This window comes from Microcebus murinus, chromosome 7 (assembly GCF_040939455.1).
Source record: "Microcebus murinus isolate Inina chromosome 7, M.murinus_Inina_mat1.0, whole genome shotgun sequence".
NCBI classification, from domain to species: domain Eukaryota; kingdom Metazoa; phylum Chordata; class Mammalia; order Primates; family Cheirogaleidae; genus Microcebus; species Microcebus murinus.
The window spans coordinates 5,649,983-5,936,927 of record NC_134110.1 but is presented as its reverse complement, the minus strand read 5'-3'; the positions used below and the strand labels follow the sequence as shown (position 1 = coordinate 5,936,927).

Below are 286,945 nucleotides of genomic sequence, written 5' to 3'. Positions count from 1 at the left end.
GCCCTTACCTAATCCCCTCACTGCCTGGGGGACCTGTCCTCCGTGTCTGAGGGGACAAGAAGGCACACAGATGTGTCCTAGGGGCTGGACAGCCCAGGCCAGAGGCCCAGTATGGAATGGAATGTCTTGCCTTAGAGTTAAGGCCGAGGCTTAACCACAGAGGCGGAACTTCCCTGGCCTTTCCTGGAAACGGCCCCTGAAATGCCCAAAGCACAGACTGCATGACACGGTTCTGTTCCCACTCAATCACCGTTGGCCACATGCCACGGTCTCTACCTGTAAAAGACACCTCTGGCCTTTGACGCTCAGAGAGGAAAACGCGTGGCCTCCGCCCAGCTCTGCGTTTCCCGCTCCGCGGCGCCCTCTCGTGGCTGGCCGGACGCGCGGCCTTCCCGCCCGCTAACGGGTTCTCAGCTGGGCTGCGTGGGCGTCACCGGGGGCTGCAACTCACGCGGGGGCCTGGGTGCACCCGGGAGATGCCGACTTAATTGGTCTGGGTGCAATCTGGGCGTCGGGATTTTTAAAACTTCCCAGGTGATTGCAATGTGCGGTCAAGGCTGGGAACCCCTGAGGCACTTCTTCCAAGGGTCTTGGGTTGGCTGAGGACATTTCTCCAGAGCCCACCAGGCTCCCGGATTCACTTTCCAGATGTTAAGGACCCTTTGGAAAGCCAAAACACCTCACTGAGGGCATTGCGCCTTCACACATACACCCCTGCTCCCGAAGTACTCATGACAGTCAATGCACTTTCGATTTCCATTGCTTCAGAAAATCTTTTTGAAAAATTGCAGTTTCATAAATAGATAAAGCATATTATTTCTGTGGTCTGCTGACAACATCCTTGGTCTCTGTGTGTGTTGCGTGTGCGCCCAGCTTCCTCGCTATCATTTCAGGAGCTTCCCAGGGTCTTAGGTTAGAGATCTGCTAGCCCTGGCACTCTGGCCCTAATGTTAAAAGCAGACCGTGGCTTTAGCCACATCTGTCAGTATTCAGGCTCTCGCTGTCCAGTGCTCCGTTCACTGGGGGAAATTCCAGAACTGCTGCCCAGCCGGTCAGCCAGGGCCAGCTGAAATTCCCAGGGGGCGGATGGGGAGTCACAGCATGCATTCTGACATTCCATCTCAGCTGGACCCCAGGACTCCTGGCAGAAGGAGCCTCACAGCCACCCCATGACCTTGTCATTCACTTGATTCATAGTCTCCCAGTGGCGCCGCTGTCAGAGTGTGTTTAAGGGTGTGACAGTGCGCAAGGCACCTCTCGTGATATAGTCACCACTGTCATCACAGTCAGCAGCATTTTTTATTTTTATTTTTTCTTTACGCATCTTTAATTGTAATAGCAGAAAACACAGCATTTTTTAGTTCTTCTATGTGCAGAGCACTTTTCAGGAACTGTTAAACATTAGAAAACAGTGTCCTTGTCCTCAAAAAATGTATAGTCCTACGTGAGAGGGATGAGAACATGAAGACATGTGAGAAAATGAAATTGTGTTTAATTCCATCAAAACTAATAGAGCACTTGTGTAAGAAGTTATGTGAGGCATCTTATATATTTTTCAGAGACAGGGTCTCGCTCTGTCACCCAGGCTGAGTGCAGTGGCATAATCATAGCTCACTGCCAGCCTCAAAATCCTGGGCTCAAATGATCCTTCTGCCTCAGCCTCCCCAGTAGCTGGAACTATAGGCATGCAGCACCATGCCCTGCTAATTTAAATTTTTTTTTTTTTGGTAGAGACAGGGCCTTGCTATGTTGCTCAGACTGGTCTGGAGCTCCTGGCCTCAAGTGATCCTCCTACCGCAGCCTTCCAAAGTCCTGGGATTACAGGCATGAGCTACCATATGTAGCTTAGACACTTTAAAGATGCCTTAAAAGAGGTTGGAGGCCTGGTAAGGTGGCTCACACCTGGAATCCTAGCACTTTGGGAGGCCAAGGAAGGAGGACGGCTTGAGGCCAGGAGTTTGGAACCAGTCTGAGCAAGAGTGAGACCCCATCTCTACAAAAAAATAGAAAAATTAGCCAGGCATGGTGGTATACACCTATAGTCCCAGCTACTTGGGAGGCTGAAGCAGGAGGATTGCTTGAGCCCAGGAGTCTGAAGTTGCTGTGAGCTGTGATGACGCCACGGCACTCTAGCCCTGGCAACAGAGCAAGACCCTGTCAAAAAAAAAAAGGCTTAGAATCTGCCAAGATGAGGACAAGGACTGAGACAATACTAAAATATAAAAGTCAATGATACAAAGTATGGTAAGATAGTGCCTGTACCTTTTTGTGCCAGTCATGAGTCTGAAAAGAAAACAAACAAAAAAGAGATAGTGCCTGTACTGATCAGGACTGATTCTGCTGCAAAAGTCAGTTGGTCAACTAAAACTCACTTAGATAACCAACCAACCAACCAACCAGAAAAAAAGGAATTTATCGATTCATTGAACCAGAGGAGGGAAAGAATAGAGATGAGCTGAGCTTCCTTGGGGCCAGCGGACTCCAGGACTGAAATGCCAAGAGGAATTTCCCCCCCACCCTCACCCTGACCCCAGCCTCTGGGCCTCTCTCCCTGGCCTTCCTTCTCTTTCACACAGAGGGCTTTCTCAGAGAGCAGGAAATATGGCCCCAGGCAGTTTGGGCTCATACCCTTGGCACTCTACCGAAGAGGAAGAGAAATGTTCCCTTCTGGGTTCCACTGAAAAGAAGAAAAACAAAACAGAAAAAACAGAAAAGGAATTGAGGTACCCAGCCTTGGTAACCCATGTGCAGCCAGGCAGGAATAGGGGAGCAATGTCCCCTGAAAGAAGGGGGCCGATGATGACAGCAGGTAAAACCAGGTGAGCCAGTGCAAGCTGTGCGATTGCTTTTCTGGAAGGAGGGTCCACAGTTTTTTAACAATTGTCAAAGGGATCCCTGACCCAAAAACAGCCCTTGAAGGCACCTTGGTGACCAAGCAGTTCAACTCTCCCATTTTACAGAAAAGAACCCTGGTACAGAGGGTTTAGGTGATTTGCCTGAGATGACACAACTGTGATGGGATCCTGCGTTTGATTGAATATAAGCAGGGGAGGGGGCACATGAGAAAGAAAAGTCAAAACTTGGTCTGAAATTTAGAGTCAAGACAAACATTTTAAAGATAATGGTGTACTGAACAGAGTGGCGAGGTGCGGGGAAGAAAGCACAGAATGAGGTGAGACTGATTTTTTTTTAAGCTAAAGTCAACAAGGGCTGCTTCAGCTACATTCCAAGGCCCCACCACTGTTTATAATCTTGGAGTAATTTTATTTATTTTATTTTTTTAGAGACAGAGTCTCGCTTTGTTGCCCAGGCTAGAGTGGGTGCTGTGGCGTCAGCCTAGCTCACAGCAACCTCAAACTCCTGGGCTCAAGCAATCCTCCTGCCTCAGCCTCCCAAGTAGCTGGGACTACAGGCATGCGCCACCATGCCCGGCTAATTTTTTGTATGTATATTTTTAGTTGGCCAATTAATTTCTTTCTATTTAGAGTAGAGACGGGGTCTCGCTCTTGCTCAGGCTGGTTTTGAACTCCTGACCTCGAGCAATCCGCCCTCCTCGGCCTCCCAGAGTGCTAGGATTACAGGCGTGAGCCACCACGCCGGGTCTTGGAGGAATTTTAAAGAACTGGGTGAGGGCCCCCGCCCCAGACTAGAAATGGGCAAATGTTGCCCTGATTTTCTAAAAGAGGAACAAGCAGATTCCAAGAACTGCAGGCCGGTGAACTGAACAAGGCTCCAGTGTGGGCTGGTTAAGGACAGGTCACGCCAGATGGGGCTGTTGCTATTTTTGAGAAAGTTCTTAGCCTGGCTGTTTACTTGAGGGAAGGCGAGGCTACACTCTTGGCTTGTTGAATCTGAAAAGAACCTTAAAAGCCAGGGAGGGCGAACGGGTGGCCCGCAGCTAAGTGCAACCCTCGGGCATTTAAAATAAATAACATTTCCCGTGAAGTCGGCTTTCCTGGCTTCACGCTGACGCCGGCCTCGGTTCCGGCCCGGCAGCGACATGGCCGCCCTCAGTAGGTGACCACGCACGCGCGCACGCTGCAGGCCCCTCTCATTGGACGGAGACTCCGAGAAAGGGAAGGGAGTGGGCGCGCTTCCGGTCCCTGAGAAGATGGCGAGCCAGGCTGAAGTCGACCCTGGGGAGACTACGGAAGCAGAGAGAAGTTTGCATCCGAGGAACAGACCTGAAAAAACCCTGAGCCTCCCGGGAAGAGCCACGGCTGGGTTGTCTGCAGGTGGGGAAGGGGCTGCAAGAGAAGAGATCTTTCAGGGCCTTTCTCTTGCTTCTCCCACAGAATTGACTGGGACGGTCACTGCTGCCCCATTTTCCTCCCTGTGACAGAAGTCGGGGGCGATAGCTCAGGTTATTGGTGGGGTGATTTCAGGGGCGAGAAGCTGGTGAAAACAGGCACTGGCCGCGCGGAGACATTTCACTTCTCCGCCCTTGCTGTGGCTTACGCCTGGCTTCCCCCGCGCCACTCCCCTTGAGCTCATGGGGGGTCACACAGGGCATGAGGGTCCCCAAGAGACAGAGTGTCTGACACCCGCAAGGGAACGCGCCAGACGCCCGAGGAGTACATCAGGAATAAGCAGCCGTAAGAAGAGTCAAGTGAAAATATTAGGCATGAAGGATAGAACAGTTAAAATAAAAATCAAAATCGATGGGATACATAGCAGACTAGATACAGGTGAGGAAATAATGAGTGAACTGGAAACCATTCAAGAAGAAAAAGTATAAAATAAAAGCTAAGATATATAGAGGATACAAGAAGTGCTAATTTCCAAAAAATAAGACACCTATTCAGAGTAAAAGATAAGAAAATGGAGGAAGTATTGGAAGAAATAACAACAATATGTTTCCCATGACTTAAAAAATGGTGAAAGACTTCAGATTTAAAGGGCTCACAGAATACCAGACAGTATAGATAAAAAAAAAAAAAGACAGGATAGTTTTTTAAAAAATCACATCTAGGGCAGGACGCAGTGTCTCACGCCTGTAATCCTAGCTCTCTGGGAGGCCGAGGCGGGCGGGCGGATCGTTTGAGCTCAGGAGTTCGAAACCAACCTGAGTAAGAGTGAGACCCCGTCTCTACTATAAATAGAAAGAAATTAATTGGCCAACTAATATATATAGAAAAAATTGGCTGGGCATGGTGGCCCATGCCTGTAGTCCCAGCTACCTGGGAGGCTGAGGCAGCAGGATTGCTTGAGCCCAGGAGACTGAGGTTGCTGTGAGCTAGGCTGATGCCATGGCACTCACTCTAGCCTGGGCAACAAAGTGAGACTCTGTCTCAAAAAAAAAAAAAAAAAAAAAATCACATCTAGATGCATTATAGTGAAAGTCAATAACAAAAGAAATTTTCATCTTAGTGTTTTATATCAAGTGTGTTTCTCTTTTAAATGTGAGTGTATAACAAAGATATTCTCAGGCATACAGAGCCTCAGAAGTTTTGTCACTCAAAGATCTGCCTTGAAAATGCTCTCGGAGAGTGTACTAAAATGAAAAAATTACAAAATACATGAGGATGGGACAGGATTATGGGAGGTAAGTGTGATCCAATAACCTAGTAAAAGTCATTGATGGCTAAAAAAACAAGGACCAAAGAAAGGAAAAAGTACATCTATAACAAAACAGATCTAAAATGTAAAAAATATAAACATAATGGGGTATGGAGAGAGGGAGAAACAAAAAGACTAAATTACACTGAAACTAAAGCATTTAAATTCTTTGTCCTTTAAGGGGAAGATGAGAGAGTGATAGGTTTAAGATTTTAGTAGAGGTGAATAAACATGGCTCTTAATAATCACAAGGTCAAAAATACAATGTGTAGCTTTCAAAACAACAGAAGAAAATTTGATCTTTCCAGAGAAAAGTAGGTGATGAAAAAGAAGTTTCAGTAAATGTAAAATACAAAAGAAGATTCTCAGAAATTGATATTACTATAACAGCAATTATGAATACAACTGTTATAAATGCAATAAACTCATCAATTAAAAATGAAAGACTCTCAGAGAGGGTTTCTAAAACAAATCCAGCAATATGTTCTCTGCAGTAGGCACACTCAAAATAAAAAGAGACAGAAAGATTGAAAATGAAGGAGAATAAAGGGGATAAACTGATTTTTAAAACTGTAGCTAACCTAGATTATCAGGGAATGTGGAGGGTACATTTGCCTTCGAAACAACTGAATTCTGCATAAAACATGGCTTTCTTGAGTTCTTGAACTTATGGGGGTTAGGGACAACACCAAGGGGCCCCAAAACAAAAAATTTTGAAAAGAAATAATATGTTTTAAGATAAAACCAAAGTATGAGTGTCTGTCAAGGGTGGCATTTACCTGAACGCTGGGGCTGACCCTGCAGCAAAGTGGGAAAAATGTTATCTGGGTTTCCCAGATTAAGCATAAGAGCCTGCAACGGAGGTTGGAATAAACCCATATCGATAGTTCCTACTGGCCCGAGTGCAAATCTTCTCTGCTCTGAGAAACAATTTCTTGATTTAGGACTCCACATTTTCCACAGATGAATCAACTAAAATGAGCTCACAAAGGTTGTCAAAACACAAGGAAACCAACCACTGTGAGAGTTTGAAGAGACAATTAACAATAATATTAAGACCTCAGGGGATTTCAGATATTTGAAGCATCAGATATATGCAATAAGATAACTATGTATGAAATGCTGAGGAATCACAAAGCTAAGTAAAGAACAAGATACTGTTAAAAATGACCAGCAGATTTTAGAAAGAATCAAATATATATATATATATTATTTTGAGATGAGGTCTTGCTATGTTTCCCAGGCTGGCCTCAAACTCTGAGGCTCAAGTGGTCCTCCAACCTCAGCCTCCCAAGTGGCTGGGACTACAAGTATGCACACTACCACGACTGACCCAAATATAACTTTTAGAAATGAAAAATATCATTTTGCGGCTGGGCGCAGTGGCTCACACCTGTAATCCTAGCACTCTGGGAGGCCGAGGCGGGCAGATTGCTCGAGGTCAGGAGTTCAAAACCAGCCTGAGCAAGAGCGAGACCCCGTCTCTACTCTAATAGAAATTAATTGGCCAACTAATATATATAGAAAAAATTAGCCAGGCATGGTGGCGCATGCCTGTAGTCCCAGCTACTCGGGAGGCTGAGGCAGGAGGATCGCTGGAGCCCAGGAGTTTGAGGTTGCTGTGAGCTAGGCTGATGCCATGGCACTCACTCTAGCCTGGGCAATAAAGTGAGACTCTGTCTCAAAAAAAAAAAAAAAGAAAGAAAAGAAATGAAAAATATCATTTTGGAAATAAAAACTCAGTACATGTATTAAACAATAAACATAGCTAAAAAGAATTAGTCAACTGAAAATTAGATATGAAGGAATTACCCAGAGAGACAGAGAGATGGAAGACATGAAGGAGAATTTAAGAGATATGGAAGACAGAGTGAGGTCTAAGACATCTAATCAAAGTCCCAGAAGAAGAGAATAGAAAAAGAATGGAAGGTGGATGTACAGCCATCCCCTCAACATCCAAGGGGGAATGGTTCCAGGACTCCCCAGGTATGGATGCATAAGTCCCTTATATAAAATGGGGTTGTATTTGCACATAACTTATGTACATCCTCCTGTATACTTAAAATCATCACCTGATTACTTATAATATCTAATACAATGTAAATACTATATAAATAGTGGTTATACTGTATTGGCTTTTTAATTTGGTGGGTTTTTTTTCAAGCTGTGATTGGTGGAATCTGAGGATACAGAACTCACAAAGATGGAAGGCCAACTGTATTCGTTTTCTATCATTACATAAAAAATTATCACAAACTTAGTGGCTTGAAAATAACACACATTTATTATTATCGCACAGTTGCTGTGGGACAGGAGCCTGCACATGGCTTCTCTGGCCCTCTGCTTAAGGTTTTGCAGACTGCAGTCAAAGTGGTGGCTGGGCTGCATTCTCATCTGGAGGCTCAACAGGGGCTGGGGAGGAGAGTCTGCTTCCAAGCTCACTCAGACTGTGGTCAAAATTTATTTCCTTAGAGCTGTAGGAGAGAGGGCCCCAGCTTCTTGCTGGCAGCCCTTGGATGGTTTCTAGAAGCCACCCACAGTTCCTTGCCACATGGGCATTCCCAGCTTGGCTGTTTACTTCATCAAGCCAGCACTGAGAGTCCCTAGAGTGAGTCAGCTAGCAAAAAGGACTCGTATAGATTGTAAAATAATCACGAAAGTGACATCCCATCACCGTTGCCATATCGTATTGCTTAGAAGCAGGTCACAGGTCCCCCGACACCCAAGGGGAAGGGATTACACAAAGGCGTGAACACCGGGAGGCAGGGAGCAGTGTCTGGGAGGGGGCGCCTTGAGGTCTGTCTGCCACACAGGAAATATTTGAAGCAATAACAGCCAAGTATTTTCCAAAACTATTCAAAATAGAGGAAGCATAATTAAAAGAAATCCACATCGAGACACATTTTAGTGAGACTGAAGAATACACAAGGGCCTGTCCACATAGGGACCAGCTGGGGGCAGTGGGGTGGGAATAACAAGAAATACGACACAGAAGAAACCTGGGATAGCAAACTAAGTCACTGGCAAAACAGAACTGAGGACCAAAATGTATACATCACAAGAAGCAAGAGGACATTATAGACTGGCATGTAAGGAATATGTATTTACCCAGAAATATCACCTAAATCTGTAAAGGAATGTACACTTACCAAACAACACCCCTAAATATATGAAGCAATACTGACCAACTAGGGAGAAATAGATAAATCAACAATTCCAGTGAGGATTTGAATTCACCCTTCTCAAAAACTGGTAGATCAAGTAACAGCAACAATAATATCAATAACAAAAAGGCAGAGCTCCAGAAGATCTAAAAAATAGAATTAGTACGTTTGAGCAATTAGATTATATAGAACTCTACAACCCAAGTCAGAGGCTATAGATTTTTCTATAAGCAAGCACACATGGAATGTTTATAAAAAATTTTTCCATGTACAAGGCCACAAAGGAAGCTTCAATAAATACCAATGAATCATCATTTCACAGGCTATGCCACCTGACCAATAAAAATTATAAATCAATGACAAAATTATAACTAAAAATCTCATATCTGGAAATAAAATAATATGCTATTTTATAACCCTTGGGTTAAAAAAAACTCAAAGGGGAAATTATATGACACTTAGAGTTGAGTGACAATTAAAATATCTACATGTCAAACCGTGAATGGCATGCTGAAGCACTACTTAGTTAAATATATAGCTTTACTTACTTTACCAGGGAACAATAAAGATTTATACAAATGAGTAAATATTTAACTAAAGAAGTTGGAGAGAGAGCAATAAAGCAGGCCTAAAGAAATAATAAGGAATAATAACTTTTCTTTTTTCTCACCTCCTCTTCTTCACATTATTCAAAAAAAAAAATTCTTTAATGCTATAGAGAATAAAAGGAATAAAGAAAATTGATAAAACCAGAAGCTGGTTCTTTGAAAATATGTATTAGTAAGGTAGATATATGGTAGACATCACAACAGAAAGAGAAAATATACAAATAAATAAACAGAACAGCTACAGATGTCATAGATGTAGAAAAAGTAATCACCACGTTATCAATGCAGAAAGGACAGAATATTTAATACGTTGCATTGGGAAAAATGATTACCTATATAGAGAAAAATAAAATTGCATTCCACCCTAATACTATATACAAAACTGGAAGTCCAATGGATTCTATACCTAAATTTTAAATGGAAAATAACGAAGCATATAAGTGATCATATAAGACTGCAGTCCCCAACCCCCGGGCCATGGACCAGTCAGTACCAGTCTGTGGCCTGTTAGGGACCGCGCGGCAGAGCTCTGCTGGCACCCACGCCCCGGCCCCGCCCACTCACCTCCCCACCCATCCGTGGAAAAATTGTCTTTCATGAAACTTAGGAACAGTGGGCAGCACAACAAGAGGTGAGCAGCACAGGAGGGAGCAAAGGTTCATCTGCATTTACAGCCTTCCCGTTGCTGGCATCACCACCTTAACCACCCCCGAACTCCCCACCCCCACCCGTTGAAAAATTGTCTCCCATGAAACCAGTCCCTGATGCCAAAAAGGTTGGGAACTGCTGAAGGAGAATGAAGGGATAAGGAAGTATTTCTTAAACAAAACTCTGGAAGTATATACAAAGGCAAAAAATTTGATTTATTTGATAATATAAAATTAAGGATTTTGATTCAATGAAAGACACCATGAAGAAAGTTAACATACATATCACAGACTGGTAACATACATGTACAATGTAAAAGACCAAAAGGTTAGTTTCAAATAAAAATGCCTTCTAATCAGGCAAAAACAAAACAAAACAAAACAAAACAAACCCTACAGGAATTTAAAAGGAAAAATGTGCCAAAGTTGTAAATAAGTAACTCTCAGAAATTAAAACCCCAAAGTCTAGCAAACATGCAAAGCAATGCTCAGACATATTAGTAATTGAAGGAATACGGATGAAAATGGTAATATATGTCACTTGCACACCCATCAGAAGGGCAGAAGTTAGAAAGCCAGGTGACGTGCAGGGTTGGCAGGGTAGCAGGTGTCCTCAAACTACAGCCCGTGGGCCACATGCCGGTGTTTTTGCCCATTTGTTTTTTTACTTCAAAATAAGATATGTGCAGTGTGCATAGGAATTTGTTCATAGCTTTTTTTAAACTATAGTCCGGCCCTCCAACGGTCTGAGGGACAGTGAACTGGCCCCCTGTTTTAAAAGTTTGAGGACCCCAGGTATAGAGGGAGACGCTGTGGGTAGGCGTGCAAACCAACACAGGGCACCAGGCTGGTACTGCTTAGCTGAATAATACACATACTCCTTAACCCAGCAGTTCTGCTTCTAAGTGAAGTTGCCAAAGAAATTCTTTCATAGTTCCACCTGGATGCATACAGAAGGATGTTCATGAGATTAACACTATTGTGATGGCAGAGAGAGGTGATCCACCGTTACTGGGGAAGTGGGTAAGTAAAGGGTGGTGCATGCAGAAGTTACAAGTAACAGATTAGATACACATTTAGCAAAATGGATGGGTATTAAAAACACAGTGTTGAGTTAAAAAAAAAAAAATAGAATAAGGCCTGCAGCACAATAGCATCTATGTGAATCAAAAGCACATGTCCATAAAACAACACTACACATCCAGCAAGAACACGTGCAAATAAAAGGCTACCATCAAACACAGCAGAAGAGCTATGTATGGAAAGGAAGAAGAGAGGTGGGAGCGATAAAGAGATCAAAGGAGATGCCGCTCAGAAGGAATCTTCTGAGGCTCACCCCCAGGCTAGTCTCCTCTCCTCCCAAGTTCGTGGGTAGGTGGTACTTCTCTGCCCTCCTCCACCCTGCAGGTGGGCAAGGTCCTGGAATTAGCTCTGTCCGAAGAGCTGTGGGCCGCAGTCGTGAGTGTTAACTGTAGCCTGAGCATTTCATTTGTGGTAGAAGACCACCCGGTGCTCTGGTCTACTGCCGCAGGTGATCACGAAGGCAAAAGTTGAGAAGCAGCTTCCATCGCCCTAGATCCCTGGGCGAGTATGAGGAGCTGAACCCCCCAGCACCCTACCCTCCTGCTAACCTGCACTGGACAGGTGGTTCAGTGAGAAATCAACTCCTGTTTAGGCCCCTGGGGGTATTTGTTACTGCAGCCTAATCCTAGCCTATTCTGATGAACACAGGGGAAAATCAATCCAACAAAACAAGAGAAGGGTCTTTCAGACACCAGTGATGCCAGGACTCATTCAAACTTATGCATTTCAGCTGCCTCCTGCCCCGTCCCAAATGAGATGGAGAAAGAAATCAAGGCAATTGCCTAAGGTCACACTGCTTTCTACTGTGGCATGACAGCAACCCTGAAAGGACGGACTAGAATAAACACTGTGCCTGCCTAGGTTTCAGCCAGGTTGTCACAAAGTCCCCTGTGCTGTCTCCACGAACAGGACGGAGACTGGTAGGCTGAGGAGCGTGGTTCTGGGCCGCCTCGCTGAGGGAAAGGCACCGTGGCCTGCAAGGGCTGACGAGTGGATATACAAGTCAGTCTGAAGCTTCTTGCTGCCAAGCCAAGTCCTCTGTTCCTCCTGTTCGACATTTTGTCACTGATTTAGATCAAGATACAGAAAACAGGCTGGGAGGGACAGCTATGAATAATACCTGGAGGATGGCATCGTCATTCGAAAGGACTTCCACAGGCTAGCTAGACCAATGGCCTCAAAGTGTGGTCCTCAGACTAGCCCCACCAGCGTCACCTGGGCACTTGTTAGACATGCAAAGCCTTAGACCCCACCTCAGACTTACTGAGTCAGAAACTCCAGGGTGGGACTCAGAAATCTGTGTTTTAATAAACCCCACGGGTGGCTCTGATGCACACCAGGGTTTGAAAATCAGTTTTAGACTAACGGGCTAACACCAACAGCATCCTATTTAGCAAGGTAAATGTAAGCCTTCCCCATCACCTCCACCCATCCCTCCACACCCCAACAAGAAAATAAAACTTTATAGATCAAGAACACAATAGCATTTGTGGAAAAGACTTAGAGGTTTTAGAGATTTTTGAGTCCTTTTGTTGGTTTTTTACTATAGCCTCAGAATGAACTATTGGTGGGTGATGGAATCTTCCAAAAAGCCAAGTCACTCTTAAGTTACATTAAAAAACAATGTCTACTACCACGAAGGGGTCCTAAGATGATTCAGAGATTTGGGGTTTGGGTCATGGGATCACAAAGCAGAATTTTCTTAAGATTAGAGCTAAGCTTGTTAGTTAAGAAAAATATTATATCACATGTAATACATTTGTAAGCCTCGAAGGTCAAGTGATACAAATGAGTATACGATGAAATGCCTCCCTCCCACTCCTTCTTCAATCATCCAGCTCCTCTCCTACAAGCAACCAATTGTTACCATATTTCATTGATTTCTAAAATACACATTTTCCCCCACATTTTCACATCTCTGCAATCAGGATGTGTTTTACAATAACTGTCAGCCAGGTGGCTCTCATCATAGCGATGCCACTGCCTGCACATGTGCAAACTTGGCAACAGCGTTTGTACTGTCATCACTTCGAATGATTTATGTGCACCATTGATGCAGCATGTGCTGAATTGAATTGCTATTAAAATGTCTTCAAAAACATTGTACAGTGGACTCTTCAACACGGGTTCGAACTGCACACGTCCACTTATATGTGGATTCTTTTCAACCCAATAAAGATCGAAAATGCAGCATTCTCAGGATGCAAACCTGAGTACACTGAAGGCTGACTTTTTAGATATGCAGGTTCTGCAAGGCTGACTTCAGGATTTGAATATGAGCAGAGTTGGGTATATAAGGAGGTCCTGGAACCAATCCCCGTCCCCCCCCCCCACACTGAGGGATGACATGAAAGTTCACTGTGAATGCAGAAAGTCACAGAGACAACAGTGAGATGAAAAATTGATACTAGTGAGGCAAATATATGTATTGGAGAAATTATCTCAATTCATGTTTTCTTGCAGAGCAACCATTGAGAATTTTTCCGCAGCAGCACTTCTCTGACTATAACGTGCACACAAATCCCCTAGGATCTGGATAAAATGCAGATTCTGAAGCACTAAGTCTGGCATGGGTCAAAGATTCTGCAAGTCTAACAAGCCCCTGGTAATATTGATGCTGCTGGTCCATGCTTGGTCCACTTTGAAGACCCAAGAGTAGAAAATAACCAAGTAGATGAAGAGATGTTATATACCAAAATTCAAGTAAGAGTCTTGCCTATATCATGCCAGACAATGTAACTTAAGGCTGGGGAAACTGCCAGATCTCACAGGGTAGATGCAAGAAATCTCAAAGCAGCGAAGGGCTGGCATGATCAATCATGTGTATACAAGGCTATCATTGTAGCATCATGTTAATTGGTAATCATTTAAAAAAAACAGACTCTATCTTTTAGAGAGTTTTAGTTCCCAGCAAAATTGAGAAGCATAGAGAGTTCCCATATACCCACTTCCCTCACACACAAACACAGCCTCTTCCACTATCAACATCCTGAACAGAGAGGTGCATTTGTTACAACTGATGAACCTACAGTGACCCATCATAATCACCCAAAGTCCATTTCCTTTTATTGCTGAATAATATTCCATTGTCTGGATGAATCTACAGTTTATTTATCCATTCACCTACTGAAGGAAATCTTGGAAGCTTCCAAGTTTTGGCAGTTATGAATAAAGCTACAATGAACATCCATGTGCAAGCGTTTGTGTGGATGTAAGTTTTCATTTCATTTAGGTAAATATCAAGGAGCACAATTGCTGGATTATATGGTAAGAGTATGTTTAGTTTTATAAGAAACTGCCAAACTGTCTTCCAAACTGGCGGTAACATTTTGCATTCACATCAGCAAGGAATGAGAGTTCATGTTGCTCTGCATCCTTGCCAGCATTTAGTGTTGTCATTGTTTTGGATTTTGGCCATTCGAATCGGTTTATAGTGGTATCTCATTGTTGATTTCATTCGAAGTTCCCTAATGACATATGATGCAGAGCATCTTTTCATATACTTACTTGCCATCTGTATAGCTTCTTTGGCAAGGTGTCGGTTCAGGTCACTTGCCCACTTTATAATTGGCTTGGTCATTTTCTTATTGTTGAGTTTTAAGAGTTCTTTGTATATTCTGGATAACTGTCCTTTATCATATATGTCTTTTGCAAATATTTCCTTCTAATCTGTGGCTTGTCTTCTCATTCTCTTGACAATATCTTTCACAAAGCAGAAGCCTATAAATTTAATAAAGTCCAGTTTACCAGTGCTTCCTTTCATGATTCATGCCTTTGGCATTGTATCTAAAAAGTCTTGTCCATACTCAAAGTCATCTAGATTTCCTCCTATGTTATCTTCTAGGTCTTTCGTAGCTTTGTGCTTTACATGTGGGATGATCCATTTTGAGTTAATTTTTGTGAAAGGTATAAGGTCTGTGTCTAAATTTTTTTTTTTTTGCATGTGGATATCCAATTATTCCAGGCCCATTTGTTGAAAAGACTGTCTTTTCTGCATTGTATTGCCTTTGCTCCTTTAACAAAGATCAGTCGGCTGTATCTACGTGGGTCTATTTCTGGGCTCTCTATTCTGTCCTATTGATCTATCTGTCTATTCTTTCGCCAAAGTCACAGTGTCTTGGTCACTGCAGCATTATATATTTAAGTCTTGAAGTTAGGTAGTGTCAGTCCTCCTCCTTTGTTCTCCTTCAGTACTGTGCTGGCCATACTCGGTGTTTGCCTCTGCCTTTCTTTGTTGTACACACAACAGTGGAGCATCTCACAATTGATGGCACCTTATAATTGATGAAATATGATAGTTCCTTGTGGATATTTCCAGAGATATCTTGTGCATATAAAAGCACACAAAAGTGCTATTTTTCCCTCGATTTTATTTATTTAAGAAAACAATGATTTATTGCTTTTCCTTCCAAATCTTTATGAATCAACAACAACAACAACAAAAGCATTTACAGACTGCTTAGTTCAAACTAAGAATGCAGGAGGTGAGCACTGTGTCACCGTGAGCACTGTGTCACCGTGGCCACTGGCGGCGCTGCGTTCCAGCAGATCTGGACCGATGGTTAAAACGAGTCCCCCCAGATTTTATCACTGCCTTCAGAGAGGCTGCGTTCCTCACATTCCTTCTCACCAAACACCCTCGGGTCATTTGTCGAGCCTGAAAATTAAATTGGTCAGTGAATTCATCTTGTCCTGCGCTTCTACTTTGCACAAAGCTTCCCATTCAACCCGACGTCTTTCTAGCCACGAGTTCCCTTTTGCTATTTTAGCGCCTGAAGCTGCTGTCCTCCAGCTTCTCTGCCTGCTGTAGATTTGAGCACCTTCAGAGCATGGATGGCCTCGTCTTCTCGTCTTCTGCTGCTTTTGCAAGTCGGTCCACAAGCTCAAAGCACCAACTGTTTTCTGAAACGGGCCCGTTTGTCCAAAGTCCTTGCGGTCTTCCTTGCGTCCTGTGGTCGGCTGGGTGACCCCTGGGTCGCACACACAGCTTGCTCAGCTCATCAGATTGCAGCCTCGCTCCACCCCGGCTGTCCTGTCCGGGGCCTGCGGGGTTCCCACCCGCTTCCCCAGGGAAGGACGGTTCTGCTCTGCGCGGGCCACAGTGGCAGCCAGGGGCAAGTGTGTCACGGGAAAGAATAAAGTCCGCTTGCTTGTCACAGGGACCGTTCACTGCACACAGGTTTCTCGAGTGCCCACTACATGCTAACGCTGCCAGGTGCTGGGGTGCAAAGATGGTGCAACAGGGTGCCCACCCAGCAGGTGCCACGCTGCCCACCGTGGCGGGGCTGAGGTCCACAGGCGGCCCCTCCTTGGTCAGTGACAGTTGGGGACCTCCCTCAAGTTTATCGTACTGTCTATATTGTGAAACAAATCGTAAGAGGCCTGGAAAAGAGAAGAGAGTATGAATGGGGTTATCTGCCCCCTAACGGGAGCCCGAGGGAACTTTTCCACGTCAGGTACCAACGCCTTGGGGTTTTTCTTACCTTTATTGCACCACTACAGGCAAGGCTCTGAAGGCGGAATTCCTGACCCTATTAAGCTTACGATCTAACAGAAGAGACGCAAACACATAGTATGTTACGGTTTGATATGTTCTCTACCAGAAGTTTACACCAAGTGCTGCAAGAATGTGAGTGAGGGAGCAGTTAATCCTTCCTGGGGATGGGAGCCGGAGCAGAAGGGAGCGAGTGAGTGTGGTCTGACTGGGGTCTTAAAATCTGCCCGGTGCGGTGCCAAGCAGAGAAAGTGGGAAAGGGCATTTGCAAGCCAGGGGGAGCATTATAATCAAAATACCACGGTGGTAAATGCCAAAGGCATGCCATGGGCTGAAAATGGTGTGGCAGCACTGGCTATCGCTATATGGTGGCAATTTCAGTATTTCTTTGAAATAATCATTTAATTATTTAATTCATAACTGTCTGCCCTACTAGACTGTAAATTCTATGAGAGCCAGGGCTGAGTTATTAGTTATTAGCTGAGTTCAACCACAGTGTCCCCAGTGTTGGGCATGTAGTGATGTTCGATAAATATTTGTTGGATGGATGGATGGATCAATCAAATTTTTCAATTAGATGTGTGCCAATTTGCAAAATTTTTCAAAAATAATTTTGAAAAAAGTTTCTCTCAATGAATATATTCCACTTGTGGATATATTCTCTGTGAAGCATCAATTTGCTGAAAATTAAGAGTCATGGGGTAGTTTAGGCTTCTTATAAATATATTCTTTTATAGGTCATTAAATATGAAAGGTCCAATTTTGAATCAAAAGTGTAATTTATTATATCTCAAACAAGAAGCAGTGCAATTAATCAGAGAATGTGCCCAAACTATCGACACGGTTTTGCCATCTTTTTTTTTTTGTATTTTAAATATACAGTAGGAACATTTATTTTAATACTTCTAAAAGATATTTCTCCATGCCTGATGATTTGATATAAAAATCAAACCCATCATACATTCCCCCAGTTTTGCCATCTTAAAGGTAGCTTATTTATGCTAGCAGCGAAGAAGCCTGGAGAGAGAGCGGCAATGAAATTGCGAAAGGCCCTTTCCACAGCTTGTTGAGAAGTGAGTATTTTTCCTTGCAAGAAGTGGTCCAAAGCCTGGAAGAAGTGGTAGTCAGTTAGTTGAAGGTCTGGTAAATACGGTGGATGACAGAGAGTTTCCAAGTCCAGCTGCTGTAGTTTGAGCAGCATTGTTTGTGCGACATGTGGTTGAACATTGTCTTGTAGGATGATTGGCCTGTCTCAATTGACCAGTCTTGGCTGCTTAACCACAAGCATCCCCATCCTTTTGTACAACTGGTTGCAGTAGACATCCGCTGTCATCTACTGACCAGGTTTCTCGAAGCTGTAGTGGATAATACCAGTGCTGGACCACCAAGCAGACACCACTAGCTTTTCTGGATAAGTATTCAGTTTTGGACTGAGTTTCAGCGCTCTGTCTTTATCCAACCATTGTGTTAAACAGTTGCAATTTCCAAAAAGAATCCGTTTTTATCACACGTAACAATATGGTGTAGAAATGGTTCTCCTTTATGTCGTGACAGCAAAGAAAGGCAAGCTTTGAGATGATTTCTCTTCTGACACTCCTTTAATTCATGAGGAACCCATCTGTCCAACTTCTTTACCTTGCCAATTTGTTTCAAATGGCCCAATGTTTTGTTGGAATAGTAACATCAAACCTTGCTGCCAATTCATGCGTAGGTTGGGATGGATTCGCTTCCACTACAGCTTCATTACCCACCTTGGTCTCAGGTCGCCCACGTGGCTTGTTTTCAAGATTGAAATCACCAGAACGGACCTTCTCAAACCATTGATAAACCATTGATGTTTGATTCATGAGCCACATTCTTTCCAAGCATTTCGTTGATATTTCAAGCTGTCTGTGCTGCTTTGCTTCAAGATGGAACTCATGTTCAAAACTAACATAAATTTTTTACTCATCCATGGCTTCACAAAAATCGCTCTAAAAAACTTTTTGAAAGATAATCATGAGCCAAAATTTCCATTTGAAAGACTGAGGATGCACCTTCACAATAAAAATAAAACAAGAAGTGTCAGAGTGAAATGTCAGAGAAATCAACTGTCAAACTTAGTACTTAAGAAAATCGGACATTTCATACTTAAAAATATTTATGGTCATGAAGAGTGTATTATGGAACCTATTTGCCAATACGGTCATTAAAAGTATGTGTTCATCTTCATTGAAAACATTAAAGAAACATTTCTTTAGAATGGGCAAATCAGAATATTCAGTAAACTTAGCAAATTGGCTTTAGGAGGCTTTTTCCGCTTCTGACATCAACAGAACAGCTCTTTGAAGATTTTTGGAAGCAAAGGACCGCAGAGAGACGGGGCAGAGCCTTGAGGGAGAAGCAGGGCTGAGAGGAGCGGGCTCGGGTGGCTGTGACTTGCGTGTGTCTGTTGGCTGGAAGGAGGGATCCAGTGAAGTGGGGCGTTGGCTGGGGTGAGAAAGAGGGTCCTGAATGAAGCAAGGTTCAGGGCAAGCTGGAAGGGAGGGAATAGGGAACAAAGGGTGAACCTTGGGGAAGAAAGTTTAGGCAGACTGTCACCTTGGTGGCTCCCGATAACCCACAGCTCCCAGCACCCTTCGTGTAGTCCCCGCCCACACTGACGCTAGGCCTGGCCAGGTGACAAGCTCAAGCTAATGGGGCCTTAGCAAGAAAATGCCTGCAGAGTCTCGAAAAGTATCTACGCTGGGCCTGCCCTCTTGGGATGCCTCCTCTAGGGCTGCCCGCACTTCGAGCGCAGCTGTCCTGCTGCAGAAGCCCCACTCAGCTGTATGGGTGGGCTCTGAGCGACAGCCAGCATGGACCTCCCGCCCTGTGAGGGTGCCACCCTGGAAACGGACCCTGCAGCCTCGGTGGAGCAGCTCCGGCTGATGCTCTGTGGGAAAGAGATGGGCTGTCCCTCCCAAGCCCTGCCCCTGCGGCAGAACCATGAGCAAATGTGAGTTCTGTGGTTTCAAGCCACTAAGTTTTGGAGTGGTTTGCAATGGAACGGAAAGGGATTGCTTTTCTTCTGAGTTTTGGCTTGAATTCTGCTTTATTTATTATATATTTATGACGATTCTATCTCAGCCCACCAGCATTCACCTGCCTTAGGGCACTGAGGCATCAGGAGCTCTGGAACCTTTGTTGATGTCTGGCTCTGCTGCAGTGGGTTTTAGTGCGGTGGTTAAAAGCCAGGCTGCCTGAGTTCGGATGTGGCCTTGGCTATTCACTGGCTATAAGACCTGGGTCAAGCCTGTGCTTCTGGCAGGGCTTCTGGGTAGATGTCCTAGGAGGCTGCTAAGGAGAAGCAAAAGCAAGTGGGGGCGGGGCTGGGGCGAGGCTCAGTGCCCTGCTGCGGAAAGCAGCTCTGCCCTGCTGACCAGGCAGGACACACCAGCTCACCAGCAGGGCCACTGCACCCAGGCCCTGCCCTCGAGGGGCTGAGACAGCATGGATAGGGGCTGGCAGCACTCAGGTGGTCACAGAATAAGCAACCTGAGACCCTGATCGGGCACGAGCATCCTCCCCTACCTGGAATCCGAGGCATAGCTGGGGCCCAACACCAACGGAGCAGGGCCCATAGGGGTTGGGGCCAGAGGTCACCTGGGGTGTCTGATAGGGGAGTATATCATCATCTTCATCATCACCGTTATCACCATCAGCAACTTAGGCAACATCCACTGAACCATTACTCTGTGCGGGGAACTAGTCTAAGCCCTCTCACACGTGTTAACTCGTTCTCACGGCCACCTTAGGAGATCAGTGCAGTATTAGCTCCAGGTTGCAGCTGAGGAACCATGAGAGAGAGGTTTTATAACCTGCTGAAGCACATGCAGCTGCTACTAAATAGCACAGCCAGGATTTGAACCTGCCCAGAACCACTCAGTGATACCACCAAAGATTTTGACCACCTTCTCCATAACCCCGTGGTTTTGCATTCACCCTGCTTCCTCAAACATCTTTTCACCAGGTCAACACTTTAGCTAAACGATTGAAAAGCTCTGATGTTGGAGCACATGCTCTGGGTGTACCCTCTCTGCCCCCCAACCAGGCCATCCCTGCCTCCCCTGCCTCTCATCCTGACTAAATCCTCACCCAGGATGCCACCTCCTCCGTGAAAACTGCCTGGTTAGTCCTCTCCTGGAAAATTCATCCCCTCTTTCTTAATTTGCCCAGAGCCATTAGTTCCCCGCACTGGCATTCCACAAATGCACAATCTGCGTTTATGCCCATACTGACCCTGGGATGAGACCCGGGGCCCCTGCTGCACGCTTGGACGAATGCTCTTCCCAACACCACCGGGGTGACCAAGAAAGGGTGAGTGACTGGGCTGTGGAGAGGACAGACAGCAGTAGGACACGGAGTCCCTCCGAAGGTGGCAGCCCGCCCTGCCTGAGCTCTTCCTGGCACCCTAAACAAGGCAAGGATCGGGGTTCGGGACGATCTACAAGGTCTGACTGCTTGGGTACATATTTTGATATATTCGTCCATGAGTCTTTTCTCCTGTTTGTATTTTTCTCTTTTCCATCCCTCCAAATGTACAGGTAGCGCCCTGTGCTCATTGTCTCTGGGCAGGGCTGTGACAGGGCAGAAGATAAAAGTTGCCCACCAAATACGAGCTCCTTGCCTGTGCTATGTTTTCCTAGTAGAGAGGATTTCCTAGAGAGGACAAAATGTCTTGGGGAAAGCTGAAGGACACAGGGCACCCCCACCCTGGGCTGGGAGGAGGAAGAGGTCAGGGGTCCCAGAAGCAGAGCAGACATGGCCTGGCTCCCCGGTGGACCCCAGAGACCACACACAAAACCCCAAGGAAGCATGGCAGCAGAGTGTGTCTGGTGGGGAGAGCTCAGTAAGATGGAATTTCCAGAGACTCTAGGCCTGGGGGCTATGGGACAGGAATTATAGATGTCTCAGCAGTCACCATGTGGACATCTGTCCAGTGATGAAATGCCTTGCACACGGCCTAAGATTCAAGGACTGGAACACGGCCATGGGGCTGGGGATGGGGGCAGGCACAGGGAAAGCATCTTTAAGAACTGGGGTTAAGTTCCCCCAGTTTAGCAGACTACTTGATTTATGAGAAACCAAGTTAAAGCTCACGTGTACCTGAGTTTGTGGACTGAGATTTCTACCCACTGCACGTGTTCTCACACTGCGAGCCCCGGGGACCAATCTGTTCCTGTTCTAGCTGGAACAAAGGAGCCAGCAAACTCACTGGTCCCATCTGTTGGGGTGGGAGGTGGAGAGGAGAGGGCTGGCTTTCGCTCAGACACCAGACAACTGTTCCTAGGTTGCTAATCCTGCCACCTGCCTGGCTCCCTCAGCCCCAAGGGAGGCAAGAGCAGCCTAAGTAACACCCACGAGTCAGAGTGCTCAGGAGAACAGGCACGAGTGGCCAGGAGGCCGAGGAGAGGAGGCTGCATGAAGGTTGTCACAGCAGGGCATTTGAAATCAATTTAAGAATCACCTTCTGAGGCCAGGGGCAGTGGCTTACGCCTGTAATCCCAGCACTTCAGGAGGCTGAGGCAGGAGGATCCCTTGAGCCCAGGAGTTCGAGGTTGCAGTGAGCAATGATGACGCCACGGCACTCTAGCCTGGGCGACAGAGTGAGACCCTGTCTCAAAAAAGAAAAAGAATCATCTTTTGAGAATCTACTATGTGCCAGGTCGTAGCCTAGGTATTGAGAAATAAGTTTAAAAATATGCTAGAAAGCACATGATAGGTGCTTCATAATGCTACTCGCCCCCTGCTCTTCCTGGAAGGATACAAAGATGAGGAAAATAGAGTTTCACCCTCAAGGATCCTGAGAGCGGTGAGAGGGTCAGGGCCCTCGTGCACAGCTCTCTATAACCCAGGCAGAGAAAGGGGGACGCCGTAGCTCAGGTCTAATGATCCAGGGGGCCCTAAGAATGGAGAAAGAATAGCCAGTTGAGGCTTCACCATGGAGGTGCCATGTGAGGACCAAGAGTGTACCCAGGGGAGGTGGGAGGTGAGGAGGGGGACAGGGGATGGGACCCGTGGGAAGCTATCGGAAGTCTGAGCAATGAGAGAATGCATTCTGGCAGTCACTAAACTCCAGAGTTAAAGTTCATGTGCAAATCAGTTGTTTGGAATTTGGAATGCATTTCCCCTGGGAACAATGCCGTAAATGGAGGCTGGGTTCTTAGGCTATGGGACAGAAACAGATTTACCCCACAATATTATTCAACAAGATTACTCACAGCCATTCCCTAGCTCAAGAGTTCAGAAGTAGGAGCTGCATGGCATGACTCCTTATGGGGCTAGGCCTGCATAGGTCAACGCCTTTTTGTCTGGGGTGTGGTATGGGTGAGGAGGAGATTAAATTTGCAAAATTATAAGGCTGGTTTTAATTGTATTTAATAACAAAGCTATCATGCTGGACACGGTAGCTCATGCCTATTATCCTAGCACCCTGGGAGGCCCAGGTGGGAAGATCGCTTGAGGTCAGGAGTTCAAGGCCAGCCTGAGCAAGAGTGAGATCCCATATGTACTAAAAATAGAAAAAAAATTAGCCAAGAAACTAAAATAGAAAAAATTAGCCAGGCCTAGTGGCATTTGCCTATAGTCCCAACTACTTGGGAAGCTGAGGCAGGAGGATCTCTTGAGGCCAGGAGTTTGAGCTTGCTGTGAGCTAGGCTGACGCCACAGGACTCTAGCCAAGGCAACACAGTGAGATTCTGTCTAAAAAAACCAAAAAATAAAAACCAAACCAGAAAACACGAAGCTATCAGCTGACATGCATTTATAATTACATATTAAAGTACTCAGTTTGCAGGAGGTAGTGATGAAATAAATTCTAAATTACTATCAAATCAGCAGGCAGGCCAGTCTGGCCAAATCAGTACTATTTGATGTAAATACCTCCTGATCCCTAATTCAACACTACCGGTGTGTTTATAAAAGGGGGAATTTGGACAGAGACAACACACGCACAGGAGAAGGCCATGTGGAGGTGAGGGCAGAGATCAGGGTGATGTTTCTACAAGCTAAGGAACTCCAAAGATTGCCAGCAAACCAGCCAAAAAAGGAGAGGCACGGAACAGAATCTCCCTTACAAACCTCAGAAGGAATCAATGCTGCCGACACCTTCGTCGCAGACTTCTCTAGAACTTTAAGACAATAAACTGCGCTTTAAGCCACCCAGGCTGCGGTACTTTGTTACAGCAGCCCTGGCGAGCTAATACAGGTGTATAGTACAGGTGTGGCCGCAGACCACTGACATACCCGTAATCCCACCGTCCTGGCTCCAGCTGGCTGGGACAGAAGCAAGGGCAGCCACCTGCAGGCTGACCAGCGCCCCCTGCTGGGGCTGGTGCTACAGCTATGCCCAACAGCTGCTGCCAGTACTGGCCACCCAATCAGATTGTCTTTCTCGTAGAGAATGCGAGACCCTTGGAAAAGGGGGACACAAGTAGCAGAGAGGAGCTGAAACCAAGCGATTCGGAGGAGGGAGGCAATGAGCAGAGGCCGTGGAGGACTTGCGTGGGCAGATCGTTCAAGCAAAGGGAGAGTGGAGACAGGCTTTGGGAGCAGCAAGAGAAACAGACTCCAGGGTGCAGCAGAAGCCAAGGCAAAAATGGGCCTCGACACACTTGTGGTGGTGGCCCTCGGAGCCAGAGCAGCCCACTGCCCTTGCACAGCGAGGAGATGATCGCCCTGCTGCCCCCAGGAAACTAGCGAGCTGCCAGAGCCATCCTTACCCCAAATAAGGAGCCAGCTCCTGAACGCCTGGTGTCCTCACCTCACCCCAGAGACTTAAAATGAATTCATCCTTGCCAGGTAAGACACCGAGCTGGCCTCTGCCCCCTGCCACCCAAGAAAGCCTGACACAGTACTATGCAAGCAGTAGAAAATTTGGAAAACATAGAAAATGTAAAGTGAGAAAATAAAAGTCACCTGTAGCCCCACCACTCAGAAATAACCACTATTAATATTTTAGTGTCTAATCTTTTATTGCATGCATATATTTTTACAAAATAGGGTAATGCTGTATATGCTGTTTTGTCACATGGCTTTTCTCTAAACAGCTTCTAATAAACATTTTTCTAAATCAGTTAAAAATTGTCACCATATATAGTGGGTGTTCCATTGTACAGGATGTGCTTAGTCAATCCCCTATGGTTGGAAATTTAGCGCGTGGCCAGTTTCAGCACACATGTCCTTTAACAATCCTAATTTTAGGACTGTTTCCCACCAAAGTAAAGCACTGGTCTCTAAGAATATATTTACAGAGATATTTATTGCAATAGTATTGGTAATTGCAAAAATCACTAGAAACACCCTGGATGTCCACCCATAGGGGAGTGATTGGATAATCCGCGGCATGTTTGTGCTGTAAAGTGTGGGACTGTTCCTGGGATTGAGATGGATCAATGTTACTTGTCAAAATGATCATGATATATCATTAAATGAAAAAGTAGGTCACAAACTAATTACATCATATGCTTTTTGCTTTTCATTAAAATTTTGTAGATGGAGGAGGGGAATCCTATGTATTTTCACAAATGTGTACCTATTTATGTCTCCATAGGGAAACTAATAGGGGGAAAATCTCACAAAATTATTAATATTGCCTAAGATTTTACAAATTAACAGAAAAAAGAGCGCCATGCCCCAGTGCGGGACTGTGGCTGGGATGTGAATCCTTAAACCCTTCAGAGGCATGTGCAGAAGACAGAGCAGTGCAATGAAAAAGTCAGGTAGGATCAGCAACGCTCCTCATTACTGTTTGAACTTGAGCAAGTCATTCACTCCCTGGGCCTCATTTTCCTTGTCTGTAAAATGGGGACAAGAGCAATCTCTACCTGTGAGGGTTCGTGTGCAGGCCATGTCAGGAAATATAGTAAATAGGCATTAAATTTTCTTTCACACTGTTAATCCAATTTACTGTTTTAAATAATGTCTAGTATGAGGGAAAAAAAACCCTATTTGACCCCCTCGACAAGCATGCGAGTTCTGCTTGAGAGGCTGCCCGGGTTGCTCTAAGCTGCTCACAGCTAATTCCCTTCCTTCATCTACAATTACACTGGCGCTGGGCGCTTGGTGGCGGGGAGCAGCAGGGGTCAGGGGTTACACAGTGACCTTTGGGAAGTTGGGGGCCGGGCCTCTCAGAAGCTCCAAGGATTGTTTTTCACCGTCGGCAAACACACTTGGGAGTTCCTTGGGGAGCTTCTACAAGGAAAGTGCTATTTTGGGTAAGAAGGTAAAATGTAGAACCCCCTATGCAGCCTTGGCCGTGGAACCTGGGAGGGCCTGGCCCTTGGGCTGGTTCTCCGATTCCTGCTGCCATTCCCACCCTGGCCTCGGGGTGGCGCTGCTCCCTCTTCAACGACGGCCATTTATCGCTGCCACGCCGCTAGGCAGTCATCCGACCCCCTGCCCTAAGAGCTGAAGGATGACAGAAAGCAGACTCGGAAGGCCGATGAGTTAAAACTCTAGTTCGGGAGATCTGACTTGAGGCAGCTCACAGCCCTCTTCCCTGTCCTCCAAGGGACCCCAGGGCCAGGACTCCCTAGTTCCCCACCTCCCAATTTTAGGCCCAGTGACATTTGTGGGGCCCCAGGCAAGAGAATAAATGGCGCCTCACATACTCTTATGTCTAAATATTTTAAAGTTGTTAAATCAATCTAATAAACTAGGCAGGGCGCGGTGGCTCACGCCTGTAATCCTGGCACTCTGGGAGGCCGAGGCGGGTGGATTGCTCGAGGTCAGGAGTTTGAAACCAGCCAGAGCAAGAGCAAGACCTCGTCTCTACTATAAATACAGAAAGAAATTAATTGGCCAACTGATATATATAGAAAAAATTAGCCGGGCATGGTGGCGCATGCCTGTAGTCCCAGCTGCTCGGGAGGCTGAGGCAGGAGGATCGCTTGAGCCCAGGAGTTTGAGGTTGCTGTGAGCTAGGCTGACGCCATGGCACTCACTCTAGCCTGGGCAACAAAGCAAGACTTTGTCTCAAAAAAAAAAATCTAATAAACTATTAAATGAAGTATGTTCCATCTTTCCTCCTTGACATGTACACCTTCATAACCTCTAAGAGACCAGGAAGACATTTAGGGTTTTCAGACTCCTTGGAGGTCCATGTCCCTGGCTCTCCGCTTCCAGCCCTTGGCCCACCCAGCTCCTCTCAGCCACGCACACCAGCCCTCTCCCACCGTGAGGGGCCACACATGTGGGCGAGGATACTCCCACTCACACAGCCGAGCTCCAGCCACGGCCCCACAACCCTGAAAACAGCCACCCGTTGGCCACTCCTAGGACACAGGGTATGAGCACTGGTAGTGAGGGCCATGCTTGGGAGGAGACACCGGAGAAGATGCCCCTGCAGGCCTGCAAGAGGGCTTGCTGCCATCTGGACAGGAGTGCTGGGGTCCTGGTGCGTGGAGCCGGGTCCAGGTGGGCGTGCGGACTCCTCCCACGGGGGAAGGATGTGGCGTGAGGACGTACAGCACGGGGGAGCTGCTCTTGCTTTGGGCCCAGGGAATGGGGGTGGGGAGAGATGGCATCCTTCACCCTCCCCCTGCCGTCCCTCGGGAGTGCCCCCAGACACCAGGACAGGAAGCCTGGATGGTGAGAGGCCAAGTCCCCTGTCAGTTCCTCTTTCCTGCTGTGGGGTCCCCTCAGGTCCAACATTGGCACTAGGAAGGGGCTCACCCCTCAGGCAAAACCAGAGTATCTAGCCCTGAAGCCCCCCGAGATATCTCAATAAACACAGCAACCCAGCGCCGGGCAGCCCTTCAGCGACGAGCGGCTGGGGAGGAGTGCCCTTTCAAGAGCACAGAGTGCCACCTCTCTCTGCAGGGACGGATAATTCCCGCCCTGATGCAGCCCTTCATCCGCCCAGTCCCCGCATGCCGGGAAAGCAGCCTCCCGAAGCAGCCCCAGCGAGAGATAAGGGCTCTTTGCCTGAAATGAAAAATTCATGAAGAAAGCCCAGGGACGCGGGCCCTCAGCTGCCAAGAAGCTTGAAAAGCCAAATGGAAATTTTCTCTCCTCTCCGGCAGCTCCCAGCTGTGCCCCCGCCCCCCGTGTGTGGGGCTCTCTGCTGCACCTAGTCACACTCTTCAGTCTCCCCAACGCCAGGTGCCAGGGCATCCAGCTACTGAAGAGCAGTCCCTCTGCCCACCCAGACCAGCTCTGTGACGCCCACCGGCATTCTCGACAAAATCTGCATTGCCGCTAGACAAGCCGGCACGGCGCTGACCACCTGCCACCCCAGACCTGGAAGAAACCCCACATGGCCATGCATTTGTCCCTGGGAGAACACCTACAGATTACTTCCTGTCCCCATCCCCTGACCCACAAATCTGATCAAAATTCACCATGGCTGGTCAGATGGTCATAACTCACGACTTGGGAAGGAGGCTCTGAATTTCTTGTCACCCTACTGGGCAGACAGTGGTTTGGATGGAATGAAGGGGGAGAAACTCTGAAACCATAAGAGTTGGAGAATTTAACTCTGTTGTAAGGGCGAGCTTGAGAAGTGTGACAGGCTAGCTGACAATGTACAAAATGGCACGGTAGTCGCAGATGCCGTTGCAGAGACGGCGCGTGCCGGGACATTGTCCGAACCACAGAAGCTAGGTAGGAAGGCGGGTTGTCATTGCAGAGGAGTCTGCCACTGAGGAAGTCTACCCGACTCCACTGTCCATGGGAAATGGGAAACTTGAGTGCCCTGCTGCAGAGCTGCCGTTCCTCCTCCCTGCCAAATGGCCCGTGGGTCACTGCACGGTCCCCTGCCCAGCCAGCTGAGGCCCTCAAAGGAATACAGTGTCCCTTGTGAGCTTGGGGGCCGCCTGAGGCTCCATGCCTTGGCTCCTGGTTCCCAGATCTTTCAGGCATTTATGCAGCCTTTTCCATCCAAAGAGGGACCTGGGTTCAGACGGCAGCTTCTCATCAAAAAGCCTGTCCCCCCATCCTGTCACTGAGAAACACCCACCTTTTTTTTAACACTAGCTCCCCAATACAAAGGATTTATTTGCGGCTTCCTCTATATTAGAGCTCCACCGTGAAGGGCAGAGATATCAAAAGCCTAAAGTCTTACCTGCCCCCCCCCAACATGAACAGGAATCTTGCACGCCACGACAAAAAGACAAAACACTAGTCAAGTTCTCAACGGGCTGCACTGAGATACCTGGATATGCCCAGCAGCTAAGACTAAGCACCAAGTCCACGTATAATTTAACTGTGTCTGTGTTTCTGAGTGGGGAGTCTTTTGAAGTTTGTTCCTCCAGATTTTAAAAGTGATTTGTACTCGCCGTGGAACATCTGAAGAGTTCGAGTACAAAGACAGGAGGAGAGTACCCCTAACCTCACTACCTAGATGCAAGCTATTCATATTTTGGCACATTTCTTTTCTATTTTTGTTCTATGTCTTTTGGATTCCATTTGAAATCAGACTCTATACCCAGCTTGGATCAAGAGTATTTTCCCAGGGCGTTAGTAACACTTCACAAGCACGCCGATGGCTGCCTAACTGCCCACAAGACACATATGCCACAGTTTGCCTGATCAACCCTCTGCTCTGGGACACCTAGGTCGTTTCCGTTGCGTTGCTAATTTAAATTATTATGTGATGAGTGCTTCTGCGTAAATCCTCGCCCATTCGTTTAGAGTATTTCTTGAGTCCTGGAAGTGGAATACTAAGGGCAGACTTTTCAAAGGGTGTGGACATTTTCAGATCCTTGCTTCACACAGCCAAGGGGCTTTTCTGAAAGGTTGTAGGAAAGCACCATCCCTGCGACGTTGAAGTCTGAGCCCTGCCGGGTCACGAGGCCAAAGCTGTACCAGTCGGGAGTGACGAGTTTGTGGTGGGGGAACAAGTAGCTCCAGCCCCGAGGAGCTGGAACAGGCAGAGAAGCAAGGTCTAAGCTCACAGCCACCGCCAAAGCCAGAGGACGTTTCTAAGACTTGAGTTCTGGAAGATACAGCACGAAGATGGAAAGAGAGACCCCCAAGGCTGAAAGGAAAGATGGCTGGAGTCCTGAGGCCATGCCGAGGTCCAAGAAAAAGCACAGTGTGTGAAGGGTGTTTAAGGCCCCAGGAACACGAAGGTGGTTTGGGCATTCAGGCAGAATGGAATTGATTTTTAAAAAGACATTTAGGAAGAGACTAGGGGCGTCGGCTGGCAAGAAGAGAGTAGGGGCAGTTTTAGAAGATGTTCTATTGTAACATGAGCATGAAGATGTCAAAGGAGAGGCGGAAGCTGGCCCGTCTCACCTTATTGATTTCCGGTGCTTGCTGAGTAGGTTACCTTTATTGGAGAATAATTTCATTTTCATTTCCTTTTATCTTGCTCATTTGACTATGTCAAGTCTCTTTAATCAGTCATAATTGGTGCTTCTTGATAGAATATGGAATTCTCTTTTTTTAAAATCTGGTTTATTTTTTTCCATTACACATGTAAAATTTATGCATGGCCCAAACCCCTAAAATATAGAAAAGCATGAAGTATCAGGAAAAAAATAAAAATCACCTGTAACCTGGCTACCAAAAGATAACCACTGCTGACGTATTGGTATAAACCCTGCCAGGCCGACTCCTTCCTATATATGCACTCTCAGTCATCCTCCCCCTCTCCCTGCCTCCTTCCCCACACAAGGTAATCATACTACACAGGTGTATGGTTTTGTTATTGTGGTAAAATGTAAATAAATAACAAAATTTACCATTTTAACTATTTTTAAGCGTATGGCTCTGTGGCATTAAGTACATTCCCATTGATGTGCAACCATCACCACGATCCATTTCCAGAGCTTTCTCAGTTTTCCCAACGGAAATGCTGTACCCATTAAACACTAACTACCCCCTTACCCTTCCCCCAGCCCCTGGCAGTCACCATTCTACTTTTTGTCTCTGGGAATCTGACTGTTTTAAGTGCCTAAGGTGAGTGGAATCATGCGGTATCTGTCCTCTCGTGTCTGGCTTGCTTCACTTAGCATGATGTCTTCAAGGTTCATCCATGTTTCCAGATGTGTCAGAATTTCTTTTTTTTTTTTTTTTTTATTTTTATTTTTCATGGAACATCACAGAACTGAATGAATTTCTTTTCTTTAAACTGGGTATCCACATGCAGGAGAATGAAACTAGACCCTGATCTCTCGCCTCAATCAAAATAGATTAAAGATTTAAATCTAAGACCTGAAACTATGAAACTACTAAAAGAAAACATTTGGGAAACACGTCAAGGGCTTCTTGAGTAGTAACCCCAAAGGACAGGCAACCGAAACAAACTTGGGCAAATGGGGTCACATCAAGCTAAAAAGCTTCTGCACAACAAAGGAAACGATCAACAGAATGAAGAGACAACCCATAGATTGGGAGAAAATATTTGCAAACTACCGGTCTGACAAGGGATTAATAACTAGAATATATAACAAGCTCCAACAACTCCATAGGAAAAAATCAAATAATCCAATTAAAAATCGGACAAAGGATCTGAACAGACATTTGTCAAAAGAAGACATACAAATGGCCAACAGGTATATGCAAAGATGTTCAACAACATTAGTCACCAGAGAAATGCAAATCAAAACTATAATGAGATATGGCATCTCACCACAGTTAGAATGCCCTTTATCAAAAGGACAGGTGACAACGAATGCTGGCGAGGATGTGGAGAAAGGGGAACCCTCCTACACCGTTGGTGAGAATGTAAATGAGTGCAACCACTATGGAAAACAGTATGGAGGTTCCTGAAAAAACTAAAAATAGACCCACCATATGACCCAGCAGTCTCACTGCTGGGTATATAGCCAAAGGAGGGGAATTTATTATATTGAAAAGATATCTACACGCCTATGTTTATATGAAATCAACCTAAGTGTCCATCAATGATGAATGGATAAAGAAATTGTGGTATATGTATACAATGGTATATTATATAGCCACAAAAAGAATGAAATCCTGCCATTTGAAACACCAGGATGGAACTGGAGAACATTATGTTAAGTGAAATAAGCCAAGCACAGGAAGACAAACCTCACATGTTCATACTCTTATATGGGAGCTAAATATTCAAAATGATTGATCTCATGGAGACAGAGAGTAGAATGACAGTTATCAGAGGCTGGGATGGGTACTGGGGGAGGGGGGATAAAGTGGGGATGGTTAATGGGTGCAAAAATATAGTTACATAGTTAGAACGAACAACATTTGGTAGCACAACGAAGTGATTATAATCAATAATAAGTTAGGGTATAATTTAAAGTAACTAAAGGAGGGGAATTGGAATGTTAAATGCCTGAAGTGGTGGATTCCCCAATTACCCTGATTAGATTGATTCATATTGTATGCCTGTATCAAACATCACGTGTATCCTATAAAGATATACAATATTATATAGCCATAATAATTAAAAATAAGATATTTAAAAATTTTTTTTAATAAAAAATTTCAATTCTTTTTAGGGCTAATATTCCATTGTATGTACATATACTACATTTAGTTTACACATTCATGTGCTGATAGACACTTGGTACAAATAGTTTTTTAAGCTGCTTTTTCCCCTTAGCATATTATGCCCATCATTTCATGTCAATAAAGTAAAATTACATGATTTTTAATGACTATTTAGTATTTTGTTAAACAGGTATTCTTTATTTAACCAGATTGCTAACAATGAACACTTGATTATTTACAGATTTTTTTTTTTTTTGAGACAGAGTCTCGCTTTGTTGCCCAGGCTAGAGTGAGTGCCGTGGCGTCAGCCTAGCTCACAGCAACCTCAAACTCCTGGGCTCGAGTGATCCTTCTGCCTCAGCCTCCCGGGTAGCTGGGACTACAGGCATGCGCCACCATGCCCGGCTAATTTTTTATATATATATCAGTTGGCCAATTAATTTCTTTCTATTTATAGTAGAGACGGGGTCTCGCTCTTGCTCAGGCTGGTTTTGAACTCCTGACCTTGAGCAATCCTCCCGCCTCGGCCTCCCAAGAGCTAGGATTACAGGCGTGAGCCACAGCGCCCGGCCTATTTACAGATTTTTATTTAATAAACTTGTAAGTGATGAACAGTCTTTCCAACATTTTAAGAAATATATCACACACTATAATGTATATGCAAAAATTTAAAGGATAATAATAAAATAAATACCGCTGTCCCCCCACCCCTGCTGAAGAAATAGAACATTATCAAAACCTTAGAAGCCCATGGAGGCCCTGCTTCTTCAAGGAAACCCTCCTCCCTATGAGATTGGTATTACTTTAGAATCCCTCCTCCCTCTGCCTCCACCCCCCTCCACCATTAGGGCAAACCCATTTGGAACAATAATTGTCCACAGCACATTTTCCCGAAATCTGAATGAGGGGTTTAGAACAACACCGTGTCTGCTGGGGGCTTCAGCAGAATCATCCAAGGTGGCCTTTGGCATCCCCAACTTACCACTTTGGAGGTCCCTCCCAGGGTATGATGTGCCTCCTCTCTCCTCCTGGGGTCCTCTTGTTTCTTTTCTTGACAGCCTGTAGGTGTCTTTTGGATAAAATGAATACACAAACACTCCCCTCTCAAGAACAAACAGTGATCTCAGCCACTATATTGTTTAAATGCACATTAAGGAGGCATTTAATTAAATGCATCATAATTGATTAAGATTCCTTCTACCCTAAATGAATAGAGGCTTTTTCACAATTAACCAGAGATGTGTTAACTCCCTGCTTTGCCTCACCCTGCTTCTATGCAGACTGTAGCTCTGGGTATCTTCGAGCATCTGCTACACCCTTCCTGCCGGAAGCCCCCAATAATATAGAAACAACGGCACCCTGCTTGCTTCTGCCTGAATGCAGCGTGGTGTGCAGGAGGAAGGCTTCCTTGGTAATTGCAGAGAATAGAGTCTGAGGCTAGCATACTACCATCCGCTACCATTTACTTAATGCTTGCTATGTTTCTGGCACTTTATATACATTATCTGAAAAGTACATTTTATTACTTTTGCACATAAGGAAACTCCAATCACACACTCAAAGACACTAGCTGGTAAATGATCAATTCGGAGTTTGGATGGGGTGTGTGCACCATTAAAGTGCGTGTGCCTGACCACTATAAGAGTTAAAGCTATGCAACATTTAGGATTTTTTCCCTGAGTGTATTAGTTTCCTAGGGCTGACATAGCAAAGTACCACAAACTTGGTGGCTTAAAACAACAGAAATGTGTTCTGTCACAGTTCTGGAGACTAGAAGCCCCAAATCAAGGCAGGATCAGTTCCTTCTTAGGGCTGTGAGGGAGAATCCCTTCCTTCCTCTCACTGCTCTTTGGACAGTTGCTGGCAATCCTTAGTGTCACTGGGTTTGCAGACGCATCACTCACTCTCTGCCTCTGTCATCATGTGGCCTTCTTCTCTGTGTCTGGCTTCAAATGTCCCTCTCCTTTCTTTTGTAAAGACACTAGTTCTGGGATTTAGAGCTGACCTTAACCCAGTATGACTTCATCTTAACTTGATTATACTGCAAAGACCCTAATTCTAAATAAGGTCACATTCCCAGATACCAGGGCCTAGGACTTGAGCATGTCTTCTGGGGGGAACACAGTTCAACCCACTGCCCCGGACATCCTTGTCACCAGGCCATTCCCCTGCCCTGTATCTTTCCTGGAGCACGGAAGAACATTGTTCCCTGTTTAAACAAGCACACAGGAGGCGCTAGAGGTCTTTCCCGGCCAAAGCGACAGCAGGCGAGCTGGGCACAAGCCTGTGCTGAGCAAGATACCTTTTCAGTGAAAGGAACCCCATGGCAGCAAGGCCAAGAGAGCCACGGGCCAGCAGAGAGGCTGAGCCGAGCCATGGGGACGCGGTCCCCTTTGGTGTCTGCAGCTGAGCTCCCGAGCACACAGTGACACGGCCCAGCTATGCCACTCATCCCTCCTCTGGCTGGATCTTTTATGAGGTCACTGTGCTTGGGGAGTTTGGGCTCCAAATAAACGAAGATGCAAAAAGTCTTGAGTTTCACGGCTCTCCCCAGGTTAGATTCTACAGGTATGAAGGATGGTGTGGCCCCAGGTGTTTCCCCAGAGACCTGGCTGGGGTTCTGCAGCATCTCGCTCCTACTTCTATCCTAAAACTTGCCTCTCGGGAGTGAACTCTCTTCGCTTGTTGTTCATTTTCCCCCTCTGGGCTGTGAGGGTCCATTCCCTGAGTTAGGGACTGTGCCACGGTGGACTCCAAGCTCAGCCTCATGCTTTGTAGGCGATCAGCCGTTGCTTAGTGAATGAATGAATTCTTCAATAAACCAGCGAATGACTACATGGAAGAAACAGTCTAGTGGACTCTTTAGCCTCAAGTATTGGATAACCTTCCTCTTCCTTGACCATAGAAGAAGGGAGAATTTCTTTCTCAAAGACCCCAGCCCTAGACTTCACAGTCTTTTTCTGTGTTCCCCTGATGCATGACTTCTCCCCTCAGAGGCTCCTGCAGGGCATTCTGGGAGCAACCTACCAGCTAATGTGTACAGATCCATTTTTAAAGGGCCCAAGGGAGAGATCTGTATAGATACATGCACACGCATAATAAAGTTTAAGTGCGTGTGTACGTGTATAAATGCTTTCGGTTATCGGCTGCTGCATAACAAACTGTCCCCAAACTTAATGGCACAAAACAACCGTTTTATTATGCATACAGACTCTTTGGGTCAGGAAATCAGACAGGAATTAGCAGAGGTGGCTAGTCTCTGCTCCCCCAGTGTCTGGGAACTCAGCTGGAAAGACTTGAAAGCTGAGGGTGACTCAACAGTTGGGGGCTGGAGTCATCTGGAGGCATCGTCACCCACATGTCTGGTGGCTTGGCTGGAACCTCAGTGAGGCTCTCAGCCCAAACACCTACATGTGGTCTCTCCATGTGGTCTCTCCACATGGGCTAGTTTGGGCTTCTTCAAACCAGCTGGTAGCTGGAATCCAAAACAAGATGTCACAATAAAGCAAAGCCCTTGTGCATGGCATTTTTGTGATCTAGCCTCAGAAGTCACAGAGCAGCATATGTTGTATTAGTCACGATAGACACACGGTTTGCCTGGGTTCAAGGCATGGGGGAGTGGGCAAATTTCTAGAAGAGCCTGTGGATAGACGACATTGGTATGTCCACCTTTGGAAAACACAATCTGCCATGCAAACTTTCTATTGAAATCTTACCTATACACAGAAAAGTACACGATCGTAAGTGAGCAGCTTAATAAATCTTCGTAAGTGAACACCCCTGTGTCACCACCACCCAGCTTGGGAACAGAACATTGTCAGCACCCCAGGAAACCCCCTTAAACCCCCTCCTAGGCTCTACCACCCCACAGAGGTCATGAGACTTCTTCACACCATAGGTGCATCTTTCCTTTTTCTGAACTTTGTACAAATGGAATCACACATGTTCTGTTTTGTGACTGGCTTCTTTTGCTCAGCGTTATGTTGACATTGTGCTTATAGCAATGGTTTGTTCGTTCTTAATGCTTTATAGTGTTCCATGGAATACAAATACACCACAATTTGTGTATCCATTCTAGGGTTGATGGACATTTGGGCTGTTTATGATCTTAGGCTAGTACAAAGAGCCCTACCGTGAGCATTGTTGTACTCGTGTTTCTGTGGGTACGCACTTGGGAATGAGAATTACGCGTGCTCATGATTGCCTAGGTTTCAAATGTCCTATCACTTGTGCGACCTTGAGCCCAGTTATTTCTCCTCTCTGGCCTCAGTTTATTGGTCTGTAAAATAGAGATAATAATACCACCTGTGGAGTTATTGTGAGGGTGAAATATAAGAAAACATGTAAAGCTCTTAGAACTATGCTTGGCTCTTAGTAAGAGCTTGACAGACGTTAGCTCTCATTCTTCCCACCCCTCTTGTGGTAACTTCTCAGTCTCCTCCACTGTTTTCCTCCTCCTGCCTCCTAAAAGCTCCATCCTCCCAAATTCAAGGTAATCTGGTCTGCTTTGCTCTCTCCCTGAAACTTAACGACTGCCATGACTTCCACTATCTTGCAGGTGGACAACGTTGCAAAGTGCTACATAAAAGAGCGTGACTCCAAATCCCCTGGTCTGTAAAACCTGGCCTCTCTGCTACTCGCCAATCACAGCTGCCCAGTCAGATGTATTTGCCCGTTCCCATTAACGGATGTGTTCCCACAATCTCAACAGTCGTGCGTCACACTCGCCTCTCTCTTCCCTACTAGAATCCCCTTGGCATCCTCTCCGACCCTCCCCTCTCCCTTGCACTCCGTATCTAATCTCCAGGGAAGTCCTGATGAACCTTCCCACACTCACACTCACATCACTCTTTCCTTTCTTTTCCGTATCCCTCCCGCTGTCTAGTGCAGGCCCTGGTCCCTGGGGCTGTCGCCGCTGCCCGGAGGCGCAGGCTCTCCTCCTCCCAGCTCACCCTGCTCACTGCCTCCAGGTCAGTGTGACTAAAACGCTGCTCCCTCATAAACGCCCGTGCTGGGGCGCGTGACTACTGGAATGGCAACATGCAGAGCTCTGTGAACCTTCTTCCCGGTAGAGCAACCATAACCGGTGAACATTGCTTAAAATCAAAACCACAACCATTTAAAGCCTCTGGAAATTGCCCTAAGGGCACACGGCAAATCAATACACTTTTATTCAAGAAAATCTATTAAATCGCAGTAAGAACAGTGAGAATCAGTCACAAACCACTTCCTCCCTCCCCCTGTCAGCTCGGCACCATGGAAGCTTTACTCCCTGGCAGGTGAGGCCAAGCACGCGGGCCACCTCTCCCCCGGCTCTCAGTTGACGGTCACTGTGCCTCCACGGGAAGGGCAGGCTGTAGCATGTCCCCTGCCCTCCAGCTCCGTGTGGCAAAAACGCTACTTCAGGCAAGACGGGTTGATAAGCCTCGGCCCCCTGCGACACCAGCCCCTACGCTTAGGGCAGAAGCTCGACCTCAGGCGAGGCGGGCTGAGAGTGCCGGAGCCTCGTCACCCTGGCCTCAGCTTGCTCGCAGGGAACAGAGTTTATGCTGGGGGAGGCCAGCCAAGAAGGCCAGGGCGTGCTGCCCCGTCCAGCACTTCGCTCGTAAAGCAGGATTATCACGCTGAGAGGAGAGGCACCGTTTCTGCCCGAGTTCCCAAGCTCCAGAGCAGTGGTGCGGAGGTTTTGCCCAGGGGAGGAGGCAGGCCGTAAAAACAGCTCCGAAGCTCTCCCCAGGGAAACACTCCACGTAGAACACAGTGTGGGAAAGTACAAGTGTCAGGGTGCTCTCAAAAGCAAGGAAGATTTTGCTGGGAAGCAATTAAGAGGAGCCTGAAGTTTCATTAGAGCAACAAACTAAACTGTAGACCAGGGAGAAGCAGGGAGAGTCAGCCAAGAAGAGCCCTCTTGGAGTTGGAATAAGCTTCAAAGACTACCCCCACCAAGGGCCCAAATTTAACCAGACGAGACAAGAGGCCATTTATGCCCCAGGGCATCGCCTAACACAGCAGAGCCAAGGGCCGGCAATGGTGGAGGCTAACAGCTGGATGTGATGCCACAGCTGGCTGACAGCTTAATAGAGAGAAAGAAGATGGTCAGAAGGACCACACGGTGTATGATTCCGTTTATGTGAAATGTCCAGAATAGGCAAATCTACAGAGACAGAAAGAAGACTAGTGGTTGCCTAGAACTAGAGTGGGAGTTGGGGGTGCTTGGGGGAAATGGGGAGCAACTGTTAATGGGGAAGGGGTTTCTCTTTGGGGCAATGGAGATAATCTGAAATTAATTGTGGGAAGGGTTGCACACTCTGTGCTAAATACCATTGCATTGTACACTTTAAATGGGTGAATTGTATGGCATATGAATTATATCTCAATAGAACAGATAAAAATTATCATGATCATAACAACTGCTATCGCTTATAGAGCATCTACTCTCCAGGGCATATTGTATTAAGTGTTTCAAATACGTTATTTTATTTTTCAGCATTATGATATGGGTATCATTTTCTCTATATTATAGATGAAGTCACTGAGACTCACAAAACCTTAGGTCACTTGCCCAAGAAAACACAACTAATAAATACCACTGCCTACATTTGCATTCTTTTGCTTCTAAAGAACATGTTCTTCAATTATTTTTTATGGCTTTGAAGAAGATGAATCTAATTTCTTTCAATGTTACATAATAAACAATTACTGACCATCTACTACGAGGTAGGCCTTATGTTTCCCAAAGTAGGTGAGGATCTCCCACAGGCTATCTTGAGAAATTCCTCTTGAAAAAGACTTAAATTTTTTTTTATTGTGGTTAAAATATATATAACACAATGTGCTTGTTTCAGCAGCACATATACTAACTATATATATATATATATATATATATATATATATATACACACACACACACACACACACACGTAACTTAAATTTACCCTCTTAACCATTTGTAAACGTACAATTCAGTGGTCTTAAGTATATTCACAATGTTGTGCAACCATCACCACCATTACTCAGAACTTTTTCATTCACAACTGAAACTCTATACCTATTTAATACTACCTTCCCATTACCCCCTTCTCCCAGCCCTTGGTAGCCACTCGTCTACTTTCTATCTCTAGATTTGATTTTTCTAAGTACCTCTTATAAGTAGAATCATGTAGTATTTATCGTCTTGTGACTGGTTTATTTCACTTTACATAATGTCTTAAAGTATCATCCACATTGTGGCATGTGTTGGCATTTCATCCTTTTTTAAGGCTGAAAAATATTCCATTATATGTACATACCGATTTTATTTATTTACTTACTTTTTATTCCTTTTTACACTAATGTCCTCTGTATCATTCTGATTTTAGTGTGTTACTGAAGTGAGTGACAATTTTATTTATCCATTCATCCAACAATGGACATTTGGGTTTTGTCCACCTTTTGGCTATTGTGAATAATGCTGCCATGGACATTGGTGTACCAATATCTGCTTCAATAAAATTTAACTTTTTAAGTGCCATGTCTGCATTGTGGATGGTACAGGAGATGATTTTAGGGTAGCACATGGAAGAACATTTTAAAATTAAATAGTTATGATAATGTGGTTCGAATAATTATAATCAGCACACCAAACCTGCAATATCACAGGTATACTATTGCTTTGGTCCATGGGGTTTTTCAACCTTAGCACTATTGACACTGGGGTCCAGATAATCCTTTGTCGTGGGGCTGTCCTGTGCACTGTAGGATGGTTAGCAGAATCCACAGTCTCTACCTACTAGAGGCCAGCAGCACCCCTCCAGTTGTGACAACCAAAAATGTCTTCAGACATTGTCAAATGTCCCCTACGCCCAGGGGACAAAATTGTCCCCAGCTGAGAACTACTGATTTAGGACGAGGCTGAAGAAGGTATTTAACTTTAAAAAATGAGTCAATTTAATGAGATTATTAAGACAATAAAAAAGCAGAAAGTGCAGAGATAGGATCAAAATTATTGATGTGGCTTGCAGATGCCTGGAGTTTGGGATGTGTGCTGTGTACTAGGCTAGGATATCCAAATAGTCAAGTGGCTGAGATGAAACCATTAATTATATAATAAGATGAAGGTATTATCTGGCCTCTACCACTGGCCCCACCCACCTTTTCATCTCCTCTCCCACTCATTCTCCACTTGGCCTTTGCTCTGGACAAACTGTCTCGTGTTCTTCCACTGAGAGGCCTAATGCTCTTATCACCTGGAATGCCAGGCTTCCATCTCCCCACTCTGCCCCTCCAAATTCAGCCCCATGGACTATCAAGGACCAGTTCGAATCCCCAAGAAGCTGAATCAGAAGAAATTGCTTCCTCCTCTGAATAATTACTTATGACACTGATTGTACTCTATTGCTTACTGGCCAGTTCTTTGAGTTCTCTCTTCAAGTATTTCCCCTTTGCCCTATATCCACACCTAAGTAGGTACAGGTCTCTGCTTTATAGTTCTGCCTATCTTTACAGTATTATATGTCTTGCTCAGTAAAAATATTTACTGTCTTGTTAATAAATTTAAATGTATGATAAAACAATATAAGGGTCTCTGGAAGGATATAAATGGCCTTAAAATAGCTCAATAACATAAAATTATGTAGGAAAGGGTGTATGATGGACTTATTTAATGCACAAGTTTTATTGATTACTTTGGAATTATTTAATAATAGCATGAAGAACTCAATTCTTATTGCTGTAATTAAGGATGATGTAAAGAAGAGGAATGCATGGTGACTAAGAAGTCATCTTTAGCCAATCACCTGACACTCTGCATGTATCTGATTATAAGGTGGGAACACCTTTTCACCAGTGTGTTTGTGTTTATGTGTGTTTCATAAGCATTTTCAAAACTGAGTCCTATGCATGTAAGTATAAGTATTACCATAAAATTCACCAAATTTGGACCATTTGCGAGTCACCCCTTGGGGGCACTATTAAAATTTCTCCAGGACTGTTCAGCTTATGGTTTTACTATACACAACCTCACATACAGGTTAAAGCAGCAGCCCAAATCATAGACAAGGTTATTCTTTTGACCGGTCAGTGGAAACTTTTATCCTTAACAAAAGGAGCCACATTTTTGAATTTCATTATAGTTTGTCCTCAGGGAACTATTGCATGGTGGGACTTAAAGCCTCTAAACAAACTTCGTCCCCATTATCCATAAGAAGCTAGCCAGGAGGCCTGGGCACAGGGCGTTCTGAACCCATTGCCTAGGCTGCACACAGGCGGCACTGGGTGTGACAATAAAGTGACACTATGGGATCTCCTACAGTCTGTACCATGTCCGGCCTTCAGAGAAATGTCATAAACACCCAGGCTGCATCTTTTCATGTAATTTTCTCAGCCTTATCCTTTCCCATTTCCCTTCCAATGATTATGTTGATGAAGTCCAGTCTCAGAAACTTTAATTCAGTCCTCAAACCCTCTTTTGGCAAGGATATTCCAAAGGAAAAGTTTCTTTCACCACGTGGTAGATTTTGCTAGCAAAAAAAAAAAAATCCTGCATGCGTTGGGGCAGGGTGTATATAGGAATTCTCTGTACTTTCCACTCAATTTTGTTATGAACCTAAAAGTGCTCTAAAAAATAAAGTCTGTCTAAATATATATATATATATATATATATATATATTTTTTTTTTTTTAAATTCTGAATCCGGTAATCACTCCTTCTGAGGGACAGAACTTAGAAAACAAGTTAGGACCTTGGAGGAAGGTTCTGCAATGGGCCCCCATCATAACGATGGCAAATGTTAAACTTAGGCATGTGCACAGCTCTGTTTGATGCACTTTACATGTATGAACGCATTTGCTACTTACAGGACCCCATGAGGGAAGCACATTACTGTCAGGTGCGCTTTACAGACGGAAGTGGGGCAGACAGAAGTACAGTACTCTCCCAAAGTCACAAGGCTAGGAAGGGTGGAACCAGGATTCAAGCCCCAGCAGGCAGAGGTTCCAAAGCCAGTTGCTTTCAACTGTCCCCTGAGGACACAGAATAGTGAAAATGACAAACTGAGTGAATTGCTGCTTTGGCCCGAAAATAAACAGAGCATTGTTATCTGCTCTGACCACTGCTCCCTGCCGTCTCCCAGAGTACCCTGAAGGCTTTCTCAGATTAGGAAATCCTGCTGAGAGGCCCCGTTGAGTTAGAGGAAGTTCTACTTTTAGTAAAGTCCTGCAGCCTCAGCCACCCCAGAAGGTGAGTGGGTGCACGCCCTCGCCCTTGTTCTCTTTATAACAAGGCACTTGTTCTGGAAGTGCTTTTGGAAATTCATGTTACAGCCATGTCCCAACACCTGGTTATCCTAGGCCAAGGCTTACCAAATCCTCAATCCCAACAGGCTGCTAAACTTGAAGCCAAAAATAAGTCCATTCTCTCTCCAAAATGGCCTCCCACAGAAATGCTTTCTAGAATAAAGTAAAATGACTAAACAGAAAATGGCAAGAGACCAAGCAGAGGGGAGGGAACAGAAACCAGAGACAAATAAGAAAACAGTTCCATGTGTTAGAAAATGATAATAGTTTTTTTTAAAAAAAAAACAGCCAGAGCTGCAAAGAAGATGCACGTGTCCTTTCACACTTCCTTCTCTGCCCGAGCTCAATCTGCACCTCTTTTTGAGCCTCTGTGACACAACTGTGTTTTAGAATTCCTGAACTGGACAGATGGCCCTTTTTTGGGAACTCTTAGCTGAACCTATGTTCCTGAGCTGGGAGGAAAAAAATCCATTCGTACAATGGTGAGCCCATCTGCAATCTACTCCCAACAGCTGCTTTTTGTGGCTCTGAATCAAGCTGGAGAATTCAGCCCGGGTCTCTGGAGCCATTTCATGCTAGCATTTCAAGCCCTAACAAGACATCTCAGTCTTCCTTAGCGAACACAGGCAGAAGCAGACCTACACTGGGCTGGGCCTGTTTCCCTAGCACACGTGTAGCCATGTGTATGCCCAGCAAGCTGCACTATTTAAAAACAAGAACCAGAAAACCATGAATCAGAATCAAGTGTGTTCATAGGTTCATGTGTACACACACACCCCAACTAACAAATCTATTTTAAAATTATTTTAATTGACAAAAATTATATGTATTTATGGTTTACAACATGTTTTGATGTATGTAAACATGTGGACTGGCTAAATCAAGCCAGTTAACATATGTATTACCTCATATATTTACTTGGAAACAAATCTAAAGCTCTTTTCTGGAAGTCCAAACAAGGGGAGTCCCTCACTAATGCTTTGCTACTTCAAGCCTGGGTTTTTCTTTCCCAAGAGAGAAGAGAATATAGAGGAATAAATAAATACTGAAATATCCCTGTCTACTGCCACAAAAAAAAAATAAAATAAATAAAAAAAATAAATACTGAAATGAAACGTCTTTTTTTTTTTTTTTTTTTTAGGTAACGTGACAACTGAATTAAAAATACAGCAATGACAAAGGATTCTTTCTTCTCCTTCACTCTGATGTAACATGGGTGTGGGTTCTTTCAAAGGTAGACACAAAGGATCTGGGACTCCATTCAGGCCTGAGAGGCTATTTCTGTCCACACTCTGGGATTCTTACACCTTCAGAACGGGGAATGGGCTTCAGGAGTCTCTGACAGATACATCTCATGCAGTGATTTCTGGTTCAGTGCTGATCAGCCTTCAAAAGATGTTATTTGGTCAGGCTCCCTGAAACTGGAGCCAGCCCATTCTTCCTTATGACAATCCTGAAATGTGCTGGAAAAATTCAACATTGCTATAAACACCTTCCCTTCTCTGGCTAAATTGTTCCTCTCATTTCATCCCCTGCTCCCTCTCTTCCAGCCCTACTGTGCCTTCGTAGGGTGGCCCTGACTGCCCTACAGGGCTTGCATTTCAAGTCACTCAAGTGTTCTATTCTTGGTAAACCACATGCCATTGCAAAAGCAGTTTCAGGCACACAGAATTTCAGAACTGGGCCTAGTTCCATGGCCGGATAGGGTGAGTGGGTGGAAGAATCGGTCTTGACTGACTGCCCATTGAGTGCCAGGCACACAGTTAGTGTTTACCAGAGTTACTTAATTTCATCAACTACTATTGCTACCCCTAGTTGCCAAATGAAGAGATCAGGGGTATGCAGAAAGGTTGAGTAGCTTGCCCAAGGCCACACAACCGTACAGGCTTCAATTCTAGGTCCTACTTCAAAGGTTACATTCTTCCAGATGGCCTTCAACTTGTGTTAAGGGAAAGAGAAGAAAGGACAGTGAACAATAACTGAGGTCTGTACTGCCCAGCACGACCCCATCTCCGGTCCCTAGATGAAGGGGCCGCTGCTTCCACATCCCTCCATCTCCTTCTGGCTGGGTGACTCACTACCTTCTCTCCTCTTTCCCGGGGCATGACCCCAAATTTCGCCCCCTGCGTCCAGGGCTACAGGTGAGTCAGTCGGTCGGCCTGGACCCACCAGAACCCCGCAGCTGAGCTACTGGCCAACCACCCTCTTCCCAGCCCCAGACGACATCTGACCTTAGCCAGCCCCCCAAAACAGCCTGCGGTCACAATCGCCTCTCTCTTCACGCCGTCCCCACCAACATAAAACACTAGCCATCTTCTAGCCCCCCTCCCTTTCCCCCCGCCCCCCCTGGGCTGGCTTCACCCAATAGCGCCTTGGTCCACAGACTAAAGACGCCAAATGTAACCAATTGTCGAGGAGCTCTCCGCTAAGAACCCCGCCTCCACTCTGAGGAGCAGCTCCGCTGACCAATAAACTGCCTACCAGGTGCAATGAACGCACGGGACGAGTGGAGTAGCGGCTGAGCTGCCCAATGAACAGGCGGGTTTCCGTGGCTAGGGGCGTGGCAGAAGCCGTCGTCAGGGGCGTGGCGGCAGTTGCTTGGGCGGGGCCGGTAGCGGCGGGAGCTGCACTGGCCAGGGGTTCCGGCTGCATTTCCATGAGCGCCGCCGGCAGCCGCGGAGCTGCGAGAACCGGACGTGGGGCGAGCTGGGCAGCTGTAATCAGGTAAAGCCACAGCCGAGCGAGCTCGGCGGAGCCGCGATCACGCCCCGAATCCGTCGGGCCACATCCCCGAGCCTCGCGGTCCCCAGCGTGATTCGGCCCATCCTCGGCAGCCTGCGGGTCCCGGATCCTCGGGGATCCTCGCGGGTCCCCGGAGGCTTGTCATCGGCAGCGCGGGGGTTCCCAGGGCCGGCTCGCCGGGTAGCAGGGACGGCCTAGACCGCGGCGGGGATACGTCTTCCTGAAGGCCCTTTGTCCCCTGCTGCCCGAGGAACCGAGGTTGGGGACAACCCCAACCGCGGCCTCTCTGGCTGCCACCCCCCACCGGTGCGCAGTCTTGGGCTTCCGGGGTCCGGGGAGGGGTCTGCCGGCCCTGGCTTGGTGAAGAAGTTCGGGAGCCTCACGTAGAGGGAGAGGGCCTCAGGGCCTTATTACAGCCCCGGAAACCCCGGGGGGCCTCTGCATTTCGAGGCTTCAGGGGCGCCCCCAGGACCGATGGGTTCAAGTTCTAGGGAGGCCGCTTTTGACCCACTTGGAAGCGCGCTTACCGAGCTCGGCCTCGCACAGGACACTGTTCTAGGGGCGCTGTGTGGGCTTTCCCCACGTCGAGAGCTGTCCAGTAGCACAGAAGGCTGCTAGCCCAGGCAGACAGCGCCTCGACCTTGGAAGGGTCCAGGCAGAGGCCGTCTGACAGCCACCTGTCAGGGATGCTTAGAAAGGACTCCCAAGAGAGAACCGCATAACCCATCTGTAAGGCCCTTCTCCACCCTCAGATGCACTCTGGGTGACCTTTGATGCCTAGCTGGCGAAGGATACTTCTGGGGGCCCATTAGGTTCAAAATGAGTGTTGAGTTCACCCGTATGAATTTTGAGGTTTCAGCTCTCAGAGTGGGTGTTAGCAAAGACATTGGGTTATACCAAAAGATAGAGGCTTATTTAGCCACTGTGAAACTCCTTAATTTGAACTATCAAGAACGCCTCTCTGTCTTCCCAGTTCCTCTATTTTGGTTACTCCACCTCCAGCTTGTCAGTTTCACCTGCATTCCAGTAAGGAAATCCGAAGGCAGGTTCCAAGAGCAGGCTCAGGAGAGGGACCTGGAGAGACTGCACGTTTGGCAGACTCAATGTGATCTGTGCCCAGAGCTTTTGGAGGGCCATTTCGTTACAACTACATTAAGCAGAGTCCAAAAGAGGAACCATCTATTCCCCTTCACCTCCCTCTGTCATTTGCCGGAATAGAGAGGACACAATCCTCTTCTACAGGTCAGGAAGCAGAGAAAGAATCTTAACACAACTTGCTGCCTGTTCTAGGATGAATTAACCTTTGCACAGCCAGTCAGAAAGCAAACCAGTCCATATACTGCTGATTGTTGGCATAGTCTTAGGACATTTTATAGCTGAAGAAACCTTAAATAAAGCTCACCTAATTCAGTCTCCTCAATGCGCAGGTGAGGAAACTGAGGCCTTGGATGGCCACAGGGCTTGCTGGTTATCACAGAGCCATGACTGAGGGTTGGTCTCTTGATCTTAGCTCTAGCCAGTACATGACATTTCACTTCCAGCTTAGTTCTCTCACGCTTGGTGTTTAAATTTTAGGGGAGCCCATAGAGGTTAGGAGTACAGATTTTGGTGTCTGAGTGCCTGGGTTTGAATCCTAAGCCCTGTCTCTTGCTAGCTGTATAACCTTGGGCAAGTTACCTAACCTCTCTGTGCCTCTGTTTCCTTACCTATGAAACAGGAATAATGGTACTTATGATAGAAGGTTGCTTTGAGGAGTACATGAGTGAGTTGCTGTATCTGAAGCATTTACGACAGTGCCTGGCACGTAGTAGCCACTATAGATTTGCTAAATACAATGTTCTGCTGCCTTCTTACACAGTTTTTCTTCTTATCCACCACCTAATATTTTCTATCAGGAGCTAATTTTTTCCCTTGCCTCTTCCCCCCACTTCATTAAATATATTCCAGATTTTCTTTTAACACAATCTGCAGGGGTTTCTAAGTCATGCTGCATCCAAGTCACACTGCACATTGTCTTATTTTTCTGTCTTTCATTGATTCAGGTAATTCAGTATCTCTGTTAGTTCCCCCCTTATACTTACACTCTTTTTAGACTCCAAATCTTTTTTATTTTCTTTAAAAAGGGAGGGGAAGTTGCCTTCTTAGCACAGTAGGCAGTGCTTCAGTCTCATGAAAAGGGAGGGGGAAAATCCCTCAAAGAGGTAAACAAAGTCCCTGATGATACCAGTCTGTACGGCATCCTTCCAAATATGTGTCCCCTCTGTTCACCCCTCCTCCTCAGTGGTCAGTGTGCTGCAGCTTGATTCTAAATGGAGGAACATTTTTAGATTAAGATTTCATGAGCCACTGTATTAAGTGCTTTTCGGAAGTTCAGGGATCATGTGTCAAATGCATTTAAGCGAGTTACTTAGTCATTGGAGTAGGGGAGCACCAGCCGTGCCTGAAGAAAGAAAAAAGCCGCTCCTCGCTGGTGATCTAGCTTGTTCACGGTTTATCTCCGTCCTTCGTGTTCTTTTCCAGAGCTTGAAATAAACCAGACGGCAAGTGCAAGTGCAATGGAAGGGTCCTGTTCTCTCGTTTTATTCAGGGTAGTTCCCTTTCTTCCCTTTTCACTTTCACCTTCAGTTCCTTCCATCACTTTCACGGTGACAGATAGCCACTCTCAGTTTCCCAGCCAATTCCCTTCGGGCGGAAAGATGCCTGTCACCTTTAGTTTTTGCAAGAATCCAGTCACCTCTGGTTTTCCCTTCTCTGTTTTTGTCTGTTTTCTGGATTGAACCAAAGATTATCACTATTCATTGAATGGCACCTTCTTTTGCTTCATTTTTCTTAAGAGTTGATCTTGAGTTTTGCTTTTTTGTGTAGGCTATTCTAGAGATTAGCCATTTTAGAATAGTAGTTTTTGCTTCTTTGCTTGTGTATTAATGTGGGCCCCTTTCTCTCTGCCTCACTCTCTTCTGGTAACATTTTGGTAGAAGGGTTTCATTCACTTTTACTTCTTGCTTCATCCACATATCCCTTTCTCCTGGTAATCTCTGGCAGGGCCCACAAACAGTCTAGTGGTCCCCACTGCCCTTGCCCAGAGCTTAAAACAACTTCTTTGGTCCTGTGGAAGACAGAGAGGGACAGAGTCTGTCTTATTTTTTGCCTGAAATCTGGCTCTTTGAAAAGCCCTGGCAGACAGACACTTCCAATATAATGGAATTCCATGTGGCAAAATTTCTGCCATGACCTACCGCTTACAGTATTGCTTTGTGAGTTTTGAATACTCCTTGATCAGTTTAGGAGTATAGGTGACATGAAGCACGAGGTGTCTAAGCCTTCCTGTTTCACTGGGCTAAGCTGTCCCCAGGAACAGAGCAATGAAAGTGTAGAGTACCTCTTGATGTGGTCTGGTGTTAGGATTTTACAGTAGCTTTTCATGACCCAGACTTTTTGGCAAGGGCATGATTAGGACATTTTAACTCCTGTGCTACTGTTTCTGTATTGACCCCATAGATGACATTATCTCCCTCAGGGGTCATTTTCAAATCTGCAGATTTATTTTTGCCTTTTTGGTTACAGGGCAATGTGATTTTGGATTAAATGCCTTCTGTTTATAAAATAGCTGATGTGGACAGATGATGAGCCCTACTGTTACCCCTGGAGCCTGTGCATGGGGCCAGGTGGGTGAAGGGCTTGCTACACGCTGACCCTTCCTCTGATGTTTTGCAATAGCTTAGCAGCAAACAGGTAAAGAGCTTATTAGAGAATTGGAAAATTGGTACCCTTGGGTTTGCCTGGTTTCTGGTTTTCTTTTGTTGTCAGTAAGTGGAAGTTCATTACAATGAGCATCTGGTGTATGCCAGGAACACAGTTGACCAGATTAACAAGTGTGTTTGGTTTGTTGCACGAAGACTATTTTTGTTTTTAAATTGTTTTAATTTAAACTTTTCTAAAATTTTGACGTTTTTAATTCAAATTTTATTTTTTAAAAAATAGGTAATACAGTCACATGTTGAAAGAAAATATTTGAAAGGCACAAAAGGTTAGCTAGTAAATACATCTGTCTACCTGACCCCTGCCACCTAGTTCTGTTCCTCAGAGACAGCCAGTGTTACTGATTTCTTCATCCTCTAGAGGTGGTCCATGCACTTCCAAAATATTTTATACATCTAGGAGCAAATTCATTGTGAGCATTCTGCACACCGCCCTTTTTACGCAAATGGTAGTGCACTGCATACGTGCTATTTGGAACCTTGCTTTTTTCACTTATTATTTCTTGGCAGTATGAAAAGAGCTTCCACGTCATGCATTATGAAGGCTGGCTATTTTAGATATCTATTGGCTGTTTCTAAAGATGCTAAAAACCAGTCTTATTTAGGCAGCAGCTTTGCATGGAGATCTGAAAGCATTTTGTGGATATTTAGGGACAAATATTTTTCTTCTCTCTGTCCTGCAACTCTAAGTCTGAGAAGAGGCCCAGTGAAGTAGAGAGCTTCCCTAAAGGTCATCCTCTTCAAGGGAGAACTGGGACACTGGAGAATGAGGAATGTGATTGGACCGTGGGCCCTTGGCCTCGCCCTCTTGACTGAAGGCGCTGGAATTGCCAGGAGAAGTTTGCTGTTTTCTCTCTGGCCTCCTGGCCTCTCTAATTCACATTGCCGGCATCTCTGTAGCATCTCAGCCTGTCTCCTGTGCCGTGCCACTGCTATTAGTCCTTGCCTTGGGCATCAGGGAGGTCACCTGCCCTTCACCACAGCACTTCCTGTTTGGGTAGCTTTATTAACTGTCCCACCCCTTCTTTTCTGTCACCTGAGTTAAAACCAGCTCTCGCACCTGCTCCTCCGTAAAGCCGCTTTCCCAAACCCATGCGTAGTTTTTGTTGCTCTCTTTGGAAGTATTTCCTAAGAGCTCCCATTCTCTTTACCACTTCCAGGGTGTGACCCAGCCTTATTAACAGACAAAGGCTCTCACTGAAGCTGACTTATGAGAGTTTTCAGGGCTCTTCATAATGTTTGAATTTTCTGTGGCTACACTTGTGTTTTAAATAACCAGATGATTTAAACATGGTCTTATAATCTTCTGTGGCTCCCAGATCTTGCCTCTTGGGTTTTTTTCTCTTCACTTTGCATGTGCCTTGGCCTCCATCTTGCTTTTATTTACCTCTGAGTCTGATTTACAGTCACCTTGGAATCGAATTGAATCTTCAAGATATCAGTCTGCTAGTCTAATCTAGAGTCATTACTCTCTGATCTTTGCTGATTGCTGGAGTCTGGGTTATTAGTCAGTTGTACCATAGATACTGTATTATGTAACGCGAGGAGAGGGAGGTGGTGTTATAAGTTACGCTTTTTTTAGTTTCTCTTGGATAAAAGAGAAGCTTTGAAAAATTGCCCCCATTTGTGCACAATCACTGTAGACATATATTTGTATACTATTAGTGTACTATTAGTCACGGCAGTGAGGGCAGTGAAAAACAAAAATCAGGAAGTCCAACATAGGATTGCTAAATTTTAGTTTTTTCAAATAAGGAAATACAAAAGCCCTATCATTTCTCTCATCATCATTTCATTTAAGAAAAGATAAGAGATATTGGCCAGGCACGGTGGCTCACGCCTATAATCCTAGCACTCTGGGAGGCTGAGGTGGGAGGATTGCATGAGGTCAGGAGTCTGAGAGCAGCCTGAGCAAGAGCAAGACCCCGTCTCTACTAAAAACAGAAAAAATAGCCGGGTGTGTTGGTGTGTGTCTGTAATCCCAGCTACTCAGAAGGCTGAGGCAGGAGGATCATTTGAGCCCAGGATTTGGAGGTTGCTGTGAGCTAGGCTGACACCATGGCACTCTAACCTGGACAACAAAGTGAGACTCCGTCTCCAAAAAAAAAAAAAAAAAAAAAAAAAAAGACCTATTTTGCCACCAAAAATGTTGGAAGATTAGTGTCTCAGAATAAAGAGCACCTTCTGAACAGGTTGTATATAGCTTGATAAAAAGGTTGAGTTGGCAGCCATTGAATTATGGCATTTGGGAAGGCCTAAACTAAAGGATTCTATTCAAGCAGTAGTTCCACTTTTTCAGTTTCCTTAAATAGCACTGGCTCTCTTGCTGGAAAGCCAGGCCATTCATTTGGTCCAGTTAACCTAGCAGTAGCAGTAGCATCATTTGGTAGGGTTTTGTGCCTAGGTTCTTAGGTGGTGCAAACCATACAGTGTCAATATGCAATTATAACATCTTTTTTTTTTTTTTGAGCCAGGGTCTTGCTGTGTTGCCCAGACTAGAGTGTAGGGCATCATTACAGCACACTGCAACCTCAAACTTCTGGGCTCAAGCTATATCCTTCTGGTAGCTGGGATTGCAGGCATGCACCACCATGCCCTGCTATTTTTTTAAATTTTTTGTTGAGACAGGGTCTCGCCGTTGCCCAGACTGTTCTTGAACTCCTGTGCTCAGATAATTCTCCCACCTCAGCTTCCCAAAGTGGTAGGATTATATGATGTGACCCACCACACCCAGCCGATAGCATGTTTTAGTGATATAAACTGATATTGGAAATTGTTCTTTGACTCTGGGGGGTCTGAATTTATTTAGAAGTGCCGTGTCATAGTTCTTTAAGGACTGAGGAGTGGGAGGAGGCTGAGGCAGGACCTCAGCGACTTGCTGGAATTAAGTGAGGCCCTTTGGGGTATTTATACATCAGTCCTTTTGAAGCATGTGCTTAAACTTACTAAATTCATGATTTAGTATGTCAGGTGATGGCACAGATTGTTCCTAAGATATAGTGTGACTTCTCATCCAAGTCCACACGGCACTTTTTGCCCTTTTCCGGTGTGCCATCACATTCACTTTGTGTAATGGCTTTCACAGTCCGGGACCAAGGTTATGTTCTTGAGGTTCCTTGAGTTCTCATTAGATTAAGAACACTCAGACTTTTTGGCTGCATGGTAATGACAATTGGAAATATTTTAAGACCAGGCATGGTGGCTCATGCCTGTAATCCTAGCACTTTAGGAGGCCAAGGTGGGAAGATTGCTTGAGGCCGAGAGTTCCAGATCAGCATGAGCAACACAACGAGACCCCATCTCTCTTTTTTTTTTTTTTTGAAACAGAGTCTCACTTTGTTGCCCAGGCTAGAGTGAGTGCCGTGGTGTCAACCTAGCTCACAGCAACCTCAAGCTCCTGGGCTCAAGCAATCCTCCTGCCTCAGCCTCCCAAGTAGCTGGGACTACAGGCATGCGCCACCACGCCCGGCTAATTTTTTCTATATATATATTAGTTGGCCAATTAATTTCTTTCTATTTATAGTAGAGATGGGGTCTCCCTCTTGCTCAGACTGGTTTCGAACTCCTGACCTTGAGCGATCCGCCCGCCTCGGCCTCCCAGAGTGCTAGGATTACAGGCGTGAGCCACTGTGCCCGGCTGCGAAACCCCATCTCTACAAAAAAACCAGGAGAATTAGCTGGGCATGGTGGCACCTGCTTGTAGTCCCAGCTACTCAGGAGGCTGAGGCAGGAGGATCCCTTGAGCCCAGGAGTTTGAGGCTGCTGTGAGCTATGATTGTGCCACTGTACTCTAGCCTGGATGATAGAGCAAGACTCTGTCTCAAAAAAAAAAAAAAAAAAAAAAAGCCTGTTCTGGAATGTTGGGATACCTAATTATGATATCAGGGTCTACCCACACACCCCCGACCCCCATCTTCTCCCCCTTCCCCTCCCCCTCCTCCTCCCCATTTGTGTGTGAATTTCTGATGAGTTGGAGCCAGGTAAACCCCGCTATAGATAGACATACAGAGATGGACGTAGCACAGAAAAGGCGTGATAGCATCAAGTGAAGTCAAATGACTTGACATTGTCAGACATTTCACGTCTGAAAAATGGTATCAGTCTCTTTACCTTAATGTAACTCATCTGAAATTTACTGCCTGAGTAATTTTATTTGTGTTTATTTGTAAATTTGTTTTGGTTTCCGTAAGTATTATATAAAAGTGGTGAAGGGAGTTTATGCCAAGTTTTATGTTTGTACATGTAAAAGAATAGTAAATAATAATGAGATAAAAGTAATTCAATTTAAATCTGAGAACCAAATAGAAAATAATTTAATTAAGGGGGATCTGGCAGGACTAGTTTTTCCCCTTAGAGGGGGCCATTTGGCACCTGAGTTGAAAGACCCCATTGCAAGAATCTAAGCTCTGTGAGGCGGACAGAGGTTTCCAGTCATATTGAGTCATGCCCAGCTCCTTTCCATGTGTTGAACATTTTAGAAACAGTAGTTGAGTTGAAGAGCTAGTCAACATCATTGGTTTTCTGCCTTGAGGTCCCATTTGTTCGACCCTGGTGACTTGGAGAACGTGGGGAACACTCCCAAGGAGAGCGACAAAATTATGTATAGGTTTGGGAAAGACACTTCACGGAGGAGCAGTGTGCATTGTCACACTCATTTGTATGTGCAACCGATGCTTATTGTCCACACTAATGAGAGGGAGCCCTCCGAAAGTAATTCCTTTGGTTCTTTTTGTTTATTTTTGGAGTGAGTGATAAAGTTTTCTTATTGATAGCTGCATGACCTAAACACTTGCCAGAACTGCAGCGGCTGCCAGCAGCGTGGAGCTTTTCTGCCACAGGTGTGACTCATCTGCGCAGGGACAGCAGGGGCTTGACTGCAGCTGAAGGGTGGTGGTGCGCTTGGACCGCAGTGACTACCAAGACTATTTGTCCTGTTGCTAAATAGCTTTTCGTTTGTTAGTTTTTCATTATAGGAATTTTAAGATCTGTGGTTTGGTTCGCATAGTGAAGCCCCCACGCCCCACACACCCATCACCGGCTTTGCAACAACCAACTTGTGACCCTCCCGTGTCCTCTGTTCTGCGAGCCACTTCCCCGGCCCACGTTCGTTTTCAAGTGGTGCCAAACCTTATATAGTTGCTTCTAGAAATACTTCTGTGCTATCTCTTAAAGATCCATGGAACATCCATCATTACTCTTTGAAAATTTAACAATTATTCTCTAATATCAGCAAATATGCAGTCATTCAAGTTTCCAGTTATTTAAAAATGTCATAAGTATTTGTCTTCTTAAGTTTAATTTTTATGAATTAGGATTCAAACAAGGATCACACATTGTGATTGGTTGTTCTACCATCTATGTCACTTTTAATCTACAAGTTCCCTTCCTTTCCTTTTCTTCTTCTCCCTGCAATTTGTTGGAGGAACTGGGCAATTTGTCCAGTAGAGATATTTATTTACTTTTGGACAGGTAATACATTCATGTGATATAACATTGAAAAGGTACAATGACAGTAAAGAGTGAAAAACCTTCCTCTCAAGAAGCAGTAAATATTACTAGTATTTTGTGTATCTTTAAGAGATATTTTATGCATATCCCAGAAAATGTTTTGTGCATCTATATCCTTTTTCCATTTTATATAAGTGGTAGTAGATTATGCATGTTGTTCTGCTCCTTGCTTTATTCACTTAATGTGGAATGATGCATTTTAGCACATTTCTGCCCGTATTGTTTGGCATCCTATTAACTTTTCTCATGTATCCAATTATATCATTACTGCTTCCTGAAAATTGAGGAAAACACAATATTCCTAGGATCATGTGATTGCACTGGAGTCTGCAGAGCTGGGAAATGATCATTTTTTAAATTTGTTCAGGAAGCATTTATTCAGCCCTTTCTCTGCTCGACAGCATGCCAGGCCTCTGCCCTAAGCATCTTCTCTGGTGCCTGGACACCCTGTGCCCTACCATCAGCCTAGAGGAGGCTTTCTGCAAATGCTTGCTGAGTCTCCAGCCCCTCACAGCTCCCTGTATGGCCTGAACTGTATTCACATTGTAGACTTTAACTTCTCAGGCTCCAAATATGCTGGCCGCAGTTCCCCCCTCCATTCTGATAATGTAAATAAAGTGCTCATTCGTTCTTGTCAATGACATTGACAAATGTACCCTTCTAAATAGTGGGATGGTGGAAAGTGCCAAGTAGATTATAGCCCAGGATATTTTTCCCAATTCAGAAAACATGGTCCCTTTCCCTCGGTCTGTCATTAATGTCACCCATCAGTCAATTTATTGATTCTACATAGAATGTTGGACGTTGCTCTGAAATGCAAGAGAAATCATGACTTTGCCACCAGCAAGCTTATAAGAGGAATGCAGATTTCTTTAAGGCTCTCTTTGGAGGGGAAGAGGCCTTATAGAGCATCTGCCCATGGGGCTGAAGTGGTCGGAGCCCCTCCAGCTCGGTGAGGGGCCTCTTGTCTCTGTATGCCTAGAGCCTTACCCAGGGCCTGGCACAGGGAGGGCCCCCGGGCCTCAGTTTCCTTGCTTGCATTAACAAGTCACATAGCTATTGTGAGTACCGAATGAGGTAATGTCTGAGGACATACTTCGCAAGTAGTAAATTATGTACTTGGTTTCCTTGGTCAGCACAAGGGCATTTTGTGACACATTTGAGGGGTAAATGAGGTAATGTATTAAAAATCACAAACACTGGATAAACTATGGGGAGCTACGCTAATAGGAATTTTTTTATCATCTAGTTTTGTTCCTTCATTTAAAGATAAAGTCATTTAAAGATAATGGTGTCAGAGCCAAAGAGCAATACTAGATCCTAGGATAAGAGGCTTTGATCCCTAATGTGTGGTTCACAGATTTAATATTTTGTCTGAGTAGCTGGTAGAGAAGCCAAAGGTCTGGAGTAGGGGCGTGGGGGTGGGGAATGTATGTGTGAAATCCAGCCATTACCTGCAGAAGATGCTTGAGTTGGGTCAATAGCGACTGTTCATGGGCAAGTCAGAGGCCAGACAGACCAGACTTGAGGACGTGGACGTTTGGCTTTGGACCAGGATTCTCTAGCCTTGGGGGATGGATGAAGTGAATCCCTCCTTGGCCCTCTCTGGTGATCTTACCACTGCCATGTTCACACTGTGTTTGTGTTATTAATTTTTGTTGTAATAGCAGGATGCTCTGGTGTGGGGTGCATGACCTACGTCATCTCATTTATGCCTCACAATGGCTCTTCAAGGAAGGCCTTAATACCCCCATTTAATGCACAAGAGACTGAGTTGCCAAGACATTAAGAAACTTGCCCAAAGTCACACAACAGTAAGTTGTATAGCTGCGATTCAGGCCAGATCTGCCTGTCCCCAAAGCCTGCAGGTAGCCCCTCTCCCTGGCCATCAGTGCATACCACATAAAGCATCTCAGTGAATCAAAACTCTTTGTAATACCAGTTGTTCTGACCTATTTCCACAAACTTGTTTTCAAAATACTACAGATATTTGAGGAAGGATTTTTCCATTTTACTTAGTGTTGAAAAGGTACCTTATTTTATTGTGTAATTCCACCAACGCCTTGATCGAGGTTAACCTAGGATTAATTGCATTCAAATTTGTATTTTCAGGAACAAATAAGCTCATGTCAGTTGCAAAACACCATACACAGTTTTGTTGCATTGGATGTGTTGGAGGAATAGCAGAAATCATGAATCTTCTAATGGTCTTCAGTTGATTCATCTGAATACCAGCAGTCAGTGGGTCGATTTCCTTCTACCCTCTCTTTGGGGGCCTTTCCTTCTGTGAAAACAGGCTACCTAGAACAGCCTGGTTTCACTTTGAATTATCTTTGTTTATTTGTGAGACAGCAGTTTCTGGAGTAGATTTGCAACTCTTCGAGCCTGGTAAAATGTTCTTTAGACAAATGGGGAAAAGGTAAAGGAAATATGGCATGGGACAGACCATCCTCTGAGCGATGCAAAGTGGAAACTTTCACTTCGGATGGATAGTTATTTGCCAGAACTTTGAGATGTTCTTCAAAATATCCAAAAGCTGCTGACAGCCCAGGTCCCATTGAGCTTTCTCTCTTTATGCCCGGAGGTGTGACAGTTACTTAGTAAGGCCTTACCTCTCCGCCTAACGTAATAATCTGATAAGAAACTTCTGTTCAGAGGATCAGGATGGTGATGCTTTAGGCTAATGCTTTGCCCACAGTCTCAGTCAACCAGTAAATATTTACAGAGTGCCCATTACATGCTCAGCACCTTAATTTCAAATTTGTGTAGAATTGAAACATGACAATTGAATTAAAAGTACATAGAACAGAATCCCCAACAGAAATTAAAGAGCCAGGCTAGTGCTCTGGGAGGCTGAGGTGGGAGGATCTCTTGAGATCATGAGTTTGAGAGCAGCCTGAGCAACAGCGAGACCCCTGTCTCTATCAAAAATGGAAAGATTGGCTGGGCGTGGTGGCACAGGCCTGTGGTCCCAGATGCTCGGGAGGCTGAGGCAGGAGGATCGCTTTAGCCCAGGAGTTTGAGGCTGCAGTGAGCTATGTATGATGACGACACTGCACTCTAGCCACAGCAACAGAGTGAGACTCTGTCTCTAAAGAAAGAAAGAAAAAAGAAATTAAAGAGATATGAATCATCACTTTTATGTAGAGACGAGACTAGAAAATGTTCTGGTTATGAAAGAGTACTTACGAAATGTGTGGGTAGGAAATGGTATGATTTTTAGGGCCTGGAGGGGATGGGCCCTCAAGGAAGATTTTGTTTAGTTCAGCAGGTTACACAAAACTGCTCGGGTCCCATCGAGGGCTTGCAGGGTGCTCCGCTGGCGAGTGACGGTGCTTTTCCAACACAGCCGTGAGTCAGGTTTCATGGAGCCAAGTAAGCGCTTCTCCCGCCCACATGCTCACATCAGCCCCTCACGAACAGCACACTGCGCACAGCCTAAGGCCCACGGCCAAGGCAGCACGTGTGTGGCACCGTCTTCCCGGCTGACACCTGGAATTCCCCTTGTGAGTGAGTGCTGAAGCCTTGTTCCTCAGTGACTCACTGCCCCTCCTCCCAAGCCATCCCCAGGTCCTGGCTGCCCATCTCCTGACTGCCCGGCATTCCTGGGCCTCAGCTCATCCATGAGCCCAGCTGGATGTCCGCGTCCACCCCTCCTCACCTTCCTTTCTGTTGCATCCTTCCTGTCCTTTCCCAGCTGTGAGTTTACCTCCTGCTAGTTTCTGCCTCCTTTGTTTGAATTCCTCTAGTATTTATAGTTGGTACTTCAGAGTTTAGTATGGATTTACGTATATCCTCTTCATTTGTAAATGAAGAGGACAGAACCCACTGGAAAAGTGTCTTGGTACCACTGGGGTAACGTTTTGCAAGCTACACCCTCCTGACATGCCACTCCAGTGGCTGCAGGTACCGCAGGCACCAGCTTCATTCTAGCCTCTGGGGGGCTATGTAAGAAGTATAATGCGTGGCATCCATGAAATAATTAGCCCAGTGGTGGGGCTGGCTTGTTCAGCACCAGATAGGTGACTATCTCACAAACGCTTTTATTTTTAGCCCAAGGGCCTGAGCGCAAATCAGTCCTCCATATCTATCTGCATTTAGCTGGTAGCATCGGTGTTCTAAGACTTGGTCACGATGGAATCCATGTGCCCTCCAAGCCTGCTGCTCTAAACTGAGATCCTGTTTCTACCCACAGCAGCCGAGGTATTTATAAAACAGAAATAAGTAAAGCATGCCTTAAAATCTTGCGCACACTGTATACTGTTGCCCCTGGAACCTTCTCTTGGTCTTGGAAGGGCAAAGAGTCCAGAGCTGTCCCTGCTGTCTAGCCCAGGGTTGCAGGGTCAGTTGGCTGAGCCCTGAGGGGAGCTGTTGCTCCCAGCTGGCAGGGTTTGTCAGGAGAGCCCCAGAGTGGGAGAGGCAGAGTAGTAAGTCTGTCCTCTGGGGAAGCTGAGGGGGCTGGCCCGTTGTTCAGGGTTCTCACAGATCTATTTCTTGTGGCCTGCCACGGTGAAGTATAAGGCTGTCAGAACGGGCTGCCGAGGTAATGCATGCATTGCAGGCCCGAGAGTGTATGAGCCAAGTGTTAATACTGTGCTCTGGTCTGGCACCGGGCGCCTTCGGAAACCAGAACGCTCAGGAATGGGGGACTCCCGGCGAGTTTTAGCCTCTCGTTAACTGAGAGTAGCTGGAAATCCTTTTCTGCTGCAGCTCCAGGTGAGACCGACTCTCTGCCTGCCTGAGTGAGTTCCGTGGGGTCAGTGGTCCTGTGGTCAAGGGCTGTGCCACCCCACCCAGCCCTGCTTCCTCGCTCTGGGAGCTCGTTCACAGACATGGAAAAGTAGGCGGGATCTGTACCATGCCCAGGACATGCCCTGGAAGTTTCTTTGATACAATAAATCTGGAGATGCTGCTCTCATCAGTGGTTCCCCTCCCTCTCTTACAAATTCCAGTAAACTAGGCACTTGAGTTTGTTGGGTTCTGGTAAACTGAGATTTTGCTTTTGGTATTTATAGAATTTAATTATAGTATAGGGTTTTTCGTTAATACAAAGCTTAGAGCAATCAAATCTCACTGTTTAAGGTGCCTGTTCTCTTAGGAAATGGAGACTCTCCACAGAGGAAACACTTGGGTTATGAGTGTTGTTTGTTTGTTCTCAGCCATGGCCTGAATGGTTTCTCAGTGGTAAGGAAAACAGTTTTGCTTGTGATTTTACTAAGCACTTTCCCGTTCGTTGTCTTGTAGAAAGCACTGCTCTTTCTACAAGGTTCTAGGGTTAGTTGCGAATGGGAAGGGCCAGCTTCCCTCCGGTGTCTTGCAGGGGCGTGTAAAAGTGCTCCATCAGCTGTGCGTGTTGCCCTGGGACTCAGTCTCCAGGCACTTTTAGTTTGGTGACTTTCTTTTGTGGACACTTGTGGGTTAGCAGCCATTCCTGGCATTTAAGTGTAAGGTCAAAATTCTATACTCCTACACTGCTTGTGGGACTGCAAACTAGTTCAACCTCTGTGGAAAGCAATATGGAGATACCTTAAAGCGATACAAGTGAATCTACCATTTGATCCAGCAATCCCATTGCTGGGCATCTACCCAAAAGATCCAGTGATCACTCTACTAAAAAGACACCTGCACTTGAATGTTTATAGCAGCACAATTCATAATTGCAAGGCTGTGGAAACAGCCCAAGTGCCCATCAATCCAAGAATGGATTAATAAAATGTGGTATATGTATACCATGGAGTACTATTCAGCTCTTAGAAACAATGGTGATATAGCACATCTTATATTTTCCTGGTTAGAGCTGGAACCCATACTATTAAGTGAAGTTTCCCAAGAATCGAAAAACAAGCACCACATATACTCACCAGCAAACTGGTATTAACTGAACAGCACCTAAGTGGTCACATAGGTACTGCAGTAATAGGGTATTGGGCAGGTGGGAGGGGGGAGGGGGGTGGGTATATACATACATAATGAGTGAGATGTGCACCATCTGGGGAATGGTCATGCTGGAGACTCAGACTTGTGGGGGGAGGGGGGAAATGGGCATTTATTGAAACCTTAAAATCTGTACCCCCATAATATGCTGAAATAAAAAAAAAAAAGAAAAAAAAAAGTGTAAGGTCTACATTTTCCCGCCTTGGGTAACTTTCCTCTTCCTGGGAACTTATAGGCCATTTTCTGAAATTCCAGCAGGTTTAAGTGTGTGACCTTATGACTTTGGGGCAGAATATGGTTAAATAAAACTGTCATCACGTGAGTTTGCACAGAAGGGCAATTTCAACGTCTTAATCTTGAACGTAACTGAGGACAACGTTACCATCAACTTATTTAATTATCTGTGAATTCCTCCACTTCTGCTTTACCAAATTGTGTGTGACTGCAGACAGTCCCTTCACCTTGTGGGCCTGATTTGTGAGAGATGGACTAGATCACCAAGAGGCTTTCTCCTTCCTTGTTGCTTCCATTCTCCCTGCCACCAGCCACTTCCCAGGTGTGGTGACCCGCTCCTGACCTTCCAGGGTGGCCCCTGGCTTAAGGTGCTGAACAGAAGCATCTGGGTACTCAGTGATTAATGTTCGAAACCAAATGTCTCTTGGCATCTCTTAGAAACATGACTGGCCCTATCGTTGCGGGGCTTTCCTGTCGTTTCCAGCACTAGGTAGTGGTGGAGGAGGTGTCTTTCAAGACCTGGAGTCCGTGAGCACCCCTAAGACTGCGTCCCACACGGCTCTCCATAGGAGGATGCGCAGGCCTAGACCAGCACGGCTGTGCTGAGCGGCGGGTCCAGGGTGGTTGGCCAGGGTGCTCACTCACCCAGGCGAGTTAAACCTCCCTGGGAGTGAGAACAGGGCCCGAGCCAGCAGGGCTGTGCCGTCCCAAAGCCCTCTGGCAGTGCCTCCGAGGCTGTCCCAGCCCCATGGCAGTGGCTGACGCAGAGGGCGCAAAGACGCATCTGGCCGGGGTGGCTGGGCCTTCTCCCAGTCATCTTCTTCCGGACTTGCTCTTGCCCCTGCAGAATGGCATGATTTTTCTGTGGCAGCTCTGACTTCTTTAGTTCAGTGCTAGGTAAAGGGGAAGAAACTGGCCCTTTCCCCTTACTTTCTCCCCAGAGGTGTCGTGTTCCTACATTTAGGGCTGACCACTTTTATCTAAGTTACACCAAAAAGGCGGAAAGTTGGGGTGACGTGCGATGGAAACAGACCGTGTTTTTGTGGCAGTGTGCTGTGGCCTTCTTCTGTCCTTCTCTTCACACCCTCACAGGGTAGTTTTGCGGGACGAAGCCTGCCAAAGGCTTACTGTGCTGGCCAAGGGTTTTACTTGAGGGTGTTGGGGTTTGCTAGGAGCCAGGCCAGGCAAGAGGGGACTTCCTGCAGGGCGGGGGTGCAGGTGAGGGGCAGGAGAGAAGGCGAGCGTGTGTGTCAGGAGGAGGGGGTTCCGGCTGTGCCCTGCCAACGACCCATTTTAGCGCAGAAACAAAAACAATACGTCCTGGAACTATATATGGGACATGGTCACCACTTGTTATCCAGTGATCTATTAAGTGTAACATGGTTCCATTTTAGAAGAATCTAGAAGATTACATCCTGGGATTTATTTGAAACTTGTTGGAGGCGGCTCCGGCAGTGGATCAGCTAGTGATGTCGTTGCTGACGAGCAATCTGTGTCGGTGAGGGAAGAGCAAGTTTTATGGCGATTTCTGTCTGATTAGGTGGCTCACCGAGGCTAAATGGGAGAGTTTAGCAGTGGTGGGGGGGATGGCTAATATTGTGTGGCACTCATTGCATGCCAGGCATGGTTTTTAAATACTCTCTATGTATTAATGTGTTCAGATAATACATAATATGTGACATGTTACAGGTGGTGGCTGGAGGGATTAAGGCACTTGCCCAAGAGCACACCCTGTAGCTGGATTGTACACTGGCCAGCTCACTGCAGGACTGGAACCTCAGTGGAAGCCACACCTGCAACCAGATTGGATTTGGAACAGAAAGATCCTTTAGGGGGTTGGGTTGGTTTGGTTTGGGTTTTTTTGAGAGGTATTTGCCTTGGGACCCACATAAGTATGGAAGTTGTTCTGATAGGTCCTTTTGGTTTTGAGGAAGAGAGACTCCCACACAGGCCTGCATCTCTGGGCTTCCTCACTTTGCTGGAACTATCAGCAAAGGAAAGGATGGTTCTGATGGCTGGATCATGGAGGCAAAAAAGCCAAACGAATGAATATTTGTTTGCAGAATACAGTTTGTGTTGTACTAACAAGTAGTCTGTGGATGTTTGTCAGGTAGCTGATGTTGACCGGAACTGATTGGAGCTTGGCTGGGTAACCAGGGGTCTTCCAAAAGGCCCTTCAGCCTCTAAAGGAAAGGAGTGTGGAACTACTGACTCGTGAGAGGTAATCTGTGCGTATTCTCTCACAGTTCTGGAAGCTAGATGTCTGAAATCAAGGGGTTGGCAAGATTAGTTCTGCATTTGGGCTCTGAGGGAAAGTCTGTTCCACGCCTGGCTCCCAGCTTCTGGTGTTGCTGGCAGTCCTTGGCGGTCCCTGGCTGTGGACACATCACTCCAGTCTCTACCTCCAGCTTCACATGGCCTTCTCCCCTGCGTGTCTGTGTTTCAGTGTCCACATTTCCCTCTTGTCACAGGGACACTTGGGCTTATGGTGTTAGGAACTCCTCTAACCAATATGACCCCATCTTAACTTGATTATATCTGCAAAGACCTGATTTCCAAAAGGGTCACATTCACAGGTTCCAAGTAGACATGAATCTGGGGGTAGGGGGGCACGACATTACTCAACTCACTACACCAGATAATGGCTTTTCTGTGTTTGAGGTCTCTGCTCAGTTTGTTCTTTCTTCACTGTAAGTTTTGTACTGTCAGTGAATATTTTGATATTCCAAGGCTGCCTAATGCAGGTGGAATAAATATGATGAAATTATTGGCATAAATGGCACAGCTGAAAATATATAACTATTTAATTTATTTAAAGAAAGAACAAAGGCCATGAGGGTCGTTAGTTCTCATGAATATTATCGTATAACAGTCTATGAAGCAGGCTGGAAACCTGGGGCCGTTTTCTTTTTTTTTTTTTTTCACAACATGGACTGGAGGTATAGGGCCGTTTTCTGTTACAACGTACAGCGATAGTTTTTCCTGTGCTCTTTGGCCAAGGGGTGCAATTCTATCCCTAGAATCTCGGACATTTTCAGCTGAAAGAGACCTTTGGTATCATCTACTTCTAATCTAACCCTCTCATTTTTCAGATGGGGTCTTGGGGGTCCAAATAGTTAAGTGATTTGTTCAAGGTCACCAGCCAGGAAGGGGCACAGCAGACACTGGGACCCAGGGCTCAAAGCCCAGGACTAGAGCTTCTCCCAGCTCGGTGGCCTGTTTCTCTCTGCGTCTGTGCCTCCATCTAAAGCCAGGGTCGTGGGGGCATTGCACAGGCCCTCACCACCACTGGAAATACCAGTCAGGCATGTCTTGGCGACTAGGGACAATGCTAGAGTTCCTTTGATGACGAGATATTGGGCATCTAGCAGCATCTTGGGTTCCTTTGTTAGTGTGGAGACCATAAATGGAATTCTGACTACATTAGATCCCAGTCATAAAATGGTGGGAAAGGTGTGGGGCGGGGGCTCAGGAAGGATAGGTACCTAGGAAGCCCCGCCCATTGTGGAGGTGGAGCTGAGGTGGGGGTGGGGATGGGGAGAGCTTCCTCTTCCTCTTCTATATACCCAGCCCTCCCGCCTTTCTGTGTCACTTCTTTTCCCTATCTAGGCTGCCTGATGTTCATTTTAACTGGATTTCACCTGCCTAGAAAAGGAGGAGGGACACACAAAATAATACAATGCAATCTGAATTTGCTGTGCCTAGAACAAGTTCAGAATAGTAATATTTAGTGGCAGGTCAGACTTGGAAAGAAAGAATACCATAAAATAAAATGTAGCGAGATTAGTTAAAATGAATGTGAAGAGTTTTTGTTTTAAAATTGCCTGTTAATTCCTGGTTTAATATTTAGCTGTATATACACTGTGCACACATACACACACTCACACTTATACTTACACATACTTCTAAATCCTATACAGTCATCCCTCTGTATCCATGGGGGACTGGTTCCAGGACCCCCTGAGGATACCAAAATCCAAGGGTGCTCAAGTCTCTGATATAAAATAGTGGAGTGTTTGCATATAATCTATGCACATCCTCCTGTATACTTTAAATCATCTCTAGATTACATATAATACATAATAAAATGTAAATGCTGTATGAATAGTTGTTATAGAATATTGCTTTTATTTTTAAAAATTTGTTATTTTTTATTGTTGTATTGTTATTTTTTTCAAATATTTTCCATCTGAGTTGGTTGATTCTGCACCTTAAGGAAGACCAACTGTACCTCATTCACTAAGCCAGGTTCTAGATCTAGCTGCTCTGTAAGTCCTTCCCTGGTTAATTCTTTCCTGGACTAATTATTCTTGTCTTCAAGTTTCTAAAGTACATGTAGTCTTTACATGAACTTGTTTTCTCCCCAGTTACAATGAGAATTCTACTTAACTGCTGTTGTATAAAATGCTGGGCACACAGAAGTAGTCAGGTCCTTAATCCTGCTGCAGCTCAAGAGTGGTGTCCCTGAGGACTGGCCTGCTCCTCAGGCCATCAGCTTGGAGCCTTGGACAAGGCTGCATATTTGGACCACAGTAATTATCAATCTCATAGGATTGCCTTCCCTGAGTTGAACTGAATTTTAAAACCTTGGCATTTTTCAAGGGTTGAGAAAATTAATTCTCTACTGCATTTGCTATTAAAAAAGAGTTGTGGGAGGACATTGTCTATCACATCACTCAAGGTCCCTTATATAAAGTCCTGCATTTTTTTTAATAATTCCATGGCAAAAAAAAAAAAAAAAAGCCCTGTTTCTGCTGAGAATCTGTCATGCTTCTGGAAATCAGAGTACAATATATATTAGCTTTCTTTCCATTTTAGAGAATCATACATCTGACAGGGTTTCCCTTTTTCCCCTGACAGAAAGCTCAGAGACATTCTAGGCTTAATCACATACATAGGTGTTATGTATGTTGACATATGTATTTTCCTTGTCCAGAGTTTGTAAATTTCTTTTTAGATTTTCATAGTTGCCATTTTAAAGCTTTTTTTCTAATGACAAAAATATTTATATAGTCATTATGAATTTTGGAAAATAGAAAAAAAGTGAAATTTCCAATGCTCTGTAACTCAGCCATTTTAGCATCCATAAAGATCTGGGTATATAATATTTCCTCCTGTTTCATTAGAAATTGCAGAGTAAAAGAGTCTAGAAGTCACAGTGGCTTCATCTGTTTATTCCCTTGTGTAAAAGAAATCCTGAGACAAGCAGTCTAGGTCTGATATAATGGCTCCATGAAGTCGTCAGGGACTCACACTTCTGTCTTTCTATTCTGCTGTCCTCTTATGGGGCTCCCAACGTGACCTCAAGGTCACTTCATGGCCCAAGATGGCTGTTGGCGGTGCAGCCATATCGTCTGCGCTCCAGGGATGCAGGAAGGGAAAAGGGCAGAAGAAGGGTTAACTTCCTCCCTTTTAAGGAGCCCTCCCAGAATCAGACCCACCCCTCCAGAATGGAGTCACATAGCTGCAAGGCAGGCTGGGGTAGAAGTGTTTTTCAGCTAGACAAATGTCCCAGGTTTCTGTTAGTGAAGATGAAGGGGAAGCTTACTACCGGAAGGCAAGCCGCAGTCTGCCCGTTTCCGAGCCTCCTCCGTGCGTGCGTGTTCAGTGACGGCGTTTCACTGAAGCCATCTCAAATAACTTGTGGGAAGAGTTGAAGTGTAAATAAATATCAACATATTAATAAATATCAATAAATCAAAGGTACTATATCTTGTTATCCTATGAGCTTGGCCACTCTGCCTTTCCATAATTTTTCCCGTGCATTTATCGTTTACACATATCCTGATAATATATTTTTTGAATATTCAGTCAGTACAGACTTATCAAGGGCTAGAAGGGACTTTGGATAGTTTTCTGCAAAGGTTGCATGTTCAGATGCTTACTGGGAACATTCAGGTACCATAAATGATTAAACCGGGCCAGCGTTGAGCGCGGCAATAGGGAGTGGCGGAGACTGTGGCAACCCCGAGAGCGCATGCCCTGTCTGAAGGAGGTGGCCGCTGCTCAGCGCCACTCATTCTTGCCATGTGAGAATGCTGACTCCGTTGCAAATCTTTTGATTTTGTTTTCAAGAGAAACCAGAAACGTAGCTTTTTATCTGAAATCTCCTGGTGTTCATAACTAATACATTCAATTTGTTTAAATGCCAGCTAAATGCAGCGCCAACCCAGGGCTGCCAGTGTAGGATCTGAGACGTGGTCCACGCCCCGTGTTTCATTCGGCAGCCACGCCTGGCGAGGTCAAGTGGCCTGCGTGGAGCCGGAGACTTTGCTCCCCCGGCCCCTCCTCACCACGGCCCGGTCCTCTGTGACTAACTTGTCTCAGAATATGAAAAGATAATAAGAATCTGAAGTGGGCAAGACTACTCTGATGGTTAATAGATTCTGTCCTTCAACTGGCTTTTCTTCTTAAGTCCTTTTGGCGTGGTAGAATCAGAAGAAACCTGGGCTGCCTCCCAGCTCTGCTGTTTGCAGCTGCGTGACTCGGGCAAGCCCTGGTGTCTTGCATGTGTTTCCCGCACCGTCCGTGTTTCTGCCTGCTCCTCTCTCTTTCTCTGCTCTTCTGCCTTCAAGCAGCACCGTGTGGTGGTTAAGAGGACGGTCTCTGCGGCCAGATACGAATCCTGGCTCTCCTACCTGCCAGCTGTGTGACCTTGGGCAAGTTATGCCTCAGTTTCCTCCTCTGTAAAATGGGGTAGTAATGGCATCTACCTCCCAGGGCGTGGGAAGGGTGACATGAGTTAGTGCATGTCAAGTTTGAAGAACAGAGCTCCTCACATACACAGTGCTGCATAAACATTGGCTATTTCCCCCCATTCTCTTTTTTCCTTCTTCTGCTGCTTTGGAAGCCGTAGATCTTTTAGCAGGTTCTCACAGTAGGCTCGGCTCTGGTCCCCGGTCTCATAGTGAGCACTTTTAGCTCCTGGTGCCCCTAAGCAGCCAGCCTCTGGCCCTCAGTCTGGACCGAGACCGGGCAGGTGATGCAATCCCCTACTCATTGCTTTGGGCCTTGTTCTGTTTCTGGTATCTTGGTTTTTTTTTTTTTTTTTTTTTTTTTTTTTTTGTGTGTGTGTGTGTGTGTGTGTGTGTGTGTGTGTGTGTGTGTTTCATTTTTGAGACAGGGTCTTGCTGTGTTGCCCAGGTTGATCTTGAACTCCTAGGCTCAAACAATCCTCCCCCTCAGCCTTCCAAGTAGCTGAGACTACAGACATGAGCCACCATGCCCGGTTTGGTACCTTGGTTTTGATACCATCTGTGCCCTTTTACTTGTCTCAGCTCATATTTTTTTCTGTAATTGCTGTGTGTTTGGAAGAGAACGAATGAGTCAACTGGCTGGACTGTCTTGTTGCAAAGCTTTGCTGGGTTGTTTCGTTGGTCACCTAGAGATGATGCCTGTCCTGTTAGGCGTTTCTGAACATTGGTTGTGGGATACAGGGTAAAAGCAGTGTGCGTTTGCTCCAGCCAGAGTTATGACGCGGCAGAGCACTCGACCTGGAAGCCAGGGAGAGCCCGTCAGTCTTGGTGGAGCCACGCAGGCTCCGCTACAGACTTGGTCAAATGGCCAAATGGCCAAGAGTGCAGCATGCGTGGTAATTAAGGAAGTTGTCTTTTTCCCTAAAGATTTTAAATACAGAGAAACTTAGACTATGCAATGTTTCATTTAAACTGCTTCTTTCTCATTCTTTAAAACATCACTATTTAATTGTTTTCAGCTTTTAGGTTAATTTGAATAAGAGATCTGACCCGCCCAGCCCAACGTACAACTCTTCAAGGAAAGTTCCCATTTGCAGTGAGAAGAATAAGCAACATAGGTATGTATTCTTGTTTTTGCTTCTCCTCTCTGCCTCCCCTTATATAGGAAACAGTGAATAGAAGTGGGAAGGGAAGGACCTGTTTATTTTAATTTTTAGTTCATTAAATCTACTCTAGTCCAGCAAGGAAACTTGTAAAAACCACTTACTGCATTGCCCTGCTGTCTTTCCAACAAAGGTGACAAGAAGAACTTCTGTTTAAGTTCCATATTACCATCCTACAGTCAGAGAAGTTTTGGAATTTCTGATGGATTTTGGTTTTGGCCCTCCACTACTAAGTGGAGACTTAAAAATCTATATTTGCCTCATCTTGGGTATTTGTTTAACATCAGTTTGCCACACATGGCTCCAAAAAGGTGAGGGATGGTAGGTGCAAGTTAAACCCATCCAACATCTTAGTGCAGTGCTGTGTGCTTTTTTAGGCCACAGACCCCGTGGAGAATCTGATTAAAACTGCAAACGCTCTCCAAAGAAAACTGCACATATGCACACTTTCACTTACGATTCCGGGACCCTAGAATCCCATAGGGCTGCAATCCGCAAGCCCCTGCAGGGGGCTGCAGACCGGTACTGGTCCTGGTCTGTGGCCTGTTAGGAACCAGGCTGCATGACAGGAGGTAAACAGTGGGCGACTGATCAGAGCTTCACCTGTATCTACAGCCACTACCGATTGCTCGCATCACTGCCTGAGCTCCACCTCCTGTCACATCAGCGGGGGCATCAGATTCTCACGGGAGCATGGATCCTACTGCAGCCGTGCATGGGAGAGATCCAGGCTGCACACCCCTTATGGGAATCTCATGCCTGGTGATCTGAGGTGGAGCTGAGGCGGTGATGCTAGCGCTGAGGAGCAGCTGCAAATACAGATTGCCACTAAAAGAGGTAAATAATGTAATAATAATAGAAATAAAGTACACAATAAACATAATGTATTTGAATCATCTCAAAACCACCCCCGTGACCCTCGCCTTGGTCTATGGAAAAAATCATCACCCATGAAACCAGTCTCTGGTGCTAAAAAGATCGGGAACTGCTGCCATAGGGGACCCACAGACCCCAAGTTAAGGGTCCTTGCTTCAGGGGTTTATAGAGAGCTTTCAGGGGATGTCCCAGGAGTGAGGTGACACATCATCAGAAGTGAAGTTTTAAGAAAACTGCTTGTAAAAGTTCCATGTAGCTGAGAGTACATTCTAAGGTCTGGCCTTGATTTGAAATTGTGTCAGGTAAGTTTTTAAAAATTGGCTTCTTGCCGTGGCAGCGGAAGGCTAGCTAAGGACGCGTGATCTTCGATTTCCTTTCCTCACTGGGTTGGGAACCCTTGCCGGAGATTGTCTGCCGTGTACTCGGGCCCTCTCTTTGCCAGTGCTGCCTTGATTTTAGAAAAGGGTGTCCGAGGCCTCTCGGGACTTGCTGCCGGCCTCGGGAGATTCAGTCAGCTCTACCCCACACGCGTTCTCTGCAGGTTGTCTTGTCCTGCTCCTTCTGTCCCCACCGCTGGCTACCAGAGCTGTGCTACCACTGTTTTTAGCAGAGGCTACTTGAAGCCATTCCAGGGGAAGCTGTTGCCATAGCTACCTTGGCTGTGACAGTTACCATTTTCTCCTTCTTGTTAGCTTGTGGTTTCCCTGATGTTTAAGGTAATAGCTGATGTTCTGTTTTCTGCCGAGCAGCTAGGAAAATATTGGATTTTTGTTGATGTCTCTTTTGTTGTTATGGATGTTTGGTTTTATATGTTTGGAGTAGGGTGTGTGTGTATATGTGTGCGTATGTGTGTGTGTTGTAAGATAAGGTAAAGCTGCTTCAAAAGATGTATATTAGAGCAAAATAATAATAATTTTATATAATAATATTTTTGTATGTAATAATAATAATTTTGCTCTCCTATAATATTAGGAGAGCAAAAGCCAAAAATACACATACAGTTGCTGAACTCCAATTTTAAATTTGGGTCTAGTGTTTGAATTTAGTCCACTTTTAGCCTAATTTTGCAATAATGGCTACAGCTGGGTAGCTTCTGCAGGAGAAAAAAAATGGCTGAGCTCATTTCACACTGCCTGCAACCCCCGGAGCCAGGACCGGGGCAACCTGGGCTGAGTTTGAACTGGACTCAGCCCCAGGGCGCCTTTGCAGAACAGATGGCTGGGTCAGGCTGAGGTTGCTTTATCTCAGCCTGCTCTGAAAATAACAGGGCAGGGCCAGCAGGCAGCAGCCACACCTGGTGGCACCAGCAATCCCATCCCATGTTTCTGTCCAAGGCTGTAAACACAACACTTAACATACACCTGGTGCACCAGGTGCAGATTAAGTCTACAGAGAGATGGGAGGTGGCCTGTTAACAGAAATCAAAGTGAGTCCCCGGCCTGCTCCTTCCTCTCTTTTCCTCATCTCAAGAGGACACGATTCTCAGCACTTGCTTGGCTTGGAAATGCTCATGAGATTATAAAAAGCAAACAACACGATACTCAGTTTATCAGCGCACAGGACTGTGTGATTTGGGTGGCTGCCAGCCTGTTAGTGGCTGTACAGAGCTGATGGTGTCTGCCTGGGAGGACCCTGTGGGCACGTCTGAATCATGGCATGCCATTGCTGGCATCGTCTCTTAGCAGGACATGCCTCTGAAGGGGGTGCGTGGCTTCCCCCCTCCTCACTGGACATGTAGGCCCACCCCTGTGCCTGTGCTCCCCAGATCAAGATGAATGCCATGCTGGAGACCCCCGAGCTCCCGGCCGTGTTTGACGGGGTGAAGCTGGCCGCAGTGGCTGCCGTGCTATACGTGATCGTCCGGTGTTTGAACCTGAAGAGCCCCACAGCCCCGCCTGACCTCTACTTCCAGGACTCCGGGCTCTCACGCTTTCTGCTCAAGTCCTGCCCTCTTCTGACCAAAGAGTGAGTAGACCTCATACCCTCTGTTTGCCCACCTGCTGATCCGTTTGGCTTTGTGCGATGTTTAAAGAAGATCCTCTCACATTGTGTCCTTAAGGCATCAATGGAAAATGGCGTCATTGGTGTTAAAATAGCCGCGGTCTTGATGGCAGTCTGGCGTTTGAATGCTGGAGGGTAGGAGAGAATCAGATCTTTGTTGCCTGGAAACATCCCTTCCCCTACAGTATGGTGTCATTATCCATGACAAGGACTTTATAGAAAACAGTCATCATTTTTAGGTAGATACAGAAAACTAGGACAATATTCTGTCCTTTAGCAAATGCCCTGTTGCCAGTTCTAGGACAGAGAAACCATCCTTGCCCAGAGTAATTAATAAATAAAAGCACAGGCTTATGAGTTGGATGCTCCCCATCTGCCTTATTGGAAAATGCACTGAGGTCAGCTACAGAATGCACTCACAGAGAGACTGCTTCTGTCCAGGCTTTTCCCTCTGTCCTGGCATCCCCTCTCACCCCCTCTTTGGGGCTGGCTACACGGGCTGAATGATTCTCTCCTAGGAGCAGACAAATGGGCAACAGGGACACCTGAGAGTTGGGTTCTGTCCCTCTAGCTGTCTAGGTAACGTTCACGTGCTGCTGGCAGCAGTGAAGAGCGCCCACCTTGGGCTCTGGGTGTTTGGGGTGCTCGTGTGCAGTTTTCTCACACTTGAGACGGAGATGCCATAGCCCCAAGTTAAGAGAGACGTTGCCTAATAGTGGCAGAGTGCCATGTGCGACATAAATGTCATCATATTCAATTTGGAACTGCCCCTGCTGAGGGGACCTCACACTACAGTGGGTGCCACCACCAGGCACAAGACCAGGAGGGCTGTGTTCTCATACGGTGTTTGCAGTAAAAATGTGCTCTGCAGGGGAAGAGAAAGAACTGGAAAAAAATAAAAATATCTCTATAAAATAGGGTGTGCATAGAATCTGTATGTTTTGAAAATTGTCCAGCATTTTTTCATACTCGTATTTTTTTTTCTTTTTTAAAAACACATATACAGCTACAAATCATACTCGTATTTTGAATGTTTCTTCAATACTTAATTTAAATGATTCACTAATTTGGACTGGCTAGCGACATTTGTACCCACTTCAGGTTGGGTAAAACCACTAGGCCCAGATCCTTGATCATTGCATTTTTAGAGAGCTTTTGAAAACCAAAATAATTAAAACTCGGCAAGTTTATATGCAGATGAGCGCAAATTGCCACCCAGCTTCGGTTCCTGAGTAATTAGAAGGGAGGAAGCAGGCAAGAGCTGCCGCTGCCCGGGCTCCGGAAAAGCATCATGGAAGGTTTGATTCCATACTGACTGTTCCAAGTATAAAAGAAAGCTGATCATGGCAGATTTTGCCTCCTTTTCTTTTTTTCCTTTTAAAAATAATCCATTAAGTACAACAGTTTCTCCTTGCTTTTTTTCCCTCCCTGGGACACTTTCCTGATGAGCAGCCACGGTGCTGACCTGGTGCCATGTGACCGCCATTGCGATGGTCCCACCCACCTGCTGGTATAGAAGTGCATCCCTGGCCCCACGTCCTTGGACTGCACGGCTGTGTGTAGACTGTTAGCACCAACCTGAGCCAGTGCCATCAGCATGGAGCCCCAGGTCCTTGGCCGATTGCCGTGCTCTCTCCTGGTAAAGCCTGAACTAGGGAGGGTAGAGGTCGGCCCAGGACAAAGGCAGACCTGAGGCTTGTTTGGGAATTAGCTACGGTGTGAAGGTGGGTGTGAAGGGCCAAATTCCCCGAGACTATTTACTTTCAAAACCTCTGATTATAGGAGCAGCCCTTTTAGAGCATGTTGAAACATCACTTAAACAGCTAAATTCCAAATACCCAGGCACTCTGACTTGAACATGACAAGTGATTCAGGGGCAAAAGGATTTGTTTTCTTCCTCCTCCAACTTTTAACTAACCTCTGATTTCTGACTTAGATTCTGATTTTAGGAATCACTATATCCTGTGTTCACGTAGGATATCACAAAAATGTTTTCATGTTACGCTCTTTTTATCCATGTTACCGCATTTGAAATTTGTTGAGTACCTCTCATAGACATTGTACCATTTAATCTTCTTAACAACATTGAGGGTAGATTCATTTTTCCTCTCATTTTAAGGACAAGGAAACTGGGAGTAGTAGAGAGAGAAACTGAACCCAAACCTGGACTGTGACTTCAGAATTGGTTCCCTTCTTATCCATGGGAAGTGGACAGGGACTTTTCTTGGGGTGCAGTTGAGAGAACCGAGGCAGAGAGCAATAAAAGGCCAGCTGTGATGAGGGTCATTAGCAGGACTGGCCCCCGGGTGGCCTTCAATTCCCACATGACCCTCTTTCTATTTCTGTCACTCTGTTGGTAGCCACCGTCCCCTGATGTTCTTTGTCTGTGTCACATTTCTGTAACGGCCTCCCATGTGTTTGAAGTTGAGGGCGGAAACATGTCTGTTATGGGTAAAAGTGCTTCTCCTGGGACTTTGAAGATTTTTCCTGTGAGGAAGCCTGTCTGCAGCCTTCACAAGCGCCTGGAAAGTTCAGTTAACTGATCGACAACACACTGTTGATTTCACTCAGTAGTCCCGACTGCAAGCAGCCAGTTATGATGACTTGTGTGGAATCAGGACATGTACCTTGCTGATCTGGTATAGAAGAAAAGTTGATGAAAGGTGAACATTGATAGGAGGTTATGAGATTAGGGATTTTTCCCCCTCTCAGCATTAAAGTCAGTTTGAAAATCTGTTTTAAGATAATTTACCCAATGATACATTACAGATGAATCTTTTAATGTCTGGAGGAAAACTTTACTTCAATGGGATGATTTGTCTCTTGTTCACTTAGCAACAGATCAATATTTACCTAATGATTCATTTTTTGTTCCCAAGAAGTGTTTGCTTTTAGTGAAGCAAGCAGACTAAAGTTCACTTTAGAATGATGAGAAAATCTAGATGGTGATACTAATCTACATTTTTTCTGAATAAAAAATTTAATGCATATTCATTTTTTTAAAATGGAAAATAAATCACACACAAATCATCTTATAAGTATTACAGCTCTTTTAGAATTTGTCTAGCATGTTTTCTGATTTTTACTGGGAAACCCCCTACATGAAAAAAAAATCATCTGTAATTCTCCTACCTGGAGATAATGCACTGCTACTATTTTGGTGATCATCCCTGTGGTTTTTTTCTTCTCTGTATACTTGTCCCCACAAAATCAGGATGATATATATTGTTTGGTAACCTGCTTTAACACTTGGTATGCCATGGACATTACCCACACTGCTGCTACACATCTTCTAACATTTGATTTTTCACAGCTGCAGAATTATTCATTTAAATTTCCTAACGGCTGTTGGCAGCAGTGGTGTAGAGAGAGAGCCTTGAGTTGGAGTTTGGACTAGGAGGTAAACCTAGGTCTTCTACTTAGTTTAGAAACTAGCCACTGGACCCTGGCCAAAGTGATAGCCCCTCTGGTCGCTGGTTTCCTTCTGCATAAAATGAAGTAGGCATCTCTCTGATGTTGCCTTCAGCACTAACGTGTTCGGATTCTGGTACCCTTGCTTTGTTAGCCAGCATCAGAGGTCTTTTTAGAGGAAGGACCCTGGGAGAGGGGCCCTGACTACAGAGTAAGGACAGGAACCTAAAGAGAATGGTTTTCCTGTGTGTCTGTCCTCTTCTAACTATTCTGTCTCCTGTGCTCCAGGGCAGACTGGCACTGTCTCCCTTGGGCTTTCTTTTTTTTAAAAGTACTTTTTTGAGCCAACATTTACATACAGTAAAAATGTAGATCCTAAGTATACAGGTCAGGACCTTCTGCGTATGTGTTCAGCTGCGTAACTACCTGTCCTTTGGGCGTTTACAGGAGTGGCCCCAGTCACCTCCCTGTGTCTGACCCACCCATCTGTCGTCATACCACTCCAGTTGGCTTCCTCGAGTAGGCCAGCGTCCAACACGTCCAACAGGCCAGCACGAACAGGCCAGCACGCAACAGCGTGACCCAGGCCCACCTGTCTAGATTCATCACTCCTGGCATCTCTTACTGCTCACGAAGTGCCTGCCCCTGGGCTGTTGTCCCCTGGCTACAACAAATCCCCTCCCGTCTCTCCCCACCAAAATGCCTCTTATTCTGTAAGAAAAGCTCAAGTGGCATCAATTCTGAGATGCTGTTCTCTGACTTCCCCCGCTCCTCTCCAGCCAGGATGAGCCCTTCTTCCATCTTCCTAGCATGTTTGCCTAGCATGTAGCTTCTGTGTCCATTTAGAACATTCCATCTTGTCTTGTGTGAATTGGTATCTCTTTTATCACTGGAGGATGTGTACACCCCATATCAAAAGCCACACTCTTGGGGAGACAGAACAGGATTTCTGGCAGTTCCAAATCTCAAGTACAATGCCATTCTGTGTCTTATTTTCCATAAACAGGCGTAGGTGTGAGATATTCTCCTTTTGCCGAATGCCATGTGTGCTTGGCAAAAGAAACGAACTGCACTGTCTCTGGCTTGCTCGGTGGTGCTCTAGGGAATCAGGTGTACCTTCAGCTTTGACAGGGCTTTGTTTATCTGGGAAGGCTCCACTCTGGAGCCTTGCTGGAAGAATATGGATTTTTTTTTTTTGGTCTTAAATTGAGACAGGGCAACCCCAGGCCTAGGCATGATGGCAGTTTGCAGCCTCCACCTTTCCCTGGGGACCTGGCTGCAGTTTCTGTCAGCAGGTCCAGGTTGGAAAGTAGAGACAGGCAGCAGGTGCCCTATCTCTGGAAGCCTGCTATTAAAATTTATAAACTCCCCTGTGGGAAGCCAGGCTGCTGCTTTTTCACTCATGCACAGGCCTGTCGGTGTGGGCCATGGTGTAGCTAAAGATGAAGGCATTTAGGAGAAGCGTGATGGAGCACTTAGCTCACAGACAAGCCTTAAAATGGAGAGCTGAGGTGTCTTCATTGGGTGCAAGAGACATCTAGAAGCCCCTGCAGGGTCCAGAGAAGGGGAGCAGTGTGATCAAAACCACAGCCACATGCTGTGGGTCCTTCCTTCCCCAGAGACAAACATGTAATAGCTTTCTTCTGTAGCCAGCTGCCACCTGTGCTGATAAGAACTGGATGTTATTGTTTCCCATGGGTTTAGGCAACACCTAAGACTTAGGAGTGAGGTCACACCCATTCCAATATCAAGCCAAAAATAAAACTTGGCTCTCCTGTGCCAGGGTGCCTCCTCTGAACATTTCCTCATGGAAGCTGCTTCAGGCAGTCGTATGAGAATGGCAGGAGACCCCCGGCCTTTCCATAGATTGTCATGGACTCATCTTCTGTGGTTTTCCCCCTTACTCTCTGCACTCACCAGAATATAAGCTCCAAATAAGAATCCGGTTGAGTGGGGCCGGGCGTGGTGGCTCACGCCTGTAATCCTAGCACTCTGGGAGGCTGAGGCGGGCAGATTGCTCGAGGTCAGGAGTTTGAAACCAGCCTGAGCAAGAGGGAGACCCCATCTCTACTATAAATAGAAAGAAATTAATTGGCCAACTAATATATATAGGAAAAAAATTAGCTGGGCATGGTGGTGCATGCCTATAGTCCCAGCTACTTGGGAAACTGAGGCAGCAGGATTGCTTGAGCCCAGGAGTTTGATGTTGCTGTAAGCTAGGCTGACACCATGGCACTCACTCTAGCCTGGGCAACAAAGCAAGACTCTGTCTCAAAAAAAAAATTTAAAAAAAAAGAATCCAGTTGAAGTGCTGTTCTCATCATATTTGGTCTGTGTCTTTAGTTTGCTGCCAGTAGTTCATCCATTAGTCTTGGTTAATGAACATTTGAGGATCTATTTCCCTGAGACTTAATTGTTTGGAGGGTTTTAAAAAGATCCATTCTTCAAGCTTTTTCATTATGGAAATTTTCTAGAGGCACTTCTTTTAAAAAATTGGTTTCCTTACAACTCTGCTTCCTAATTGTTTCTGATAAGAGAGAAAAGCTACTAATACTTTTGATTTTTCTCTCAAACAATGCCAATTCCCTTTCTATTACTGTCATACATATTTACTTCTTAACTATAAATATCGATTTTTCTTTTATCTACCCCAAATAAAAAGTCTGGTTTATGTATCCAAATACTATATTTTGTCATTGATGTATAAGATATGCTATTGTTGTCCTAGTGTACCAAGGAAGTATTAAATATATCATTAGAAGTGCCCTACAGAAAAGCACTAATTCAAACTTTTCTGGTAGTGCAGTGTAGGGAGTTATTTCCCAGAGCTAAAGAGCACAGGACTCAATATATAAAATAGCCACTCTCCTGCCATTTTCGTCCTTTGTTGTAAGGCTGTTTATTTTCAGTGGCAGTGCCAAAGCAGAAGCTGGGATGAGGGGCTTTGAAATGGGCAACTGATGTTTTCTCAATCTTAAATAAAACATTAGGCAAATGCAGCTTCACACACTCCCTTGCAGTCAGATTGCCACCCCTGGGCCCCTCTAGGTAAAAATTCTGGAGCCAGCACAGCTTATCTATGGCGGATTAAAGCCAAAAAGAATTTCATTATCTCGGACTTAAATTCCTCTTAATTCCCTCTTGCTCGCAGACATACCAGATCAGATTTAGATCCTTTCCTCCTTGGCTGAACACTAAAGCTTTGTCCTTTTCACAGGATAAACTCCTAATTGCCAAGAGTCTTACTTCCACTGGTCTGATCTGTTTTAAGAGTTGTGCAAATATTGCTCATGGTAAACTATTAACAATTGACAAGTGGGTCTGCAGCTCCCTGACGGGTTTATTATGTAACCGCCAGACCTTGAGGACACATGCACCTGAACACACACTGTAAGCGAGTTCCTGAAAGACGGAAGACTCAAAGTGATCCTTACCAAGGCTGCGTGTTGAGGGTTAGCCTCCGTGAGGGAAGGCTTTCACGCAACTCCATCTTAAAATTGCTCGTGTTCTGATGAAACGGCCCAAACCAAAACTGTCAAGGTGAAGTGGTTGAATTGCTGACCCTGGGACACTGTCTGCTGTTACCAGGCTGCCCAGACATCCCAGTTTGCCATGGCCTGACTGCTTTCCTGAGACTTGTGCTGTTAATAGGCAGTCTGAGGCAAAGAGGGGTGAGTCGGTTGCCCTCTCTGACACTCTCTGCCTTCTGCCACGAGAGGGTGAGATTTCTGTGAATGGGTGTGCACTTGGAGGTGGGTGTTTAATTTGCCAGTGGCCAGGTTCACTTTCACTCTTGGACATTGCCCACCTGCGTGGCTCTGCCTGCGCAGGTCATTTATTTGAGGGGCCAGCTGCGCCAGGACAGGAAGTGCCGCCATCTTTGAGGCCTCTGCTTGTGCTGAACCAAGATCACCGAGCTGGGTCTGCTGCAGACTTCATCTACTTTCTCCAGCTGAGATACAGATGGTAGCTTCTTATCAGAGAGTTTGTGCCTTGTAGGAATTGCTGAAGCCTGAAAGACCTAAAAGATTCAGAATCCGAAGTATTCAAGTCTCTCTCGATTTAGTTCACCTCTCACATTCCATGTACTCTTTAAAGCAATCAATTCCAGTTTCCAAATATTTATGACCTTCAGACTGCCCTATCCACCGTGCCCGAGTTTACTCTTCAGGGCTCTACCATGTCTTCAAAAAAGCAAAAGACGCTTATCCTACAACTGGTGCTATCATGTGGTGTCAGACCCAGCACATATGGTTAGGTGAGTGGCTTTGTCCCACATGGAAGGTCCTGTTGCTGGGTCACCCCTCTGTTTCAGCCTCTCCCAGACCAGGCTCCAGGGTCGACCAGTCATCCTCAGCTTCTAACTCAAACTACCGGTACTTACGGAAACCTAATTTGCCAGACAGCACTTACGTGGAATCGGATCCACTTTTATGGTCCTTTTCAATATGTAATTGACTGAAAATTGCTCCAATATCCAGAAGCAGGAAATGGACCTCATTTTCTAGAAAGTCTAAAATTTCTAAGTATAGCCAACTTTTATCAGCCTCTCATGTTTTACTGATCCTGTGAATTCAGAGGTTACCAATTTTTATCTCAAACAGTTCTATTTCTCTGCCCACTTCTCAGCACGTCTCTCTTCACTATGACAGGACAGCACACTTCATACTACAAAATAGTCTGTGCTTTATTGGTAAAATATGATTAAGACAGTAAGCTGACTTGGAAAGATCGTTCTCGGGTTTAAGTAAGCGTGGTGTCTAAACTCCCAGCCCAGTGCTGTCATCCAGCGGGGGGAGCGTGAGGAGCTGACTGCAGTGTACACTCTGTCCGAGCAGCAGTGAGCGAAGCGACTGACTTCGGAAGCCCAGTCCTCCGCAGCAGCAGCAATACCTTCTGTGCAGCTGGAGTCTGTTGCAGCACCTGAGCTTTAGGGTCAGAATCTATCAGGAAAGCATTGTCCTGGGTTTGCAAGGAAAGCTACCCCTCCACGCAATTCTAGGAGGCTGTTACTCACACAGACGACTATAGTCCTGAACACTTGATTTTACCTGTGACTGAATGTGATGCCATTGCCACCCTAAAGCATGTCTGTGGCCAGGCTGAGAAGTGCCCTTACCGTGGGCTGGGCCCTCCTCAGAGGCTGCTTATCTGCCCGGGGTGCCGCCTGCCGTGCAGTGTCACGGTGAGCCATGGGATGACTCAGCTGCGTGGCAGCTTGTGAACCACCCTAACTCTCCACCCTGTGTCGGTTTCTAATCATAGAGTGCGGGCTCTGGGTCAGCGTGGGTGCCTGGAGTCACGCCAGACAGCTTAGCCTCTGAGGTAGCCATTACAAGAGTCTGTAATCCAAACCATTTGGGAAGCTTCCCCAAAGGTCAGTGGTTGATCCAGAACCATCTGTGGCCTCTCAGGAGGGAAGGAGTTCATGAGAAACAGCAGGTTATATGTTTCTCCATCCTTCCACTGAGTACTAAGGCCATTGCCACAGCCAACCTGACTTTCCTGTGACCAGATTCTCCTGCTGGCAAGACCCTGATCTAGTATTGTGAGCCAGAAAATGTAAGCCTACCAAGCCCTAACAGGATGAACTTTTCGTTCCTTGATGTTCAAATAAAGGAAGATTCTTCTGAGTGAATATATGTATATGTTGTTTAATTAGTCAGTAATATTTAGTAGTAACCTGCTCCTCCAGTCTGTTCGCCATCTGTGCACCACGCTCAGCCCCTCCTGTGTACACACATGCTACTGTATGTCACATTCTACCTACTCTGTCCTGCAGAACCCTCTCTGTCCCTCAGGCCTTCTCAAACCGTAGCTGTTCCAGCATCCTCTGACTTTTACCTGTCCCTGTCTCTTTGGCTCTTGCCTAATGACAGACGGAAACTTCCCACGTGTGTGTTTCTCTTCACCCCCAGCTGTATTCCGAGAGGCTTGAGGACAGAGACTGTGTTAAAACTCTCTGTGCTCCCCGTGCTGCTCCCTCGCAGAGCCAGCACACACAGAAGTTAGCAGATTGATTCGGTAGGATCATGTGATTGTCAGACTCAGTAACTCAGATAAGCGATAAAGGAGTTTAGAGAAAGAGGGAGACATTACTGTGGCGGCTTGGGTGACGAGGTCTGGCGTAATCCTGAGAGACGAGCTGGCTCGGCTAGATGGGACAGCGGGAGAGAAAGCACAGAGGTTGGCGTGAGCGTGAGCCAGTGAACCCCATCTCTAAGCAAGCGGCCCTGGCAGAAAACTCCTTTGCTGTCCAGGCCAGCACTTTCCACCCAGCCATGTTTGTCCTTTCATCCTGCGGGCTTTCTGACAGCTTCTCGGATAAGAAGGTGGCAGAGGTTTTGCCACTGGCACGTTGCCTTATTGTCCCTGCTTCACTCTAACCCCACAGCCACTCTACTTCTGTCCCTGAAGTTCCACGGATCTTTATTTGGCTGGACTTTGATCCTCTCTCTTGTAATTCCCAACGATGATCTTGCTGCTGTTTGAGTAGCTTTTGGACCACCCAGCCATCTCCCCTTTGCTCACTGTGCCCTTTGATTTTGTTTGCTTTGGGCCTTGGGCCCCATCACTGGTCTGGTGGCCTCCTGGCCAGGTCCCTGTGCCACAGTCTGGTGTGATAAAAGCTGTCTGTTGGGGAGGAAGAGCAAGTCAGGTCACATGGAGTCTCAAATTCCCAGAAAGGAGGAATTTGGACTGGATCCTGAGAGCACCAGTGGTGGTAGAAAGGGAAGGCGAGACAAGCTCCAGGGGCCTTCCAAGGTAGAGACATGGTGTCTGTGGATGATGGGATGGCCTTGGCCACTGGGGGAAAGGGCTGGGAAACGGAACCACAGATAATGCCAAGGTTACCGAGAAGAATAGAGTTGAGAGAAAAATGGAGTCATTGACAGAAATAGAGAAGTCAAACGGGGAAGCTGCTTTCTCAGAGAAAGCTGTTTAGTCCGGGGCTCATCTGTGGGATGTGCACATGGACAGGTGCAAATGCGGAACCGAGGTGGGAGCTCAAGGCCAGATATGCAGATTCCAGATCAGCTGCAGGTAGGGGAGATTGGAAGGGGGTAAGGGCAGGGGGAAGAGAGACACTGAGGACTGATTGCTGAGACAGTTCATGGTTAGGTGGGAGGAAGAGCCAGCCGATGGGCCAGAGATAGGCAGTAAGCAAGGCAGGCAGAGAACCAGGAGCCCCAAACCAGGAGTGTCATGGTAGCCACAGAAGGAGAGCACCGAAGAGGGTCTCAGAAACCTGACAGTTAGGAAGGTTGAGGGCTGCCCAAAGGCTATAGACATTGGCCAGAAAGAATCAGGGATTTACAAGAATGTGTTTTCAGGGATTTACAAGAATGTGTTTTCAGAAGTGAGGTACGAAAACAGATCAGCTCACATAAACCAAAGAAGCAAGTGAGGAAACAAAAGCTGGGAAAGGAAGAAGAGAAAAATAGGAAACTGGAGGAGAAAGCCACATTGAATGAAGTCTCACCCCCAGATTGAGGGGCAAGGTCAGAGGCGCCAGGGCAGAGGGAGAAGTCAGCTGGCTGTTGCCCAGGGGACCTGGAGCCCAGGCTCTTCAGTGACACCCTCCTGGGCTCAGATGCCAGCCCTGCCCCCTACTGGCCGGTGACTTCACCTTGCAGAGTCTCCATTTCTTCATTTGTAAAATGGGTGCGATAGTATTTATTTTGTGGGTTCAGTATGATGGAAAAGGGGCCAGCATGTGAGATGATTTATAGGATACCTGGCATATATAAGAATTCAGTAAGCATAGCTGCTGTTATTGTAGCTATTTTTATATTAACATTATTAGCTAGAACAGTTGTATAAATAACAAAAGACATAATGTACACAAAGGTCACACAAGTATTTTCGAATGTCAGCAAGACCTCAGTGGCTAAGTAGGTAAAGGGTAGGCCTAGATAATTTCCCAGAAAGGAAATATACATAATAAACACCAAATAATGTTCAGCCTTTCGTTGTTCATTGGTTACAATGAAACTTTAAAGTGCAAAGTATTATTTGATACTCAGAGGACAGTCTGGCAGTATTATCGATAGGATATTAAATTGGATGTCGTATTAGTCAAGGTGAGCTAGTTTATACAGTGGTAACTAATCACCCCTAAATCTCAGCATCTTAAAATCACAAACATTTATTTCTCACTCGTGTTACATGTTTACTTCAATCAGAAGGAGGGTTCTGCTGATTGTAATCCCCCCAGGACCCCAGCTGATGGAGGTGTTATCTCAGCATGTGCTTCTGTGGTCACCACTGAGACAGAAAAAGGGACATGGGGCCTCACACACTGGCTCTTAAAGGCTGCTACCTGGAAGTGGCACTTTGTCATTTCCTTTCTCATTTCATTGGTTAAAGCAAGACTCATGGCCATGCCTAACTTCAGAAGAAGCACATGCTTACCTGGGTCCAGAAGCAGAAGCAGGGAGAACAATGACAGCCACAGACACCAGCCTGTCAGTTGAACCTCCTTACGTCTGTCCTGCGGTCCCTCTCTCCTAACCACTCCATTGCCTCTGCCTCACCTGAGCGGCATCAGCTTTCAATGATGCAGGAGATCCACCTCCATTCTCTACCCCTTCTAATTTGTCTCGCAGGTTATCTTTCTAAAGCACAAATCTAATGGCCCCACGCCCCTGCTTGCAACCGCAGTGGCAGCTCCCTGCCCGTAAAGCGAGACCCTGCATCCCCCCATTCTCCCCCACATGCCTTGTGTTCTAGACACATCCGATCACTCCACATTTCCTGATACCACATGTTCTCTCTTGCTCGTGTCTCACACGTGCCATGCCTTCTACCTGGAACCCCTTCACATCTATACACAGCCTCCTTATGTGAGAGAACACAGTGCCCCCACTTTGATGAAGCCTTCCTGGATGTTTCTGGTTCTCTTCTCTGTTGTCTGATACATCTGGTGCTTCCATTATCAAATTTACATTCATTTGCATTAAAAGTATTGAGTAATCTGTATCCTGTGATCAATTAAGAAATAACTTACTATTAACAACAGCATAAATACTTTCAGTTCTTGGGTACCTGCTGTCCATCAGCTACTGAATTCAGTGATTTCTATATATTTTTTTAACCTTCAGAATAGCCCTGCAAAATAGATGTAATTATTCATTTTCCCACCTTCTCACTTCAATTCTTAACAAATGAGTAAATGCAACTCAACAAGAGGAATAGCCCAGATCACAGAGCTAGCAGAACTGAGATTTGACGGTGGTCTCTCTGGCCCCATAGTCCTTGTTTTTTCCCTGTACCCTGTAGTCTCTCTGCCCAGTATAGTGTCCAACACATAGTAGGTGCTCAGTAAATGTTTATGGATTGAATACATGAATTCACAGATCATAAATAAAGGAGTAAGAACATTGATTCCAGTACTGTGGATTTAACCCAAAGAAATAATTTAAACAAAGATCAGAGCTAAAAGGCTTGATTAAAAGTGGCAGATTGAACACATATTATCTTCACTCTTTACTGAATCCTCCCTAAAATGATAATAAAGGGTATAAATTCTCAAGAACATAGAGAATAGGAGCAGGGATGGGAGCAAATGAGTAGAGAGCAGATAGACAAGTGGAAATTGACTTAGAAGACCTGGGAAAGCTAAAACCCAAACCCACAGAGGGAAAATCCTACAAGAATGAGGCTGATTTGAAGGCTTAGGAATTGAAGGCACAAGGTACCTCTGAGGATAGGTGTGACATGTGCCTGAAACCACGAGAATTGGCGGGAAGTTCCCAGTGTCCTCCCCTCTCTCACAGTCAGGTGACTGACTGCCCTGCCTCCCCCATGGCAGGAGACTGGCAGCTTAAGGGTGGGGATGAGCACAGGCCATAGAGTCTGCATTTGGAAAGTCCCAAGCCACGACCAGGTTCCCCAAGGAGATAAGAGGATTCCCCTCTGGGGAAACTGACCAGCCTAAGAGAAAAGTCCCCGAGACACTGTAATTTGGAGGTCCTCTTAACAGAGTGGCCACAACATGCCCTGCGTTTGTAGACCGATGGCTCCACACCAGCATTTTAGCGCTTCACTCTGCAGTAAGAGCAGATGACCAAGAGTGGCTAGACATTTGAGGAAGCCTTGCACAATGAAAGACAAAGACATGCAGCACACAAAGGAAAGGAAGTGAAGGAAACACAATGAATGGGCTGAAGTAAACTTAAGTGAGCAAACCTGTAACTTACATTCAGAGATAAGAGAAGATATGCATCTATGTGGGGAGGAGAAGAGACTATAAATATAAAGCTGGAATATTCAGAGAACAAGAAAGCTTCTGGAGCTGAAATGAAGAAGATTAACAGCAGGATTAGAATATAAAATGGAAGGTCTCTTCCCAAAAGTAGAATAAAAACCAAAAAGATAGAGCATGGAAAGTGGAAGAGAAATTGAGAGGATCAGTCCAGGAAATCCAACATCCAGATAACATCAGTACCAGAAAGAGAGGCCAGAGAAAATGGGGGCAGGAAATTATCAAAGCAATTTCCTAAAGCGCTCCCAGAACTGTAGGACTCGACCCTCCAGATCGAAAGAGCTTCAGAAACCCTCACCCAGAGAATAAAAAAGATGCAATCAAAGCTCTCATTGACATTTTGGAGCACATCATAAAGCAAGATCCCCAGAATTTCCAGGGAGTAAGGAAGACAGATGGCACAGGAGGATCAGGCATCAGAACTGACCGCAGACAGATCTCAGTGGCAGATTGAAGCTGGAGGGCAGTGGAGCGAGGCCTTAAATGGCTTCTAGCTTAGAATTAACCTAATGTGATGGTGATATGAAGACACTTTCAGATATGGAGAGTGGACCTAAAAAAAAGGTTTTGTCCATTTCATTTTTTCCTTAAGAAGCTGGTGGAAGATGGCCACCACCCAAAGGGGAAGCGAGCGTGGGAGAGCAGCCATGGGGCCCAGGACCCGGGGCGGGGTGCAGGGGGTAGGATGGAGGGGAGGGGGCCCTTCCAGATGGGAGCAGGCATGGGGGGCCCTCAGCGGCATGCCCAGGAGAAAGCAAAACTGGTGACCGCCCAACATCTTTGACTGTCAGAGACTCACAACTCCCAGAGAGTCTGGAGACAAATCAGGGATCGGTACATAGAAAATTAAGCTAACGCGGAACTGATAAAAGTGATAACCCAAGGGAAATTTTTTAAATTTTCAAAAAGGAATACAATATGTGACTTAGTGGTGGCTAATATTTACATAATTATAATTTTATAAACACTGAAAATTAATTTAACCAAAACTGTTGCTGTAACAATGTTGAAAACAATGGGGGAGGAGAAACAGGCATGTTTTAGAGGAGAGTTAAGAGAACTAGCACTGGCTGTAAAGAACTCGTCTGACCTACCTTGTCTGATTGTAGGTCATAAGACCCTCATTCCAGAGAGGGTCTTGCCTAACCACCCGGAAGGAAGGAATGCTGCACAGAGAGACCAGGAAGAACCTAACCAGACAGGCCTTGCTGGGTTTCCCAACTTAACCTATTATTAGTAGCATTAGATCACACCCTTTTTGTCCAATCCTATTTCTACGTGGCTGTTCATGCTTTGTTGAACCTAAGCATAAAAATAGAGTTTCCCCTGTATCTTTGAGTCTTCATTCTAAAGGCTCCTGTGTCATGTAAAACTATAATCAAATAATTTTGCATGCTCTTTCTCCTATGGGGGAAAAAAAAGATCTAGCACTTCCGGAGTAGGTGGCTCGGTAGGTGATATTGAAAACTGAAATTGAAGAACCAGCAGGATAAACATGGCATCTAGAAGCATGGAGGCAAGAGCGGGGTGGTAGGGAGAGCTAACGGAGTTGAGAATAGTTGCCTCTCAGGGGCAGGAGTCAGGAGAAGTGTGGGGCATCTCGTTGGACTTTTTAAAACTATGTACACATAAGTTGGAAAAAATCGAGAAAGGTTAAGAACAAAACATGTAAAGATGTTTGTGCCAACATTATTTATTATGGTAAAAATTAGGAACAACATCCAGCAATGCAGGCAGCAGCAGTATAATGCAGGGAAAGAATGCGAGCTGTGAGTCAAACAGACGTGAAGTTCAGATGCAGGGTCTGCTGCCTACCAGGGTCTGTAAGGGGGCCCTAGTGGTAAGAGTGGCTGCAAGGGGTAAATTAAATTATGTAGCATGCCCATGGAAGGGGCTAGAATAGATAAATGCTTGCTCCCTTAACTGTAGCCAATAAATAAGATAGAATTTTATGCAGTACCCATAACTTAGCATAACGATTATCTGTAAAAACAGAGAATAAGTGAAAAAAGCAGGAGACAATTACGTATCTATATATCTATAGATGTACTATCATTATAACTATCTAAATACTCTGTTTTCAAATAGATACAGATTAAAAGGAAACAAAACATGAGAATACTTTTGTAAGGGTTGTGATGATATGTATGATTTTTACACTTTTAATTTCTTGTAGCTGTTTCAAACCGATATGAAATCAAGAGGACTCTGAATATGTATTTTATCCTTCAGTTTTGAAAGCTGTATGTAGTTTGTTCCTAGTAATAATTATAAGCAGTGACATCAGCCACTGTCCTCTGCATTAGTCCTTCATGTGTAAAGAGAGATGGACTTTGCTTTGGCAGAACTTTCTAGAACGTGCTTATCTGTGTGGTTTTGTGGCGCTCTCTCGCTGTGTGGCTAGAGTAAAGGTCTCATGGCTAAGCTGACCTTTCACAAGGCTGGAGTTGTTGACCATTTGAGGAAATGTTTTCCCGTGTGCAGGCGCGGGCTGCCCTGCCATTTCACCAGGGCTAGCCCACCGCCGTCCACAGTGGCTTCTTTCAGCTTTTTGGAACTTTTGGAACTGTGTTCCTCTTACGGAAAGCTCTGGGGCAGCTGCATCATTTCCTTCCTCTTACGAATACGTTTCTGCTCAAGGCTCCCCTGCTCAAGAAGCAGCGACTGCATTTGCCAGTGTTCTCTCCTCAGCCAGTACAGTCTGTGACCTGGCCCCTCAGTGTGGCCCTTGCTGTCAGCCGGCTCCTGTGTTCGTCCTTCCATCTTTTCTCTGTGAAATATCCCTTAGAGATCCTTCCCTGAGAGTGTAGGAAGGGCGTCCTGCATTTGCGTCCCGGCTGCTCAGTATTCCATAAACAAACACCGCTTGTTTAACCAGGCTCCTAGATGGAGGTTTCCTTTATTTGTAATCTTTTGCTTTCACAATGCTACATGGAATAATTCTGTGTTTACCTCATGATTGTAACACATGTCGCCATAGGATAAACTCCTAGAAGTGGAATTGCTGGGTCAAAGGGGGTGTGCGTGGACATTTCTGTGAGCTGTTGCCCTCAAGCCTTTCCCGCCAGCGCTGTGTGAGCCCGTGCTCCCCGCAGCTTGCCCGCACAAGGCGTCCTCCTGCTTTTTGCTATTGCCAGTCTGGTAGGTGAAAAATACTTTCTCACCGTGGTTTTAATTTGTCTCTCTTTCATGAAAGACACTGTGCATCCTTTTATATTTTAGAACTATTTTTGATTTCTTTTTCTATTTAACTGCTTCTTTGTGATTGTCATTTGTCTTTTTCCTAATAACTTGAGAGAGCTGTTTATGTACTAGGGGATTCATTAGCCCGTTGTGATATGAATTGTAAATATTTGTTCTCAGTTCGTGTTTTGACTTTACCATGGTGGTATTGGCCTGTAGAATTTTTTTAAATGCTTTCAAAGTCAGGTTTTTTTTCAGTTGTTTCTTTTGTGGCTTCTGGAATTTCTGTTTTCCTTAGAAAGGTCTTTTTATTTTTATTTTGAAATGTTTGATCCTTGTGGAATTTATCCTGGTGTGAGGTGTAGCTCCAACATAATTCTTTTCAAGATGGCTACCCCTTGCCCCATGCCATTTACTAAACAATCCGAACAAGTGCCACCTTTTCCATCAGTTACATTTCCTGGCTGTATTTAGGCATATTTCCAATCTTTTCTTTTCTGTTGATGATCCTGAACATACACCATTAGCAGATTGTAGCTTCTACTGTGTTTTACTGTGGGCCTTGGGGCAGTGCTGGGACCCCCCTCATGTCCCTTCTTTTTCATAATTTCCTTGGCTGTTATAGCTGGCTCATTTTTCCATATGAACTTCAGCATGCTGGTTTAATTCCAAATATAGAAATCTTGTTATTATTTTTATCGTGTATCTTTAAGTTTATAGGTAACTTGGGGAGAATTGACGTGTGTTGCTGAGTTTCCCAGGGCAAGTTCATGTGTTCAAGTCTCTTCAGCCCTGAAGAGCATTATAAGTTTTCTTTTATCTCCTCGTGATTGTAAACTCCCTGGGAATAAGAATGGAGTTAGGTTTTGAGTGTGGCTTATTAGTAATGATCTATATAATCACTGACAAAAGCAGCATAATTTTTTTTTTTTTTGAGACAGAGTCTCACTTTGTTGCCCAGGCTAGAGTGCCGTGGCGTCAGCTTAGCTCATAGCAACCTCAAACTCCTGGGCTCAAGCGATCCTCCTGCCTCAGCCTCCCAAATAGCTGGGACTACAGGCATGCGCCACCATGCCTGGCTAATTTTTTCTATATATATTTTAATTGGCCAATTAATTTCTTTATATTTTTAGTAGAGACAGGGTCTTGCTCTTGCTCAGGCTGGTCTCGAACTCCTGACCTTGAGTGATTTGCCCACCTGGGCCTCCCAGAGTGCTAGGATTACGGGCATGAGCCACCACGTACGGCCAAAGCAGCATAATTTTTACTAAATATTTTATGAACTCATCTTTTTTCTCACATCATTGCTTGCTATTTTGTGAGTTATTTTCTGCATCAAAGAAAGGCAAGACATAGTACAAGTACTGATGTCCAAGGTCAACATTGCACTTAGCTCTTTGGCAGCCTTGCTCCAGGAGCTGTGATGTATTCTCCTAAAGTTAGGTAACTCTTCTTTGACTGGCTGTTTTGCAGGACTAGTTCTCCAAAAGATGGCATTTGTCAGGTGGGACCCTGGAGCCTCTCAATAAACTATAACCCCCCTTAATACCTAGTGTCAATGCCAGGTCGAGACACACATAAGGAGAGAGCAGTGTGCTTCCGTGTGCGTACACAGGGGTGTGACCAGTCTGCGTGCTGTTTGTGGAACAGGAACATAATGGGATCAGATACATTTAATACATGAGTACAATTCTCAGAGTTTTCCATTGGTTTTCTTTGAACTTTAGAAAATGGAGTTTATTTTTCCTTAGAGCAAAAAAGTGTGTTCCTTTTAAAGTGGTTTTATTGTAGCTCTTGGGCTTGTTCTCTTTAACATTTGTGTTTTATAGCTGCACAACATGCACGAAGGGTAGTGGATGTGCCAGCTCCACCCAGCTGCAGGAACGCACGGTGATTTCTCTTTTGTTTCCTGAGGCCACTTTTGGTCATTTCAGGCGGAAACAGAACAGTCTCCGCATTGGAATTTTCCTGTGCGGAATCCTGAGATTCAGGAATAGAACATCTAGCAACCACAGTGAAAATATAGTGTGTGACAGCTGTGAAGAATTTACCTCCAGTGGGGGGAAAATGCTGTGTTCAAAGCGGATTTCTGATGAGCGTATTAATGGGTGTTTGGGAAGCTGAATATGCCACTGCCATTTCGAGAGAAATAGGCCTAAGGCGTTTCTCCCGGAGCTCACGGCGAGGCCTTTTCCCAGCCTCAGCCTTGCCTCCCCAGGAGAACTGGTGTGACTTGCACGTAGGGTCTGCTCCGCATCTTAGCCACCTTCAAAGTCGGGGCTTCGGGGGCTTTGGCCTGCTGGAGAAGGGCGAGGCCCTGCGGGTGGGCTCACTGAAGGCCTGCTGTTGACCTGCTGGCTTCAGGTGGGCCGGACTGCTGTGAGGAGGCAGAGGGGTCTGTGGCAGGGCAGCAGGCATTCTGGGTCGCAGGCCTGTGGAGGGCAGGCTCTGGCCGCTCCGGATCAGAGACAAAGCACCTACAAAATGTTCCCCTAAACCCTAACGGGCTCTGCCCCTTCCCAGCTTCCTCACCTCCCCTGTGTGCGACACACACAAGCACACACATATGCCCACATGTGCACATGCATGTGCCCATGCACACCCAGAGGAAGGTCTGCAGCTCAGTTTTCTGCCTTCTGGAGCTGCCCCAAAGCTTTGCTCCCCGTGTTTGGCCACCACTGATGCTCGTCCTGATGAATTTATTCTCACCCGCTAAAGCACAGTAAAATGCACCCCCACATCAGATCCTGTTGCCCTTCCAGAATCACCTCTGTCCTCTCTTGCTCTCGTTGTCATCGCCTTCCCGGATCTCATTATCATTGGGGAGATGTTCAGTATGATTTTATTAACATCCTGGCCTCATCTTAGAAACAATCAAATATGATTATTCAAGTTAATTACCTTCCAAATGTACCTTCTGCAGAAAAACCTCCACCAACATTAAGAGGTCAGTTACAGTTGTGAAAAACACGTGAAACCAAAGAAATGGCCTTTTGTTGCATGCATGTGAAGAACACCATACAGCAGTTCCACCACATTCAATTCACCACATTGATTTGGAGAAACGTGATTTAATAGAACATTCTGACGGTTGATCACACAGGAAAAAGCAGGCACAAAAATGTTTAATTGTTATTTTAACTTCTAGCTGAGAGAGTTGATGAGTCTTGAGGGTGACATAGTAAGAAAAGCTTTGGCCTGAACCAGAGACCTGTCCTCTAATCCTGGCTTTTTTCCCCCCTCATCTTTAAAATGGGGGTTGCCAGGCATGGTGGCTCACACCTGTAATCCCAGCACTTTGGAAGGCCAGGTCTGGAGGATTGCTTGAGGCCAGGAATTTGAGACTAGCCTGGGCAACATAGCAAGATCCTGTCTCTACAAAATTTTTTTAAAAAAATTAGCCAGGCATGTTAGTTCACACCTGTAGTCCCAGTTACTCAGGAGGCTGAAACAGGAGGATCACTTGAGCCCAAGAGGTCAAGGCTGCAGTGAGCTATGATTGTGCCACTGCACTCTGGCCTGGACAAGAGAGCGAGACCCTGTCTTTAAAAATAAATAAGTGGATAGATGCATAGGATGATACCCTTGCTCGAAGCTATTGTGAAGAGTAACACATTGCCACACTAGAAAAAAATGTTTTTCCTTGGGGCCATGGTGTTTTATTATGAAAATAGAATAAAAACTTTGAAAACAAAATGATTCTTTCTAATTTAATGAAAAATTTGGGTTTTTTTTTCATTGTTTTCTGTGCGTGAGTTATATGCAACTTGAAAAATAGTTCTCACAGCTCCCAAGGTGAAAAGATGTGTGAGTTACATACGTTTCATGAGGCCCTAGGCTCAAAACTAGCATGAGTTAAATACAATTCACATGGCAGTTAATGTGTTGAACAAGAGACATGACTAACTGAGCACCTGACACAGAGACTAGGTGCTCACAAATACCCCTACTCTCTGAGAACCTCGGCTCCCCCTCATGCACTGAGTAAAAGTGCTACTTCTCAGCCGGGTGATTGTCTCCCTCTAATATCATCCTGTTCTATTCTGCCCTTCTTGCCCCGTACGCTGCCCGACAGTAGCTGTCTATGTATTCATCATGTGCCCCACCCCCAGATTATGAACCCCACAAGGCCAGGCACTGTATCTTGCTCTAATCTCTATCTGCCCTACAGCACCCATATTTGTTGAACCTTATTGAATCAATGTGTAAGAGCCAAAAGAAAATAGAGGTAGAGGCTGGTTCAGGCCTGATAACATCTTTGCTTGGTCCCAGGTGCTGGCAGCACTTTCCTAGTTAGGCATTCTCGGTTCACGTCGTCACTCTGAAAACATCTCTTGGTCAGAGTAAAGGTCACCTTTTTTCTCTGCAGACAAATATGTTTTCCGAGATGAAATTTTTTTCTTTACTCAAGTGTGTGCTTTCAGCAGAGTGGAGAGCCTGTCAAGATGGGCATTCTTTCTGGAAACTGAGGAAACGTCCCGAGCCCATGTCTCCTGACAGTCTGGGCACCTGACTTGAACCCTAATGGGTGTCCCGGCACACAGCCAGAGAAGGACGCCACCAGCCACTTGAGAGCCGGGTTGTGCGGAGAGAAGCTGGAGCGGCCGGGCCGCAGGTCTCTGTGGAGCTGACGAAGAGAGCTTGCTTCTTGGAAGGGCTTCCCAGGACCGTGTCAGTCCTCTGCATTTTGCCTCAGTCGCTGAAGAGTCCCTTCGGACTCTTTGGGTTTTTCAGGAAAGGGGAGTCTGAGGGGTAAAGTGTAAAATGCCAGAGCTGGGTTTGTGGAGTTGAGCAACCTGAGCTAGGAACAAAGTCAGGGCCTGTGGACTCGTGAGGCTTCCCTCCAGTCACGTGCTGTGTTCACAAATGCTTTTCCTCAAGGCGTACAACAGTGCTGACTTTTTTCTTTCTCTGAGACAGAGTCTTGCTCTGTCACCCCAGGTAGAGTGCAGTGGCATCATTGCAGCTCAGTGCAGCTTCAAACTCCTGGGCTCAAGCGATCCTCCTGCCTTAGCCTCCTGAATAGCTGGGACTACAGGCGTGCGCCACAACACCCGGCTGAGTTTTCTATTTTTAGTAGAGATGGGGTCTCGCTCTTGCTCAGGCTGGTCTCAAGCTCCTGAGCTCAAGTAATCCTCTCACCTCAGCCTCCCAGAGTGCTAGGATTACAGGTGTGAGCCACCGCGCCCGGCTGTGCTAACATTTTAAAGTCACAAGCTCTGGAAAAGATGGCCACTCATTTTGCTGGATGACCTTTTAAGTAAACCCCAAGCAGGAGTTCCAGGCCAGTAACAGAAGTGGCTGCGGATGCCCGACAGAATCCTGCAGATAGAGCACTCTGCGTTGGGAGTTCCGTCTTCTACCCAATGCCTTGGAATTCAGGCAAGGAATAAATTAAAGATGAATTCCTTACTTCTTTTTCTAATATTACAATATATTTAACTATTACTCTGATATGTTTTCTAGTATATAGTGGAATTATGTCTTATGAACATACAACTCATATATATTGCATGAACATGCAACATAACTCATGCAAATTGAGCTCTACACATGGAGAAAGAGAGCCAGAAGCACACACACATTATGTCGTTTGTGTAGCGTGCTCTCCACTCAGAGCAGCACAAGCCCCGCGGCACGTGAGCTGGGAGCCTCACGTCCCCTCTGGTAGCGCCAGAGTCTGTGAGCCTGTTCCTGCAAGAGGGCACATCTTGCTGCATCCTCACATTTAAAGATGTGTTTTTGTGTTTTCCGTTTTCTTTGTTTCACAACGTGGCCCTCACCTCCAGCCACCAGTGCCGTCTGTGCTTAGCTGCAGCCCCGGCCATCCGCCTGGCACTGGGGGGAGAACTGCCCGGCTCTGCTACCGACAGTCAGTGTGTTCCTTCCTACGGGACGTTCCGGGCGTGATTTGATTATAGTTGATAGTTTCCGCTTTTAACTTGCGAATCGAGCTGCGAGTGAAATGTGACCCCACTATAGAAACAGAATGACCCTAAGGAGAAGAGAGCAGAAGTTACAGTGGGAGAAGGGAGTTGCTCCTGAATGATTCCCCTTGGCCGTGACGGCTGCTGTTCTGTGCCTGCCAAAGCCCCCGACCTTGTTCTGGGGGTTTGCCCTTTCTCCTGTTTACTGTCAGCGTCTGGCTTGGAAGCCCTTGTTCACTGGGTCCCCGTGAGCAGATCTGTCTCAGGAATAACTACCAGGCTCCCTGTGTCGCTGAAAAGCCCCTGGTTGGAGATAGCCTTACAAATGGCCAATACCAGAATATGTGTATGCTAATTTGATATATTTTTAATGCTAGCGGCTGGCTGTGGACTGCTTCAGATACGTTAAGCCCTATTTCCATTGGTTCTAGATAACTAAAATCTTTTTTTGAGACAGAGTCTCACTCTGTTGCCCCAGCTAGAATGCCGTGGCATCAGCCTCATAGCAACCTCGAACTCCTGGGCTCAAGCAATCCTGCTGCCTCAGCCTCCCGAGTAGCTGCGACTACAGGCATGCGCCACCATGCCCAGCTAATTTTATATATATATATATATATATATATATATATATATATATATATAAATTGGCCAATTAATTTCTTTCTATTTTTAGTAGAGACGGGGCCTCGCTCTTGCTCAGGCTGGTTTCGAACTCCTGACCTTGAGCAATCCACCCACCTCGGCCTCCCAGAGTGCTAGGATTACAGGCATGAGCCACCGGGCCCGGCTGATAACTAAAATCTTTAAAGAATGACTAACAGGGTCATAGGAGTCTCTAGAGTGAAAGCATCTATTTGTCCTCATCATGGCTAATTTATCATCCAAATAGGCACTGGACACAGTGGTCAAGGCCTCAGTGGATGTCTTAACTCTGCCATTGACTAGCAGTGTGCCCATGGCCAAGCCATTGACTCTGGCCTCAGGGTCCCCAGGGTTACGTGGGGTTAAAAGCATCTGCCCATTTCATAGAACTGTCATTAAAGGCAAATGAGATCATGTAAAGAAGAGCTTTGAAACAAACTCTGAAGTTCTCTATAGATAGATAAAATGGCAGTTGTATTTATTATGCACTGTGTTCAAAGGAAAAGGTAAATACATTCTTGGTAGTGGAGCCAGTGCCTCAAACTCCCCTGGCTTCCTTTGTCAAAGGGCTTAGGGGACATCCTCAGTGTGTTTTAAGTCACTAAGGGAGAGGCCCCAAGTTTCACTCCAGGTGATGTAATTTCCTTGCTATAGTAAGATTCTAGTGGCATTTACGCGTCTCTCATTCTCACAGATAATTAGAGCATGGCAACTGTTTCCTCCCATTCCTTTTTTCTCTGTGAAATAATGAGCCTTATTCTTTCCTCATTGTGGAGGAGAAGCAAAACCACTCCGTGGACCTCACGGAGCCCCTCGGCAAGTGGCCCACCCAGCCTCCCTGCTCCAGGCCCCTAAGTGGATGCTACGTTTGGGATCCATTAAAAAATCACTTTCCATTAAAAAATTATTGTAGCCATCCTAGTGGGTGTGAAGTGGCACCCCCCCCAGTTCCTTACTTTTCAGCTCCTATCATCACCTTTGTTGGTCCCAAGTCTCTGGCCTTGGGTTGGGCTGAGAAGGAGGAACACGCAGGAATGCAGTGCAAGTGGATTCTGACCCCCTGCACTCCCATCGAGAAAAGGCTCAGGAGAGGTGGAGCCCAAGGATGTTTTGAATATAAATATTTTCATCAGAGTTCTGCTAACATTAAAGACTTTTCTTTGGCCAGGCACGGTGGCTCACACCTGTAACCCTCGCACTGTGGGAGCCCCAGGCGGGCGGATTGCTCGAGGTCAGGAGTTCAAAACTAGCCTGAGCAAGAGCGGGACCCTGTCTCTACTATAAATAGAAAGAAATTAATTGGCCAACTAATATATATAGAAAAAATTAGCCGTGCATGGTGGTGCATGCCTGGAGTCCCAGCTACTTAGGAGGCTGAGGCAGCAGGATTGCTTGAGCCCAGGAGTTTGAGGTTGCTGTGAGCTAGGCTGACGCCACGGCACTCACTCTAGCCTGGGCAACAAAGTGAGACTCTGTCTCAAAAAAAAAAAAAAGAGTTTTCTTTGAGAAAATATTTTCTGGAACAAATTCTACTGAGCCAATTTGATTTCCATAATGAATATTTTTATACAATACAGTTAAATTTTACTTCATTGGTGTTGTTTTCTATTTAAATTCAACTACAAAGCTTGGAGTCAGTGATCACTTTTTTGTCCATGCCATATATTATGACAATAGCTTCTGCTACAGTAAGTTTTCCTGTGGTCATTAGTTCCACCAAGTCCAATTCTCTAGGTTAAATTTTGCAGGTCTAAATGTTTTTATGAAAACTAGATCCTTTTAGTTTTTAGACAATACTAAATTATACCGCATGCAGTTTCAGCTGTCGTAAATTTTATTGTTGAGTTGGTTCTTTCCACTAGTAATAGCCATTGTGAGATGAATAGAAGACTGATAATATTTATTTATCAACTAATTCATTTTTTAAAATTGTGATTAATATTAGAGATAGAGATGAAAATAGAGATAGAGTGGGAGAAAATGGCCTTGAGTCAAAATGGTAGGTATACTCAAATCATTGGTCCCAAAGGAAATGCTATTCAAAACCACAATGAGATGCTACTTCACACCCACTAGGATGGCTACAATAATTTTATAAGTGTTGATGAGGATATGGAGAAATTGGACCTTGTACATTGCTGTTGGGAATGTAAAATTGTGTAGCTACATGGAATACAGTTTGGTTCCTCAAAAAGTTAAACATAGAATTACCATATGACCCAGAAATTCCACTTCTAAGTACATACCCTAACGAACTGAAAATGGGTATTCAAATAAAGTTTGTACACAAATAGCAGTGATATTCACAATAGCCAAAAGGTTGAAACCACCCAATGTCTATCAGCTGATGCATGGATCAACAAAATATGGTATATCCATGCAATGAAACATTATTCAGCCATGAAAAGGAATGGATTTCCACTAGCATGTTACAGCAGGGATAAACCTCAAACACTATGCTAATTGAAAAACCACAAGACAAAAGGTCACATATTGTATAATTCTGTTGGTATGAAATATACAGAATATGCAATCCATAGGGACAGAAGGCAGATTAGTGGTTGCCGAGGGGGGTGGGGGATGAGGAGTGACTGCTTAGTGCATACGGGCTTTCCTTTTGGAGTGATGAAATATTCTGGAACTAGGTAGAGGTGATGGTTGCCCAGTATTGTGAATGTACTAAATGCCACTGAATTGCGTACTTTAAAATGGTCAATTCCATGTTTTGTGCATTTTACTTCAGAAAAGTGGTAGGGACAAAGTAGTGGGTTCAAAATGTGCTACTTTACTCTAAGACCAGTAAAGATCATAAACCAGGAGTCTTAACACTCTACTTTCTTAGGTGTCTCCCTTGAAAAAAACAACACACTGTTTTGTATGCTCAGATTTGTTTTTAGGAAAATGGGTGCATAAAACAAAAAACAAACAAACAAAAAAACCCCACTTGAGCAAGTAGGTTTCCAGTTTCTGGTCTATGTTGTTATGGGTAAAGCAGATGCTTCAGTGCTTATGGGGCAAGCGAATCCATTGCTAGGGTATGTTGTAGCATCCATGCTTCCTTTCTAAGGGCATATAGATTTTCTCTTGGGAAAGTTCCCAACCCCACACGCACGTAATAAATCAAGGCGTCTTGCTCACCTACTCTGAAATTAAAGGCATCCTTTCTTCCAGACACCTCACTCCCGGGACATTGACTCTGGGGAGCAGTGGGGGTGTGTTGTTAACTTTGTAAAGAGCACATATCTACAGCAGCCCCCTGGTTTCTTTCTTTCCTGGATCCTGCCCTCCTTTCAAGCCTGGGTCTCCAGTCTTTTATCCATTTGCTGAGCACCCCAAGCATCCCCCTATATATTCCCTTCTTTACTTAAGTTAGTCAGAGTTGGGTTTTGTTGCTTTAACCTACGCATCCTATCTGATAGAAACTTAAATGCCAAGGAGCAGCTGGCTGCTGATGGGCATTTTGTTCACTGGGCAGGACTTGCTGGGATTGGCTGAGATATGGGGACTCAATCTGAGACAACACATCCTAAACACGTACTGTGTGCCAAGTCTTCTGCTAATTTGGTAGAGAGGTACTGGAGAGAATCAAAGAGAATAGCAGCTAAGTATGAGTTTGATAGCTAGCTATAAAGTGGTTTGATTTACAACCTAGGGACGCAGGTACCATAAGGAAGAGTAAGCCACCCACTGATTTAGGGCAAAGATGAGCATTAGTCAACTTTACTTTTCCAACTCTCTTTTGGAAAGACCAGCAACTGGCTGCCCTTGCTGGCGTGAGCTCCATCTGCCCGGCGGCTGTGTTTGTGTGTGGCGGGGGAGATGTGGGTGGGAGGGAGGTCCAGATTTTTCCCATGGGCAGTTCTGTTAGTAAAGCTAGATGTTGATTATAAATAGGCTCAGAAAATAAGGACGGGCTGGCTTCTGTGTTTTGTTGTGGTCTAACTTGTTTCTTAGTAACAAGCATTTATTAGCCACTGGGCATTGCACAACATTGGGCAAAATACCATATGGATTAGTATAGAAGTAGAAGATATTGTTCCTGCTTCCAGGGAGTTAGGAAAGAAACATTCCCAGATGCTTCAACTCAAGAATAGCTTTTAAAAATACATATAGAAAGACATGGAAATTAGTGTAGTAAAAACTTGAGTATTCTGTAAAACATAAAGCAATAAAATTTTACTATAGGACACAATGGAGAGACACACCATGTTTTTGGATAGAACAAATCAATAATGTAAAGATATCAATTATCCCCAAGGTAATGTATATTTGTTGTGTTGCCAATCAAAAATCCCAAAATTTTCATGGAACTAAGTTTGTAATTCATCTGGAAAATAAAATGCCAAAAATCTGCAAGAAATTTTTGAAAAATAGTAAAGGCAGCCCGCATTATCAACTCTCAGCATATCCCAGAAAGGTATATTAATTAAAGCAGTGTCATATGAATAGACAAATTGATCAGTGAACCAAAACAGAGAATATAGAACAAATGTAAATATTTAATTGAGAACTTAGTGTATATATAAGATGACTCTTGAAATCATTAGGGAAAGGATTGACTATTTATGGTGTAAGGACAATGAGCTAATCTGTTAGGGGAAAAAATGAATTAAATCTTTCTTTCATATCATTTACAAAAGTAAGTGGGTTTAAGGTTAATACATTTTTTAAAATATAGGAGTAATAGAAGGAAACATTGGAAAATATATAATTGGATGTTAGAATAGTTGTTTTTGAAACAAAACATAAAATGCCAAGATTTTAATTAAAAAAAACATTTAACCACAAAATATAAAAATTCTATATGCCATTTTAGCACTGTCTTTTCAGTGTTTATATGTTTATATAAATTTCAAAATATTCCATTGTTCTGGTCCGTGTTGCCTCCCTAGTCTAGACCACATAACTGGATACCTATTCTGTTTTTGTTTTTGTTTTTTTCTTGTGGTCTGTGGATAAGTTATGCAAACAAACCCACAGTAAAACCCCACCAGAGTAAATGAAGTCCAAAACTTAAATTTGGTAAACTCTGGTGTTATATTATTGTGATGTTAATTAAAAACAGTAGATGGTATTGTCGTAAAATTAAAGCCTGTGAGACTTCCATTGTCTGCAAAGTTGACCTTACCTTGAACTGCGAAAGTCCCAGGTGATTCTGAGGCAGTTGCCTCCTAACATACACACACACCCACACCCACACACCGCCACCTTGAGAATCCTGTCCCAGCCTGCTCTGAGAGTGGCCTTAGGTGGGCTGGAAAGGGGACATTAGCCAAACACCAATCATTTTATAGCTTAAGTCACATTATTAGGGTACATGTTATTTTTAAATGCATTTTTGTATATTTTTAAAACATATATTTGTCTTTTTAGATTTACTATGTGGGTCTGTATGACGTTCATTTTCGCAAGTCTCCCCTACGTGTTTCATGTGTGGCAGGTGCCCTGGGCATAGACCCAAAGGTGAATGAGCAGCTGGGGGGGGGGTGTGCTTGAAAAGAGCTTCTAAATTAATCAAGCCACCCGGGTGCTAGACAGAGCTATGCCCCTGTGAAGGGCACCGTCCCCAGCAGCCTGACTGGAAGTCCTGAGAGATGAGCAGTAGCTGGCCAGAAGAAACTGGGCATGGAAAGAGGAACATTCCAGGCAGAGGCAACAGCTTGAGCAAGGCACCACAAAGAATAACAGTTCGGCACAATGTGTACCTGTTTTGGGGGGTGGGGTGGGGGCTGGAGGTTTAGGTTTGTTAGGGCTTAGGCATAAAGGTAAGCGAGCACCACAGTGGGGCCAGCCTCCTCGGCCGAGCTAGGACCTGTGCAGTGGAGAGCCATGACCAGGTCTGCGTGTTGAGGTTACCCCTCCATTGGCAGGTGGACGACGGAATAGGCTCACTGACTACAGGCTGGCGGGCCGCTTGCTGGGCTGTAGCCAGGATTCAGAGGGGGCGCATGTTGAACCAGGAGCATGGCATCAAGGTGATCACGTGTCATCATTATGTGAGAAATGTGTGAATAGCCAAAAGGAAATTTTATTTTATTCTTTTGTCCTATTTTCTAAGATTATATTGTATTGTAAACAAGATCAGAAGATGGGCATATAAAATTTAGCCATTCTTCTAACACTTTTAACCTCAGCATTTTTTTTTTTTTTTTTTTTTTGAGACAGTCTTACTTTGTTGCCCAGACTAGAGTGAGTGCCGTGGTGTCAGCCTGGCTCACAGCAACCTCAGACTCCTGGGCTCAAGCGATCCTGCTGCCTCAGCCTCCTGAGTGGCTGGGACTACAGGCATGCGCCACCATGCCCGGCTAATTATATATATATATATATATATTTGGCCAATTAATTTGTTTCTATTTTTAGTAGAGACGAGATCTTGCTCTTGCTCAGGCTGGTTTCAAACTCCTGACCTTGAGCGATCCACCCGCCTCAGCCTCCCAGAGTGCTAGGATTACAGGCGCGAGCCACCTCAGCTGGCCAACCTCAGCATATTTTTATTTTTAATTTATTTGTGTCTGTGTGTGTGTTTAGAGATAGGGTGTCACTCTATGCCCAGGCTAGAGTGAAGTGGCACGATCACAGCTCACTGCAGCCTCGAACTCCCGGGCTCAAGGGATCCTCCTGCCTCAGTAGCTGGGATTACAGGTGTGAGCCACCGCACCTGGCTCTAATTTATATTATAAACAAAAATTTTCTTCCAACTTCCCTTCCAGGAGTCCTCAGGAGTTCGGTTTCTTAGATCACTCCTCTCCTTCTACACAATATGCACTTTCTAACTTGGTAGTCTGAAGCCCTTTATAAATTCTAAATCTACCTCTTGTATAGTATTCAGTTGTCCAATTTATGTTATATTTATAAGCTTGCTTTTTGTTACTGTCATAATCCACTCAGCTCTCATAAATGCCATCGTCTGCTTTCCAAACGCCGTGGCTTCAACACCGGTATTTGCACCTATGGTGTGACACTGACAAGTGCCTTCCTGTCCTTAAGGAATTAAAATTATCTTCCCTCTTCTCCCCGCCCCGAAAGAGGAAGCTTGTCTGGGAACTGGCTTGCTTATGGCGATAGTTTCATGTCTCTTAATTTCATGTAGATTTAATTAATTATACACACAAAAAAAGAGTAAATGGAAGAAGGGCTCCTGGGATCATCTGGTTCCAAGAGAAATAATAGGTATCAATAGGCAAATAGGTTAAAGTATATTATTAATAAAACACCCAGCCAATGATGGATGCCTCCAAGGGGAAAAAAAGAAACAAAACAAAAACACTCACCACTGTAATAAAACACAGAGTTAAAGGATTGATGTCATTACTGTTTTATATTATATGACTCTAGTCCATGTAGGGCACAAATCCTGGCCAACCGTCAGGCTTGGGCTAAAAGCCATGGAAGAGAAACTAATGGCAGTTTCAGTAAATGGAATCATCTTGTACTGTGGTTGTAAACCATAATCATTTCTTAATTGTAACCTGGAACACCTTCTTTTCCCAGTAATTAACTAGTTTAGGATTTCTGCATTTCCTACCAAGGGCCAGAATCACTCTGTGTTTTTGTAAAAAACAGTTGTTAGGGAGCCATCATGCCTTGCTTGGGCTAACAAGACTTTATCCTTCACTAATCCAACAAATATTTACACTGCTCTGCCCTTCCAGCACATTCTCTGGGGCTGCAGTCCCCAACCTCTGGGCCGAGGACTAGTACCGGTCTGTGGCCTGTTAGGAACCAGGCTGCACAGCAGGAGGTGAGTGGCGGGCGAGCTAGCGAAGTTTCATCTGTATTTACAGCCGCTCCCTATAACTCACCATTCCCACCACCCACCCTGTCCTTGGAAAAGTTGTCTTCTATGAAACTGGTCCCTGGTGCCAAAAAGGCTGGGGAGTGCTGCTTCGGGGCATATGGTTGTGCCCCCATCCCCCAAGGCACTTACGGGCTCTTAGGAGAGTTTGCAGCCCTTCCTGGTGTAACTGAGAGCACATGCGGCTAATGGAGTGACCATTGCAGTCGTGCCCTGTCTCGTTGGGGGTAGAGAAGGAAGTGAGCATTTAGTGAGCGTGGGTGTCGTGCCAGCTATTGAATATACATCATCTCATTTGGTGATGAGGCTAACCCTGTCAAGTTGAGTGCGTTCAAAATGTCACTTGCTTTCTTTTTATTCTGTATTATGGAAATAACCCATGTTGAATTAACACCCTAAATTGAAATATTCTCTATTTAAGCATGTCCTGGTTGATTTCTAAAGCTCATCTGATGCAGGATATATTAATAAATTGGGAAAAGGGGTAAATCATGGCATGGATGTAAGGTAATAAAAAAACTTCATGTTTATGCTTCATGTATAGTATTTGTCAGGAAGAAACTTAAATAGGTTGAAAGACTGCTGAAAGGTTTTTCAGAGCATTTTGCAAGGAACATGTGGGAAATTGACCTCTCCTCTCCTTCTTTCTCAGATACCTTCCACCGTTGATCTGGGGGAAAAGTGGACACATCCAGACAGCCTTGTATGGGAAGATGGGAAGGGTGAGGTCGCCACACCCTTACGGGCACCGGAAGTTCATCACCATGTCTGACGGGGCCACATCAACATTTGACCTCTTCGAGCCCTTGGCTGAGCACTGTGTTGGAGGTGAGTGGTTTAGGTCGCGTGACTGGGCCATCACTCTGAGAAGGAGCACTGGTCAGTGGTGAGCACGGTGTAAACGCTCGTGCCACTAACTCTGTCCCCTCTCATCGGGGCTGTTGGGAAGTCTGCTAAGATTCCTCCTTTAGGAGCAACCTGCAGGTGTAAGCTCCAACACTTGCTTGCCATTCCTTGTAAAGCTCTTCAGAAAACCTGCAGAGCACAGTTTTGTAATCCTCTAGTAAAATACAGAAGCTTAGCGCAAGGGGATGAGGAAGCGCTTGGAGCCCAGGCCCCCAAGGACCAGGCCTCTGGGTTGACGACAGCAACAGAGGCTCAACTGTGCCCAAGTGCTTCTATATACTGCTACCGCATTTAGATCTCATACCCACCCACTGAGGTCAGTGCTTCCCTTATCTCCACCCTACTGATGGGGAAACTGAGGCTTGGAGATGCCATGTAGGCTGGCGGTGGTGGTTGGATAGCAGCAGGTATCAAAGGCTCTCAAGTTCCCTTTGCTTAGGCTTCCCTGTGCAAAAAGACACATTAAGGTCATATTAATCATGCAAGAGTCTAGGACACTTATTTCTGAGAAACAACGCCAATTTCTGTTGCTGCTGGAATGTGGCATCCTTCAGTCCAGCCTACAGTAAACGCTCATGAAACGCTTCATAAGGAGGACTTTTGAGGGAGTGCAGTTAGATGCCGACATCCTTTTGAATGGCATTCCTACCGCAAGAGAGCATGTTCCATGGTATTCAAAACCACCAGTTTTATAGGAGCTCAATAATTATTTATGGGTAAATTCCAGTAAATGTATTATAACCCTCAGTTATTTAAAGTGACTAGAACTGTCGAGTAGCTGGTGACAAAGATTTAATTTATATTCCCTCTGCCTGAAATGCGTGTCCCCAGGCCTTCACAGGCCCCTTCCTTGTCATCCAGGTCTCAGCTCAGATGTCACCTCCTGAGAGGGACCATCCCTGACTCCCCTAACTAGTGCTTCCTTCCTGCTTTAGTTCTTCACGGCGCCAACTACTCTCTAGCCTCACCTGTGTGGCCGTCTGTTATTTATCCCCTAGAATGTGAGAATGCCCGGAGCCCAGCCGCGGGCTCCCAGTAAGCAGTTGTAGAAGGGATGAATAAATGCGTAGGTTAGGAGTGTTTACATTGTGTTTATACATCTATAGCTGGTCTGTCAAATATTTACTTCTCTGCCATACCCAGCTAAATATTTTCTTTCTCTTACTTATAATGCTTCTACTTTTTTTTACCACTAAAGCACAAAATTTCATTTGGCCATCTGCTTTTCCTACCAGTACTGGGAGGGGATGTTGAAAGGGCAGAACTCTTGATTCTTGTTGTACTTGTTCATGTCTTCCCATCACCTCTGTCCCCGGAAGGGTTCATGAAGGTGGTTCTGGGGAAGGCAATTTGTACCTAAGAAGTACTCTACAAAAAGCGGCCCTTTTTTCCATTTTATGAAATTTTTTTCTGACTTAAAAGGAATAAGTCTTCCTTGTAGAAAATTTATATAATACAGAAACAATTAAAAAAGAAAATAAGGTTTTCAAAGCGTGGTGGCTCACACTTGTAATTCCAGCATTTTGTGAGGCCAAAGCAAGAAGATTGCTTGAGGCCAGGAGTTCAAGATCAGCTTGGGCAACATAGCAAGACCCTGTCTCTACAAAAAATTAGCTGGATGTGGTGGCGTGCGCCTATAGTCTCAGTTACTCAGGAGGCTGAGGAAGGAGGATTGCTTGAGGCTAGGAGTTGGAGGCTATAGTGAGCTATGATGATGCCACTGCACTCCAGCCTAGGGCAACAGAGCAGGACCCTGTCTCAAAAAAAATAAAGAAGAAAAGAGGAATCACTTATAATCTCACCACCCAGTATACCATTGTTTTGTGTTGCCCAGGCTGATCTCGGAACTCATGGCCTCAAGTGATCCTTCTGCCTGGGCCTCCTAAAGTACTAGGATTACAGCGTGAACCACCACGCCTTGGCCCCTTATTTTCTTTTTTAATTGTTTCTATATTATCTAAATTTTCTAAAATCTTTAAAAACACAATTTTAATGATTGTTTTGCATTCTACAATGTGGTCACACCATAGTTTAACCATTCTTCTGTTGAGCATTTAGCTTGTTTGTCATTTTGTCACTATGAATAATTCTATGATGAGCATCCTTAATCATAAAAGTTTAGATGAGAGTCCAAGAATTGGAATTACCAGATCAAAGTTCACAAAATTTTAAGGTTCTTTATATGTACTATAAAATTACTTACTAATTCAAATTTCCTTACCAGCATTAAGAATTTTTAAATGATTTTAATCTTAAAGGAAAATTATGATCAGATTTAATAACTTAATCACTTTTCTACACTTGATCTTAGCCAAAAGGCCAAGAAGTGATACTACCACTTTTCTTTCAAAGAAAAATATGTATTCAGATTTTCAAGTAGGTAATTGATGCTCATGGTAGAAAATTCAAAGGTACTAAAGATAGACAGTGGAAGTAGAAGTCTCACTCCTACCTCTACTCCCCACCCAGACCTTCCCCAGTGGCACCCACTGTGAGGTTTCTTGTGTATGGCTCCAAAGTTAGTATAATCATTTATAAATATAGATAGATATCTTTTTTTCCTCCACGCAAATGGTGGCATTATTATAACCCTTTCCTGCACCTAGCTTTTTTCACTTACTATGTAGGAAATCTTGCCGTGTCAGTATATATAAGGATGTCTCATTATTTTTAAAGGCTTAATAACATTTCATCACTTGGATGTGCAATAATTTATTCAATCAGATCCCTATTTATGGACATTTAGGTGTGTCCAGTCAAATGTAAAGCTGTGTGTGTATATGCAATATATATTGTTTTGCGTGTATACAATTATATCTGTAGGATAAATACCTGAAAGTAAAATTGCTGGGTCAAAGAGGTCTGTGCAAGCACTACCTTTAATTTTTTCATTCATTTGTTCATTCACACAGAATTAAGAGAAACATGCAGGAACTTCTATAGCAATTCGACAGAGTAATTTTATATCTGTTGAATCTAATAATAAAAAATTGAGATTTTGGCCGGGCGCTGTGGCTCACGCCTGTAATCCTAGCTCTTGGGAGGCCGAGGCGGGCGGATTGCTCAAGGTCAGGAGTTCAAAACCAGCCTGAGCAAGAGCGAGACCCCGTCTCTACTATAAACAGAAAGAAATTAATTGGCCAACTGATATATATATATAAAAAAAAATTAGCCGGGCATGGTGGCACATGCCTGTAGTCCCAGCTACTCGGGAGGCTGAGGCAGAAGGATCGCTTGAGCCCAGGAGTTTGAGGTTGCTGTGAGCTAGGCTGACGCCACGGCACTCACTCTAGCCTGGACAACAAAAGTGAGACTCTGTCTCAAAAAAAAAAAAAAAAAATTGAGATTTATATATTTTTGCATTTCATTTTTCTAGTATTTAATTTTTATTGTATTTTCCAAAAGGGTCTGTCCATCACTTATTGGAAAGTTTAAAAACTAACCCCTCACCATAGTTTGAGAAGCACTGATACAGACAACTACAGCTAGAAGGGAAAAGAGAATTGAGTGAAAAGATGTATGTTAAATTCCCTCCTCCTGTCTTCTAAGCCAGTGAAGTATAATTATGTCTATTTGTCATGTCACACTTTTTGGATACATGAGGATCTTTCTGTCCACCCTGTAGATGACATCACCATGGTTATCTGCCCTGGAATCGCCAATCACAGCGAGAAGCAGTACATCCGCACCTTTGTTGACTACGCCCAGAAAAATGGCTATCGGTGCGCCGTGCTGAACCACCTGGGCGCCCTGCCTAACATCGAGCTCACCTCACCACGCATGTTCACCTACGGTAAGCATGGGGCATGGCTAAGTGGAGGCCCCCCTTTTTCTGTCCTCACCACAAGTGTGCTGCTACTTCTGCTTCTCCCTAATGTTAAGTTTAAAATCTATGCCCATCCACAAGAGATGGTGGGGCACGCAGTCGTACCAGCAGCCAGCCTGTGCCGGGCGCTTGCGATGCCCTCCTCGCCCCAGCCACCTCACCTCACGCAGGCACAACTGAAGTTCACAGGGGAAGGTCTGGCCCACGGTCCCCTGGCTGGTGTCAGCAGGGCTGGGAGCGAAATAGATCGGGTGGCGGAGTATGTGCCCTTCACCACTGTGCCGTCTCATTCCTTGGGACTCTCGTGACTGGCAGGCTAGGGTGCAACGAGGCACGTGAATGTCAGCTGGAGGGAGCCGGGCACGCTAGCATCGCGCTGGATTTCAGGTTCCTGGAGGGCAGGAATTGGATCTCATATGAGACAAATAAATGCTTCTTGACTTTAATTAAAATCCTGTGTTAGCTAAGGCTCTGGCTTCTGGACTGCTCATGCTTGATTCCTGTTTAGCTCTCTTCAGATGATATATGCACACACAAATAATAAACACATAAAATATGCATCTGTATATGCACAAGTAAATCTGGGATGTTTATGACCAAATAAATTATAATACGTTTTAATGGGAAATAACCAAAAGAACCAAAAATTGTGTCTATAATCTCACCATAATTACAATTTTCTATTTCTTCATCCTCCCTTTCTTTATCTGTATGTACATAGTCTTTTAGTTGTAGTCACAGTGTGTATATCTATGGTGACTTATTTAAATAACTTTATATTCACTGACATAAAGATGCATAGTCATGGCCGGGCGCTGTGGCTCACGCCTGTAATCCTAGCTCTTGGGAGGCCGAGGCGGGCGGATTGCTCAAGGTCAGGAGTTCAAAACCAGCCTGAGCAAGAGCGAGACCCCGTCTCTACTATAAATAGAAAGAAATTAATTGGCCAACTGATATATATATATAAAAAAAAAAAAATTAGCCGGGCATGGTGGCGCATGCCTGTAGTCCCAGCTACCCGGGAGGCTGAGGCAGAAGGATCACTGGAGCCCAGGAGTTTGAGGTTGCTGTGAGCTAGGCTGACGCCACGGCACTCACTCTAGCCTGGGCAACAAAGTGAGACTCTGTCTCAAAAAAAAAAAAAAAAAAAAAAAAAAAAGATGCATAGTCATTATATATAATCTTTTTAAGAGCCACATTGCTATTACTATATTATAGTTTAACCATTTCTCTTTGTAGGGCACTTAGATTATTTAAAGTTTTTTCAGCATTTTAAATAATGCTATAAATACTGTGTCTTGTACACAGAATTTTTTCTCTTTAGTGACTTCTTTGGGGTAAATCCCCAGTAGAATCATGGAGTTGACATTTTTTATGCATATTTGTACATCTTGTCAGACTGTCCTCAGCAAAGTCATCACGGTTTATGCTGCTGCTGGTAACACGTAAGGGCACTGTCTCCTGTAAGGACAGCTGAGGGAAGGTCACAGGCAGGGGAGGGTGAACAGGTGTGCCTGCTTTGTGGCAGGCAGAACGCTGGGTGCTCCGTGTCCTCCTCTGTGCTCCCTCCCACACGAGAAGACGCCCATTTGACAGACTCTGTTCTACAGTTCGAGCAGTGGCTTGAGATATAGGTGAATATCCACATTTACAGAGAACACAGGTACATGGGGAATAGTATGTGGAAGATGGAATTGGATCCAAAAGGCAGAAACAGGCCAACTCCAACACGCATGAAAAGAATGGGGAATGATTATAAGGTCCTACACTTGGGCATAAACGTCATCTATACGTGTAGAGGACGGGGAGTCATGGGTTGGCTGCAGGGCCAGGACGGAGACTTGGGAGCACTAACAGCACCGTGTGCCAACAATAAGATGAGAAATGCCAGTGAGGGCACTTAAAGTGTGCCATAGTGCTGATGTCTCACAGCCATAATCCCATTAATCTCCACAGCAACCCATGAGACAGTAAAATTCTGATGGGCAAACTGAGGCACAGAGAGGTTAAGTGGTTCGGCCAAGGGTGCAGAGCCAGCAAGTAGAAGAGCTAAGACATGAGCCAGGCTCTGGCTGCCTCCGCCTCTAGAATCGTCTCAGAGCTCGCAGCGTAGCTGGGTCTGCGTGGTCCAGGCCCCTGCCCTCCGAGTGCTGCCCTGAGGGCTGTGGACCGAGGAGACCAGGCTGGAAGTCACGGCCACCCCCAGTCACGGGAGGCTGGCAGTTGACGGAGCAGAGGGGGCCGAGCTCACAGAGGACCCAGGGCAGGAGGCAGCTCTGGGTCACATACCCCCTCGCTGCCACTGACTGGCTGTGTGGCCTTGAGCAGTTTGCTTAAACTCAGTTCCAGATTCTTCACCTGCAACAGTGGGGGCGACAGTTAAGGGTACTAAGGACTTGGCAGGCAGTTGATTACCATATAGCCAACATTTATTACACGTTAGGTTTATTTTTTTTTTCAAATACTGGAAGGTCTGTTAATGCTGGCGAGGGATCAGCCGTGCTCTGTGTGGCCCAGATAGATAAGACGCGTCCTGCGGGGAGACGGGACTGTCCATAAGGAACTGCAGCACAGGGGATGAGCGTGCCGGCGGGCGGCCTGGCGGGCGTGGGGCAGCAGCGTGGAGACCAGCCTGACCGTAGATGGGGAGTGGAGTATGGAAGGCAGAATCCCCCCGGGAGAAGCATTTGCGCTGGGCCCCCAAGGAGGAGCTCGAGCACAGCCGGAGCTCACGGCAGCGCGGACCCGGCTCTGGGAGGGCGCCGCAAGCAGACAGACAGCGTCCCGCCGCCTGTGAGAGCACCCACGGGGTGAGGCCAGTTTATCTGGGGAGTTTATCAGAATTTTGTTATATATTAGGAATGTTCTAGAAAGACAAGTGACCTAGAAGAAATGGGTGATTTTCCTAACTTTGTGTACTTCAGTGCGAATGTATTTGTCAGCTTTTGTTTCTATACACTGTACCGTTATTAATGTTTAATTATTATTGGTGATGTGCCCTAATATCTGATAGTGCTAACCCCGACGCAGTGCTGCTTCAGAGTGTGCTCTTGTCTCCCTGCCTATTTCTGTTTTTTTTTTCTTCTGTTGAACTTCAGAATTATTTTGTCAAGTTCTACGTTACATTTCTATGTTAGTCAAGATGGACTAGATTCTATGGAAACAGCTCCCGAATCTCAGTGGTTTTGAAACAAAGATTTGTTCCTGCCTCCCGCTCCCCGTGCACAGCGGCTCGCTGGAGTGTGCTGTGTGCGCGTCGTCACTGTCCTTGCTCAGGGACCCAGGCTCCCGGAGCCGCCACCGGCTAGGGCATCACGGGCCTCCCGGAGAGTGGGAAGAGCGCGGCTCTTGAAGCTTCTGCCCGGAAACGAGAGAGGTCACTCCTGGTGGCATTTATTGACCAAAGTACACTACACACTACACAGCCGAGCCTAACTTCAGCGGGACAGCGGAGACACATCCTCCCCAGGGGGGAGAGAAGTTATTGGTGAACTCTCGCACAGTTGATCACAGTTTTTGAATAGGAATTTTAATTTATAAATTAACTTGGAAAAGTTTACAGAGCTTACTTTCCTCCTCCAGGAACATAGCCTTTTCCTTCACGTATTCTTACATCTCTCCATTAGAGAACTTCTCGTTCTCTTTCTGTAGGTCAGCAGTTACCAACATCTGAATTCCCACTGCAGGCCAGGCGTGGGAGGATCACTTGAGGCCAGGAGTTCAATACCAGCCTGAGCAAGAGCAAGACCCCATCTCTAGAAAAGAAAAAAAAAAAAAAAATAGAAAAATGAGCCAGGCGTGGCGGCACACACCAGTAGTCCCAGCTACTCAGGAGGCTGAGGCAGGAGGATCGCTTGAGGCCAGGAGTTGGGGGTTGCAGTGAGCTACAATGATGCCACTGCATTCTAAACTGGGCGACAGAGCGAGATTCTGTCTCAAAAAAAAAAAAAAAAAATGCCAATACCAGGGGCTCAGCTTCTGGGGAGTCTCTAAGGTACAGCCAACATTTTTTTAGAGCCACAGATGTAGGTCTTATCCCTCTGTCTCCTCTTTAGTTTTGTTTTTTGTTATTATCTTTTTACTTTTTATTATCAAAATTTTCAAAATACATAGAAACAGGAAGAATAGTAGAATGAACTCAGAATAAACCAACATACCTGTCACCCAACCTCAGCAATTATTCCACTTGTAGCCAATCTTGTTTCACCTATGAGCCACCCTCTTCTTGAAGCCCTTCTCAAAGATTATTCTGAAGCAAGTCCCAGACAGCCTGTCATTCCATCTGTGGCTATTTCAGTGGGTATTGCTAAGACACAGAGACTCTTTGTAAACTGTTTTTATTTGTTAGGCTGCCAGAACGGAATAACCACGGTCTGGGTGGCTTACACAACAGAAATTTATTTTCTCACAGTTATGAGGCTAGCAGTCCAAGATCAAGGTGCCAGCAAATCTGGTTTCTTCTGAGACCTTTCTTCTTGACTTTGTAGGTTAAACAGCTTCTTGCTGTGGGTTCACACTATAGATATCTCTGTCTGTGTCCATCTGTGTCCGATGTCGCTATGTCTGTGTCCTAATCTTTTTTAAATTCTTTAATTAAATTTTAATCTAAATTTTTATTAATTTTTAATTTAAAATTTAATTTAATCTTTTTTTTTTTTTCTTGCTCTGTCACCCAGGCTGGAGTGCAGTGGTCCAGTGGCTCAAGCAATTCTCCTGCCTCAGCCTCCCAAGTAGCTGGGACTACAGGGGCACATCACTGCACCCAGCTAATATATTCCATTTCTTTAGAGGTGGGGTCTTGCTATATTGCTTGGGTAGTCTTGAACTCCTGGGCTTAAGTGATCCTTCCACCTCAGCCTCCTGAGTTGCTGAGATTACAGGCATGAGTCACCACACCTTGGCTCCTCTTCTTAAAAGGACACCAGTCTTACTGGATTTGGGGCCCACACTAACAATCCCATTTTAACTTAATTACGTCTTTAAATGCCCTGTCTCAAAGTACAATCACATTCTGACATACTAGGGATTAGGACTTAAACATATGAACCTTGGAGTGACACAGTTCAGCCCATAACATAAACTTAAGTACAGTATTATCATCACAACGAAAACACTTAAAACAGTATTCCTCTATAGCAGTTTGGTTTCCCCAACTGTCTTCTTTCTTTTTTACCTTTTTAATTAGCTTGCTCAATTCAGAATCCAAGTCAGGTCTATATATTGCAATTGGCTGGTAAGTTTCTTATGCCTCTTTTAAATCTCCTTCCCTTCACTTTTAATAGGTCCTCAACCAAGTCCTCCTCCTCCATGTGGAGTGGCTGGATGTGACATTGGGGGCCTCTCTGGATCCCCAGGACATGCTATGTGTGGGGATACATGCTATGCACCTGGTCTCCCCCTGAGCACATGTGGGTGCTGGACACTGGCCCTGGCAGTCGCCAAGTTCCAAAGGGACTCCAGGGACCTGCTGATCTCAGGTCCGCCCAAGTTTTATTTTCAAGGTCCTTCTGTGGCCTTCACTTGCCTTCTCCTGTCATTCAGGTCTTAACCAAGATGTCACCTTCTCAGAGAGCCCTTCCTTGACTCCCCTCCCCCATCTGATGTTGCCCCACCCCCCAGTCATTCTCTACCTAATGCCCCTCTTCCCCTTCCTCAAGGCCCTTAAGATGTGAAATGATGGATCTGTTTCCATGATTTGTGAAATTATTTGTTCACATGTTTATTATCTGTCTCTGCACCCTGACAGTGCAGTCCACGAGAGCCGCGGTCTTTGCGGTCCCTGCCGTGCGCCCAGCGCGCAGAAAGCGCTCCCTGCGTTGGTGTTCACGGAGTGCGGGCTGAGTGCGGACGGCGGCCATGCGTGTGAAATGAGTGTGGCTGTAGGCGGTACTGTACAAGCTAGCACGTCTCACACCTGTGTGCCTTCCATACGAGTCTTCCCTTGTGCCAATCATGCTCTTTTGAGCAGGTCCCAGTCATTCTAGTCACTGTGAATACTGTTCTGGCTTTTTGCAACTGTGATCCTGACCAAGAGAAAACTAAAGAGGGAGTTAACATGAAACCCTGTATTCTTCGTTTCCTGTGACACACTCCCCTCAGATCTCTCTTTCTGAGAAAATCATAAAAGATCTTTCCCATTAGCAAACCAACTCTGTTTCAAACCATATAAGCACTAAGCCCTTATTTTTGGACATCTTTGCTGATATGATTAGAAATTGTTGAAAACTGATCTCTGTTGCACAGAATTTCCTAAATGGATAATTGTGCATTCTTGTGATTTAGAATGCTTCTGCTGCCTTTGAAAGATAAATTCGTTAAGGAAAACCCTTTATGACAGCAGTTACCATTTATCTCACACTAATGAGTGCCAGGCATGTGCAGAGTTTTCCATATTACTCACTTGATCCTTACTGCCTTGGAGGTAGGTTTTAATTAGTATTCCCACTTCACAGGCTTAGGGAGGTTAAGTAGCTTGCCTTGGATCATGCGACTAATAAGTGACAGAATCAGCATTCAAATCATGTGATTCTTAACCCAAATTCAGTACTATCTCTGTTGCAGTGTTCATTTCCTATTTAGGATACTGTTCATTAGAGTATGGAGGAGTGGGGGCATATTTCAGCATTTAAAAAGATTTTTCCCCACTTTGGTGGTAGTGGTCATTACCGTTTTTATTGATGGTTAACACTTACACAGCATTTGTTGTTGCCAAGCACTGTTCTGAGTATTAATACTTTATATGATATAGTAAACCAGTCACCACCCTTTTACAGGTGAGGGAACTGAGGCCCAGCAAGGATGAATAACTTGCTCCAGATCACAAAGCTACTGAGTGGGCGATCCTGCTTCAAACCCAGGCAGTTTAGCAGTCTAGGTCAAGAGTCCGTGCTCCTGAAAAACAGGCTATATTGCCCCTCCATGTGCATCCTGCTGATACTGCTAAGGACAGGCTCAGTGTCTCATGCCTCTAATTTCAGCACTTTGGGGAGGTGGAGGCAGGGAGATGATGTGAGGCCAGGAGTTGCAGGCTGCAGTGAGCTATGATGGCACCACTGCATTCCAGCCTGGGCAACAGAGCAAGACCTCATCTCTACAAAAATAAAAACAAAAAATTTAGCTGGGCATGGTGGCACATACCTGTATTCCCAGCTACTTAGGTGGCTGAGGTGGAAGGATCACTCAAGCCAGGACTTACAGGCTACAGTGAGCCATCATTGTGCCACTGCACTTCAGCCTGGGCAACAGAATGAGACTTTGTCTCTAAAAAATAAAATAAAAAAATTTTTTTAAAGGAGTAAGAAAATAGTTCCCAATAAGATACATTTTAGATTTAAGGCAAAAGAACATCTAAGAGCTTCTTAGAGCCACAGAAATGGGCTTGTTTGGTCTGGTCTCTGATCTTTCGTTCATCTGGCATCTTCCAGACATTCATGGGCCCAACCCCTGCAATGAGAATACAGGTGTGAGTCCACGTCCCTGCCTTCAGGAAGGTCCCAGTCTATGAGGAAAAACTCACCATCTAGTTGGGGAAGGGGAGGGGAGCACAGTCATAATCGGTCTAAGCTTATTGGGCTGTGTTTGTCCAAAAAGAGTATTTACCAATGGCAACCTTTTCACGGACAGGGGCCAGATCTTTATTTTTAATTTTTATATTATTTTGTGTTCATCTCCTACATGTAGTATATCATTTAGAGAGTTACGTTCAGGAAAGACCTGCATGGGGAAGAGCCTGTGCTGTAGAGCCCAACAGTTGGGGGTTTGCATACCTACTTGAGAAAGTTGAGAAAGGCTGTTGAGATAATTGGCAATAACATGGAAGTGTGTGGCATAGAGTCCAGCAAATGCCAGTAAATGATAACGATTACCGTCTTCTTAGTCTTTCACTGCAGCTTTGTGTTTTCTGTGAGCCAACTTAGAGGAGAAAAGGCAAACATTTACTTGAACAGTTAAATGACCTTGCTGCTACATCAGCTCCATACAGGTGACCTCATGTGAACTTTTGAGTTTCTGCAAGGACCAGTTTGAGAACCTGTTCTTGTTGAACACACATTTTTTTCTTTTGTGAGGGTGGTCCGAGTTATGGCTCTTATGACAGGGGTGACCAGGCCGCAGTGGCCGTTTTGCAGAATGCGGTGTTGCCTTCCTGCAGTACGATCTTCAGTACTGGCCTCTGGGCCAAATCTGGCCGGGCACACCCTCCAGCTCGAAGCTCGAAGATATTTAATTAAATTAATTTAATTTAATTAGATGATATTAGCTGATTGGAGTAAAAATAAAATATGAAACTAGTAGAATGACTAGTGACACCCACAAGGGTGAAATATACCAAACTGCCTTTTAAATTCTGTATAGAAATAGGGTGCTCTGCTGGCGCAGGCCAGATCCGCAGCCTGTCATTGGATGGGATCAGTGAATAACACTTGGAAATGGAGCAAGATGGAGAGCTTGTGCAGATTTTTTTTTGAAGTGTATTTATTGTAAAAAACCTAATTTTTAAATGGGGCCCTGCAGCAGTAGACATGTGGGCTCACTCTTTATGAGCCTAATCGATTTTCTAACCCAGGCAATGTTGGGAAGGTGAGTGTTTTTGTTAGTGATGCTGTAGGGCACAGTGAATTTAAGGAGCATTTGGCTCTTTCTGTGTGTCTTTGACTAAGTGCCTTATCCCAACAATCCAGAGCAATGCAGTTCATGCTCAGAGCAAAGTAGAGCTAGATCAAATCCATCCGCCAAGGAATGAACAGAAAGTCAGTACTGTCCAGCTTGTGGGTATTCTGGCCTCCATATCCTGTTGATAACTTGAAGTTTTGTGATTAGAAAGTGAAGAGCCAAGCGACAGAGGGTCCTATGAGTTTGATCTTGATCCAAAGAGAGAAAAAAGTTAGGATTTTTTAAAGTATCCTCTGTATCAGGTGAAAGGAATAAAAATTACCTTGCTTTGGCCCCAAAAGGTGATAGAGTCCCTTAGGACCATGAGCCTCCGAAGAACTTAGCATCCATCTCCAACCAAAACACCAACTGGGGCACTTGGCATTGACAATGGTTTCAAAAGATTTAAACTGCTTTTTCCTGTGAGTTGAAACAGTGAAAAAGTGGGCCCTTCGCTTATTTGTAAACTCTTGACTTTCTGGCGTTAGACATAAGCTGAAAGGAATTACCTAAAATCACAGTATTATAGTCTATTCCTTGGAGAAGGAGCTCCTTAATGTCCAACTGAGTTTAATACTGAAATTTTTCTATTGTATAAACTACCCTTTGGAACCTCAAGATAAGACCAGAAAATTTCACCTTGCTCAGAGGGCAGCATTTCAGTCTTGGAAGGGAGGGAGGCCCCATACTTGGGGTGACTATAATTTCACATCCCAATTGGAACACTTTTGAAAGTGAAGGGGGGACCTTAATTATAACTGCATCAGAACAACAGACAAATTCCAGGACCCTCTCAGACAGACCAGGATGTGTGTCTGGTTACCCTGTCTATAGCATGCCATAAAGATCACCCACAATCTAAGACATTTCATTATAGGAGTTGCAGACAGTGATTTTTAAGGAACTTCTATTTTGTTTTTACAAAGCTCAATCTGTCTTACAAAATTTTTTTTTTTTTTTTTTTTGAGACAGAGTCTCGCTTTGTTGCCCAGGCTAGAGTGAGTGCCGTGGCGTCCTAGCTCACAGCAACCTCAAACTCCTGGGCTCGAGTGATCCTTCTGCCTCAGCCTCCCGGGTAGCTGGGACTACAGGCATGTGCCACCATGCCCGGCTAATTTTTTATATATATATATCAGTTGGCCAATTAATTTCTTTCTATTTATAGTAGAGACGGGGTCTCGCTCTTGCTCAGGCTGGTTTTGAACTCCTGACCTTGAGCAATCCGCCCGCCTCGGCCTCCCAAGAGCTAGGATTACAGGCGTGAGCCACAGCGCCCGGCCTGTCTTACAAAATTTGATTAGATTGTGAATGTAAATGCTTCTATAAGCTTCTCGTATCTACCAATAATTGATGCAGACTCAATTTTGGATTTTACTCACGATTCCAGATTGACAGCTATGAATTCTGGTGCCTCTGCATTAAACAGTGGAGTCTTATAGCAGCGGAAGGGTGCAATGAGAAGGGAGGAGGAAGAGATGGCTGAAGAGACAAAGAATGTGAAAGTGAACATAGAGAATTTGCAGAAGCTCAAACATCCTAATGAAACTCCCAGCAAGATCATCTGCTGAGAGTCAGGGGCCGGGGGCTTTGGCGTGCGTGATGGGGCGTGACCTCCGCAGCAGGGTGGTAGGGCAGCAGTGACAGGTCTGCACTTTCAGGGTGAGCTCTGAGCACTTACACCCTCAGCCATAAGAAGGCAGCTTTAGGCATTCCATCCTCGGGAAACAAAGCTAAAAGCACTCATTTGTGAAAATCTTTGTTTCAGAGACATGGCCAAGGCCAACTAATGTGATGGGCAGTGGGGCTCTTACTTTGTTCCTGTAGCTGTTTTCTTCCTGAGTGACTCAGGTCTGCAGTAGCTTTTCCTTGACTTTGAGCAGTGACTCATGTGTAATACTTTTGCTATGAAAGTGACAGGGGCTGCGAGGCCCCCAACCGCCCACCTGTCAGTGAGCCATGTTATTAGCCTGACCATATTTCTCTCCTGGATTAAACTTAGTGGGAAAGATATTCTAGTACTTCTTTCCTGCTTGCCAGTATCATGTGCTTTCATTCTGCATGATTCAAACTTCTTTCTTATCCACAAACGTTGTGCGGCACACCCACCATGAGCCAGGCCCATGGCAGGCATGGAGCATACAGAGATGACTCAAAGTCGCCATCAACAAGGAACACCAAGTCTCTGGGTCCCTGTATTTTAGCCTGCTTAGTCATGTTGGTGTCATTTGGGGAAGTGGCTTTTGAAATAGTAGCTTTCAGGCAGCCTTTGCCTCCTCTTTCTTAGGGGCGGGAGCTTGAGGGAAAAGGCAGGTTGCCTTTCTAAGATGGCCTTGTGTACTTCTCTCTCAAAGGCCAAGCTAGTCTCTCACGTTTCATCTTGTCTTTAAAAAGCTTCGGCAAGATCAGATATCTAAATCTTGTTACTAGTGCTAATCCCATAAGGATTAAATACATAGAACCTCATTAAAATCCTGCTAGTATAAAAAACAGATTACTGTAAAGCTTCTAGTAAAACAGGCCAAGGAGGGATTCCCAGTTACTGAGGGTGTTGAGCAACATCAGGTGGAGGTCCCGGGAGGCCCCACCATTCCAGAAGGGTGATCCTGGAGCTGGGCAGACACACCGTGTCTTTGCCGTCCCCTTACCTAGGAAAGGTGGCCGCTCTTCCCAGAACACCCAGCAGTCCTTCCGGCACCAGGCAGGCCTGCACCTCCACCCAGCTCAGATGTGTTTGGATTTAATTAAATTGAGGCTTCCAAAGTGCCTACAAAATTAGCTGTAATTGCCCCTCTGTAGTGTAGCAAATCCGAGTTTTACAACTGCCCCAGTGACATCTGAACATCTGCTCTAGGTCTCAAATAATTAGTCTGAAACCTGAGTAGAGAATAGATGAGTCTAAAAGGAATCAAATGGGGAGAAAGTAATATTTTTAATCATTAAAAAAAAAAATCCCTGCTGTACTATTACTTAAGTCGATTTGTGATACAAGGCAAAGAACTTGGGCTTTGGCGTTAGACATGGGTCTGAAGTCCGGCACTCCCACTCCCTGACCCAGTGAGGGTGCACAAGTCATTTCATGGCTTGAAATCTGTTCCCTCGTGTGTGTTTCAGTTCCTAGCAGAGAGGCTGGAACATAATGCAGCCATCCTTCCACCCATTCACTTCGGTGATACTGACTGGGTGCCCACCAAGCACATGGCCTCAAACATGCACCGGAGAACAAGACCTAGATCTTTGCTCTATGGCGTCTATAATCTAATAAAGGCTCATTGAGTGTTAGGACAAAACCCAACGGTATAAATAACCAGCCAAGGGAAGACAAAGTTAGGCATAAACCCAAGGAAATGGTGGAAATGTAAGGATTTGGGGGGATTTTTAGACAATCTAAAATGCATCCCGCAGTACCATCTCTTATGCAGGCAAAGAGTCCCAGCACACACCATTGCGCCATATGCGCGATGTGCTGGGTGTGTTTAGCATGGTAGAAACTGGCCTAAGAAGATTTAAACCTCTTGTTTTTCACCCTTATTTTTTGCTAGATTTTAGAACTAGTTAGATTTTTATTGAAGAAGAAATGTGTGCATGTGGTAAAAACATTCAAACAGTGCCAACGTCTATATACAATAAGTGAAACTAAGTCTCCCTTCTACTTTAGGCCCGCAGTTCTCCTCCCCAGAAGATCAGTGTCTGCTACAGTTTCTCAGTGATATTCAATCAGATAACGTGTGTATATATAATCTCTTAAAACCCAAGCAGACTCACAGAGGGTGCCAGCCCCACTGTTCTGCCCCTTGGTTTTGAAGGGTGGCTGAGCCACTCCCTGTCAAGAGATCACATTCTGCATCATTCCTTTTCATGGCAGTGTAGCGCTTCGTTGATCTAGTCCTCTGTTGATTGAAATTGAAGTTTTCAGTCCTTTGCTTCTACAGACAGCGCTGCAGTGAACATCCTCACACATACACTTTTGCACACGTGTGCAGGTATATCTGCAGTATAAGGTCCTGAAAAGCAGACTTGCCGAACCAAAGGTCTGTACTCCTAAAAACATTGATAGATGTGACCACATTGCCTTCCAGGACCTGCACGAGTGTGCACTCCCTCATCAGTGGGTACACCGGCAGGCCTGTGACCCACACTTCCCATTTCTGAGTATTGGCAAACTTCCTGTTCTTTTCTAACATGGGTAGTGGAAGATGATTTCTAATTGTCATTTTAACTTGTATTTATTTAAGTATGAGCAACATGAAGCATCTTTTTGAATTACCTTTTTAAAGGACAAAGGAAGTACTACCTGAGCAAGAGTAAGATCCTGTCTCTACAAAAACCAGAAAATTTAGCCAGGTGTGGTGGCACACACCTATAGTCCCAGCTACTAGGGAGGTTGAGGCAGGAGGATCACTTGAGCCCAGGAGCTTGAGGCTGCAGTGAGCTATGATGATGCCACTGCATTCCAGCCCAGGAAACAGAGCTCAACCCATTTCAAAAAAAAAAGATGAAACAGAAAATTGAGGATTCCACCCACCTTTCCTGTCAGCTAGGGCAGTGATTCTCAAAGGGTAGTCCCTGGCCCACCAGCATGAGCATCACCTAAGAACTTGTTAGAAATGCAGATTTGTAGCCCACCCTCACACAGTGAGTAGGTGGGAGACCCAGACCTTCTGAATCAGACACTCTGGGGGTGTGGCCCAGCAAGCTCTGTTTTAAACAAGCTCTCTGTTTAGGTTCCACCCTTGGAGATTCTGACTCCAGGTTTAGGGTGGGCCCCAAGAAAAGGCATCATGAACAAGCTCCCAGGCTTCTGATGCTTCTAGTTCAGGGGCCACACTTTGAGAGCCACTGAGCTAGGGCATCGTTCTTGCAGTGCTATTTAACCTCCGTGCAGCTTTTCCCATCATTCACTCTTTACGAGAAAGATTACCAGAAAGCAATTACGTGTGTTTAGGGATTTAAAGTTTGTTTTTGTTAGGTAGTCAGTGGGTCTGGAGGAAGTGCCTGGTTGTGTTAAATAGGGATTCACCCCCTGCAGAAACCTTGCTTTAGGAAATGTTTGGAAAGCTGCTATCAGGCTAAGCTTCAGATGCTTCCAAAAGGCTGGACAGCGCCCCCATCTGTGAAGGTTGCTTACTACAAGTAGGAAGAGAAGGGAGCCTGAAAAGGGATGGCCCAGAGAGAGATGAGAGGGTGCCTCAGAACAATGCCTTCTCCTGTCTGTCTGAGCTGAAGAGATCCTTGCTCCTCAGAGCAGTGCTCCTCAGCCCCGCCTGCACGTTGGAATCACCCAGGGATCCTGAAGAAGAACGCCCATGCCTCGTCCCACCCCGAGACTTTCTGGTTTAATTAGTCTAGGGAGGCCCAGGCATTCGAGCTGTTATTTTACAAGATCTCCAGGTGATCTAATGTACAGTCAGGTTGAAGAATGCTGCTTCAGAGAAAAAAATCTATTAATGTAGACCAATGTAGATTGGCCTGTTCAAGTGTGTAAAGCTACAGGTTCTTTTAAAATATTTTTTGTAAAGTGTGATAAAATACAACGTAAAATTTACCATCCTAACCAGTTTTGAGTGTGCAGTTCAGGAGAGTTAACACCTTAAGGACTGCTCACGAGTTTTCTCGTTTTTCACTGTAGTTATGATGATTTAAATAACGTGCAGTTTGCCCAAAAACGAGCGGTCCCTGGCGTCTGTCTTAGAGATTTCTATGCAGTACGAAAGGTATTTAAGTATATTCACATTGCTTTTCAACCTATCTTCAGAACTTTTTCATCTTGCAAAACTAGAACTATACCCATTAAACAATAACTCCCTAGCTCCCTCTCCCTAGCCCTTGGCAACCACCATTGTATTTTCTACCTCTATAGATTTGACTATTCTAGGTACATTGTATAAGTAGAATCTTACAGTATTTGTCCTTTTGTGACTGGCTTCTTTGACTCAGCACAATGTCCTCAAGGTTCATCCATGTTGTAACACATGCCTGGATTTTCTTCCTTTTTAGAGCTGAATAATATTCCAATGTACACATATGCCACATTTTCTTTACGCATTCATCCATCAATGGGCACTTGAATTGGCTCCACTTTTGGGCTTTTATGAATAATGCTGCTATGTACATGGGTATACTTAAATGATATTTTTAAAAGAAAAAATAATTAGTTATAAAAGTTAGCGTTGCATGCTTATATGTTCTGGACCCTAGTCTAAGCTGTTTATGTATATCACCTTATTCAGCTCTCCAAACAACTCTAGGAAGTATTTACTAGTATTACCTCCATTTTCCAAGTGAGGAAACAGACCCAGTATGGTTAGTAACTTACCCAAGGTGATGATATTTTCCACAGTTTCCTCACAATTTAAAATCATCTGGGGTATTTGTTAGAAGTACCCATTCCCAGGTCCTGTACTATTCCCAAGGGCTCTAAGCCTCCATCAGGGAGCCTGGAAGCTGTAGACTTTCCTTGCACCCCAGGGATTACTTGTCACTGAGGAAGGTCGGGAGCATTTGGAGCCACTAGGTGGTAGGCCGCAGCAGTCTGACCACGGAGCCCTTTCACTTAGCCATAGGCCAGACTACTCCTTGAAGGCCCTCTTTTCAGGCCTGAAGGAAGTGAGCAAATGTCTCTAATGGGATCCAAATTTTTGATTTGTTGCATGACAGAGAAGTTGACATCAGCTAACTACTAATTGTGATATCAGCTAATTGTGCTTGAAGATCCTTCTTTTACATCACAGCTCCCCATTCAAAATCCATCATTCTCTAGAGCTGCGGTCCCCAACCCCCCAAGCCACGGACCAGGCCCCAGAACTCTGTGCAATACAACCCTTTCCATGAAACTTGGTGGGGGGCACGCAGCAGGCAAATGAGCGAGCAAAGCTTCATCTGTATTTATAGTTGCTCCCCATCATTCACATCACCACCTGAGCCCCCCAACTCCCATCCCATCCATGGAAAAATTGTCTTCCATGAATCCAGTCCCTGGTGCCAAAAAGGTTGGGGACTGCTGCTCTAGAGGTACTGTATCCCTTCCATTGCTACCTTTTTAAAAAGAGAAACTTGGATGAATCTGACCTAAGTGGAGTTAAAAGTCTGGCATTTCAAATTACAAAGTTAAGTGTTCAAGGTTCCCCCTGGACCAGCTTTTTGTTCCTGCCCTGTCCCCAGGACCTGTTTGGGGGCCTTGTCATCAGAATCCACTTAATTCGGCAACTCTTTATTGAGGGCCTGCAATCTGCCCCAGCCTCTGCTGTGTGCAAAAGGGAGAGAAATGGGAGATGTGGTCCTCTGATGTCTTACTGGAGAGAGACATGCTTCCTTCTCCGAGCTGGTGCCCGGGTCCTGCCGTGTTAGATGGGAGCACTGTTGGCCCCAGGCTTTTCCCTTAGTCTTAAGTATGTTTTGCCCTTTCTCCTTCCAAGCCTCAGGAGCTCCCAGCACTTCCAGATCATGATCATTAGTCAAAGTGTAGGGAATATTGTCTGAGAAGAGGCATCAAGGAGCCTCCAGGGGTGTCAGGAATATTCTAGAATAAGGCAGCTTCATGTGTAATTATACTAATATATAATAGTTTCTAAGACATACTGTAAAGGGGGAAAAAGGTACCAAACAATGTGTATGCTACCACTGACTGGTACTTAAAAAGAAAAAACATATGAAACTCACTTTTCACTGCATCTTTTACAGTATTTGAATTTTGTGCCACGTGCATGAATTACCCACTCAAAAAAATTTTAATGTATTTTAATTCCTGAGCCTGGCCCCCATCTTAAGGAATCAGCTTCTCTAGGGGTGCGGCCCAGGAAGGCTGTGTCTAACCCTCTGCGGGTGGTTCGATGCACACTGCAATCTAAGAACTCCTGCATGTGGTTGTGCTGGCTGGCTTAGGCTGCATCTACTACAAAAGGAAGACAGATACAGGGGGAGTTTGCCCCAGGCTCAAAAGTGTACCCCATGATTTGCTGATCAGGGAAGAAGCTGTTCAACTCTGTTAGGGATGTCACAACCTCTGAGCCTGTGCCAAGGTCAGCAACTCGTGTTTCCATTGTGAATCCATATTCTTCTCGTGCCAGTCTGTGCTGTATATACTCCTCGCCCACATTCCTGACTTTCCTGTTAGGTTTTAAGTTGGCTCCCTGCAGGTTTTAAGTTGGCTCCCTACAGAGTCTGGGCTTGGGCCTTAGAAGAACACGATGAATCCCTTCACCTATTTCTGACCTTTACCCTCCTCCTCTTAGCAAAGCTGCTGAGACATAACATGACTTCAACAACTTCCCGAGGGCACGCCAGCTGAGATCATCCCTCCTGGGCAAACCAGGCCCAAACACCCTCTCCATTCAGAGTTCTCCTCTGTGTATTTCTGAATGGGTCTGCCTCCCTTAGCACCCTGTTCCTACGTCACCAAGAACATTTTACCCAACTCCTACAGAGCATCCTGGCTGTCCCTCTGGACTGAAGTTTGTCTTTCTTTCCCTCCCCAACGCTGGCAAGAAGATCCTGTAAATAACATCCATTTTGTACTTTTCTTAACACCGTGAGTCATACACATGGGTATAGCATCCCAGTTGGTAACCTACGAAGCTAATTCCAAAGACTCTTTCTCTTGCTTTTATTTAGATCTGTGTGTGAACACATGTGCTCATACACACCCAGAATATCTGCCTTGATTTCCATGAGCATCTAGACAGGCTTCTCGTGACCTACCTTTAAAGGAGCATTGCACATTGATACATGGTACCTGTGCTCGTGGGCACCACTGATGCCCTGTTTTCTCTTATACGGAGGGCGTCTGGGAACTTCTCTCTAGGTAGCCAAAGAGCAGCGTCTATTTGTCTGTCTCTCTCTTTACACACCCACATACACATAATGTGTGTATGTTTTAGGATATTGGCACCCATTAGTGACCCTTCAGCTCGTGTTTTCTCCATCATTTGTTACACCTGAGATGACTGAGTGACCACACCCTTTTCCCCCCCGCAGGCTGCACGTGGGAATTTGGAGCCATGGTGAACTACATCAAGAAGACATATCCCCTGACCCAGCTGGTCGTCGTGGGCTTCAGCCTGGGTGGTAACATCGTGTGTAAATACTTGGGGGAGACTCAGGCGAACCAAGAGAAGGTCCTGTGCTGTGTCAGCGTGTGCCAGGGCTACAGTGCACTGAGGTACGTCATCTCCACCTCCACCGGGGCCTTCATTCAGCACATGTTTGCACCAGGCGCTGGTCCGGGAAGGCCAGGGAAACACTGTGGCAGACCGAGCAGAAGCTTCCGAGTCTTTGACTCACCTTGTTTGTTTCCAGATTGTACATTGGAGTTGTCCCGTCAGACCCCTTAAGCCTGGAATGTGCAGCTGCACTTTGGGATCAGATCTGTAATTGGAGAAGGCAGCCCCCCCCTTCCCCCACCAGTAGCTGCTGTTTCCCTAGGGAATCTCTGAGAGGTGACTTAATCTGTTGATGCTTCAGGAGTTTTGTAGAACCGTAGGTTAATGAAAGAACACAGGAGAGCTGGGCCGCATGATCCCAGATCCCTCCTACCTGCAGACGAGCTGGGTCTCCGATGGCATCTGGAAGGGACACAGCAATCACTCTATCAGAGTCCTTACCTTCAAGTATGCGTTTCGCTCAGGTATCCCAGACGTCATCACAAAGGAGTTGACCTACCAGGTAGAGCTGCTTCTTGCCCTGTAGTCTCTTGCCAGCAGACACCCACAGGACGCGTCCTGGGAGGGCATGGTCGTCCTCTCTGACTCCCCTCCGAGGTCACTGTTGTCCTAGATGTCTCGCTCCCGCCACACTCACTCACATGCACACATCTCTCTAAGCTGCTCAGATACATCATCTTTCTCCTGTACTCATTCTTCCTGATGTCTTTTGGATTACAAATGGCTATGATCAGTTAGTAAAGATCTTCCGAAGAAACCCAAAATTGCACAAGAAAGTAAAAATATCTCCCTATTGATCAAGTCTAATGCTAAACACTCTTTATAATTGTTAAAAGAATCTTTCCGTTTTGCCTCACCTGTATCTCTCATGCTGCAGTTTAAACCTAATTTGTTATTTCCTGATTATTTCCTGATTTTATTTCTAAAAATACATAGTCCTGGAATTTGAAGCCAAAGGGCAAATGTGGGCCCAAGATTCAACCTGTGAGGCATAAAGCTGGCCAGAAAGGTGGATCCAAAGGTGCCCAGAGTAGACATAGGGAGACATCCCTGAGTTCTAGGGCCAAGGTCTGGGTTCCAGTTTTCCTCATCTGCGACATGAAAGGTGATAATAACTGTGAACAGTACCTACCTCATAGCACCACAGGGAGGGTGAAAGGAGTCGATGTGTATGAAGTCATTGGAACAGTGCCTGGCACATGGAATGTAACAGCTGTGAATCATCATGATCATTATCATCATCATCATCATCATCATCAGTCACTGTAAAGTGGAGGTGGATTAGAGCAGTGGACCACAAAGACCACTCTGGTGAACTAGTGACTGTCTCACTGCACTTGGGGGACCATGTTAGAAATAAATTCAGCTTCTTGGTCCCCACCCTGGAGGTTCTGACTGATAAAGTCTGAGCCACAGGACCCCAGGGGTCTTCATTTTGGACACATTTCATAGGTGACTTCCGGTGTTCAGCCATGTTTAACAGTCATCCCCTTGGGGACCTGAGTGGCCCCTCCAGCCCTGGCACTCGAGGACTAGGTGGTCCCTCATCCTCCTCTGGGAATCTTTCCCTTCACTGCCCCGGACACTCTGGGGAGCCGGCTGAAAGGTCGTGTTCCTTTATCGTGGCTCAACTAGAAATACTCAACGTCCAGTTCATACTCACACGTGGCCAGAATTAACCAAAGTCCGGTCCCGTCCAGTCCCTGGGATAAGGGAGCGGCAAGCAAGGGGCCTGCCACGAGAGCCAAGGAAGCAGGCCCGGAGGAGCCGGGAGGCAGGAGGCTCTTGCCTGTTCACCTGACAACGGCTGCAGCTCTTAGCACTCTTTTCTGTTGTCTGTAAGGTTGGAATCGCTAGATTCCCTTCCTAAAACCAATGGCTGTGGACTTGCTGTGGCCAGTGACTTTGTGTTCAGAGAGTGCTGGACTTGATAAGTGGAAGGGTGTAGAACAAGTTTGTTTTCATTTTTTGTACATTTTCAATGTACAAAATCTTAAAATAACACCTGTTTCATTTTGCTGCAGTAGCGCCATCTGCTGTTGGCAAGGGCACATGATCGGTGCAGTTAGCCAGCTAAGGCGTTTGCACTAGGCAAAGCAGGCTCGGGAAGCTAGGAAACTAAAATCTGTGAGTTGCTACACATTTTGCAGATATGATATACACAGGCTCTTCCTTGAGAGCTCAGAGAGCTTCACACACATAATTACCTATTGTCGCATCACCCTCATGCAATAAGGAGTAAAGAGGCAACTTTATTCTCCGGAGCACAGAGAACTGACATCTGGGCGAAGAGCACGTGGTCCTACACACAGCAACTGGTAGCAGGACAGAGACACCGCTGCCCCGTGTGTGCGGGCGCTGGCTGGGGCTCAGGTCCAGACCTATGGAATGAATGGAGAACAGTTCCTTCTTTAAACCAGTATAACCTTCTTTTCTTACAAGGCTCGGGGGCAGGGAGCCTTTTCCGCACGGGATGAAGGCAGCCGTGCATGGTGTGTGCCCCCGTCACTCCGCAGTGGAGCAGGGAAGGCTCGCCGGCCTCTGCGGGCCACACAGCAGCCGGTGCTTCTGGTAAATCCCCCCTAGTTGAGTCTGGAGATCCGCTTGCTCAGTGATCCCTTCCCTCTGGCTTCTCGTCCCCGTAGCTTGCCTCCCCTCTAGCCAGAGCCACTTGAAGGCTCCGAGAGAAGCCAGCCTCCCGCTTGCCGTAGTTAGCAAAGTCTAGCTGCTGCCCCAGAAGCTCACGTTTCACTGTGCGTGGGACCCTGGAGGAAGGACACAAATGCCCTGAAGTTACCTGGTGTCTAGCAGACCGCGACGTGTGCCCTCAGCATACACAGCCACGAACCAGCCCTGGAGTCTTCACGGTCAGATGTCCTCCCAGGTAGCAGACACGGCCCTGAACAAGGCAGACAAACGCCCTGCCCTCGTGGAGCTTAAGGAATGGAAGGAAAGCTTTTTTGTCCTGGTTTTGGGTAAAGTCAATTCTTCTTTGCCAAGGAAGCCCTTCTGTTGCAGAAGTGACCAATAATAATATAACTAAAACATAAGCATTGTATTGCAACTTGGCTGTAAAAGATAGTCCGTTGCTGAGGCCCTCACAGCACTTAATGACAATACAATGATATTTACAATGCCGCAAACCAACAAAATACGCGTTACCAATATATACATTACACACGAGGCATGTGTGCCAGGGAAGTCTTCAGCCAGGCAGGGAGGTCGGTACGGAGACCCAGGCAGAAGGCTCTGGGCTGGCAGCTGGTTGTCCCTTGGGGGAGGCCAACCTACAGAGAGGCCATCACCTCCAGCCAGCTCAGCTCCAGGGTTGCAGCAGCAGACCGTGTCATTCCTCTGCCAGGAATTGTCAGAGGCGCATTCAATCTCCCTGAATGCACTCGTGCTCCTGGCTGAGTGTGTCAGCGTGACTAAGTCTTGGCCACCTTAATGTGATAGTGTTTGGTAGCAAAGCCCCCCGCCCCAGAGAAAGGCCAGGGGCCACTGCTCCTGTCAAGCGGTGTGATTCTCTCTTTTGCTTTTGATGGGCAATTCCAGATTATGAGTGAGTTTATGACAGAAGCAAGCATTATCATTCGTAAAGTCCCTCCATAGAGTTGTACCTTCCTGAAATCTGTTTATAGTGCAAGAGCTATAAAATATGGTAACTTTGAACAATCAGTGATTTTGTATCAGAATCAAACAGAGTGGGGAAAACTGCGGAGTTTAAGCGAGACAGGCAAAACCCAAGCCTAGGAAACAGCTCAGCTTATTCACCACTGGGTCGTGAAGCTGACCACATGGCTTAGGGCCACAGTTCAAGTTCCTGCTCTACCTCTTGCCAGCCGGGTGGCCCAGACGTCTTCTTAGACCATCATCCCATCGGCAGCCCCAAGGCCCAGGCTCTTTGCCACACCAGCCTTACCCTGTCTCCTGCCTTCCGTCACTGAAAACCGGTGCCGACAGATTGCAGTTTGACGTTGGTGGGAGCCGCATGAGTGAGGGTCTCGATGGGCTGTGCAGGTCCTGGTTCCAGACGACCCGCCTGGTCTCTTTACCACCCCTGAAAATGGTAGCTGAGGCTCACAGTGCTGCAGTCTAACCAGTTAAACTCACTTCGCCTCTTCTCTGTACCCCTTTCATCTTTAACTCTCAGCAGCACAAATAATTTTCAGCAACTTACTACCCAAAATGATTTTCTACTTTCTTTCTTTCTCATCCTCCTCCTTCTCCTTCATTATCTTGGAAAGTCTTAGACACACATGCAAAGTAAAAAGAATAGGATATTAGCCCCCAACCCCACCACCAGCTTCAACAGCACTTACCTCGTGGCCACTCCACACCCGTCTGCTCAACTGCTCCTCCGAACACCAGATTATTTTAAAGCAAGTCCCACATATTCTGTCATTTCATCAGTAAATATTTTACCAGGTAGCTCTAAAAGACTCTAAAGACTTTTTCTTAAATGTCACCACAAATGCCATTATCACACCAAAAACTTAACAATTCCCTAATATCATCCCATTGCTAGTCAGGGTTCAGATTTCCTTGGTTGTTCCATAGGAACTTTTACCAGTGGGCCTGTTGGAGTCAGGACCACATAATGCCCACACTCTGCATTTACTGATTTGTCCCTTAAGATTCTTTTAGTCTATAGGCTTCCCCTCTCTTATTTCCTGTTTGGTGGTGGTGGTATTGAACAAGTCAGTCCTTTAAAAAAAAAAAAAAAAACACGGGATGAATGTTTTTGTAAAACATTAATCTTGATTTTGTTTTACTAAACCAATATAGAATTAAGTTCAGTTCCTTATTATGCATCCAAAGGTGGTAAAAGACAGCCCTGTATGTACTGAGTGGTAAAGCAAGAGTACTAGGGATCAACAGTAGCCAAAATAAACCAAGTGAAACATTGGCCCCAGCATCCTGCCCCAGTCCCTCCTTGAGCCCTGGGCCCCTGCAAGTCCCCAGATTTTCAGCAAGCAGAGCCTGTGGTGGGATGCAACTGAAAAATCTCCTGCAGTGCCAGAGTGTCTTTGTGTCAGTTTACGGCCAGCACTCACTCCTTCCCTGCCTCTGCAGTCCCTGTAGTCCCTGCGAAAGAGGTACTAACACAAGCAAGAGTGTCCCCCCAATTGGGAGGTCAGCAAAAGGAGAAATGAACAAGGGTGAGAGAAAGCTGGGCTTCCCAGGGACAGCTGGCTCTCAGGAGGGACCCCTTGGGCCCAAGGTCAGAGGAGAGGGAGCAGCTGCGGCAGCAGCTTGTGGTTTACTGGTCAGGTGACCCCTCTGCACCCCACGGGCAGGTATCCACAGTGCTGCCTTCTCGGGGTCCCATCCAGGATGATGGGGCCTGTCCTTTCTGTCTCCACAGAGCACTGGGGAGGCCCCTGTGTGTTTATACAGTGGCCTGTTCACCGCTGAAAGTGGTGTCAGTCCTCACTTGGAGCTTCAGCCCGTGTTTTGCAAGCATGTCATAGACCATTAAATCCACAAACCATTTCACTCAACTCCCCCAACTTCCTCTTATTTTTAACCATGACATTATGGGAAATGTTTTCCATTCCAAAATTGCAGTGCAGCAGCTCCAAGGAAATTACTTTTATAAATTCCCTGGATTTAAAAATAAAACACACACACACACACACACAAACACCGATGAACCACCCAGTCCCCTCTCTTAAGCATGGAAAAAATGAAACCTGTGTGGACATAGTGATGCCCAGATTAATTCCCAGGGTAGAATCAGACCTGGAGACTCAGGAAGCTGCAAAGTGAAAGTTTCTCTTTCATTCGTGGGGACTCAGCGGCAGCCTGGGGCTGGACTCACACCCAGAGGAGGCGAGCAGGGAGTGGGGAGAGCGGAGTAGCCGTGTGGGAACGAGCCGCTCGTGTGTGTTCACCTGATGCGTGGGCGCAGGAATCCGGCCCCCGAGGCACGTTGACAAGCCTGGCGGCGCTTTCTCTCCCTCCTGCGCAGGCTGGTGGTGGAAGCTGGGCCCTGGAAAACAAGGATAATAGCACCTGCGTAGTGCCACCCCGGAGGGTCAGAGGGTCACCCTCACGGCAGGCAGGCCTAGCACGTGCTAGTTTCTGACCAGCCCCCCAGCCGTGCCTGGGAGGGGGCGACAGCCTCCCTGTTTCCATGCAGGTGTCCTTGTCCCTTCAGTGTCACAGGGATAATCCAAAGCAAGATTTACTTGGAGAAGATCAAATTTTATGAATTTCCTCTGGCTCTTGACCAGCAGCAAAATAAGTTTCCTAAGGTTTTTCCCTCCACACCCACTTTCCCTTACTCGCCCGGAGCGCTGGCCTGCTGGGCAGGAGGCTGCATAAAGAGTGTTCAAGTGACAATCAAAGTGGACCTTGGTCACAGAAGATGCCAAGGTGCTAGAAGAAGGTGTCAGGAATGCCACCAACAAAGCCTCTGCCTTGAGAGAGGGTCCTTGCTGGCGTCATGTTCGGTGGCATCGTGTGGTTTCTCCAGATGTTTGAGCGCCACCCATCAAAGCCCCCGTTCCAAGTAGGGGCCGCAGCCAGAGAGCAGTGCTCTCCCCGCAAGCGCCTCCCTCCCCCCGCTAGAATCCCCCGGCTGTCCCCAACCCCGCGCCACAGCCCCACTCACTCTCGCATGGTTCTTCCAGGGCCCAGGAAACCTTCATGCAGTGGGATCAGTGCCGGCGCTTCTACAACTTCCTCATGGCCGACAACATGAAGAAGATCATCCTCTCGCACAGGTACGTCGGCCCCGTCCTCTCTCGGGAGACAGATGCTCCTTCCCGAGCTCATCTGGGAATCACCAAAAGCCAGAGCTACCGTTTCTCCAAAAGGAAAGAAACAGGCAAGGGTGGCGCAGACTCTCTGCCGCCTGCGTTTGTGACTCGGTTAAAAACAAACTTGTCCCAAGCTGCCGAATTCGCCAGATCACTTTCTGCTTTTATAATTTCCAGTAAACCCAAGACCAGGAACCACTCCTGCGCCCTTCCTTCCCAAATTAGAGCACTGCTGAGGTGGCTTGTCACTGCTGAGGTGGCGTTCCTCCTCAGGACGCGTCTGTGCTGGGGGACCAGGAGTCGCTCGTGGCCGGCCCTGGGCGTAGCGTTGGTGCCTCCCTGTTGTGGGTTGGAGCCCCTGCGTGTTCACCATGCTCATCCTGCCTCTCCTGCTCAGGTCGTTCAGTGGCTTAACCCACCAATGCTTAAAGCACTGCCCGGTATACAGTGGCACTCAATAAATACTAGCAATGATTTCTTTCATTATGGTTATTATTATCGCTGCCACCTCTCCCTCCTCCCCTGCTCTGCCTTCCCCTCCAGCTGGACTGGGCCACTTAGAGGCACACGCGCCCCCAGCCTCTCCCACGCCACTTACCGCCCCTGCTGAGAATGCCCTTCCGTCAGCTCTGCCGTGGGAACCCCACTCATCCTTTAACCCTCTTAGTGCGGCGGGCCGAAAATATCGGCTTTTGCAAAAGCCAATATTTCGGCCCGCCACACTAAGGATTAAGGTCCATCTCAGTTCTCTGCCTCCCTGAAGCCGATACCCCACTCCCACGTTGCTTTTCTGTTGCTTCCCTTCTGTGAATCCTGTGTCTTAGACTAAACTGGAAAATAGTGGAGGGCTTGGGCATGTTTTGATTGCTCCCAGAGCCTGGTACATGTGGGTGCTCAAAAAATATAATTTGGGGCCAGGCACAGTGGCTCACACCTATAATCCTAGCAATTTGGGAGGCTGAGGCAGGAGGATCATTTGAGGCTAGGAGTTCAAGACCAGCCCGGACAACATAGCAAGACCTCATCTCTACCAAAAAAAATTAGCCAGGCATGGCAGCACACACCTGTAGTCCCGGCTACTTGAAAGGCTGAGGGGAGAGGATCAACTGAGCCCGGGGCTGCAGCGAGCTCTGATTGCAGCACTGCCCTCCCGCCTGGGTGATGCAGCAAGGCCCTGTTTCTAAAAAAAAAATACAATTTAGGGAAATTTTTGGCACCATCCTAGGAAAAACAGTCTGGCTAAATGATTAGTTCCTCATTCTCTTTTTTTTTTTTTTCCAATGATTAAAAGAAAACATGGTACTGCCCGTCCAGTGCCCCAGATTGGGCATCCTGCGGGTGGGGATCACGTGGGCAAGGATGGGCTTGCAGGGCCCTCGGGCTACCAAGCTGCCAGACGTGTCCTCGGGTCCTCGTGCCAGCTGGGTGGAGAACCGAGGGAGACGTACGTCTCCTGTGCTGGGTGGAAAACGAGCTGCTTCCGCTCGGCTCGTGTTCTGTAAGCATCAGCCACTGAGCTGGGCGTGGCTCAGCCGAGGTTCGGATGGGTCCGGGGACTTGCTGAGGTTCTGTGGCCAGGAGGGGTGAAGCCAAGTCCACGTCCTCCGCTCGCCTTCCTGCACCTCTGAATTCAAAGGAGACTCCTCCCACGAACGTTTGTTCTCCTAAAGGGCCCGGCCTTGCTACTAACTAGTCTACAGGGCTCATCGTGTAATTCTTAACAAATTGGGAGAGTCCTTTGAGGGTATTCTAAGTGTATTTACATTTTTGGAATTTACTGAGGAAGCCTAACATTTAGAAATTTTAGGAAAACTTTAAATTTGTGAGTTCTATCCAGTAGGTATGTAATCTTCCTGATATTCTTTTGAAAAAAAAGAAATGTGTCCCCTTCTTTTGGAGAGACTGTGAATACCGAGTTTCCATGATGGCTCTTCCTGCTATAGGGCCGACGCCGGCGCAAACGCAGTCCCGCGGCCGCTGCACGATGGACGGCCCTTGCCGGGCGGCAGGTCTGCAGGCACATGTGGCCCTGCCTTTGTTGTCTTCCCCTCAACGTGGAGCTGCTGCTTCACAGAAATGATTACTCTCCCGAGCAGAGTTAGCTTTGCTCTAATGCACTGGAGAGCTGTTGATCTGCCCAAATGCTAAATGGGTTAACCATTGTCTTCCTTGTTAAGCGACACAAACGGCTCACGGAGGGAAAGGGGCTCTGCCGCGGGGCAGTGTCAACACCCGTGTAAAGTCAAGGCGCCCACAGCAGGGCCACAGCCTGTTACTCACCGCAGGGCCCATCTGGAGACCTCCTCCCCTGCGGGGAAGCCTCTGAGGTATTCAGCAAGGCTCATACCCCACCTTTGGTTTGACTCAGTGCCCCTGGAAAGGAAAATAAGGTCTTGACATTCATCTCTTCTGCTGCTATTCAGAAGTCAGCAGTGCAGGTGCATCCCTCGGGACGTTCTGCAGGCAAAAGGGACCTGTTTCTTACCTGCCACATGGGCTTCGGCCCCGCCCAGCCCTGGGCAAGGCAGCAGGCTCTGCTATGGTTGTCCATCCTCTGCTTATGCGCCTCTGTTTGCTTTTGTGTTTCATTCTAGGCAAGCTCTTTTTGGAGACCATGTTAAGAAACCCCAGTCCCTGGAGGACACGGACTTGAGCCGGCTCTACACAGCAACATCCCTGATGCAGATTGACGACAACGTGATGAGGTGTGTCCGTGCAGGCGGGACGGGAACGCGCCACAGGCCAGCTCTGCCCAGTACAAGTGCTTTGTTCTGCTCACTGTAGTATTAAGAGTTGTTTTTTTTTAATAAGGGTCCCGTGCTTAAAAACAGATTTCACAGAAAAATGCAAATTTTTAATTTCTCTTGGAAAACAGGAAGCGGATCTGACCACTCACTCTGCTTTCCTGTGTAGCATAGCCAGCTGGAGCTGAGAAGCCGGGCTGTGCACGGCCTAGTCACGGGCAGTCGTCACCTGCCTGTCCTGCCTCTACACCAGGGCGAGCCTCAGTTGCCAAATAAATCTGCATCTGCAGTGGAATAAAAGGCAAAGGAAGTGTTTCCTGTGCCCATCTAAGTCTCTATCAAAGTAGAAAAACAAGAGATAGGCTGTGGGTTTCAAGGAAAGTAAACACAGCCTCGTTCCCCGGGGCCTGAAGCCCCCAGTGTAAGACACAGCCCTGCGCACTCATTCGCTCTCCACCTGCCTGGCCCCCCCAGGCCCTGAGGTCGCAGCCCTGACGTGTCCTCTTTGCTGGTACCAGTAGTTTCTGCCGGAGGTTAGTCTTTGCTGGAAAAGGTAAAATTAATCCCTGACCTCATCATTCTTTTTAAATATGTCACGCTTTTTATTTAACAATCATTTGATACCTTTAGATATGCTTTAAAGCAAACAAGTGTGCATCTAAATAGAGAGGCCGATAATTGACCTAAGGTATGAGATCTCTCCTTTTCTTCCTTATGAGATTTTAGCAGCCTTCTTATACCAAGTAACCTTGAAATGTGCCTGTTAACAGTTACTCAGAGGAAACAGAAACTAGGAGATTGCCATGTTCAGAAGATGAGAATAAATCTTGCCCACCCACCCTGAAGATGGGGTGTGTGACTTTACTGTGGTGACTAATGAGAAAACCAATTTAAATTTCCCACTCATCTTCTACGTTCTTTTAAGCCTGAAAGAGAATGTTCCTCAACTGTCCCTAAAGTTCCTCCTCTTTAGTAGTGTTGCAATTTTTTTTTTTTTTTTTTTTTGAGACAGAGTCTCGCTTGTTGACCAGGCTAGAGTGAGTGCCGTGGCGTCAGCCTAGCTCACAGCAACCTCAAACTCCTGGCCTCAAGCAATCCTTCTGCCTCAGCCTCCCAAGTAGCTGGGACTACAGGCATGCGCCACCATGCCCGGCTAATTTTCTATATATATTAGTTGGCCAATTAATTTCTTTCTATTTTTAGTAGAGACGGGGTCTTGCTCTTGCTCAGGCTGGTTCGAACTCCTAACCTCGAGCAATCCGCCCGCCTCAGCCTCCCAGAGTGCTAGGATTACAGGCGTGAGCCACCGTGCCCAGCTAGTAGTGTTGGATATGGTGGCAGTTTCATGATCACAACCAGTTTTGGCAGCCTTGTCGTTAGGCCATTATCAGAGGAACGGAATGCTCTCCCTGCCTGCTGAGCCCGCAAACGGACGGATTTCACAAGGACAGACACCCCAGAGGTGATCCCTGCACTTGGCCTCCTCCGTAATCAGGAGGACCCCAGTAGTCCCACCGGGGCTTTCCAGGCCCTTCCCAGGCAGAGATGGCCAAGGAGGCTGGTGGCAGAAGAGACCCACAGCTCCGAGGGAGGCAGGATCCCTCAGAGACCCCAGTTAGAATGAGAAGATCCACTGTTCAGAAACCAGAGGCCCTCATCCGTGTCGGAAAGAAAGGAGGTTTCCAGAGCCCTTCTGGCCTGGATGGACTCGGGCCTCCTGCTATCAGAACTCCAGGCCGAGCCTCGCCAGGCCTCCCGGGGCACAGAGCAGAGCCGCGGGGCTTGCGTGCCGGAGCACGTGGTGTTATTATGTGCCAGTTTCTCTGGTCCCTCTCCTTGGGTGGACAGAATTGCCGACTCTGAACCCGTCTCATTTCTATTACCTAATACGTATTTCATTCCAGTTCACAATGGTCCTGCTACTCCACCAGGAAGAACTCTGTTAAAAGGAAAGTTCTAGTAAATGCCTTTGAACTTCCAGTTTCTCTGTGTCTCTAGCGGCCTCTTGTTTTCTGCTGCCTCAGAAGACTAATTGCTACAGATAAGTTTCTACAGGACAGTCCCTCTGGGTCAGTCACCACGCTAGCAGGCACTCTGAGGTCCTGAATCTCAGCGCCATTGAGGAAGTTCCTGTCTTTAGATCTGTTTTGCACACGAGGAGCTGAGGTGCAGAAAAGTCAAACCATTTGCCAAAAGTCACACAGCCAATATATGGTCAAGCTAAGATTTGAATCCAGGTGCCAAAGCCTGTGCTCTTAACCCCCTGCTCCCCTGCCTGTGTATATTCCACTGATGTGTCCTCATGTGACAAGTCAGCGTAGGAAGTGGAGCAGTCATAAAATCAGCGCAGCGTTCAGGCCCGACTGCTGCCTGCGTTTTTCTACCAATGCAACAAGTTAGGACGGAGAACTGGAGCAGTGATCAGCTCAGCATTCTGATCTGATGACAATGTTGTTTTGTCCTTTCCCCTTTTTTTTTGGTATGTTCCAGGAAGTTTCACGGCTATAACTCCCTGAAGGAATATTACGAGGAAGAAAGCTGCATGCGGTACCTGCACAGGGTGAGTGGCCAGCGCTAGCTCAGATTGAGCGTCACTCCCTCCAGCCTCGCACACAGCACAGCAAATATCCCTCCTGAATTTCCCTGGTGGAAGCTCAGCCAGAAGCTGGCTCAAACTGTTCTAGGCTTTAACTCGGATTTATTTTTAAGCCAAACTCTGTCCCTCTGTGACCACCATACATTAATCCCACAGCCATGCCTTAAACCAGTCCGGTCCCATATCTGTATGAAAGCCATTAAAATTGCTCCAACACCCAATTTTTTTCTTAGTCTTCCTTTGACAGTATAATCCTGCCTGGTTTCTGCCATGGTTCTTCGGAGGAGATCCATCTAGACTTTTTGCCCCTTTTTTGGCTTGCCTGGACCCTTTATTCACCCCTGTGTATTTTGTTAGTATATTACTACCCTGACAAAAATGAACTCAAAGGTTCCTGCTGTGATCTGGCAAGCACAGAGTGAAATAGATGTGTTTCTGTATGGAAGTGGTAAGGAACGTGTCTGTTGATAAGGTAGACTGGTTTGTATTAATGCAGTTTTTAGCAGCCGCAATAAACTATGTGCATATTAAGTTTGTGGCTCACCAAAATCCCCATATACTTTTTTACCTGAACCACCAGCAAGCCAGTCTCTTGTTCTGTCTGTGCGCGATTCATTTTACCCATTTATCCCTGTCAACGTCCACCTGTGGGTTCGGCCCACCATTCCCCCAGCCAAAGCAGATAATTGCAGTTCTGCTGTCACCCCGGCCGTGCCTCCTAGTTTAGCATCGTCACCCAGGCTTTTGGTGTGTTCATTTAAGCCAGTTTACAAACGTTGAGCTGCCCGGCGCCAACGCCAGAGACCTCCAGAATAGCATAACCATTCACTCCCCCGATATGGCTGTTCAGCACTGCCCCACTAGCGTGGAAAAGGAGACTGCTGGCTGTTGCTGGGGTGCGTGTTAAACGCAGCCCTGCCAAGACTTTCCCAAAATCCACCAGCCTTTAGATTCTGCTAGAACATCTCTTTTGTCTGGCATGAAATCCACTTCATTTTTCCTCCCCGCAATATAAACTGAATGAATATGTGTGTAACTCTTTGTAAAGCCTTTTTTCTGGAAGGCGTGGCTAATCTGAAACACCGTGATGATCACCAGGAAGCCTTGCTCCGGCACGCACCTGCTGCTGGGGCGATCACCGAACGGCGGGTGTAACCCATCTCGCTGCCGGTGACTGCCAGGCACCCTCCCTCCACAGTTCAGCAAGCTGAGCTGTGTTCGCTCCCCTCTGCTTCAAAGACATGCCCGCCCAATAGTGAATTTGAGCCTTGAATAATGGGGTCTGGAAATGGGAACGGATAATTTAGTTCTGCTTTATTTTTTTGTTGCAGATTTATGTGCCTCTCATGCTGGTTAACGCAGCTGATGACCCCTTGGTGCACGAAAGCCTTCTAACTATTCCCAAATCTCTTTCAGGTAAGTGTTTCTTCCTACTGCTCCCTCAACCACTTAGCAAATTGCCACAGTAAATTCTGTCACTGTCACCATGCTGTCATCTCCGGGGGACTAGCCTCTTTGGGGAAGGACAGCTCATGGCAGTGTTTGTGTTGCACCTAGCCTGATGGTCCTGCAGCTGTGAGGGGCCTGGGCAGAGCCGTGTGTTCCCTTGTGGTGCGGGAGACAGGACCATCATGTATAGATCCATAGCCAGGAGGGCTTTGGGGAAGTCGCCTGGTATTCTGTGAAATTATCTCATGGTTTTGGTTTCATTAAGTTTAAGAGTTTGACTTAAAGAGCTATTTAGACTTCAACTTGGACCTAAAAAGCAAAACAAGGAAGCCAGTTCTGCTACCTTGTGTGACAGCCTCTCGATCTGCTTTGAGGAGAAAAATTAAAGCGACTGAAGTGGCAAAGACAGTGCTCCTAGGATGCTGCTCTGCTTCAGCCAGCGTGGCCGCATTCCATGCCAGCTGGGAGCTAACGGAGAAGCCAGAGAGAGGACAGCGGGAGGAAACACTGGGGAATTCCCTAACTTATTTTGTACTGGAATTTTTTTTTTTTTTTTTTTTTTTTTGAGACAGAGTCTCACTAGAGGCTAGAAGGTGAGTGCCGTGGTGTCAGCCTAGCTCACAGCAACCTCAAACTCCTGGGCTCAAGCAATCCTCCTGCCTCAGCCTCCCGAGTAGCTGGGACTACAGGCATGCACCACCATGCTCGGCTAATTTTTTCTATATATATTAGTTGGCCAATTAATTTCTTTCTATTTATAGTAGAGACAGGGTCTCGCTCTTGGTCAGGCTGGTTTCGAACTCCTGACCTCAAGCAATCCACCCGCCTCGGCCTCCCAGAGTGCTAGGATTACAGGCGTGAGCCACCGCGCCCGGCCTATACTGGAATTTCAGATCCCAGGGACATAGTCTCCGGCCTTCCCCAGTCCTCATGCAGACATCATGTGTTAAGCAGAAGGAGGAGGCATACCTCGGGTTCCCATGACCCACAAGCTAGAACAGTAGATAGTGTAGCGGACAAAGGACCGTGCCCAGCCAGAGCTCTGTTACACCGCTCAGGATGAAGTCTGCGTGTGATCAGAGCCGTCCCCCGCGGAGCCCCCATCCAGCCTCAGGCTCCCTGCGCAACAGTAGCCGCTCAGCCAGGAGAAAGCAGCAGCACTCGTTTCCCTCTCTGCCTCTATCAGAATATTCCTAGCGCTAATGCTGTCGCATGGAAATTTATCATAGCAGGCTGGGCACAGTGGCACACCCATGTAATCCTAGCTCTCTGGGAGGCTGAGGCAGGAGGATTGCATGAGGTCATGAGTTTAAGACCAGCCTGAGCAAGAGCAAGACCCCGTCCCTACTACAAATAGAAAAAACTATCCTGGCATGGTGGCACAAGCCTGTAGGCCCAGCTACTCAGGAGGCTGAGGCAGGAGGATCGCTTGAGCCCAGGAGTTTGAGGTTGCAGTGAACTAGGCTGATGCCACAGCAGTCTAGCCTGAGTGACAGAGCAAGACTCTGTCTCAAAAAAAAAAAAAAAAAAAAATTATCAAATAGCAACTAAAAAGGAACAATAAAGGGGGTCAGGCAAGAAAAGAGTGCTGGAGATCCAGCAAAAGGCTCCTGTCACTTATTCCTCTGGGAAGACAGATGTTTCCTCTTGTGCCTGGCTGCCCATTTTATACACATCTTCAGTACTGGCCTTCACTAGCCCATGTGGGACTAACTTAGAAAGAGAGTCATAAAATCAAGCCCCAGGTTTTTAATTTTCAGGTTGGTCATTTCCCATGTGGCATGGAGACCTTGGGCATTGTTTAACAATGCTTTAAGTTCAGTCTTAATCTTGAAGATTAATCTTGTCTGTAATGAAAAATCCTTAACTCCATTGAAGCCTCCTTCTTCCTAGTAAACAACACTGTTAGTGCTATAAATCTCTACTCAGAGCCTGGCCACCCCCACTAGCATCAGCATCACCTAGGAGCTTTTAAGAAATGCAGAATCCAGATCCCCCTTCCAGCTTATTAAATCAGAATCTGCATTTTAACGCGATGTCCCAGGTGCTTCTGATGCACAAAGTTGGGGAGCACAGTGAGTCACCCGGAGAGCCCTGGCAGTCCAATGCCTGGGTACTGCAGCGCTCCTCCCCCCTCCCCCCAGAGGTTCTGATTTAATGTGTCTGGGTGCAGCCTAGGTTTAGGGAGCTTTAAAAACTCCCCCCCTGGTTCTAATGTGCAGCCAAGTTTCAGAACAGAATCCTAGGGATTTCTTAAGCTGGTGCCCATTCTGCTCCAAAGCTAAGCTGCCTTTCCACAGCCTGCTAGATCCCCCTGTCTTGCCTGCCCCACTGAAGGTCTGTCCCGCTTTGGTGAACAAAGCAGCGTGAGTAGAGGTTAGATGTCCACTTAGGTGACCTTTTCCCTGTGGGGCAAGCCCAGGCCACCCTGGCCAGCTCACTGCCACCCTCCCGCCCTGGAGCTAACTAGAGCATAGTGACTCACTGAGCTGCCTTTTCCCTGCAGAGAAACGGGAGAACGTCATGTTTGTGCTGCCTCTGCACGGGGGGCACCTGGGCTTCTTTGAGGGCTCTGTGCTGTTCCCCGAGCCCCTGACGTGGATGGATAAGCTGGTGGTGGAGTACGCCAACGCCATCTGCCAGTGGGAGCGTAACAAGCTGCAGTGCTCTGACACGGAGCAGGTGGAGGCCGACCTGGAGTGAGGCCTCCGGACTCTGGCTCCAGCAGCCCTCCTCTGGAACCCACGTCCCCTCACCCCCCGTTTCAGGTCTCCCGTCTCCCTCAGTGACCTGGATCTGACCTCACACCATCAGCGGGGGCCCCGCCATGCACACCTGTCTCGGAGTAGGCAGCTCTCCTGGGAGCTCCAGGCTATTTTTGTGCTTAGTTACTGGTTTTCTCCATTGCGTCGTTAGCCATGGCGACAAGCGACAGAGCTCTCTCACCCTCCTGTCCAGTTTCAGCATCTGATTGCTTTGAAGCCAATTACATCTAGTTTCCCTGTTAAAAAATGTGTCTGAACAGCAATTTTGCCCTGCCAACCAAAAGGCTTTTCCCTGAGAGTAGTAAGGATGTATGTCATTTTGTGGTGCTCGTACGTGTCCTTACATAGACCCTGGAAAGAGCGCACCGTCTGGGCCGATGCTGAAGCCCTTTCAGCGTGGGAGCCTGAGGAGCTGGACCTCCCAGGCTGCAGTGTGGCCTCCTAAATGGCAAAGGCAATTCCTTCAAGCCACAAGCCAAGTCTGCTCCCTCACTGTCTCCTAGTCAGGCCCGCGCTTTGCCGCTGATGGGGCACCTGCAAAAACCCAGCCTCCCAGCTCCTCCCCTTGGCGAGGTTGGCTCAGCGGTCTGGGAAGGGGTCTGGGGGTTTCAGTTTTTCACAAGTGCCCCAGGGGATTCTCATCACCAGGTAAATTTGGGAAACACTATTCAACAACGCCTTTAAATTAGAAACATCTCTGTAGTTCATTTTTTTTAAGCTCACAGGCCTCGAGAGCAGCAAGCCCTGCCCTGTGGCTGCTCTCGTGCGCCCACAGTGTGATGTCTCAGAAGAGCCCTGGTGGGAGAGGGCGTCTGGGCTGTGCCCCGGCTCTGCTTCTCACCCTGGACAAAGTCCCCTTGGACTTCAGTTTATTTGCCTATAAAAAGGGGGACTTGGACCAGGTACGTTGGTGAGATCACTACCAGTTCTGAAGTTCAATGACAAACTCAGTTCACTGAGGTTTGAGAGAACATTCCTCCAGCGGAGCCTGGGAGCTGTTCTCCCAGTGTAAGCATGTAGATAGCATCGTCACTTGCCTTTCTGTTCTGTCCCTTTTCATTCAGATAAAGAGGTGTTGGGAGGTTTTTTAAGCACTCAATTATAATTTTAGTTTTTTAGCCCAGGGCCCTCTAACTCTCTGGCTTTTGATACCAAACAATTCAAACGTTGGATCTCAGTTTGGAGAAAGATATTTCCAACTGAAGGGTGTTATTTTGAAAGCAGATTTTTAATTTACTAGCCTATATATTTGTAGTCTATTGGATAAACCTTTCCAGAGTGTGTCTTCTCACTCTAGGTTTCAAGTACTCCTTCCCTCCAATCCTGTGGTACTTGAATATCTAAAAACCCTGCACTTTGAAAAATCTGCAGTTGCTATCTGGAACTAAACAGAACTATGAGTGAAATTGCCTGGATACTTTTAAAAAGATATTTTCCCTTCTTCATTTCCTCTGGCTCCAGGACAGACTGGAATATAGATAGTGGGTCTGTGTGGGTATTTAAGGGGTTAAAGGTATCAACTGAGCACCCACATGCCAACCCTCGAGGCCACAGGGGGGTGTCTGTCGGTTGGGTATTGGTCCAAGTGACTGTGACAGTAGTCTGTAACCTGAAGAAATTTTCTGACAATCAACAGATCACCCTATGAACATCAAAAACAGCCATTATCTCAGGAGACTGAGATTTCTGTGCTCTCAACTCTGCTTTGGTATTTCTCACACTCACCAAGTTCTGTCATTACGACTGTTCCCCAAAGTTCTTATTTCTCTAATGCATTTCCTTTTCACTTTCTTTTTGCACAATTCGGCACTTTATCCATCCCTCAATTTGGAAGCTAGTCACTCTCCTCTGTTACTTTTCCCTCCACCCAACCACAATTATAATCTAGAAGATTCATAGTCGTATTTTATGCTACTACCTTCATTTCTCAATGAAGGATGAGGAAGGAATTCCTTCCTCAATGAAGGAAACTTAAAGTTTCTCAAAACTTTATTTGTGAAAATAGGTAAATCAAGCAATAGCTTATCTCAGTCCTGGGATTGAATCTCATGCCAGGAACAAGAGCCTCCTTTCATTTGCCTGAGGTCGCATCTCTTCACCTATTCTGACAAAGTAGTGGCCAGCCTGCGTTCCATTCAGGAGGAAGAGAGACAGTCCTGTTGTCACACGAACCAGAGAGGGAAGCCTCAGAGCCTGGTGGGCAAGGCGGCCCTGGTGGCCCCCGCAGAAGAGAGGCATGGCTGGCAGCATAGCCCTGGTTGCCACACAACCGGAATTCACCCCGCAGGACGGGGGTGGGGGGGGGGCTGTCCCAGCTGAGATCTGTTTAGTGTGTGACTCTGAATGGCACTTGCATTCCATTTTGGCTCACATGAAATCAACTGAAGCCCTTTGTTGGAGCTCTGGGCCCTCAGGCATTGAAATGAGAAGGGACTGTGGCTGCCGTCCAGGAAAACTCCCGCCTGTCCCTGAATGCAAGCACAGAGGGGCTGCCTTCGCAGAGATGCAAACTCGCCTAATAAACCAGGGAGCAGCATTTTCTATATGGGTCATCTTTTCCCTCCTCCAGGCTTGTCTTTCTTCCCAGAGTTGTTCACTTCTGATAGTAATGTGAATGCTCTTCTTGCTATTAAGGTCTTATTTGGGCTAAAACAAGTCTCAATTTTTAGAGTGTTTGAATATTTTAAAATCAAATTAAGGATATAAATTGCATCGATGTAAACAATTCTGTTGCAGGAATAACATGTTAAAAACCAGGCGGGGGCGGCAGCTGCATTTCTCCTGTCGCATTCCCTGCCTCCTAGGCAATTTGAAGACACTGATGAGTAACTGATCCCAGTCAAATTAGGATTATCTCACTTAAAAAACGGTGTCAAGTCTCTGACTCATTTATGTTAGAAGGGAGTTTAACATCTTGAAGAAAACCTCTTATCTTTACTGCAGTGAGTTTGCACCAGTGATTCCAGAGCAGAACAAAGGCAGAAAGTAGTCTGTTGTTACCATCTTCTTTTAACCTCTCTGAAGCATTTTATAGACTTACAGGGAGCCTTATGAGCTGCCAGGAGAGTGGAAATATACCCAAAAGGGGAGTGTTTCTTTTTTTGACGTGCTGTTATTAGAACCAAAGTCCAGGATACCTGGGTTCTTGTCCTAACTGTCTCTAATTCACATTGGATCATGGGCAAGTCACTTCATCTCTGTGAGCCTGTTCCCTCATCTTAGACCATCTCCAAGACAACTTCATTTATTTACACATCCCTTGCTTAAACATTGCTGAGTGTTTGCCTGCACTTGGCTTTCACAGCCTTGCAGGTGGAAACACCTATGTCAAGGCTCAAGGCTCATCTTGCGGTGACTTGGAGCAGGGGAGCTTCCACATTAAGCCTTTCCTAGTGGAAACCTTTGATCTTGTCCAAAGCCCTACGTCTTTGGCTTCCCTGCAGAGTCTCCATTGTCCTTACAATGTCTGAGCCCTTCCGTGGTCTTGTGGCCGTGGCAGGTGCTGCCCACTAGCACGTGGAGAAGCTCTCCATCCCTCTGCGGCTCAGCCAGACCGTTGAGAACTCCCGGGGCAGAAACCCTTCCTGCTCGGGCTTTCGTTCGAGAGCTGCGGTCTTCATGAAAGCTGAACTTTCTGGGTAGCTGAGCTTACTTGCCTGGCCTCCGAATGAAAGCTCTCTTTGTAACTGTGTGGCTCGAGGTCTGCTTTGCCAGCTCCAGAAACAATACATGTGTCCTCGTTTGCGTTTGCCAAGCAAGCAGATGTCCGAGATGCGAGAGGCTTTGCTTTTCCTGTGGCGTTGATTCTGACTTGGAGAGAAGGTAAAGGACTGACGACTGAAATGTCACGTTGGGCTGAAGGAACTCATAGGTCTTTGTCCTTTAGGCAGGATAGGAGGGTTATTAAGAAGCATTTCACTGTAGCATTCTGTCACAATATCATCTGGAATTGTTTTCTTTGCCCAGAAAGCCTTAACTTGCCTCTAGAAAATCCCCTGGTATTACAACAATATTGTGGCATTAAAATTCAAATTCTCTTGCTGTGCAAAGCCACAGCAAAACCAGAGCATTTCCTCAAGTGGCCTGTAGGCTCCTTGTCATGCCTCGTCCCTGGCACCTGTCTGTCCTTCTTGGCCTTACTCTGTTGTTCAAAGCCACTTTGGACTGCTTGGATGCTTTAGAAAGCCATGAAAAGTAGCCTGCCTGTGGCATTTAGAGGCCAAGCAATAGAGGGAAAGATTTGCTTCCACCTGTTATCTAAGCAGAGGGAAGTGCCCCTCTTCATAAACTAGGCTCGCTTTTGCCAAATTGTCTGTGAAGCTAAGGGAAGGGGAGCTGGCGCCTGCTGGCAGAGAGAGCTGGAATGCCGACCAAGGCAAAGGCTGCTGCTTCTTGCCTGGAGCTGCTGCCTCCAGGGCCCAAGCCCAGGCATCCTCCTGTCGTGGCCCTTGGAAACAGGCCGCAGGGTCCCAGAAAGTAGACAGCTGCCCCCTTTGGAAGAGTCAGTCCTCATTGTTTTCTGAACTGTTTTCCTAGCATGTGGGTAAAGCTTTCATGTGTCTGATAAATAAGCTAAAGTTAATTTCTAACTGGTGGATCAAGTCTAACATTCTGAGTTCCATCAAGTACTCAACTTTTAACTAGACTCCTGTCAATTAGTAATGAAATCTATAACCTACCTTCCGCTTCTGGTCCCCATTAGCCAAGAAATCCACTATTGCCATAAGTTGGGGACAGTCCACTTCTAGCATCTGTAGAAACACCATTTGTCTCTAAGGGCATTCTCCTTCCAGATCACCCGCCTGGAGCAGCCAGCAACCACCTAGATGAATTGCTGACTCCCTTGGTCCCAGTGCCGGCCACTTCTCTCCTAGGGTGTTCGTGTGGGTGGAGAGAGTTTCTGGGTGTATAGGTTAGGTCTTGTTTGGTTTTTATTTTGGCCTCTTTAGTTTTCCTAAAGCACAAGTCCATGTAGAATCCTGCCACCTCTCCACACCAGTTCCAGATGATCTGGGTCTCGCCCACTGCCTCAGGAAGACCTTCACTGTACCTGAGCTTCTGACTTCTGCCACTGCAGCTGCCTTAGTGACGCCAGGGGAGGGGAAGGGGGGGCAAGTTTGCATCTCTCCTTTTCCTGGTTAGACTCTGTTCAACCACATTCTTAAGTTGGCAGATCTGCTTCCAGATTGATTTTTGAGAACCATCACTTTCACATTCCTAATTCTGATTTGTTTTGTTTTGTTTCATTTGGGTTTTCTGAAACTTAAAATGCTGCCCTGAAAACACTGTATTTTTGAGTTTGTGTTCTGAAAGCCTCCGTGCTGCCGGATCTTTGGGGGGGGAGGGGACACAGGATCCTTCAGCACTGAGGTGTTTAAGATTTGCAACTAGCAATGCAATTTTTTCTAAATATGAGGATATTTACCTTTATTAAGAAATTATACTAAACAATGGTGTCCTTGATCATTTTATGTTCTCATATTACTTTTGATTCTATTAGGATTCTGTGTGGTGGTGAACAAAGATCATTACAAACAAAAACTATAATTTTGTTATCTTTGAGTCAATGGAATTTCTTTACTTAAAAAAATAAAGTCTAAAACTGTGGCGTGGCTGTGTGTCCTCTGTATAGTGGGGATTTTCCATCTAAAGGGATTCTTCCTGTGTCTTCACCACAGCATGAGCTTAATGGAAATGCACGAAACACCAACTTCTCATCAAAATTGATGTTCACCACCAGGCGCTGTGGTAATCCCAGCACTTTGGGAGGCAAAAGCAGGAGGGTCACTTGAGTTCAGGAGTCTGAGACCAGCCTGGGCAACATAGTGAGACTCCATCTCTACAAAAAAATAGGAAAAAGAGCCAGGTGTGGTGGTGTGCACCTGTAGTCCCACCTACTTGGGAGGCTGAGGTGGGAGGATCACTTGAGCCCAGGAGTTGGAGGCTGTAGTAAGGTATGATCATGCCGCTGCACTCCAGCCTGGGTGAGACAGAGCAAGACCCTGTCCCCCCCTCAAAAAAAAATTGATGTTCACTCTTGCAAACAAATACCAAAGACATGACCAGCCCGCAGGTGTCTTTACAAGCCCATATTCTCCAGGCAAGAAAGCCAAGAACTAAAATAAGTAAGATATCCACATTGTAGTCACTTCATAAAGGCAAGAGAGATGTAAATGGTGCCTGCCACGCATGATTTGTGTGCTTTGCCAGTGATGTTCTTTGAAAAGACCAGGTGAACATTTCCTAAGTCAAGATCATATTGGGTTGGTTGAGAGACATGTTCTATTCCTTGGCTCTGTCTGAACCCACGCTAAGGGTCTCCCAGGGCCAACCACAAGCTCAGCCCGGAGGTTGTTCTACCCCTAAGAGCCTTACACACACAACTGCCTTCCCTCCTTGGCCACATGGAACCCTTGACAAGCTAGGCAGAGTGGGAAGTGTCAGCTTTGGAAGGTGTGCATGAACAAGACCTAAGAATGCCCCAACATCAAAATTCATCTCTCTCTGGTAGGCAAGCTTCCCCCTCCTTCTATCCCCCACAAAATAGCCAGACTATTTTGATCCAAGAAAACCAACTTGCAAAGAATACTACCAATGAAAAGAACTACATGGAAGAGATTTCAGGTGCAAGGTGCTCGGTAGGCTGGTGCTGACAGCATGCCAGCGTGGTCATTTAGGACCCCAGCACAGCTGCACCTCCCCTTAGGCGACTCTATAGCATTTGTCTTCAGGGACACTCACTCACTGCCCCAACAGTGCTAACATTATTTATTTCTTTATTTTTACCTGTAAGATGGGAATAACTATAGGAATGCCTACCTCAGGATATGGAGAGGCTCAAATAGTATTTTTCAAAGTGCTGATGTTATTTTGGGTAGTGGCTTTAGCTTTGTCTGTTTGGTTCCATCTCACAAATGACCTCCCAGGATGTGTGGAAACGAGAAGTGTCTGCCTGGTGCAGCTCCACTCCAGGGCTTCTGGCTGATGGGCCTGCACAGAAAGCAGAGATAGGCTTGGATATAATTTCCAAACACTTTTGGGCTTGACAAGCCATGTGTGTGCATCATCAAAACCTGATCCTAATCTTCTCCTTCTTCACATGGTCACCTTGAGAAATCATGTCCTACCTACCCTGTCCTGCTTGCTGGTAGGACAATTCCAGGCACAGCCCCAGGGTGGAACTTGCTCTTATTCTGAGACATTTAGCCTTCCCCACAGGCTCCTGCAGCCATCTTCTCTGTCCTCTCTGCTCAAGTGCAAAGTTTACCTTTAAACTGATAGATCTTAACACTTGCCTCAGTGGGTTCCTCCATACCCTCACCTTCCTCATATGTCAACATGCAGGGCTTGAGCAGTACACATTTGAACTACCTGGGCAGCTTGGAAAGATCTTGATGCCCAGGCCGTACCCCAGACCAAGTGCATGGGGAGGTGGGGCCTGGGCTGCAATTTTAAAGCTCCCCGGGGGATTCCAGCCTGCAGGGAGCTTGCAAACCACTGCTTTGGAAGCTTTGATTGGCTCTTTAATGTGCCATCCCTTTTAGGGGGGGAGGAGGTGGAGTGTCTTGTTAAAAATGCAGATTCTGATTCAGCACTTCTGTGATGGGGCCTAGGTGTGTGCATTGCTAGTGAGTTCCCAAGTGGAACAGACACTGCCCTCCTCAGACCTCCAGGGCATCCTGCAAGCTTCTAGACCCAACACTGAGCCATGCATCACCACCGCCCAACAGACAGTAGGATCAGTGATGGCCCACTTCACCCCTTAGGTGACTCTTCACCTCTTTTCCTGGCTTAAGACAAAGGCGCACCTCTTCCAGAAGCCTTTGCCAGGCCTCCAGACAGCATCATCCCCTTCCAGTTTCCCTTGGGTAAACTCGAGGCTCTGAGCAGTGGCCCATTTCGTTTAGAGGCTCTCTGAAGCTGGTGGCCAATTCCTTGTGGAGACCTCCACCCACACCTTGATGAATTGCTTCCGGAGTCTGAAAGCCCACATTAGGATGGCAGGAAAGCATCGCTGCAACCTTCCTACTCTCATTCTGCTCAAATTACCACTTTTTTGTTTTTGTTTTTGTTTTTTTTTGAGACAGAGTCTTGCCTTGTTGCCCAGGCTAGAGTGAGTACTGTGGCGTCAGCCTAGCTCACAGCAACCTCAATCTCCTGGGCTCAAGCGATCCTGCTGCCTCAGCCTCCCGTGTAGCTGGGACTACAGGCATGCGCCACCATGCCCGGCTAATTTTTTTTCTATATATATTAGTTGACCAATTAATTTCTTTCTATTTATAGTAGAGACGGGGTCTCGCTCTTGCTCAGGCTGGTTTCAAACTCCTGACCTCGAGCAATCCGCCCACCTCGGCCTCCCAGAGTGCTAGGATTACAGGCGGGAGCCACCGCGCCCGGCGTCAAATTACTTTTATGTGGCAGAATCCCTGTCTCATCCCACGTGTCTCCAGAAAGGAAGCTGTCATGGGCATCAAATGGTTGTCATAAAATTCATGTTTTGTTGTCACTCTTCCCATAGCTGGTGGCTTTCAAATGAGTATTTTACCGTCCCTCTTCCTCTATCTCATTAATGTTGGGGGGTGGCCACCTGTAGGGATCACCCACATAGGCATCTGGGATTTTGTGAGGCTGAGCACATCCGATTTAATATTCATGGTCTTAAGACACCCTCTAGGGCACCACCCAGCCCACCCAGCTCTCCTTCCTGCCCAGCAGCGCCAGGGCAAGGCCAGCAGGGGGCAGTGCGAGCCCACAGTCAGAGCCGGCTCCCTGGGTCCCAGCCCTGTGGTTTCTTGCTCAGAAAGCCACTGCCAACTTTCGACTTTCGTGGGCACCCCAGCACCCCAGCATAAGCCTGCAGTTCTCTCCCCATCCTGATCTCACTCATAAACTTAGAGCTGCCACCTCAGAGGGTGGGCCGGGCCGCGTCCAGGAGGGCACTGGGCAGGGTGCAGGGGGAAGACGGGAGTCAACCGGCAGGGGTCAGCCACTGTTTCCCTCAAATCTGGGGCACAACTCTGGACAAACGCGTAGAAGGACATCCTGAAAACGTGAAAAGTACGAATTCCTTTGAATTCTTTCACTCGGCCTCATCCCTGCCCCCCCCCATTCAGGCCACCAGCGCCCTCCACAGGCAAACGCTAGTCTCCCTTCTTTCGTCACGTGGCCCCACAGCACCATGGGACACAGTGGCCCGCACCTTCAAGCATGTTCCCAGGAGATCCCCCAGGGTGAGGCCCCTGCCACCACAGCAGCTCCATCCTTTTTAGGTTTCAATACCAAGGTTCCACATGAGATTTGGTTTGAAAAAAGGAAGCCTCAACTTGTGGAGGGAAATCCTCCCCGGTTAACCTCCCACCCTTCCGCCCACAATTATTTGCTACGATTCCTCCTCCAGCTCAGAGGTCCTGTGTAAATATCATAAATGACCATGGATCGTTGGCTGCGAATGTTATAAAGAAGGAAGCTACTTGGGTAATGAGCACACACTGCAAACCCTAGGAGTGAAATAAAGGCATGTATGTCTAAGGATACCTTAATCACGTGGATGAAAAAAAAAAGTAGTAACTGTATTAATTAATATTATTTAAAATGTTTAAAATTAAAAAAGGCATATATGTACATTTGCATGTAACATGGGCATAGCTTCACTGGAACACAAGGAAGAGAACTCTGTGGAAACAGATGGGATTGGGCAGAACTTGAAGTCCCAGGAATGGCTGTAAGGTCCTGCAACAGGTGGGTATGGCACCAAGGGTACTTGGTCCCTATGGGAGGGGAGTGACCCAGGCAAGAGCAGACAAGTCTGGAGTTGATTCACTGAGGTATCTGCGCACGAGCCACTGGGCAGGACAAGCCTCACCTACCGCTGCTAGGTAGGTAACAGGCGTCCGCTTCCGTGTGGGCACGTAAACGTAGCATCTTGGGAGAAGTACCTGTCAGTGTCTGGGAGCCCCAACCCGAAGCAGCCAGCACTTCCCCAACAGGGAACTGCATGCTCCGCACACAGCGGTTTCCAGCAGGGGTTCTACACACATCAGACTGCAGGTGACCGAAGGGAACAGGCCACCCCAAATGAGGCTGCTTCCAGGCTGCTTCCACCCTGGAATTCAGTGTGGAAAACCGCTCGCCTGCGTACAGGCCACCAAGATTACTGTGTTTGCTGAATCATTTGAACTTATACCTTCCCTCTTTTATCATCTATTTATTGTATTTGGGGGAGAGGCGGGACTTTTAACCCAGGCTCCTTGCCTGTTTTCATAGACCCTAAGTAGCAAAACTCTGTTGCAAAGAAAAAAAACTGTTTTGAGACAGTCTCACTCTGTCACCTGGGCTAGAGTGCCGTGGCGTCAGTCTAGCTCACAGCAACCTCAGACTCCTGGGCTCAAGCAATCCTCCTGCCTCAGCCTCCCGAGTAGCTGGGACTACAGGCATGTATCACCAAACCTGGCTAAATTTTCTTTCTGTTTTTAGTAGAGATGGGTCTCACTCAGGCTGGTCTCAAACTCCTGACCTCAAGCAAATCCTCCTGCATCTGCTTCCCAGAGTGCTAGGATTATAGGCCTGAGCCATTGTGCCTGGCCAGCAAAGGAAATTATTGAGGAGCTTAATGAGAGTCTTTAAAATTCAATCTCGCACAAAAGTCACCATCTTAAAGCATTAAGGGCAGGCGGGAATATATTAGCAACTGCCCCCAATTCTTGTTCAAGGGAATTTCCCCTTCTTTATTGCACCTCCAACTTGGCAGGAGGGTGACACCTGGGCTCACGGGAGCTTAGGGAGGTTCAGGGGAAGCACAGTCACCACCTCGGCAGCCCCTTCCTGACGTGGGGCCAGGGCAATGGAGGAGAGGCCGGGGGTGCTAACTACAGCTCAGGCGCCGGGAGACGTCCTCAGAAGGCTGTGTTCTCAGATTCGGCCTGGGGCCCAAAGAGCTGCTCAGCAACGACTTTGCCGTCATACTTGGGCAGGGTGCCCCCAAAGTCACAGGGCAGGATGTTCTCGTCAATCTCCTGGAAGAAGTCAGAGAGGTCATCCCCATGGACAAAGACCTGCAGGGGCAAGGGAGACAGAGCTGAGCAGGAGGTGCTCTAGGGATGAGGGAGGAGGTAGACAGGAGGACAGTTCAGGACCACAGTACAGAGCGTGAGGACGGCTCCGGTGAGGATCCCACCCTCAGCCCTCTTGTCCCACGAGCTCCCTCCCGCCCCAGCCCCACATCTGCTCACTGACTCACTCCCAGAGGACTGCCCTGGGCAGGCCGTGCACTCACCCTCTGGAGCAGCTTGCTCTTCAAGAAGGGCTTGACCACGTTGTAGGTCGTGGTGAAGTACCACGGCTGGTAGATGAAGTGGATGGCTTTGAACCGGGCCGGGAAGGAATCCTGCAGCGACAGAGAGTGACCCCCATCCCATGGCCCCAGTGTCCTCAGAGGTTCCCACTCATTCCCCACGGCCTGTCCCCATGGCATAGGACACACTTGGCCAGCAGCACCTGTTCTCCCCGGAGCAGAACCCACTAAAGGATGCAGCCCTGGGCCAGCGGCTAGGGAGCCCTGGGTTCACTGTGGCTCCAAACTGCAGGGAGGAAGCCCCAGGAGTCATACAGCCCAACCCCCTCCCTGCTGGTACAAAACACACTGGAATTAGGTAAAGTAAAGAAATGAAATGATAGCCTTGCTTGGTTTTTTAGTGACTGAGTTTTTTCAAACCCACTTACCTGCTGAATGTACTGCAGACTCTTATAGACCACAGAGACACTGTGATCAAGCCTCATTGTCCTCAGCCCCTCTCCCGACCCCCACCACCCACCCCTCCGTTCCCAGATACACACAGAGCGGATCTAAGGTAGCTCTAAGAAGGGACTCCTGGCATGTCAGTATGTATAGAAATGAGTTGTCAGGAAGCTTAGTGCTATCTCTTTCTCAGGGTAAATCCACATTCAAAGAGAGGCAGCGTGACCTATGTGGACAGAGGGCATGGGATTCCTGGTCAGAAGATACACATTCAAGTTTGGTCTCTGCCACTTGATTGCCATGTGACCTTGAGAAATCATGTAAATCTCTGAGCCTCAGTTTGCAGGTTTATAAGATGAAGCAGGGAGAGAATGCTTCTGAGGAGTCAATGAAAAACATGAATGTGAACACTGGACACAGTGTTGATCACCACGCAGGCATTTTGGGTTGGGACTGTGCTTTGTCACTGCCCTTTATGGCACTAGGTGATTGACTTCTCAGGTCCCTGCCAGCACCATGAAACCAAGAACGCAGGGCTCTGGGGAACGGGCTCCAAGGCCTCACCTGGAGCATGTCCACCATCTTCCTGAGGTCCGAGGGCCGGAGCGCGGCGGCCTGCTGCATGGTGAAGCCCTTGAAGTTCTCGATGATGCAGAAGCCGTTGATCTGCGTTTCCTCGTTCTCCAGAAGCTTCTCCAGGATGAAGCAGTAGGCCTGCAAGATCTTAGGAACAGGGATCAGGCCATAAAATCCAACCCGCAAAGGTAACTGTGGCTCAGGTCCCCAGGGGAGAGCTAATCGCTAAATTCTTTACTAGAGGTCATTTGCCACAGGGTTTATCCATCCGGGCATCCTGCCTCTGTGAATGTACACCAAGAACACAACCTTGAAGGTCACGTCCATGGCTACATGCCGGAGTGCTTAGCCCAGTTCTCTTATAAGAATAGAAACATTGGAAACAACCCAAATATTCAACAATAAGGGACTGGTGAAATTATGCTACATTTATGCTGTGGAATACTCTGGAGCAATTTTAAAATGATACAGAGGGCGGGCGTGAGGGCTCATACTTATAATCCTAGCACTTTGGGAGGCCAAGGCGGGAGGATCGCTTGAGCTCAGGAGTTCAAGACCAGCCTGAGCAAGAGCGAGACCCCATCTCTACTAAATATAGAAAAATTAGCCGGGCATGGTGATGCATGCCTGTATCACTCAGGAGGCTGAGGCAGGAGGATCACTTGAGCCCACGAGTTTGAGGCTGCAGTGAGCTATGATCAGGCCACTGCACTCTAGCCTGGATGACAGAGCAAGACCTTGTCTCAAAAAAAAAAAAAAAAAAATTATACAGAAGACTAATGATCACCAGGCTGTGAAAGTGAAAAATAAATAAAAAAAGACTAATGATATAGAAAAATGTTTGTGGCATATATTATTGCAGAGTGTGAGTATGATCCAATTTTTATAAGAAAAATGTGTGCGTGTTTAGAAAAAGTAGATTGGGAGGATGTCAGTGGTAGAAATCTCTGGGTAGTAGAATTGTGTATAATTTTAAATTGGTGATTTTTTTTGTATCTTCTAAAATGAGTAGCTATCACTTATATAATAAGAAAAAAAGTGGAGCAGTAAGGACAGAAGTAGCCCTAATGGAATTTAAACGTGCCATAAAATCTCTATAATTAAAACAGTGTGGTATTGGAGCATGAACAAACGGACCAATGGAACAGAATAGAAAGTCCAGAAGTGGACCCAAGTACATATGAAAATATAGACTATGATGAAGATAGCATCTCAAGTCATTGAAAAAAGATGGACTTTTTAATAAATGTCATTGAGACAACTAGATAGAATTTTGTAAAATAAGTTTGTACTTTTTTTAAATTAAAAAATAAATCTTTTTAAGGCTCAGTGATACATGCCAAAGTTTTCCCAAGACAAACCCTAAAAGCCCCACTTGGGGCAGCCCTCTTCAGGGCTCAGACAAGCAAAATCGCATATACTAGTACAAAGAACTCAGGCTCCTAAATAGGTTGGAAGCTCTGTGCCTTCCAGAATCTATTCCAGCCCCCAGTCCACTAATTCCTGGTCTCTCTGTTGCTCTCAGCTTTTAGCATTTGGCCAGGCTGCCCCCCAGCTCGGCTCGTGGCTCTCAGCTGTTACCCCACTTGGCACTTGGTGGGGACACCCTGGAACAGCCATGTACTATTGGCCAGCAGGTCCCAACTGCAAAGCTGCAGGGTTTTCCAGCTGCCCTGGACATCCTAGGAATACTCCCCCCTGCCTGGGAAGGGCTTGGTGGCAGGTGGCCGCCCACCTTTCCCCTTCCACAGACCTCGCCTCCTGGGGAGCCAGGAATGAGGGCCAGGGTTCGGGGAGGGAACCCAGCCCACGGAGTGGGAGGGAGCCCAGTGAACCCCCACTGACCTCGTCGAAGGTGATTTCCTCACTTTGCCAGTTCTCAATGTTGAAGAGCATGACCACTCGGCCATACTTGTCCCGGGTGGAGAGGACACCAGGGTAGCCGGCCTCGATGGTGCAGCGGACAGCCTCCAGGGACAGGCTGTCGAAGAGCTCAGGGTACTGCAGCCGGAAGTTCACGTAGCCTGCAGGAGGGAGCGCCAAGGAGGAGCCCCTCAGGGAGCCATCCCATCCCATCTCCCCCCACCTGGTGGGGGTCAGAGACCTGGCCTCTTCCAGCCTCTTCCACATGTCTTGTGTGTGACGGAGCCAGATACTCGACCCATCTGAGGCCCATGTTTCCTCTCCCAAAAATCACATAATAATATTGGCCTATCTCACCAAATTGTCGCTGCAATCAAACGAGATTCAAGGGTGAACATTACTGTATGCTGTGCAAACATGGGGTATAGTCCTAAATATGAGGACAATTATTATTTGTTATTTTCTTTCCCATGGGAACAAGGCACAGGTTTTCCAGCTGGGCGCAGGCTTCGCTGAGAGCAGGTGTGGGCAGCGCCAGGGAGGAGCCCCTGGATAAAACCCAAACCCCAAGCAGGACAGAGGCCCTTCACCCTGCTTCCTGCAGCGCCTCGTCTGCCCTCCAACTCCCTCCTCACCCATCCTGAGAAGGTCCCTGCCTCTGGGGGCTGCCTGCACCAGCAAACTTGAGCCCAGGGAGGGGTTCTTCTTCAAAAGTTCTCTTTGCAGAGGGTTTTCCTGGCTACTTTCCCTAAAACCTCAACCCCTTGAGCCTTTGAGTCCACCTCTCTTATTTTTCTCTCTATTCCTTATCACTATCTAACATTCTCCATATTTTTTATCTTATATATCTGGTCTGTTATTTCCACCATTAGAATATAATAAGTTCCTTGAGGGAAGGGGAGTCTTGTCTGTCTTGTTCTCTGCGGCACCCCTTGGCCTAAGACAGCGGTCAGCACAGCAGGGCACGGAGTTGACATTCGGGGAAGAAGGAAGACAAGGGAAACCATTAGCCTGCAGAGGGGCTGCTCAGACAGCCTGTCGCTCCCCAGCACCAAAGACTTGATTTTATTTTTTTGTTTGTGGTTTTAGGGAACTTGTGTTCGTTCGGCAATGCCAAGGCGGTTCTGTCCCTGGGCTCATTGCCGGTGCTGGCACCGTCTTCAGCTGCCCTGCGCATGAGGGTTAGGTGACCGCGGTGACCCCTCCCAGCAGCATTCCGGAGCCAAAGCCTAGGTTCTGGCGGTGGGTGCTGGAGGGGAAACTCCTCCCCTCCCCTCCCAAATTGGGTACCCCAGTTCTACTCGAGTCCCAGGGCTGGCAGAGAGGAGACAGGAGCCAGACCTCTAGGAATCAGGCCCTGACAGACTCCATCCATTCACTCATGCATTCATCGTCAGAGCTGAAAGGGAACTTGGAGGCTACTTAGTTCACGCACGGGCCCATTTTCCAGGTAAGGGTGTGGAGGCTCAGGGAAACGGACTTGCCCCCCGCAGCTCTCCTCAGTGCCTGGGTGAGGGCGAACACCATCCTCCTGACCTGCCTCTGCCTTCCCAGGGCTGTCCCCTCGGCTCGGGCCTCACCTCTGAGCAGCTCGTAGGCTCGGCCCACGTTGAATTTCCGGGCGCGGATGAAGCGCAGGAGGAAGGCACTGTCCTTGTCCCGCACCCTCTCGGCCACAGCCACTGCCAGCTCCTCCCCAGAGGCCGCCTGCTCCTGCACCAGCTCCTGCAGCTCTTGCACCGCCTGCGCGCGAGTCTCCTCCCTTTCGTTCAGCTCGTCCTTGGCCTGGAACAGCGAGGGTGTGGGCACCGAGTTATTGGCGGGGGAGGGGGAGTCGCCTACCAGAGCCAGACCGGCTGGGAGGGCCGAGGGGTCTGCAGTGGGACCCTCACCCTGCTGCCCACAGAGGCAGCATCTGTGCCGGCAGCACCTCAGATTGTCACGTCTGGAGAAAATTAGGTCAAACTGCTCATCCTGGGTTCCTTTGCAGGATATAGCCAAGGGTCTAAAATTTTCTAACAATAACTGCCTGTACTTGCTGAGACCTTACTTGGCGCCTGCTAAGTCCTTTGAATGCACTGGTTTTTAGTCTTTGCTGTAACCCATCGCGCCTGGCATTCTTATCCCCATCTCTCAGATGAGAACACTGAGGCTTGTAAAGGTGAAGCTATTCCTGCCCGAGGTTACCCAGATAGGGGTGGTGCTGAAACTCCTACACAGGCTCCGCTTCTAATCACTTCACTCTGCTGCTTCCCAGGCTCCATTCTGATCTTTACAAAAACAAAGGTCCCCGGCAGATGGCAGCCTGCCTCCTGCCCCAGAGCTGCTCTTTCCTTCTCTTGGGCCAGGAGAACTGTGTGTGTCAGGCGGCTCTCTCCTTGGACAGACAGCGACAGCCAGCGTGATGGGGGCAGGGGGGCGGGGAGGGAAGTGCGGAGGAGCCAAGAGCACCTTTCCCTGCAGACACCCAGGGAAGCAGAGACGGGAGCCAGGAGTCCCGGCTCAGCTCAGCCGCTTCTCATCCTCCCCAGCAGCCCTAAGCCAGCTCTGCCAACCGCCACGGAGCACAGTCTGACCACCTCTGAGCTAGTCCAACAAACATCTTTCACGAGTACAGAAGGCAAGACCCAGAGAAGGAAAGCAATTTGCTCGAGGTCACACAGCAAGCTGGAAGTAGGTCTGGTTCCCGCCTCTTGCCTACCCAGCAGGGGCAACAGCTGGATCCCTGTTCCCCAGGGCCACTTCCGAGCCAGCGCTGCTCAGATCTGAGTCTGGGGTGAGCCGTAGTGCAGAGACTCCAGGCTGCAGTCTTGGATTAGGCTGGCCCGGGTGTCTGCGCAGCCCAGTTGCTGCCATAGCCCTGACCTCCAGGATGGCCCCTAGGACAGGGCCAGGATGGCCTGGAGAGCCAGGTCTGGACACTTTCTACAGGAGAGAGGATTCTGCCACATTCCCCTTGATTCCTCCCTGGAGTGTTCCTTCCCACACCCCCAGCCACCTCACCTTCTGCAAGGTGTGGCGGGGCAGTTGGCTGCACTGGCCAAAGACAGGCCCGTGGTCCTTGGTCGTGAGCTGCTCCATTTGGGCACGGAGCTCCTGTTCCTCTTCAGGGACCACGCGGTACGTGCCCACCTGGGCAGAAAGGAGTTAGGAAGAAGCAGGAACAGCGCCCCACCCCCCCACCGTCAGCCTGAGCTGGCCAGGCAAATGGGCCTGCTCAGACCCCAGACTAGTGCTTTTGCCCAAGGTCATGGCTGCAACTCCTCCTTTGGAGGGTCAGGGCCAACAGAGAGGTTGTAGGGTGTGTGCCTATAACCCTGGGCAGAGGAGATGATGGGGAAGCAGGGAGGAGGGAGGGCGGGAAAGAGGAAAGGTGGGAGAAGGAGAGCCTAGGGTACAGGGTACTCACCCCGTCTGACATTCTGCCTCTGGAAGACACTGAGTCCTTGGGGAAGGAAGGGCCCTGCTTCCTCTGTCCTGGCCTCTCCGGGCGGCCCTTCCCTAGGAGAGGAAGTCAGGGCTGCAGTGGTTAGAGAAACCGTTCTGTTACTGTCTCAGAGCTGTGGGTCACAAACTTTCACTTGCAATGGAATCACTTGGGGCATTTGTTAGACATGGAGGTGCCTGGGCCCCACCCCCATGATTCTGACTCTGGGGGTCTGGGCTGGGTCCCAGGAATCTGCAATTTAAAGCAGGCCCAGGTGGCTCTGGAGGAGATGGTTCTTGGGCTACACTTGGGGAAATGCGGCTTTGAGAAGGACACCCACACAAGCCTTAGTCCTCAACTGTTGGGACAGTTGGCCCAGCCAGCACAAAACTAGAGTCGGGCTCCATTCTCAGTTCCAGGATCACTGCAGGACAAGGCAGTCCCTCCTCCCTTCTGTGGCCTTCCTGCCCCAACCGAAAGGGCATCTCAGAACCTTCCCAGCCTGGTGGACGGCCCTTCCCCTGGGCATTCACGCTTGGGAGTGGTGATGACCGGTTACATAATCATAGCACTGGGGATGTGTTCTGTGCTTTGTGAGGCACTGAGTATTTTCTGACCCATTATCTCAGAGCCAGGGCTGGCATTATTCCCATTGTGCATAGGAGCAAACAGGGCCGGGAGAAGAGGGATCTGTCCAAGGTAATACAGCCAAGAATAGCCAGGGATCAGGACTCAAACCCAGGTTGTGACCTCTTGTCAGCACCAAGAGGCAGGCTACTGCAGCTCAAAAGTCAGACCTGGGTTCAAATTCTGTCTCCTCCACTTGCAGGCTGTGTGATTTAACACGGGTCTTGGTTGTCTCCTATAAAATGGGATGGAAGGGTTGAGAGATGTAACTAAATAACCTGCACATAGCAGTGCGTGGCCCCCAGAACAAATCTCACTCATGGCCCACAAGGCAACCTGCTTCCCCACCGGGCGGTTTTGGAGACAGCATTTCTGTTTCCAGGTGTTCTCATCTCCCGCCTACATGCCCCTGTGCCTTCAAGGGCCCTTCCCCATCCTGTCCGGCCTTTGACCAGGTTGCTTTGGTCAGTTCGGCTACCTAGTCACAGTTGGGAGTCACAGAGCTGAGACTCAAACCTGTGCCCACCTGACACGGAGTCTGTTTGACCCCTAGAGCCAAGGCGTCTACAGGCAAACTCCTTAGGAGAGCCGGTGATACAGAAACCTTGGAGGTCAGAGGGACCTGGGGGTGAATCGGGCTTTGTCATTTACCACCTGTGTGGCCCCAGCAAGTTATTTAACCTTTCTGGGTCTCACCTGCAAATGGAAAATAATAATAGTACCTACCAAAAAGAATTGCCATGAAGGCCATACAATTCGTGCAATGTGCCCGGCACAGTGTCTTGCTATAAAACATAGTTCCCTCTCCCTTTTTTTATCGTCAAACTTATCATTAGCCTAACTTGCACGAAGACACTTGGAGGATCCCAGGGAATATCTGAGAGTGTCCCATCTCTTCCCCTCCCACTCCACAGCCCCAGCAAGGACAGGGAAGTTCCAGGGACTGTAATCCACCCACAGAAACCAAATCTAAGCCATCGTTCTGGCTGGTAGATGTCCAAATATGTGGGCACAGGGACAGACACGCTGAAATGCTGCTGCACCATCACTTGAGTTTTGTCAGAACAGGAACAGAGAGGGTGACAAAACTGCCCCCAGGAGCTCAGACAGGAGAGATAGTGGCTGGACGCCCCCAGCCAGTTAAGCAGACCATCAGAACAGACCTCGATCTTGAAAAGTCTTGGTTAAATTCAGTGCAGCAACTCTTTTCTAAATATGCCTAAGCTGTTAACTTTGATTTTTTAAAACATGGATTTACAAGCTATATACAATGAAAAATGCCTAACCTCAAACCCTGTCAATGCTATTCCCTGCCATCTAGAGTTGCCAGTTGAAATGCAGAATGCCCAGTTACATGTGAATTTCAGATGAGTGACAAATACTTTTTTAGCATAAGGGTGTCCCCAGTATTGCATAGGGCACATTTAACTGGGTGTCCTGTATTTTTATTTGCTAAATCTGCCGTCAGATTGGCCTGGCTCAACCTGAAGAGTGGCCAGCGGTTCGTTTTACAGGCAGCCTCCGATGCAGTCTCCCCACTCCGACCCCTCACCCCAGTCCTGGGCTCCCTGGCCCAGGCAGGCCCCTGGTATCGACTTACCTAATAGGTCGGCAGCTCCTCCTCGGGGCCACCTGGTACCTGAATTGTCTTGGAGCTTTGAAGGTAGCCTCCGCTGGAGGCGTGGCCCAGTCAGCAGGTTGGGATTACTGTGTCACAAGGAACTTCTCACCACCCAGTTCCCGTTAAATCGGGCTCACAGGAGGCCCAGAGCAGGGCAGAGGAAGAACTGCGGGGAGAGGGGAGAGGCCTGGGCCTGGCTGGAGACGCATCAAAGCCCTCCTTTGTGTGCTCCTGCTCTGGAGTTCCTGCTCAGCCATGTGGAAGCCGGGCCGTGGGGCTGGGATCTGGGCCAGCCCTGTTCCCTCTCCCCTGCCCTCTCTCCCCTCAGGATCCCGGGGGTGAGAGAACACCCCCGGATGAGACACGCAAAGAGGCAAAGGGAAACTGTAAACGTGATTGCAGATGTAATGGCAGCTCTGGCGAACCCAGGCCCGCTCTACCCTCTCCCCCAGCCAGCGGGGCCCGACGCGGTAGTTCCGGCCGCCACAGCAAGTGGGGCCAGGTGGGAATTGTAGCCAGTTAAGGCTGAGCAGGGAGAGGACAAGACAGGTAGACCTGCCTTCTAGAAGGTATGGTGCAGTGGGGAGGAGGGGTCGGGGTACTCTAGGACTAGACTGCCCACTTGTAAATCCTGGCTCCAGCACCTTCTGGCTACGACCACTCAGTGACTCAGTTTCCTCCTCTGAGAAGTGGGGCTGACTAGAGGACCAGGCTCATGGCTTTAGTGAGGACGAATAGCAGCTAAGTGCTTAGCTCAGGTGCTTGGTGAGTACTCTGTGAGTGTTGTCACTCCAAATACAGAATGAGTACACACCTAGCTGGAGGGAACTCATCCAACTCTCTCTGCAGGAAGAAACCCCTCTGCGGCCCCTCGACAGGTGGCTTCCCAGCCTCTGCTTTGGTATTCCACTGGGGTGGGGAGGAGGTGATTCCTTTAGAACATTCTCGGTCCAGGGCTCCAAGGCCAGGAAGCTCCCTGCTTCCAGTGCTGGACAGTTCTCCTTGTTTAAAAGCTCATCCTTGCTCTGAGCTCCAGGCAGCTCCCTATGATGCCCAGCCCTGTTCCTGATCTGCCTCCCGGAGGTGTCCAGAGCAGTGTCAAGGTCACTCTCCAGAATCCGGCCCCAGAAATGCTTTCTTGTTTTCGTCAAAGATAGTTCTTGCTTTTCCACCCATTCCTACTTTTGGCAGGTTTGGGATCTCTTTACCCACCCTGACCTCCTCCTCCTGTGCCCTCCCCAGAACCCTGGGGCTGCGAGAGTGTCCCCAAAGGAGAGCGCCCTGGGGCCAACCCCTGCCCCTCCCCTGCCTCTCCTGACCCCATCCTCCAGTGCGGCTGTGATGCCCAGCACTTAGATCTTGGGGTACACCTGGGTCACCTTGAGCTCTTTGCTTCTCACAGCCCTTTCCCTGGGCTCCTGCCCGGGCTGCTTCTGGCTCGTGGGCTGCTTCTGTCCCAAGTCCTCTCTGGAGCTGGGGAATCTCTCCTTTCTATCATTCTTCTCCCTGGTGGTCTAGTCCTGTGCTGTCCTAGACAGCAGCCACTTAGCCACCTGTAGCTTCTTAAATTTTTATTTAATTTTAATTAACTTAAATTTAAAAACTGACACTGAATTCCATTTCTGGTAAACTTTTAAGTAGGTTTGGATCAACGAAGGTATGTGATTCTATTTTTTTTAACTATAAACTGTGTGATGAAGTATTTCTAATAAGAATTTCAAGTTCAAAGTGAGATGTGCTGTAAATGTAAAATACCTATTGGATTTTGAAGACAGTACAAAAAAAGAATGTCAATTATCTCATTAATGATTATTTTTTGTGACAGAGTCTTGCTTTGTTGCCCAGGCTAGAGTGAGTGCCGTGGCGTCAGCCTAGCTCACAGCAGCCTCAAACTCCTGGGCTCAAGTGATCCTCCTGCCCCAGCCTCCCAAGTAGCTGGGACTACAGGCATGAGCCACCATGCCCAGCTAATGTTTTCGATATATATTAGTTGGCCAATTAATTTCTTTCTATTTATAGTAGAGACGGGGTCTCTCTCTTGTTCAGGCTGGTTTCAAACTCCTGACCTCGAGCTCAGCCTCCCAGAGTGCTAGGATTACAGGCATGAGCCACGATGCCCGGCCTCATTAATGATTTTTAGATGGCTTAATAATGTTCTAAAATGATCATGTTTGGGTTATATTGGGTGAAATGTATTAGAGTTAATTTTACCGGGGTTTTTTTTGGTTTTTTTTTTACTTTTTTTGATGTGGTATTAGAGAATTTAAGAAGACATGTGTGTCTCGCATTGCATTTCTAGTGGACAGTGCCGGTCTAAACCTTGCTGCTATTCACAGTGTGGCCCGTATACCTGCAGCACCAGCGTCATCTGGAAGCATTGTTAGAAATGCAGGCCAGCCACAGTGGCTCATGCCTGTAATCCTAGCACTTTGAGAAGCTGAGGCAAGAGGATCACTTGAGGCCAGGAGTTCAAGACCAGCCTGAGCAACATAGTGAAGCACCCCCAACCCCTGTCTCTATAAAAATTTAAAAATTAGCTAGACATGGTGGAGAGCAGCTGTAGTCCCAGGTACTCTAGAGGCTAAGGCAGGAGGATCGCTTGAGCCCAGGGTTTTGAGGTTGCTGTGAGCTATGATGATGCCACTGTGCTCTAGCTTGGGCAACAGAGCAAGATCTCACCTCCAAAAAAATAAAAATAAAAGAAATGCTGAATCTTGGGCCCTTCCCCAGACAGGCCAAATCAGAATCTGGATTGGATTAGGGCCTACCCTAATGATCTCATTTTAACTCAATTACTGAGTTTTAGCCAGGAGTAGTGTCTCACCTATAGCCCTATCTACTGGGGAGGCTGAGGCTGGAGGCTCTCTAGAGTCCAGGAGTCTGAGGCTGCAGAGAGCTATGATTGCACCACTGCATCTAAGCCTGGGCAACAGAGCAAGACCCTGTCTCAAAAATAAAATACAAATAAATAAAATGACTTAATTTTAACAAGGTCCCCAGGTGATCTCTGTGCACACAAAAGTTTGAACAACACTGCCCTAGAGAGTTTCTGACCCTGCCTGACCTCTCGCTTCCCACCAGCTGGGAGGACTGGGGGAATTGGCTCGAGGGCTGTCTTTACCCTCCAGCCTCTTCCTCTTTGGGGCAGGGCCGTGGTAGCCAGGTTGTAGGTGGAAGCAGAGAGAGAGGGGCTCCTGCCCAGTGCTAGGCCTGGCCCTGCCTACTATTAACCCAAGTCATTGACCCTCTTAGGCCTCAGTTGTTCCACCTGCAAGATGGTGCCATGGCCGAACTGTGTCTGTTCCCCCCTCATCCCTAATTCCTGTGCGGAAGCCTTAAACTGCAGTGCCTCAGAATGTGACTATATTTGGAGATCGTGTCTTTATTTACTTTTTAAACAACGCCCATTTATTCTCACAGTTTCTTTTTCTTTTTCTATTTTTTCTTTTTCTTTTTTTTGAGACAGTTTGTTGCCCAAGCTAGAGTGAGTGCCATGGCGTCAGCCTAGCTCACAGCAACCTCAAACTCCTGGGCTCCAGCAATCCTGCTGCCTCAGCCTCCCGAGTAGCTGGGACTACAGGCATGCGCCACCACGCCCGGCTAATGTTTTCTATATATATTAGTTGGCCAATTAATTTCTTTCTATTTATAGTAGAGACGGGTTCTCGCTCTTGCTCAGGCTGGTTTCAAACCCCTGACCTCAAACGATCCGCCCACCTCGGCCTCCCAGAGTGCTAGGATTACAGGCGTGAGCCACCGCGCCCGGCCTCTTTTTCTATTTTTTAGTAGGGATGGGGTCTCACTCTTGCTCAGGCTGGTCTCAAACTCCTGACCTCAAGCGATCCTCCCGCCTCAGCCTCCCAGAGTGCTGGGATTACAGGTGTGAGCCATTATGCCCGGCCCGGGGAGATCCTGTCTTTAAAGAAGTGATTAAGTTGAAAGGAGGTCCTCAGCGTGGGCCAGGATCCCATATGGCTGATATCCTCATAAGAGGACGTTCAGACGCGGTTACAGAGGGAGGGCCTCGTGAAGCCACAGGGAGCGGAGGGCCAGCCACAAGGCAAGAAGAGCGGTCTCAGAGGAAACTAACCCTGCCCACACCTCGATCTCAGACTTCCAGCTTCCAGAACTGTGAGAAAATGGATTTCTGTTGTTTAAGCCACCCAGCTTGGGGTGCTTTGTTACGGCAGCCCTAGGACACTAGCACAGACGGGACGCTGGTCTTTTTCAGATGATGGGAATGAGAGCCCAGGCTGCCCCACGGGAAGGAAGCAAGGGAGCCCCAGGAGAGGCTCTGTCAATGTCAGGTGATGGATTCCACAAAGAGCAACATCCCCATGCACAAAGAACACTTCTGAGTTGAAGGCCCAGCCCTGGCAGGGTGGGCTACACGCAGCTTTTCAGGGTGCTGGCCGGCCCCGGGCCCTTCTCTGGGAGCAGGGCTTTCTGCCACATTACCTTCTGCTCACAGCCCTTCTCCTGCCTCGAACCCTCCCTCCCCCATCCCAACGGCCACGTTCACACCCAGCTCCTCTGGCCGGAACAATAGTGCCACTGTGTGCGAGGAGACGCTGCCCTCATTGGCCCAGACACCTGTGCCGGCTATACTGGAGGCAATCCCGGCCCTCTGGCCTCTCTGCTGAAGGCGGGGAGGAACGGGCCTCGAATTTGTTGGGGTGCCCGCCTTCTGTACCGTGGCAGGTGCCCTCCCAGCATTATCTGTCCGATCCTTCCAGACGTCAGGTAGGGAGTAGAGTCCCCTTTACACAGAATGAGGAGCTGAGAGTCAGGGAGGTGTGGGTTCTGCCCGACGCCCCCCCCAGCGCCCCCCCCGCCCCCCCCCCGTTGGTTAGGAGTAGGGTCCAGCTCATTCTAAAGCTCTTTTATCATTCAACACACAAGAAGCGAGATTGACACAGGGGTGACTGCTCAGGAATGTCACACTTGACCCCTGGCTCCTGGGGAAGGTGACATCACTTCATCCTCCCTGGCAGCAGACCCAGGAGGCAAGAGTCTGGCCACTGCAATCCCTTCTTTAGCCACTAATAATTCTTCTGGGCCAGGGAGGACCTTATGGAACCCCCAGCCTGCAACCCCTTCTTTGAGAAGTGGGAAAATGTAGGTCCAGGGACATTCTGCACGTTCCTTAAAGTCGCACAGTGGTGGTGAGTGAACAGACCGCAAGCAGGCACCCAGACTAGAACGGCGTCTCTGACCCTCAGGGCCGCCATGCTCTAAAAAGCTCCAACCCCTCCGGGAGGCAGCTCATTCCGCAAGGAGCTGGAGTGGAGGAGTGGGACGGCCGGGCAATAAAGCAAGGAGTCGTCGAATGATGAAAATCCATCAGTCTGCTTGTTCAAAGAGGATTTTAGAATTAAGGTGGTTTCACAATTGGAGGAAAAATGAGATTGAAAGTTCACACAAGAAAAAGAAAGTGGAAAACCAGATCAATAAGTTGGGTCTATGGCTGATTAGAGGGATAGTGAGGTGGACAGATCTGTGACAAAGCCAGTGGAGTAAAATATAACAGGATCTACGTAGTGGGTAGTTGGGGTGTTCAATGGAAAAATCAAGAAATCACCTTTCTCTTATTTCACCATTCTTTCCCTCCCTCTCCTACTGTGCCCTTCCCCACATTCCTTCACCAACATTTATTGAGTAGCTACTGTGTGTTAGGCGCTGGGATACAGAGATGAATGAGCACTCTCTCTGCTTCAGCAGCTCACAGTTTAGAAGGGGAGATACAGTCACAAAATAATTATAAAACAATAGAGCAAGTGATAGGACAAGACAGGTTCCAAAATGAGCTGTGTGGCAGCACCAAAAAATGGAGGGGCGTCCTTTGGTTGATTAAGTTTGCGAAATGTTACAAATTATATTTTCCTCTTGGAAGTTATCAATGAAGGTGAGCAACATAAAGGCTTTGAGAAGTCCTGCAGCAAAGAGATCTTTTAAAAACTGGTTTAACTCAGCGTTTCCCAAACTTATGAGCCAGCACACACCCTTTCACCTCATAACACTCATGAATAACCTTGGAACTACTGTTTCTCTGAACATGTTTGGGAAACAGTGCCGTAGCTATTAAATATCTACGAGCTTGGAGGGAGAAGAGACAGACCTGCTGCGGGGAATTAAGGAGGGCTTCCCAGAGCAGGTGATTTTCAAGCTGAGACTTAAAAGAGCAAGAGATTCACCTGGGAGACAGGTGTCCCTGAAAAGGACCCTCAGACAGGAAACAGTACACCAAAAAATATGGAAAAGTGGGAGCATGGCTTGTTTGGAGAACTGCAACTAACATGCATGGCTGGAGCCTAGAGTCTGGGTGGGCGATGGCGGAAGAGATGAAGGCAGTGGCCAGATCATCCAGCCCATAAGATGCTATACTCCATGATTGGAAGAATCCAGTTTCAATTGAAAACAATATAAAGTCCTTTAAATGGCCTATTAAAAAAAAAAAAAAAGGAAAAATAGTGTTTGTTGAGCTCCTGCTACTAGCAGGCCCTGTGCCAGGTACTGGGGAAACATTGTTTTGCAAGACAGACACACCTCCTGCCCTTGCTGCTCACAACCTGGCAGGGAACGTAGGCAAGGAGGCCAGAGGAGCGCGGTTCCCCGGAGGCGGGACGGGATTAAGCATGCCTGCTGGGTTCACAAACAAGAAGGCTGCCGTGATCTTGGCCACAGTGGTTTTTGGTGAATTAACAGAGGAAGCAGACAGAGGAGAGCAGAAAGTGAACAGGAGATATGGAAATGGGGCAAAATGTAGACGGCCGCCCTGAGGAGTGTGTCCGGCAGCTGATGACGGGCAGCAACTGAAGGGAAGAGTCACAGGGAGCCTTTTGTTTAGGTGGGTGGGGAGACTTGCCCTTCGCCTCTTTTATCCTCAGAGATGATTTCAACTTTTACTTCACAGGAAAAAAAAAAATATATAGGTGCCTTCGGATGGGAACTTGGTTTTAACTCCCACCACGAAAGGAAAGATGTGTTTAGGAAAGGGCAGCTGTAGAAAGCTGGAGGTTAAAGACTAAGGTCACAGAGGGGTAAGTGACGGTGAGGTCCTCGCCGAGAAGACGGAAGAGGGCGGGATTCGTGCTTCAGCAGAGGGACCAGCCCTGCCCCTCCGCTGTCACGGGGCACTGTTGGAAAGAATTGGTGCTGAGGTGAGTGAGTGTGAAGATTTGACGGTGGGGGCCGCGTGAAGCGGATCACACCTGTAATCCCAGCGCTTTGAGAGACCGAGGTGGGAGGATCGCTTGAGCCCAGTTCAAGACTAGCCCCGGCAACATAGCGAGACGCCGTCTCTACGAATAAATTTAATAATAATAAAACAAATTAGCTAGGTGTGGTGGCACGTGCCTGTAGTCCCAGCTACTTGGGAGGCTGAGGCAGGAGGATGGATTGAGCCCAGGAGTCTGAGGTTGCTGTGAGCTATGATGATACCACTGCACTCTACCCTGGGCAAAAAAGCAAGACCTTGTCAGAAAAAAAAAAAAAAAAAAGATTTGATGGTGGGGAGTAAAAGCGAGTTTCCTTCTGAAGGCACCTATTTTCTTCCTTTTTGTTTTGGCTAAGTACAAGTTGAAGTAATCTGCTTAAAGAAGGAGATAGAAAAGTTTGAAATAATCCTCAAAGAAAGGAAGGATAAACTTACTGGGGAAGATTATCTGGCAGCGGTGAAGGCCCCCTTGTGATGGGCGCGCCCACCTACACGGACACGAGACTCCTCCAGCACAACCCGCAGCCCAGGTCCAATAGCACCAACGAGGGGCCACGGCTGGCTTCATACAGGGTTAGGGTTGGCGGCATTGACAGGATGAAAGGAAAGGCAAAAATTGAGGATATTGGTAAAAATGTGATTTAAGTATTAGACCTTGGAATTAAAGATGAGGAGTTGGGGACAGTGATGATTAGAGAATAGTTGTGATGGAGAGTAAAAGGGATGTAAAGTAAAAAAAAGAAAAGAAAAAAGGAGAAAAGGATTAGAAAATAAGTTAGTGGGAATAATTGAGCAAGCACACTGGATAGTTGAGAGGTGGATGTTTGAGTAGTGATTCGGGAGGTGGCTTAGGATGTGACCAGGAGAGTGAGTGCTAAGGAGACATGGAAGTCATGGAGGTGGGGAGGGGGTGATTTAGGTGACAGCAGAAGAGGGGCAAAGTAGAAGGCAGTGAACAGGTATCCACCTGTCCTCGGGAAAGGGCAGAGATGGCCTCTCAAAGGCCCAGTTTGCTGATTATCTACAGACCACAGTAGTCTACCAGATTTGCACCTGGGCCGGTTTTTTTTTTTTTTTTTAGACTTTTTATTTTGACATAACATCAGATTTACAGAAAAGCTGCAAGAATAGTACAAAGAATTCCCCTATGCCCTTCACCTACATTTCACCACATTTGCTATATCATTCCCTCTCAATATATACATGTGTATTTTTCCTAAACCATTTTACGGTAATTTGCAGACATGATGCCCTTCTACTCCTAAATACTTCAGTGTAGATTTCCTAAAATCAAAGACATTCTCTTTGCTATGGTCTGCATGTTTGTGCCTATCCAAAATTCATATGTTGAAATCCTAACCCCCAAAGAGATGGTATTAAGAGATAGAGATTTTGGGAGGTGATTAATGGGACGAATGTCCTTATAATAGTGGCCCCAGAGAGCTGCCTTGCTCCTTTCGCCATATGAGGACACAGCCAGACAGTGCCATCTATGAGAAAGTGGCCTTCACCAGACACCGAATCTGCTGGCACCTTGATCTTGGACTTCCCAGCCTCCAGAACTGTGAAAAATACATTTCTGTTGTTTAGAAGCCACATGGTCTATGGTATTTTGTTATAGAAACCTGAAGGGACTGAGATACTCTTTTTTTCTTCATTTCTTTGGCACCAGGGTCTCACTCTGTTGTGCAGGCTAGAGTGCAGTGGCATCATTATAGCTCACAGCAACCTCAATTCCTAGGCTCAAGCAGTCCTCCCACCTCAGTCTCCTGAGTCGCTGGGACTACAGGTGGGTACCACCATGTCCTGCTAATTGGGACTAAGATACACTTAATTAACCACAGTACAATTATCAAAATCAGGAATTGAACATTAATACAAATGGATAATCAATCTATAGACCTTACTCAAATACCACTGATTTTAAGGGACTAGTTTTTAAGAATTACTTTTTTTTTTGAGACATAGTCTCACTCTGTTGCCCAGGCTAGAGTGCCATGGCTTCAGCCTAGCCACAGCAACCTCAAACTCCTGGGCTCAAGCAATCCTGCCTCAGCCTCCCGAGTAGCTGGGACTACAGGCATGTGCCACCATGCCCGGCTAATTGACACACACACACACACATATATATATTTTATAAAATATATATATTTTAGTTGTCTAGCTAATTTCTTTCTATTTTTTTAGTAGAGACGGGGTCTCGCTCTTGCTCAGGCTGGTCTCGAACTCCTGATCTCAAATGATTCTCTTGCCTCGGCCTCCCAGAGTACTGGGATTAAGGATTACTTTCTACCCTGCTGCGTCTCCTTTCTTCTTCCTCTCTTCCTGGCCTTTGAGGATAAGCAGATGGGGGATAGGGAGTTAATTTTTGTTTGTTTTGAACATTTTATTGTTAAACGATTGCAAATTCAAAGGGAGCTTCAAAGGTAGCAATATATTTTTAAGTCAAAATTTTGATTTTGAAATCTAGCATTTCATTGAGATGTTTAAACCCATGTTTTTCAAAGGCTGTATTCACGCTTTTGCATCCATTAACAAATATTTATGAAGCACTACTTTGTGCCAGGCACTTTTCTAGACACTGGAAATACAAACAGTTAGTAGTTAAACCTCTCCCTCAAATCCTACCAAATTGAAATTTCTTCAGGGTGGAGTCAACTAGTTCCCCTAAACAACCCTGCAAACTACCCAGGTAACATTGTGTTTGTCTGTTTTACCATCTTAGCCACTTTTAAGTGTACAGTTCAGTAATGTTAAGTATATTCACTTTGCTTTGCAACAGATCTTCAGAACTTTTTCATCTTGCAAAACTGAAATTCTGTATGCATTAAATGATAACCTCCCATTACCTGCCCCACCCCCTGATCAACATTCTACTTTCTGATTCCATAAATTTGCCTACTTTAGATACTTCATATAAGTGCAATAACATACAGTAATACTTGTTTTTTTGTGACTGGCTTATTTTACCTTAGCATAATGTCCTCAGGTTCATCCATATTGTAGCATGTACCAGAATTTCCTTCCTTTTTAAGCTAAACAATTTTCAATTGTATGTACTCAACACATTTTATTTATCCATTCATCTGTTGATGGACAGTTGTATTGTTTCTATCTTTTGGCTATTGTGATAATGCTGTGAACATGGATGTACAACGACCTCTCTGAGACCCTGCTTTCTTTTTTTGTTTGTTTGTTTTTTGAGATAGAGTCTCACTTTGTTGCCCAGGCTAGAGTGAGTGTCGTGGCATCAGCCTAGCTCACAGCAACCTCAATCTACTGGGCTCAAGTGATCCTACTGCCTCAGCCTCCCGAGTAGCTGGGACTACAGGCATGTGCCACCATGCCCAGCTAATTTTTTTTTTGTATATATATTTTTAGTTGGTCAATTACTTTCTTTCTATTTTTAGTAGAGATGGGGTCTTGCTCAGGCTGGTTTCGAACTCCTGACCTTGAGCAATCTGCCCGCCTCGACCCCCAGAATGAGAGACCCTGCTTTCAATTCTTTAGAATGTATACCCAATAGCAGGATTGCTAGAAGGAACTAACACTTTTAAGTCCTTCTATTTGTAGCTCTTTACACGTTACTTTGATTATTCTCTCAAACAGTGGTGCCCTTAAAACCAGGCACCTGGAGCTCTTGGGCTGGATAGTGCCTTATTGGTCCTCCTCTGGCCTTGATCCACCCCCAAACCCCCAGTCCAAGGATAAGAAGTCCACGGAGGCCGGGCGTGGGGGCTCACGCCTGTAATCCTAGCACTCTGAGAGGCCGAGGCGAGAGGATTGCTAGAGATCAGGAGTTCAAAACCAGCCTGAGCAAGAGCAAGATCCCGTCTCTACTATAAATAGAAAGAAATTAATTGGCCAACTAATATATATATATATAAAATTAGCCAGACACGGTGGCACATGCCTGTAGTCCCAGCTACTCGGGAGGCTGAGGCAGCAGAATTGCTGGAGCCCAGGAGTTTGAGGTTGCTGTGAGCTAGGCTGACTGCCAAGGCACCCACTCTAGCCTGGGCAACAAAGTGAGACTCTGTCTCAAAAAAAAAAAAAAGTCGTCCAAGGAACCTAGGGGATGCACTCACGTGCTCCCCCTTTAGACCATGTTCTAGGTACCTACTTAAAACATCTCCAAATTTGCTTCCAGGGCCTATGCAGGCCTCTTCCTAGGTCCACCCTCCCCAGAATGGACCTACTAGTGTGTACAGCCCTGGGCCCAAAGGATGGCCAAAGGGCAGCTTTGTGGGGAGGTGTGGTGTGGATCTTCAGTCTTGGTGTTCACGTGCAGGCATGTGAAGCCCCTCACACTGCAGGAGTGAATTGGGAATGGGTAACAGGCCTCCATTTGTACTTTTTCTCTACATTCCTACAAATATTAGTAGCTATAATTTTGTTAGATAAACATATACTATTGACAAGATCTGAAAGACATTTAATTCCACTACTGTAAACCTATTTTTCTTTTTCTTTTTTTTTTATAAATTAAATAAAAAAATCTTTACATTTTTTTTTCTTTTCTTCCCACCTTATAATAGCAATTGTGACCATAATAAACCTGTTTTTAACTGGCTGTATTTTCTAGAATCAGTATATCCCTAGCTTCCCAGTGTCTGAGTCTAGTTGGTAAACCAGATGGGTAAGATTTGCTGCTTAAGGAAGCCTATACCAGGGTGAAGAAAACTGTTATTAACCTAAATCTGTTGTTCTTTTCTTTTGAGACAGAGTCTCACTTTGTTGCCCAGGCTAGAGTGAGTGCCGTGGTGTCAACCTAGCTCACAGCAACCTCAATCTCCTGGGCTCAAGCGATCCTGCTGCCTCAGCCTCCCGAGTAGCTGGGACTACAGGCATGTGCCACCATGCCTGGATAATTTTTTGTATATTTATTTTTAGATGGTCAATTAATTTCTATTTTTGGTAGAGATGGGGTCTCGCTCAAGCTGGTTTCAAACTCCTGACCTCGATCTATCCACCTGCCTCGGCCTCCCAGAGTGCTAGGATTACAGGTATGAGCCACCGCACCCGGCCTGTTCTTTTCTTTCACACACCCAGGAATGCTAATGGAAAACACAGATGATACATTCATGCAACAAGGGGACGGGCCAGGCGTGGTGGCTCACGCCTGTAATCCTAGCACTTTGGGAGGCCAAGGCGGGCGGATTGCTCAAGGTCAGGAGTTCGAAACCAGCCTGAGCGAGACCCCGTCTCTACCAAAAAGTAGAAATAAATTAATTGACCAACTAAAAATATATATACAAAAAATTAGCCGGGCATGGTGGCGCATGCCTGTAGTCCCAGCTACTCAGGAGGCTGAGGCAGTAGGATCGCTGAGCCCTGGAGATTGAGATTGCTGTGAGCCAGGCTAACGCCACGGCACTCACTCTAGCCTGGGCAACAAAGTGAGACTCTGTCTCAAAAAAAAAAAACAAAAACAAAAACAAAAACAAAAAAATAAATAAATAAATAAATAAAAAACAAGGGGAGACAAGACCCCCAAATCATCAATGCCAGTGTGTAGACACACAGCCAGCTCCGTAAGTGCATCTGGGATGCACAAATGGAAGCTCAGAGAGGCCAATGAGCTTGTTTGAGCTACATAGACATCAGATGCACAGCTGAATCCCAGAAGCAGCCTGGGAGGGAGATTTTGTGGGGATATGAGGTCAAGTCATCTGTTTTTTTGGCAAGGCAAAGGATTCCTCTCAGGAATGATCTTCCACCTCAGCCACATATCACAGCTCAATATGGGGACAGAAATGTGGTAGAAGGAAAAAATCCTGAAGGGTCCATAAGCAAGGAGCAGGTCTAGACAGCTGAGAGGCATCATTCTCCCCCAACAGGTCTGTTTCTTCGAGAACTGGCAAGTAGACCCATCCCACCCCTGAGAGCTGGGAGTAAGTCCCGTGGGATCCTCAGATTTGGCAAGTCCAAATCTGAAGGCCTCATCATTACCCCCAAACATGGTGCTTTTTCTGGGCTTTCTCAGTTAACTAGTAGTGTCAACCCACCTTCAGCCCTACCCCAGTCAGTCAAGCGTGAACATTCCTCAACTCCTCCCACACCTCGTCTGATATGAACATTTGGGCTTCCTAAATCTCTACCTCCCAACCTCTTTCACGAGTGGTCCACTCCCTTCTGTCCCCACTCCTCTGTTTGGGCCACCACCACCTATCTCTGGGGCAACTTATACCCTCCTAAGGGTCCCTGCCTTCCGTGCCCCCCCACCCAGCTTGTTACCGAGCAACCAATGGGCTCGCTTCCTGATGTGCATAGAAGTCAATGCCATGGCACTAGTTTTTGAGAAAAGAAAGGCTTTATTGGAAGTCTACTGGCAAAGATATAGGAGACAACTCTCAAGTCTGTCTTGGTGAGAAGGGGCTGGGGCAGGTTTTATAGGCAGAGGATAATGAGGTGCTGCTGGGAGGTGTGATCCGCTGATCCCACGGAAGTGTGCCATGGGGTGATGCCAAGGCTTGCTTGTTAATTCAGTCCCCGTTCCTCCATGGGAGCACTTTGGTTCCACCTGTGGTTAACTTTTTAGTTCCAGCCTGCTTAAGGTCATTATTGGGCACATTTTGTTCATCTGGGCATGTTCAGGTTACATGACCTGCAACCCCCTGCAACCCAGGGGGCCCTGGCAACTGAAAAACCACCCACCATTTTATTACAGAAAGCTGAATCAGATTGGGCTGGTTCTGCTGTTGCAAGCTCTTTTCTTTTGAATAACCACAGTACTCACCTGCCAGAAATACCATTCGACAATGTGCATACAATCACAATCTTCCTTCCAGCGGTTCCCTCCTGCCCCCAGCATGAAAAGCACTTACAAGCCCCTGCTTTCCCACTCCCACCTAAGCCTTCACCTTCAGAAGAGACCAGGGGTTCTCTTGCTCTTTGGGTGTTCTCAGGCCCTTTGCACAAGCTGGTCCCTCAAGTTAAAATAGACTCTTGACCCACCCCTCCGTCGCTCCTCGCTCTTACCGCAGTTGTTCATTTATTTACTGGGTAAATATTTTGCCAGGCTATGCACCAAACACTGGGGTTACACGAGGGGAGAAAAAGAAAGCCCCCTAACCACACGGGGCTCACAGCTGAGGGGATACTGTCCCCTGGCACAGGGTAGACTATGAAATCGCCTCTGCCTTCCTGCCGCTTCCAGTGCAAAGACAAACGGGGCCATCCTCTGATTAGTCCTCTCCCACTGACGACTTCTTCGACTGGACACACGGAAGTGTCACCAGCCCGGACACCTAGCCGAGGACGCCTAGGCCACACCGCGCATGCTCACTCTGAAGTCCCCCCCCGCCCCCCACGAGTTCAGACAGCTAGAGCTCGGTTTCCCCCACGCCCTAATCCTTAATGGTACACCCCATCTGCGGGCGCCCGGACGGCGGAAATGAGCCGCGGGGGCGGGATCTGTTGCTTAGGGTGACGGAAGTGGAGTGACGTTCGCCGGAGCGGGCTTTTTGGAAGTTGGTGGCGGTGGTGAAACTGAGGTGTCTTTGCTGAGGGGCTTGCGCGTGGCGCAGGTGGGACTGGGCCCCTGGGAGGGAGCGGGTCTGTGAGGACGAGAGGGCTCCCGCTTCGACGTGGCGTTTTGGTATTTTCTGTGGCCTAGCAGGCGGGCGCGCCCCGCCGTCTCCCGCCGAGCGCCCGGGCTTTCGCAGTTCCGGCCTGCCGGCGCGCGCCCCGCTCGGAGCCCGCTCCTAAGGTTCAGCTCCTACTTCGAGAAATTTCTCTTAACTTTGTTTCGCGTGTGTAGCTCGGTCACAGCCCCCATCACCAGCTGCCTCGTTTTGCGCAGTTTCTGTATTTGGGTTCACGTCTTGTCCTCTGAAGAGCCCTGGGGGCGGGGAGAACGCGGCTTTTCACGTCGATGGGGCCTCACCGTTCTCGGGTCTTAACTTTACCTCTGGGGACTCTTGACAAGGCATCTACTGTGCCCACAGGGGCTTCACAGCCACCTGCCTGTTACCTCTCGTCTTAGGACGATTTTAGCAGATGTACCTGCTGGAAACAGATTGATTTAAACGCATTTCCCTTTGAAACTGCCCCTTCTGGCTGGACGCCTCTTTTGGTTGGTGTGCTCTGTTTGCATCCAGTAGTTAAGAGCCTGAGATCGAGTCTGGAGCTGGACAGACTTGGATTTCATTTCTCTCTCTGCCACTTACTATCCTTCTGCCGTTGGCCAAATCCCTTAATCTCAGAATTGCCAAAGTTCGTAATCCAAAATGGGGCTAATAACACCTGCGTGTATTAGGGTTGTGAGGATCAAATTAGTGAATTCGTGTAAAGTGCTGGGCTCAGTGTCTTGCCTATTGCAGCGGTTCAGTAATTCATTTGTTCAACAAATATTTGTTAGGTGCCTTGTGTGAGCTAGATACTACTGTGCTAAGTGTTGGAGGTACAGTGATAAAATCAGATGTGGTCTCTGCCCTCATGGAGTTTATAATCAAGTCTAGTGGGAGATACAGTCGTTAAACTAGTAATTTACACATGTCATATTAAAAATTGGCGCCAGTATGTACGAGTTAACTAGTGCCGTAAGAGATTGTTATAGGGAAGCATTTAACCTAGACTGAATTAATGAGGTGTGGATTGAGCTGAGATCTGAAGGATTTGTAGGAATTAACCGTAAAAGATTGGGGGAGCAGGGGATAGAAGAAGAGGTATTTACTTAAGTTCCAGATGGAAGATCATGTGGAAAGGCCAGTGACAGAAAGGACTTGGAGATTTAAAGGACTGAAAGCAGTTCAGTATGGCTGGAGTATAGTGTGATGAAGGGGAGTTAGGCCTGAGTCAGACCCTGCACAACTTTTTTATCCTGACTTCAGGATTTTGGACTGATAAGATGAAAGCAATGAAAAGCCACTTAAGGGCTTTAAGATGAGGATGGGGTGGAGGGAAGATAAGTCACGTAATCAGGCTGTGTTTCAAAAACATCACTTTAGTTGCTGTGTAGACGGGGGACAAGTTAAAGTATTGTAGTTCAGGCAAGAGATGATAGTGGCTTTGGAGCAATGTGGCAGTAGTGGAGATGGAGAGAAGTAGATTCGAGAGATGTTTATAGTAGGTAACATTGACAGGACTTGATAATGGATGTGGGGAAAGGCAAAATTAAGAATGTTGCCCATGTTTCTGGTTTGAGCGGCTGAGTGGATGATGGTAGATTATGGAGATGGGAAACAGGAGGAAGAAGAGGAGGAGCAGGTTTTCTTTCTACTAGTTTGCATTTCCCCTTCTATTTCCATAGCTACTCACTAAATCTTATCTATTTTATATGCCTCCATTTCCTTCCTTTCTATTTCCCAGAGTCACCGCCCTAGTATAGGTCTTAATCACTACCACTATAATAACCTCCAGTGTTCTCTTAGTCTTAGTTTCTTCTTATTCCCTTTCCACTTTAATCTGCATAGTGATGTAGATTTGGTTTCCTCAAATGCTCTTTTAATCTTGTCAGATAGTATTGCTCAAATTTTTGATGGTTCTCATTTATAGGATAAAAATCTGAATTCCTTACCCTAGTATGATCTCACACAGTTTGTTTCCAGCCTGTCTTTCTAGCCTTTCTACTCACTGCTCTTCCTATTTGAATGCTCTACCTTAGTCAATCTATTCATTTTCCCCAAATAAGTTTTTCATTTCACAGATTAATGCCTTTGTTCGTGATACCTGCCTTCCCAATAATGTATAATGTATGCCATCTCATTGTCTTGACTATCTAAATTTAATCTGTAAGCTCCAATTCAAGCATTCCTCTGCTGGGAAGTCTTGACATTTAAGTACACAATTATGTCTTTAGTGTTGTTAACTTCTCTCTTGTTTTTAAAGCATTTGATTGGCACTTAGCATTTACAGTGCTATTGGTTTTTTCCCTTTATTTATCAAATACTTATTACATGTTTATAATAAAAAATGTAATATATTTCTATATATATTTATAGTGTATTGTGTATTTGATATCCCATTAAATGACAGCTTTGTTCTAGGCAGTATGCTGATAACAAGTGTGGGCAAAAATTATGAAACCACTTGATTAGAATATAGGTTCCTAATACAGAAATTCCAGGCAATTTTTGAGATTATTATGGTTAAGAATCACCTACTTGTACTAGTCAGTAGTCCTTAATCTATTGAGCACTCACTGTGTAATAGGTATGAAATATTCAGTTAACAGGGAAGGGGATAAAATAATCAAGCTTATTTACTTCTGGAAGCTTCATCCAGCTTTGACATTTTTCCCTTACAGTTCCCTGATACGAGCAACAATGGACCAAAAAATTTTATCTCTAGCAGCAGAAAAAACAGACAAACTGCAAGACTTTCTTCAAACCCTAAAAGAAGATGATGTGAGTATTAGGAAGCATGTTCTGCTAAAAGTAAATGTCAAGCATGATGACAAATCTAAATGGCATGTGAGAAAGAAAAATTATTCTGCCACTTCTCTATTCCCTATTCATCTTAGGGAGAATAAATCCCTAATTGTTATTAAATAAATCAAAAGGATTTACTTGATAACAATTCATAGATGTAAATAAATTGGGGGTTGGGGAGAGATGTGAAAAATGGATAACTTAAGGGCATTTGGGACCAAATTCAAATCTGAAATAGCCTAAGAATAAAATGCTTTTACAGCTGCATATGTAACAGCAAATTAGTATGCTTCTATAGTTCTTACAACAATACTATTTGAAGACAATATCTAGACTGTAGTTATTGATGTGAGATGTTAGTTTTGCTTATTGATGCTTCTTTATATGTTTTCTTAAATTTATAAACAGGAAAATATTTTGAAATTATTTGTAAAAGAGAAAATTAATGCCTATGTTTTCACTGTAAGAAGTATATGATTATAAAATGGGATAGTAATTACCTTGTATGTTAGGCTGTTTATTCTTCCTAATCTTTTTTTTTAATTATTTTTTGTAATTCACTTTACTTTTATTTTCTTCCCTTACGAACATAGATGCATCTTCCTAATCTTATTACCTGATAATACTGCTCCTTTTTCCATAATCAGTGATCTCAGCCTATTCAGATCCGTGCCTGGAAAAGAATCCCTTTTCAAGAATAACCTTAAACATTAATATATGTATTAATATAAACAAGTTAAGATGTTGAACATTATTTATTTATTTATTTATTTATTTATTTTTGAGACAGAGTCTCACTCTGTCGCCGGAGCTAGAGTGCCATAAATGGCATCAGCCTTGCTCACAGCAACCTCAAACTCCTGGGCTCAAGCAATCCTGCTGCCTCAGCCTCCCAAGTAGCTGGGACTACAGGCATGTGCTACCATGCCTGGCTAATTTTTTCTATATATTTTTAGTTGGCCAATTAATTTCTTTCTATTTTTAGTAGATACGGGGGCTTGCTCTTGCTCAGGCTGGTTTCGAACTCCTGACTTTGAGCGATCCGCCCACCTCGGCCTCCCAGAGTGCTAGGATTACAGGCGTGAGCCACCCCGCTTGGGCGCGTTATGTTTTTTAAGGGAATTTTTATGTGCTAGTCTTTTAGTCATTGAAGCAAGGTACATCTTAGTCTCTGTTATCTGACATACTAACTAGGAATTGATATAGGGATGCTCTTTGATTTATTTTTTGCTTTTAAATTATCCAGGATTGCTTTTGTAGTAGTTTTTTTGAGACGGTGTATCTTATGAGTTGCAACTTGAATCATTCTATAGACAAGATTTGATTAAAACCAGCATTCGAATTATTTATTTATTTATTTAGAAGTTATATTTTACCTGCTTCCAAGAGGAATTTGTGGAAGCTTTAACATTATATATACTATAAGATAAGCAAAAATAAGAACTAGAACAAAATCAATGATGTTTATGGATACTATGAATTACTTCACTGATCCTTACTCATCACAAAGAGAATCTTCATCTCGGGTTTTTTGAGGATAAAATGAGATCATGTAAAGGATCTAACATCTGATAGGCACTCAATAAACATCCCATAGACGTTGAGCAAATGTTAGAAAAGTTCTTCCAGCTCTTCCTGGTTTTAAGTCCCTTCACTAACATGGTCTTGTTCCTGTGAATACTTCTTTTTTGTCACCATTTCTCTTAAAAGTTACACACCTCAAATTGAACATGGGGCTCCAGATATGTTCTATCACTAGGGTAGAATGATACTAATATTTCCCTCATTCTTTTGTGAATGAAGAATTAACTTTGGCAGCAATATCTTACTATATCAATGGATGATAAATCTAGGGGAGTTTTAAGAACATTGGTACAAAACTGTTAATGAAACTAAAGATCCTATTCTAACTATTTCCAGTAGTCTTTCCACTAATGTCCCTTTTTTATGTTCCAGGATCCCACTCAGTATCTTCCTACATTGTTCTTAGTTGTCATTTTCCACTGATTTCCTGCAATCTGTAACAATTTTCTTTCCTTGTCCTGCTAGATCTTCCTAGACCTAAAGAGTATTGATCAGTTATTTTGCTGAACGTGTCTCAATTGGGGCCTGTTTGATGATGTCTCATGCTTGAACCGAGGTCACATACCCCTAGCAAAAAGATCACAAAAATGGTACCATGCCCTTCTCAGTGTATCACATCACTGGACTCATGATGTCAGTGTCATTCCTGGCGATACTGACTTTGATACTGGCAACAGTGATTTCCACTGGGCTTTTCCATTATACAGGGAGTAAATTGGATGAGAAGCAAGATATTTACATGGTCTTAAATGTCTCCCTACAAATTGCTTACTGGTTGCAAAGGGAGGAGGAAAAGTAATTAGAACATGGAAAAATGAGGCAACACACTTGTCTGGGTGATTAGAATTAATATCACCAATGAGGGATTGGTGGACATCATGTGTCTCCAGATGTGATACTCAGAGAAGGAAACAGATTCACCTGTGTATGTCTGAGACTGCATAAACTCAGTTTAACCACAAGGAAGCATCAGATAACACAAAATGAGGAATGTTCTATTTTTTTTAAAATCCATATTTGGATTGTGCTATTAATTTGATATTTCCAGTCTAGCAACTAATAGAAAAATTTTTAAGGCTTCTAAAAGAAGGATACTTAATCTTAGTTAGTCTATTTCTAAGATTATGTTGTTGTTTTTGAGACAGTCTCAAACGGGCGTGATGGCTCACACCTATAATCTAGCTCTCTAGGAGGTCGGGGGAGGAGGACTGCTTGAGGTCAGGAGTTCAAGACCAGCCTGAACAAAAGCTAGATGCCATCTCTACCAAAAATAGAAAAAATTAGCTGGATGTCATGGCATGCGCCTATAGTCTCAGCTCCTCAGGAGGCTGAGGCAGGTGGATTGCTTGAGCCCAGGAGTTTGAAGTTGTGGTAAGCTGTGATGACACCACTGCACTCTAGCCAGGGTGACAGAGTGAGACTCTTTCTCAAAAAAAAGAAAAGTCTCACCGTGTCTTCCTGGGTTATGTGCACTGGTGTTATAGCCCACTGAGCAACCATGCCTGGCTTATTTCTAAGTTTTAAAATGCAGTAAAAAGCATAACTAAGGTCAGAGAGGAAAACTAAAGATCACATAAGTAGAGAGCGGAGGAAGGGAAGTAGAGAACAGAGGAAACAGAACATTTCTTGAGCACCTATTGTATGTTAGGCACTGTGCAAGGTCCTGTACCCATCATCTCAGTCCTTTGAGGTGGGGAAGTGGACACACATAATAGATTAAATAACTTATCTGGGATTATATAGCTAGTAAATGTCATAGCCAGGATTCACATCCAGGTCTTCTGATTTTGGTCCAGCTTTTTCCCCCCCTCCCATGCCCCCCTCTTCTATAGAAACTTAACATTTTCAAAAAGAATCAGTTTTTCAACCTTGGCACTGCTTATATTTGGTATTGGTAATTCTTTGTTGTAGTGGATTCTCCTGTGTACTGCAGAATGTTTATAGTAGCATCTCTGACCTCTACCCACTAGATTCTAGTAGCACCCTTCCAGTCATGACAGCCAGATTCGTCTCGAGACATTGTCCAGTGTCCCCTTGGGGACGAAAATCACCCCCAGTTGAGAACCACTGCTCTAAGGGTGTTATATCAAGTTGGAGGGTATAGGCAAGAGCACTCAGATACTTCCTTATTATATATTTAAGAAGGGAGAGATGGACTCCAGTTAGAAAGAACAAGCTCATGTAGCTGTGGATGAGATCAAATTATTGTTTTATTTGTCTTGGCTTTTGTGATACTTACTCTCTCTGGATTGTCTTCGCATATAATTGACCTCACCTGTTTAGTCATCTTTACTGGTGCCTGCTTCTCTTTTTAATGACTGATTATTGGTGTTTCTCTTCGCTTTTCTTTCTCTTCCTGGATGGTCTCATGTGTTTCCATCGATGCTTTACTTTGGCATATCTTGTCTGCTTGGCATGTCCACTTGGATATCTCAGCATTCTGAGCCCCATAGCACACCTGCTGAATCAGAAATTATGGGTAGAGCCCAGCAATCTGTTTTAGAAAGCTTTCAAGGTGAATGATTTAGATGCTTGCTTAATCCCAAATTTTTACCATGTCAATGGATGGTGCCACCATCCACCCAGTTAGTTGCTTAAGCCAGAAATTTAGGAATACTTATTAATTTCTTCTTTTTCTTCATCATTATACCCCCTTCACTTCCAAACTATGAGGCATTTCTATTCCTAGCTCTCAAATATATCTTGAATCAACTTGGCAGGGGTGTGTATGGGGGGAACAGGGCATTGCTTTATTGCCCAAGCTGGAGTGCAGAGTGCAATCTTAGCTCACTACAATCCTGAGTTCCTGGGCTCAAGCGAGCCTCTTAAGTAGCTGGGACTATAGGCATGCATCACCACACCCAGCTAATTTTTAAATTTTTTGTAGAAATGAGGTCTTGCTTTGCTGTTTAAGTTGGTTGGTTTGGAACTGCTGGCCTCAAGCAATCCCACTGCAGCCTCCCAAAGTGTTGGGATTACAGGCGTGAGTCACTGCATGCTGGCAGAATCTACTTTTCTAGCTTTTCTTCTAGTGGAATCTATCTACTATTTCTAGCTCTCAAATATATTTTGAATCTATCTATTTTTCTTCATCTTCTGTATTAGCATGCTAAGCTGCTGTTACAAGGCACCACAGACAAAGTAGCTTAAATAAGAGCAATTTATTGTTTCACAGTTCTGGAGATTAGAAGTTGAAGGTCAAGGTGTTGGCAGGGTTGGTTCCTTCTGAGGGCTGTGAGAATCTGCTCTGTGCCCCTCACCTATCAGGTGGTTTGCTTCAATCTTCGGTATTCCTTGGCTTGTACCACCTGCTGTCTGCTTTCATCTTGATATGCCATTCTTTTTGTGCGGGTGTCTATGTCCAGATTTCCCCCTTTTATAATGGCATCAGTCTTATTGGATCAGGCCCACCCTAGTGGCCTCACCTAATTACATCTGCAACAACCCAATTTCCAGATAAGGTCACATCTGTAGGTACTAGGGGTTAGTAACTTAATATGCAAAATTTGGGTGTGGGAGAGACACAGTTTAACCCATAACATCTCCCCTGCTATCACTTTGGTCTAGGCCACTATCATTTCTAGTTTGAACACAGTTTTCAGTTTTAAATCCCCGACAACCCATTCTCTACATAAGGAGCAAGAATGATTTTTTTAAAAAAACCTATCACTGTTTTTTTCTTTGTAGTAGCTTCTATTCCACTTAGACAAAAGCTGAGCTTTCTACAATGGCCTTACAAGATTCTTCATGATCTGGTCCTTACCCATGCCTCCAAACTCATATTCTGCTACTCATTTCCTTACTACTCTCTAGCCATATTGGTCTATTGGTCTTTTTCCTTTCCAAGTCCTTAGCCTCAAATATGCTTTTTCAGGGCCTTTGCACATGATGATTTCTCTATGTGAAATACCCTTTCCTCCCTTTGCATAACTAGCTCTTTCTTATCCTCCTGGTTTCTGCTTAAATATGTACCTCAGAGAAGCATTCCCTTATTACCCTAGCTAAAGTTGCCTTTCTTTTCTCAATTATTGTCTATCTCAGCCTGTTATTTGTTTCCTTTACAATTTTTTTTCTGTCACCTGTTCTCCTCCAACTCTTTCCATGTCTATCTTATTTATCCTTATATTGAGCCTCAGGAAAAAAACATGCTCAAAAAGTATTTGAATGAATGTGTATCCCAAAAATATAGCACATACGTTTATAGAATGAATGTATGAGTAGATTTTAGTCTTGACAGTCCAGCATCATATTAAAATCTACCCTGCTCCATCTGAATAAAAATTATGTCTCTAAATGATTTGAACCTAAAAAAGGAATGCCTTTTCATGTTGAGGTCATTGGAGTTTAGGTCATTGGAGTAGAGGAGTGTTTGTAACTTTTTCTTTCTGTGATTGCAGTTGACTAATCTCCTTCAGAATCAAGCAGTGAAAGGAAAAGCTGCTGGAGCACTCCTGAGAGCCATCTTCAAAGGTAATAATTAATGTTACTTCTATCTCCCTGAGTTCATTGGTAGGTTTGTTTACTTTGGGCCTATGGCCCTATGTTGCTACTTTTCTTAGTGTTTGAAGCACCAATGGTATATTTTCTGTGTTTTGGGGATTCTACAGAATTAACTAAATCATCACTCTCCTATCTAGTGGACTTAAATAATTTTACTGAAGCGAGTTGAAGTGCTACCTGAGATTGTATTGCTGATTTGGGGGTCTGTAAAAAATGTACTTTCCATAAAATTTGCTTCAGTTTGCTTGTGCTTTTAAAATTGTGGAGAAGAGCAATGTTTAGTACTTAATCTATGCTTAACAAGGGGCTAGGGAGCTCTGGGCTTTAATGAAATGGAATGTCTTAGGTGCCTTATATAGAGATTCTTAATTCCTTGTGAGGGACACTTGTTTTTCTACCTTAAATAAGGACCAGTCTGTGTTGCAGATTGTGACTCTCAGTGGTTTTATAAATTCTTATAGGATAAAACTGTACAAGGCAAACATTAAAAGTGGCTTTGGATTCTTACCGGGTATGTTAACTTGATTTATTTTTCCCCTCCCAAGTAAATGGAGTCGTTGCTGCAAGGGTACGAAAACATGTCTTCCTATTCATAAAAGAACTTTCAAAATTGGTTGAGTCAACCTTTATGAAAACTTGCTGAATATTTTGTGAAAATATTAGTGAAAAGGAAATAATGAAAGATGAGCAGCACCTGCTTATATACGCTCTCAAGTGGAAGAAATGAGTAGTTTTTTTGTTTTGTTTTTTTTTGAGACAGCATCTCTGTTGCCAGGGCTAGAGTGCCATGGTGTCAGCCTAGCTCACAGCGACCTCAAACTCTTGGGCTTAAGCAATCCTTCTGCCTCAGCCTCCCGAGTAGCTGGGACTACAAGCATGCACCACCATGCCTGGCTAAATTTTTCTGTATATTTTTAGTTGTCCAGCTAATTTCTAATTTTAGTAGAGATGGAGTCTTGCTCTTGCTCAGGCTGCTCTCAAACTCCTGAGCTCAAACAGTCCTCCCGCTTTGGCCTTCCAGAGTGCTAGGATTACAGGTGTGAGCCACTATGCCCAGCCTAAATCAAGCACTTTTTCAAAGCTCCTAAATGTTGCTATTCTAAACACTGTAGTAACCAAAAGTTTGATAATTCCATATTTCCCCCTGCCTTTGATATAGTAGTAATTCTATTTTTTTTTATTAAACTACAAACCTGTTTATCTTTCCTATTTACACTTCAACATTGTAAGACTTCTTCTTTGTTTCTGTACCACCTGTTTAAAATAATAAGGTTCCCCCTGCTCTGAAGAAGCTGGAACTCTTAGGAGACGTAAGATATACACTTGTTGTATCCAGTTGGTGGAATCAGGGGATTTGCGGAAAGAAGTAGCATCTGAGATCATAGGATTACTAATGTTAGAGGTAAGATGGAAGACAAAACTCTTTTTTGTTTGGGGGTGGGTTTTTTGTTTGTTTGTTTGTAATTTGTTGAGGGAAGAAAAACTTAAGTGCTGTTATTAAAAAACAAAAAAAGTTGATGAAAGGGCAATAAACCACCTTGATGCATACATTACATTTCTGGTGCTATTGACATATCTCTTTGAAGAGGTGGCATATTTGAAAACATTAGGGAACTGATGGAAGACTCCAACCTTTGAAACGCTTTACAGTTATAAGTGTCAGAACAAAATGATTCCATGAATCCTTTATAGGACCATTTCTGGGGCTCGATATCAATTCAGTTATTATAGCTAAAGACTTTATTTCTTGGAAGGAAATATTAAACATCGGATTTCTGCTTAAGATTTTCTTTATCCCGTGAACTTTTAGGCTCACCATTTTCCAGGACCATTATTGGTTGAATTAGCCAATGAGTTTGTTAGTGCTGTCAGAGAAGGCAGTCTAGTAAATGGAAAATCTCTGGAGTTATTGCCTATTATTCTCACTGCCTTGACTACCAAAAAGGGAAATATGGCTTATGGAAAAGGTAATTTTCTCCCAATTTTAGTGGTTTTGTCTCTATTCACATAGTCAAATTATTTCTCAGTGTGTTTTGCATTTCCAGGTGAACTGAGTGGGGAAGAATGTAAGAAGCAGTTGATTAACACCCTCTGTTCTGGCAGGTGAGTCTTTCTCATTAATGTGTAGAACTTTCTCAGGACTACAGGTAGCCAGGAAAAGAACACCATTTATTCCAGGAATTTATAGCTATAAAGGTTTTAGTCCATTTTTTTCTTGTTTATAATATACCACTATAAAACCATTTAGTCTGTAATGAATTTTTGAGAAAGATGATTTACTGTATTCTCTGCTCTAAGACTGTGTGTATAGTTTGTGTTTACTTGACTATCCTTAACATAGCCATTTAGTCCTCTAAGTATTATTTGTAGTCCCAAGGTCCTAAGGCTAGAGAAGTCACCTGCTGCTATATCTTTTATATTTTTTTAAGGGAGTGGAATATACAAATCATATTTGTATTCTTTAACCAGTAATTGTATATCTGGGAATCTACTCTAAAGAAAGACTCCAACATACAAAAAACCCTAATCTATGAACATGTTCAGCATATAAATTTGTAACCAATGGAAGCATATAGTAATAGAGACATGTAAGTTATGGTATGTAAATTAAGGTAGAATCACTCCATGAAATTTATACCCATTAAGAATGAAATATATTAAGATATAGGCCAGGCACGGTGGCTCATGCCTGTAATCCTAGCACTTTGGGAGGCTAAGGCAGGAGGATTGCTTGAGGTCAGGAGTTTGAAACCAGCCTGAGCAAGAGTGAGACCCCCTCTCTACTATAAATAGAAATTAATTGGCCAACTAATATATATAGGAAAAATTAGCCGGACATGGTGGTGCATGCCTGTAGTCCCAGCTACTCAGGAGGCTGAGGCAGAAGGATCGCTTGAGCCCAGGAGTTTGAGGTTGCTGTGAGGTAGGCTGATGCCACAGTACTCACTCTAGCCTGGCCAACAAAGTGAGACTCTGTCTCAAAAAAAAAAAAAGAATGAAATATATTAAGATATACATTAAAGATGAAAAATCCTTATTATGTATAGTCAATAATATAAAGAGAATGCTAACTTACACAATACTATTGATTACACTCGGGTATGTTAAAAAGAACAAGGGAATACCCAAGATTATTTAAACCACAGGTAATAATAGCTTTTATGTTTCCTTACATAAGATCCTTTACATAAATTATCTTAAGCATGTATCAGAACGTGTATGTTTATTTATTTGTTTGATTTTAATTATGCACACGTTTATTCAAAATATGTTGTAATTTACCTTGCATTTTTTATTTAACACATCTGGTTCACGTCAGCATATATAATTCTAAGTTGTAGTATTCTATTATTTGGCCAATCTCCATTTGTTGTATTATTTGGTTGTTTCCAGTTTTTTGCTATTACAAAAAGTGTTTTAATGACTGTCTTTATATCTAGATTGTCTATATATCTAGATTACTTTTTACAAACATTTACAAGAATATATTTCAAATAGTAAACTGGGTAGGTATGTGGTTATTTGCATTTTTAAAGTTGGTAAGTTTAGCTAACTTGTCGTGTACTCCCCCAAAGGGGGAGTGTTTGTTTCTCAAGAATGTTTGTTTCTCACAATCTCACCAGCACTGAATATCATCAGACTTCTTGATTTTGCCTATCTGATAGGTTAAAAACTGCTATTTCATTATTTTAAATTATATTTCTTTGATCTTGTTTCCCAGTATTACAAAATCAAACTTGAAACGGCACTATTTTTTCCTCCTCATTAATTTTACAGTTATATGTAAATAAGTTAAAATGAAAGGAACTTTTATGTTCTTTGTCATTTTCTTTAAACAGATGGGACCAGCAATATGTAATCCAACTCACCTCCATGTTCAAGTAAGCATCATTTTTCCCTTTTCTTTTTATACCTTGTTGTGTGAACTTACCTGCTAGAAATTGAAATATAGCAAACTCAAACACCAGTTCCTCCTGAATAAGAGTATTAGAACATCTGTTTTCTGTCACAAATTCCCTCCCCATCCCCATCTCCTTTTTGGCTTTATTTATTTATTTAACATACAACTTTATGATTTTTTTTCAAGATGCCTTTGAACATGATTTATTTAAAATACAACTTTATGATTTTTTTTCAAGATGCCTTTAAGGTTACCGGTTAAAGATTCTTCATTAGTGAAAAATCAAAAGGGGCAGTTATAATAGTCTATTTTCTCTTTAATTCCCTGCTCCCAAATTTTGTTTCTTAAAATATGTTTAATGGAATTTAACCATTATAATGCTCTGAATTAAATTTCTGAAAGTAAGACAATTAGGCTGTAGTTGCAGCCTTTAGAATCTTTGATCCACAGGGATGTTCCTCTGACTGCAGAAGAGGTGGAATTTGTGGTGGAAAAGGTGTTGAGGATGTTCTCCAAGGTGAATCTTCAAGAAATACCACCTTTGGTCTATCAGCTTCTGGTTCTCTCTTCAAAGGTATAAATAAAGAAGTATTTCTCTTTGATTTTTGGTGGTATGATGAGTTATGGACATTCAGCATATTTATATTTTTGGTTTACCTATTAGGATAGAGATGCTTTCATTTCATGTATAAAGATTTGGAATAATAAAAAGGCCATACTCCTCAGCTAAAGAAAACATACATTATCTCTTGTATTACTACATTTTCTTTGTGGTAGTAAACAGGATAAAGATCTCAGCAAGGGTAGACTATAAACCCCTTAAAGTCTGACAGTAAAGAGGTATTTCAAACCCTGTTTCAACATGAAAGTTGAAACATTCTCAGTTTGACTCTAGGTTGTAGCTTTCATGACAAAATTGTACTTGAGAATTCTTTAGGCTACAAAATGCTTTAAATTCAATTTGGTTATTTTGCCTTTTAATTGGGTGTCCTTACCTATTTTGTGTTCTTTCAGGGAAGCAGAAAGAGTGTTTTGGAAGGGATCATAGCCTTCTTCAATGAGCTAGATAAGCAGCACGCTGAGGAACAAAGTGGTGATGAGTGAGTAATATAGTGTATAAATAAACATCATTTTTACAAATTTGTCTACTCACTGTGCATTATAGTTACTTCCTTATCTTCTCTTTCACCCCCTACCTTCACCTCAGCACAGAACTTTGCTAATCTTCTCCTAGCTTAGTAATAAAGTTAAGAGACTACAGCCTTTTCAGCTGTTTTGTTTGCATTTTAGGAAAATAGCAATACTTGTCCTGTAAGTTACAGATTTAAAACCTATTTATTAAGTGTCTGCTCTCTGGTAGGAACTATTTAGCCTTGGGGCTATAATGGTGAACCAATCACACAATGTCCCTACTCTATTTTGGTGAGAAAAAAAATAACAAGAAAAGCGTTAGATTGGAAAGCGTTATGCAGGTAATTCAAATGGATGGCGTGACAGTGATTCCACAGCTATGTTAGATGGGTGGGGTCTGGGAAAACCTCTTTGAGAAGGTGCTATTTAACTGAAGCTTGAATGGTAAAAGCCATAATATATAGATCAGATAAAGAACATTTTCAGGTAGGGAAATAATAGTACAAAGGCAGAGCACAGTGTAGCATGTCTGAGAGAGAGGATATTTTTTTTAAGTAAACATTCATAGAGTGCTTATTCATAAAGTGCTGTTCTAAGCACTTTAAACCTCACAACCCTATTTTGCCTCTATTTTATGGATGTGAAAACCAAGAGACAGAGAAATTAAGGAATTTCCCAAGATTAGATAGCCAGAAAGTGGTGGAGCTGAGATTTGAATGCAGGCAGTTTGGCTGGCTGCAGAGTTCATGCTGTTAACCCTAGTGCAGCCTATTGCTTCGAATCTAAATAGCTCCTAGTTACTTGGTTTAAACAATTGATTAGAAGGTCATCTTAGATGCTGAGTTAGAAAAAGCTGACAGAGAAGCAGTTTTTGGAAAAAATGAATTCAGTTTTTTTTTTTGAGACAGAGTCTCACTCTGTTGCCCAGGCTAGAGTGCCATGGCGTTAGCCTAGCTCACAGCAACCTCAAACTCCTGGGCTCAAGCAGTCCTCCTGCCTCAGCCTCCCAGGTAGCTGGAACTATAGGCATGCACCACCATGCCTGGCTAATTTTATTTATATATATATGTGTGTGTGTGTGTGTGTGTGTGTGTGTGTATATATATATACACACACACATAATATACATATATATATACATACATACATACATATATATGTATATATTAGTTGTCCAGCTAATTTATTTGTATTTTTTTAGTAGAGACGGGGTCTCACCCTCTTGCTCAGGCTGGTCTTGAACTCCTGAGCTCAAACGACCTGCCTGCCTCGGCCTCCCAGAGTACTAGGATTACAGGCATGAGCCACCACGCTGGCCTTGAGTTCAGTTTTGACATTAGGTACAAGATGTATATTAGCAACCCATTAGGTGCTGTTGAGCAGGTAGTCTGAAGTTGTAGGGGGAGGCCTGACCTAGAGATATAGATTGGAAGGAACTAATGCCATGGAACTGGATGGGATTGTCTAGGAAAAGCATGAAGAAAAAGAGACCCAAGACTGAGCTCAGAGGCATTCCACCATTTTACTGTCAAGTAATAGGGAAGGATAAGCCAGAAAAAAAAAAATTGAGAAGAGGCCAGTGGCAGTGCCCTGGAAGCTAAGAGAAGAAAGTATTTCAAGAAAGAAATGGCTAATTGTGTGTCAGTTTTGGTAATGTGGAGGTCATTTGTGACCCTTACAAGAATAGACTAATGCCATGGGGGGAAGGGTAATAAGAGGATAGAAGCCTGATTGAATTAGATTGGACTGGGAAGAGACTATGAGATAATGAAGTGGAATTGACCATAGATAATTATTTCATGAAATTTTGTTATAAAAAGGAGCAGAGAATGGGGCAATAAGATTTCTACTTAACTCCTCTAGTGAATATATGGGTTCAGTTTGAGTCAGTCTACTTGTTCATCGCAGCACCTGCACTTGTCTCTCATTAGAATGATAGCTCTTACCTTTCTATTGAATCTTTTAGGTTATTGGATCTTGTTACTGTGCCATCAGGTGAACTTCGTCATGTGGAAGGCACCATCATTCTACACTTTGTGTTTGCCATCAAATTGGACCATGAACTAGGCAGAGAACTCCTGAAACATTTAAAGGTAGCACCAAACTCTTAAGGTGATCCTAGGTCTCTTTATGAAATGGGAATGTTTGAACTTTTATGCCAGTTATGACAGGAAACAGAAATATTATAGAATGACCTTGGGTCTAGAGGATCTCTTTTTTAACTTTGAAAGTACAAAATATATGATGTCAGTACACATATAGCCAGGAAGTCTCAGGATGTTCTATTTTTAGAGCCTCTCCTTAAATATTCTAGTGCAAAAAGAAAGGAAAACAAAAGCTGAGGACTATTCAGCAGGAAACTAAAAATTTAATTTTAACTCTATCTTATGTGGCCTTTGACCTTGGCCTCTACTTCCCCATTTATGAATTAGGATATTATTTCTAGTAGTATATTACAGAGTTTTGTGACACTAAGTCATTCATCATTAAATATTGGTAAAGTAGTAAAATAAAAATTAGAAGTGTTTTGAACTCTTTTAAAGTAGTATACATATGTATATTTTCCTTCAACTTTTAATCTTGGAAATTTTAACCCATAGAAAAGTTAAAACACTATAGCACAATGGACACCCCTATTTCCTTCACCTATATTCACCAGTTATTAAACACTTTGCTACATTTGCCTTCTCTTGCTTTTTCTCGCTTACATTATTTTTTCTGGAACCATTTCAAAGTAAGTTGTAGAAAACATACCACTCCAATGCCTGAATATTTCAGCATCCATCTCCTAAGTATAAGAACATAGTACCACAATATCATCATCACAGGCAGGAAGATTAACAATAATTTCACAGTATCGTTTAATTTATAGTCCCTATTCAAATTTTCCCAGTTGTCTCCAAAATGTCTTACATAGCTTCCCCTACCCCCGACTCCAGGATCTAATCAGGCTTCCTGCATTGCATTTGGTTGTTACGTCTCTAGTATCTTTTGATTGATATTTTTGAAGCGTCAGCTCGCTTGTGTAATATCCCACATTATTGGATTAATCTGATTGATTCCTCATGATTAGGTTCAAGTTAAACATTTTTGGCAAGAATACTTTGTAAGTGATGTATACTTCTCTTGCAAGGTCAGCAAACTTCCTGTAAAGGCCCAGATACTAAGTGTTTTAGTCTTTGCAGGCCATGAAACTTTATCACAGCTGTTCAACTACATTGTAGCAAAAGGCAGCCACAGACAAATCATAAATAAATGAATATGGCTGTGTTCCAATAACATGATACTTATGGACACTGAAATTTGAATTTTATTTAATTTTTATGTGATTGGAAATATTATTCCTCTTTTTTGCTCCCCTTACAACCGTTTAAAAATGTAAAATCAGTCTTAGCTTAAGCACTGTGCAAAGTGTTAGGCTAGATTTGGCCAATAGGCAGTAGTTTGCCAAACACTGTTCCATGTATTACAGCAACAGGCACATATTATCAGCTATCCTGCTTCTGGTGTTATGAAATCATTTCCTTAAGACCATGACCATCAGTGTCCTTCATTTGTAAATATATATGTAATGAGAAAGTAATCTATAGGATCATAAATTGAGATTATGTGAAAATCCTGTTTTGGTTTTTTTTTTTTTTTGAGACAGAGTCTCATTCTGTTGCCTGGGCTAGAGTGCCGTGGCATCAGCCTAGCTCACAGCAGCCTCAGACTCCTGGGCTCAAGCGATCCTCCTGCTTCAGCCTCCCGAGTAGCTGGGACTATAGGCATGTGCCAGCATGCCTGGCTAATTTTTATATATATATATATATTATATATAAAATATATTTTATATATAATATATATATTTTTAAGTTGTCTAGCTAATTTCTTTCTATTTTTTTAGTAGATATGGGGTCTCACTCTTGCTCAGGCTGGTCCCGAACTCCTGAGCTCAAATAATCTGCCCGCCTTGGCCGGATTGCTAGGATTACAGGCGTGAACCACCACGCCCAGCTGAAAATCCTTTTCTCGTAATGTTTTTTGTTTTCCTATCAATTGATAATTCTTGGCCTAAATTAGTAATTATACTGGGAGTTACAAAATGGTAGAATTAAAATTAGAAAATTTTAACTTCACCATTCCTTCTACATTATTAGCTGGCATTCTTCTGTAAAGGAGCCTCCCCTTTCCCTAGTGTTTTGAACATCATAATGCACCCATGGATGTTTTTGGATTCAATATGCTCATTATTTACTATTGTTACTATGTGTTCTAAACACAAAGTTACCAAATTTGGCCATTTGGATCCTTTATGTTGGCTTATGTGTCATTTTGATGTGACCCGCATTAGTCTTTGGGCACTTTTTTGACATAAGATATCCAAGACTCACCTTGTACTCTTCTTGACCCATTCTGATGCCATTTCTCCAAGGAGCCCTGGGTCCCTTTTGTAGGAAAGGATATTTAAAAACCATGACCTGGGAGCTAGGCTTTAAAGCATCTTTATCTTCTGTGTATCTGTTCACTCTTCTTTTTATTTAGGTTCTTAGTGACTATACTCCTGGTCTTTTCAAAGACCCCGTTTTGTATATTTTGATCCACTCTACTGTTTTGTTTTTGCTTTTTTTCCTGTTTCACCATGTTTGATTTTGCATTCTTTTTTTTGTTATTTTGGTGTCGTTTCTTCTAAGCCTCACAGACCTATTTTTTAAACTTAATTGAGGTACAATTTACATAATATAAAACTCACCCATTATAAGCATATTATTCAGTGATTTTTCACAAGTGTACCTAGTTTTGCAACCATTACCATAATCCAATTTTTTTTTTTTTTTTGAGACAGAGTCTCGCTTTCTTGCCCAGGCTAGAGTGAGTGCCGTGGCGTCAGCCTAGCTCACAGCAACCTCAGACTCCTGGGCTCAAGTGATCCTCCTGTCTCAGCCTCCCGAGTAGCTGGGACTACAGGCACGAGCCACCATGCCCGGCTGATTTTTTTATATTATATATATTAGTTGGCCAATTAATTTCTTTCTATTTTTATGGTAGAGACGGGGTCTCGCTCAGGCTGGTTTTGAACTCCTGACCTTGAGCAATCCGCCCGCCTCGGCCTCCCAGAGTGCTAGGATTACAGGCGTGAGCCACCACGCCTGGCCACCATAATCCAATTTTAAAAACATTTTAATCAATAAGATTCTTCCTGTCCATTTAATCTCCATTCCCACTCCTAGCTCCAGACAACCACCGATCTACTTTGTGTTTCTATAGATTGCCTTTCCTAGACATTTTGTATAAATGGAATCATATGGTAGATGATCTCTTGTGTATGCCTTCTTTCAATTAGTGTATCGTTTTCAAGGTTCATCTGTGTTGTAGCATATATAGTATTGCTTTTTATTGAATGGTATTCAAATGTATGGACATATATCAATTTTGCTTAACTACCTGCTAGTTGTTGCACATTTGAGTTTTTTCTACTTTTTGGCTGTTATAAATAATGCTGTTATGAACATTCACATGCAAGTCTTTGTGTAGAAATAAGTTTCATTTCTCTTGGGTAGATACCCAAGGATGGAATAGCTGGTTTGCGCGATACATTTATGTTTGAATTTTTAAGAAACTGCCAAACTATTTTCAAGGCTATATCATTTTACATGCCTATATCATTTACAAATGGCTATATCATTTTACATTCCCACCATCATTATATGAGGGCTATTATTTCTCTACATCTTGGCCAACATTTGTTGTTGTCTTTTTTATTATATCCATTCTAATGGATGTGAAATGGTATCTCATTGAGGCTTTACTTCACATTTCCTTAATGACTGATGATAATTGAGCATCTTTTCATGTGCTCATTAGCTATTCCAATATCTTTCTTGATGAAATGTCTATTAATATTTTTTGCCCATTTTATTATTGCTTTGTCTTCATGATTGAGTTGTAAGAATTCTTTGTATATTCTAGTGGTAAGACCTTTATCAGATATATAATTAACAAATACTTTTTCCCAGTCTGTGACTTGTCTTTTTATTTTCTTTGTGGTATCTTTTGAAGCATAAAAGTTCTGAATCTTGATGAGGTCCAGTTTTCTTGCTTAATTTATACAAGAAAGAAGTATGCTTTGGGTGTTTTATCTAAGAAATCTTTGCATAATCCAAGTTCTTGAAGATTTTCTATGTTTTCTTCTAAAAGTTTTACTAAAGTTTTAGCTCTTACATTTAGATTTTCTTATCCATTTAAAGACCTGTTTTTAAGTGGTTATACTTTTAAAGTGTAAGTAATGACTTTGTTTTTGGTTGATCTCTTCTAGGCAGGACAGCAAGGAGATTTCACTAATAACTTGTGTCCCTTCAGCATTGCTCTTCTTCTCTCTGTAACAAGAATACAAAGATTTGTGGAACAGGTATTTTTTAATGTCATTTTGTTTCCTTCTATAGTCAGTAAGAAGGAGTATAAGAATCTGTTTTTGATATTAGTCCTTTTCTAAATAATTCTACCCCTACCCTGCCAACAGCAAAGCTGCTGTAAGACATGTTGGTCCCCACTGTTCTCTGGGGCCTGCTGGAAGACGTCTTTAGCTATTTGGGTTATACCTCCATTTCCTATTGTGTGGTAAGTCAGGTAGTGAGGTGGGGAATAAGAGTGGAAACATATCACACAGCCCAAGTCGTAAGAATGGGAAGCTGGATATTCACCAGGAGTTTTATTATGTTGTAGCTTTCCAATAAACAGTCCCTAATCAAATTAAAAACAATGAGAATCGGTTAGTTGCGAGGATGAAAATATAAAATCCTTTACCCTTTTTTTCTCATATGTTCCCAAGTTGTGGGTAATATTTATATTGATTTTTTTAAGTCCTTATTTTGGTTTAAGAAAGGCTTATCTTCAACTCTTTTAAGTTCCCACTGAAAGTCATAATTTTTGTATCATCTTCATCTGGTTAAACAGTTGTCATAGGGATATGAATGGCAGCTTATAGGAACAGTTAACAAGGTTAAGATTCATAGCATGAGTTAGAATTTTTACTTTATTTTTCTATTTCTTTCATTAGGTGTTTGAGCTGTTAAAAATTTCGATTGTAAAGAGCTTTAAGGATCTTCAACTCCTCCAAGGCTCAAAATTTCTTCAGAATCTAGTTCCTCATAGACCTTGTGTTTCAACCATGATTTTGGAAGTGGTGAAGAATAGGTAGGTGAGTTGGTGAACCATATCTCAAAAGGTTTATAAGGTATTTAGTGTTAGAAAATGCAATATGATATCATACTTACGGCTCATCAGAGAAAACTGATGACTATAGCTGTTGACATCACACATTAAGGTTTAATTCTTTAAAATTGGTCAAGCAAGGTTTTTCCATATGGAAAGATCCTTGAATCTCAGGACCTGATTTCTTAGCCATCTTGATAGCAAGAATACAAAACTGAAGTAGATACTTTTATATTTTCCATAATATTACAATCCTTTATTGGCCTGAGTCTTTTATAGTTTTTCTTTCTTTCTTTCTTTTTAATTAAAGAGATAGGGGGCCAGGCGTGGTGGCTTACGCCAGTAATCCTCGCACTCTGGGAGGCTGACGTGGGCAAATTGCTCAAGGTCAGGAGTTCGAAACCAGCCTGAGCAAGAGCAAGACCCCATCTCTACTAAAAAGAAACAATAGAAAGAAATTAATTGGCCAACTAAAAAACATATATATATGAAAAAAAAAAATTAGCCAGGCATGGTGGTGCATGCCTGTAGTCCCAGCTACTTGGGAGGCTAAGGCAGTAGGATTGCTCGAGCCCAGGAGTTTGAGGTTGCTGTGAGCTAGGCTGACACCACGGCACTCTAGCCTGGGCAAGAGTGAGACTGTGTCTCAAGAAAAAAGAAAGATAGGGTCTCGTTATATAGCCCAGCCTGGAGTGCAGTGGCTATTTACAAGTGTGATCGTATCATGCAGCCTTAAACATTGGCCTCAAGTGATCTTCCCACCTTAGCCTCCTGAGTAGCTGGGACTACAGGTTTATATTACTATGCCTTTTTTTTTTTTCTTTTATCCAAGGAGGTTGTGAATGTAGGTCTTTTTCTCCTTAAGAGATGGGATTGTCTTGCTATGTTGCCCAGACTGGCCTTGAACTCCAGGGCTCAAGTGTTCCTTCTGTCTCAGCCTCTGGAGCAGCAGGGACTATGGGCGCACACTGCTGCACCCAACTCTTCACATTTTTTTAAAGTGAGTAAGAAACATTAAGAGTTTTACTTACTTTGTTGAAGTTTGGGGCTGATGGTTGGTCTTTCTTTTGAGACAGAGTCTGACTTTTTTGCTCAGGCTAGAGTGAGTGCCGTGGCGTCAGCCTATCTCACAGCAACCCCAATCTTCTGGGCTCAAGCGATCCTACTGCTTCAGCCTCCCGAGCAGCTGGGACTACAGGCATGCACCACCATGCCTGGCTAATTATTTGTATATATAGTTTTAGTTGGTCAATTAGTTTCTTTCTATTTTTAGTAGAGGCGGGGTCTCGCTCAGGTTGGTTTCGAACTCCTGACCTTGAGCAATCCACCCACCTCGGCCTCCCAGAGTGCTAGGATTACAGGCGTGAGCCACCACACCCGGCCAGTTGGTCTTTAATTATTGATTTGAAACCACATGGAAAACACTAGTAACCATCCTGATATTTATTTGAATTTTAGGTTATACATTAACTATTGTAATAGTCTTTACTGTGTCATACTTTCTTTGTTCTGTGGATTAAATACATTTTAAAGGTTTATAATTTAAGCCATAATTTATTATTTTTTTCTTTTTTCAAATTTAAAATATTTTTACTTTTATTTTATTTTTTCCAAGTCAGATTATGCACTCTAGAAGATTAAGCCATAATTTAATGTTGGTCTCTTCCAGGTCTGGGAATTCTGACTTAGGTTGAATTTACATGACTTTGTCACATAAGAGCAAATTTGAAACTAGAACTATTGTTTCTGAGTGTTTTCTCCACTGATGGGCTGTAAAGCTCTTTTATCTTCTTTATCTGGTTAATCTTCTTTTTCTAAGGCTTATAGTTGTGTCTTCAGTATTCTCCAAACTCAGTTTCTTCAAGTTGGGCTAAAGAAACAAGTACTAGCTAACCAGGAAATTCCTCAAAAGCTGACTGTCTTCTGGAAGTCTCAGTCAATCATAGGACTCGGAGGCATCTACATCTGTAAATTAGCCTGTGGTGGGCACTTGCCACCAGGTGGGACCAAACTTCAGCAGGGAGGGATTTGGATAGCATTATTAGATCCGATAAAATATTAACTGGTTAGTCACACATGCTTGCCCTTGCTTGCCCCAGTCAGTTAATTAATCTTTAAATTATCCATCCTACTTTTATGTAATTGAATTTTTGGTCCCCACTTATCCCATTTAGGTGTTATTTTATTGTTAGCTAGACTTAGATTTGCTTGTTAGTGTTTCGTGTTAATTAGTAGAGGCATTTCTGCTATACCACAATATGTTCCTGAAAAACATTTTGTTTTGGAAAATTATACCCTAAAAATAATTTAACCAGAGAGTAAAAGAGACTTAAAATGTATTCTACTTTGTAACCAGAACATTAAGATATTTAATGCTCTTAACATAAAAGTCCTGTGATAAATATAGGACTTTATCTTGAACAACACATTGAAGTAAATTGGAAAGGGAATTTGAGGCTGCTAAATTATGGTTATTGGGACAAAATATATAAATATTGACAGCTATACAATAAACACATCAAAGATATTGATATGCTTGTGGCCTAAGCCAAGAGGGAGAAAATGAGATAATGAGCATCATGAACAGTATTATATTCTTCATTGGTTTTCTGTATTCAGCTATGTTAATGTACTGTGTGTTTACCTGCAGATATTTTGGGATGCAAAACACTAATGTACTAGGAAAAAAATCACTTATGAACCAATTCAATTTCTAGGTTATATTGACCTACCTATTTGCCAGTCATGTGTTACAGACAATTTTATAACTATTTCCTCCATCCAAGTTAAGAACCTTAGTATATATACTTTTAGTTCTCCTCTTCCTTCTTGCCATTGCCACTTTCATGTTAAAATTATTATTAATAATACTTATTTAGACTTCATAATAAACTTTACTGTTTTTTATTGTTGCTCACCTCTATTTTTTGAATCCCATGTTTTTCTCTTAGAAATATACCATAAATGTATAATTTTTACATTCTTTCTGATGTGGTTTGTGGACAATAAATTTTGAGTCCTTTCTTATCTGAAATTGTCTTTATTTTGCCCTTCCACCTGAACAATAGTTTGTTCACATATAATTTGTTCTTTCTGTTTGTTCTGTTAACTTTTTCCCTCAGATTATAGTTCTCTCTGTTGAGTTTGGCACTTCACTTCAAGGTGGTATTTTTTTTTTTTAACATTTGATGATTATTGGTTATCTTATTATTGTTTTTGATGTGTCCCATTAGTTTGAGAGTGCTATATCTATTTAACACAGTCCACCCAAGTGGTTTAGAGATAGTGGTGAGATGTGCCAAGCATTAGTCTTCTAGGTGTAGGACCTTCCTAATCCTCCAACATGTTGCTGTCTTCTTGAGAGAGCTACTCTGCTTCTTAGGTCCAGGTTACCCTACTCACACAGCTCCCAGCTAGTGGCAGGTCTCTTTATTGCTTACTTCTTGGTACAGTGGAGCATTGAAGAAGAAGGTAGAGAAGGATGCATGTACTAGACTGTTCATGCTGTAGCATCCCAACCAATTACCACAAAAGTTGCCCCAGGGTCCTAGTGTATCTGCTCTTGGTATATACCTTTGGAGCTACTCATACATTTTGCACTGTGTGGTCTGTGTTGTCCTCTTTTTTTTTTTTTTTTGATACAGAGTCTCACTTGTTGCCCAGGTTATAGTGAGTGCCGTGGTGTCAGCCTAGCTTACAGCAACCTCAAACTCCTGGGCTCAAGCAATCCTTCTGCCTCAGCCTCCCGAGTAGCTGGGACTACAGGCATGTGCTACCATGCCCGGCTAATTTTATATATATATATATATATATATATATATATATATATATATTAGTTGGCCAATTAATTTCTTTCTATTTATAGTAGAGACGGGGTCTCGCTCTTGCTCAGGCTGGTTTTGAACTCCTGACCTCGAGCAATCCACCTGCCTCAGCCTCCCAGAGTGCTAGAATTACAGGCGTGAGCCACCGCGCCCGGCCTTTTTTTTTTTTTTTTTTTGAGATGGGGTCTTGCTCTCTCTCAGGGCTAGAGTGCAGTGGCATCATCATAGCTCACTGCAACCTCAAACTCCTGGGCTCAAGCAATCCTCCTGTTTCAGCCTTCCGAATAGCTTGACACTACAGGCACATGCCACCACACTTGGCTAATTTTTCTGTTTTTTGTAGAGACAGAGTCTCACTCTTACTCAGGCTGGTCTTGAACTCCTGACCTCAAAAAATCCTCCCACCTCAGCCTCCCAAAGTGCTAGGATTACAGGCGTGAACCAGCGTGCCTGGCCTTCTTTCACTTTTTAAGGTTTCTTCATATTAATAATTTTTGATCAAAAACACTTCTTTTTCTGCACATTTTATAGATTGTATATAATTATATACAGATGCTTCTTATGTTGGATGTACATCCCAATAAAACCCATCATAATTTGAAAATATCCTGTCAAAAATATATTTCATATTTAATACACCTAATCTACAGAACATCATTGCTTAGCCTAACATACCTTAAATGTGCTCAGAACACTTACATTAGCCTGCAGTTGGCCAAAATTTTCTAACACAAAGCCTATTTTATAATAAAGCTTTGTATATCTCATGTAATTTATTGAATACTATACTGAAAATGGAACAGTGGTTGTGTATGCACTTCAAGAATGTTTTCTACTGAATTACCTTACCATCATAAAGTCAGAAAATCATAAGTCAAACCATAGTAAGTCGGGGACCACCTGTATGTACATACACACCATTTACAATATATATATGTGTGTATATATACATTTATATATACTTATATATATATTGGGTGGGAAGAATGGAACACATGCTCAGTTTATTTTGATCCCAGCTTTCTAGAGTGAATATTATTAACTCTGTCCAAGTATTATGAGAATTTATTCACAACTATCTCCTTCATTCTGTAGTGCTGTATTGTGATTTATTGCTATTTAACAGGTAGATATAATGACATAAAGGTTATATGCATTACACTTCCATGACAGTAGGTAACACTAAGTGTATAAAATCACCAATGATTCTACTATTTATAAAAGATTATTTGTAGTTTTAATTCATGCTGTTGAAACCAGATCACTCATTCATTCATGCTGTAAATATTTACTGAGTGCCTTTTATATGCTAGTTTTGTGCTAGGATATATAGGTAAAAATATCACTACACTGTGCCCTCTGTCCTAGAGACTCTCAGTTTAGAGAGGGAGGCTAATTTGTAAGCATGTGCATAAGTGTTGTCAGTGTTGTGGGGTAATAAAAGAAGAAGAAATTAACTTCTGATCATGAAATCTTGAATGGAGATCTCCAATGGTCATTGTGTTGAAATATTCCAGTTTCTTCTATATATTTTTTAATCTCTAGTTTCTGGGATTTCCCAGCATTTTATCTTAATGGCGATCACTTGCCTATCATTCCCATTACTATATATTTAAGAATTCAAAATTAGATATGGATGCATGAAAAGAAAAAGGTTCATCTGTGGAGTGTGTTGGTTATTCAGGTTGAGTTTGGGAAATATGTAACATGGCAATGAGTATACAGGTGAGGTATCTTACTAAGTTTTTCTTTTCAACTAAGCTTTGTTTTCTTTTAGTGTTCATAGTTGGGATCATGTTACTCAGGGCCTCGTAGAACTTGGTTTCATTTTAATGGATTCATATGGGCCAAAGAAGATTCTTGATGGAAAAACTATTGAAACCAGTTCAGGTCTTTCTAGAATGCCAAACCAGCATGCGTGTAAGCTGGGAGCTGATATCCTGTTGGAAACTTTTAAGGTGAGGCCATTCCCTAATTTTATTTAAATAATATAAATTGGGCTTGATATTTGCCTGAGAATTTGGGGGACAAGGAAGTTTGATTAAGTAGCAGTTTGATAGAGTATGTGTGATTGAGATTAGGATGGTATTGGAACATTACAGATCTAGTTTGATGGAATACTTATTCTTTTTTATGTAATTTTTTAATTTATTCCATTTAGTCTTATTGTTTCTGACCATTTCTTAGAAGTTTGAATGTAAGATAGCTTTTCCATGGTTTTTACTTCTTCCTATAGCAGTAAACCATTTCTGTTTTTTTCTTTGTTTTAATGCTATTCTCTTAAACAATTTTCATCAAGCTTGAAGAGTCATGCTTATTGGCTCATTGTTTTTAAACAACCCAAAATGGGGAATTTACATTTTTTGACATCATAACCAAAATTTATGACTTATCTCAATCTTAATTTCTGAACAACTTTTAAAAACTCATTTTAAGTAAAAAAAAAAAAAAAAGCTAGATCATCTTTGAGGCTTAACAATTTTGCTAGTGATTCCTCTAACTTTTCTTCTTGACATTTAGTTATTTAATATAGCTACATCCAAAAGTATCTGGTGAAAATGTTATTTGGAGGCTAATCTCAATGTAAATATAGTGTTCTGATCTAGAACTACGAAGTAAATGTCATAGAAGAGTTCTTAAGAGTTATAAGTGTATTGGATGACACAAATGACCCTGCTTAATAGTAATAATGGTTAAAAATATTCTTAGGATATGTTTTTCTTTTTAAATTTATATTTTTCAGCACTCTAGAGTAGTTTTGTTTGATTTTACATAGATATTGGCTTTATTAAGGCATCTTTATGTATTTCAGACCTCACTAACAGTTTGAGAAATTAGTCCATACCTCAAAGTAATTAAATTCCAAGTAAGAATTTTAATGAAAATTCAGAATGGATTTTTTTTAGGCAGCTGCTAAGCTTCTAGAAACTGACAAGGTTATTGGAGACTTTTTAAGTTTCTAGAAATTTTCATGAGCTTTTAAATTTAAATTTTTTAAATAAAAGTTATATGTACTGTCAAATATGGATGTTGGCATGTGATGAATACCTAAGTAGAATTATTCCTGTTTGATGCTGGACCTTATATGTAGCAATACTTTCATGTGATCTGTATTTTCAGGCTAATAAACATAGTATTTACCCTGCTAATAAATCATGGGAGTACAGAACAAGGGGAAAACTGACTGATTCTATCTTTCCAGATGATTTACATTATATTCTCATTTGTCAAATTTTACCCATGTCCAAACTGTCGTTCATCCTGCCTAACATGCATTGATATAAACTGAAGATCACCCAGGAATATTTATTGGTTCTGTTCTTTTTAGATTCATGAGATGATCAGACAAGAAATTCTGAAGCAAGTCCTCAACAGGGTTGTTACCAGAGCATCTTCTCCCATCAGCCATTTCTTAGGTATTGGATTTTGAAAGGATAAATAAAGTTCTTAGGAATATTTTAATTTAAATATCATAATGAACGATTTGGTCCTGGAAAAAAAATTTTTAATGATACAATAGAGTTTAATGCAGTATCTTTGATTATGTTGATAAAACATAAATCCACTTATGTTGTCTGTTGTAAAGAAGGCAGTAGTTGTCACTAAGGAAGGAAGCATTTAACTATTGAATTAAACATCCATTTTGCATCAACATTCTATCTTTTAAAAATACTTCTCAAATGAGTGCTGTCCTGCTGCCACTCATTGATCTCCTCCTAGACTCTTAACTCCTGACATTCTGACTTTATTATTACTCTTCTCTTTGATGACCTCTGAATTAATTGTTTTTAATACATATCTTCTAACACTTCACGATTCCCTTAAAACTTTCTCATAGGTTCTCTGATAACTAATAGTTTGCTGCTTATCCTGCTTGTGACCAGTTTTTCTCTTTATGCTTTAGTGGTTTCTTCTCTTTCTTCTACCCTTAGATGTCAGGGTTTTGTAATATTTAGTACTTCACACTTTATTCGGCCGGGCGCGGTGGCTCACGCCTGTAATCCTAGCACTCTGGGAGGCCGAGGCGGGCGGATCACTCAAGGTCAGGAGTTTGAAACCAGCCTGAGCAAGAGCGAGGCCCCATCTCTACTATAAATAGAAAGAAATTAATTGGCCAACTAATATATATAGAAAAAATTAGCTGGGCATGGTGGCGCATGCCTGTAGTCCCAGCTACTCGGGAGGCTGAGGCAGGAGGATTGCTTGAGCCCAGGAGTTTGAGGTTGCTGTGAGCTAGGCTGATGCCACGGCACTTACTGTAGCCTGGGCAACAAAGCAAGACTCTGTCTCAAACAAAACAAAACACTTTATTCTACTATTTTTCTTTCTTTACAGTTTTACTGAGGTATAACTGAAGTCCAGTAATCTCCACATATTTAAAGTATAACAATTTGATGATTTTTGACATATGTTTATACCTGTGAAACCACCACCACAGTCAAGATGAACATACCTGTCACCCACGGATATTTCCTGGTGCCTCTTTATAATCTATTCTATCCCTCTTTTCCTCTCTACCTCCCATCTCCAGTCTGGTCTGCTCTCTATCACTAAATTAGTTGCCTTTTTTAAAAAAATGTATATAAATGGAATCATAACAGGGTATTTTCTTTTTTTGTCTGGCTTGTTTCACACAGCATAATTCTTTTGAGACTTATCCGTGATTCTTACATATATCAGTAGTTGGTTTCTTGGCTGGGCGTGGTGGCTCATGCCTGTAATCCTGGCTCTCTGGGAGGCCGAGGGGGGAGGATCACTCAAGGTGAAGAGTTCAAAACCAGCCTGGGCAAGAGCAAGACCCCATCTCTACTAAAAATAGAAAGAAATTAATTGACCAACTAAAAATATATAGAAAAATTAGCCGGGCATGGTGGTGCATGCCTGTAGTCCCAGCTACTCGGGAGGCTGAGGCAGAAGGATTGCTTGAGCCCAGGAGTTTGAGGTTGCTGTGAGCTAGGCTGAAGCCACAGCACTCTAGCCAGGGCAAGAGAGACTCTGTCTCAGAAAAAATAGTTGGTTTCTTGTTGGTATTTCACAATATGGATGTAACTAGGATTTGTTTATTCATTCACCTGTGGATTAGTTTTTAGGTTGTTTCTGGTTTCTGACTATTGCAAAGAAAGCTATTAACATTCAGGTATAAGTCTGTATAGACAAATGGTTTTATTTCTCTTGGGGAAATACCTAGCAGTAGAGTGGGTGCATCATATAGTAGATGTATGTTTAGTAGTTTAAGAAACTGCTAAAGTTATTTTCCAAATTGGTTGTGTTATTTTACATTCCTACCAGTGGTGTTTCCAGTTGTTCTATATTATCACCAACACTTGGTATGGTCAGTCTTTTTAATTTTAGGCATTCTAATAGGTGTGTAATAGTCTCTAATTAAGGTTTTCATCTGCATTTCCCCAGTGCCTAGTGGTGGTGAACATTTTTTAATATACCTATTTGCCCTCTGTATATCATCTTTGGTCAGATATCTCTTTAAATCTTTTGCCCATTTAAAAAAAATTTAGTTGCCTTCTTAGAGTTCTAAGAGTTTGGGTTTTTTTAAGCCACATGAGCCAAAGTTTTATTTGTTCATTTCTTGCATTTGAAGTACTCTTTGATGACATCCTTGGCCTGAGATTCTTTGCCATAATTCTTAACTACTGCACAACTGCAACCAACCACTTTATTGGGTTTATCCTCTCTGTTAATTTTACAAAGGCCTACCCATTCCCCTAGTTTCTTGTTGTCATCAACCTTAATTAGGTTGATTTGGTGTTCATCACAAAGGGCCTCAACTAACTTGACATACATAGGCTCATCACAGTTGGATGCAAGCACACAAAGATGAGCTTGGGACTTGTCTAAGGCTTTGGCAGCTTTCGGAATTCCACGTGCAAGGCCATTGTGGATGAAGGTGTTCTTCGGCACCTCTTGTAAAGCAGTATTAACATCCATTACACCTCCAGCAGCAGTGCCTTCCTCAGCCATGGTGGTGGGTTATGGGTGAAGCCAAATCTTGAATGTGCCTAGGCCTCTGCCTTCTCACAAATTGGCTATAGCAGGGAAAGAATAAGAGTTCTTTATATATTCTAAATACAAGTCCTTTGTCAGATATATGCTTGGTAAATAATTTCACCCAGTCAATAGTTTGGTTTGGCTTTTAATTTTTTTAATAATGTAATTTGAAGAACAAATGTTTTTAATTTGATGAAGTCTCATTTTTAAAATGTATTTTTATACTTCCTGTTTTTTGCGTCATGTAGACAAAAAATCTTTGCCAAACCTAAGGTCACCAAGATTTTTTTCCTGTATTTTCTACTGGAAGCTATGAGGTTTTAACTTTCCTACTTAGACCTATGATCTATTTTTGTTATATTTTGCATATGGTGTGAGGTAAATATTAGGGTTTTGTTTGTTTGTTTGCTTTTTGGGCATTTGGCTATCCAATTGTTCCAGCACAATTTATTGAAAAAAGTTATTCCGTTATTGAGTTATCATGGCATCTTTGTTAAAATCAACTAATTGTATATATGTGGGTCTAATTTAGGAATCTCTTCTGTTCCAGTGATCTATATGTTTTGGTGTCTTTATGATTATAGCTTTGTAGTAAGTCTTAAAATCAAATATTGTTACATCCTTCAACTTTGTTCTTTTTCAAATTGTTTTGGCGATTCTAATTCCTTTACATTTCCAAATAAATTTTAGAATTAGCTTTTTTATTTTTTAAAAAGAACCTGTTTAAGTTTTGACTGAGGTTGCCTTGAACGTATGGATCATTTTGGGGAAAAACTGATATCTTAACAATATTGAGTCTTCTAACCCATAGTATTAAAATACCTCTCCATTATTTAGGTCATCTTTAATTTTATTAGCATTGTTTTATAGTTTTCACTGCATGGGTCTTGTATATCTTTTGTTAGGTTTATCTCTAAGTATTTCATATTTTTTGATGCTATTGTAAATATTATTTTTTAAAATTTCAATTTCCAATTGCTAGTAAGTGGTTATACAGTTGCTTTTTTATATTGACCTTATATCCTGCAACCTTGCTAAACCCACTTATTCTAATAGCTTTTTTGTAATTCTTTAGGATTTTCTACATAGAAATCATGTCATTTGCTAATCAAGGCATTCCTGTTGGCCTGGAATGGTGGCTCACGCCTGTAATCCTAGCACTCTGGGAGGCCGAGGCGGGAGGATCGCTCAACATCAGGAGTTTGAAACCAGCCTGAGCAAGAGCGAGACCCTGTCTCTACTAAAAATAGAAAGAAATTAATTGGTCAACTAAAAATATATAGAAAAAATTAGCCAGGCATGGTGGTGCATGCCTGTAGTCTCAGCTACTTGGGAGACTGAGGCAGAAGGATTGCTTGAGCCCAGAGTTTGAGGTTGCTATGAGCTAGGCTGACTCCAAGGCACTCTGGCCCAGAGCAAGAGAGTGAGACTCTTGTCTCAAAAATAAATAAATAAATAAATAAAAAGACATTCCTGTTATCAGTAATTTGTGTCTTTTACTTTTGTCAGCCTGGCTACCAGCTTGTCAGTTTTAATAATTGTTCAAAAGAATGAGCTTTTGGGTTTATTTATCTCTGTTGCTTTTCTGTTTTCAATTTCATTCATTCCTGCCTTTTTTTAATTATTATTATTTTAAGAGACAGTCTCCCTTTGAAACCCAGGCTGGAATGCAGTGGCACAATCAGAGTCCACTCTAACTTTGAACTCCTGGGCTCACCTGATACTCCTGCCTTAGCCTCCCAAAGTGCTGGGATTACAGGCTTGAGTCACCGGGCCTAGCCTCATTCCTACACTTTATTATTTCCTTCCTTGTGCTTGCTTTGAGTTTATTTTGCTCTTTTTTAATGGTTGAAAAAAAGTAAAAGAATATATTTTATGACACATGAAAAATAGATTTCAGAAACCGTAAGTACAGTATTATTGGAGCACAACCATGCTCATTCATTTGTTATCTATCTTGCTTTCATACTATACCAGCAGAATTGAGTAGTGACGTATACCATATAGCCCATAAAGCTTAAAATATTTATCGGACCCTTTGTATAAAAAGTTTGCCAACTTATGGTCTAACTATATTTACCTAGATATTTACCTTATCCTATGTTCCTTTCTGATATTCCAAGCCTCCTCCTGCTTGTGGGAAGGATTTTTAAGTACAAATTCAATTTCTTTAATAGAAATAGAGTTATTTAGATTATGTATTGTCTTCTAGTTGAACTTTGGTAGTTTATGTCTTTCAAGAAATTAGACTGTTTTATCCAAGTTAACAAATTTATTGCCATAAGTTTGTTTAGAATATTCCTTTTAATGTCTATAGGATCTGGCCGGGCGCTCACGCCTGTAATCCTAGCACTCTTGGGGGCCGAGGCTGGAGGATCGCTTGAGCTCAGGAGTTCGAGACCAGCCTGAGCAAGAGCAAGATCCCATCTCTACTATAAATAGAAAGAAATTAGCCAAACAACTAAAAAAAAGAAAGAAAGAAATGTCTATAGGATCTGTATTGATTTCCTTTTTCTCTTTTCTGATAGTCATACTTTGTGATTTCTCTCTTTTTCCTGAGTAGTCTGGTAAGAAGTTTATTGATTTGTATTGAAATTCTCAAGAAAACAGTTTTTTTTTGTTTTTTTTTGAGACAGAGTCTCGCTTTGTTGCCCAGGCTAGAGTGAGTGCCGTGGCGTCAGCCTAGCCCACAGCAACCTCAAACTCCTGGGCTCAAGCAATCCTCCTGCCTCAGCCTCCCAAGTATCTGGGACTATCGGCATGCGCCACCATGCCCAGCTAATTTTTTCTATATATATTAATTGGCCAATTAATTCATTTCTATTTATAGTAGAGACGGGGTCTCGCTCTTGCTCAGGCTGGTTTCGAACTCCTGACCTCGAGCAATCTGCCTGCCTCGGCCTCCCAGAGTGCTAGGATTACAGGCGTGAGCCACCGCGCCCGGCCAAGAAAACAGGTTTTGATTTCATTGAATTTCTCTATTTTTTTTCTGTTTTCAGTTTCATTGATTTTTCCTCTTTTTGTTTTCATTCCACTTACCCTTTGTTAAATCTACTCTTTAGTTGGAAGCTTAGCTCATTCGTTTGAGACCTTTCTTTGTGTCTAATACAAGCATTAAAGTAGAAATTTCCCTCTAAACATTGATTTAGCTATAGCCCATAAATTTCAGTTATTTTCATTCCATTCCAGGTACTTTTAAATTTCCCTTGTTATTAGTCTTTAACCCATGGGTTATTTAGAAGTGTGTTTAGTTGCCAAATAGTTGAGGATTTTCCTTATTTTTCTATTATTGATTTCTAATTTTTGATCAGAGAACATACTTTATATGACATGAATTCTCTTAAATTTATTGAGACTTGTTTTATTCTCAGAATAAAACATGGTCCATTGGTCCATTTGGTAAATATTCTGTGATATGACATGAATTCTCTTAAATTTATTGAGACTTGTTTTATTCTCAGAATAAAACATAGTCCAATGGTCCATTTTGGTAAATATTCTGTGTGCAGTTGAAAAGAATTATTTATTCTGTGTTGTTTGGTGATGTCTCTAAAATGTCAATTAGGTCAAATTATTCAAGTCTTTTGCCTTACTGATATTCTGTTTGCTTATTCTTAAAAGAGGAGGGCTGAAATCTCTGACTTTACAATTGTAGATTTGTCTGTTTCTTCAGTCTATCAGTTTTTGCTTCTTGTGTTTTAAAACTCTGTTATTAGGAGCATAAACATTTAGGATTGTTATATCCTCTCAATTAATTGACTTCTTAATCATTATGTTTATATATTTTTGACTCTGCAGTCTACTTTGATATTAGTATTTTCTCTCCACCTTTTGATTAGTGTTAGTACAGTATACGACTTTTGTGCTGTTTTCATACGTTTTATTTCTATATCTTTTATAACCCCACAATATATTGTTTTTGCTTTAACAACAAATTATCTTCTGCACTTTTAATTTTAACTTGTTTATGTCTTAACATAGGTTTTGTTCTGTTTTTTAAAAATGAGAAAAACATCTTTTATCTTCTTTTACCCACAGGTTTACCATTCCTGGTGCTTTTCAGTTCTTTGTATAGTTCTAATTCCTGTCTCAGTATCATTTGCTTTCTGCTTTCAGGCTAATTTTTACATTTTTTTTGTAGAGACAGAGTCTTGCTATGTTGCCCAGGCTAGTCTTGAGCTCTTGGCCTCAGCTTCCTAACTGGTTTCCCAGCTTTCTCTTCTCCCTGCAGCAGTTCAACCTGCATATTGCCACCAGATTAGTACTCCCAAAATAATTACTCTATTACTCCAAAATATCAATATGTTCTTTAATAAATTATCAGTTCTTTATCTCCTGACACTGTAGGTCCTTGACAATTTGATCCCAACCTACCTTTCCAACATTAACTTCAATTATGTACTTTTATTGAATCCTTTACCCCAATTCCATTGATTGCCCCACCATTCTCTGAATTTCTGTTATATTTACCTTTCTTATAGTTTTACTCATACTGTTCCCTTTGCATATAGTAGGCCTTTCTGGTTCTTTATGCTTAGGCATTTATATGTTACCCATCTTTCACAACCTAATTTTAATTCCTTCTCATTGCTTTCTAATGTACACCAACTCAGTGATTTCTTCTTCCTTTGAACTCCTGTTTAAACTCTGCCTATATCATTGATAGGCAATAAACTATGTTTGAAATTACTAGGTAATTTGGTATCACTCTATTTACTGCTTTAATTCTATAAAAAATTTTTTTCAACTTTCAACTAAATTATTAAAATTCTTGAAGAGAGACCATGTTTTATGCTTTATATATTCCTGATAGGACCATATTATGCTTGCACATAAAAATTCATAAATATTTACTAGTATATTTTAGCTTAGAAATCTGAAGACATGTGCTTCTTACCTAGGCAGTGTAATAGGTTTCTTCCTTTCTTTTAGACAGTTTGTTTTTGTAGTCTTGTACTGTGACAGAAAAAAGCTGAAGTATCCTGGAGAAAAAGTATGTAGAATCAGTAAAGAAATTTGTATTGCCATATATTTATTTGAGAAAGGAAGCAAAAGACTTTTGACCATTTCTTTTCCCATATCTATTTTTATTTTATTTCAAATACCTTTAGTTATATGAGACAACTGGTTATAAATTCTGTTTTTCAGACCTGCTTTCAAATATCATCACGTATGCACCCTTAGTTCTTCAGAGCTGCTCTTCTAAAGTCACAGAAACTTTTGACTATTTGTCTTTTCTGCCCCTTCAGACTGTACAAGGGCTGCTTAAGGCAGTGCAGGTAAGTCTTCAGATTCCTAAGTAACTTGCCAAAATTGAGATTTAACTGTCTGATGGAAGTCGAGTACATTTCTTTCAAATATCTGTCTACAGAATCCTATTCTCCTTAAGTCTGAAACATAGAATGTGTGTTAAAAGGGCTATAGCACTGACCTAGACTGTTTTCCAAGTTTACCCTGTCCTCTTAGTACTGTTCTCTCTCCTTTGACTCATTTTCAAGTTAGTGAAGTAATTAAAAGTCTCTTAGAAATGTATTGAGTACAACAGATTTACAAAAGTGTTCACAATCAGTTTTACTTTGGTGTTTTAAAGTATATTATTGTCCTTATTAAGTGTAATAAACATTGGAACAATAAGTGAAGTAGTAACAATATTAGGTAGAAATAAGCTAAAGCTCATAAGCAAACTTGTTATGTTTTTACCTGCTGATTCTTTGTCTTTCAGCCACTTCTCAAAGTCAGCATGTCAATGAGAGACTCCTTGATACTTGTCCTTCGCAAAGCTATGTTTGCCAGGTATGAAGCATCCCTTGAGATCATAGAAAGGGATGCTTTCTAATGTTGGAAATAAAAATTACCTCTGCAATCTTGTAATACCACCTGTTCACAGTGATCATGCAAATTCCTAACCCAACAGAGCACTTTCATCAAATAAGGCATTGTGCTAAGTGCTTTATGTGTTTGTTTGGTTGGTTTTCATTTAGTCTTCAGAGCAGCCCTGTGGAGTGAGAATTATTACAATTCCCATTTTACAGATAAGGAAATTTAGGCTTAGAAAAAATAAGTGACTTTCCCAAGGCCAACTAGTATTATAGTTAGTCGTGGAGCTAGGATTCAAAGTCAGGTTTAACATCAGAGCTTATGATCTCAAGTGCTCTGCTATAATCCTCCTAGAATAACCTTTAGGAAATGTTCTAGTGTCAAGTACTCTGAGACCTGAACTAGCAACAGTTCCAAGGTGGGGCGGGGAGCACCTTAGTTAAGAAGAATATACTTAAGAATCTAATTTTAGTGGATGTCAGAATTATGATCCAGTGGCTGATAGACCAAATTAGTTGTGGAGGGGACTGAGTTCTGTTTGGAGCTCAGCCAATGCCTCCCAACCTCTCTTCCTTTATTTCTTAGTATATAAGCTAGGGATGATAATGCTATCTCCTAAAAAATGTTATGAGACAGTAACATGTGAAAAGCATTTGATATTAATACTTTGAAGATAAGATGCCTAATTAATATCACATTGGCCATATTGTAATGTACTCATGGTATCCAGAGGAACAACTAAGCCACATGCTATTAAATCTTTGCTCTAGAATTGACAATTTTTTGTTACTTCTCACCCAGAAGCATGGCTGATAGACTGAGATTGTGTGCTGTAGCATCTATAACATGAATTAATTATTGAGCCTCATTGAAGAGATGAGTCTTTCATTTTTCTGAATGGAGAGTTTACATGGCACCAGGTACTACACTTCTCTATGAAGAAAGGAAACATGTGAAGAGAAGCACTTCTTCAGACATAACAAAAATCAGCAATTTTCTTTGCTATTCAGTACTTACAGTTGAATCACCAGCCCATTTTACAGCTTCTCAGCATTCTTATTCTCATTCCTCATAGACCTGAGAGCAGGATGTACTGGTAATTACTTTGAACAGCTGATGCCTTATTTTGGGTATATGAATTCAGTTTGGTTTGCTCTGTGTGCCATTGTTTATAATACTCCTTTTTTGTAAGGAACTAACTGGATTTTTCTGATCCAGAGGCGTATTCCTATGAAATAGTACTGTGTTTGTTAACTTCTGTGTCTATTCCTGAGCTAGCCAGCTTGATGCCCGAAAGTCTGCAGTTGCTGGTTTTTTGCTGCTTCTGAAGAACTTTAAAGTTTTAGGCAGCCTGTCATCCTCTCAGTGCAGTCAGTCTATTGGTGTCAGTCAGGTAAGGATTGTTCACATTTACTTGTAGTATTTGCATTGATGCAGGAGTCAGTGATATGCAAGCTGTTTTCTTTTATTCCTATTATGTTCGTAGGAATGATCTTGAAACTTAGTCTCATGATGATGATGATGATGCTGATGTTGATGATATCGGCTAACACTTTGTGGTAGCCACTGTCTTCAATGTGGCTATTGAACTGAACACTTGGTTGGAATGTGGCTAGTACAAATTGAGTTGTGCTGTATGTGTAAAATTCACAATGAATTTTTTTTTTTTTTTTTTTTTTTTTGAGACAGAGTCTCGCTTTGCTGCCCAGGCTAGGGTGAGTGCCATGGCGTCAGCCTAGCCCACAGCAACCTCAAACTCCTGGGTTCAAGCAATCCTGCTGCCTCAGCCTCCCGAGTAGCTGGGACTACAGGCATGCGCCACCATGCCCTGCTAATTTTTTCTATATATATTAGTTGGCCAATTAATTTCTTTCTATTTATAGTAGAGACGGGATCTCACTCTTGCTCAGGCTGAAATTTTGAAGATTTATTGTAAAATAAAAAATGTAAAATATCTCACTAATAACTTTTTATATTGATTACATGTTGAGGTAATATTTTATATATGTTGGTGTCAACTGAATCTAGGTTTCGTAAATTTGGAAAGGAGAGCTCTGTTTCTCATAAAGAGTTGCAGCCTTCAGGGTGGCCATTCTGACAGCATGTACTTCCAGAAAAAGACTAGGGGAACAGGAATTTATGCTGAGTCGGGGTGGATAAATACACATATTTAACAAGTTATAGAAGAAAGCATGAATATTTATGAAAGGAGAAACATGTGCATGCACAGTTGAGCTTCATGGCCCTTCATGGTCCCGTTACAAAAAATTGCAGCCTTAGCGTGGTCGGAGGGGGGAGTTTTCGGCCTTCTGATGTCAGAAGGTGAAACAGAGGACAGGAAAACCCTCTCTGCACAGCCTCCATAGTCTAGTGTAAACCACTCTGGTAGGTTGCCTCTTATCAGAAAGGAATGCAGGTCAGTTGTGCCTTAACTGCAAAAGGGAGCTCCAGTAATAGGCAGTTGATTGAAATCAGCAGTGCAGCAAGTCTTTCTTTTTTTTAATTCTTTTTTCTTTGTTATTTTCTTTTTTTCTGTTACTTTGACCATCTGTGTACTTGTACAGCAAGTCTTTCTGAAGGCTGATTCTGTTTAACCCATAGGGAAGGCCAGGCGTGATGGCTCACGCCTGTAATCCTAGCACTCTGGGAGGCCGAGGTGGGCGTATTGCTTCAGGTCAGGAGTTCGAAACCAGCCTGAGCAAGAGCAAGTCGCTGTCTCTACTATAAATAGAAAGAAATTAATCAGCTAACTAAAAATATATAGAAAAAATTAGCTGGTCATGGTAGTGCATGCCTGTAGTCACAGCTACTCGGGAGGCTGAGGCAGGAGGATCGCTTGAGCCCAGAAATTTGAGGTTGCTGTGAGCTAGGCTGATGCCATGGCACTCTAGCCCAGGCAACAGAATGAGACTCTGTCTTAAAAAAAAAAAAAAACAAAAAAACAAAAAGGAAAAAAGGCTATTGGTGATTGACAAAACAGGGATATAATCAGGTGTGTCTGACCTCCCATCCTGTCATGGCCAGGAGCTCAATTTTAAGGTTTCTCTGGGATCCCTTTGGCAAAGGGGGGGGTGGGCTTTCACTCAATTGGAGTACTTAGGATTTTATTTTTATTTCTCATTGGATTACATAAAATATTAAAATTGACTTCACCTGTTGCTCTTTGCTTTTTTCATGTGGCTACCAGAAAATTTAAAATTACACACATGGCTTGCATTTGCAGTTTATATTTTTAATAGCACTGTGCTAGACGCTGTGCTAAAGTGCTTTATTTTATTTATTTTTTTGAGACAGAGTCTTGCTCTGTTGCCCTGGCTGGAGTGCAGTGTTACCACCATAGCTCACTGCAGCCTCAATCTCCTGAGCTCAAGTGATCTCCTGCCACAGCCTCCTGAGTAGCTGGGACTATAGGCATGAGCCACCATGCTCGGCTTAAAGTGCTTTATGTTCATTATCTCATTTAATCTTCATAATAATCCTCTGAGTCTAGATATTATTATTATCCCTACTTTTTAAAATGTCAGTTTATTTTGTACATGCATTTCGCTTAAACCTTATAATTTGAGAAAACAACTTTTAACAATAATTTGGTAATCTGGGCTTTGTAGCAATAAAATTATCTTCACAATGAAATTTAAATGGTGTATATAAGATTTATAAATAGGAAACATGTATTAATATATAACAATTTCATTAGGAATCCTCACTTTATTGCTCTTTTGTCTATAACATATGGCATAGATTAACTATTAGAAACACTGGGTATCATTTGTGTTTTATTATTCCCTTTTTAAGGATAAGGAAACTGAGGCTGAGAGAGGTTAAATAACTTGCACAAGGTTGTATAACCAATAAAGGGTAGAACTGGGATTTAGCCTCAAGCAGTATGAACTACCTTACTCCTTGGAGTAAGGATTAGGAGTTCTTAGTCTATAATTGTTGATTGTATTATGTAGATCAAACAAAGGCTGTCAAATCTTTTGTCATGTCCATTTCTACATTTTTTTAATTTTTAATTTTTCCCTCTTTTTCTTTCTTTTTTTTTCCCCCTTAGCTTCAGTCCTGGCATGTCATATCCATTTCTAAACAAAAGACTGGTTTTTTGTAAACCTCTCTGGAATTTGTGGAAATAAAGAGCTAGATTCTTCTAGCTATTGAAGACATTTAAGGAAGTCTTAGGCCTTTTAAATAAAATCATGTTTATTATGACTACTGGATTCTAGTCGCTGGAAATAATCAGTATGCCTTCCTAAGCAGCTGATATCATCAAGAAAAACTTAAAGAATAGGGAAAAGTTAATTTTGTTAAAATGCTTAAAAATTATCTTCTTCCAAACCAGAATAAGAGTGACAATGATACTTATCACTGCATGGTAATGATTGTATTATCTGCCTCAATCCTGGGTTTTAGCATGTGGGGAAAGCTAAATTTAAATATCTTTGACCCCAGCTTGAACAACACAGTGAGACCCTATTTCTACAAAAAATAAAAAAAATTATCTGGGTGCAGTGGAACATGCCTATAGTCCCAGCTACCCCAGAGGCTGAGGCAGGAGGATTGCTTGGGTCCAGGAGTTTGAGGTTACAGTGAGCTATGACATATGATGACACCACAGCACTCTAGCCTAGACAACAAGGGAGAAGCTGTCTTAAAAATAAATAAATAGATAGATAGATTGATTGATTTGTTTGACCAAGAACATAGGCTTGTTTTACTCCTTAATGGAAACTATTTTGGTGAGATAGACATGAACTGGGCTCTCTTCCTTTTAGGTTCATGTGGATGTTCACAGTCGTTACAATTCTGTCGCCAATGAAACTTTTTGCCTTGAGATCATGGATAGTTTGAGGAGATGCTTAGGTCAGCAGGCTGATGTTCGACTCATGCTTTATGAGGTAAGTCACTAGAGTGGAAGTAATGTGGCAATCACCCAACTAATAAGTCTTTTTATTTTAATAACTTTTTTTGATTATAAAAATACAGTAGATATGCTCTTTTTGATGTAGTTAGAACCAGTAGGTAATGATAGTAAAAAAATTGTTTAAGATGAGAAATCATAAATAAAAGTTGATGTACCTTAAATATTTTGTTTTAATTTGAAATGTTTAAATGTACTAGTAATTTGCCAGTCTTTTCATTTAAGACCAAGCCTTTTGTTTGTTTTGTTTTGTTGTATGTTGGAACGTCCTCTCATATAAATCATACCCTTAATTTATTGCCTAGACTTTCAAATTTTTGTTTATCTAAAGTGGTATAAAAGCTTTAACATACTTTAGGTACAATCTTAGTAGGGAAATCTCTTAGATGAGTTCAGTTTTTTCCCTAACTTTTTATAAATGTCTTAATCCTAATTCATCAGAAACTGGCTTTAGAGACTTTTATTACATAAGTCTTTCTAAAACACTCTATTTAGTTTTTATAAAAATTTGTTTTTCTGGCCGGGCGCGGTGGCTCACGCCTGTAATCCTAGCACTTTGGGAGGCCGAGGCGGGCGGATCGCTCAAGGTCAGGAGTTCGAAACCAGCCTGAGCGAGACCCCGTCTCTACCAAAAATAGAAAGAAACTAATTGACCAACTAAAAATATATATACAAAAAATTAGCTGGGCATGGTGGCGCATGCCTGTAGTCCCAGCTACTCGGGAGGCTGAGGCAGTAGGATCGCTGAGCCCAGGAGATTGAGGTTGCTGTGAGCCAGGCTGATGCCACGGCACTCACTCTAGCCTGGGCAACAAAGTGAGACTCTGTCTCAAAAAAAAAAAAAAAAATTTGTTTTTCTTTTTGTACTTTGTTTTCAGCAGTTTACAGAATTTGTGATTATATCACATAATTATAATGACAGTAAAGTTAGTGAAAAGATAGGAGAAATGTACCTACTGACATGTGATTAGCATATAACTTACCCAGTGGGAACAGAAGTGTGTTGTCATGGAGGATACACTACTGTTTCTAGCATTTAGTATGCCATGTACTTCATCATACATGTTTCATAGCAGGAATGGAGAGCTTTAGATAACCTAATAAATTGAGTGGAAGTCATTTCAGACAGCAGCTATTATAAAACCTTCATTTGACATCTTCAAATAACATTTATTGAGCTACAGTAGTTGCCCGGCACTGGTTCTTTCAGGCTTACTGTACATGGAGGATATAAATTTTTTTCCACTGTTCATATATACATATTTATGCAAAATTGGAATCATAAGATTTGTGTAGCTTCTATCTCTTAACAGTATGTTATAATAATTTTCCCATTTCGTTAAACATTCTTTGACAGACTACATGATTTTTAATACCAAAGAAAATATTCATTTTGGATATATAGTAATTTAACAGTTTTCTTTATTTTTTGGAACATTTCTGCTATTTCTGGTTTTAAGTCTTTTGGCACACCCTGAGAAGCACTGAATTTTTTTAATCATTAAAAAATCTTTGTTCAACACCCCTTTGTGATAAAATCTCTCAGAAACTCGGCAAACTGGGATTAGAAGGGAACTTCCTTTGCCTGATAACAGGTGCCTGTGAAAACTATAAATGGTAAAAGAATTAATGCTTTTCTCTAGGATCAGGAGTGAGGACAATTGTTTGCAGCACTTCTGTTCAACATTGTAGTGGAGATTTTATTCAATGCAGAAAGGCAAGAAAAAGAAATAATGGCATACATATTTAAAAGGAAGAAGTAAAGTTATCTTGATTTGCGTAGTATAGACAACACCGAAGAACAAAAAACTGAGTTTAGTAAAGTTATGGGATACAAAATCATTAATCATGAAGAATCAATTACAGTTCTATATACTAGCAATGAACAATGAAAAAGTAATATTTAAAATAGATATAAAATGAAGTACTTAAGGATAAATCTAATTATGTGTAGGCTTTGTACACTTAAAACCTCAAACTATTATTGAAAGAAGTTAATAAATAGATATACCATGTTCACAAATTAAAATTGTCAATATCAGTAATATTTTAAGTCTCAAATAGATCTATAGATTCAGTGAAATCCTAACTAAAACCCAGAAGTCTCTTTTATAGGAAAGTTTATTAGAGACTTAGTACCAAAAGTTTTTGTTGGGGCTGGTCACATAGGCAAAATTTTTACTTAGCATATACCAAAATTCCAAACTCCTAGAAGAAAAATGATACATGCATACTTTGGAGATATTGCAGGTTTGGTTCCTGACCACTACAATAAACCAAATATCACAGTGAAGTGAGTCACACAAATTTTTTTGGTTACCCAATGCATATAAAAGTTATGTTTATACTACACTGTGGTCTGTTAAGTGTTTAATAACATGTCTAAAAAATTGTACATTAAATTTAAAAATGCTTTATTGACTGGGTCTGGTGGCTTATGCCTGTAATCCTAGCACTTTGGGAGGCTAAGGCGGAAGGATTGTTTGAGCCCAGGAGTTGAAGGCCAGCCTGGGCATCATAGTCTAAAAAAATCAAATAAAAAAGTAAAAATACTTTATTGCTAAAAAATGCTAATGACTATCCAAGCCTTCAGTGAGTTATAATCTTTTGGCTGATGGAGAATCTTGCCTCTACGTTGATGGCTTCTGGCCAGTCAGGGTGATGGTTGCTGAAGGTTGAGTGGCTGTGGCAGTTTCTTAAAATAAGACAACAGTGAAGTTTGCCACATCAGTTCACCCTTCCTTTCATGAAAGATTTCTCTGTAGAATGTGACACTGTTTCATATCATTTTACCCACAGTAGAACTTCTTCCCAAATTGGAGTTGATCGTCTCCAACCCTTCTGCTGCTTTATCAATTAAGTTGATATTATTCTAAATCCTTTGTTTTCATTTCAACAATCTTCACAATATCTTCACCAGGAGTAAATTCCATCTTAAGAAATCACTTTAGTTCTTCCTCCATAAGAAGCAACCCCTCATTCATTCAAGTTTCATTATGAGATTGCAGCAATTCAGTTACAGCTTTGGGCTCCACTTCTGATTCTTTTGCTAATCCCACTACATCTGGAAAGTTACTTCCTCCACTGATGTCTTGAATCTTTCAAAATCATCCATAAGGGTCAGCATCAACTTCTTCTAGACTTCTGTTAATGTTGATATTTCAACCTCTTCACGTGAATCACGAAGGTTTGTAATAGTATTCAGAATGATGAATCTTTTCCAGAAGTGTTTCAATTTACTTTGCCCAGATCCATCTGAGGAATCACTATCTATGGCTGCTATAGATAGTATTATCTATACATTTTATAAAGCTATAGCTTTATAAAATGAATTTATTAAATAATAAGACTTAAAAGTGGAAATTTCTTCTTGATCCATGGGCTGAAGAACAGATGTGGTGTTAGGCATAAAAACAACATTAATCTCCATCAGAGATCTTTGGTGACGAGGTACATTGTCAATGAGCAGTTATATTTTGAAAGGAATTTTTTTTTTTTTTTTTTGAGAAGTAGGTCTCAACAGTGAGCTTAAAATATTCAGTGAACTGGCTGGGTAAGATGGCTCATGCCTGTAATCCTAGTACTTTGGGAAGCCGAGGCAGGAGGATTGCTTGAGGCTAGGGGTTCAAGACCAGCCTGGGCAACATATTGAAACCCCATCTCTACAAAAAATTAAAAAAATTAGCTGAGTATGGTGGCGCACACTTGTAGTCCCAACTATTCAGGAGGCTGAGGCAAGAGGATCACCTGAGCCTAGAGTTTGAGGTTACAATGAACTATGATGATGCCACTATGCCCTAGCCTGGGCAACAGAGCAAGACCTTCTCTCAAAAAATAAAAAATAAAGGAATATATTTTCTAAATAATAGGTCTCAACAGTGGGCTAAAAATATTCAGTAAATCATGCTATGAACAGATATGCTGTCATACAGGCTCTATTGTTCCATTCATACAGTATAGACAGTAGATTTCGCATAATTCTTAAGGGCCCTAGGATTTTCCAAATGGTAAATAAGCATTGGCTTCAACTTAAACTCACCAGCTGCATTGGCCCCTAACGAGAGAGTCATCTTGTCTTTTGAAGCTTTGAAGCTAAGCATTGACTTCTCCTCTCGCTATGAAAGTCCCAGATAGCATCTTCTTCTAATAGAAGGCTATTTTGCCTACACTGAAAATTTATTGGTTAGCTTAGCCACATTCATCAGTTATTTTAGCTAGATCTTCCAGATAACGTGCTGCAGCCTCTGTATCAGCACTTCCTGATTCTCCTTGCACTGTTATGTTATGGTGATAGCTTCTTTCCTTAAACCTTGTGAACCAACCTTCACTTGCTTCATACCTTTCTTATGCAGCTTCCTCCCCTCTCTCAGCCTCATTGAATTGAATTGAAGAGAGTTAGAGCCTTGCTCTGGATTAGGCTTTGGCTTATGGGAATTTTGTGGCTGGTTTGATCTTCTGTCCAGACCAGTAAAACTTTTCTATGTCAGCAATAAGGCTTTCTTATCATTCATGTGTTCACTGGAGTAGCACTTTAAATTTCCTTCAAAAACTTTTTCTTTGCATTCACAACTTGGCTGTTTGGTGCAAGAGGCCTGGCTTTTGGTCTGTCTTGCCTTTCTACCTGCCTTCCTCACTAAGTTTAATCATTTCTAGCTTTTGATTTAAAGTGAGAGACATGCAACCCTTCTTTTCACTTGAACACTTAGAGGCCATTGTCAGGTTATTAATTCACCTAATTTTAATATTATTGTGTCTCAAGGAATAGGAAGGCCCAAGGAGAGTGGGGAAGATAGGGAAAGGGTCAGGGAATGACCTAGAACATATGCAGCATTTAACAATTAAGTTTGTTGTATGATTATGTGATTCCTGGCTCCCAGAAACAATTACAATAGTAACACACATCAAAGATCACTGATTACAGATCACCACAACAAATGTAATAATAATAACAAAAAGTTTGAAATATTATGAGAATTATCAAAATGTGACACAGAGACAAAAAGTGAGCATATGCTCTTGGAAAAATGGTACAGATAGACTTGCTTGATGCAGGGATGCAGCGAACCTTAAATTTGTGGAAGCTGTCAATATTTGCAAAATGCAGTAAAGTACAATAAAATAAGGTTTGCCTGTATTTGGCATAAACCTCGTTGTTTGTATGGTTTAGGGACAGTGAGCCACTCTTGTCATTTAGGGAAAGCTCTGTGTCAGTGTAGGGAACTGTTCACCAGCCAAGTCTTCAGCCACCAGTTTGCAAGGGCCAGCCTTACAAGCAGGCCTTCCAAGGATAAGCAGTCTCAGACCTCATGTATTAACTATCTACAGTCATCCATATGCAAAAAAGAAAGAATGAATCTTGGCTCTTATTTAGCTCTAAATTAAAATTAACATGAAATGGATTATATACCTAAACCTATTAATGCTAGCAGGTATTCATTTATTCATCAAAGACTTAGTACATTATTGGCTTATAAAATCACTTTATGTGTTGATATAAACACCTTTTGTCATATTTGTTACAAGTATATGCCAGATTGCCATTTATTTGTGGGTTTTTTTTATGATCAACTTAGACCTACAAAAATAATAATTTTTGGTATAATTCTTTAACTTTGATACATTTATTATTTTTATGTGTAGAGAGTCTGTATCCTTCCAGTGAATATTGACTAACAGTTTCTTCTTGGTTTTTTATGCTCTGGGGTTTTTTCCTCTTTTTTCTTTTCTTTTTTTTTTTTGGAGATAGAGTCTCACTCTGTTTTCCAGGCTAGAGTGCCGTAGCGTCAGCCTAGCTCACAGCAACCTCAAACTCTTGGGCTCAAGTGATCCTCCTGCCCCAGCCTCCCATGTAGCTGGGACTACAGGCATACTCCACAATGGCCAACTAATTTTTCTATTTTTAGTAGAAATAGAGTCTTGCTTGCTCAGGCTGGTCTTGAACTCAAGGGATCCTTTGGCCTCAGCCTCTCAGAGTGCTAGGATTATAGGCATGAGCCACTGTGCCTGGCCCCTCTTTTTCTTTTTAAAAAATTTTTAAAATTTAATTTTAACATTTTTAATTTTTTCTTTTTTGAGACAGAGTCTCACTTTGTTGCCCAGGCTAGAGTGAGTGCCATGGTGTCAGCCTAGCTCACAGCAACCTCAAACTCCTGGGCTCAAGCGATCCTTCTGCTTCAGCCTCCCAAGTAGCTGGGACTACAAGCATGCACCACCATGCCCAGCTAATTTTTTTCTAAATATATTAGTTGGCCAATTAATTTCTTTCTATTTATAGTAGAGACAAGTCTTGCTCTCTCGCTCAGGTTAATTTCGAACTCCTGAGCTCAAACGATCTGCCTGCCTCGGCCTCCCAGAGAGCTAGGATTACAGGCATGAGCCACCGCGCCTGGCCCAACATTTTTAATTTTTATTATATCAAGCCAGTTAAATTTAGCAGTCGGGGGCTGTCTACCAACTTAAGTGACACTAATGTTGATAAGTTCTGATAACCCATTGCCATTAGACCAGCATATGCTTTTGTTTTTTATGTTTAGCAACTTAATTCACCTGGAATTTGTTTTAATATTATATATAAAGAACTAATTTTTCCCCAGATTAACCAGTTATTCAGACATTATTGTTTTCTTTATATGTACTAAGTATATTTCTGTTTGTATGATATTTCTTTATTTCACCTATAGATTTTTATGCCAAGACCAAGTGTCTTTTTATTATCATTATACATTTTTAAAATGTTTTAATACCTGTTAGGACTAATCTTCCTTTGTTTCTTTAAACAATTTTGTCAATTTTCATTTGCTTTTTCCCACGGATGAACTGTACAGACTCTTTTCCACAGAAAGAAAGTTCCCCTAGGATTTTAATCTGAGCAATTTTTAACTAAGACTAGGAAATTTGGGATGGGAAAAAATATCATGGTCATCCACATTATGGTGGTTAGGGCCAGGAGACACTTTTGAATCACTGGAAACTAAATGGGAAGAATGTTCTAAAAGGAAAGGCTGGTAATAAAGGATGAAATAAAAGAAAAGAGGCCTAGGACATCCCTGAGTAAAGAGGCAAAGTACTCCAAAGCCAGAGCTACCCATTACTTAAATATTGTGAGGATTATGGTCAGATTGTTGATTCATTTCTCTGTGTCTGGAGATCTCTTTTTAGCTTAGGCAAATAATCTAAACTTTCTAAATTGTTTCTATCTCGATAGCTAATGAAGTTTTCATCTTTATCAAAGAACCAAGAGTAAGATAAAGAAAGATAGTGTTACTTTAAAGTTATAATCGTCCAAATCACAGTATCTTTGTTAAAGAGCTTATTTCTTTTCTATTTGATTCTTCTTAGGGGTTCTATGATGTTCTTCGAAGGAACTCTCAGCTGGCTAATTCAATCATGCAGACTCTACTCTCACAGGTAAAATAAATGTTTGTGGATATATGGATAATGAAGCATTGAGAAGCAATTGAAGTTTTCAGACCTTTCAAAATATAAAAATAATTCTCAACTATTAATAGTATACTGGCACATTGTGAATATACTGGGGGTATGTGATGCCATTCTGGGTGTCTTTATTTGGTCACCACTTATGTACCTGCCATATTGCCATCATCTAATAGTTATCCCTGTGAGTTAACAGTCATTCTAAGTCAGAAGGACATTTTTTAGAACCATTTGTATAAGGTTCTGATCAGCAGTTATGTTTTATTTCTGAAAGTAAAAAGGGATCTTGTTGGGGAAAAATGATTGAGGAATTAATGAGATAATGGCTCATAAGATCATTATTTTATTGTATCGCCCAATATTGCTGTGTTAAAGACAGAAACAGGAGTTTGCAGGGTTTTGCCCTGAAAGAATATGTGAACTCATTAGCTCCCTTATCAAGGGCTGCCTCTGCCTTAGGAGGGCTCTCAAAGCTGGGGTAGGCATGTTTTCCAGAGGCTTCCTGGTTATCTCAGAATCTGTGAATTCTTCCTGTTTTTGAAAGACAATATAGGTAAATATCTGGCTCACAGGATGGGAGCTGGAGACAATGAGTGTCCTTTGCCCAGAGATGCCCCTGTGGTTATGAACAACTTGTTTTGTAGAGTTGGGCTTCCTGTTCTCTCCTGTCTGCCTGCCTTAAGTTCCCAATAACTAGATCAAAGAAATATAGAGCCACTATACCTCTTTGTTAATTGATAACTCTGTTAATTGATAACTATCTGTTAGAATTTAGAAGTTAGCCCCTGAAAGACTTTGTACCTGTTTGTTCACCTAGATAGATTAGAATTTGGTAGAAGCCCTTGAAAGGACTTTTGACCCTAACCCACTACCTGTTACTATGTAAATCTGTTACCGTAGCAACTGGTAATTGATATCTGTGATTATAAAAACCTATGTGAATCTAACAATAATGCTGGACCACTTATGGAGATGTGGTCCAGATTCCTGACTTCTTATATCTGATCTTCTTATATGAAACTATAAACTATACCTCAGTCTCTGTGTATTCTTTTATTTTCTATTTCCTATCACTTTTCTTATCCTCTGTGGTGACTCCTGTCTAAGTGACCTGGCTTCGTGGGGAGAAGTAGCTGATCTCGTGGCCCTGCCTCCCCGCAAGATCTGGAGCAAATATAGCAAATATTATCTCTTAAATCTGGATGACATACATGGGTATCTGTTAGATTACTTTCTGTACTTTTCAGTTTGAAAAATGTTTTTAAATTATAAAATATTTCAAAGGACCATTAAGAAGAGAAGAATTCAGATGGAGATTATCTGTTTTTTACTCTCAACACATATTCATTCATGATTTGAATCTTTTGTTGTTACAGCTTTATTGAGATATAATTCACATACCATATAATTTTTAATATTCTCTACCAAGGGGGTTCCTCTAGACCCTGGTCCATCATTTTGTTAGAAATGGAAGCTCATTCTCATTCGTTATTCTCATTCATTCTCTCTCTCTCTCTCTCTCCCTCTGTCTCCCTCTCCCCCCCTCCCTCCCTCCCCCCACTCTCCGCCCCCCCCCCCATTGCTTTGTGATGATTCTGCTGAAGAAGTTCCATTTGAAATTAAGGTCTCACATGTGTAGGAATTTTTGTAAGGCCATATCTATCCATCAAAAACTTGTCTTGGGCCATCCACTGGGCCTTGGGCCTGATGCTATATAAAATTTATATCCTATTAGCTATATTGTATCTTTCAAACTAATGATCAACCCATCTATATTCACACATTTAATAAGAATAGAAAATTATCTCTGAAGGCATAGAGCAGTGCTTTCTGACTCAGGTTAGTATAGGCAGACCAGTAAAATTCTGCAGAATCCAAAAGTAAAAAGGAGAAAAATAATAGCTAACATTTTTCTTCAGCTCTTCTATATCCCAAGTAGTGTTTGAAGGACTTTACATGTATTATCATGTTTAATCCTTATATAATGTTTATATTAATAATATCCTCATTTTTCAGATGAGAACCAAGGTAAGGGTACCTTTGTAAAAAGCAAGATATTATAAGTGGTGGTACTGGGATTTTGGATTCAGCCAATGTTATTCTAGATCTATATTCTTAACCACCAAGCTCTACTGAAATTGCTGATTGCCTGAACAGTTTAGGAATAGGTGTGACGGAGTATGATAGAAGTGGAATAGGAAAAATGATCCTAATAAGCACAATGCCCAAAACAAGGGCAAAGGATGTAGGTGAGCCAAAGCAATAAGATTTTTTGCTGCCTTATTCTTTGGACAGTTGGGAAATGTATCTTAGAAGACGTTGGGCATTAAAGGTGCCTTAGTTTGACAAGTTTAAAAGGTAAAAAGCATTTATGAGCCATGATGTCTTTTTTCCTTTACTATACACAGTTAAAACAGTTCTATGAGCCAAAACCTGATCTGCTGCCTCCTCTGAAATTAGAAGCTTGTATTCTGACCCAAGGAGATCAGATCTCTCTACAAGAACCACTGGTGAGACATTTATTCCTTGTTTAACCATTATTTTTGTTGTTAAGGATAGGATTGATCTTCACAAAGAGATACCTTTCCCTGTGAAACTCTCTTCCTGGTTCTTCCAATGAATTTTTATTCTTAAATCTTTTCTATTTATCATTTCTGAACCATTATTACCTTGGATCTATTAATAAGATATCTCCATGTTAGCACTTTACTAAATCAAAGTCTCTACCACTCCCTCACGGAGATCTTATCTCCTGTTTATGGATCTTTGATTACATGCAATAAATAAATAGACTTTAGAATAGGGGGAGGAGCAGTCTATTAGGGAGGCTGAGGCTGAGGATCGCTTGAGCCCAGAAGGTCAAGACCAGTCCAGGCAATATAAAAAAAATGCGGGGAGGGATATTATTACCTAGGAGCAGATGAACCCAGAGGGTCTGCTTCATTTGTCTGGAGGAAGTATATGATTTAGGCTGAGCTAGAATTGGCAGTCTGTTAAACCTTCAGAGGAGCTAGGACAGGTTATAATTCTTAGCTAGCCTCAGAAAGACAGGGAAGAGAGTGTAAAAATTCAAACTCCCTACCACAAGTGACCTAACAACTTGTGGTAGGGGGGAGGAGGTCTTTCAGTTGTCATATTTTGCCTTCATTTGTGTGCCTTCTATTCCATGAAATGACCTCAGCCTAAGATTCTGTGTTGGTCTCCAGAAAATTCCCTCAATATAAACCCCTGCCTTTAGAATAGTGTCTAGGACTCGAACTAGAGAGGATTTAACTTCACAACCTGGATCCAGAGGTGTTTGTGTCAGACCAAAGATAGCGCATGTGATGTTGCATTTTTAGGTGTCAGTCACTTTTGAGGCCAATTCCTTTGGGAAAAGTTTAGAAAATAATACCTCTGTTAACTTTTTTCCAGTTTTGTTAATTCAGATGAACTGAATTTGTAATGTTTACAAGTAAGCAGTAAAGTAATAACTTACTTATTTAGCCTAATGGATAAGAATTGTTTGCTGGTTATGACAAGCTTCATGGGTTATCTTTAACACTAAAGAATGTTTAATTTACTAATTTTCTCCTACAGGATTATCTGCTCTGTTGTATTCAGCATTGTTTGGCCTGGTATAAGAGTAGAGTGGTGCCCCTACAGCAAGGAGAGGAGGAAGAGGAAGAAGAGGCATTCTACCAAGACCTAGATGATATGTTGGAGTCTATTACTAGTAGAATGATTAAGAGTGAGCTAGAAGACTTTGAACTGGTAATTGCTAAGTCCTCAACTGTATTGAATAATGGGAGGTTTTTAAAGTATTAATAGCATATTAATTTTTATCTTGCATCTTCTAGGATAAATCAGCAGATTTTTCTCAGAACACTGGTATTGGCATAAAAAATAATATCTGTGCCTTTCTTGTGATGGGAGTTTGTGAGGTTCTAATAGAATATAATTTCTCCATAAGTAATTTCAGGTAAGTTATTGCTGTGATTCCACTTGTAATTTGGCAAACACTCCATTTCATATACACACACACACACACACACACACACACACACACACATATTCTTACAACATTATATATATATACATATTTTATTTTTATTTATTTATTTTTTTAAACTCTAGCAATATGCCAGGCAGTAAGTAGACCACAGACTATGACGCTATCTCTTAAATGGACATCTAGCCTAAGGCCAAAGTATGTTCTTTCACCAGGGAACACTAAAATATATGTTTATCAGGCTTAAGAATGTCTCCCCCCTAAGCAGGCTTTCATTTATTCAAAATTCCCCAGACCCCGAAACTCAAGAACTGATTTTAATATAGAAATTTCATCCGTGGTAGTATTGGACTTTCATGTTCTGCGTTGACCAGTATAAATAAGGGAGGAAAAAAATTAACCCAGATAGATTGGTGGGACCGGGTGCTTTATTAATGAAGGTCCATTCATTTATAATGTTATATCTAAAATATGGCATTTTAAGAAGCATTGTGATTTCCTTATTACTGTAGATTCTAATGTTTGTCTTTGGTGGTCTCTTTTTCCTTTTATACAGTAAGAATAAGTTTGAAGATGTTCTGAGCTTATTTATGTGTTACAAGAAACTCTCCGACATCCTTAATGAAAAAGCTGGTAAAGGCAAAACTAAAATGGCCAACAAAACAAATGATAGTTTTTTGTCCATGAAATTTGTATCTGATCTTCTCACTGCTCTTTTCAGGTAAGTTTCTACTAGAATGCTAAAAGATATCTGCTCAAAGATATGCTTAAAGATAATGCCTACCCATGTTCACCTATTTTACATAGTTTGAATTCCTAGTTCTTACTGTATGACAGTAAGAAATAAGTCAGGAGGTTTTAATTTTCTTGAAATGAAAGCAGACAATTCTAGGTATGCACTGTAAAGAGATACCTTGAATTATTAAAGGAAAAATGAGAAACAACGAACTAATGAATGAAAAGATAGGGATGAATTCCAGCAGGTGCTTTCAGAAAATCTCCATAAGTAGCTTGAACAAAATAACAGATAAAGGGGAAAAAGGAAAAAAACTAAATTAAAGGCCGGGCTCGGTGGCTCACGCCTATAATCCTAGCACTCTGGGAGGCCGAGGCGGGCGGATTGCTCAAGGTTGGGAGTTCGAAACCATCCTGAGCGAGACCCCGTCCCTACTAAAAATAGAAAGAAATTAATTGACCAACTAAAAATATATATACAAAAAATTAGCCGGGCATGGTGGCGCATGCCTGTAGTCCTAGCTACTTGGGAGGCTGAGGCAGGAGGATCGCTTGAGCCCAGGAGTTTGAGGTTGCTGTGAGCTAGACTGACGCCACGGCACTCACTCTAGCCAGGGCAACAAAAGTGAGACTCTGTCTCAAAAAAAAAAAAAAAAAACTAAATTAAAAGAGTACAACAAAAATATTAAAGAAAGACTAAGACTGACAATTTAAATTTTATCAAAGTTCAGGGTTGCAGAAGGGGGAGAAAACGAAGAAACACTAAGAATAATGATTGTAAAAGGGCAGCCATGGCAGTGATTTTGACATGAGCTACCTAGAGGGTCTGCCTTCAGAGCTTGCCAGTGCTGCTGTTCTGAGCAGTCCCTAGAAGGCTTAATTCCAGATCCCAATTGTAGTAGAGGAATCTCTTTTTTCCTCTCTCTCTAGGGACAGTACCCAAAGCCACGAAGAGAGCCTTTCTGTTCTCAGGTCCAGCAATGAGTTTATGCGCTACGCGGTGAATGTAGCCCTACAGAAGGTGCAGCAGCTAAAAGAAACAGGGCACGTTGGTGGCCCTGATGGCCAAAACCCAGACAAAATCTTTCAGAACCTCTGTGACATAACTCGGTAAGCCCCTCCCACTCTCAGAGCAAATTGGGGTTGGGGACGAAGAGTTTGAGGTTGGGCATGTTTTAAGAGTGAACGTGCAGTCCAGTTATTGAACTAATGTTGGTCTTTTTTCTAGTCCTGCTTTTTTGTTGTCGTTTTTAAGAGCTAGGAACTCGCTGTGTTGCCTGGGCTGGCCTTGAACTCCTGGGCTCATCAGGGCTTCTGATCCTGTTTTGATGTGGATGATTAGTCACATCAAAATGTTATTCAATTATTATCAAGAAAAAAAAGGGATATTACCTAATGATTAAATCGTATGTTAAGCAGACATGACAATTCTAAATATGTATGTACTTAACAACAGAAATTCAAAATACTTAAAGCAAAAACTGATAGAACTGAAGGAAAAATAGATGAATCCTTTATTATTATAATCCTCTCTTGGTAATCAATAAAACTAGTAGGTAGAAAAACAGGAAGGAGATAGAGACCCATACAACATAGTCATCCAGCATGACTTAACTGATGTTTCTGGAACACTCAGCAACAGTTTTATCATTAGGTGGGATTTTTCCCAGGAATGCAAGATTGGAACAAAATTTGTAAATCAACCAGTGTCATTCCCACTAGTATTCAACATGGTACTAGAAGTCCTAGCCAGTGCAGTAAGGCATGAAAGAAAACAAAGGGTATCCAGTTTGTGAAGGAAGAAATAACATTATCTTTATTCACAGATAATATAATTGTCTAAAAAATTCCAAAGAATAAAAAAAGCTATAAGGTTTATTGTCAGTAAGTTTCACAAGGTTGCAGAATAAAGGTCAGCATAAAAAAAAGTGTACTTTTATTTGCATATCAGCAGTAAACAATTGGAAGTTGAAATTTAAAAAATAGTACCATTTATAATAGCACCACAAAATATAAACTGCTTAGTGATAAATTTAACAAATGGGCAAAATTTGTATGATAAGCACTATAAAACATTAATGAGAGAAGCCATAGAGACCCCCAGTAAATGGAAAGGTACACAGAGTCCATGGATGGAAGATTCAGTATTGTCAAGATGTGCATTATTCCTAAATTTATCTATAGATTCACTTCAACACAATCCCAATGAAAATCCTATCAAACTTTATCATAAGAATTGACAAGATGATTCTGAAATTTATGTGGAAAAATAAAGGACCTAGAATAACTAAAACAAGTTTGAAATAAAAAAACAAAGAGGATGTACTACCTCAGTTCGTTCAAGTCTCTTTTTTTTTTAACTTTTGAATAATTTAATTCTTAAATTTATTTTTCTTTTATTGATTTATTTATTTGTTTTAGTATATTATGGGGGTACAAATGTTTAGGTTACTGTGTTGCCTTGCTCCCCCTTCTTCCTCCCCCCCCCAGTCAGAACTTCAAGCGTGTCCATCCCCCAGATGGTGCGCATCGCACTCATTATGTATGTATATACCCATCCCTTCCTCCCCTGTCCCATCTGCCAGATGCCCAATAAATGTTATTCCTATATGTGCACTTAGGTGTTGTTCAGTGAAACCAATTTGATGGTGAGTACATGTGGTGCTTATTTTTCCATTCTTAGGATACTTAGTAGAATGGGTTCCAGCTCTATCCAGGAAAATACAAGAGGTGCTATATCACCATTGTTTCTTATAGCTGAATAGTACTCCATGGTATACATATACCACATTTTATTAATCCACTCATGTATTGATGGGCACTTGGGTTGTTTCCACATCTTTGCGATTGTGAATTGTTCTGCTGTGAACATTCGAGTGCAGATGTCTTTTTTATAGAATGTCTTTTGTTCTTTTGGGTAGATGCCCAGTAATGGGATTGCTGGATCAAATGGTAGATCTACTTGTATTGCTTTAAGGCATTTCCATATTGCTTTCTACAGAGGTTGCAATAGCTTGCAGTCCCACCAGCAGTATATGAGTGTTTCCTATCTCTCCACATCCACGCCAACATTTATTGTTTCGGGACTTTTTCTTTTTTTGAGACAGAGTCTCGCTTTGTTGCCCAGGCTGGAGTGAGTTCCGTGGCATCAGCCTAGCTCACAGCAACCTCAAACTCTTGGGCTCAAGCAATCCTGCTGCCTCAGCCTCCCGAATAGCTGGGACTACAGGCATGCGCCACCATGCCCAGCTGATTTTTTCTATATATATTAGTTGGCCAATTAATTTCTTTCTATTTATAGTAGAGATGGGGTCTCGCTCTTGCTCCGGCTGGTGTTGAACTCCTGACCTCGAGCAATCCTCCGGCCTCAGCCTCCTAGAGTGCTAGGATTACAGGTGTGGGCCACCACGCCTGGCGAGGTGTTTTGGGACTTTTTTTTTTTGGGGGGATTTTTTTTTTTTTTTGAGACAGAGTCTCACTTTGTTGTCCAGGCTAGAGTGAGTGCCGTGGCGTCAGCCTAGCTCACAGCAACCTCAAACTCCTGGGCTTGAGTGATCCTTCTGCCTCAGCCTGCCTCAGCCTCCCGAGTAGCTGGGACTACAGGCATGCGCCACCATGCCCGGCTAATTTTTTATATATATATCAGTTGGCCAATTAATTTCTTTCTATTTATAGTAGAGACGGGGTCTCACTCTTGCTCAGGCTGGTTTTGAACTCCTGACCTTGAGCAATCCGCCCGCCTCGGCCTCCCAAGAGCTAGGATTACAGGCGTGAGCCACAGCGCCCGGCCGTTTTGGGACTTTTTGATGAAGGCCATTCTCACTGGAGATAAGTGATATCTCATTGTAGTTTTGATTTGCATTTCCCTAATAATTAGAGATGTTGAGCATTTTTTCATATGTTTGTTGGCCATTATTCTGTCTTCTTTTGAAAAGTTTCTGTTCATGTCCTTTGCCCACTTTTTGATAGGGTCGTTTGATTTTTTCTTGCTGATTTTCCTGAGTTCTAAATAGATTCTAGTTATCAGCCCTTTATCGGATATGTCCTTGCGAAAATTTTCTCCCATTCTGTAGGTCGTGTGTTTGCTCTTGTGACAGTGTCGTTGGCTGTGCAGAAGCTTTTTAAATTGATCAGGTCCCATTTATTTAATTTTGTTGTTGTGATTGCCTTTGGGCTCTTCATAAATTATTTGCCTAGGCCAATGTCTAGAGGAGTATTTCCAACATTTTCCTCTAGCATCCTAATAGTTTCACACCTTAGGTTTAAGTTTCACACCTTAAGTTTCACACCAGAGTGAGTTGATTTTTGTGAGAGGTGAAAGGCATGGATCCTGTTTTAGTCTTCTACATGTGGCTATCCAGTTTTCCCAGCACCATTTATTGAATAAGGATTCTTTTCCCCAGTGTATGTTTTTGTCTGCTTTGTCAAAGATTAGATGGCTATATGAGGATAGTTTTATATCTGAGTTCTAGGTTCTATTCTACTGGTCAATGTTCCTATTTGCCAATCACAAGCTGTTTGAATTACTATAGCCTTGTAGTATAATTTGAAGTCTGGTAAATTGATACCGCCCATTTTGTTTTTATTGCCTAGGATTGCTTTTGCTCTATGGGGTCGTCTCTGGTTCCATATGAAGTGTAAAATTATTTTTTGTATATCTGTGAAAAATGATGTTGATATTTTAATAGGGATTGCATTGACTCTGTAGATCACTTTAGGTAGCATAGACATTTTAACAATGTTGATTCTGCTGACCCACAAGCATGGTATGGTTTTCACCTGTTTATGTCCTCTGCTATTTCCTTCCTCTCATTTCAAGTCTTACAGAGGTGCTATATTTAAGATAGGGTGGTAATAGCAGAATCAATGGAATAGAATAGATACTCTGGTAATAGTCTCACACAAATATAGTCATTTGATTTTTGACAGATGTGTCAAGTAATTCAACGACAAAAGTCTTTTCAACAAATGGTTTTGGAACAATTGAATGTCCATATGCAAAAAAAAGAAATTTATCCTTTACACCATATTCAGAAATTAACTTGAAATGGACCAGAGATTTAAATATAAAACAAAAATTTTAAAACTTCTAGATGAAAACACAAGAGAAAAACCGTGTGGCCTTATTTTAGGCAAAGATATCTTATATATAACTCCAAAAATACAATATCCATAAAGTAAAAATTTTTTGACTCTGCTTTGCTCTCCAAAAAAATGCTTTGGAGTGTTTTCTCACTCATTAGAGAAAATATTTGCAAAACACATGTCTGATGAAGGATTGGTAACCAGAGTATATAACGAACTCTCAAACTTACTAGAATAAACAAGCAATTGAATTTAAAAATGTATAGATGGCAAATAAGCACACAAAAACGTGGTCAGCGTAATTAGTCATTAGATAAATGCAAATTAAAACCATAATGAGATATCACTAAACACTTATTACAATGTCTAAAATTTAAAAGACTGATCATATCCGACCATATCAAAGTGCTATCATTAATATGATCTGGAGAAATTTGAACTCTTATACAATGTTAGTGAAAATGTAAAATGGTATAACCACTTTGCAACAGTTTGACAGTTTCTTAAAACGTTAAGCACACACCTACCATATGATCTACCCATTGCCACTCTTAGGAGTTCATCCAAAACAAATGAAAGCATCTGTTCATATAAATGCCTGTACACAAATGTTTATAGCAGTTTTATTTGTAACAGCAAAATCTGGAAACAACCCAAATGCCAGTCAACTGGTGAATGGACAGACTGGTATATCCATACAGTGGAATACTGCTCAGCAGTAAAATGGAACAAATGACTGAGACATGCAACAAAGCCAGACTCAAAATGCTACACATTAAATGATACCGTTTTTATATGATATTATGTGAAAAGTAAAGCCACAGAGACAGAAATCAGATCAGTAGTTGTTTGGAAATGGGAAGAGAGAATTGACAACCAGTGAGCATAAGGGAACTTTTGGGGTGATGGAAATACATTGACTGTAGGAAGGTTACACAACTGCGTAAGTTTTTAAAATTTAGTAGAACTGTTCACCTATAGGATCTGAAGTTTACAGTATGTGATTGTATCTCAGTGAACCTACCTTTAAAAATAAAATCACTTTTCCTCACTTCAGGGTCTTGCTATGGAGATATACTTCAATTCCTACTTCAGTGGAAGAGTCGGGAAAGAAAGAGAAAGGAAAGAGCATCTCACTGTTGTGCTTGGAGGGTTTACAGAAGATATTCAGTGCTGTGCAACAGTTCTATCAGCCCAAGATTCAACAGTTTCTCAGGGCTCTGGGTAGGCATTTCAATATCAATAAATTGGTTTGGCATGGGTTTCTCCTCCTCAACCCCTTGATTCTATTTGTTAACCTACCACAAGATACCTGAGAGCAGTCCTAATGTTGCTAAGGAGTGACATCTAGTGGATTCAGGATCGGAACTTACCAGATTACATTTAACCACAAATAGTGATGGGAAAATGGAATATATTATTAAGAAATTGCAAAATTTAAGAGATACGTTTAAATCTGTCTTCACATTTTTAGCTTTCTAAAACTTTAGCTAGTAAAAGGCCAAAAAAGCATCAAAGAAGATAAGAGTTCTTTTCCATTCCTAGATGTCACAGATAATGAAGACAGAGAAGATGCAGATGTTGGTGTCACTCAAAGAGCAGCATTCCAGATCCGGCAGTTTCAGGTGAGAAGCCTTGGGAAGCTGCTCTACTGGCCTAGGGACCTTGCAAAGGAACTGGTAGCAGGGGCAGCTGGGAAGGATGGTCAGACAATGAGCAAGTAGGACAGGGATTTTCTCTGGGTCATCCAATCAACAGAACATAGTTCTCAGAATGGAAGGTAATGCATTTGAAACAATCCTAGTGAGTATGTATGCTTAGCCACCCCAACCTGCAGAACTCATTACCGCCAAGAATCACTGAGTTGATATAAAGAGGTAGCCAAGAGCCCTTAAAGGAATAGAATCTGTTTTTATTTTTGAGTCTGTGGTATAATTTAGCTTGGTTTGTCAGATTTCATAAAGACTGGACAATGTGAAGCCTGTTAGTTTCTAACCAACAATTGTCAAGATACCAGGATGTTCTATCATCACAGAGGATTTCTTTATTTAACAAATAATTTTAAAAGTTTCTACTATGTTCCAGGAATTTTACTAGGTGCTGAGGATTCAGCAGGGAACAAAAGAGACAAAAATTTCCTATCCTTACATAACTTATATTAATAGTAGGGAGAGTGACAAATAATAAAATATATAGTATTTCAGGTAATAGGGAAGGTGGGTAGTGAATGCTGGGTTTTGGTGCCTCTTCTAAGCCTGAGGTCATTGGATGGACTCCAGGGAGTTGTGAGCCACCAGAAATTGGGTGCACAGTTCACTTTTAATGTACATTTGTGCAGGGGTTGGAGGAGAAAAAGTCAGTTTTCAAGATAATTCTCTTGGAATTTTGGTGGCTTTGAATTGTTTTTATCCAAGTCTTAGGAATCTCTGACTAGTTGTCTCTTCTCCCTAATAGGAATATGTCTGCTAATGTTTGTGTGTATATTTTCCTTCCTCAGAGGTCCTTGTTGAATTTACTTAGCAGCCAAGAGGAAGATTTTAATAGCAAAGAAGCCGCCTTACTAGTCACTGTTCTTACCAGTTTGTCCAAGCTACTGGAACCCTCCTCTCCTCAGGTACTAGTACTACTCATTTAGTCCCAGTTAGCATCCCTCAGAAAGCAAATGTTATAGCGTTTATAAAAGTGTTATCTGAATGTCCTCTTTGAATTTTAGCTTATTTTAAATGATGCACCTGAGTAAGACCTATAAGATATATCCTTTCCTACATAGTGTTTCTACTGTGACATACTCATATGCAGCCATACAGGGCAAGAACATACTGCTTTTGTTTGCTTGGCCACTGTCAAGGGTAAGTGGTAAACACCACAGAAAAAAATCTTATGTTTTTAATTTCTAAGTTCTAAGAAAATAAAATTAAAAATAATAAAGAAAGAAATAAAGAATAAAAAAAAATCTATGTTTATCTTTGGTGCCCTCAACCTTCTTAACCTGTATCTTTCTCACTCTTGGTGTTTCCCCTTGTGGACGGAAAAAATCCAAGCCCTGAAATATTTGAAAGAAGTTTATTCTGAGCTAAATTTGAGGACCATGACCTGGAGCCACTCTCAAGAAGCCTTGAGCAAGTGGGCTGGCTGTGGCTGGGTTACAGTTCAGTTTTATACATTTTCAGAGACAAGGGTTACAGGCAAAGTAACAAATCAATACATGAGAGGCACACATTGGTTTAGCCCAAAAAGGTGGGACAGTGGGGGGGTGGGGCTTATAGGTTATAGGTGGGTTTAAAGATTCTTTGGCTGGCAATTGGCTGAGAGAGTTAGACTTTATCTAGAAGACCAGAAAGGATATGCTTATTTTAAGATAAGGTTGTGGGCACTCTGGGAGGTCCAGACAGGAGGACATTTTAAATTTACAATAGGTGCCTGCTAGGATGTTTTAAGATGCTTTAAATTTAAGAATAGGCATCTGCTAGGATGCTTGAGTTAAGATAATGGCTTTTTATCTTTTAGGTGATGTTAATACCATACCGGAATCAGGTTGGGAAGTAAATCACCGCTTTATTTGGTTAACAAAAGCCGCTTAGTGGGAATTTACCATTTGTCAGCCTGACCCAGCTGGCCTCCTTAGGAAGGAGTTTTTAGCAAAAAAAAAAAAAAAATCAGAGTTCAGTCCTCACCCTTCTTTTCTAAGATGAAAGTTTGTTAATTATGAAGAAGATAGCTAACATTCAGCAGTCGGCTTTCTCAATACAGTTACCTTGTACTGAGTTTTGGGGAAACTCAACAAAAGATGATTAAGTCAGAAAGCATGACTATAGTCCCAAAGCAGAAACAGCTCTGCAGAGATAGGTTGTATGTATATACATTTAGGCGTACACACTTAGATGTAGAATTGTGCACCCACTTGAGCATTCATACACACATAAGAATAAGAGGCCATATTTTACTTTTGAGTGCTGAATGTATTTGTTCCATTCAGGAGTGATTTTCCTTTAGGATGATAAAGAGCATCCCCAAGAGCCTGGGGCAGTGTGCTTCTATTGCAACTATTTCCTGGGCTTAAGAAAGACAAGTTGGAGCCCTGGGGTAAGTGGCTCCTTATGTGAGCCCTTGCCCCAAGGATGACTGGCCTCAGAGTATTATGATGTTTGAGCTCTGGAAAGCATACCTGATTTTCCTCTTGTGCTAGTTCAGGTTAGCCCAAAGAAAGTCTTTTTTGCTGCTCATTACATCCTTGTTCCAAACAACTTACCCCTACTTTACTTTCAGCTTCATTCTTTCATACTGCTATTTTTGCTGCAAAGAGGAAAGGACTGGGAAAGGAACAGAGAGAATTGGGGCGGGGGGATGTTGGGGGAAAATAAGTGAATTTGGAAGGGCTAATATAATTTGTATCACGCACCCATCAACCAGTCTCTAAAATTTTTTATATTTAATTTTGAATGCATAATATTAAGTCCTATGATTTGAAAACCAGAGATTGTCAAGAGATTTATAGTAATGGTCTACCCCGTCCATGTCCTCCTCTCCCCAAATAAGTAAATATTTTTAGTTTCTTATGTGTCCTTCAAGAGTTTATTCCAAGGTGGGTGTGGTGGCTCACACCTGTAATCCTAGCACTCTTTTAAACAAATGCTCACTCAGTAGACTCATCTGTTCTGACAGTACCTAGATCTCTGGCATGTTTCTTTAATATCTGAATGATTTCTAATTTAGTTTGTGCAGATGTTATCCTGGACATCTAAGGTTTGCAAGGAAAACAGCCGGGGTAAGTGTTCTGCCATCTTTCCTAAAGGCTTTATATAAAATCATTACCAAATAGCATTTAGAAAAGAAAAGGTATTCCCCTTTACACATTCACCAGAGTGATTAGAATGAAAAAGATACATAATACTAATCCTAAGCATTGGCAAGAACATAGAGCAGTTGGACCTCTCATTCACTGCTGATGGAGGTGTAAACTGGTGTAACCATTTTGGAAAACTGTTCATCAATATCTAACTATTAAAGTTAAACATATGCATTTTGTTTTGACCCAGCAATTTCACTCCCACCAGAAGTATGTGGTGGGAGTGAATATGTGGTATGAGAAGAATTATTATAGCAGCACTATTTAATAAGTAAAAAGAAAGCTAAGTGTTCATCAGCTTAGAATGGATAGAGGAATTGTGAGGTTATCACACAGGGGAATACTACACCACAAATGAGAATAAATAAACTATACCTACACATAACATGGAGAGGATCTCACAAACATCATGTAGAACAAAAGAAGCCAGACATAAGAAAGCACTCACTGTATGGTTCCATTTAGATAAAGTTCAAAATCAGGCATAATATTACTGATCTGTAATGTTAGAAGTTAACATAGCAATTTCCTTCATGGGGCAAGTACGGTAGAAGCAGGTCTCTGGGGTGCTGATAATGTACTTGATCTGGATACTGGTTACATAGTGGTGACTAATGATGGGAAATGTCTGCCTCCTTGGGGCACATGGATAAAGGGGTGCCATTGAGGGAGAGGTGCTTGGTTGAAGTATGTGCAACACTGGGATATTGTGCCTAGGACATGACGAGCTATGTGTTCTGGTTAGCCATTCTAGATACATATATCTGAAGGACCTGACTGGGTTATAACTTAACTTTTAATTTGCTTTCCTTCCTACTCCTAGAGGATGCCTTGTTTTGCAAGAGCTTGATGAACTTGCTCTTCAGCCTGCATGTTTTGTATAAGAGTCCTGTCACCCTGCTGCGTGACTTGTCCCAGGATATCCATGGGCATCTAGGAGACATAGACCGGGTACTGTAGCAAGCCTTCAGTATAATACCCTGTGTGGGGATACAGGTCAAAGGAACAACCTTACTCTCATTAGGTCTCACCTCTCTTTCCCTCCCCAGGATGTAGAAGTGGAAAAAACAAATCACTTTGCAATGGTGAATTTGAGAACAGCTGCTCCTACTGTTTGTGTAAGTATTGATCCTGAGCCATAGGAAATAGGTTTATTATTCTTTCCATTCTACTCCATATAAAGAGTAAATTGTAGTGGCTTGTGTCCTGAGGCCTGTAACCCTACTGCAGTGGCCATGGTTATTATATTACCCCAGCAGCTGTGTGCAGTGAACCACACCAGGCATTCTTTTCTTTCAGTTACTTGTTCTGAGTCAGGCCGAGAAGGTCCTAGAAGAAGTGGATTGGCTTATCACCAAGCTTAAGGGACAAGTTAGCCAAGAAACCGTATCAGGTAAGATGAGTTCAAGTGAGGTTCTAGGAATTATGACATGAGCAAAGTCAACTAACATCCAAATTGGACTACTGCATAAAAGTGGAGCCCCTGAGCTAAATTCCTTATTTGTTTTTGAGCTAGATTTCTGATGTGATGAAAGAAGTAGAAGGTAATATGGCTTATGACAGCATGATTATGGATTCACTGCATAAGGAATACTTGATTTCTAAATCTCCTTTACTCTTAACTAGAAAATAAGTCTGAGCCTATTTGACTGTGCCAATTTCATTTCCCTTCAGAAGAGGCCTCTTCTCAGGCAGCCGCATCAAATCATCCTGCTGAGAAAGCCATCATCATGCAACTGGGAACTTTGCTTACATTTTTCCATGAGCTGGTACAGACAGCTCTGCCATCAGGCAGCTGTGTGGACACCTTGTTAAAGGACCTGTGCAAAATGTACACCATCCTTACAGCACTTGTCAGATATGTGAGTATCTGAAAGACAATCAGGTTCACCTCCATCATTCTATCCTAGCTAGCTAAGAGATTAGGCCAGGGCAGCAGCCCACTGTTGCACAATGCCCTTGAATAGAGTTCTTATCTATCTTTGTAAGTCATGGTTTCAATTTAGTTTGGTCAGTAGGAGGCAGGCATCTCTGCAGACCAGGGGAAAAGTTGATGGCATAGTTCTAATCTCCTTTTGGAGGTCCTTATTCCCTTGGCATGTATGTGGTACCCAATTGAGAATAAATGCCTCTTTAAAATGCCTTCTAAGATTTAATCTAAATTATAGCTATAGGATTAATTCAAGTTTATATTGCACAAAAAATTACACCATTTCTAACCAGTCTGGAGACTAAAGAGGTGTTTATTCCGTCATGCCTTTAACAAGTAGGTGTTATAATGCCATATAGGTCAGGTACTAGGGTGGGGAGGAAAATTATTTTTTAAAATGCAAGGCATGCTCTGCCCTTATTGAGTTTAAATTAATGTTTCTTAGTATCTGTCAATAAGAAACTTTTTTTTTGTACTTGAAATATTTTGGTTCTTAACAGATTCAGAGGGTAAGAAGAACTAGGTAGCTATTAAGAATTCTGATTATAGCAGTGATCCATATTAAATACTTAGGCATGGGTAACCCAAGAGAGATGTAGACCATGCCACAGTGCACCCAAACAGCAGTGTGGCTGTCTCTGGGAGTTCTGGCTATGATTGTGGCTACAAAGTTGCTGTAGTGGAAATACCAAGATCCTCTTTATTGGCATTTTAAAGGGAAAAACAGCAGTCATTGGTTTGTTAGATGCAAGAACTATCAGCCTGATTTTAAGGCAACAAGGTGAGCAAGTCAGAAACAAACCCTTCATTGCCTATTGTCTGGGAAACTTAAGAACTTTGGAGGAGGTTAAAAAGGAAGTGTCTTGGCTCTTCTATGAATTTTTCTTTTCCAGTCGGAGTGATGAGTCATACTCCATAGCTCACTGCAAGAGTCCCCTGTAGTTTCTTAGGATGGTCTGCTAAATCTAGGAATCTTTTTTCATTAGTATCTCCAGGTGTGTCGGAGCTCTGGAGGAATTCCAAAAAATATGGAAAAGCTGGTGAGTTGAGAATGCCTTTCCTAGGAATGGGGGAAGTGTTTTGCTGCTAGTTAACAATGGTTTCCTTCTCCTTTGCTCCAGGTGAAGCTGTCTGGTTCTCATCTCACCCCCTTGTGTTATTCTTTCATTTCTTACGTACAGGTAAGTGATTCAGAGGCAATACCAAAATAGATCTTCAAAAAGGGTTTCTTATGTGCCCAGGGGATTGCTTGGCCATCTAAGCTGAGAGTATATAAAGTTTCTTCCCCACTTACCTCTAGTCGGAGGTGCCCATCAGAGATCAAGCCAAGGCTTGAGGGCTTTTGCAGCAAGACCTTCATTCATACAAAGAAAACCATTTTATTTAATTTGGAGAGAGAAAGCATTTCATATGCTTGTGTTTGGAGCAGGGAAGGAACTAGCATGCTTGGCCTCAATAACTTGGTTTATTTCTGGGTGACTGAAAGTCCATGCCATTCAGCATCCTTTCAGAAAGTGAGTTAAGTAGCAGCAAACACATGAAGAAGGGCTGAGATCAGAGGGCAAAGGATTGTATGTGAGAGCACTTTCAAGGAGATGGAGACAATATAGGCTTTTTAAGTGCTGCCTGGTGCTAAATACCATCAGATTCTTATAGTACTTAAATATCCTTTACTGTTTGCTTAAACCAGGATTTTTAAACCTCACCTCTATTGACATTGGGCCAGATATTTCCTTGTTGTTGGGCCTATTCTGTGCATTTTAGGATGTTTAGCAGCATCCCTGGCTTCTACCAGATGCCAGTAGCAGTCACCCTAGTTGTGACAACCAAAAATGTCTCCACAAATTGCCAAATGTCCTTAAAGGCAAAATCACCCCCAGTTGAGAACCACTGGCTTAAACACATGAAGCGATGGGAGACATACTGTCTCCTAAGGCCCTTTTGTCACTGCAATAAATGTACTGTGTGGATGTTATTAATCTTTCAGCCAAGATTCTAGAAAGTATAATGTAAGCAATGGATTGTGACCACTTTGATAGTGATGCTTCACGTGTTTTCTGCCTCTGCATCCTTTGACAAGCACAATGTCCTTCTGCTGGTAACTTGCCTCATTATATGTATTAAGGGTGCCTCCCTCCTCTTGAGAATCAGTGACAAGGTGGCCCATCATCTGGATTTAGTTGAAGAAGTTCTAAGTGGGTTGACAGTTGAGGCTCTGTGTCACCTTGCCTTTGTACCAGTTTTGTGATCTGGGTCAGAAATGCATCATCCCTTTTGTGTCCAGCCAGAACAGTCTGTAGTTTACTCTCATCAAGCTATTACTTATGGTCTTCTCCCTTTATCTCACTCAAATGCTTGTAAGCATGCGTCCTCAAACCTCATGCTCATAAATTTTCATGTGGGTGCCATTCTGTCAGGCAGATCTGTTGTCTATATATAGGATATATCCCTCCGTGTCCAAATTTGGGTTTTGAGTTTCCTATCTCCAAGTCTTAATGATGCCTGTAAGGCCACATTTCATGAAATATATAGATGGAGACAGTCCTCCTAATAAAAGGGGAGGGAATTCAGTGAAAAATACTCATACTATATTTCTTGTCTTAGAGATTCATGGTGTCCATTAGTATAGTAAAGGTGCTGAGAGTTCCAAGAGTATGTTCAGTAGTTTCCAAACCTATTCAAGAACATTTGTTCTTTTAATAACAAACATTACTATTTGGCAAAATAGTGTTCCATAGAGTATAGTTTGGGAAACAGTGCTATTAGACCAATGGTCCCCAACCTTTTTTGGCACCGGGGACCAGTTTCTTGGAAGATGATTTTTCCATGGATGGAATGGGTGGGGAGGGGGAATGGAGCTCTGCAACCTGGTCCCTAACAGGCCAGGCCACTGTACCAGTCCACGCTTGTTATGATCCACAAGTTACTTTGTTCATTTTATTACAACGTCTAATGTTTAGAGACCCTTACCTTGTGCCTGGTGTGCTCTTTTTATGCATTACCTCATTTATCCTCACTGTACTTTGTGGTCAGTAGTTATCCCCATATAAGTTATGAGAAAAGGTTACAGGCTAATTGAAATGTCCAAGAACAGAGAGCTAGCAGAGCTGAGACTTGAACCCACCTAGTTTGACTCTATAGTGGGAGTCAGCAAATGTTTTTTGTAAAAGGCCAGATAATAAATCTTTTAGGCTTTGAGGCCGTACAGTCTCTGTCACATCTGCTCAGCTCTGCTGTTGTAATAAAAGCAGCCATAGACAATATGCAAATAAAAGAGCATGGCTGTGTTCCAGTGAAACTGTATTCTGAAAAATAGGCAGTGGTCCAGATTTATACCATGGGTGTAGTTTGCCAGCCCCTGCCATCTGAAATCTTACTTGATATTTGTTGACATGTAAAATGTTGAATGGTTTTGGCTTTTTGTGTTTTTGATCCCATTCTGTGAATCACCAGGCACTTTTTTTTTTTTTTTTTTTTTTGAGACAGAGTCTCACTTTGTTGCCCAGTCTAGAGTGAGTGCCATGGCATCAGCCTAGCTCACAGCAACCTCAAACTCCTGGGCTCAAGCGATCCTCCTGCCTCAGCCTCCTGAGCAGCTGGGACTACATGCATGCACCACCATGCCTGGCTAATTTTTTGTATATATACATTTTAGTTGGTCGATTAATTTCTTTTTATTTTTAGTAGAGACAAGGTCTCGCTCAGGCTGGTTTTGAACTCCTATCCTGAAGCAATCCGCCCACCTCAGCCTCCCAGAGTGCTAGGATTACAGGCGTGAGCCACCACGCCTGGCCTCTACTATTGCTTGTTTTCCAGAATTTGGCATGTGGAACAAGCCTCCTATTTTATGGTTCCAGTGGTATAGCTTCTCTGCATTTTGAGGTCCCTTTTTTATTTTCTTATCCCCATGGAGCATGGTATGTTCCTTTCTTAGAAGGTATAGAACCCCCTTTAAGGTAAAAGCTTCTTGTGTCTTATGTACCTCATATGTGGGTGGTTTTTCTCCCCAGTCTCTCTTGACTCAGGTATTGATTCTTTTTGGCCTTGCCAGAATCCTGTACTTCTTGGTCCTTTTTTATTAGTTGTTCTCTCTCTCCAGGAGCTCTTTATTACCCAATAATCTACAACACAAGGAAGTGTTCCTATGACCCTTTAAAACCCTTCTCAAGCATGATAACTATATTGCACATACGATGTGTCTGGTAAATGCCTGTTAAGAGGGTAGACCGAAGGCCCCTGCAGCAACCTACTCAGCTTTCCTTCCTCTATATAACCGTTTAGGCAGCTGGCTGAAATAGAAATAGAAATGAATATTCCTGCTTACCACCATGACAGTCCCCATCTTACCCATCTCACCAGCCCCTTGGCTGGCCCAGTACAGTAATGGTTAGTCCTGCCCTCAACCTCTAAGAACAATTAAGAACAAAAATATCTGCAGATTACAAAGCATCATAAAATTTTTTCCACCTTCTAGCATCTATTACACAGATAATTCAGACTCAGTCCCCATACTCTATTGTAATGACTTAGGAAAATCACCACTAGCCTGCTAGCTCTACAGAGAAATTTTGAGGAATGAGAGAATGTTTCTATTTCTTTAGAATAAGAAGAGTCAGGGCCTGAAATACACAGGAGAGAAGAAAAAGGAGAAAACTGCTGCTGTTGTTACAGCCATGGTAAGCTGCTGACACTTATCATTAAAATACAGTTGCTGGTGAACCTTCAAAACATTACGTTAAGTAGAAAGCCATTCAGAAAAAGACTACATGATGTATGATTCTATTTGTATAAAATGTCCAAATAGGCAAGTCTAAAAAGGCAAAGTAGATTAGTGGTTGCCTAGAGCTAGGTGTGTCAGACAGATGGGGAGACTGGGATGACAGCTAAAAAGGGTATGGAATTTCTTTTGGCATGATGAAAATGTAAAATTGTGGTCATGTGCAGTTCTGAATATACTAAAAAGAAAACCAAACTACTCAATTATACACTGTGAGTTGTATAATATGTGAATTATATCTCAATAAAGCTGTTACCACAAAATATGTGGACATATTATGTATGTCTACTTAACTTACAGATTTTATGATCAGATGGATCATCTTATTTTTCCTCTGAACCAAAACATATTTTATTCAGGAAACACCAGAAAATCTTGAGCTGAAATAGAAATAATGAAATAGCTTAGGGTACCCATTGGAAAGAAACTTTTTAGAAAACGCTGGTGAACGCAAAAGGTCCTCCCTAAAGGATCTGTAAGAGTTAGTGAGGGTACCGGAAAGTCAGTACTTAGTACTTTGTTGGTAAAGGCAAAAATTAGTTAAACTTCTCAAGGGGATAGTTTGGCAGTAACTATTGAATTCTGGGAGATATACACACACTCTGCTTTAACAATTTCATTTTTAGGATATAAAGGCCTGTGTATAGGATGGGCCTAGCAACATCCACTATTTGTTTGTTTAGAGACAGAGTCTTACTCTGTCACCTAATTCAAGCTCACTGCTCCTGGGCTCCAGGGATCATCCCGCCTCAGCCTCTTGAGTAACCAAGATTATAGGTATATGCCACCATATCCAGCTAATTTTTTTTTTAAAATAATCTTTTTTTTTTTTAAAGGTCTCACTACATTGCCCAGGCTGGCCTCAAACTCCTGGCCTCAGGTGATCTCCTGCCTTGGCCTCCTAAAGTGCTAGAATTGCAGGCATGAGCCACCACACCCGGCCATGTTTGTAGAAGTGAAATACTGGAAACTAAGATATCCATTAACAGAGGATTGCCTAAATAGATTGTAGTAGATTTATACTGAAGGATACTGTGCAGATAAGAAAAAAATACAATTCTAAATATTCAGCTATATATAGTTATCTCCGAGGTACTGTTAACAAAAAGATAAGAACAAGGTGAACAGTGTCCTTATTTGTGCATTTAAAATATATGTACAGGCCAGGCGTGGTGGCTCATGCCTGTAATCCTAGCACTCTGGGAGGCCAAGGCAGGCGGATTGCTCGAGGTCAGGAGTTCAAAACCAGCCTGAGCAAGAGCGAGATCCTGTGTCTACTATAAATAGAAAGAAATTAATTGGCCAACTAATATATATAGAAAAAATAGCTGGGCATGGTGGCACATGCCTGTAGTCCCAGCTACTCAGGAGGCTGAGGCAGCAGGAAGGATTGCTTGAGCCCAGGAGTTTGAGGTTGCTGTGAGCTAGGCTGACGCCACAGCACTCACTCTAGCCTGGGCAACAAAGCGAGGCTCTGTCTCAAAAAAATATACACACACACACAAGCATGTGTATATACATAAAAAAAAATTTGAAAGGATCTACAATTCAAATTGGGAGGGGTGGTAAGGGGAAGATGTATAATCCCAGCAGTGAAAATTCATGTGCAGACCAGAAAAAGGAAATAGAGCTAGTGCCAGAGTAGATTCTTTGTTTTAAAAATATCAAGTCACAGAAACAGCTAAATTTCTGTAAATATTCCTGCCCTCCTTAGTCTCCAGATAACAACAAATACTTAGGAGTATAAATGGGAATAATGAATGCAATAAACTCTATTGGCATTTGAGTCCCTTGAGATTGAACTGCCAAAAAATCTCAGATTACTGGTATATAAGTAAAATTGCATTTGATTGGGAGACTAGTTTTCCCACAAAGCCACAACACGGTGCTGCTACTGACAGCACTGAATGTACTGATGGATAAAGATAGGAAGGAAAGAAAAAACAAAACAAACCACTGAACCTGAAACTTAAGTCATTTGTCTTCTTTGCCCTTAGGCCAGAGTTCTTCGAGAAACCAAGCCAATCCCTAACCTCATCTTTGCCATTGAACAGTATGAAAAATTTCTCATCCACCTTTCTAAGAGGTCCAAGGTAAGCATACTCTTATGGTTACCATTTCCACTTACCCTAGTAAGAGGATCTGGCAAACTGAAGCAGCACAACTGCAATGGGGAAAAAAATTAAACCATGATCCATTTCCGTTTCTTTGCTATTTTTGATCTGATGGCCTGAATCCAAACACAGGTCAAATGGGTGTATGCTTAAAGTAGGAACTGAAGGGTTTGTCAGAGGTACACTAAAAATGGTTTAAACCAGGCGTCCTCAAACTACAGCCCACGGGCTACATGCGGGTGTTTTTGTCCATTTGTTTTTTTACTTCAAAATAAGATGTGCAGTGTGCATAGTTTGTTCATAGTTTTTTTAAACTATAGTCAGGCCCTCCAACTGTCTGAAGGACAGTGAACTGGCCCCCTGTTTAAAAAGTTTGAGGACCCCCGGAGCTATCCTGGCAGGATCTGAGTACAAAAATGCTCCTGTGCTTATAATCCTGTCACAGGTGAACCTGATGCAGCACATAAAGCTCAGCACCTCACGAGACTTCAAGATCAAAGGAAACATCCTGGACATGGTTCTTCGAGATGGGGAGGATGAAAATGAAGAGGTCAGTACCTACTTCTGTCTGGAGCACAGGAAGCCGGCTGCTAGAAGCCTGTCTGGGCATAGCCACAGATTAGTGAAGGGCAACATCCAACAGACTGGGAAAAGGTGGTCAGGCAAAGATGAAAACTAAGGACCCTCAAGAGGAGGACTATAAAACTTTGGACCACACAAAATCCTATGAAGTTGCCCAAACTTGTACAAATTTTTGTTAGACACTTCCAGAAAGAGGGTGGTAATGAAAGAATGTTTTTGCTGTGTCCTTCCCCCGTTATCTTTTAAACCATTGGACGATGACCAGCTAGAGCAGTCAGGCTCAGAAACCAGTTTACTTTTTATATCATGCCCTCAAAGGACCACTCTCACTAGTTAGGTAAGGCTTCCTTCGACATCCCTGCAGCATCCTTGAAGCAGAGCTCAATGTTTCCTTACCTCGGGCACCTAAAAATGTTATCATCTTAGGTTTGTCTAAGATAAAAGTAACAAATCAACCCACTCCCACTTCAAAAGTGGAAGTTTACATAAAATGCCCTGGATTTCTTACTTCTTGAAACTTTTCAACCTACATTCTCTATCTAGATTATCATTCTCCAAGCCCTAATGCACCTGGCCCGTCCATTCCCTTCACCTACTTGGCATTTAAGTTCAGAAGGGTCATGTAGCATTTTGATGCCTATTGCTGCTCCTCCATTCTCTCGTCCCACGAGTCTCCTCAGTTAACAGAACTCCTGAGGGAAGGAGTTGGCACTGCCCTACTCTACTTTGGAGGCCTCCCCTCAACATAATTACCTACCACGAGTGAGAAAGGGGGAAAAGCATGACTAACACAGGCTTTGGTGAGAAGATAAAGGGTTTTTGTTTTTTTATTTCCACTGCCTCGGCACATCACGTTGTGTGAGCATTACTTCTCTCCCCTCTAGGGCACTGCATCAGAGCACGGGGAACAGAACAAAGAACCAGCCAAGAAGAAAAGGAAAAAAGAAATGAATGCCTGAGTTAATGTGAACTTTGGGGCTTCTGCTTTCAACAATGCCCCTTGTCCTGTGCCCATACCAATGTTGGCATCTTGGTTCTGAGCCCACTGAATTCAACTACACCTTCAGTTAGAAGGAGTCTTCTCAGCAGGTCCTGCTACTTAAAAATGGCTGGCCTTAGGCAAGCCCTTTTACAAAAAGCACAGCTGAAAGCCTGAGTTTGGGAGCCTGCACCGCCCCGATGAAGCTCCACAGGAGCAAATACAGAGCCTCCAGGCAGAGCTATGGTCCAAGCTGGCTTCATTTTTCCAAGGAGCCTTTGGTGAGTTCAATTATCTGGTAAATATCCAGCGCTTCACCTGAAAGATAGTGCAAACTGGTTAGGATGCCTCAAGAACTGTAACGGAGAGCTCAGAAGTGAGAAAAGAAACTTAACGTTTATGTCAAAAAGGAGGGTAAAAGGGTTGAGAATTGATCGCCAGGAACAATAATGTAACATGTTAGGAGGGTGTTTTCTTTTTGTATAAAAAAAGTTTATCTTAGATACATTTTAAATGGAAAATAAGCTTTCTGATTTACTCATCTTGGCATTTAAAGCACAGGTTTGGTTTTTGTTGTTTGTTTTACCTAAGAATGCACTTTGACTTTATACAATAAATCCTCTAATAGTAAACATTTCTGTTGTGGTTGAAGTGGGGGACAGGTGTAGGTGAAATATTTGAAGCTCTGATGTTTTTATTTACTATGAACAGCCTTTTAGAAACATACATGCCTTTTTGACAACTATCATATTCACTGTGGACCTAGGGCACCTTGTAAACTGAAAGAGCCAAAATTATAGCATGACCCAAGAGTGGATTTCTTCTCTGGGGCCCCAAGCTTCCTGTTTTCTAAGACCACTTTCTAGTCTACCTCCCATCCTATGTGTAATGAAGAAACAAATGTGTTGTGCTCACCCTGGGGAATCCCGTATCTCCTTTCCATCCCAGTTGGGTTGGAAGGGGTTTTACAATCCATTGTCACTTCCTTCCTGAGGCACTGGTCAATATCAACTGCACTGAAAAAGGCGACTGACTGGGGCAAGTCATTCAGACCCAGCTTGTAGGCAAACATGCACCTGAAAGAGACCCAATCTCCTCTCACAGCCATGTCCCTGCTGTGAACACAGACTCATCACTCCAAGACAATGACCCCGTATCCTTTAGAGCAGGGCTTCCCCGGGGCCAGTGCCCCTCTGTTCACTTAGCTAAGCCAAGAAAGTCGAAGGGCTAGCACTGTCCTTCAGCAGCCTGACCTCCCTCTGGCATACTGAAATGCAATTATATATAGACTCAACACACACTTTTTTTTTCCAGTTTGGTACATTTTATTAATATAAAAAAATTACTTTCCATTATTGGGCCAGAGTTTGAAGAATAAATGAGGACTTTTTGTTAGCTTTGTTAAGCATAACCCCCAGGAGATGATTAAGAGGGCAATGGTGACAATGTTGAATATCATAAACATTTGTTATTTACCCATTACTCAGGATAGATCATGGTTCCCAAACTGGTTCTGAGTGGCAGAGCAACATGAAACAGTAATATCATTTAATTCTTCCATATGAACTAGGAATTTGACTACAAGAAAATACAATTCAATATATAAAATATATATTTTTTAAATCACATTTGAGTTTCCCCATTAACAATGTTTTCTGTTAGCAGTCAGAAAAACAAACTTTTGGCACTTAAGAAAACATTTATGGGTGAAAGAAAAACATCTCAATTTTCTATGAATTGAGAAAGTCTTCTGTCATTTTAATTTCAAAACAGATGTGTTCCTAGGGGAACACAGATTGAGGACTACTCTTTGGAACAACTCCCCTGATCTTGTGACTACCTCAGCTATCTAGTCTTGGTATATGATATTTTCAAACCCAAGAAATCTTTTTTAAAAACTGAGGCCAATCTTTATAGAACTTTTATCAATTTTTTAAAAATTAGAAATAAAAGCTGAAACATTCATTTTGGGGGTGGGGGTAAAACTCACAACTGCTCGGCCTGGCTCAAGTGGCTCTCCCCACAGCCCCACACAGGAGCACATGGCCGGGCCAGAAAGGCCATGGGCCCCGCGTACCTGGTCAGGAGGTTGGTGATCTGCAGGGCCAGGGCAGCGCGGTAGCGGTCCTCCTCCCGCACCAGGTAGCGAACCTCGTCATGGATGCTGATGCAGAAACGCCCGTCAATGGCAAACTCCTCAAAGAGCCACTTCATAGCCACAAGCATGAGATGTAAATAGTCCACAGCAGAGCTCTGCACCACCCAATTCACACGGCTGGTCATAAACTGGAAAGGAAGGTGGGCACAGGTGAGGGGCCCTGCCGCCCACCAGTTAACTCTGGGATAAGCAATGGCCTGGGGGCCCCAGGAAAAGCTCCACTCCGGTCTATTTGCACACATTGGTGAGTGAGGCCCAGAGGGAGCCTGGCCCTGTTCTTGTGCCTCTCTCCCCATACTCAACAGTAGCAACACACCTCCCCTTGGACAGCTGAGGGCTCCAGGGCTCGGCTGATGCGGCAGCCCAGCACCGGGGTGCACGGTTCGTCAGATGTGGCAATGCTCTCCAGCTTATTGAACATTTCTGACTCTGTGCCCCCCATCCACGCTCGTTCAGCAACCATTTCCCACTTCTTCCAGCGGGACCTGGAAGACCAAGAACAAAGAGAAGACAGGCTTTGTCTTTCAGCATCTCGACTAAACAAAAGCATCCCAGCCCTTCTGGGGCCAGACCCCTCTCCCATCCTTAACACACAGAAGGTTCTTACTTCCTTGAGGCTTCTCTCTGAATCTTGCGCAGATCCTGCAGGGAAACCCAGCCATCCTCAGTCCTGTCCACAGGGAGGTCCAACTCCTTCACCAGCCACTCGCCCTCATCCGACAGCCGATACCTGGAGGTAGTTCACACCATCATTCCCATAGGAGTGCCTCCTCTGTGCCACACCCTGAGCTAGGAGTGCTCACACACCACCTCACTCTTATTTGCAAGACCACCCTGGAGTCATGCCTATCCCCTAAAGGCTTAGAAGCATGAAGGGAGAGGGGCCAGGTGAGGGCTCACGTAGTGGACAAGAGAGAACAAGACAGGAGCAGGAAAGAACAAAGCAGGCCTGAGGTCCTGGGCGTTAACGTGGCTGGGAGAGGGACCTCACCGGCGAAGGCCCTTGGTAACAGCATACATCTGCTGGGCCTTCTCAGCTGCTTCCTGCCGGGTGAGCCGGTGGTTGAACTGCATTAGTAGGCGCTCAGCAAAGGGCTGCCCAGCCCCATAGATGCGGCCGTAGTTGAAGACTTTGGCATGCTCACGGCTGATGCCCACTGTGGTGGCTGTCTTACTGTGTAAATCAGTGCCCCTGCTCTTCCTGCCCTGCAGTGTCATCCATCCGAAGGCTGTACAGCCTAGAGGACAAGGAGGCAGAAGTGAGAAAGGTCAGAAACATTCTCCCCAGCCCTAGGCCCTGAGGGGCTAGGCTGCCTCCACCCTCCCCTGCTCACCATGCATGCCGGCAAAGTGGGCGTCTCCAAGCACAGCCGCAATCCACAGCTCCTGGGAGTCCACGTCAGCACCCACAAGCACGTAGCCAGGTGGAGCCTGAACCATGGCTTTCAACTCACTGCCTACTCGGTCAGGCTGTGAGAAGAGTGAGGTCAGGCCCACCCAGATACCCAAGTGAGATTCCTCCTGCCCTGTTCCTAGAGCCAGAGTTCACTGACAAAGTGCTAGGGCCTGTCCTGAGGGAATGGCTTTAGGGAATGCCAGACAGCACTGCTCCAAACTCCACAGTTCCAGAAATGGCTGCTTACCAGCAACGGGGGTGAAAGAGAATCTCTAAGCCTGGTCCAATGGCAGGCCCCTCATCTAAACTCTATGACAACTGTGGCTACTTTGCCTGTCACTGTCAGGCCAGAAGCAGGTGCCCAAAATACATTTGCTAAAGGACTAGATAATACTCATGAAACCAGATTTGAACTGGAGTCCTGCTTGACCCAGATCTTAAGCTCTTTTTCATGTACCTTGCCCTCTAAGACCTCCGTTTCTGGAGACCTAGGAGAGAAAAGCAGGGGCCACAGATGCAGAGGACACGTACCCGGGCATTGCTGGCAGTGAGCCATGTGGGCTCCACAGCCCGGCGTGTGATGGTACCGGCAGTCACCACCTGGGGGAGAATGGCCCCATAGCGGCCTTCCTCATCATAGTCAGGGTGCCTGGAGGGAGAAGAGTGGGTCTCAGCAGCTTGCTTTGGCCATAGGACTCATGCCCACTCAGTTCTATCCCCACAACCACTCAGCGGGCCATACCTGGTCACAGTACGGGGCAGAGCTGACCTGGGCAGCCACACCACCATCTGGGAGCTGTGGGGACAGACAGGCCAAGGCTCAGCACAGCCGTGGGAAGCAGAGTCCACCCCATCCCACATGGCCCACCTGCCCAGAGTCAGGGCTGCTGTGCTCCCTCGGTGCCCAGCCTCACTAACTCGACTCGGGGCGAGACCTGGGGCCCTACGACATGCCAACCAGGGGCTAAGCCTTCTGGGCCTGGCCAGACTTCTGAGGCAGCTCCTGCCTCTTCCCCAGGGTATCCCTGAGGTGCTGCTTCCCACACTGGGAAGCAGTGATGGGGCTGGCTTCAGCACCCATCACAGCGGTCTGCTCACAAGAGTGTACTAGTGGCTACAACCAGCTTAGATATGGCCTTCAAAATGAATCCATTTGCCATTCCCAGACTACTAGACCCAGCTTCCAGCCCCAAAAGAGCTCACAGCCCCAAGGTCCTCGGCCAGACCCCACGGCTCCAGCAGTTACACCAAGGAGTTCCCTTAGAGCTGAGGGGCCGTCAGGGTCCTACAGCACCATCATTTTTACATAAACAGGGAAACTGAAGCTGGAGAAGGAGAGAGACTTTCCCAAGGTCCAGGGCACCAGGACAAGAAGTAGCCAGGCCTCCAGACCATGGTAGCTGGACTGTCCCTTTGTGGCAGCTCGGGCTGAGTCAGGGGCCCCTGGGTGGGTAAAGGGGGAAAGGAGTCCCAGGACTGCAGAAACCTGACAAGGAGTCCAGGAAAGCTTGTCTTTGCCCTCCCACGGTGGCCCACCTGATGCGTTTATGAGCATTCCTCCAGAAAGAAATCATTTTGTTGATTTCCAGGGCACGGGGCCCACTGGCCCCTCCTGGGCCAGCCTGTAGGGTGCCATCCTCCATCTTGGGCAGGAAGTCCTTGGCAAAGGGGCTGCCCACATTACAGCTGTTACCATCCTGGAGAGGGAACGGGCTGGAAGTAGGTGGCAGATCTCTGGGTGGGGAACCAACATGAGCACCTGGGCCCCTCAACACTGAGCCCAGAACCTCAAGCAGCCTGGGGCACATCCTCAAATACATCGTGCACAGGTGCACACGCACGCACAGAGGACTAAGACACTCAGACACAAGCAAACCTGGCTCCCCTATAACAGATCAGTCAATAGGACCTATCATGTACCAGATGTGCCAGACACTTAAATGCCACCATGCCCCTCACCACCCACTTTTCAAAAGGAAAACAAAAACTCAGAGACAAGGCTATTTGCCTGAAATCTCTCTGTCCCACTACTACTGTCCTTTGTGCAAAAAAGGAGTTTCCCAGTTTGAGTCACTCTGGAGGCCCGCTTGTGGGCCTTGAACACAGGACAGCCCATGAACCAGGGCACACACCTTGTGAGGAAGCTTGAAAAACCAGCAGCCAGGGATATCCACATCATTGTAAGGTCCATTGCCATGGTGATAGGTGGGCTGGCTGGCCTTGGGGCCACCAGCAGCAGGCTGTGGGGCCCACACACCTAGATCAGGCCCTGCTCCAGCACCTGCATTCAGCAAGGGCCATGGGGCGGGAGGTGGGAAAAGGGCCTGAAACCGTGAGCAGGTAAATGGCAGGATGGCCATGAGGTCTCAGGCTTCCTCCTTGGCCTCCATGATGTGTGGGGCCACCCAGGGGTATAGGGCACCATCTCCAACCCCACCTAGGGAACTCTGGTGGGCAAGAGCTACAGGGGCAAAAGGAAGCCCCTGCTGCCCAGCACCCACCCAGGGAACCCCTAAGCAAGAGCCTCACTCACCAGGGCCGAGGGTTGATCTGGAAACACAGCTCTCAAGTTCTCCATCTTGGCCTCGGCCTCCACTTCTAAGTAGCCCAGTTCTTCCACCTGGATGGGCCCAGGGACCCAAGGAGTGAAACAGAGGCCTGGGTGGGCCCAAATCCACCAGCCCCCTCCCTGCAGGGTACTCCAACAACCAGTCGCCAGCCTCCCACCCAAAAGGGCTGCCCCTTCCCTGGGAGAACAGAGACCCATTCCCCAGAGCTCAGGTTGGTGAGCCTGCCCTCACCGTCTGCCATATGTCACAACTGTCACTGAGCAGGAACTCTTCAGTCACACCTGCCTCCTGGGACTCCAGCTGCTGTTTCCCCTGTTCGAGACAGTGCTTCCTGTACAGGGACTCGATGGCTCTGCGCAGAGAACAGCAGCAGCAGCCGCTGATTACAAGATGCCCGCTCCGGGCCAGGCCTGGCTGGGGGCCTTCCACAGTTCCCTCTGTTTAGTCCTCAGAATCAGCTCTGAGGCAGAAGTGGGCGGCATGTTCCCTGGTTTTTGGACAAGGAGTGACAAACCGAAAATGACACAGCGCACTGGGGGCAGGCTGGGCTTCAAGGCCTGCTTTGACTCAAACCCAAGCTCTTCTTACACCACAGAGCTGCCACTTCCTCAAGAGCAGCTCTGGGAGCCCAGCAGTGGGAAGTCAGGACCCTGAGCCCAGCCCCGGCTCACTCCTGCCGCTCACCCACCTTCCGGCTGAAAGGAGGAAGGTCAATCTCAGTCCCTCCCTTCCAAAGGCCCCACAAGTGACTCAGCCAGCCCTGCAGAGCTGGGCCACTGCAAGTGCCATGGCTTCCCAACGCCTGTAAGTCAATTGACTTCCCCAGGCCTTTCTCAGCTATAAAGTGAGGATAACCATGCTACAACAAATGAGGGAAACACTGTAAGAAGTTTATTAACACAGTGCCTGGGCCCATGAGCTCTCAATACACTCAAAAGAGGAAAAAAAGCCCACCTCCCCTTTGACTTCCCTCTGCACGCCCCCACGAAGGCAGCTGTGCCACGGGCCCAAAAGTGGGGCCTTGGTCCTCCCCGCTCACCAACCATCTCAATGTCCCACCAGGGCTCTGGGGCCCAGAGGGGAAAGGGAGCCATGGGAAAAAGGGCTAGAACCCAGATTTTTAGACCCAAGCTCTTCCTGCTAGCCTGAGCTGACCCTCTCCAGCCAGAAGGGGTCCCTAGGCTACAGCCCCTTCCTCCCCTTCCCTACCTGTAGGGGCAGGCCACTCCAGCTGATTCCAGGGTGGGGCCTGTTGTCACCTTAGCCAGGTTGTCCCGCCGCCCAGGCACCAGGTAGCCCCAGCCATGGCGCTCTGAGTAGTGCAGAGGGAAGCCATCCCAGGTCAGTGCCATGAGTTTAGGGGTGACCCGCATCTGCAGGCTGAGGAGGCTGGGGCCCGGGGTCCACACAGAGTCATCCAGCCGGGGGCAGAGCTTCCGGTACCACCTATGTTCCAGCAGGAAGACAGCAATGTCAGTGGTAGGGGGAGAACTGCTGGGGGGAGGTTCTCTCTACCATCATGTGCCCCATCCACCCTCCAAGGCTTTCTGGTGACCCTAGCCTACGGTCACCATCCTCTCCTCTGGGGTGCTTTGGCAAGGACCCCCATGTAATCCCATAGAATATCTCAAAAGGAAAGACCTTAAGTCAGTCTCAGTGGACAAGTCAGAAGCCAGGACATGCAAGCATACCCTAGCCCAGGGCTGGATCCAGGGTGACTCTGGCCAGAGAAGGGAGCAGCTCTGCCCCACCCGTCCATCAGACCTCCCCACTGCTCCAGAGCCACACCAGTCCCTGAGCTCCGTCTCTCACAGGCTGCTCGCCAGGGCTGAGACCAGGGTGAGGCCACCAAGGCACTCACTCCCAGGGTTATGCAGGTACAAAGTCGGCACCCTACTGTTCACACTGGCTGCCTTTTTCTCATCTCTGCCATGCCAAGAGGCGCAAATGAAGGGCCATCTCCTCAAGGAAGCCTTCCCTGATTCCCCTAGAGTCAGAACTGCCTTGACACCGCACACCCTGCGTCTCACCATGGACATTACCAGCTGCGCGGGCTGCACGCCTGGCTCCCTGCGGGAGAAAGGGACTAGTGGAAAGGAGGAGCTGCGCCCTCGCCTGTGGCCGCGTGGGCTGCACACAGCAGGCGCTTGGGGCCCCGTACTGAGTGCGTCTGAGAAGCCAGCGGGCCGACGTGAACCAGAGTAGGATGGGCAGGTGGAGTAGACAAACGGCAGCAGACAAACAAGCACACAGCACACACGCACACCACCTCTGTGCTGGAGCCCAGACCAGGTGTCCCGAGGATGGCACAGGCGGGAAGACGAGGCTCACCCAGGGTGTCCAGGGAGATGCTGGGGCCGCTTGGGCAGAAGCTCTGTGGTCGCTTTCAGCTTCTGCAAGCAGGTGCGGGCCATGATATCTCGCTGAAACTCTTCCTCCTCACTGGGGGGCCCAGGGTCTGTGTGGAGTAGGGATGACAATCAGGACCAGGAGAAGGAACTCTCAGAAAGACCTACTCCCACCTGCTCATCTCCAGAAAGCTGGAGCAACACCTTCCAAAGCCCCCTGGGTCCTAAGACCTTCCCAGGGACCAGCCCTGTCCCACCTCCCACCCATGCTCCCCACCTTCCTGATCCATGGGACCTCCAGGGGCCCCAGCCTCCTCGATGGGCAGCTTGCTGGCTGTGGCCGGCTCCTTCTTCTTCTCTTTCTTAACCTTTTTCTGCTTAAACTCTTGCAGGTCCCACTCCAGGTCCCAGAGCCAGGGATCTTCTTTGTACCTGCAGAGCCAGTCCACTAGGACAGGGCTAAGGCCAGGCCAAAGGCCCAGCCTCCCACCTGCCTATCCCCTGCCTAGATCCTGCCCACCCAAGGCCTGGCTACCTCTCTCCTGAGAGCAGCTGGCAGGCGTCATTGGCCAGGTCCATCAGCGACTTCTTCATCTCCCGCTGGAGCTCCTCATAGGTGCTCTGTGCCTCTGCCAGGTAACGCTCCCAGTTCTGGTTGACAGGCAGGTAGGAGACACCCATCTCCAGCATGCCAGCCAGAGTCACCGGGTGGGGACACCTTGGGGGCAAACAGCAAGAGCTGCCACAAATACTCACAGGAGGCAAGGCTTTGGCCCAATCCCTGAGTCAGTCTGGCAAGCCTCAGCCCAACACCCCCACGGCACAGCTCTAACGTCAAACACAGGGATTTAATCCCAGCTCCGCTGCTACCTAGCCCTGCGTAAGTCACCTCATCTCTCTGAGCTTCCGTTCCTTCTCCTATAAAATGGAAACCATATCATCACATCCTCAGGGATAATGTGAGAATTATAGATCACAAAAATAAGAATGGCCAACAACTGCTGAGTAAAGACTGCGTGCCAGGCATTGTACGAAAAGCCCCATACATACAAATGATCATATATGGACCTCACAACTAGAGTAGGACAGCTGACCCTTGAACACAGATTTGAACTGCATGGGTCCACTTATGTGCTGATTTATTTCTGCCTCTGCTACCCCAGAGACAGCAAGACCAACCTTCCTCAGTCTACACAACATGAAGACAAGAATGATGATCTTTATGATGATCCACTTAATAAGTAGTAAAATATGTTTCCTAGCTTACTTCATGGTAATACAGCATATGATATATATAACACCAAATATGTATTAATCAACTGTTATCACTAAGTTATCACTATGTTATCACTAAGGGCACTTCTGGTAAACAGCAGGCTACTAGTAGCTAAATCCTAGGGGAGTCAAAAGTTACGCCCAAATGTTTGCAAAGGGGCTGGTGCCCCTAACCTCCACCCTATGCAAGAGCCAACTGCATATCTGTACATGTTGCTCAGAGACGTGAGACCACAGAGGCTCAGAGAAACTAAGTAAGTTGCCCAAGGGCAAATGAGTAGGATACAAACATCAAGATTTTAACAATGTCTGGCTGATGCTCATGACTGACGTCATAGACTAACTCACTGATACACATAAGCAGGATGGATGAGAAGCCCTTGTTGGCTCAGGACGTGAGTTCAGAGAAGGTGCAGAGTGAACCAGGACTATGCCCATGGAACACAAGCACAAACCCTCGGTTCTCCCCTCCAGGGCCTCTGTGGAAATCAAATCCAGAGCCCCAGCGGACACCACTGGACAGAGAGGGGCTCCATTCTTTCAGCCTAGAAAAGCTTAAGGTCCCCAGCCTGAGAAAGAACCTGCACCCCCTGACTGCAGCAGGCCCAGCTCCGAGGAACCCACTGAGCCCCCGAGAGTCCCACATGGGCTCCCCCTCACCTCTCCAAGAAGAGTGGTAGCTGCTGCTGGAAAACCTCAAAGGTGGCCCACACGTCCTGGGCACAGTACTGCATCAGGTCCTGGCACAAGGTGACAGGAAGGTGCAGGGTGGGCAGCCATCCCACTACCAGCACCAGGCCTCAAAGTCAGGCCTGGCAGCTGTATCTCCCTGAGTTCAGCCAGGGGTCTGCCACAGCCATCTCCCAGAGTCCCTCTCCAGCACCGTACCTGGAAGTTCTCACGGATGTCCTTCATGCTGCCCTTGACAAACAGTTCTCGAGGCTCCTTTTCTAAGGCAGGCCCCCCCACATAGAGGCTGTGCACTTCTGCCAGACTATTGACACTGCTGATGTCCAGCCAGTCCCAGGACGAGATCTGGGGCCAGAGCAAGGGATACGGCAGATTGGCTTGGCCTCAGGCAGACAGGCAGGCTGGTGAGTGGGTCCCAAGCACCCGGGCTCCTGCCCACCCACAGTAAGCTCTCACCGCTGGGCCGCTGGCTCTCCTCTGGGACTTGCGGCTTCTCTGTGTGGCGTGCTGGACCTTGTGCTTGCCCTGCCTGGCTGCTATCCACAGACTGCGCTGGAAGCTACTTAGCCCTGAGATGGCCATGTGCATGCTCATGGTGTCCAGGAAGCGCATGCGAGAGCCCTGAGGAGGAGACAGAGGAGGAGGAGGAGAGGATAGGGAAGGAGGGAGACTGCCGCTCTGGGCCAGCCTACCACTGCTTCAGTGTGTTGACCCCCAGACCTGCCACAGCTCCTCACACAGCACCCCCTCCCAGCACACCACCTCCAACAAGAAATGCAGAGCCTTCACCGTGCTCATGCTTGCCCTGCAACCTGGAAGGGGCCTGCCCTCCCAAATCCTAGCGACCACTGAAGGTGCAGGCCTGGCTCAATCCCAACATGCAAGTCCTTCCCAGCTTCCAGTACCAGCTATGAGCAATTTGGCTAAGAGCAGCCAAAACAAGGCCTTCAGAGCTCTGGGGTTTGGTCCCCAGCCCTAGCCCTGCCACTGACAAACTCTATGGCCCTGGGCAAGTCAACAAGGCTATCTGAGCCTTAGCACCCTCAGCTACAGGCTAAGGTTGCTTTCCCCTGTCCTGCCTTTCTCCTAGGGCTGTCTTGAAGATAAAACGCAAAGCACTTTCCATAAAATTAAGAACTGCCATTACTACAAACCGGGCTCAGTTTGGAGCTCTTGACATGTATGTGTTGTTCAAACCCTCCTAATGATCCTGTGAGGTAGCTTGTTATCTCTTATTATAAAAAACGGAATTAGGCTCAGCTTACAGATGTTAAAGAGCTCACCAGGCTTATCAGTGACCTATCAGTGGCCGAGGCAGGATGTGACCCTAGGTTGTGGCTTAGACCCATGCTAAGCTCTAAGTACCACAAAGAGATAAGGGTCGTTATTACTCTATCAGGACTCAGGTCCTGTACTGGGGACAGTACAGCTGCATACAAATATTAGAGACAGAACTAGTCAACAAGTAGCCCTGCAACAGGTGGCTGCTGTGAAGAGAATGGAGACACCAGCCAGGAAAGCAGTGTCTTCCCTAGGCACCGAGAACGCAGCTCCTAGCCCACCCCACACCAGACCCTGCCACTGGCCCCAGGAACCTTACCTGGATCAAGTACTGCTCCCTGATATGGGCTCGGTCAAAGCAAACGTTGTGCCCCACCACTAACTGCTCCTGCCAATCTCTCTGGGTGGGGCTGCCAGCACTGGCAGGGACCTCCAAGGGGATGAGGTCAGCCGGCGACAGCTGGTTGGTCCAAGAGTAACGCTCTTCCACCAGCCGCCGGCTGCACCAGGAATACCTGAAGGAGGTGAGAGGCAGGCAGGTTCCCCATGGAGGCATTAAACCTCAGCTCCGCAACACCCACTGCACACCTACCACCACATGCCAGCTCCTACACTAGCAGCTGGGGACACAAGAGAGACCAAGGGGTGCTCCTAACCCTCGAAGAGATAGAGGTCAGGTGGAGTGGGGGGGTGTATGTTGGGGGTCAGGGGCTATAAAAGCTTCTTTAAACTTCCACAGATAAAAATGGGCCTAAGTGCTACAGTAACGGGAGCCACATGCAGGCTAAAAATTTAGCATGGGCCATCGGGGTGTTTGTTAGGCCCAGTGTTCACTGAGTCCATGTCTGCCTCTGAGGTGTCCTATAAACATACCAACCCCTTGTGTCTATAGGCATGAAACAGTTCATGTCCAAGGTGCTAGTAAACGAGACAGACAATAATAATAGAACCCAAAAGAAAGATTTTTTTTTAAATTGAAGTGGCAAAAAGAAAAAAAAAAAGACAAATGCTGCATACATGTACAGGATGAATCATCTAACAGCTGAAAAGATTCTGAAGGACAAAGAGCAAATCACGCACGTTGTAGAAGCTACTACCCTCAGGGAGAGACCAGGGAAAGTACCAGAATGAGAAAATATATGCACATGTGCTAGGGTTGGGGTAGGGGGACAGGGATGAATTCTGCCTGTTGGGGGCCTGACACTGGTTCAGGAAAAGGCTACAGTTTGCTCAAAATCCACAAGACTAAGTGTCGGGGAATGGCCAGTGAGAAAACGCCTGTTGCAAACTAGACTGTTCCAAAGAGTCAAGCCGGCTTGGCATCAAAGTGAGTGACGAGGCCACATGTGTGGACAGCACAGCTGCAGAGGAGCTCCTGCAACCTTTACAGAAAGGAAAAGGGAGTATCTGCCCCAACTGATTCAACAAACATAAAACTAGTTTCTTTCAAAGGGAAAGCAAAAAGAAGTTCCTAGTTTTAAATCTGGCAAATCTAACTCACACTCTGAATGGTGGGAATATGCCAGGGGGCCAAAGCCCCCCACCTTTTCAATTCAGCATGTCAAGGCCCTTGAAGATAACACAGAAGAAGGCTAAAGATGCCACATAGTCAAGGCTATGGTGAGGACAGGGACTTTAATTATAATAAAAAACCACAGGCCGGGCAAGGTGGCTCATGCCTGTAATCCTAGCACTCTGGGAGGCTGAGGCAGGCAGATGGTTTGAGCTCAGGAGTTCGAGACTAGCCTGAGCAAGAGCGAGACCCTGTCTCTACTAAAAAAATAGAAAGAAATTAGCTAGACAACTAAAATATATATAGAGAGAAAAAAATTAGCTGGGCATGGTGGCACATGCCTGTAGTCCCAGCTACTCGGGAAGCTGAGGCAGGAGGATCGCTTGAGCCCACAGAAGTTTGAGGTTGCTATGAGCTAGGCTGCCACCACGGCACTCTAGCCCGAGCAACAGAGTGAGACTTTGTCTCAAAAAAATAAATAAATAAAAAGCCACACTGGTGTCAAGATGCAGGTCTACAGCTATGCATGAAGCCTACTTATTATAAACTTAATTGTGATAAAAAAGAAAGCCAAAAGGCAAGCCCCTTGCTAGATTTAAGATGAGTTGGAACCCATGCCATTATCCTACAGTTTTCATGTGAATCATAGATACATTCTGACATGGGCTGAGTGCTGTCCCTCTAGCCTGATAACCAAAGAAAGCCCTTACCAATGGCTTTTGGGAAGCTGCCTTGTGGGAGCCCATCCAAGGCTTCACTCTCCTCTGGAAATTGTAGGCTGGTCAGGTACCTAATGTTACATGGCCATGTGGCAGGGGCGTACCCAGGTTCAAAGTGGACTGTTATGGGGGTACCATCTGGCACCCCACCCCACCCACCACAGTCAGACCCTCAGGAGGAGGGTCCCAGCATGAGCCCAGGCCTTAGTAATGACTTCTGCCATCTGGCAAACTAAGCAATGCCCCCATGCCATGGGCAAGAATGGAATGAGAATGAGGGCAGAATGGGAGGGACAGGGAGGGAAAGGAGAGATAACCAGTTAGGAGAGGAAGGAGGAGGAAGAGAAAAGAAAAGGGACTTTAGGTAATTTGGCCAAAAAATGACCAACAGATCAAAAAACAAATCTTTCTTGTCGCTGGTTTCCAAATTTTCTTTCCGCCACCAAAGCCTACTTTATCTTTACAAATGATGGCCGGCATTCCCCTTTATTCTGACCATCAAGTTACACAATAAGTACTGTGATTCTTAGTAATTGGAACTCAATCAATGCAGAATCATCTAGTTTTGCTCTTTTCAGCCATTAATGCCTACCTTATCTATTTAGCCATGTTTTCACCATTTTCAACTGCATATTTAACATTTCGCAGCTTTCTTTACAAAGATGTAGCTTCCAATAGGAATAAAGAAACTGCCAACTTTTTTGCTGGCCATGCCTGAAAGCATTAAGGTTGTAAATAGTATTTTAATCCTGGAATGAAGAATAAAAAAGGGGAGAAACAGTACTGCCATCATTGTTTGAAAAAGAAACTTAGGTAGCACTTAGAAAGTTATTTAAAAAGAAAAGAGAGATTGGATACACCTGTTTGGGACAAAATGCCTGCATGGAAGGCTAGGGGAAGGAGGCAATGTTTCTCAGCTAGCGGTGGTGGAGGGGGTGCCACCTCCAACGGGTATTTGGAAACGCTGGAGGGGATTTGGTTTGGCTAGGGATAAATGTCTTGTACTACCTGGGACAGTCCCACAAAAGGGAGATTCCTCAGGCTCGAAATAACCAATAGCATCCCCGCATAGAAACATTGCTCAAATGTCTTTTCTGACTAACTTCTCATGAAGCTATCTGGGGAAGGGGGTAAAGGCACCAAATCATAGTGATCTCAAGTGGTCTCATGGTAGGTCTCAAGTATAATAATCTACTGATTCTCTGCCTGGCCCTTAGCACCACCTAACATTTACTGGGATGTTTGTTTACTGCCTGTATCTTCCTACCAGAGAGAGTCCCACGGAAGCAGGGGTCAAGCTTGTTTAGGTCACCACCACATCAGCAGTCCCCAGATGAGCACCCAGCACATAACAGGATCTCAGTAAATGTTCACTGAAACAAACTAGCTGTGCCCCCATGCGTGTGAAAGTCCCCTGTCCCCAGCCCCTACTTACCAGGCCGAGGGGGATATGGCCACCGCCAACGTGGGGCAAGTTCCCTCTGCCAAGCAGACCTCCACGTCGAACACCAGGGCCCGCTCCTCGGGGATGGCCACGGGTACGGCCTCCCCCTCGGGGCCGTACCGCGTCCAGCCCTCCGCCCAGGCCCAGCTCGGGGGCTGCGGGGGCAGCTGGGCCTGCAATAGCAAGTTGGCCGCCTCCAGGTAAGGCAGGCTCTGCTTCTGGGCCAGGAGGCGGAAGTGCTGGTCCAGGTTGCCCCCGTAGAGGGGCGGCAGGCGCAGCTCCACGTCGGGCAAGGGCGCGGCTGGCAGCCCCCAGAGCCCGTGCTTCTGCAGGTGCTCGACGCTGCGTCGCACTGCGGCCTCGCCGGGCATCTCCCCTCCGTGCCCGAAGATTTGCTCGTGCAGCCCTTTCGAGAGCATCTGGATGTGCAACGGGTTGTGCCGCAGCTGCCCGCCCTCCGAGGACTGCACTTGCGGCTGCTGCTGCCCGTCGCTGGAGACGGGGACGGAGACGGAGACCAAGCGCACTGGAGCTGGAACTGGCCCTGGCCCGACGGTGGCGGCGGCCACCTTCTTCCAAAGCAGGCGACTCATGGTTGGTGCAGGGAGCCCCCCGCTGGGAGTCAGAACACCTGGCTTTGGGCTCCAGCTTGGCTGCTTTTACTGGATGAAAGACTTGCAGAGAGACACGTCCTGTCTCTGTTTTCCTGCCAGTGAAATGGGTCTGACCATGCCTGCTTTCCAGCCACAAACCCTAAAGGAGATAGACGATACAAAGTGTTACTTATTACATACGTACCACGCGTTGTATAAACAGTCACCATTCCAGAGCATTGACTGCATCCCAGGCACTGCGCCAGGCACTTTAGGTAGTTTCCGTGAAGCCTCAAACCACCTTGGGGAACATCAATACCCCTCCTGAAGAAACTGAGGTCCACGCAGGTTCATCGGAGAACTTGGGGGAGCCGAAGGCAGCGGTTAAGAGCACAGATTCTGCAGCAGGACGACTCAGGTCTGAACCCCGGCTCTGGCTCTCACGAGCTGCGTGACCTTGGGCAAGTTCCTTAGGCCCCAATATCCTACTCTGTGAAATGGGGATACGGATTCTACCCGTCACGCAGGACTACTTATTTGGGTGACACGGAGCATACGTCGAGCGACCCTGCCCTCGGCAAGCGCCTGGCAAACGGTGGCTGCCATTACCGCGACCGCCGCGACCCAAGGGCCTGGCGCCGAGAGGTGCCCGTGCCCGGACTCGAACCTGCCAGACAGGCCGCGTCCCCGGGGCCCCCACCCACGCGGGACCGTGCCCAGCGGGCCGAGGGCGCCCTGCAGGGGGCGTCTACGGCCGCCCCCACACGCCCGGCCGCCCGCCGGCACCCGGAGGCGGCGCCGCGGTGCGCCCTGGGACAAGACGCCGCCCTGCTCCGGGCCCGCTCCCTGACTGGAGAGGGAGGGGCCGCGCCGCCGCTCAGCGACCTGGCCGCCCCCGCGCCGAACCCGCCGGAAACCTCGGTCCGCCCGGCGCTTCCCGGTCTGCGGTTCCCCCGACCCCAGGCCAACGACGCGGTGTCCCCGTTCGCGCGGCCTACGCAGCCTCGGGGTGGCGTGTGGCCTCCACCCGACCAGTCCGCCTAGCTGGCAGCCGCAACTTCCCGTCTGCACCCAGCTCGGTCCCGCGGCTACCCGAGAGGCAGGCGGGAGACTCCCAGCGCGGCCAATAGGAGGGCCGCCAATGGAGCGGTCCGCCAGCGGGGGGAGAACGGGGAACTTCCGGGTGGGCCCTCCCTGCGGAACGCCGGAACCAAGGTCCAACCTCCCCTGCTCAGAGAGCAGGTGGATTGGTCCCGAGGTAGCTGGGGCCTGTAGTAATATTTTATGGGTTGCTCAAAAGACCTGGTCAGTAGGCGGCCGCGTGGCCTAATGGATAAGGCGTCTGACTTCGGATCAGAAGATTGCAGGTTCGAGTCCTGCCGCGGTCGCGGAGAGGAGGTGTTCAACTTTTTGGTTTATTCCCACTCAAATGAAATCCTGGGACAGTGCGAACTTTGTCGCTTATATCCACCGCATTTTGAGATATGGCAACACCTAGAGCAGCAGAAGTAACGGTTCCCACACGTCACGCCCAGCACGTCCCTGCAAGCTTGCTCGCCTTCGGGTCCCCCGCGCGCGCGGACACGCTTCTGAAAGGCAGACGGTGGAGAGGGATGGGGGTCCGACGCGGAAATTCCGATTTATGATCAATGGGTAGGAGGCAACGGCTGAGTTCCCTCCTTGGCCAACCCCGGGCTGCCTGTCCTCGTCCCAGGCGGTTCTGAGGGGCGGAAACGCTGCCTTCGAACCCGAATCTGCCCGCCCCGCGCCGTCGCCAGTCCCCGCGCCCGCCTGTGTGGCTCCGGGTGCTCCCACCGCGCCCTGCGCCGCGGGGGCGACCGCAGCGGGCCGCGAGAGCAGCCGAGCAGGGACGCCGGCCGCGCGCGCGGGTGAGGAAAGGGGACTCAGAGACGCTTGGCACCGACCGCAGGCCACACAGCGGGCGAGGAAGGCCATCCAGGCCTCACGGAAGTCAGCAGCCAAGGCCCGGCCGGCGCGTCGTGCGCCGCGACACCTGGACCGACCGGCGGCGTCTTTCGGGAGCCGGCTGCGAGTCCCGCGCTCGGCCGCCCCAGGGCTGACGCCCGCCCGCCCGCCCGAGAGGCGGAGAGAAGCCGCGGGCCGAGGGGCGCTGGGCCCGGCCCCTCCACGTAGTTCCCTTTTCTTTAAGTACGAAATATTTTCCATACGCTTTTCTAGTGTGTACTTAATTTACACACGGCGTTTCCTCGTTTTTTTTGGTTTTGGCAAAAAAAATCGAATCAACCAGAAATTCACCATTTTGTAATGGGTTTTCTTTTCACGTAAACTTTGACATTCACACAAAATGCCAGAAGGAGAGGCTCTCGAGCTTAAATCAGGGAGTCCCTGAGTGGGGAAAACATTTTCATTTTTAGTTCTTCTAATCGCTTACTGAAATTTAGCATGTCCTTCAGTTATGAGCTTCGGCAGCCAACCTTGGTGGCGTTAGCAGTACCTGTGACTTTGTCCCCAACAGCAATCACAGATATTTTTGTGACATTACAATTGCTACAGAACTTTCCAATATTGTTCACGCTCTTCTGTACTTCAAAGTAACAGTGGTTACTAGGCCACCGCTAGACCCTGTTATTTAAAGAGTTAACAAAAGAAAGCATATAGAAGTTGTGACTGTGTTTTGAAAAAAAAAAAAAAAAAAAGAAAGCACACATACTATTATGTCACCTATTTGCTCTTTCTAATATTTCAATGTCATTGTTGTCCTAAAATCCGGTGTGTTTTATACATTTAAAAACATTGTTCTAAGGCACACGAAAGCCAAGAACCCCTGGCCTAATGGTCCCTCCACAGGGATGCTGTTGTTGGGCCTGCCTGGTGCCCACGGGGGAACGTCCGAGATTCTGTCTCAGGAGATGTCCAGCAAGATGCTGTTCTCCTCATAGGCGACTTCAGGCCAGCCTGGTGCCCTCACCCTGGAATTAGAATCTTCTGCAGGGACAAAAATGGTATTGATTCCTGCTGAGGGAGAGTAGCTGAAAGCATGGGTCCTTCCTGCCAAGCTGTCCCCTGTTTCCAGGCCTTTCTGAGCTCCTCCACTTTCCTGCTCTCCTTTTCCGGGAGCTCCCCGACATCCTTCTAGAAAAGTCTAATGGTAATACCTGAGAAATGGGTACATTTTCTCACAAATCCCTGGACCTGTCCCCCTACATAGCAACAGTCAAAGCTCATTAGGATTCTGTTCTAATCAAAACACTCTGTACTTTGGAAGCATGTATCTCAATTGTAACTAAATGCTGATTTTTTTTAAGAAACCTGCCCCTTCCACTGCTGTAAATTCCCATAGGCGCTGACTTCTTATCCCACAGTTTATGCTGGAGCCTGGAATAACGGCCGATCCTTATTAGCTGCCAGGTCCTGTCCTAAGGGACCACACACGTCAATCACACTAGTCCTCACGCTGACCCTTGGATAGGGGTGCCATTACTACCCCCTTTTACTGATGAGGAAGCTGAAGCACATAGAGGTGAAGCAGCTCGCTTAAAGCCCTGTTGCTGGGAAGCAGTAGGACTGGGATTTGAACCCAGGGAGAGCAGCTCTAGGGGCAAGGATCTTAACAACTGCACTATGCAGCACACATTGGCCATGCAGCTTGAGAATCTGTTCCACAGTTGTATGCCAGGCACTGCTGGTGCTGCTCCTATATCACTGCTGCTGGCTAAGGGCCCTTGGGTCACAGCCTACTCCTTCAGGGTCCCTCTTGTGTGCTCACTTCCTGATGACCATTTTCTCTTATTTGCCAAGCCCATCTCCAGCAGTTTCTGCAGCGAAATGACAAACCACTGCTCTTCCTTTATTTATCAAGAGCTAACACTTGAGATGAAAGCCATGTTGCTTTTGCTTTTAATTGTCAGGGTTTGGAGAAGAGTCTGTCTTTTGTCCTTCAGGAAAAATGACAGACGTGTTTGGTCATTGTAAAGTGCCATTCAACTTTGGGTTGGTCTGTGTTTGTTTATTTACTGCCTGCTTTGTTCCAGAAAGACTTCTGGGTAGCAGAGGTCAGTTGTGATTATATCAGCTTTACTATCTAAGCATAAACTGCCTGGTGGTGTCGGCAGCCACAAAATCCTGCCAGGAGGTTCACAAGGGCCTGCCACCCTGCAGGCCCCCCTCCCCGGGAATCTGGCCACGCTCCCCTGGCCACAGCGGCTAGAGCCAGGTGCCTGAACCACGGTAGCCGTGGGCCTGCCAGGCTTGAGGAAAACCAAACACCAATGAAGTGTGGCTTGGCCAATAGGAGTGACACAAATCAGGCGGTGACAATGCGTCCCCACTCTTTCAGGAATCATGAAAAGGGACTATGGCCATTCTCATCTCAGAGGACAAGATGCCCAGAGTCACTGGAGTGGCTGTAGCACCACATAGTGACGAGGCTGGCAGGCCATCCCAGCCTTGGAAGCTGGGGAACTTCTCCCCACAACATTCCGAGCAGGACAGTGACACAAAGTCAGGAGTCCCCGGAATGGCCATGACAGTGACGGGGTGGATGCTTTTCTAGAGTGCCAGTCGGTGGTGTTCGGGAGTCATTCTGGAGACTCCACTGAGAACCCACCCTCCAGCCCTTCCAGAGATTTGTAAATACCAAATTTCCTCATTCTAATTAGAATATCTGGAAAGGTCTCTGCTTCTTGCAATGGAACCTACCTGATTCCAGCACCTTCCTCTGGGATCCCGCTGCACCTCAGCACGAATCACGTGGACTGCAATCCTCAGCTCTCCCCCAGCCACAGCCTGAGCTCCTGGAGGGCAGGAGCTGTGCCTGGTTTCTCTTCTGTCCCCAGCACCCAGCACAGGGGCTGCCCAATCAATATTTGTTGAATGAACCAATGAATCTCTCCAGGGAGAATACATTTCTCTCTCACCTCCGTACCCATTGCGTCATCAGAGTTCAGAGCGGGAACCAGGAAACAGTCTGGTTATTTCAAGTCTGGTTATTTCAAAAGAGATGTGATACAAGGTTCTACGTAGGTGAATAAAGAAGGTTGGGGCTGGGGAGGTGGCTCACGCCTGTAATCCCAGCACTCTGGGAGGCCGAGGTGGGCGGATTGCTCCAGGTCAGGAGTTCGAAACCAGCCTGAGCAAGAGTGAAACCCCATCTGTACTATAAATAGAAAGAAATTAATTGGCCAACTAACATATAGAGAAAAAATTAGCCAGGCATGGTGGCACATGCCTGTAGTCCCAGCTACTCGGGAGGCTGAGGCAGAAGGATCGCTTGAGCCCAGGAGTTTGAGGTTGCTGTGAGCTAGGCTGATGCCACGGCACTCACTCTAGCCTGGGCAACAAAGTGAGACTCTGTCTCCAAAAAAAAAAAAGAAAAAAAAAAAAAGGTTGGAAGGGCTAGAGGGGTAGAAGCAGAGGGTGACATGCTTCAAGGTCACACCACCACACCTGTGATCCTACAGCTACCCCCATTGCTGCCACCACACATGAAGCCAGTGACTAGAGAGTGACACGTAGAATTGGGCTGCCCTAAACAGTCTTGTCGGGCTAGGTGCGGTGGCTCACACCTGTCATCCTAGCACTCTGGGAGGCTGAGGCAGGAGGATCGCTCAAGGTCAGGAGTTTGAGACCAGCCTGAGCAAGAGCGAGATCTCGTCCCTACTAAAAATAGAATAACAGTGGTGCATGCCTGTAGTCCCAACTACTCAGGGGCACGGGCAGAAGAATCGCTTGAGCCCAGGAGTTTGAGGTTGCTGTGAGCTATGATGACACTATTGCACTCCAGCCCAGAGGACAGAGTGGGACCCTGTCTCAGAAAAGCATACAAACAAACATAAAACTGCCAGCAAACCACCAACAACCTCTGACCCCACTCCCAGGACTTGAGAGGCCACAGAGAGGAGGGGCTGAACTCCTCAGCTCACACCTAAATTGCTGCAGCGCAGGGACCAGCAGCATCTTGAAAAGCAAAAGACGTGCGAGAGGGCAGGTGAACAGGCCTGGGCCAGGCAGACAGAGGAGCTCATCCAGTGAAGCCTGGTGGCCCCAGACAAGGGGTACGCCCAGTGTAGGGCCTTGGGCAAAGTACGAAAGTCAGGAATCCACAGGAAGAGAAGACGGGGATCAGTCACCGCTCCATGGCTGGCAGAGAGACTCAGTGTCTGAAAGGCAGGCAGGACCCAGGGCCGCATAGCCTGCCAAGGGTCAGAGAGCAAAGGTGACCCCTGACCCGCCAACACGGGGCTCCTTACCCCTTAACTGCGGAGGTTGGCGGCATCTGGCTGTTCCAGTTCATCTTCCTCGGAGCCTCCTGAGCGGGTCAGGGACACATACCTGGCAGAGCCCAGACGCCCACTACCTGTTCCAGGTGGTCTAGCTCATGCCAGTCCGTGTCTGATGGGGCTGTGAAGAGACCTGGGCACGTGGGAGGCCGTAGCCTTGTTAGAACCCCCAAATCTGAGCTAAGCTCCACCAAGCAGGGGCAGGGAGGGAGGGCATTGTGGAAACTGTCAACACCTCCCAGCCCCAGTCAGGAGGGGCACGGAGGGTCCCCTCCAGGGACCAGCTGGGAAGACAGCTGGGGTGAGAGGGTGGGGGAGAGAGGCCAGGCACCTCCAGGGCCAGATTGGACCCTCAAACTCTGGCTCTGAGTCATCTGCACGGCCTCACCTCCACCTGAAACTCCCCAGGGGGGCTCCAGAGACTCCCGCCCTTCCCAGAAACCAGAAACTGACACCATGGATGCCTCCGGGTGGGGGGACACGGTAAGGGGCAGACTTCTGACTTCAGTCCTGTTGTGGATTTCCAATTTGGAACTGTGCACTTGTTACCTGTTCAAAAACAGCATGTCAAACTAAAACTTTAGTGAAAGGAAGGAGAACAGAATAGTCATTGTCTCTCTCCAAATATCCACTTCCACAGGCGACAGGCTTCTGGAAGTGGGTGTGTACGCAAGCCACTCTGATTCCTCCGGGGACCACGTCTGTGTGACTGCCTGCCACCCCAACGCACACACTCCTGCCTCCCACAGGTGGTCCACAAAGAGCTGCAGGCCCACCGAAGCCACAGGGACCGATCTTAGAGCGGCGGGTGATCCAAACAGGGCCCATCGGAGTCTTTGCCTGAAATTTTTAAGACTGGCCAGAAGAGGAGGTCAGGTCCCAAAGCTGACGGATGCAAGGTCAGTGCTGCCACCGCCGGGCACCTGTCACAGGGAGAAAGCTGGTCTGATGTGCAGAGAGAAGGAGGGGGAGCCAGACAAGACCCCGGTGACGTCAGGTTCCTGTCGTCTCGTCCCGTTCTGCAGTCCGCTGTGTGTGCCAATAAATTCCCCTTTTGTCTGCCAAAATGGGTTTGAATTAGGTTTCTGGTGCTTGTAGCCAAAAGAATGCTAAGTGATTGGTCTCCTCTGTAAAATGAAGGGCTGGACAGTCCGGTCTGTGGAGGGCATCTGCCATCAGGGGTCCCTACACCCTTGTGCCCAGGAATGAGACGGGGTCTGGCTGGTCGTGGCTGCCCCAGCTCAGGGGTAGAGGGAACTCAGCGTGGACAATATCCCTCCTCAATGTCAGGCAAACAGGCTCTGTCTTGAGACTGCATTCGGGAGGTGAGGCCAAATGAAGAAAAGGCATTTGGCCGCCTTCGCTGGTCCTGTCCTACCATTACCTGACCTGCTGCGGGGTCAGCCACCTGCGGGGGCAGTCAGCACACTGCCAAAGTCTCCTCCAAGCCGGGAATCTGCACACATCACTGCAGCGAAACCTCACAAGCCCCCTGTGAGGCCATTACTTTCCCATTCTAGAGATGAGCACACTGAGGCCCAGGGAGAGCAGATATGTATTAATAATAAGTTGCTTAAGGTCACACAGGTGGAGCCAGGATTCAAACACATTTCTTTCAGAAACTTCCTCTTAGCTGCAGGGTCTGCCTCTCTAGCGAGACCCAGGCAGGGAAATGAGCACCCCCTCTTGCCGAGCACCCCCTCTTGCCAGTGGCTCGGCTCCCAGGGGCCCTGAAGCTCCTGACTCCATGGATGCGGTGTGAAGCCTCCAGCTGAGAAGCTCAAGCCCAGGGCATTTTGGCCACATGCACCACTGTGTGGCCTCGAGCAGGACACATCTGAGAACCTCCATGCCCTCATCTGCAAAACAAGGACAAAAGGCCTCCTTTCCCTCCCTCGGGTGGGAAAGTCTGAGGACACGTCAGCTCCCGGCAGTTGTCAGCCTTCCTTGTGCCTTTGCGAAGAGCCGAAGAGCTGTGTCCTCCCCCACCCAGCCATGGCCACTCCTGACACCAGCCAGGTTGCTGCCGCTTCAATGCTGCCCGAGGGACCAGGTGGCAAAGGGAGTTAACGGGAGAAGAGAAAGCTCAACTGTTCCCCAAACGCCCACCTTTTTCAGTAACCAATATTTTTTTTTGTCTGTTTACCAAAATAAAATAAAATAAGCAACCCCTCTAAAAAGATTAAATGAGGAGATTTTTAGAAAATACATTTAAATCGACATACCGTCAATTCTCATCGTTCACGAATTCTGTGTTTTTGAATCTGCCTACTCTCTAATATTTATTTATAACCCCAAAGCAGTGCTCGGGGTGCTTTCGCGGTCACTGGAGAACATCTGTGGGGTGGCAAAACACTGGTGGGATTGGGCAAGGCACTGCCCCGTGCTGCAAATAAATGTCCCTGTACAATCTATTCTGGACCACATTTTTCACATCTCTGCGCTTTGCATTGGGGATTTTGCCGTTTGGATGGCCCCACGCATGGTGCTGTCTAGTGTTGCCAAGCAAGAGGAGGCTGCGTGTGCCTTATGGGGAAAATGCATGTGTTAGACAAGCTCAGCGTTCGGGAGTCGACAATCTGTATTACATGAGATGTCTTTAAACGGAAACACACGGAGCACAGTGTTGTGTAGTGATCAACTGATTAAAATGTTGTGAACAGAGGCTTGCAGGAACCCAACCCTGTGTTTCCTCGAGGAGTGACGGTTCTGCATCTGCTAATTCAGTGTTCGCACTGACTCTATAGAACATAACCATAGCAAATAACAAGAATTGACTGTTTTTTAGTCGGTCAGGGATGCCCAGGATACTCAGCTGAATGAAAGCTGTCAGTTGCAGAGTACTGGGCACAGGATAACCCCATATTAACAAAATAGATAATCCAATAAAGCAAAGTAAAAAAAAAAAAAAGGGTGTGTTTTTGTGTGTGTTTTTGTTTGCTATAACAGAATGTGGAGAAAGAGTGGAGTCAACCTGCTTTCCTGGCTGAAGGGAAGCAAGGAGAGAGGGAGATGATTAACTCTTTTCTTTAGACATCTTAAGACAGGGTTTCCCTCTGGCACCCAGGCTGGAGTGCAATGGCTCAATCATAGCTCACAGCAGCCTCAAACTCCTTGACTCAAGAGATCCTCCTGCCTCAGCCTCCCGAGTAACTGGGACTACAGGTGCATGACAGCATGCCTGGCTAATTTTTTAATTTTTTTGTAGAGACGGGATCTCTCTATGTTGTCCAGGCTGGTCTTGAACTCCTGATTTCAATTGATTCTTCCACTTTGGCGTCCCAAAGCACTGGGATTACTGACATGAGCCATGCAACTGGCCTGTAATTTTTTTCAAGTTTCATACTTGAAAAGTATAAATATTTGTCCTTTTTTTCAAGGACAAAAAAGCAGGAATGGCTGTTTTTTGAACAGCCCTCATCCCCATTTCTCAGAGACCCTGGGCACATCTCACATGGATTCAAGGGCCAGTCATACAGTATGTAGGTTCACTGAGGTCTGTCTGAATGCCAGCAGGTCCCCAGGATGCACTCTGAGCACCTGGCTCCTCCAGTTAGCTGTCATGCCCAAGACCACAGGGAATTTTGGAGAGTGGACACAGTGAGTGGTTAAGAGCTGGGTTTGAATCCTGGCTTTACTGCCTCTTAGCACTGTGTGACCTCAGTGAGTTACTTAATCTTTCTCAGCCTCAGTTTCTTTATCTATGCATCAAAATCAATACAGACTGCCTGGCAACTACCTGGCCCCTCATAAGGACCTCATAAAGGTTAGCAATTATCATTACTGTTATTACAGGCTTTATAAGCTTCTATAAGGTTCTCAAAGCTAACATGAAAATTGCCTTCTGGCCGTAAGCGGTCTCAGTTCCCTAGGCTGGCCCAGACTATTTGAATCCCACTTGGACCCAAGCTGGCCCTTGTCACCATCTATCCCCGCACCCACACCGATGAGCAAAAAGAAGAGAATTCAAACCGCCTATACGCCCAACACCCAGAGGTAATCGTTGCTAACATTTTGGTGAGGGCTATATTTGTAATTCTCAGTGTACGGGGTGTGCCCACGCACCTGTCTCTCTCACCTGCACCCAGCGATCTTTCCGCGGCAACACAGGCTTCGCACAGGGATGGGTGCGAGTGCCCGGACATTTAGGCTGTCTTCCGCCTATTTCTGGCCGTGCACGGCCTTCTTCCCCCCAGATGGCTTCTGTGGATCCGTGTGCTCCAAGGTGATGACTAACCGGGTAGCAGGGCTGGCAGCCGCCTCTGTGGCGCAGAAGGGCGGCGGCGCCGAGTTCGATTTAGCTGAGACAGAACACCCACAGACGCCACCTGCACAGGCTGCCGGGAACCAGGCTCCGATTTACACCACGAAATCCCTCCTGGTGCAGAGCCGTCTTGTCCCTAGAACGAAGGCTTTGGACAGATGGAAACTGACCTTTGGGGAGAGGGGCCTGCGACCCGCTCAGCTTGGAGCGAGAGGAGGCCGACTCCTGACCGGCTGGCCTCAGAGCGGGACGGAGCAGGAGAGACGCAGCAGGACGGGCCTGCCTTCCCCAGCCGGGCGGAGGGCAGGGCCAGCGGCCGCCTGGAGCCGTCTGCGCTTACATGGGGGACGTAGGGCTTGATGGCTCAAAGGAGCCACTGGCGGATTCCCAAGTGTATGTGAGGCGGGGACAGGGGTGGGGGCCCGGACATGACAGCAGGTGCCCCAGGGAGAGAGGCCAGAGCAGGGATCCGGGGAGGATGGCCGTCGGCCCTGGGAGGAAGGGGGCAAGGGAGTCCTGGTGACCCAGTGCAGTGACCCAGTGACAGCTTAGGCCTGCGGGCCTGGACCATACACCTGGGGAAATGGATGGAGACAGTCTTTGCATTGCGACAATTCCTGCGCCCCAGACGCCAGGCTGGAGTTCACCGACGGGCTGGGAAACGGGGCTGGATGCTGCCCGTCTCTCGGGGTGACCGTGCCCCCGTTCACATGTGGACGTCCTGACGCCTGGCACCTCAGAGTGTGACTGCATTTGGAAGTAAAGAAGCAATTAAATTTAAATGTGACTGGGGGGTGTCCTCCTTAGAGCAAGAGATTAGGACACAGACAGGCACCGAGGCAAGGGCCCGGGAAGACCCAGGGAGAAGATGGCCACCTGCGGGCCTAGCAGAGACGCCTCAAAGGAGCCAGGTCTGCCGGCGCCGTGAGAACTAAGAAATGAATCTCTGCCGTTCAAGCCACCTAGTCTGGGCTGCTCTGCTGGGGCGGCCTGAGCCCGCCTTCTCTCCGGGGTGCGGAGCGCGGGGCGGGCGGGAGGCAGCGCTGCGCTGGGGAAGCCGTGCACACGTGCACACGTGCACGCATCCACTGGCTCGACACGCCTTCACCAAGCACCCACCACGTGCGCGGGACTGTGACAGGCACAGAGGGCACAAGCCGAAAAGACTGACATGGTCCCGCCAGCATGTTCAGCCTGGTCACCAAAAACAGCAAAACAGCGCCTGGCTGTTGGTTTTCCTCCCCTTCTCTACGTGGGATGTGGTCACGAATGTTGTTACTCTTCGAGGTGGCTGCAGGACGCTGCTGGAGCCAAAGCCACCCACGGGCCCAACCGTGCTGCCGGGTGGCTGCCACCTGCATTTTCACCCCCTCAGCCCTCACCAAGCTTTGTCCAGTGCCCTGTGGGGTGCGTTCCCCTCTGCCGGGCACCCACAGCTGGCAGCCAGGAGGCTCACCCAGTCCTTGGCACAACCACGTTTCTCAACTGTCTTCTCCTACGGTCTTTTAACAGGCACAAACGTCTCCTGCCCTGCCGCCTTGGTTACACACACTTTGAGGATCAAGATCTTCTCCAGGGCCGAGCATGGTGGCTCACGCCTGCAATCCTAGCACTCTGGGAGGCCGAGGCGGGCGGATCCTTTGAGTTCAGGAGTTCAAGACCAGCCTGAGCAAGAGCGAGACCCCGCCTCTACTAAAAATAGAAAGAAAATAATTAGCCAACTAAAAATATATATAGAAGAAAAAATTAGCTGGGCATGGTGGCGCATGCCTGTAGTTCCAGCTACTTGGGAGGCTGAGGCAGAAGGATCGCTTGAGCCCAAGAGTTTGAGGTTGCTGTGAGCTAGGCTGACACCATGGCACTCACTCTAGCCTGGGCAACAGAGTGAGACTGTCTCGAAAAAAAAAAAAAAAAAAAAAAGATTTTCTCCGGAAGCCCCAACAGAGGGAAAGATTTTGTTCATTTTTACCTTCTACAGTTGCGTTGCATGAACAGTTCAGGATTTCATTTTCCAAAAAAGTCATGTCCCAACATTGGATTTTTCTTTAAATGGTATTCCTCCTTACCTGAAGGTTCTAATATGCACCCCCTCCCCTTAACGCCTCTCCCTCTGCAATACGTACCCTTTGGGGGAAGGACCAGGGCACATGTGAATGGTAGGTGCCCCTCTGGAGTTATGCAGTACCCAACCTGCACAACTGTCCATAGTGGCCCTGGCTCAGTAGGCAACCGCAGCTCAGCACAGTTGCTCTACAAGCCGTCACAACTGGACCTGTCACAGTGTGGGGGCTGCAGTCACCATGACAGGCAGAGATGTCCGCAAAAATATCTGCAGAGAGAAAGAGTGCCTGCCAGGCTCCTTCTGAGGATAGAGCAGGAACTTGAAAACTCCTGTTTCAGGCTTGAGGAGGTATCTAAGCCTTGGCTGGTATCCTGTGTCCTCAGCTGGGAGAGTGGCTCTCCTCCAAAAGGGAATAAGAGGCAGTCAAGTTATAGGGACTTGGCAGAGACAGAAAATCAAGGCCTGAAAGCAGGAGACGGAGACTAGCACCCACTGAAGGCTAGATTCAGAGGAGGGTGCCGCATGGGGTCGGGTGCCCCGCACACAGGCTTGCACATGGCTCCCGGAGTCCCATATGACCTGCAGCCTGAGGGCATTCCTGCCCGGTTTACCCACCCTCTTGGCTCTGCTTACACACCTCCAGCAACAGAGAGCTCACTACTGCATCAGGAAGCTCATTTCCCGGGCCAGGCAGTGGGGGCATATATTATAGTAGCAGCCCGTGGCTAATAACACGGATTGGTCACCTATGTGCAGGCATTATTCCCAGCACTTTCTTTTTTTTTTTTTTTTTTTTTTTGAGGCAGAGTCTCACTTTGTTACCCAGGCTAGAATGAGTGCCATGGCGTCAGCCTAGCTCACAGCAACCTCAAACTCCTGGGCTCGAGCAATCCTGCTGCCTCAGCCTCCCGAGTAGCTGGGACTACAGGCATGTGCCATCATGCCCGGCTAATTTTTTATATATATATTAGTTGGCCAATTAATTTCTTTCTGCTTATAGTAGAGACAAGGTCTCGCTCTTGCTCAGGCTGGTTTCGAACTCCTGACCTTGAGCAATCCTCCCGCCTCGGCCTCCCAGAGTGCTAGGATTACAGGCGTGAGCCACCGCGCCCGGCCTAGCACTTTCTAACAATTATTCCATTTAACCCTTTCAATAACCCCCAGAGGAGGAGACTACCACTAGCCTCATTTTACAGATAGGAAAACTCAGGAACAAAATATTTGTCAGTTGGCATAAGTCCTATGGGAACTAAGCAGTATTTGTAAGAAGGAGGTGAGAATGGGGGATATGGAAACATAGGTCTCAGGGTCGGGGGGCCCAAAGGAGCTGTTGGGAAACCCCAACCCCAGGCCCCCTTGGCAGGTGCCAGGAAGGTCAACACACTCCTCCCTGGAGACACCAGGAAAGGCTCTGGAGTTGGCTACCTTGCTCCACTGCCCCATAGCCCCTCCGAGAATGCTTGGCTGGGGTTGGGGTGGCAGACCTGTCCTCAGTGAGTCTCTGGGATGGGTTCCTGCCGTTGACCTGCAAGTCCCTGGGGTGTTGGTCTCCACTCTGCCTCACCCCGGCCTCAGGCCCTACACTGCCCTGGCGAGCTTCCTCCTGTGCTGGCCCCTGCCTGCTGCCACCAACCCAAAGCCTGGCCCTGCTAGTGAGTCCTCCGATGCTGGAGAACATGTATTAGTGAGGATTCTCCAGAGAAACAGCACCAATAGGGTGTGGCTGTGCGTACATATACAGAGGGAGAGATTTATGTCACAGAAGTGGCTCATGCTATTATTGTGGGGGCCGTGGAAATTCCGACAGGCGTCGACTTTGCAGTCTTTTTTTTTTTTTTTTTTTAAGACAGAGTCTCACTCTGTTGCCCAGGCTAGAGTGCCATGGCTTCAGCCTAGCTCTCAGCAACCTCAAACTTCTGGGCTCAAGCAATCCTGCTGCCTCAACCTCCTGAGTGGCTGGGACTACAGGTATGCGCCACCACGGCTAGCTAATTTTTTTCTATATATTTTTAGTTGTCCAGCCAGTTTCTTTCTATGTTTAGTAAAGACTGGGTCTCACTCTTGCTAAGGCTGGTCTCGAACTCCTGACCTTGAGCAATCCTCCCGCCTCAGCCTCCCAGAGTGCTAGGATTACAGATGTGAGCCACCGCACCCGGCCAACTTTGCAGTCTTAAGTCCAGAAACAGTCTGGGGGAAGACTTTCTCCCTCTTTGGGGATCTCGTCTTTTCTCTGAGGGCCTTCATTTGATTGGATGAGGCCCATCCCCATGATGGAGAAGAATCTGCTTCATTCGAAGTCCACTGAGCTAAATGTTAATCACACCTAAAAAATACCCACACAGCAACACCTAGACAGTGTGTGACCAGACAGCTGAGCACAATAGCCCAGCCAAGTTGACATATAAAATTAACTAGCGCAGAGCGGCTCTGGCTTCGGGAGGGACCTCACACTGTTTCACCTGCCCTCTCGCAGGCTGGCCCTTCAGATGTTGCGGAACAATGGACAATTATCCTCTTGGTCTTCTCTTTCCAAGCCTACTCCCTTTCCCCAGGTGTGTCAGCTCACATAGCCTGATGACCAAAGTCCTCAGTGGCTTGACCACGCTCAGTCACTCAATGCTCCTTTTACATTATGGTGCCTGTCTTAGGTCAGCCTCCCCCAAAGCAGACCCCCAAGACAAGGACTTGCATGGTAATGATTTGTTAAGGAAGGGATCCCAGGAGAACAAGGAAGGGAGTAGGGGAAGCAGGACAGGCAAGGTGCAGAAGCCAAGCAAGGATGGGATTTCTGGCAAAGTCTCAGCCTCAGCCTAATTCCACAGAGGACTCCAGAGTGTGAGTTACACTCCAGTTTGTCCCCCCTTGAGGGAGCTGAGCTTTCGTGCACCTGCACAAGACGTCATTGGCTACAGGCTGCCCAGGGGCTGGGATCGGGGCATAAACTCCCAGGCACTTCCAGTTGTGCTCAGGCAGCTGATGTAGCTCCAGGACTCGAAGGAGGTTTCAGGTGCTGGCAGATGGATGGACAGATCCAGCAAGAGGGATGGGAGGGGATCTGGGTAGAGAACAAACTGTCCACCATAGCACCCAACCCGAAGAAGATCGTGCCCAGCGTGGTCTGGCCACACGGGCCTGGGAGACTGTCACAAAACCGTGGCTGTTTCTTTACCACTGTCCTGGCTTGAGGTCCCCAAGCACTGTTTGACCTGTGCCATGTGTTCAAGGAATGTTTGGGAAATTAACAAAGGAAGGAACAGACATGATATCAACCAGGGATCTGCACAGGAAACAGGCACCACTCCGATGTTTTAAGGAGAAAGGAATTTAATATAGGGAATTAGGCAATTACAAAGCTGTTGGAAGCACTGGAGAAGCAGTGTGGGCCAGGGCTGCGGAACTGACTCCCAGAACACCGCAAAGCCGGCCTGCCAGGAGAGCTACACTTTCATCACTATCTGGAAGATAGGAAGCTAAGAGGGCTCCCACGGAACTGTTGACTTCAAGAACACACTGCTGTGGTTGTGGTCTAGGAATCGGAAAGTCACACTGCCAACTATGACATTGCCTCTCAACACTCAGGAAGTGGAGACTGCGCACTGGAGCATCTTGGTGCAAAAGCCCCACCTCTCTACGGCCTTGCTCAGAGGCAGCTGGAAGATGGCCCCTGCCTCGTTTCCCCCTCGCAAATTGCTTCTAATTAGTGTATCTAATTCATATTCAGAATATTAGCCTAAAGGCAGCCTGGATAAAGTCATTTTAGCTTTCCACTTTGTGCTGTACAGCTTGGCATTTTCTTTGCTTTGTTAGCACCCTTGCTGTCAAATTGTTGGTTTGTGATAAACTTTTGGTCCACAAGGAACCTCAGGTTTTCTTTTTTCCCAAAACTTGCCCCAGGGTGCATTGTGTGAAGATGTGTGAGTAATCATTCAAAGGCTTTCATTGCCCTCTCTGGAAGAGATATGCTAGAATTTGCCATGGGAGTAATGAAAATAAGCAGAAACATGCCAGGTATTTCTGCAGCTTCTTATGTCTGGAAGGTGCCGGTTTTAGATACATCAAGTGTTGCGCGTGTCTTCTGTGTCAGGACCTGGGAAAGTAGAGGTGACACAGGACAGGGTCCTTCCTGCTATGGGCTCACAGCCATGTGGGGTAAACAGATGAGCTGAAAGAGGCTTACAAAAGAGTCTGATATGTGTCGGCGGGTTGGTTTTGTGGACATGTGGATTATTTGAACTGGAAATGGGACAATATAAAACTCTTATGAAGTAGTGTAAAATAATGATTAGGAATTCAGACTTTAGGTTCTCACCTTGGTTCGGTCCCTGACCCGCTGTGACTTGAAGCAGATTATTTAACCTCTTTGTGACTGGGTTTTCCCATCTGTTGAGTGAGGACGGTAAGAGCATCTTTGGCACAAGGATGAATGTGAAGATCAGTAATAAAGTGCTTACAACACTGTCTGCCACGACATACACCCCAGTAACCATTAACTGTTAGCAGATTCTCGCCCTGTGAACAAATCCGCTGAGTGCAAATCCTGCAGCATTTTAAACATTAATCAATAAGCCCATCACTCTGAGCTGGCATCCAGTGAATGGCTAACTGTGCTTGTCACAATTGCCACATGGTGGCGCGCCTGCCGCTGGCTCGGGTTACGCCGGGTCTTCCCGAGGCCGTGAGATGGTGCCTCCGTGAGCCGCCTGCAGCCTGGCCCAGGGCCGCCTAGACAGCAAGGCGAGCAGAGAAGGAGGGCTGGGCTTGGCAGGACGGGCTTGGGGCTCGGGTCAGAGAGCTGGCAGGGACAGAGGACAGAATTCTACAGAAAAGCAGGCCGGTGGGAAGTGGCAGGGCTCCCCTGCCAGGGAGGCTGGAGGCCATCTGAGGCAGGCTCAGGCACCTTCTCTCCTTCCCTCTCTCTAGTGTCCCATGCATGGCCTTTTCTCTGCTGCGCTCTCTACCTGTCCGCTCCATTCTCCTCTCGGTTTATTTGCTCCCTCATCACCCGGGCTGACCACGACCTTCTCTGCCTGGGTCTCCATCCGTGCTTGGGTAGACCCAGGCTCGGGTAGACTCAGGCTGTACCAGGGATTTGCCTCTGTGGATCAGGGACCCGCGCCCGCGGGGGTCGGGTCTGCGCCGCCGGCCGCGCGCTCGCGCCTCCCGGGCCGCCCGCCAGAGTGCGCTGCGGGACGGCGCGCGGGGCCGCGCCGCGGGCGGGGAGCGACAGGTCGCGGCGGCCGTCGGGGGCGCTCGCGACGGCTGGGCAGGACGAAGGGAGGACGCGTGGGGGCGTGGGAGGCCCCAGGGCACTCGCGTCCTACAGCCTCCCAGGCGTCGCCCGGCCGGGCGTCGGGGCGAGCGGCCTCCAGCGTCCCCGGCTCGAGGTCGGGGCTCCGCGGGCCCGGGGTGCGGGGCGGCGCCGTGCGAGTCGCGGCGGCGGCGCCAGGGGGCGCTGGTCCGGCCGCCTCCGCTACCCACCCGGCCGCGGCGCGGTCCGCCGCGTCTCTGCTCCCTCCTCCCCCGCGGTCCGGCCGGGGTCCGAACCCTGCGGGTCGGGGCGCAGACCGTGCGGCAGATAGCACCGTCCTTCTCCTCCCGCCCCGGCCTGCGTGGAGCGGCGCCCCGGCCCGCGCCCTGCCCGCGCGCCCGCGCCCCTGTCCGCAGCCGTCCTCCCCGCGGGCTCCTCCCGGTACTCCCGCGCGCCCGCGGGCTCCTCCACCGCTCGGCCCTGGAATTCGGCTCCCGGGAAGGGTTTGGCCATTTCTCGGACGGGACAGAGAGAGCCCGAGCGGCCTGTGTCTGGGCGTCTACGTGCGCCCATTGCCGTGCCCCGGCAATCCCGGAGCAGCAGGCACAGGCTCGCAGTGGTGCGAAGGGAACCTTCGGGGGCGTCGGGGAAAGATAGGTTAACAGCGACCAACCCTTCCCTGGGCACTCGCTGTGGTGCGCCGCCCCTCGGAACCTCCACGTTCCCCAGGCACCGCCATAGAGCTGAGGGGGGGGGGGCGTTGTCACGCGCTCTGTCTCGCTGGGTCCTGCCACGAGAGCGCTTGAGGCCGCAGGGGCTGACTGACGCCGCCCCAGCTGTACCCTGGCACCCACCCCGGTGCCTGGAAGGCACGCCTGGGGCCACAGCGACCTGGCCCCTTTCCTGGCGAGCTGGGAAGAGTCGCCGCGTTGGGAGACAGGGCTTTGATGGTGACACGGGCGCACGTTGGGCACAGGACCCCGAGAGGATCCGGAGTACTGGAAGCCTGGAGTGTGGGCCGGCCAGGAAGAGGAAGAAATCCAGGCTGTAGGAGCTGGCAAGCTGGCTGTTCCCCCACACTCATTCCTGGCGTTGGGGCTGCAGCCCCCTCAAAAGCTGCCTAACAGGTCCACGTGCCCAGCCACAAGCAACAGGGCTGGGGCAGGACCTCGGATGAAGGCGTGCAGACTGGGACAGCACGCACAAAAATCACACAGGGCCGCGCTGCCGCCAGTCCCTCCAGACACAGGGTGAGACCCAGATAACCCTCTGCGCGGCCCCGCAGCGTCCTGTGACTGCACCGCAGAGTCCAAAAAAGGCAGCTGAGGGAGGGAGCGGAGGGGACGGGAGGGGCGCCGGCGCCCCGGCAGGCGAGGCGGGCGCGTCGTGGGCCGCGGGGCCGGCGGAGCGGCGGCCTAATGGATTCAGGCCTGCGCGGCACAGGCGCACCCGCCGGCCTGCCTGCGCTCTCAATAGCGGACAATGGAGTCCCGGGGTGACCTGAAAAAAGAATTTGGAAGTAGTTAAACTGCAGAACACGTTCTGGGCCTGGGTGCCTCCTTTCAAAAGGAGCGCAGGGAGAAGAAAAGAAAGCACTGGGGGGTGAAGGGGTGAGAAAATGCCCAGGGGAAAAGTTGGTAGGTCGCCCTAGTTGCCGCCAGCTACCAGACGCTAGGAATTCAATAGGAAATGGGGGAGGGGAGAGCGGCCCAAGTCTCCCAGGCTGCAGGGAGAGGCCCAGAAAGTGAGACAGTTCTCCAGGAGAAGGCCGGGGTTCCTGAGTTGGGCTGAGCCTTTGCCCAGGGTGCGTACTAGCCACCCATTCTAGGTCAGGCCCAGAGCTGGTCTGTCCAGAAGGGCCAGGAGAAGCTTCCCTTGGGCTTTGGAGGCTAGTACAGGGACCAGCGGATGGAGGGGGCGGTGTGTGGGCCGGCGCTGGGTCCCTGTGGGAGAGTCTACATGGGGTCTCCCTGGGCGCCTGTGTCTAGGGCCCCGTCTCACCAGGTCTCTCCTTGCCTGCTCCTGCAGACGCCATGGACAGGTTCCCCTCTCAGCTTTTTCTCAGAGCTTGTTTTTGTTTTTCCTTCCCCATTCAGTTCAGAAAGGCTGGGTTTTCTCCCTCCTCGCCCCCTGTACCCTCCCATCCCCACCCTACTCCACCCCACCCCACACAAACAACAATCTAGATTAGTCTAGTGCGAATTTTCTTTTTTTCTTTTCTTTTAAAGCCAGGCCTTGAGGTGCAAAAATTAAGGCCAATTATTATTTTATCTGGAGTATTTTTCTGAACTTTCTAATTTTTCCACAATGAGCACAGTCACAGTCACAAAATGGGAAAATGAGAAGACATTTAGAAAAGCAGTTAACTTAGAAGAGGAGGAACTGGAAAGAGTGTGGAAGAAAAAGAAAAGGAAAAAAGAGTGTGGAGACCAAAATAGTAAATAAAATGACAGAATAAATAGTTAGGAGAGAAGCCGGAAAGGAGGACGGGGCAGTGGCGGCCACGCTCCTCTGGAACCCTAGAGAACGCTCCCTGGCCCGGAGGCTTCCTCCTTCAGGAGGCTCTGGGTTTGCAAGGGGTTAACAGCGTTGCTCATGAACTTGGCCTGTCTGTCTGACTCTTGATGGATGAAGAGAAGGGCTGACAAGTTCAGCCGGAGGGACCTCCCCTGCTGTGGCGGTGAGAGAGACACACACAGGCGGAGGGGACCCGGGCGAGCCGCCGGGCGCAGGAGGAAGACGGTTCGGTAGTTCCGCGTGGCAGGCGCGCTGTTCTGCCGGCTCTCTCGGCTCCCGCCTCCTCTTGGCCGCTCGCCCCCTCTCCTGCAGCTTTCCAATATTGTCTCGGAGCACCGAAGTTTCCCGGGCCTCTGTGCTGAGCGTCCCAGAACCCCTGGCCCGCCCCTGCTGGCAACACGGAGCAGTAGGGAGCGGGCGGCCGGGAGCCGGCCCGGGGGAGGCCGGATTCAGCATTTGGACAGCGGCCCCAGGGCGCCTGTCCGCCCAGGGAATTTGCAGGTGCACAGCCTGGGGCAGACGCAAGTGGGGGTAGGGGGCGACGCTGGGTCTTGGAGAAGCAGCTCTC

General features: G+C 45.3%; 5 protein-coding genes and 2 non-coding genes across 11 annotated transcripts; 4 read left to right on the top strand and 3 right to left on the bottom strand.

Moving 5' to 3' along the window:
- Window positions 1-44,573: 44,573 nt before the first annotated feature.
- Window positions 44,574-146,867, top strand: ABHD2 (abhydrolase domain containing 2, acylglycerol lipase). 2 transcript variants are annotated; one of them, XM_012788876.3, is made up of 11 exons: window positions 44,575-44,991; window positions 68,158-68,256; window positions 70,943-71,142; window positions 103,056-103,231; window positions 106,935-107,102; window positions 124,755-124,938; window positions 131,578-131,670; window positions 134,301-134,411; window positions 136,941-137,010; window positions 138,378-138,462; window positions 141,002-146,867. In XM_012788876.3, exons 3-11 carry the CDS (start codon window positions 70,949-70,951, stop codon window positions 141,196-141,198), a joined length of 1,278 nt encoding a protein of 425 aa, XP_012644330.1. In that variant the 5' UTR covers window positions 44,575-44,991; window positions 68,158-68,256; window positions 70,943-70,948; the 3' UTR covers window positions 141,199-146,867. The 2 variants fall into 2 exon arrangements, with proteins under 2 accessions (XP_012644333.1, XP_012644330.1); XM_012788879.3 differs by lacking the exon at window positions 70,943-71,142 and having other exon boundaries at window positions 44,574-44,991.
- Window positions 74,215-74,276, top strand: LOC142872059 (U7 small nuclear RNA). Its single transcript, XR_012920302.1, has one exon. It is a non-coding gene; the product is annotated as a U7 small nuclear RNA (small nuclear RNA).
- Window positions 146,868-151,909: 5,042 nt separating the features above from the next.
- RLBP1 (retinaldehyde binding protein 1) lies at window positions 151,910-161,259 on the bottom strand. 2 transcript variants are annotated; one of them, XM_076004759.1, is made up of 8 exons: window positions 161,088-161,259; window positions 158,843-158,953; window positions 158,437-158,565; window positions 157,014-157,218; window positions 155,416-155,594; window positions 153,559-153,717; window positions 152,533-152,643; window positions 151,910-152,311 (listed from the first exon to the last, which is right to left on the bottom strand). In XM_076004759.1, the coding sequence occupies exons 2-8, from the start codon at window positions 158,852-158,854 to the stop codon at window positions 152,153-152,155; spliced, it is 954 nt and encodes a 317-aa protein (XP_075860874.1). In that variant the 5' UTR covers window positions 158,855-158,953; window positions 161,088-161,259; the 3' UTR covers window positions 151,910-152,152. The 2 variants fall into 2 exon arrangements, with proteins under 2 accessions (XP_075860874.1, XP_075860875.1); XM_076004760.1 differs by having other exon boundaries at window positions 158,843-158,934.
- A 14,446-nt stretch (window positions 161,260-175,705) lies between these two features.
- FANCI (FA complementation group I) lies at window positions 175,706-250,158 on the top strand. The gene is made up of 38 exons (XM_012788882.3): window positions 175,706-175,853; window positions 178,574-178,673; window positions 184,679-184,751; window positions 186,053-186,183; window positions 186,592-186,748; window positions 186,827-186,884; window positions 188,621-188,662; window positions 189,133-189,256; window positions 189,697-189,782; window positions 191,780-191,906; window positions 196,109-196,201; window positions 196,850-196,986; window positions 202,606-202,786; window positions 204,157-204,244; window positions 211,980-212,110; window positions 212,554-212,624; window positions 213,927-214,041; window positions 217,421-217,543; window positions 224,905-224,973; window positions 227,409-227,510; window positions 228,580-228,753; window positions 228,840-228,961; window positions 229,548-229,712; window positions 230,657-230,836; window positions 235,869-236,035; window positions 236,357-236,436; window positions 237,309-237,425; window positions 239,525-239,576; window positions 240,481-240,608; window positions 240,707-240,775; window positions 240,957-241,050; window positions 241,332-241,519; window positions 242,574-242,627; window positions 242,709-242,768; window positions 246,189-246,263; window positions 248,362-248,457; window positions 248,924-249,028; window positions 249,945-250,158. Exons 2-38 carry the CDS (start codon window positions 178,593-178,595, stop codon window positions 250,017-250,019), a joined length of 3,990 nt encoding a protein of 1,329 aa, XP_012644336.1. The 5' UTR covers window positions 175,706-175,853; window positions 178,574-178,592; the 3' UTR covers window positions 250,020-250,158.
- LOC105884714 (small ribosomal subunit protein eS12-like) lies at window positions 206,406-206,804 on the bottom strand. Its single transcript, XM_076004659.1, has one exon. It carries the CDS (start codon window positions 206,802-206,804, stop codon window positions 206,406-206,408), a length of 399 nt encoding a protein of 132 aa, XP_075860774.1.
- A 62-nt stretch (window positions 250,159-250,220) lies between the features above and the next one.
- POLG (DNA polymerase gamma, catalytic subunit) lies at window positions 250,221-266,875 on the bottom strand. Of its 3 annotated transcripts, none has more exons than XM_076004756.1 (22): window positions 265,425-266,874; window positions 262,077-262,272; window positions 260,933-261,097; window positions 260,675-260,821; window positions 260,447-260,526; window positions 259,047-259,229; window positions 258,789-258,943; window positions 258,495-258,621; window positions 257,373-257,609; window positions 256,395-256,515; window positions 256,127-256,213; window positions 255,726-255,917; window positions 255,130-255,290; window positions 254,336-254,389; window positions 254,125-254,242; window positions 253,532-253,667; window positions 253,189-253,435; window positions 252,805-252,927; window positions 252,514-252,682; window positions 252,117-252,325; window positions 250,955-251,115; window positions 250,221-250,357 (listed from the first exon to the last, which is right to left on the bottom strand). In XM_076004756.1, exons 1-22 carry the CDS (start codon window positions 266,024-266,026, stop codon window positions 250,299-250,301), a joined length of 3,729 nt encoding a protein of 1,242 aa, XP_075860871.1. In that variant the 5' UTR covers window positions 266,027-266,874; the 3' UTR covers window positions 250,221-250,298. The 3 variants fall into 3 exon arrangements, with proteins under 3 accessions (XP_075860871.1, XP_075860872.1, XP_075860873.1); XM_076004757.1 differs by having other exon boundaries at window positions 255,726-255,833; window positions 265,425-266,873; XM_076004758.1 differs by lacking the exons at window positions 250,221-250,357; window positions 250,955-251,115 and adding an exon at window positions 251,133-251,552 and having other exon boundaries at window positions 265,425-266,875.
- A 466-nt stretch (window positions 266,876-267,341) lies between these two features.
- On the top strand, window positions 267,342-267,414 carry TRNAR-UCG (transfer RNA arginine (anticodon UCG)). The gene has a single exon. It is a non-coding gene; the product is annotated as a tRNA-Arg (tRNA).
- Window positions 267,415-286,945: the final 19,531 nt, after the last annotated feature.

What these genes read in the sequence shown, in the direction of transcription:
- ABHD2 (XM_012788876.3), top strand. Translation starts at nt 70,949, where the DNA reads ATGAATGCCATGCTGGAGACCCCCGAGCTCCCGGCCGTGTTTGACGGG. An exon ending in CAGGGCTACAGTGCACTGAG is followed by an intron (nt 124,939 to 131,577) that starts GTACGTCATCTC and finishes TGGTTCTTCCAG; the next exon opens with GGCCCAGGAAACCTTCATGC. An exon ending in ATTGACGACAACGTGATGAG is followed by an intron (nt 134,412 to 136,940) that starts GTGTGTCCGTGC and finishes GGTATGTTCCAG; the next exon opens with GAAGTTTCACGGCTATAACT.
- RLBP1 (XM_076004759.1), bottom strand. An exon ending in CCCGCCACACCTTGCAGAAG is followed by an intron (nt 157,219 to 158,436) that starts GTGAGGTGGCTG and finishes TCGCTGTTCCAG; the next exon opens with GCCAAGGACGAGCTGAACGA. An exon ending in AGATGGTGGACATGCTCCAG is followed by an intron (nt 152,644 to 153,558) that starts GTGAGGCCTTGG and finishes CTGTCGCTGCAG; the next exon opens with GATTCCTTCCCGGCCCGGTT.
- FANCI (XM_012788882.3), top strand. Translation starts at nt 178,593, where the DNA reads ATGGACCAAAAAATTTTATCTCTAGCAGCAGAAAAAACAGACAAACTG. An exon ending in TCTCTCTACAAGAACCACTG is followed by an intron (nt 227,511 to 228,579) that starts GTGAGACATTTA and finishes TTTCTCCTACAG; the next exon opens with GATTATCTGCTCTGTTGTAT. An exon ending in ATCTAGGAGACATAGACCGG is followed by an intron (nt 240,609 to 240,706) that starts GTACTGTAGCAA and finishes TTCCCTCCCCAG; the next exon opens with GATGTAGAAGTGGAAAAAAC.
- LOC105884714 (XM_076004659.1), bottom strand. Translation starts at nt 206,804, where the DNA reads ATGGCTGAGGAAGGCACTGCTGCTGGAGGTGTAATGGATGTTAATACT.
- POLG (XM_076004756.1), bottom strand. Translation starts at nt 266,026, where the DNA reads ATGAGTCGCCTGCTTTGGAAGAAGGTGGCCGCCGCCACCGTCGGGCCA. An exon ending in GGAGTGGCCTGCCCCTACAG is followed by an intron (nt 256,516 to 257,372) that starts GTAGGGAAGGGG and finishes TTCTCTGCGCAG; the next exon opens with AGCCATCGAGTCCCTGTACA. An exon ending in CAGAGAGAAGCCTCAAGGAA is followed by an intron (nt 252,683 to 252,804) that starts GTAAGAACCTTC and finishes TTGGTCTTCCAG; the next exon opens with GTCCCGCTGGAAGAAGTGGG.